This window comes from Lissotriton helveticus, chromosome 6 (genome assembly GCF_964261635.1).
Source record: "Lissotriton helveticus chromosome 6, aLisHel1.1, whole genome shotgun sequence".
In the NCBI taxonomy this organism is placed as follows: domain Eukaryota; kingdom Metazoa; phylum Chordata; class Amphibia; order Caudata; family Salamandridae; genus Lissotriton; species Lissotriton helveticus.
The window spans coordinates 2008752917-2009041274 of record NC_136067.1 but is presented as its reverse complement, the minus strand read 5'-3'; positions in this window follow the sequence as shown (position 1 = coordinate 2009041274).

Genomic DNA, 288358 nt, shown 5'->3' with positions numbered 1-288358 from the left:
CTCTTCAGCCCGGCTAGCTTGATTCCAGTGGTGTGGAGTAACTGGGACTCACGTCTGAGCATCCCCAGTACACTTAGAGCGGTAACTGCAAACACAACAATGATGGACAGAATGTGGATCAATGTCACACATTCACCCCAGTCCAAAGATCTGGGCCCAAATCCATCGTTTTTCCACTCCACACCACCCTGGGTTAGACAATGGCGATATGCAAATCAGCGCTGACCCTGTGCCCCATGGGAACAGTCCAGTCCGAACTACAAAAGCCATGTCCTTCCCAGAACGGAAACAAGCATCCGAGGACCGGCCCGGTTTCGAGGTAACACCTCTCTTCAGCCCGGCTACCTTGATTCCAGTGGTGTGGAGTAACTGGGACTCACGTCTGAGCATCCCCTGTACACTTAGAGCGGTAACTGCAAACACAACAGTGATGGGCAGAATGTGGATCAATGTCACACATTCACCCCAGTCCAAAGATCTGGGCCCAAATCCATCGTTTTTCCACTCCACACCACCCTGGGTTAGACAATGGCGATATGCAAATCAGCGCTGACCCTGTGCCCCATGGGAACAGTCCAGTCCGAACTACAAAAGCCATGTCCTTCCCAGAACGGAAACAAGCATCCGAGGACCGGCCCGGTTTCGAGGTAACACCTCTCTTCAGCCCGGCTAGCTTGATTCCAGTGGTGTGGAGTAACTGGGACTCACGTCTGAGCATCCCCAGTACACTTAGAGCGGTAACTGCAAACACAACAATGATGGACAGAATGTGGATCAATGTCACACATTCACCCCAGTCCAAAGATCTGGGCCCAAATCCATCGTTTTTCCACTCCACACCACCCTGGGTTAGACAATGGCGATATGCAAATCAGCGCTGACCCTGTGCCCCATGGGAACAGTCCAGTCCGAACTACAAAAGCCATGTCCTTCCCAGAACAGAAACAAGCATCCGAGGACCGGCCCGGTTTCGAGGTAACACCTCTCTTCAGCCCGGCTAGCTTGATTCCAGTGGTGTGGAGTAACTGGGACTCACGTCTGAGCATCCCCAGTACACTTAGAGCGGTAACTGCAAACACAACAATGATGGACAGAATGTGGATCAATGTCACACATTCACCCCAGTCCAAAGATCTGGGCCCAAATCCATTGTTTTTCCACTCCACACCACCCTGGGTTAGACAATGGCGATATGCAAATCAGCGCTGACCCTGTGCCCCATGGGAACAGTCCAGTCCGAACTACAAAAGCCATGTCCTTTCCAGAACGGAAACAAGCATCCAAGGACCGGCCCGGTTTCGAGGTAACACCTCTCTTCAGCCCGGCTAGCTTGATTCCAGTGGTGTGGAGTAACTGGGACTCACGTCTGAGCATCCCCAGTACACTTAGAGCGGTAACTGCAAACACAACAATGATGGACAGAATGTGGATCAATGTCACACATTCACCCCAGTCCAAAGATCTGGGCCCAAATCCATCGTTTTTCCACTCCACACCACCCTGGGTTAGACAATGGCGATATGCAAATCAGCGCTGACCCTGTGCCCCATGGGAACAGTCCAGTCCGAACTACAAAAGCCATGTCCTTCCCAGAACGGAAACAAGCATCCGAGGACCGGCCCGGTTTCGAGGTAACACCTCTCTTCAGCCCGGCTACCTTGATTCCAGTGGTGTGGAGTAACTGGGACTCACGTCTGAGCATCCCCTGTACACTTAGAGCGGTAACTGCAAACACAACAGTGATGGGCAGAATGTGGATCAATGTCACACATTCACCCCAGTCCAAAGATCTGGGCCCAAATCCATCGTTTTTCCACTCCACACCACCCTGGGTTAGACAATGGCGATATGCAAATCAGCGCTGACCCTGTGCCCCATGGGAACAGTCCAGTCCGAACTACAAAAGCCATGTCCTTCCCAGAACGGAAACAAGCATCCGAGGACCGGCCCGGTTTCGAGGTAACACCTCTCTTCAGCCCGGCTAGCTTGATTCCAGTGGTGTGGAGTAACTGGGACTCACGTCTGAGCATCCCCAGTACACTTAGAGCGGTAACTGCAAACACAACAATGATGGACAGAATGTGGATCAATGTCACACATTCACCCCAGTCCAAAGATCTGGGCCCAAATCCATCGTTTTTCCACTCCACACCACCCTGGGTTAGACAATGGCGATATGCAAATCAGCGCTGACCCTGTGCCCCATGGGAACAGTCCAGTCCGAACTACAAAAGCCATGTCCTTCCCAGAACAGAAACAAGCATCCGAGGACCGGCCCGGTTTCGAGGTAACACCTCTCTTCAGCCCGGCTAGCTTGATTCCAGTGGTGTGGAGTAACTGGGACTCACGTCTGAGCATCCCCAGTACACTTAGAGCGGTAACTGCAAACACAACAATGATGGACAGAATGTGGATCAATGTCACACATTCACCCCAGTCCAAAGATCTGGGCCCAAATCCATTGTTTTTCCACTCCACACCACCCTGGGTTAGACAATGGCGATATGCAAATCAGCGCTGACCCTGTGCCCCATGGGAACAGTCCAGTCCGAACTACAAAAGCCATGTCCTTTCCAGAACGGAAACAAGCATCCAAGGACCGGCCCGGTTTCGAGGTAACACCTCTCTTCAGCCCGGCTAGCTTGATTCCAGTGGTGTGGAGTAACTGGGACTCACGTCTGAGCATCCCCAGTACACTTAGAGCAGTAACTGCAAACACAACAGTGATGGGCAGAATGTGGATCAATGTCACACATTCACCCCAGTCCAAAGATCTGGGCCCAAATCCATCGTTTTTCCACTCCACACCACCCTGGGTTAGACAATGGCGATATGCAAATCAGCGCTGACCCTGTGCCCCATGGGAACAGTCCAGTCCGAACTACAAAAGCCATGTCCTTCCCAGAACGGAAACAAGCATCCGAGGACCGGCCCGGTTTCGAGGTAACACCTCTCTTCAGCCCGGCTAGCTTGATTCCAGTGGTGTGGAGTAACTGGGACTCACGTCTGAGCATCCCCAGTACACTTAGAGCGGTAACTGCAAACACAACAATGATGGACAGAATGTGGATCAATGTCACACATTCACCCCAGTCCAAAGATCTGGGCCCAAATCCATCGTTTTTCCACTCCACACCACCCTGGGTTAGACAATGGCGATATGCAAATCAGCGCTGACCCTGTGCCCCATGGGAACAGTCCAGTCCGAACTACAAAAGCCATGTCCTTCCCAGAACAGAAACAAGCATCCGAGGACCGGCCCGGTTTCGAGGTAACACCTCTCTTCAGCCCGGCTAGCTTGATTCCAGTGGTGTGGAGTAACTGGGACTCACGTCTGAGCATCCCCAGTACACTTAGAGCGGTAACTGCAAACACAACAATGATGGACAGAATGCGGATCAATGTCACACATTCACCCCAGTCCAAAGATCTGGGCCCAAATCCATCGTTTTTCCACTCCACACCACCCTGGGTTAGACAATGGCGATATGCAAATCAGCGCTGACCCTGTGCCCCATGGGAACAGTCCAGTCCGAACTACAAAAGCCATGTCCTTCCCAGAACGGAAACAAGCATCCGAGGACCGGCCCGGTTTTGAGGTAACACCTCTCTTCAGCCCGGCTAGCTTGATTCCAGTGGTGTGGAGTAACTGGGACTCACGTCTGAGCATCCCCAGTACACTTAGAGCGGTAACTGCAAACACAACAGTGATGGGCAGAATGTGGATCAATGTCACACATTCACCCCAGTCCAAAGATCTGGGCCCAAATCCATCGTTTTTCCACTCCACACCACCCTGGGTTAGACAATGGCGATATGCAAATCAGCGCTGACCCTGTGCCCCATGGGAACAGTCCAGTCCGAACTACAAAAGCCATGTCCTTCCCAGAACGGAAACAAGCATCCGAGGACCGGCCCGGTTTCGAGGTAACACCTCTCTTCAGCCCGGCTAGCTTGATTCCAGTGGTGTGGAGTAACTGGGACTCACGTCTGAGCATCCCCAGTACACTTAGAGCGGTAACTGCAAACACAACAATGATGGACAGAATGTGGATCAATGTCACACATTCACCCCAGTCCAAAGATCTGGGCCCAAATCCATCGTTTTTCCACTCCACACCACCCTGGGTTAGACAATGGCGATATGCAAATCAGCGCTGACCCTGTGCCCCATGGGAACAGTCCAGTCCGAACTACAAAAGCCATGTCCTTCCCAGAACGGAAACAAGCATCCGAGGACCGGCCCGGTTTCGAGGTAACACCTCTCTTCAGCCCGGCTAGCTTGATTCCAGTGGTGTGGAGTAACTGGGACTCACGTCTGAGCATCCCCAGTACACTTAGAGCGGTAACTGCAAACACAACAATGATGGACAGAATGTGGATCAATGTCACACATTCACCCCAGTCCAAAGATCTGGGCCCAAATCCATTGTTTTTCCACTCCACACCACCCTGGGTTAGACAATGGCGATATGCAAATCAGCGCTGACCCTGTGCCCCATGGGAACAGTCCAGTCCGAACTACAAAAGCCATGTCCTTCCCAGAATGGAAACAAGCATCCGAGGACCGGCCCGGTTTCGAGGTAACACCTCTCTTCAGCCCGGCTAGCTTGATTCCAGTGGTGTGGAGTAACTGGGACTCACGTCTGAGCATCCCCAGTACACTTAGAGCGGTAACTGCAAACACAACAATGATGGACAGAATGTGGATCAATGTCACACATTCACCCCAGTCCAAAGATCTGGGCCCAAATCCATCGTTTTTCCACTCCACACCACCCTGGGTTAGACAATGGCGATATGCAAATCAGCGCTGACCCTGTGCCCCATGGGAACAGTCCAGTCCGAACTTCAAAAGCCATGTCCTTCCCAGAACGGAAACAAGCATCCGAGGACCGGCCCGGTTTCGAGGTAACACCTCTCTTCAGCCCGGCTAGCTTGATTCCAGTGGTGTGGAGTAACTGGGACTCACGTCTGAGCATCCCCAGTACACTTAGAGCGGTAACTGCAAACACAACAATGATGGACAGAATGTGGATCAATGTCACACATTCACCCCAGTCCAAAGATCTGGGCCCAAATCCATTGTTTTTCCACTCCACACCACCCTGGGTTAGACAATGGCGATATGCAAATCAGCGCTGACCCTGTGCCCCATGGGAACAGTCCAGTCCGAACTACAAAAGCCATGTCCTTCCCAGAACGGAAACAAGCATCCGAGGACCGGCCCGGTTTCGAGGTAACACCTCTCTTCAGCCCGGCTAGCTTGATTCCAGTGGTGTGGAGTAACTGGGACTCACGTCTGAGCATCCCCAGTACACTTAGAGCGGTAACTGCAAACACAACAGTGATGGGCAGAATGTGGATCAATGTCACACATTCACCCCAGTCCAAAGATCTGGGCCCAAATCCATCGTTTTTCCACTCCACACCACCCTGGGTTAGACAATGGCGATATGCAAATCAGCGCTGACCCTGTGCCCCATGGGAACAGTCCAGTCCGAACTACAAAAGCCATGTCCTTCCCAGAACGGAAACAAGCATCCGAGGACCGGCCCGGTTTCGAGGTAACACCTCTCTTCAGCCTGGCTAGCTTGATTCCAGTGGTGTGGAGTAACTGGGACTCACGTCTGAGCATCCCCAGTACACTTAGAGCGGTAACTGCAAACACAACAATGATGGACAGAATGTGGATCAATGTCACACATTCACCCCAGTCCAAAGATCTGGGCCCAAATCCATTGTTTTTCCACTCCACACCACCCTGGGTTAGACAATGGCGATATGCAAATCAGCGCTGACCCTGTGCCCCATGGGAACAGTCCAGTCCGAACTACAAAAGCCATGTCCTTCCCAGAACGGAAACAAGCATCCGAGGACCGGCCCGGTTTCGAGGTAACACCTCTCTTCAGCCCGGCTAGCTTGATTCCAGTGGTGTGGAGTAACTGGGACTCACGTCTGAGCATCCCCAGTACACTTAGAGCGGTAACTGCAAACACAACAATGATGGACAGAATGTGGATCAATGTCACACATTCACCCCAGTCCAAAGATCTGGGCCCAAATCCATTGTTTTTCCACTCCACACCACCCTGGGTTAGACAATGGCGATATGCAAATCAGCGCTGACCCTGTGCCCCATGGGAACAGTCCAGTCCGAACTACAAAAGCCATGTCCTTCCCAGAACGGAAACAAGCATCCGAGGACCGGCCCGGTTTCGAGGTAACACCTCTCTTCAGCCCGGCTACCTTGATTCCAGTGGTGTGGAGTAACTGGGACTCACGTCTGAGCATCCCCAGTACACTTAGAGCGGTAACTGCAAACACAACAATGATGGACAGAATGTGGATCAATGTCACACATTCACCCCAGTCCAAAGATCTGGGCCCAAATCCATCGTTTTTCCACTCCACACCACCCTGGGTTAGACAATGGCGATATGCAAATCAGCGCTGACCCTGTGCCTCATGGGAACAGTCCAGTCCGAACTACAAAAGCCATGTCCTTCCCAGAACGGAAACAAGCATCCGAGGACCGGCCCGGTTTCGAGGTAACACCTCTCTTCAGCCCGGCTAGCTTGATTCCAGTGGTGTGGAGTAACTGGGACTCACGTCTGAGCATCCCCAGTACACTTAGAGCGGTAACTGCAAACACAACAATGATGGACAGAATGTGGATCAATGTCACACATTCACCCCAGTCCAAAGATCTGGGCCCAAATCCATCGTTTTTCCACTCCACACCACCCTGGGTTAGACAATGGTGATATGCAAATCAGCGCTGACCCTGTGCCCCATGGGAACAGTCCAGTCCGAACTACAAAAGCCATGTCCTTCCCAGAACGGAAACAAGCATCCAAGGACCGGCCCGGTTTCGAGGTAACACCTCTCTTCAGCCCGGCTAGCTTGATTCCAGTGGTGTGGAGTAACTGGGACTCACGTCTGAGCATCCCCAGTACACTTAGAGCGGTAACTGTAAACACAACAGTGATGGGCAGAATGTGGATCAATGTCACACATTCACCCCAGTCCAAAGATCTGGGCCAAAATCTATCGTTTTTCCACTCCACACCACCCTGGGTTAGACAATGGCGATATGCAAATCAGCGCTGACCCTGTGCCCCATGGGAACAGTCCAGTCCGAACTACAAAAGCCATGTCCTTCCCAGAACGGAAACAAGCATCCGAGGACCGGCCCGGTTTCGAGGTAACACCTCTCTTCAGCCTGGCTAGCTTGATTCCAGTGGTGTGGAGTAACTGGGACTCACGTCTGAGCATCCCCAGTACACTTAGAGCGGTAACTGCAAACACAACAATGATGGACAGAATGTGGATCAATGTCACACATTCACCCCAGTCCAAAGATCTGGGCCCAAATCCATTGTTTTTCCACTCCACACCACCCTGGGTTAGACAATGGCGATATGCAAATCAGCGCTGACCCTGTGCCCCATGGGAACAGTCCAGTCCGAACTACAAAAGCCATGTCCTTCCCAGAACGGAAACAAGCATCCGAGGACCGGCCCGGTTTCGAGGTAACACCTCTCTTCAGCCCGGCTAGCTTGATTCCAGTGGTGTGGAGTAACTGGGACTCACATCTGAGCATCCCCAGTACACTTAGAGCGGTAACGGGCCGGTCCTCGGATGCTTGTTTCCGTTCTGGGAAGGACATGGCTTTTGTAGTTCGGACTGGACTGTTCCCATGGGGCACAGGGTCAGCGCTGATTTGCATAGCTGTTCATAGACATTCCTCCTGAATTGATGGATTTAAATACATATGAGTCTATTTTGTTTCAATGTGTCCATCCTTTTCAGGCAATTGTTCGCATGGAGCCTAAGATAGGGAAATTGCCTCCTTCAGATTTAAAGAGAGGATTAAAGGGAAGAGTTGTTTATTTGCCTCTGGATTTCAAGAAAAATATTGATACAATTGGTGTAGAGAAAGTGGAAGAGGAACCTCTGGTTATTCTAGTTAATGGGGTTCCAACAAAGAGTAAGAAAATTTGGCAAGATTTAGTGGATGTTAGGAAAGTCAAAAAGGCAACGTTGTGTTTGGTCAAAAACAATGAGTACTACAAACATGTATGTGTTGGAGCAGAGGAAACAGCTGCAGATGAAGACAGTGATTGTTCAGATGGCCAAATTGAAAAAGTTGATGTGTCTAGAAGTGAAGAAATATATGAACATTATACTGCTCATCCTTTGCATTCCAAAGAAGTAATGGGGAATGCAATTGACTTGTTTCCACATTTATTTCCAACAGGTCGAGGTGGACGATATGACAATCAACCACTTCAAATTCCTGCATCTGAATATCGAACTTTAAGATTATATGCTGAAGATCCAAGGTTTCGTCAATGCATTCCATATTTGTTTCATCTACTGTATGAAAGTGACTTGTCTGGGCTTTCTTATGCAGTAAACCATATACTGAAAAGTGGAGCACATCTGCAAAATGTTTCGGCGAGGGACTTTATGGAGAAAGTCAATCTGCAAGATAATATTTTGGAATCTCATCTAATCAATCTCATGGCATGTCAGCGTGGTACAAATGAGTGTTGGTACCATCGTCATGGGGAATTGGAATGTATGCTAAGAAACTTAGGAACTTCTACATGGTTCCTCACTCTTAGCTGTGCTGAGTATGCATGGGACGACTTACTTCAATTTCTACGAGAGGCAAATGCAAATATATAAAATATAGAATTCAAAACTCCTGGAGAACTGTGTTCTTTGGATCCAGTGAATGTATGCAGATATTTCAATCATTTGAAGCTATGATGTCTTTTATTACCAACAAAAAAAATCCTCCCCTTGGAGAGGTTTTGGATTTCTTTTGGAGAAAGGAGTATCAAGCGAGAGGTGCTCCTCACATACATATGTTGTTGAGGATTACAGATGCACCCAAATATGGAACAGAATCGGATGAGACAGTGATGAGCTTCATTGAAGAGTATTCAACATGTGCAGTTCGGAAAACTACCGAAGGAAACAGTTTAAGGCAACAAGTTTTACACTTTCAATCCCATCGTTGTGGAAAGTACTGTCGTCGAAAATTCAGAAACAAGGACAATTTCTACACAAAATGTCGTTTCGGGTTTCCACGACCAGTGATTTCTTAAGGAAGAGTAAATAATTTGATGTCTTCTCTGCGACATACTGTGACGAGGAAATCACCCAAAAATACATACAATTTAAAAAGAAACGAAGAGTTCAGTACATCAACGACTATAACCCACTGATTTTGTCTATGTAGAATGCTAACATGGATATTCAGTTCGTTGATTACAACTATATTGCTGTGGCTCGATATGTGACGTCTTACATCACAAAAAGACAGAACTGAAGGAAATGTGGGACGACATTTCACATGAAAAGAGTATAAGTAAAAAATTATACAGTTATACAGTTTCAGTCTGAAGATGTTGTCGCATCGAGAAATTGGAGCATATGAATGTTCTGATCGGTTATCATCAGCAAGTCTCTACGCCAAGTCTAGAACAATTATTTGGGCAAGTCTAGGTCTTGCTACAACACGAAACTGACTTTTGAAATCTGTACAAGAAATTGAGTATTTGGCGGAGAAAGAACCAAACAGTACAGATATTTTGAAGACAAACATGTTGAATACATACTATCCAAATAGAAGTAGTCATCTTGAGAACAGTTGTTTGTATGAAGTTCTGCAAAACTATATTTATAAGAGGAACATCAGAGAAGATATCAATAATGGAATATATGCTGTCATTGGGTGTGAAGGATGTCTAGTGAAGCAGTGAAAAGGCCATTTGATTAATCATCGAAAATTGAGTTGCGAAAATCCAGAGAAAAGGGAATTTTACTATTTAGCTCTTTTGCAACTCTTTAAGCCATGGCGTACAGAAGAGGAACTACTTGGAGATTTTCTCTGTTACGAAGATTCTTTTAATGCAACCAAGGATACCATAGAATGTCCTGTTTTTCCAAATTATCTGCAAATGTTGAACGAAGAAATAGAGCAAGAAGCCACAATTGCTGTAGAGATTGCTCGAGACAGTTCTCAAGACAGTCAGAGTTCTACTTCATTGAGTCAGGATCCACTAGGAGGACCAATTATCCAAAATGAAGCTGCCACTGCCATGGATGAGGTGGAAAGAGCTATGGAACAAGCTCAAGATGATGTAGTTAACTTAGAAGATTTGGTGAAACAACTAAACTTTGTGCAGAAACAGATATATGACGAAGTCACAGAACAGATTAAACATGGATTCAATCATGAGAAAAAAAAGTGCTCATGTACATCATTTAAGCCTGTCCAACTGTACGTGAGTGGAGAAGCGGGAACTGGAAAAAGTTTTCTGATTAAAGCAATTGCAACTTATCTGCAGAAAAGGACTGAATCACCGCTATCTTGTGTTGTTACCGCTCCAATGGGGCTGGCAGCACATAACATTAAAGGGATTACTTTACATCGTTTACTGATGCTACCAGTTGAGCATGATAACAAATTGCAATACCACAAACTATCTGGAGATGCGTGTTCCGAAGTTTCCAGAGTCCTGAAGAAAATGAAACTTCTTATCATTGATGAAGTAAGCATGGTCTCAAATCTAATGCTTGCTTTTATGCATTTGAGAATGCAAGACATTCTTAGAACAGAGTATGATGTGTTATTTGGAGGGAAACACATTATTGTTTTTGGAGATCTACTGCAGTTGACTCCAGTGAAAGGACAACCAGTGTTAAAAATGGTCACGCATGAAGATACCAAGAAGTGCCTAGGAAGCATTGGAAACGTTAATATATGATTACATTTCAAATATGCAGAACTACTCCAAAATATGCGACAGGCAAAGGATGAAGATTATAAAATTATTCTACAAGATGTAAGAATCGGAAAAGTAAGTCAGCATGGGAAAGAAGCTTTACATGCACGATTAATTTCAAATTTGTACCCAAATGAAAACATTCTTCCAGAGAATATTTTTAAGAAAATTAATGAGAAGAAATCTGGTATATGTTTGATGCCAACTCTGCAAGAATGTTCCATCTTCAACAACAAAATGTTAAAGTTAGAAAATGAAGAGATAGTGAAACTGGAAGCTATAGATACAATAGAGAATATGGGAGCAACAATTATTTTGTCTGAAAATTTGAAATCAAAATTGGATTCATTAGAGAAGACTATATCTAAAACTGCTGGTTTTGAAAAGACTCTGAATGTGTGTTTAAATAGTCGTATCATTTTGAGAAGGAATTTAAATGTTGAAAGAGGTCTGGTAAATTGAGCAATGGGTCATGTTGTTGATTTTGTGAATGACAAAAATAGAGATGGAATTGAAATTAAAAAAATTAAATTTGATGGCATTGATGAAATAGAACAAATGTGTCATTGTTCAGCTAGATTTTTGCTTGTGAAAGACTTATATATTCGCCGAAAACAGTTTCCTGTTTGTTTGGCATATGCGGTGACAATCCATAAATCTCAAGGTTTAAGTATAGATAGCGCTTTGGTGAACATTGGAAGTTCTGTGTTTAAAGAGGGTATGGCATATGTAGCATTATCACGAGTCAGAACTTTATCAGGATTGTACTTGATTGAGTGTGATGAAACAAAGATTTGTGCAGATCTAGATTGTGTTAACGAATACAATAGGTTAAGAAGAGAGTATGCTCCACATTTGCCTCAATATCCTCTGTTTGAAAAACGTGTGGTAGGCCGAAAAAGAAGAAATGAGAATAATTGCAGTGAGGTAGTAGCAAAAAGACAAAAAGTAGATGACACTGTAATTGTAAGCAGAAAAAAAAAGGATTCTGTTGAAGATGTTGTTGGATTTCAGTTTGAAAACAGTTCTGGTGTCAACTGCTATGCTAATGTAGTGGTTAATGTTGTTTTTTTTCGTCAAACTTTACAAGAACAGATTGCTGAAAAACGGGATCAAAAATTCTGTTGTTTGTTGAATTCTGTGTTTGAGAAATGTAGAAGTGATAGAGCAAAAATAGAAAGTGTTTCAGAAATTCGAAATCTTTTAGACATATGTTCTGGTCAAAACTAATTTCACAGAATATTCAGCAAGATTGTCAGGAATTTTTAATGTATATGTTTGATGTATTGGAAGATGAAGGTGTAGATATAAGAAATCTTTTTAGCCTTTCTTATCAATGGCAGCATGACTGCGACAACTGTACTTTATCAAGTACTACTACAATAGACACCGAAAGATTTATATATTTGACTTTACCAGACTGCAAATCAGTGCCTTTGAATAATCTAGTTAAAGCAGCTGATCACAATATGGTGTGTACCTAATGTAAGTCTACAATGCTGTCCACATTATTTATACAAAATTATGGTCAGTATGTAATTTTAATGTTACAACGATGTAGACCTGATGGAACTAAATTGACAACTTCTATTAAAAATGTTGTGGCTTCTTAGTTATACATTTCAGGAAGATCTTTTGCAACTGTAGCTATTATTTATCATGACGGTCCTTCAACAACATCAGGGCATTATACAATTTATTTAAAATGTCGAAAAGGTTGGACTACTTGTAATGATAGTCATTTGACTTTCAAACAACGTTTGCCTTTTGCCTCAAAAAAATTAATACCTAGTGTTTTTAGAACCAAAATGTAAGTAAAGGTAATTGGCCTACGGAGACGGGAGCAGTTAATAAAAGTTAGTCTGCTGTTTAAAATTATATTGCGAGTAAAAGTGTTCAAGATAATATAAAAATTCTAGTTGTCATATAGGTACTGTAAATGGATCTCTTAGTATGTGATATCAGTATTATAGGAAATGTTGAATAACAGTGATGAAATATGCATATTTAAACATTGTGAAAATGTTGTAGGAGCTTTTCTTTCAGAACGTTGGGAAAACGGTAATTTCAGACATTGTTTTGAGTTATTTGAAAATATACTGATACATCTGACACTATTTGGCCTTAAGGAAAAGTGAAGGAATAAGCAAAGAGTCATGACTGAACACAAGAAGGAAATGAAAAATTGAAAAATATTTCACATGTTCTTGGAGCTTTTCTTATAGAAAGTCGATGAAATGGAAGTTTTACAGAACAGTAGAGTATTTTCCAATGAAAAGGACCTTCATGATGTAATATTTGGCTTAAAAGAAAAGTAAGTGAATCAAGGATTAGTGTACATATGTGATTTGTACGTTTATATGGTTTGTTTTAAACACAATCTTTTAGATTGTGTTTTTTTTCCCCGCTGTCATATGATGAGTAGTTTGAAGTCACTATTTTTAGTGAAATTCAATATATTTTGACAACAGCAAAAATAAACTATGTAACATGTTGTACAAGTTATTCTATAGTTTGTATTGTGTAATTTAAATTCTCATTCTCTCTGTTCCGCTGCTTTAGTTCTCTTCCCCTCTCTTTCCTTCTTTTGCTACACCTAACACCTCTCATCAGCCCGGCTAGCTTGACTCCAGTGGTGTGGAGTGCCTGGGACTCACGTCTGAGCATCCCCAGTACACTTAGAGCGGTAATTGCAAACATGCTTGATTCCGTTCTGGGAAGGACATGGCTTTTGTAGTTCGGACTGGACTGTTCCCATGGGGCACAGGGTCAGCGCTGATTTGCATATCGCCATTGTCTAACCCAGGGTGGTGTGGAGTGGAAAAACAATGGATTTGGGCCCAGATCTTTGGACTGGGGTGAATGTGTGACATTGATCCACATTCTGTCCATCATTGTTGTGTTTGCAATGCCTGCTAGAGCTGTTCATAGACATTCCTCCTGAATTGATGGATTTAAATACATATGAGTCTATTTTGTTTCAATGTGTCCATCCTTTTCAGGCAATTGTTCGCATGGAGCCTAAGATAGGGAAATTGCCTCCTTCAGATTTAAGGAGAGGATTAAAGGGAAGAGTTGTTTATTTGCCTCTGGATTTCAAGAAAAATATTGATACAATTGGTGTAGAGAAAGTGGAAGAGGAACCTCTGGTTATTCTAGTTAATGGGGTTCCAACAAAGAGTAAGAAAATTTGGCAAGATTTAGTGGATGTTAGGAAAGTCAAAAAGGCAACGTTGTGTTTGGTCAAAAACAATGAGTACTACAAACATGTATGTGTTGGAGCAGAGGAAACAGCTGCAGATGAAGACAGTGATTGTTCAGATGGCCAAATTGAAAAAGTTGATGTGTCTAGAAGTGAAGAAATATATGAACATTATACTGCTCATCCTTTGCATTCCAAAGAAGTAATGGGGAATGCAATTGACTTGTTTCCACATTTATTTCCAACAGGTCGAGGTGGACGATATGACAATCAACCACTTCAAATTCCTGCATCTGAATATCGAACTTTAAGATTATATGCTGAAGATCCAAGGTTTCGTCAATGCATTCCATATTTGTTTCATCTACTGTATGAAAGTGACTTGTCTGGGCTTTCTTATGCAGTAAACCATATACTGAAAAGTGGAGCACATCTGCAAAATGTTTCGGCGAGGGACTTTATGGAGAAAGTCAATCTGCAAGATAATATTTTGGAATCTCATCTAATCAATCTCATGGCATGTCAGCGTGGTACAAATGAGTGTTGGTACCATCGTCATGGGGAATTGGAATGTATGCTAAGAAACTTAGGAACTTCTACATGGTTCCTCACTCTTAGCTGTGCTGAGTATGCATGGGACGACTTACTTCAATTTCTACGAGAGGCAAATGCAAATATATAAAATATAGAATTCAAAACTCCTGGAGAACTGTGTTCTTTGGATCCAGTGAATGTATGCAGATATTTCAATCATTTGAAGCTATGATGTCTTTTATTACCAACAAAAAAAATCCTCCCCTTGGAGAGGTTTTGGATTTCTTTTGGAGAAAGGAGTATCAAGCGAGAGGTGCTCCTCACATACATATGTTGTTGAGGATTACAAATGCACCCAAATTTGGAACAGAATCGGATGAGACAGTGATGAGCTTCATTGAAGAGTATTCAACATGTGCAGTTCGGAAAACTACCGAAGGAAACAGTTTAAGGCAACAAGTTTTACACTTTCAATCCCATCGTTGTGGAAAGTACTGTCGTCGAAAATTCAGAAACAAGGACAATTTCTACACAAAATGTCGTTTCGGGTTTCCACGACCAGTGATTTCTTAAGGAAGAGTAAATAATTTGATGTCTTCTCTGCGACATACTGTGACGAGGAAATCACCAAAAAATACATACAATTTAAAAAGAAACGAAGAGTTCAGTACATCAACGACTATAACCCACTGATTTTGTCTATGTAGAATGCTAACATGGATATTCAGTTCGTTGATTACAACTATATTGCTGTGGCTCGATATGTGACGTCTTACATCACAAAAAGACAGAACTGAAGGAAATGTGGGACGACATTTCACATGAAAAGAGTATAAGTAAAAAATTATACAGTTATACAGTTTCAGTCTGAAGATGTTGTCGCATCGAGAAATTGGAGCATATGAATGTTCTGATCGGTTATCATCAGCAAGTCTCTACGCCAAGTCTAGAACAATTATTTGGGCAAGTCTAGGTCTTGCTACAACACGAAACTGACTTTTGAAATCTGTACAAGAAATTGAGTATTTGGCGGAGAAAGAACCAAACAGTACAGATATTTTGAAGACAAACATGTTGAATACATACTATCCAAATAGAAGTAGTCATCTTGAGAACAGTTGTTTGTATGAAGTTCTGCAAAACTATATTTATAAGAGGAACATCAGAGAAGATATCAATAATGGAATATATGCTGTCATTGGGTGTGAAGGATGTCTAGTGAAGCAGTGAAAAGGCCATTTGATTAATCATCGAAAATTGAGTTGCGAAAATCCAGAGAAAAGGGAATTTTACTATTTAGCTCTTTTGCAACTCTTTAAGCCATGGCGTACAGAAGAGGAACTACTTGGAGATTTTCTCTGTTACGAAGATTCTTTTAATGCAACCAAGGATACCATAGAATGTCCTGTTTTTCCAAATTATCTGCAAATGTTGAACGAAGAAATAGAGCAAGAAGCCACAATTGCTGTAGAGATTGCTCGAGACAGTTCTCAAGACAGTCAGAGTTCTACTTCATTGAGTCAGGATCCACTAGGAGGACCAATTATCCAAAATGAAGCTGCCACTGCCATGGATGAGGTGGAAAGAGCTATGGAACAAGCTCAAGATGATGTAGTTAACTTAGAAGATTTGGTGAAACAACTAAACTTTGAGCAGAAACAGATATATGACGAAGTCACAGAACAGATTAAACATGGATTCAATCATGAGAAAAAAAAGTGCTCATGTACATCATTTAAGCCTGTCCAACTGTACGTGAGTGGAGAAGCGGGAACTGGAAAAAGTTTTCTGATTAAAGCAATTGCAACTTATCTGCAGAAAAGGACTGAATCACCGCTATCTTGTGTTGTTACCGCTCCAATGGGGCTGGCAGCACATAACATTAAAGGGAATACTTTACATCGTTTACTGATGCTACCAGTTGAGCATGATAACAAATTGCAATACCACAAACTATCTGGAGATGCGTGTTCCGAAGTTTCCAGAGTCCTGAAGAAAATGAAACTTCTTATCATTGATGAAGTAAGCATGGTCTCAAATCTAATGCTTGCTTTTATGCATTTGAGAATGCAAGACATTCTTAGAACAGAGTATGATGTGTTATTTGGAGGGAAACACATTATTGTTTTTGGAGATCTACTGCAGTTGACTCCAGTGAAAGGACAACCAGTGTTAAAAATGGTCACGCATGAAGATACCAAGAAGTGCCTAGGAAGCATTGGAAACGTTAATATATGATTACATTTCAAATATGCAGAACTACTCCAAAATATGCGACAGGCAAAGGATGAAGATTATAAAATTATTCTACAAGATGTAAGAATCGGAAAAGTAAGTCAGCATGGGAAAGAAGCTTTACATGCACGATTAATTTCAAATTTGTACCCAAATGAAAACATTCTTCCGGAGAATATTTTTAAGAAAATTAATGAGAAGAAATCTGGTATATGTTTGATGCCAACTCTGCAAGAATGTTCCATCTTCAAAATGTTAAAGTTAGAAAATGAAGAGATAGTGAAACTGGAAGCTATAGATAAAATAGAGAATATGGGAGCAACAATTATTTTGTCTGAAAATTTGAAATCAAAATTGGATTAATTAGAGAAGACTATATCTAAAACTGCTGGTTTTGAAAAGACTCTGAATGTGTGTTTAAATAGTCGTATCATTTTGAGAAGGAATTTAAATGTTGAAAGAGGTCTGGTAAATTGAGCAATGGGTCATGTTGTTGATTTTGTGAATGACAAAAATAGAGATGGAATTGAAATTAAAAAAATTAAATTTGATGGCATTGATGAAATAGAGCAAATGTGTCATTGTTCAGCTAGATTTTTGCTTGTGAAAGACTTATATATTCGCCGAAAACAGTTTCCTGTTTGTTTGGCATATGCGGTGACAATCCATAAATCTCAAGGTTTAAGTATAGATAGCGCTTTGGTGAACATTGGAAGTTCTGTGTTTAAAGAGGGTATGGCATATGTAGCATTATCACGAGTCAGAACTTTATCAGGATTGTACTTGATTGAGTGTGATGAAACAAAGATTTGTGCAGATCTAGATTGTGTTAACGAATACAATAGGTTAAGAAGAGAGTATGCTCCACATTTGCCTCAATATCCTCTGTTTGAAAAACGTGTGGTAGGCCGAAAAAGAAGAAATGAGAATAATTGCAGTGAGGTAGTAGCAAAAAGACAAAAAGTAGATGACACTGTAATTGTAAGCAGAAAAAAAAAGGATTCTGTTGAAGATGTTGTTGGATTTCAGTTTGAAAACAGTTCTGGTGTCAACTGCTATGCTAATGTAGTGGTTAATGTTGTTTTTTTTCGTCAAACTTTACAAGAACAGATTGCTGAAAAACGGGATCAAAAATTCTGTTGTTTGTTGAATTCTGTGTTTGAGAAATGTAGAAGTGATAGAGCAAAAATAGAAAGTGTTTCAGAAATTCGAAATCTTTTAGACATATGTTCTGGTCAAAACTAATTTCACAGAATATTCAGCAAGATTGTCAGGAATTTTTAATGTATATGTTTGATGTATTGGAAGATGAAGGTGTAGATATAAGAAATCTTTTTAGCCTTTCTTATCAATGGCAGCATGACTGCGACAACTGTACTTTATCAAGTACTACTACAATAGACACCGAAAGATTTATATATTTGACTTTACCAGACTGCAAATCAGTGCCTTTGAATAATCTAGTTAAAGCAGCTGATCACAATATGGTGTGTACCCAATGTAAGTCTGCAATGCTGTCCACATTATTTATACAAAATTATGGTCAGTATGTAATTTTAATGTTACAACGATGTAGACCTGATGGAACTAAATTGACAACTTCTATTAAAAATGTTGTGGCTTCTTAGTTATACATTTCAGGAAGATCTTTTGCAACTGTAGCTATTATTTATCATGACGGTCCTTCAACAACATCAGGGCATTATACAATTTATTTAAAATGTCGAAAAGGTTGGACTACTTGTAATGATAGTCATTTGACTTTCAAACAACGTTTGCCTTTTGCCTCAAAAAAATTAATACCTAGTGTTTTTAGAACCAAAATGTAAGTAAAGGTAATTGGCCTACGGAGACGGGAGCAGTTAATAAAAGTTAGTCTGCTGTTTAAAATTATATTGCGAGTAAAAGTGTTCAAGATAATATAAAAATTCTAGTTGTCATATAGGTACTGTAAATGGATCTCTTAGTATGTGATATCAGTATTATAGGAAATGTTGAATAACAGTGATGGAAATATGCATATTTAAACATTGTGAAAATGTTGTAGGAGCTTTTCTTTCAGAACGTTGGGAAAACGGTAATTTCAGACATTGTTTTGAGTTATTTGAAAATATACTGATACATCTGACACTATTTGGCCTTAAGGAAAAGTGAAGGAATAAGCAAAGAGTCATGACTGAACACAAGAAGGAAATGAAAACATTGAAAAATATTTCACATGTTCTTGGAGCTTTTCTTATAGAAAGTCGATGAAATGGAAGTTTTACAGAACAGTAGAGTATTTTCCAATGAAAAGGACCTTCATGATGTAATATTTGGCTTAAAAGAAAAGTAAGTGAATCAAGGATTAGTGTACATATGTGATTTGTACGTTTATATGGTTTGTTTTAAACACAATCTTTTAGATTGTGTTTTTTTCCCCGCTGTCTCCTTTCCCTCTCAGTCATTCCCTTTTTACTTACTCCTGTTTTCTGATTTAGTTTTGCTTACTCACATTCTTTTAGTATCTTTCTTACCTTCAGTTCATTTCTCTCTTCTTCTCTTCCTCTCTGTCACTAAATGTATCTGCCTTACTCTTAGTAATTTGCTCTCCTTCTATTTCTTTTTCCCTCTTTTTGTCCTTTAACATTACTTTATTTCCCTTTCTGTGTCCTTCACTCTTACTTTATTTCTTAGTACACATTTATGATTTTTAACCTCTTGACTTGTCTCTTCTATTTTAACATATATATTTTACTAATTATAACTTATTTTTTTAACTTATATTTTTTTCTCTCTTTCCCAGTTACAAAGTGTAGTAAAAACATGTAATTAAATTTACATTAATTATATGGTAAGTGTGACTAAAAAAATGTAGTTTGTCATCACCCTTTGCTTTAATCTCACTACTATTCTCTCACCCTACCTCACTCCTGTTTCCTTACTCTGCTTCCCTCACTTATTCTTATCCTCCATGTTTACTACTCTTTCCCTTACTCTCCTACCGCATTCAACGTCTTTCAGTCCCCCTGCTTTACTTCCCTTACCCTCTGTTCCCTTCCCTCGCTCCCTCACTCATTCCCTTACTCATTTACTTCACTCCTCTCACTCCTTCTCACAGTCTCTCTGTCCTCAATGTTCCTCACTTCCGTTCCCTCACTCTGTCTCTCCTACTGTCGCTGTCTCTGTCCCTACACTCTGTCACTACTCTTTCGTCATGCTCACTCCCTACAACTCACCCACACTTCTTTACTTACCTTTCTTTGCTGCTTCACTCAGACCCTTTCAGTCACTCCTTCCTTTACGCTCTCTGTCTTTTCTCTCTGTCACTCCCCATGTCTTACCCTTATTCACTTTTATCCACCCTCTTTCACCCCTCTTTACTTACACTCACTGTTCTTTTCTCACCCTCCCTCACCGTTGTTCATTTACTCCGCTTCCGTCACTACCCCTCTTTCCCCATCCTTTACTGTCCTTCCTTTTACTTTCAACACCCACTCACATTCTCCCAGTACTTCTGCTTTAGTCTTCTTCCTCTCTCTCCCCTTCTTTCGCTCCCTTATTCATTTTCCTTTTGTCACTTACACCCTATAAAACCTTCTCTCTGTCTTACTATGTAATAAACAGTCCCTCTGTGTTGCTCCCTCTAGCTCTCTTTCTCTTAACATCACTCTCTCTGTGTCTTTCCCTCGTGCTCACTCCTTTATTTATTTTTTATTTTTTTGGGGTGCGCCCCCCGGTACGCATACCGGTACGCGTACCCTGGAAAAAAAAGAATGACAGAGTTTTTTAAAAATGTAGTTTTTTTTTTTAAATTGGAGGTAGTTCTAAAAAGAACTGTTTTTCTTATTCTTTTTGTTGTTTTATATTTTTTTATTGTTTTTTTGATTTTTTTTTCCTTTTTTTGGCTTTTCTGAACAGTTTTATATATTTTTTTTTTTTTTTTTGAGGAGAAACAAAAAACAGGGAATTGTAAATGGCTCAACTGGAGCAAAAAAAAAACAGGAAAAAATTAATGTTTCTTCGGCCACTTGATCCCAAGCACGGGTGATAAGTGTAATGCTTTGCTCACCATAGCATATTGTCACTCCACAAAATATACAAACGATTTTAAAATTGGAAAACTTGGATTGAATGCTTGGGATCATCTCCCTTGCCTCTGGACCCGATGGGGTGGGTTGTTTAGTTTGGGAGGTGCTGGCAGAAGATTGGGCAGGGTTTCTGGCCAGTTCCCTGACCTCTGCCCTAGCATAATTATTAGGGTGCCGGCGTTGCATGTGCCGAATCATGGTGTTGTTGCCAAAAGAGAATTTTTTGTTAGGGTTCCCCCTTGAAAGTTGAAAGCCACAGATTAAACAAGTCGCCTTTGGCGCATTAACTTTCTTCTTGTCCTTTGGGATGGAAAAAAACTGCCAGATAAAGTGCTCCTTTGGCTTATATGGGGTAGTATCTTCTGGTAGGAACCTCCCCTCCTCCTCCTCCTCCTCCTCCTCTTCTTGTTCTCTACCACTGTGGTGTTGTGGTGGTCCTTGTGGTGGTAGTGGTGGTGGTGGTGCAGATGCTCCTGCAGCTGCTGCTACTGTAGCCATTTTTCAGACAAATAGGTACAGAGAGGTCTTTCAACAGGTCTTCCTCACTCTAAGTACAAAGTGAGAATGAGGAAAATAGGTGGGGGCTTTCATCATTTGGAAAACAAAACTGTCCTGAACCAATGAAAAGTGTTACTTTCAGGTCACATGACTAGCTTCTTCATCATTTGGAAACCAAAACTGATCTGAACCAATGATGAGTGTTATTTTCAGGTCACATGACCAGACGCGCTTACGCTACATGATGTCACTGACCATGTCATGAATGATGTAATATGTGACATCATCAGCAGTGGATTGCGGGCGCGCGAATTATAGTGAGTCCAACTAACTATAACGTGGGAATTTCAATGGTTTTGTATGAGTAACATGTTCAGCTAACTATAACTGGTGTGAAACCTATGGTTTTTTCAGTGAATTTCAAAGGTTTTTTAAATGCTAATTCCTAACTATAACGATTGTGAAACCTCTGTTTTTTTCAGTGAATTTCAAAGGTTTTTTAAAAGCTAATTCCTTTCTATATCGAGTTTGTAACCTACGATTTTTTGTGTTTTTTTTTATTAGCTGTTTTGTATAACTATTAATTATTATTAATTTATTTAAAAAAATATTTTTTCAATGTATTTTTCTTTTTTTTAATAATTTTTTCCTGGGGCACTCACGGTGCGCGCACCGGTAAGCTTACCTGTATCATTTTGTCTTGGAGCGCTCAGGGTGCGCGCACCGGTAAGCTCTCCCGAGAGTGCAGCGAGAGCGCTATTTCTTTGTTCGTAAAAAATGTATGAAAACTAAAGCAAGACATTCAATACCATATTTATAAAAGTAGTATTTTTGATTTTCGAATGGAAATGATTTTGCATTTTCGTAAAGCTAGCAAAACGTCATTTAGGCGCGCCGCGTAAGCGCCCACGGAAGCGCCCACGTTCGTGCTGCGTAAGCGCCCCCGGAAGCGCTCCGGTGCGCGCAGCTTAAGCGCGTCAAATCATGTGACCTTAAATAACACTTTTCATTGGTTGCTAACAGTTTTTTTATAAAGAATGAAAACCTCACCCATTTCCTTCACTTCTTCTTTCACTTTTGTGACTGCAAGACCTGTCTTTTTCCTGCTCAACCTTTTTTGGATTATAATGGCTGCTAGACCCACCAGAAGCAGTGAGGACTCGGATGGGTTCATAGAAGAAATGGCTCCTCAGCCCAGGGTAAAAGAGCACTTAATTTGGAAGTTTTTCTCAATACCAGCAGATAAAAAAAGTGAATGCTCCAAAGGTGGAGTGCAAAATTTGCAATACTGTCCTTTCACGGGGTGACCCTACAAGGAAATACAGTTTTGGAAATTCAACAATGATTCGCCACGTTCAACGCAGGCATCCTCAGAACTATGCCCGGGAGAGTGTCAGGGCTCTGGCACGAGAGGCTCCAAGGGATGGTGCTTCTACTTCAACGGGAGGACCAACTGCATCATCGGTGAGGGGGTGACCAGAACAGCTGATTCCAAATATTCAGCCTGTCTTTGATGGAATTACAATCAAATGCAAGGATTGTGATGAACTACTTTGTTATGGTGAACAAAGTATTATGAACATTGTCTGAACAAGAGAGAAACACCGCTGCCGTCCCCATCCCTAATTTTTATTCTTTTTTTTTTGCTCCTGTTGAGCAGTTTGACATTCCCTGTTTTTTGTTTTTGTTGAGAAAAAAATGAAAAAAAAAACCTTCTTTTTAGAACTACCTCCAATTCTCAAAAAAGAGCTGTATTCTTAAAATCAAAAAGAGTAACTGCAGTGGAGTGCAGTGAGAGAGGAGAGGAAAATGAGGGAGAAAGCAAAGAAAGGGACGAGAGGGGAAGGGAAGTGAAGTAGGGGGACTGAAAGAAGGTGAGTGTGGGAGGTGAGTGAGAAGAAGGAGAGTGAACATGGGGAATGAGGATAAGTGAAGAAAATTTAGTAAAGGAACGGGGGTGTGGAAGGGTAAGAAAAGAGCAGTGATGTTGAGGAGAGAGTGGAGATACAGACTGGTTAAAGGCAAGTGAGTGTGAGACAAGGTGAGTAAGGGAGTGAAGAGACAGAGAAAGTGAAAGAAAAAGTGAGGGTAGAGGACTCAGTGAGGGAGGAAAGAAACAGAAGTGAGGGAGTGTGGCTGTGTTATAGGGAGTGAGCGTGATAGAGGAGGAGTGACAGACTAAGGGGTCAGAGAGAATGAGGCTAACAGAGAGAGAAAGAGGGAAGGGGAGTGTAGAAGTAAGAGGACAGAGGGAGTGAGGGAAGGAGGTTAGTGAAGTGGAGTAAGGAGAGTAAGGGAAGAGAAAAGAGTGAAGGAGCAAAAGAAGGAAAGAGACAGGAAGGAAAGTAAAGGTTAAGGTCTGAAAAAAGGTGGATGTGGGAGTATGGCTCAGTTATAGGGAGTGAGCGTGATAGAAAAGGAGTGAGAGACTTAGAGAACCGAGAGAATGTGGGTAACAGAGAGAGAGTGAGAAAAGGGGAGGGAGTAAGTTAGCGGGCAGAGGGATTGAGAGGAGGAGTTACTGAAGTGGAGTAAGGGGAGTAAGGGAAGGGAAAAGAGTGAAGGAGCGAAGGATGGGAAGAGAGAGGAAGGGAAGTAAAGGAGAAGGTTTCAAAGAAGGTGAGTGCGGGAGTATGGCTGAGTTATAGGGAGTGAGCGTGACAGAAGAGGAGTGAGAGACTAAAGGGACGGAGAGAATGAGGCTAACAGAGAGAGAATGAGGGAAGGGGAGTGTAGTAGTAAGGGTACAGAGGGCGTAAGAGAAGCAATTAGTGAAGTGGAGTAAGGAGAGTAAGGGAAGGGAAAACAGTGAAGGAGTAAAGGAAGGGAAGTGAGAGGAAGGAAAGTAAAGGAGAAGGTCTGAAAGAAGGTGAGTGTGGGAGTATGGCTCAGTTATAGGGAGTGAGCGTGATAGAAAAGGAGTGAGAGACTAAGAGGATGGAGAGAATGTGGGTAACAGAGAGAGAGTGAGAAAAGGGGAGTGAGTAAGTTAGAAGACAGAGGGATTGAGAGAAGAAGTTATTGAAGTGGAGTAAGGGGAGTAAGTGAAGGGGAAAGAGTGAAGGAGCGAAGGATGGGAAGAGAGAGGAAGGGAAGTAAAGGTTAAGGTCTGAAAGAAGGTGAGTGTGGGAGTATGGCTGAGTTATAGGGAGTGAGCGTGACAGAAGAGTAGTGAGAGACTAAAGGGACGGAGAGAATGAGGCTAACAGAGAGAGAATGAGGTAAGGGGAGTGTAGAAGTAAGAGGACAGAGGGAGTAAGAGAAGGAATTAGTGAAGTGGAGTAAGGAGAGTAAGGGAAGGGAAAACAGTGAAGGAGTGAAGGAAGATAGAGAGAGGAAGGAAAGTAAAGGAGAAGGTCTGAAAGAAGGTGAGTGAGGGAGTATGACTCAGTTATAGGGAGTGAGCGCGATAGAAGAGGAGTGAGAGACTAAGAGGACGGAGAGAATGGAGGTAACAGAGAGAGAGTGAGAGAAGGGGAGTGAGTAAGTTAGAGGACAGAGGGATTGACAGAAGGAGTTACTGAAGTGGAGTAAGGGGAGTAAGGGAAGGGACAAGAGTGAAGGAGCAAAGGATGGGAAGAGAGAGGACGGAAAGTAAAGGAGAAGGTCTGAAAGAACGTGAGTGTGGGAGTATGGCTGAGTTATAGGGAGTGTGCGTGACAGAAAAGGAGTGGGAGACTAAGGGGACGGAGAGAATGAAGCTAACAGAGAGAGAATGAGGGAAGGGGAGTGTAGAACTAAGAGGACAGAGGGAGTAAGAGAAGGAGTTAGTGAAGTGGAGTAAGGAGAGTAAGGGAAGGGAAAAGAGTAAAACAATGAAGTAAGAGAAGAGAGAGGAAAGAAAGTAAAGGAGAAGGTCTGAAAGAAGGTGAGTGTAAGAGAGGAGTGTGAAAAATGGGAGTAAACGTGGGGATTCAGAATAAGTGAGGCAAGCGCAATAAGGGAACAGAGGTGTGGGAGCATCAAAGAAGAGTAGTGAGGTTAAGGAAAAGAGTATAGGGAAAATACATTTTGTACATCAAACTCACCTTATAAGTAATGTAAACTTAATTTCATATTTCCATTACAATTTATATCTGTGAAAGACAAAAAACTGTTAGGATATTTATAATATATATTTTACAATACAAGAGACAAAGTAGGACATTAAAATTCATAAAAGGTTAGTAAAAGATAAAGTAGAAGTGAAGTAGTCAGAACGAAAAACAAAGGAATGGTGAAGGTCAGAGAGAGTTAAAAAGAAATAGAGCGAGAGCAAATTGCTTAAAGGATAATGACATAGATACATTCAGTGACAGTGAACAAGAGCAGGAGAGAGAAATAAACTGAAGGTGAGTAAGATCCTAAAGGAATATGCATTACGAAAACTAAAGGCAGAAAGGGGAGTAAAGAAAGGGGAGTGAGTGACAGAGAAGCAGGAGTGAATAACAGTGGATTAATGACAATTTGAATTTGAATTTAAACATATTTATATAGCGTACGTATACCGAGCGGTTTCATGGCGCTGTGGGGTAGCTCAATTCAAATTACATACTCCAAGCTGGCTCAGGCTGGAAATGCCTGCAAAAAAAGAAAAGTTTTGAGTCTCCCTCGGAACTCCATGTAGGAAGCTGAGGAACGAATAGGTAGGGGTAGGCAGTTCCAAAAGGACGGGGCAAGAACAGCAAACTTGCATTCTCCCGTCCTCTTCCTTCTAAAGCGGGGGACCACCAGAGGAGAGAGGGCGGAGGATCGCAGTTGTCTGCTGGGAACATAAGGGTGAATAAGAGATGTCATAAAGGCCGGGGCTGTTCCAGCCAGAACTTGGAAGGCAAGACAGCCAAGTTTGAACAGAGCTCTCTCTTTGATTGGGAGCCAGTGGAGGGAGCACAGAGCGGGAGTGATGTGCTGAAATCTAGGTAAACCAAAAACCAGGCGGACCGCTTGGTTTTGCACAAGCTGGAGTCGGCGCAAAGCATAATTGAGGATACCATTGTAAAGTGCATTGCCGTAATCTAAACGTGAAAGGACCATCGCCATAAGGATAAGTTTGAGGGCTGACAATGAAAAAAAACGTGAGATTTTACGAATGGTGCGTAAAACAAAAAAACAGGCCGAAACCACCGTGCTCACGTGTGAATGGAGAGTGAGGTGTTGATTTAGAGTGATCCCCAAGATTTTAACAGAAAAGGAAGGGAGAGGGGGGAACCGAGCAAGGGGGGCCAGAAAACAGAGGACCAAGGGTTGAGTTTCCCACCAGTCAGGACAAGCGCGGTCTTGTCTGGGTTAAGTTTTAGATGATTGGTATTCATACAATCCCTGATGAATACCATCACTGACTGGAAGTTAAAGATAGAAAGGGAAGAATCAGATAAATTAAAGATGAGCTGGAGGTCATCAGCGTAATTAAACACTGTGACCTCCATCTGCTGTAACGCAAAAATAAGAGGAAAAATATAAAGATTAAAAAGGAGAGGGGAAAGAGAAGAGCCCTGAGGGACACCACATTGTACCTTGTGAGCTGTGGAAGAAAAGTCCGATAAGTGAACGGCCTGGGTACGGTCGTTGAGAAACGATCTAACCCAAGACAGGGCGGAACCCCCAACGCCTGCCGCCTCGACACGGGAAAGAAGGATGGTATGATCAACCGTGTCGAAGGCGGCAGAAAGATCAAGAAGGATCAGCGCCTGTGGAAGATTGGAGTCCAGCCCCTCTATGAGTGTGTCCATCACGGATACCACCACCTTCTCGGTGGAGTGCAGGGGGCGGAAGCCAGCTTGTCTCAACAAAGGTACTCAGGGTTTTGGTGATATGCCGCTCAAGGACCTTGGCTAAGTAGGGAAGGAGGGAGATAGGGCGATAATTGGATAGGACTGTGAGGTCTGCCCCAGGCTTTTTTAAGATGGGGACAATCGTGGCTGACTTATGCGAGATGGGAACAATTCCCCTTCTTAAGGCATGAGGCATGGACTCACAATGAGGCATGGACTTTGAATGAGGGTGAATGTAGGCTTGTAAGACAGTGAGGACACAATAGGAGTGAAGGTAAGAGAGAGGGAGTGAGGGAAGACAAGTGAGAATATGAGAGAATAGAGGGAGTAAGACAAACAGTGAGTAAAGGACAGTAAGGTGAGTAAGGGAAGGAGAATAACTGAGAGAGCAAAGGAAGGGAAGAAAGGGAAGAAAAGTGAAGCAAAGGGACTGGGAAAAGGTGAGTACGTGACAAAAGAAAGAAGAAGGGTAGTTACAGATGATGATTGAGATAACTGAAGGAACTGAAGTAAGGGAACAAGGGTGAGGGAGGGTGAGTGCAGGAGAGTGAGGTTGATAAAAAAGGAAAATAAAAAGAGGATAAAAGCAAATGAGCTTGAGACAAAGGAAGTGAAAGAGTGAGAACATAGAGGTAGTGAAGGAAAGACTGGCAGAAAGAAACTGAGTTAGAGAGCAAAGAAAGATAAGTAAGGGAGTGTGGGTGAGTTTTAGGGAGTAAGGATGAAGGAAGAGGAGTGAAAGAGTAAGAGAATTGAGAGACTGAAGCTAAGAGACAGAGAGTGAGGGAAAGGGAGTGAGGATGTGAGAGGACAGAGGAAGTGAGAGAAGGAGTGAGTGAAGTGTAATAAGGTGAGTGAGAGAAGGGGAATTATTGAGGGAACAAAGAAAGAAAACAAGGGGAAGGGGAGTGAAGTAGAGTGACTGACAGCTGGAAAGTAGTGGATGGGGGAGAGGGAAAGGGCAGTGAAGGAGTGGTTAATGAGAATAAGTGTGGAAAGTGGAATAAGGGAAGGGAGGTGAGGGAGAGTGAAAAAAGGCCAGTGAGGGTGAGTTAAGATGAGTGATAGAGGGTAGAAATAAGTAAGTGAGCATAAGAGAATGGGAAAATAATATATATTTAATAATAGAAAATGCAAAATAATTTAAACAACATGTTATATTGTTTATTTTTGCTGTTCTCAGAATATATTGAATTTCACTTAAAACAGTGACTTCAATAGCACTCATTATATACCAGCGGGCAAAAAAAAACACAATCAAAATGATTGTGTTTAACCCCTTCAGCGCTGCGCGAATTGCGCTGCAGTGCTGAAGGTTCTAAAGAACCTATGGGCTCATGACGGAACGGTTCAATCATGAGCACAGGACCACCGACGCTCATGACGGAACCGTTCCGTCATGAGCATGGAAGGGGTTAAAAAACCCAAAGAATATTTTCTTAAATAATGTAAAATTTTGAAAAAACATACCTAAACTCACTTTTGATCCATCCACTTTTCCACGAGGCCAAATAGTATATGGAAAGTCCTTTTCTTTGGAAATTAGTCCAGAGTATTCTTTTTTTTTTTGTCCTCATTTGCCACCCAAATTCTAATCAAGCAATCTGTTGAGTTTAAAACGCTTTGTGCTGCCACAGTTATATCAACTGGAGGGGACAATAGTGGAACCTGAACCTAGTCCCTCAGCAACTAAGCCTCAACCACAACGATCACCGGGATAAGAGCCATACAGAGGCAACCGTAGTACAGCCAGAATGTTGGTGTAAGCATTTATATACAGATTTGCCATATTTCTGGGCTTAGTGGCTTAATCATTGGACCTGGGGGAAAAAAAAAAAAAGATACTCAATGATCCCATCTCAACAAACGCCAGAAGGATGTTTTCTCTGGGTTACATGCTCTGGCCAAGTCCAATTTAGAGACCTGCAAGGTGGCATTATACCAGTCAGTGATAGTAGGGGGAGAAGGGTCTTTCCATTTCTTGCATATCTCCCTCCTAGCAAGCAAAATAGAGTACAAAATGAACTTCCTCTCAGAAGGGGGAACTCCTTCCACAAGACCAAAAATTACTGATACAAGACTCAGTGCAATATTGGAGCCAACCGATGCAGGAAGACAGCTTCTTATATCATTCCAAAAAAGAGACAGATGAGGGCAGTCGAAAAACATATGAGTGTCCGAAGTGGACAATTGCCCACATCTCGCACAAGCCACTGTACTTCCAGATGAAAATGTTGACAACCTAAGTGGTGAATAGTAAGCTCGATGAATGGCAAATAGATGGTTCCTACTAAGCCATGCAGGTTTCACAATGTCCCACATCATTCTACATGACGTGCTCCAAAGGTCTTGCAAGTTAACGTTGAGCAGAAACGGGGACCAAAGTGTATCCGGCAGTATGAATTCACCGTCTATTTCTTCCAGAATTAAATTATACCAGACTGAGATCTCCTTTTTGATTGGAGGTTTATCAACTAATAGTGTTACAAGATAACTATATGCTCCCAAAGGGGGTTTATTTCTCCGCTGATTCTGAGAAGAATAGTAACTGCAAACACAACAATGATGGACAGAATGTGGATCAATGTCACACATTCACCCCAGTCCAAAGATCTGGGCCCAAATCCATTGTTTTTCCACTCCACACCACCCTGGGTTAGACAATGGTGATATGCAAATCAGCGCTGACCCTGTGCCCCATGGGAACAGTCCAGTCCGAACTACAAAAGCCATGTCCTTCCCAGAACGGAATCAAGCATCCGAGGACCGGCCCGGTTTCGAGGTAACACCTCTCATCAGCCCGGCTAGCTTGACTCCAGTGGTGTGGAGTGCCTGGGACTCACGTCTGAGCATCCCCAGTACACTTAGAGCGGTAACTGCAAACACAACAATGATGGACAGAATGTGGATCAATGTCACACATTCACCCCAGTCCAAAGATCTGGGCCCAAATCCATCGTTTTTCCACTCCACACCACCCTGGGTTAGACAATGGCGATATGCAAATCAGCGCTGACCCTGTGCCCCATGGGAACAGTCCAGTCCGAACTACAAAAGCCATGTCCTTCCCAGAACGGAATCAAGCATCCGAGGACCGGCCCGGTTTCGAGGTAACACCTCTCATCAGCCCGGCTAGCTTGACTCCAGTGGTGTGGAGTGCCTGGGACTCACGTCTGAGCATCCCCAGTACACTTAGAGCGGTAACTGCAAACACAACAATGATGGACAGAATGTGGATCAATGTCACACATTCACCCCAGTCCAAAGATCTGGGCCCAAATCCATCGTTTTTCCACTCCACACCACCCTGGGTTAGACAATGGCGATATACAAATCAGCGCTGACCCTGTGCCCCATGGGAACAGTCCAGTCCGAACTACAAAAGCCATGTCCTTCCCAGAACGGAATCAAGCATCCGAGGACCGGCCCGGTTTCGAGGTAACACCTCTCATCAGCCCGGCTAGCTTGACTCCAGTGGTGTGGAGTGCCTGGGACTCACGTCTGAGCATCCCCAGTACACTTAGAGCGGTAACTGCAAACACAACAATGATGGACAGAATGTGGATCAATGTCACACATTCACCCCAGTCCAAAGATCTGGGCCCAAATCCATTGTTTTTCCACTCCACACCACCCTGGGTTAGACAATGGCGATATGCAAATCAGCGCTGACCCTGTGCCCCATGGGAACAGTCCAGTCCGAACTACAAAAGCCATGTCCTTCCCAGAACGGAATCAAGCATACGAGGACCGGCCCGGTTTCGAGGTAACACCTCTCATCAGCCCGGCTAGCTTGACTCCAGTGGTGTGGAGTGCCTGGGACTCACGTCTGAGCATCCCCAGTACACTTAGAGGGGTAACTGCAAACACAACAATGATGGACAGAATGTGGATCAATGTCACACATTCACCCCAGTCCAAAGATCTGGGCCCAAATCCATCGTTTTTCCACTCCACACCACCCTGGGTTAGACAATGGCGATATGCAAATCAGCGCTGACCCTGTGCCCCATGGGAACAGTCCAGTCCGAACTACAAAAGCCATGTCCTTCCCAGAACGGAATCAAGCATCCGAGGACCGGCCCGGTTTCGAGGTAACACCTCTCATCAGCCCGGCTAGCTTGACTCCAGTGGTGTGGAGTGCCTGGGACTCACGTCTGAGCATCCCCAGTACACTTAGAGCGGTAACTGCAAACACAACAATGATGGACAGAATGTGGATCAATGTCACACGTTCACCCCAGTCCAAAGATCTGGGCCCAAATCCATCGTTTTTCCACTCCACAACACCCTGGGTTAGACAATGGCGATATGCAAATCAGCGCTGACCCTGTGCCCCATGGGAACAGTCCAGTCCGAACTACAAAAGCCATGTCCTTCCCAGAACGGAATCAAGCATCCGAGGACCGGCCCGGTTTCGAGGTAACACCTCTCATCAGCCCGGCTAGCTTGACTCCAGTGGTGTGGAGTGCCTGGGACTCACGTCTGAGCATCCCCAGTACACTTAGAGCGGTAACTGCAAAAACAACAATGATGGACAGAATGTGGATCAATGTCACACATTCACCCCAGTCCAAAGATCTGGGCCCAAATCCATTGTTTTTCCACTCCACACCACCCTGGGTTAGACAATGGCGATATGCAAATCAGCGCTGACCCTGTGCCCCATGGGAACAGTCCAGTCCGAACTACAAAAGCCATGTCCTTCCCAGAATGGAATCAAGCATCCGAGGACTGGCCCGGTTTCGAGGTAACACCTCTCATCAGCCCGGCTAGCTTGACTCCATTGGTGTGGAGTGCCTGGGACTCATGTCTGAGCATCCCCAGTACACTTAGAGCGGTAACTGCAAACACAACAATGATGGACAGAATGTGGATCAATGTCACACATTCACCCCAGTCCAAAGATCTGGGCCCAAATCCATCCTTTTTCCACTCCACACCACCCTGGGTTAGACAATGGCGATATGCAAATCAGCGCTGACCCTGTGCCCCATGGGAACAGTCCAGTCAGAACTACAAAAGCCATGTCCTTCCCAGAACGGAATCAAGCATCCGAGGACCGGCCCGGTTTCGAGGTAACACCTCTCATCAGCCCGGCTAGCTTGACTCCAGTGGTGTGGAGTGCCTGGGACTCACGTCTGAGCATCCCCAGTACACTTAGAGCGGTAACTGCAAACACAACAATGATGGACAGAATGTGGATCAATGTCACACATTCACCCCAGTCCAAAGATCTGGGCCCAAATCCATCGTTTTTCCACTCACACCACCCTGGGTTAGACAATGGCGATATGCAAATCAGCGCTGACCCTGTGCCCCATGGGAACAGTCCAGTCCGAACTACAAAAGCCATGTCCTTCCCAGAACGGAATCAAGCATCCGAGGACCGGCCCGGTTTCGAGGTAACACCTCTCATCAGCCCGGCTAGCTTGACTCCAGTGGTGTGGAGTGCCTGGGACTCACGTCTGAGCATCCCCAGTACACTTAGAGCGGTAGCTGCAAACACAACAATGATGGACAGAATGTGGATCAATGTCACACATTCACCCCAGTCCAAAGATCTGGGCCCAAATCCATCGTTTTTCCACTCCACACCACCCTGGGTTAGACAATGGCGATATGCAAATCAGCGCTGACCCTGTGCCCCATGGGAACAGTCCAGTCCGAACTACAAAAGCCATGTCCTTCCCTGAACGGAATCAAGCATCCGAGGACCGGCCCGGTTTCGAGGTAACACCTCTCATCAGCCCGGCTAGCTTGACTCCAGTGGTGTGGAGTGCCTGGGACTCACGTCTGAGCATCCCCAGTACACTTAGAGCGGTAACTGCAAACACAACAATGATGGACAGAATGTGGATCAATGTCACACATTCACCCCAGTCCAAAGATCTGGGCCCAAATCCATCCTTTTTCCACTCCACACCACCCTGGGTTAGACAATGGCGATATGCAAATCAGTGCTGACCCTGTGCCCCATGGGAACAGTCCAGTCCGAACTACAAAAGCCATGTCCTTCCCAGAACGGAATCGAGCATCCGAGGACCGGCCCGGTTTCGAGGTAACACCTCTCATCAGTCCGGCTAGCTTGACTCCAGTGGTGTGGAGTGCCTGGGACTCACGTCTGAGCATCCCCAGTACACTTAGAGCGGTAACTGCAAACACAACAATGATGGACAGAATGTGGATCAATGTCACACATTCACCCCAGTCCAAAGATCTGGGCCCAAATCCATCCTTTTTCCACTCCACACCACCCTGGGTTAGACAATGGCGATATGCAAATCAGCGCTGACCCTGTGCCCCATGGGAACAGTCCAGTCAGAACTACAAAAGCCATGTCCTTCCCAGAACGGAATCAAGCATCCGAGGACCGGCCCGGTTTCGAGGTAACACCTCTCATCAGCCCGGCTAGCTTGACTCCAGTGGTGTGGAGTGCCTGGGACTCACGTCTGAGCATCCCCAGTACACTTAGAGCGGTAGCTGCAAACACAACAATGATGGACAGAATGTGGATCAATGTCACACATTCACCCCAGTCCAAAGATCTGGGCCCAAATCCATCGTTTTTCCACTCCACACCACCCTGGGTTAGACAATGGCGATATGCAAATCAGCGCTGACCCTGTGCCCCATGGGAACAGTCCAGTCCGAACTACAAAAGCCATGTCCTTCCCTGAACGGAATCAAGCATCCGAGGACCGGCCCGGTTTCGAGGTAACACCTCTCATCAGCCCGGCTAGCTTGACTCCAGTGGTGTGGAGTGCCTGGGACTCACGTCTGAGCATCCCCAGTATACTTAGAGCGGTAACTGCAAACACAACAATGATGGACAGAATGTGGATCAATGTCACACATTCACCCCAGTCCAAAGATCTGGGCCCAAATCCATCGTTTTTCCACTCCACACCACCCTGGGTTAGACAATGGCGATATGCAAATCAGTGCTGACCCTGTGCCCCATGGGAACAGTCCAGTCCGAACTACAAAAGCCATGTCCTTCCCAGAACGGAATCAAGCATCCGAGGACCGGCCCGGTTTCGAGGTAACACCTCTCATCAGCCCGGCTAGCTTGACTCCAGTGGTGTGGAGTGCCTGGGACTCACGTCTGAGCATCCCCAGTACACTTAGAGCGGTAACTGTAAACACAACAATGATGGACAGAATGTGGATCAATGTCACACATTCACCCCAGTCCAAAGATCTGGGCCCAAATCCATCGTTTTTCCACTCCACACCACCCTGGGTTAGACAATGGCGATATGCAAATCAGCGCTGACCCTGTGCCCCATGGGAACAGTCCAGTCCGAACTACAAAAGTCATGTCCTTCCCAGAACGGAATCGAACATCCGAGGACCGGCCCGGTTTCGAGGTAACACCTCTCATCAGCCCGGCTAGCTTGACTCCAGTGGTGTGGAGTGCCTGGGACTCACGTCTGAGCATCCCCAGGACACTTAGAGCGGTAACTGCAAACACAACAATGATGGACAGAATGTGGATCAATGTCACACATTCACCCCAGTCCAAAGATCTGGGCCCAAATCCATCGTTTTTCCACTCCACACCACCCTGGGTTAGACAATGGCGATATGCAAATCAGCGCTGACCCTGTGCCCCATGGGAACAGTCCAGTCCGAACTACAAAAGCCATGTCCTTCCCAGAACGGAATCAAGCATCCGAGGACCGGCCCGGTTTCGAGGTAACACCTCTCATCAGCCCGGCTAGCTTGACTCCAGTGGTGTGGAGTGCGTGGGACTCACGTCTGAGCATCCCCAGTACACTTAGAGCGGTAACTGCAAACACAACAATGATGGACAGAATGTGGATCAATGTCACACATTCACCCCAGTCCAAAGATCTGGGCCCAAATCCATCGTTTTTCCACTCCACACCACCCTGGGTTAGACAATGGCGATATGCAAATCAGCGCTGACCCTGTGCCCCATGGGAACAGTCCAGTCCGAACTACAAAAGCCATGTCCTTCCCTGAACGGAATCAAGCATCCGAGGACCGGCCCGGTTTCGAGGTAACACCTCTCATCAGCCCGGCTAGCTTGACTCCAGTGGTGTGGAGTGCCTGGGACTCACGTCTGAGCATCCCCAGTACACTTAGAGCGGTAACTGCAAACACAACAATGATGGACAGAATGTGGATCAATGTCACACATTCACCCCAGTCCAAAGATCTGGGCCCAAATCCATCGTTTTTCCACTCCACACCACCCTGGGTTAGACAATGGCGATATGCAAATCAGTGCTGACCCTGTGCCCCATGGGAACAGTCCAGTCCGAACTACAAAAGCCATGTCCTTCCCAGAACGGAATCAAGCATCCGAGGACCGGCCCGGTTTCGAGGTAACACCTCTCATCAGCCCGGCTAGCTTGACTCCAGTGGTGTGGAGTGCCTGGGACTCACGTCTGAGCATCCCCAGTACACTTAGAGCGGTAACTGTAAACACAACAATGATGGACAGAATGTGGATCAATGTCACACATTCACCCCAGTCCAAAGATCTGGGCCCAAATCCATCGTTTTTCCACTCCACACCACCCTGGGTTAGACAATGGCGATATGCAAATCAGCGCTGACCCTGTGCCCCATGGGAACAGTCCAGTCCGAACTACAAAAGCCATGTCCTTCCCAGAACGGAATCGAACATCCGAGGACCGGCCCGGTTTCGAGGTAACACCTCTCATCAGCCCGGCTAGCTTGACTCCAGTGGTGTGGAGTGCCTGGGACTCACGTCTGAGCATCCCCAGGACACTTAGAGCGGTAACTGCAAACACAACAATGATGGACAGAATGTGGATCAATGTCACACATTCACCCCAGTCCAAAGATCTGGGCCCAAATCCATCGTTTTTCCACTCCACACCACCCTGGGTTAGACAATGGCGATATGCAAATCAGCGCTGACCCTGTGCCCCATGGGAACAGTCCAGTCCGAACTACAAAAGCCATGTCCTTCCCAGAACGGAATCAAGCATCCGAGGACCGGCCCGGTTTCGAGGTAACACCTCTCATCAGCCCGGCTAGCTTGACTCCAGTGGTGTGGAGTGCGTGGGACTCACGTCTGAGCATCCCCAGTACACTTAGAGCGGTAACTGCAAAAACAACAATGATGGACAGAATGTGGATCAATGTCACACATTCACCCCAGTCCAAAGATCTGGGCCCAAATCCATCGTTTTTCCACTCCACACCACCCTGGGTTAGACAATGGCGATATGCAAATCAGCGCTGACCCTGTGCCCCATGGGAACAGTCCAGTCCGAACTACAAAAGCCATGTCCTTCCCAGAACGGAATCAAGCATCCGAGGACCGGCCCGGTTTCGAGGTAACACCTCTCATCAGCCCGGCTAGCTTGACTCCAGTGGTGTGGAGTGCCTGGGACTCACGTCTGAGCATCCCCAGTACACTTAGAGCGGTAACTGCAAACACAACAATGATGGACAGAATGTGGATCAATGTCACACATTCACCCCAGTCCAAAGATCTGGGCCCAAATCCATCGTTTTTCCACTCCACACCACCCTGGGTTAGACAATGGCGATATGCAAATCAGTGCTGACCCTGTGCCCCATGGGAACAGTCCAGTCCGAACTACAAAAGCCATGTCCTTCCCAGAACGGAATCAAGCATCCGAGGACCGGCCCGGTTTCGAGGTAACACCTCTCATCAGCCCGGCTAGCTTGACTCCAGTGGTGTGGAGTGCCTGGGACTCACGTCTGAGCATCCCCAGTACACTTAGAGCGGTAACTGTAAACACAACAATGATGGACAGAATGTGGATCAATGTCACACATTCACCCCAGTCCAAAGATCTGGGCCCAAATCCATCGTTTTTCCACTCCACACCACCCTGGGTTAGACAATGGCGATATGCAAATCAGCGCTGACCCTGTGCCCCATGGGAACAGTCCAGTCCGAACTACAAAAGCCATGTCCTTCCCTGAACGGAATCAAGCATCCGAGGACCGGCCCGGTTTCGAGGTAACACCTCTCATCAGCCCGGCTAGCTTGACTCCAGTGGTGTGGAGTGCCTGGGACTCACGTCTGAGCATCCCCAGTACACTTAGAGCGGTAACTGCAAACACAACAATGATGGACAGAATGTGGATCAATGTCACACATTCACCCCAGTCCAAAGATCTGGGCCCAAATCCATCGTTTTTCCACTCCACACCACCCTGGGTTAGACAATGGCGATATGCAAATCAGTGCTGACCCTGTGCCCCATGGGAACAGTCCAGTCCGAACTACAAAAGCCATGTCCTTCCCAGAACGGAATCAAGCATCCGAGGACCGGCCCGGTTTCGAGGTAACACCTCTCATCAGCCCGGCTAGCTTGACTCCAGTGGTGTGGAGTGCCTGGGACTCACGTCTGAGCATCCCCAGTACACTTAGAGCGGTAACTGTAAACACAACAATGATGGACAGAATGTGGATCAATGTCACACATTCACCCCAGTCCAAAGATCTGGGCCCAAATCCATCGTTTTTCCACTCCACACCACCCTGGGTTAGACAATGGCGATATGCAAATCAGCGCTGACCCTGTGCCCCATGGGAACAGTCCAGTCCGAACTACAAAAGCCATGTCCTTCCCAGAACGGAATCGAACATCCGAGGACCGGCCCGGTTTCGAGGTAACACCTCTCATCAGCCCGGCTAGCTTGACTCCAGTGGTGTGGAGTGCCTGGGACTCACGTCTGAGCATCCCCAGGACACTTAGAGCGGTAACTGCAAACACAACAATGATGGACAGAATGTGGATCAATGTCACACATTCACCCCAGTCCAAAGATCTGGGCCCAAATCCATCGTTTTTCCACTCCACACCACCCTGGGTTAGACAATGGCGATATGCAAATCAGCGCTGACCCTGTGCCCCATGGGAACAGTCCAGTCCGAACTACAAAAGCCATGTCCTTCCCAGAACGGAATCAAGCATCCGAGGACCGGCCCGGTTTCGAGGTAACACCTCTCATCAGCCCGGCTAGCTTGACTCCAGTGGTGTGGAGTGCGTGGGACTCACGTCTGAGCATCCCCAGTACACTTAGAGCGGTAACTGCAAACACAACAATGATGGACAGAATGTGGATCAATGTCACACATTCACCCCAGTCCAAAGATCTGGGCCCAAATCCATCGTTTTTCCACTCCACACCACCCTGGGTTAGACAATGGCGATATGCAAATCAGCGCTGACCCTGTGCCCCATGGGAACAGTCCAGTCCGAACTACAAAAGCCATGTCCTTCCCAGAACGGAATCAAGCATCCGAGGACCGGCCCGGTTTCGAGGTAACACCTCTCATCAGCCCGGCTAGCTTGACTCCAGTGGTGTGGAGTGCCTGGGACTCACGTCTGAGCATCCCCAGTACACTTAGAGCGGTAACTGCAAACACAACAATGATGGACAGAATGTGGATCAATGTCACACATTCACCCCAGTCCAAAGATCTGGGCCCAAATCCATCGTTTTTCCACTCCACACCACCCTGGGTTAGACAATGGCGATATGCAAATCAGTGCTGACCCTGTGCCCCATGGGAACAGTCCAGTCCGAACTACAAAAGCCATGTCCTTCCCAGAACGGAATCAAGCATCCGAGGACCGGCCCGGTTTCGAGGTAACACCTCTCATCAGCCCGGCTAGCTTGACTCCAGTGGTGTGGAGTGCCTGGGACTCACGTCTGAGCATCCCCAGTACACTTAGAGCGGTAACTGTAAACACAACAATGATGGACAGAATGTGGATCAATGTCACACATTCACCCCAGTCCAAAGATCTGGGCCCAAATCCATCGTTTTTCCACTCCACACCACCCCGGGTTAGACAATGGCGATATGCAAATCAGCGCTGACCCTGTGCCCCATGGGAACAGTCCAGTCCGAACTACAAAAGCCATGTCCTTCCCAGAACGGAATCGAACATCCGAGGACCGGCCCGGTTTCGAGGTAACACCTCTCATCAGCCCGGCTAGCTTGACTCCAGTGGTGTGGAGTGCCTGGGACTCACGTCTGAGCATCCCCAGGACACTTAGAGCGGTAACTGCAAACACAACAATGATGGACAGAATGTGGATCAATGTCACACATTCACCCCAGTCCAAAGATCTGGGCCCAAATCCATCGTTTTTCCACTCCACACCACCCTGGGTTAGACAATGGCGATATGCAAATCAGCGCTGACCCTGTGCCCCATGGGAACAGTCCAGTCCGAACTACAAAAGCCATGTCCTTCCCAGAACGGAATCGAACATCCGAGGACCGGCCCGGTTTCGAGGTAACACCTCTCATCAGCCCGGCTAGCTTGACTCCAGTGGTGTGGAGTGCCTGGGACTCACGTCTGAGCATCCCCAGGACACTTAGAGCGGTAACTGCAAACACAACAATGATGGACAGAATGTGGATCAATGTCACACATTCACCCCAGTCCAAAGATCTGGGCCCAAATCCATCGTTTTTCCACTCCACACCACCCTGGGTTAGACAATGGCGATATGCAAATCAGCGCTGACCCTGTGCCCCATGGGAACAGTCCAGTCCGAACTACAAAAGCCATGTCCTTCCCAGAACGGAATCAAGCATCCGAGGACCGGCCCGGTTTCGAGGTAACACCTCTCATCAGCCCGGCTAGCTTGACTCCAGTGGTGTGGAGTGCCTGGGACTCACGTCTGAGCATCCCCAGTACACTTAGAGCGGTAACTGCAAACACAACAATGATGGACAGAATGTGGATCAATGTCACACATTCACCCCAGTCCAAAGATCTGGGCCCAAATCCATCGTTTTTCCACTCCACACCACCCTGGGTTAGACAATGGCGATATGCAAATCAGTGCTGACCCTGTGCCCCATGGGAACAGTCCAGTCCGAACTACAAAAGCCATGTCCTTCCCAGAACAGAATCAAGCATCCGAGGACCGGCCCGGTTTCGAGGTAACACCTCTCATCAGCCCGGCTAGCTTGACTCCAGTGGTGTGGAGTGCCTGGGACTCACGTCTGAGCATCCCCAGTACACTTAGAGCGGTAACTGTAAACACAACAATGATGGACAGAATGTGGATCAATGTCACACATTCACCCCAGTCCAAAGATCTGGGCCCAAATCCATCGTTTTTCCACTCCACACCACCCTGGGTTAGACAATGGCGATATGCAAATCAGCGCTGACCCTGTGCCCCATGGGAACAGTCCAGTCCGAACTACAAAAGCCATGTCCTTCCCAGAACGGAATCGAACATCCGAGGACCGGCCCGGTTTCGAGGTAACACCTCTCATCAGCCCGGCTAGCTTGACTCCAGTGGTGTGGAGTGCCTGGGACTCACGTCTGAGCATCCCCAGGACACTTAGAGCGGTAACTGCAAACACAACAATGATGGACAGAATGTGGATCAATGTCACACATTCACCCCAGTCCAAAGATCTGGGCCCAAATCCATCGTTTTTCCACTCCACACCACCCTGGGTTAGACAATGGCGATATGCAAATCAGCGCTGACCCTGTGCCCCATGGGAACAGTCCAGTCCGAACTACAAAAGCCATGTCCTTCCCAGAACGGAATCAAGCATCCGAGGACCGGCCCGGTTTCGAGGTAACACCTCTCATCAGCCCGGCTAGCTTGACTCCAGTGGTGTGGAGTGCGTGGGACTCACGTCTGAGCATCCCCAGTACACTTAGAGCGGTAACTGCAAACACAACAATGATGGACAGAATGTGGATCAATGTCACACATTCACCCCAGTCCAAAGATCTGGGCCCAAATCCATCGTTTTTCCACTCCACACCACCCTGGGTTAGACAATGGCGATATGCAAATCAGCGCTGACCCTGTGCCCCATGGGAACAGTCCAGTCCGAACTACAAAAGCCATGTCCTTCCCAGAACGGAATCAAGCATCCGAGGACCGGCCCGGTTTCGAGGTAACACCTCTCATCAGCCCGGCTAGCTTGACTCCAGTGGTGTGGAGTGCCTGGGACTCACGTCTGAGCATCCCCAGTACACTTAGAGCGGTAACTGCAAACACAACAATGATGGACAGAATGTGGATCAATGTCACACATTCACCCCAGTCCAAAGATCTGGGCCCAAATCCATCGTTTTTCCACTCCACACCACCCTGGGTTAGACAATGGCGATATGCAAATCAGCGCTGACCCTGTGCCCCATGGGAACAGTCCAGTCCGAACTACAAAAGCCATGTCCTTCCCAGAACGGAATCAAGCATCCGAGGACCGGCCCGGTTTCGAGGTAACACCTCTCATCAGCCCGGCTAGCTTGACTCCAGTGGTGTGGAGTGCCTGGGACTCACGTCTGAGCATCCCCAGTACACTTAGAGCGGTAACTGCAAACACAACAATGATGGACAGAATGTGGATCAATGTCATACATTCACCCCAGTCCAAAGATCTGGGCCCAAATCCATCGTTTTTCCACTCCACACCACCCTGGGTTAGACAATGGCGATATGCAAATCAGCGCTGACCCTGTGCCCCATGGGAACAGTCCAGTCCGAACTACAAAAGCCATGTCCTTCCCAGAACGGAATCAAGCATCCGAGGACCGGCCCGGTTTCGAGGTAACACCTCTCATCAGCCCGGCTAGCTTGACTCCAGTGGTGTGGAGTGCCTGGGACTCACGTCTGAGCATCCCCAGTACACTTAGAGCGGTAACTGCAAACACAACAATGATGGACAGAATGTGGATCAATGTCACACATTCACCCCAGTCCAAAGATCTGCGCCCAAATCCATCGTTTTTCCACTCCACACCACCCTGGGTTAGACAACGGCGATATGCAAATCAGCGCTGACCCTGTGCCCCATGGGAACAGTCCAGTCCGAACTACAACAGCCATGTCCTTCCCAGAACGGAATCAAGCATCCGAGGACCGGCCCGGTTTCGAGGTAACACCTCTCATCAGCCCGGCTAGCTTGACTCCAGTGGTGTGGAGTGCCTGGGACTCACGTCTGAGCATCCCCAGTACACTTAGAGCGGTAACTGCAAACACAACAATGATGGACAGAATGTGGATCAATGTCACACATTCACCCCAGTCCAAAGATCTGGGCCCAAATCCATCGTTTTTCCACTCCACACCACCCTGGGTTAGACAATGGCGATATGCAAATCAGCGCTGACCCTGTGCCCCATGGGAACAGTCCAGTCCGAACTACAAAAGCCATGTCCTTCCCAGAACGGAATCAAGCATCCGAGGACCGGCCCGGTTTCGAGGTAACACCTCTCATCAGCCCGGCTAGCTTGACTCCAGTGGTGTGGAGTGCCTGGGACTCACGTCTGAGCATCCCCAGTACACTTAGAGCGGTAACTGCAAACACAACAATGATGGACAGAATGTGGATCAATGTCACACATTCACCCCAGTCCAAAGATCTGGGCCCAAATCCATCGTTTTTCCACTCCACACCACCCTGGGTTAGACAATGGCGATATGCAAATCAGCGCTGACCCTGTGCCCCATGGGAACAGTCCAGTCCGAACTACAAAAGCCATGTCCTTCCCAGAACGGAATCAAGCATCCGAGGACCGGCCCGGTTTCGAGGTAACACCTCTCATCAGCCCGGCTAGCTTGACTCCAGTGGTGTGCCTGGGACTCACGTCTGAGCATCCCCAGTACACTTAGAGCGGTAACTGCAAACACAACAATGATGGACAGAATGTGGATCAATGTCACACATTCACCCCAGTCCAAAGATCTGGGCCCAAATCCATCGTTTTTCCACTCCACACCACCCTGGGTTAGACAATGGCGATATGCAAATCAGCGCTGACCCTGTGCCCCATGGGAACAGTCCAGTCCGAACTACAAAAGCCATGTCCTTCCCAGAACGGAATCAAGCATCCGAGGACCGGCCCGGTTTCGAGGTAACACCTCTCATCAGCCCGGCTAGCTTGACTCCAGTGGTGTGGAGTGCCTGGGACTCACGTCTGAGCATCCCCAGTACACTTAGAGCGGTAACTGCAAACACAACAATGATGGACAGAATGTGGATCAATGTCATACATTCACCCCAGTCCAAAGATCTGGGCCCAAATCCATCGTTTTTCCACTCCACACCACCCTGGGTTAGACAATGGCGATATGCAAATCAGCGCTGACCCTGTGCCCCATGGGAACAGTCCAGTCCGAACTACAAAAGCCATGTCCTTCCCAGAACGGAATCAAGCATCCGAGGACCGGCCCGGTTTCGAGGTAACACCTCTCATCAGCCCGGCTAGCTTGACTCCAGTGGTGTGGAGTGCCTGGGACTCACGTCTGAGCATCCCCAGTACACTTAGAGCGGTAACTGCAAACACAACAATGATGGACAGAATGTGGATCAATGTCACACATTCACCCCAGTCCAAAGATCTGCGCCCAAATCCATCGTTTTTCCACTCCACACCACCCTGGGTTAGACAACGGCGATATGCAAATCAGCGCTGACCCTGTGCCCCATGGGAACAGTCCAGTCCGAACTACAACAGCCATGTCCTTCCCAGAACGGAATCAAGCATCCGAGGACCGGCCCGGTTTCGAGGTAACACCTCTCATCAGCCCGGCTAGCTTGACTCCAGTGGTGTGGAGTGCCTGGGACTCACGTCTGAGCATCCCCAGTACACTTAGAGCGGTAACTGCAAACACAACAATGATGGACAGAATGTGGATCAATGTCACACATTCACCCCAGTCCAAAGATCTGGGCCCAAATCCATCGTTTTTCCACTCCACACCACCCTGGGTTAGACAATGGCGATATGCAAATCAGCGCTGACCCTGTGCCCCATGGGAACAGTCCAGTCCGAACTACAAAAGCCATGTCCTTCCCAGAACGGAATCAAGCATCCGAGGACCGGCCCGGTTTCGAGGTAACACCTCTCATCAGCCCGGCTAGCTTGACTCCAGTGGTGTGGAGTGCCTGGGACTCACGTCTGAGCATCCCCAGTACACTTAGAGTGGTAACTGCAAACACAACAATGATGGACAGAATGTGGATCAATGTCACACATTCACCCCAGTCCAAAGATCTGGGCCCAAATCCATCGTTTTTCCACTCCACACCACCCTGGGTTAGACAATGGCGATATGCAAATCAGCGCTGACCCTGTGCCCCATGGGAACAGTCCAGTCCGAACTACAAAAGCCATGTCCTTCCCAGAACGGAATCAAGCATCCGAGGACCGGCCCGGTTTCGAGGTAACACCTCTCATCAGCCCGGCTAGCTTGACTCCAGTGGTGTGGAGTGCCTGGGACTCACGTCTGAGCATCCCCAGTACACTTAGAGCGGTAACTGCAAACACAACAATGATGGACAGAATGCGGATCAATGTCACACATTCACCCCAGTCCAAAGATCTGGGCCCAAATCCATCGTTTTTCCACTCCACACCACCCTGGGTTAGACAATGGCGATATGCAAATCAGCGCTGACCCTGTGCCCCATGGGAACAGTCCAGTCCGAACTACAAAAGCCATGTCCTTCCCAGAACGGAATCAAGCATCCGAGGACCGGCCCGGTTTCGAGGTAACACCTCTCATCAGCCCGGCTAGCTTGACTCCAGTGGTGTGGAGTGCCTGGGACTCACGTCTGAGCATCCCCAGTACACTTAGAGCGGTAACTGCAAACACAACAATGATGGACAGAATGTGGATCAATGTCACACATTCACCCAAGTCCAAAGATCTGGGCCCAAATCCATCGTTTTTCCACTCCACACCACCCTGGGTTAGACAATGGCGATATGCAAATCAGCGCTGACCCTGTGCCCCATGGGAACAGTCCAGTCCGAACTGCAAAAGCCATGTCCTTCCCAGAACGGAATCAAGCATCCGAGGACCGGCCCGGTTTCGAGGTAACACCTCTCATCAGCCCGGCTAGCTTGACTCCAGTGGTGTGGAGTGCCTGGGACTCACGTCTGAGCATCCCCAGTACACTTAGAGTGGTAACTGCAAACACAACAATGATGGACAGAATGTGGATCAATGTCACACATTCACCCCAGTCCAAAGATCTGGGCCCAAATCCATCGTTTTTCCACTCCACACCACCCTGGGTTAGACAATGGCGATATGCAAATCAGCGCTGACCCTGTGCCCCATGGGAACAGTCCAGTCCGAACTACAAAAGCCATGTCCTTCCCAGAACGGAATCAAGCATCCGAGGACCGGCCCGGTTTCGAGGTAACACCTCTCATCAGCCCGGCTAGCTTGACTCCAGTGGTGTGGAGTGCCTGGGACTCACGTCTGAGCATCCCCAGTACACTTAGAGCGGTAACTGCAAACACAACAATGATGGACAGAATGTGGATCAATGTCACACATTCACCCCAGTTCATTGATCTGGGCCCAAATCCATCGTTTTTCCACTCCACACCACCCTGGGTTAGACAATGGCGATATGCAAATCAGCGCTGACCCTGTGCCCCATGGGAACAGTCCAGTCCGAACTACAAAAGCCATGTCCTTCCCAGAACGGAATCAAGCATCCGAGGACCGGCCCGGTTTCGAGGTAACACCTCTCATCAGCCCGGCTAGCTTGACTCCAGTGGTGTGGAGTGCCTGGGACTCACGTCTGAGCATCCCCAGTACACTTAGAGCGGTAACTGCAAACACAACAATGATGGACAGAATGTGGATCAATGTCACACATTCACCCCAGTCCAAAGATCTGGGCCCAAATCCATCGTTTTTCCACTCCACACCACCCTGGGTTAGACAATGGCGATATGCAAATCAGCGCTGACCCTGTGCCCCATGGGAACAGTCCAGTCCGAACTACAAAAGCCATGTCCTTCCCAGAACGGAATCAAGCATCCGAGGACCGGCCCGGTTTCGAGGTAACACCTCTCACCAGCCCGGCTAGCTTGACTCCAGTGGTGTGGAGTGCCTGGGACTCACGTCTGAGCATCCCCATTGTAGTTCGGACTGGACTGTTCCCATGGGGCACAGGGTCAGCGCTGATTTGCATATCGCCATTGTCTAACCCAGGGTGGTGTGGAGTGGAAAAACGATGGATTTGGGCCCAGATCTTTGGACTGGGGTGAATGTGTGACATTGATCCACATTCTGTCCATCACTGTTGTGTTTGCAATTACCGCTCTAAGTGTACTGGGGATGCTCAGACGTGAGTCCCAGGCACTCCACACCACTGGAGTCAAGCTAGCCGGGCTGATGAGAGGTGTTACCTCGAAACCGGGCCGGTCCTCGGATGCTTGATTCCGTTCTGGGAAGGACATGGCTTTTGTAGTTCGGACTGGACTGTTTCCATGGGGCACAGGGTCAGCGCTGATTTGCATATCGCCATTGTCTAACCCAGGGTGGTGTGGAGTGGAAAAACGATGGATTTGGGCCCAGATCTTTGGACTGGGGTGAATGTGTGACATTGATCCACATTCTGTCCATCACTGTTGTGTTTGCAATTACCGCTCTAAGTGTACTGGGGATGCTCAGACGTGAGTCCCAGGCACTCCACACCACTGGAGTCAAGCTAGCCGGGCTGATGAGAGGTGTTACCTCGAAACCGGGCCGGTCCTCGGATGCTTGATTCCGTTCTGCGAAGGACATGGCTTTTGTAGTTCGGACTGGACTGTTCCCATGGGGCACAGGGTCAGCGCTGATTTGCATATCGCCATTGTCTAACCCAGGGTGGTGTGGAGTGGAAAAACGATGGATTTGGGCCCAGATCTTTGGACTGGGGTGAATGTGTGACATTGATCCACATTCTGTCCATCACTGTTGTGTTTGCAATTACCGATTCTGAGAAGAATATGCACGTGACCAGCTGGAAATTTGCAAGTCGTTAAGCCTGGAGAAATTTGAGCCAATTCTATTGCTTAAACTGTCCCAGGGGAGCAGATTGCCTTCATGGAATAATTCGCCCCAGACCTCCAAGCCTGCCTCTCTTATTGGTATTGCAAGGGCGTCATCTTGCCAGGAAGGGCCAACTGGGAGGTCCCAAAGAGGTGTTCTACTGCCATAATAGCCTAATTTGATTGCCTTAGCTATCTGGGCCCAAGTTCTAGCCATACCTCGCAAAATTTTTAGTTTTACTTTTTTAAAGAACTTGGGATCCCCAAATTTAAAAAGAAATCCGGACTGAGCCACACCTTCTGCCTTCAACAACATTAGATAAAGGGACCCTACTCCATAACCTGCTGGTTTTTTTAATAACAACCTGGCGTGAGATAGCTGAAAAGCCCAGGCGTAAGCCTGAAGATCGGGGGCAGCAAGACCTCCCTTTTCCCTACGTCTCCTGAGTTTCTTCCAGGAAATTCTTGGGAGACGTTTGTTCCAAATAAAGATACTAATATCAGATTGAAGTTTTTTAATAAAGGAAGTATCAAAATATAGCGGGATAGTATTAAACAAAAATGAAATTTTGGGCAAAATGGACATTTTGACAAGGTTAACTCTACCCAGTAAAGAAAGTGGCAAATGAGCCCATGATTGAAGCAGCTTACGGCATTCCTTTGCCACTTTTGAGAAGTTTATAGAAGCGATCTGATCTAAATCGGTTACAATATCCAGTCCCAAATACTTCAGTCCTTTACCCGGCCGAATGCTACAGCATAAAGAGCTTCGGTCGATGTTCCAAATCAGCATTTCGGTCTTTAGTGTATTAATTTCATACCAAGACACCTCCCCGAATTCTGAAGCCAACTTAAATATTTCAGGAAGGGGCGACGATGGGTCAGAGGTGTAAATGAGAATATCATCGGCATAGAGTGCCACCTTTCTCTCCCACCCCCTGTGTGCGAACATCTTGATGTCAAAGTTATCCCTCAAAGTCTGGGCGAAAGGTTCAGCATACAAGTCAAACAGGAGTGGAGAGAGCGGGCAACCCTGCCGCGTTCCCCTGGTGATGGTAAAAGAATCCGATAATGCACCATTGACCAAGACAGAGGCACTAGGATTCTGGTAGAGAAGATAAATGGCCTGTCGAAACTTCTCGCCCACACCGAACTTGGCCAAGGCCTCCGACAGGTATAGCCAATTGACCCTGTCGAAGGCCTTAGCGGCATCCAACGTGAGCACCGCCAGTGGGAGAGAATGTAATACTGCAAGATCAATTGCTCCAACTAGATCAAAAGTTAACTCATAGAGCTGCCTTCCCTTGACAAACCCTTTCTGATCACTATGTAAGATGGAAGGAGCGACCAGCGCCAATCTTGAAGAGAATATCTTATAATCCCCATTTAATATCGAAATAGGTCGATATGAGGCACAAGCAGATGACGACTTCCCAGGTTTTAAAATTACTGTTATGGAAGCGTTATCCCATGAAACTGGAGGTTGCATACCATTCAGTGAGATCTCATTAAACAAAGTGTCTAGAAAGGGGACAAACTCCTGTTCCAAAACTTTATATAGTTCAGCCGGGAGACCATCCAGCCCTGATGACTTCCCCTTCCTAGCAGACCGAATGGCTTCCCTCACTTCATCCTCAGTGATTCTACTTTCCAACATAGCACTTTGATCTTCTGAGAGACTCAGGAGGGTTATTTTACTAAGCCAGTTCTTGATGTTACCTAATTCAGGCCTCTTGTCCTCTAAATAAATGGATTGGTAAAAGTCCCTAAAGGCTGACCTAATATCGACGTCTAACGAAAGAGGGAGCCCATTAACCTTGATCAAGTCTATGTTGTTACGGACTTGATCCGTTTTTGTTTTCCATGCCAGTAACTTCCCAGCTCCCTCCCCATATTCAAAATGTGCAAATTTACTGGTATCCCACCTTTCTTGTACTCGTTGATTGAGTATCGAAGCTAGTTGAGCCTTTAAAGTAAGTAGCCTGCCCTGCAAGGGAGTTTGATCAACCTCCACCGAGGTAGAGGCAGAGCTGGCATCGATGTCCTAACTATATTTGCATCTACTGAAGCCACAGCCTCCCTGTACACCCGCCTCCTATAGGACATTTTACCAGTTATTAGGCCTCTCAAGAATGCCTTCAAAGAGTCCCATACTACTGCCATGTCAGATGAGCCTATGTTTGTTTCTAGAAAAAAGGCCACCTCAGTCTTTAGAAAGGTAACATCTTCAGGGTGAGATAGGAGGGTACGGTCAAATGACCAAGACCTAATCGGAGTAAAGGAAGTGATCGTGAGATCCAACAAGACTGCAGAATGATCTGATAAATGCTGCGGGTGATATTGGATGTCTTTAACAGCATCTACCAATCTCTGATTAATTAATATAAAATCAATCCTGGACTGGTGATGATATCTATATTTTCTAAAGGAGATACCCTGCTGTTGCCCTGCTCTTAACCTCCAAATGTCCACATAGCCATATTGCTTCATAGCATCCAACAGATAAGACCTTGATTTAGATGGTATCCGGGATCTGTTATTATGTGATTTGTCTAGGAGTGGGTCTAAGACAATATTAAAATCACCAGGAAATATCACTGGCTCAGGAAACGACAAGAGATGCGAGAATATGCCTTCCAAGGATGATGGGTCATCTTGATTGGGTCCGTAGTACCCAACAATAGTCAGTTGAGCACCCAAAATTAACAAAGAGGCAATAACCCATCTTCCTAATGGATCCACCATCGAATCCAAAACTCTAACCCTAAGTTGCTTCTTAAACAGGAGAGAAACTCCTCTAGAGGTCAGAGACTGCGATGTTGATATTGCAAAATCGATCCATTTATTCGCCTTCAGCAAAACATCAATCTCAGCTTGGATCAAATGGGTCTCTTGTATTATAATAACATGTGCATCTGAATCTCGAAGATACTGTAACAGCGTTCTGGCCCTAGACTTAGTACTGAGGCCATTAACATTCCAAGACAGTATCTTTAATCTAGTCATAGCCCTTATCCCAAATCCCACACCATCCTAATTTGATACCAGAGGTGACACAATACCGCCCATACGATGAAGAGAGTGGCATTTCAATATGCAAGCACCAGAAGCTAACCATAGTTGCTAAAGTTCGGCAAATGAGGAATTTTACATATATTTTTTCCCCCGCCCTAAACCCGTGGAGCCCCCCCCCACCCATGGAGAACCCTCGGTGTATCTAACCGGATCAAGTCCAGTTGATAGCACCCCTACCTCAGGCTCCCGCTACCCCACCCTTCCCGTGAACCTTAATAAGTAAGAAGTTTTCCCTATCACTCCCTCCCAAATGTGAATGAACCTAAGAAAGAGGAAGAAAAAATAAATAAATAATGTAAGTAAAAAAAAATTGAGCTGTGTATTCTATGGATAAATTGTATATTTCTTACCTATGTTGGAATTTTTATGTTTTAATGGAAAATTTCTATTTTCCCTTTTTTTTTTCTTTTTTCTTTTCTCTCAGATCATCAATCCGTTCGTATTACTTACTTATATTCTAAGATTAGGGATACGAAGTAACTACCTAGGGGAATGATAACAATGTACAATGTATTTAGCCCAGATTTATACAAAAAGCCAAAGCCTATTTGCCCTTAGATCTACTACCCAGATCTAAAAGGAGCTCATCTGCCGCTTGGACTGATCTAATGTTCATCATCTTATTGTTATACATGACTTTTAAAGAAGCTGGAAACATCAATTGAGCAGTTGCCCCCAGCTTCCTGAATGCTTCCAATCGTTTCCCGAACTCCCACTGCTTCTCTAATGTAACTCTGGATAAGTCCGACCTAATAAGAAAAGTGAAACCCTTGCCATGTATGGACTTTTGCTTCATAGCTAGGTTTAAGCTCTGTTCTTTAAGGGCATATGTGTGAAAATTAATAAGGATCTTGCGTGGTTTGGTCCTCTGTGGGTTAATGTCTAAATGGGTCCCTATGGACTCTCTGGATATCGGTTGCCAGCACGTCCAAAGACTTATCCAAACATAATGTTTCCTTCAACAGATTCACGACATATTTCTTGATATCAGCACCTTCCGATCCTTCCGGAATATTAAGGATGCGGATGTTCCCACTTCTGGCGTTGTTTTCCAACACTTCCAACCTATCTAACAGGGCCGAGTCCTCCTTCTTAAGGCTATTAATGTCCTCCTCTGCTTTATCTAAGTGAAGGGACATAGCAGCCAATGATTCTTCCAGAACCCCCGTACTAGATGACAACCCATCGATCTTACTATCAAGGGATTCACAGTAATTCCTAATTTCCAACTGGATAGCAGTGAATTCCTCAAAACCCCTCTTGATATCTTGAGATAGGGTTGTGAACATTGCCAGTAGGGAGGCTGCTGAGATGCTAGCCCTTGGCTCACTCAACAAATTTGAAGATACATCCACGGATGTTGCTGACACTGCGGCTGGGGCCAAGGCAAAGGGTAAAGCAGGCACGATGATCTGCTGCAGTGAGTGGGGTACTTGATCTAATTTTTCAACTTCCGACCCCCCCTGCCCTGGATAACTGGATCCCACAGTGTCAGAAGCCTTGGGGAGACTCCTGCCATCCCGCGCTGAATCCTGTGCTAAGTCATGAGTGGTACAAGCATTACCGTCGGCCTCTTGCAGCCTAACACTACTAATGGCCTGTTTAGAAGTAGAAGTAGAAAGGTCAACAATACGTGTAGCTACAGGATTAGCAGCTAAATTAGATGCAATTAAGTTCTTTGAAATAGAGGCATCAGCCGCCTGCCGGACTGTCCACCATCTAAGAGCCCATCGACTCCTTCCTCATAGTTCTCAAAATCTGTAGATTGGAAAGCTAAAGGTAAACCAGTGTCTAATGAAGATAGGCCAATAGCTGATTGAGACAGCACGCCCTCAAGGGTACCAACTTTTAAGACTGGAGGAACTGATGTAGCTGCCGGGGCGGAAGCCTGGTGCGTTAAAGTGCTTTGGGTCTGTATATGGGAATTAGCATTTGGGGGGACTAATGGTTCCTGCTCTAGCTCCATCTCCAAAGATATAGTTGTGGCCCCCCCTATAAAGGTAGTCTGACTCTCAGCTAGGTGAAGCACCTGTGGTACCACTTTAAAATAAGCTCGTAGGGATGGTGTAACTTTTGACCCTACATCAGCCGCAGCGGTAGGATTGCGTTTAGTGTTAGGTTTCCCTCTAGCACTTTTAGATTTCACCTCAGTCGATAGGTAAGAAGAAACTCTCTCACCTGAGAGTGGTGATAAATGGGAGCCACTTGCTGATTTTGCAGTCGGGCAGGGATCTCTCAGCCGTGCTTTAGCCAGCACTTTGCCCTTGCCCCTTTTACGACTGCCTCTCCCCTTACCTTTGGGATGCTGGAACTGCTGGGCATACAAACCTTCCCCTTCCGAGGCTGCTGAATCCTCAGAGTTTAAGCAGGACGCGTTTCTTTCTTTCACCTTTTTCTCTTCTCCGGTGCTACAGAGCGCCACCACGTCCACGTTAGAATCTTCACCCCCCTCCACAATGCCTGGAAGATTAGACTCGCAAGACCAAGCCTTCGTGGCGGCAATTGAAGTTTTATGCAGCAAGCTGCGAGCTTTTCTCCCACGCCGCAGCTCCAAGGCGGCCATCAACCACCGCCAATGTATTAACCGGGCAGCAGCTACTATAATCAAAACTTCAGAACACGAAGGGGCACACACAGCTTTAGCAGCGGTAACTGAGGGATCTACAGCAGCCCTCTCTTCCCCAGAACCGGAGCAGAAAACTCCAAGCACAATGCCCGTCATAGACAGCATAGACAGACTCCCACCTGGGTAGGTGGATCAACGCCGGTCGGAGTTTTTTTTTTGTTGGTTTTAGCGACAAAAATGCCCAAAAAGAGAAAACACAAGGGCAGTTTAAGCTAACAGTTCATCATACAATTAGCAGTACGATAGTACCAGGGAAACTCCACTCCATAGCGTTATTAACAGCTCAGGCGAGGTAAACCGGAGCCTAACTCACGGAGCACCACGGCAGCTCAGCCGTCTGCCGCCATGTTCTCCCCCCCAGTCCAGAGTATTCTTAATTTCCCATTTATCTGACTTTCTGAAAGAAAAGCTCCAACATCTTTTACATTATGAAACAAGAGTTTTATTTCCACCTCTAGCTTACTTTTTATAAATAATTTCTATAATACTCACATCACACACTATTTGATATACATATACTATCTCTATGACAACTACATGTTTTTTATTATCTTCATCACTCTCATTTAGAAAGTAATTTTGAACAGGAAACTAAGTTATATTAACTGCTGCAATCTTCATAGGCCAATTACCTTCCCTAAAATTTTGGTTGTAAGAACACTAGGTAAGAATTTAGTACGTCAGAAGGCAAACGTTGTTTGAAAGTCAATTGAGTATCATTACAGTGTTTCCAGCCTTTTTGACATTTTAAATAACATGTGTAATGTCCTGATGTTGTTGAAGGACCTTCATGGTAAATAATTGCTGCAGTTGTAAAGGTTCTTCCTGAAATTGATAATTGAGAAGCCACAAAATGTTTAATTAATGTTGTCAATTTAGTTCCATCAGGTCTACATCGTTGGAACATTAAAATAACGTGACCACGCCCCCTCCCCAGAGCGGCGTGGTCCGTGTTCGGCGCTCCGCTCCCTGTGCCCCTGGTGTTTATTTCTCTGTATTTGCTAAGTAGGATTGTCATTGCCATATTTGTTGTCTTTTCCGCTGTTTCTGCTAATATTGTTGTTTCTGCCGCTATTTCCTGTCCTCTCCTGCCTGTTGCCGCCCTCCGGCGTCCCTCCCCGCTCCCCGCTTCCCGCCACCACCGCTGACCACGCCCCTTTTTACTTCTGTTCCCTCCCCGCTCCCGCCTCCCAGCTGCTCCGCCCACCCGCGCACTTGGCCATATATGGCGACCGTGCGACGCAGGTGAGTGTATCCTAGTCCTAGGACGCTCCCGCGCCGCACGGCCACCAGCTGCTGCATGTGCCTCCCCCTCCGCTGTGCCTTGCTGCCCGACTGCCGCCTCGTGACCACGCCCCCTCCCCAGAGCGGCGTGGTCCGTGTTCGGCGCTCCGCTCCCTGTGCCCCTGGTGTTTATTTCTCTGTATTTGCTAAGTAGGATTGTCATTGCCATATTTGTTGTCTTTTCCGCTGTTTCTGCTAATATTGTTGTTTCTGCCGCTGTTTCCTGTCCTCTCCTGCCTGTTGCCGCCCTCCGGCGTCCCTCCCCGCTCCCCGCTTCCCGCCACCACCGCTGACCACGCCCCTTTTTACTTCTGTTCCCTCCCCGCTCCCGCCTCCCAGTTGCTCCGCCCACCCGCGCACTTCGCCATATATGGCGACCGTGCGAACGCGCAGCGTTGACGCGCAGCGGGCGCGCCGATTGTGCGCCGAAGGCGCGCCAAAGGTAAGCCCGTCTGCGCCCGTCCGCGCCTGGACCGCGCCCAGTGCCAGGACCTCTGGCCCCCACCGATGGAAGCCGACCCGACGAACCTACAACGCCGCCGATCTCATCGCACTCAACACCGGCCGCATCCCAGGATGTCACCGAGCCGCCCCGAAGCACACCCACGGACCCTTCAGCTGCCACGCCTGCAAGTTCACCTGCATCCGGACTTACCCTGCACCAGCACTCGCCAAGCCGAACACCAGCAGCAACCACCTCAAGTGCATCCTGCTCAACACCCGCTCCGTCCACAGACACGCCGTAGAACTCTGGAACCTGCTCGACACCACCGCCCCTGACGTCGCCTTCCTCACCGAGACCTGGATGAACGCCTCCTCAGCGCCCGACATCGCCATCACCATCCCAGAGGGCTACAAGATCACACGGAGGGACCGCACCGCCAACCAGACGGGAGGAGGCATCGCCATCATCCACAGAGACACCATCCGCATCACGACCAACACCGACGACACCCTAACCACCGCCGAACACCTGCACTTCCAGATCCACACCGACCCGAAGACCACCCTCAGAGGCACCCTGATCTACCGACCCCCGGGTCCACGCACACGATTCAGCGAGGACATCGCCGACTTCATCAGCCCGCATGCCCTCCCCTCCGCCGACTACATCCTCCTGGGGGACCTCAACCTCCACCTGGAGAACAACAGCGACCGCAACACCATCACCCTGCTCGACAACCTCGCCAACCTCGGACTCAAGCAACTGGTGACCACCCCCACCCACCTCGCCGGACACACACTCGAAGCCGTCTTCTCATCCAGCAAAGACGTCACCTTCAGCCACGCAACAGGACTCCACTGGACGGACTACAGCTGCGTCCACTTCACCTTCAAAAGAACGACGATCCACCACCACCAGCAACAGGTTGCCCGAAGAAGCTGGAACAAGATCACAGCCGACCAGCTCACCGCTTCCCTGAGCCAGCACCCTCCCGCCAGCTCAGCGAACCCCAGCCAGGCCGCCGACAACCTCACGAAGTGGATCAACAACTGCGCGGACGAACTCGCCCCTCTGAGAACCCCGCCCAGCAGACCCTGCAGCAGAAAAACACCATGGTTCACCGACGAACTCAAGAGCTCCAAGAAGAATTGTCGAGCCCTCGAGAAAGTCTGGAGAAGGGAACCAACTATGGACAACATGACCACCCTCAAGCTCGCCACCCGGAAACACCACCAACTGATCCGCGCCACCAAGAAAAATACATACAAGGACCGGCTGGACAACAACGCACACAACTGCAAGGAACTCTTCAACATCGTGAAAGAGCTCTCCAACCCCAACGCCGGAAACAATGACATCACCCCGTCGCAAGACCTCTGCAACTCCCTCGCGTCCTACTTCCACAACAAGATCGCGGACATACACAACAGCTTCAGCAACCAACCAATGCAAGCCACAACCGCAACAACGCCACCCACCACCACCCTCCGCACCTGGACTCCGATCACCACCGAAGACACCATCCGCACAATGAACTCCGTCCACTCCGGATCTCCGACTGACCCCTGCCCTCACCACACCTTCAACAAGGCCGACGCGGTCATCGCACCCCACCTGCGGGACATTATCAACACCTCCTTTGACACCGCCACCTTCCCGGAGAGCTGGAAGCACGCAGAGCTCAGCGCTCTTCTCAAGAAACCCACAGCAGACCCCACCGACCTCAAGAATTACCGTCCCATCTCGCTCCTCCCGTTCCCGGCCAAAGTCATCGAGAAGACCGTCAACAAACAGCTGGCCGCCTTCCTCGAGACGAATGGATCCCTCGACCCCTCACAGTCTGGCTTCCGAGCGAACCACAGCACCAAGACCGCCCTCATCGCTGCCACCGATGACATCCGAACCCTGATGGACAACGGAGAAACAGCGGCCCTCATCCTCCTGGACCTCTCCGCGGCTTTCGACACTGTCTGCCACCGCACCCTAGTACAGCGCCTCGGCAACATCGGAATCCAGGAGAAGGCACTGGAATGGATCACCTCCTTCCTCAACGGAAGAACACAGAGAGTCCGCCTACCACCGTACAAGTCAGAGGCCACCGAAGTCATCTGCGGCGTCCCTCAAGGATCCTCGCTGAGCCCCACCCTCTTCAACGTCTACATGAGCCCCCTCGCGGCCATCGCACGCCAACACAACCTCAAAATAATCTCCTACGCCGACGACACCCAGCTGATCCTCTCCCTGACCAACGACCCCGCCGCCGCCAGAGCCAACCTGCACGAAGGGATGAGAGATGTAGCCGAATGGATGACGACCAGCCGCCTGAAATTGAACTCAGACAAGACGGAGGTCCTCATCCTGGGCTCCTCGCCCTCCGCCTGGGACGACTCCTGGTGGCCCCCCGCCCTGGGCACCGCACCTAAACCGACGGACCACGCACGCAACCTGGGCTTCATCCTGGACTCCTCCCTCTCCATGACCAGACAAGTCAACGCCGTCTCCTCGTCATGCTTCAACATCCTGCGCATGCTACGAAAGATCTTCCGGTGGATCCCCACCGAGACGAGGAAGACGGTCACCCAGGCCCTCGTCACCAGCCGACTGGACTACGGCAACGCCCTCTACGCCGGAACCACCGCCAAGCTCCAGAAGAGACTCCAGCGGATCCAGAACGCCTCGGCCAGACTCATCCTCGACATCCCCCGACGCAGCCACATCTCCGGACATCTGAGAGACCTGCACTGGCTCCCCGTCAACAAAAGAATCACCTTCCGTCTCCTCACCCACGCACACAAAGCCCTACACGACCAAGGCCCGAGCTACCTCAACAACCGGATCAACTTCTACACACCCAAGCGCCACCTCAGATCAACCAGCCACGCCCTCGCCGCCGTCCCCCGCATCCGAAGAGCACAACAGGAGGAAGGTCCTTCTCCTACCTGGCCGCCAAGACCTGGAACTCACTCCCGACCGACCTGCGCCTGACCCAAGACCACCTCTCCTTCAGGAAGAAGCTCAAGACCTGGCTGTTCGAGCAGTAACGGCACCCCCCCCCCACCTAGCGCCTTGAGACCCTACGGGTGAGTAGTGCGCTCTATAAATGACTTGATTGATTGATTGATTGACTGTCCATATCTTCGTAAAAATAAAGTTGATAGTATTGCAGATTTACATTGAGTACAGACCATGTTTTGATTTGCTTCTCTAACTAGATTATTAAAAGACACTGATCTGCAGTCTGGTAAAGTCAAATATATAAATAAATAAATCTTTCAGTGTCTACTGTAGTACTACTTGAAAAGGAGCAATTGTCGCAGTCATGTTGCCATTTATAAGAAAGGCCAAAAAGATTTTCTACATCTACACCTTCATCTTGCAATACAACAAGCATATATATTAGAAATTCCTGACAATCTTGCTGAATATTCTGTGAAAAATGATTTAGACCAGAACATATGTCTAAAACCTTTCGAATTTCAGAAACACTTTGTATTTTTGTTCTATTACTGCTACATTTCTCTAATACAGAATTTAATAAACAACATAATGTTTGATCACGATTTTCAGCAATCTGTTCTTGTACAGTTTGGAGAAAGAAAACAACATTAACCACTACATTAGCATAGCAGTTGACACCACAACTATTTTCAAACTGAAATCCAACAACATCTTTAACTGAATCCATTTCGTTTCTGCTTACAATTACTGGTTCATCTACCTTTTTTCTTATTGCTACAACTACACTACAATTTTTCTAATTTCTTCTTTTTCGGCCTACCACACGCTTTTCAAATAGAGGATATTGAGGTTAATTTGTAGTATACTCTCTTCTTAACCTATTATATTCTTTTACATAATTTAGATCTGCATTAATCTGTGTCTCATCAAAATCAATCACGTACAATCCTGATAAAGTTCTGACTCGAAATAAAGCAACATATGCCATACCCTCCTTGAACACAGAATTTCCAATATTCACCAAAGCACTATCAACACTTAAACCTTGAAATTTATGAATAGTTACTGCATATGCCAAAGAAACAGGAAACTGTTTTCTGCGGACATATAAATCTTTCACTAGCAAAAAATGGGCAGATGAACGACTGATTTGTTGTACTTCTTCAATACCATCAAATTTAATTTTTATAATTTCAATTCCATCTCTATTGCGGTAATTCACAAAATCCACAACATGACCCATTGCTCCATTTACTAAAACTCTTTCCACATGTAAATTACGTCGTAAAATTATACGACAATTTAAAGATGCATACAGTGTCTTTTCCATACCAGCCGTTTTAGATATTGTCTTCTCTAAAGAATCCAATTTTGATTTAAACTTTTCTGACAAAATAATAGTTGCTCCTTCATGTTAAATTTTATCAATAGCTTCCAGTTTCACAATCTCTTGATTTTCTAAGTTTAACATTTTGTTGTTGAAGATTGAACATTCTTGCAGAGTTGGCATCAAGCATATGACAGATTTGTTTTCAGAAATTTTCTTAAAAATATTCTCTAGGAGAATATTTTCATTTGGAAACTAATTTGAAATTAATCGTCCAGGTAAAGCTTCTTTGCCATGCTCAGTTAGTTTTCCAATTCTTACATCTTGTAGAATATTTTTATTATCTTCATCCTTTGCCTGTCGCATATTTTGAAGCAGTTCTGCATATTTAAAATATAACCAGATATTCACATTTCCAATGCTTCCTAAGCACTTCCTGGTATCTTCATGCATAAGCATTTTAAACGCTGGCTGTCCTTTCACTGGAGTTAGTTGCAGTAAATCTCCAAAAACAAAGATGTGTTTGCCTCCAAATAACACATCATACTCTGTTTTAAGAATGTCTTGCATTCTTAAATGCACAAAAGCAAGCATTACATTTGATACCATGCTTACTTCATCAATGATAAGAAGTTTAATTTTCTTTAGGACTCTTGAAACTTCACAACAAGCTTCTCCAGATAGCTTGTGGTATTGTAATTTGTTATCATGCTCCACTGGCAGCATCAATAAGCGATGGAAAGTAATCCCTTTAATGTTGTGTTCTGCCAACCCAGTTGGAGCAGTAACAACACAAGAGAGCGATGACTCCGTGGTTTTCTGCAAATATGTTGCAATTGCTTTAATCAGGAAACTTTTCCCAGTTCCTGCTTCTCCACTCACATATAGTCGGACAGGTACAAATGATGTACATGAGCACTCTTTTTTGTCATGAGATAAACCATGCTCAATGTGTTCTGTGACTTCGTCATATATTTGTCTCTGCTCAACGTTTAGTTCTTTTTCCAAATCTTCTAAGTCAACTCCATCCTCTTGAGCTTGTTCCATGGCTCTTTCAACTTCATCCATGGCATTAGCAGCTTCATTTTGTATAATTGGTCCTCCTAGTGTATCCTGACTCAATGAAGCAGAACTCTGACTATCTTTAGAACTGTCTCTAGCAATCTCTGCTGCAATTGTAGCTTCTTGCTGTATTTCCTCGTTCAACATTTGGAGATAATTTGAAAAAACAGGACATTCTATCGTATCCTTGGTTGCATTGAAGGAATCTTCATAAGTAAGAAAATCTCCAAGTAGTTCCTCTTCTGTACGCCAAGGCTTAAAGAGTTGCAAAAGAGCTAAGTAATAAAATTCCCTTTTGTCTTGAGAATCACAACTCAATTTTCGATGAATAATCAAATGGCCTTTTCTTTGTTTCACTAGACAGCCTTCACATCCAATTACAGCATATACACCTTTATTGATGTCTTCTGTGACGTTCTTTTTAAAAATATAGGTTTGCAGAACTTCATAGAGACAAACATTCTCAAGGTGAGTACTTCTATTTGGATAGTATGTATCCAACAGGTTTGTCTTCAAAATATCTGTACTGTCTGGTTCTTTCTCCGCCAAATACTCTATTTCTTGTACAGATTTAAAACTCGGTTTCGTTTTGCAGCAAGACCTAGACTCACCCAAATGATGGTTCTAGATTTGGCACATAGACTTGCTGATGACAACCGATCAGAAAATTCATATGCCTTAATTTCTCGATGCAACAACATCTTCAGACTGTAACTGTATAATTTCTTGCTTAGACTCTATTCATGTGAAATTTCCTCCCACATTTCCTTCAGTTCCGTCTTTTCTGATTTTGTGATGTAAGATATCACATATCGAGCCAAAGCAATAGAGTTGTCAGCCACATACTGAATATCCATGTTAGCATTCCACATGGACAAAATGACTAGGTTGTAGTCATTTATGAATTTGGATTCCTCATTTCTTCTTAGGTTGTATGTATTTTTGGGTGATTTTCTTGTCACAGTATGTCGCAGAGAAGACATAAAATTGTTGACTCTTCCTTTCGATGTTACTCGACGTGGAAATGCAAAACGACATTTCGTGTAGAACTTGTCCTTGGATTTGTATTTTCGACGACAGTATTTCCCACAACGATGCCTTTAAAAGCGTAAAACTTGATGTCTTAAATTGTTTTCTTCTGTACTTTTTGGAACTGCAAATGTAGAATACTGCTCAATGAAACTCATCACTTTCTCATCTGAATCTGTACCAAATTTGGGTGCATCTGTTATCCATAGCAGCATATGTATATGAGGAGCACCTCTTGCTTGATACTCCTTTCTCCAAAAGAAATCCAACACCTCTCCAAGCGGAGGATTTTTTTTGTTTGTAATAAAAGACATCATAGCTTCAAACCTATGATTTAAATACCTGCATACATTAACTGGATCCAAAGAGCACAGTTCTCCAGGTGTCTTGTATTCAATATTGTCAATGTTTTTATTTGCCTCTCGTAGAAATTCAAGTAAGTCTTCCCAAGCATACTCAGCACAGCTAAGAGTGAGGAACCATGTAGGAGTTCCTAAGTTTCTTAGCATACATTTCAATTCCCCATGACGATGGTACCAATACTCGTTAGTACCACGCTGACCTGCCATGGGATTCATTAGCTGAGATTCCAAAACACTGTCTTGCAGTTTCACTTTATCCATAAAATGCCTTGCCGAAACATTTTGTAGATGTGTTCCACTTTTCAGTATATGGTTTACTGCATAGGAAAGTCCAGACAAGTCACTCTCAAACAGTAGATGGAACAAATATGAATGCATTGACGAAACCTTGGATCTTCTGCATATAATCTTGAAGTCCGGTATTCAGATGCAGGAATTTGAACAGGTCGGTCGTCATATCGTCCATCTTCACCTGTTGGAAATAACTGTGGACAACAACGAGCTTCCAAACTTTCTTCCCATACACTAATGGGACTTCCTTCGGCGTTTTTCATCTGAAACAAGTCAATAGCATTCCCGATTACTTCTTTGGAATGCAATGGATGAACACTATAATGTTCATAAATTTCTTCCCTTCTAGAGACATCAACTTTTTCTATTTGCCCAGCAGAGACATCAGTGTCCTCTTCTACAGTTGTTTCTTCTTCTCCCACATACACATTTTGTTAAATAAGCATATAATCCATGCCAAGGAAGAAGAAAACAGAATCCAGGAAGAAGGTAAAAGCAGAGCTTTATTTCCAAAGCAACACATTTCTATAGTACTGATTATTTTTTACCAAATACAACGTTGCCTTTTTGACTTTCCTAACATCCACTAATTCTTGCCAGATTTCCTTAATTTTTGTCGGAACACCATTAACTAGAATAACCAGAGGTTCCTCTTCTACTTTTTCGACACCAATTGTATCAATATGTTTCTTAAAATCCAGAGGCAAATAAACAACTCTTCCCTTTAATCCTCTTTGTTAATCTGAAGGAGGCAATTTCCCTGTCATAGGCTCCATGCGAACAATAGACTGAAAAGGATGTACACATTGAATCAGAATAGACTCATAGGTATTCAAATCCATCAATTCAGAAGGAATGTCTACCAACTCCAGATTATTATGAACAGCTCTAGCAGGCATTCTGTTTTCATTTAATTTATTATAGCAATACTTACAAATACAATCAGAGCCCAAATCAAAACAATTTTCAACCAACAAATACGTTGCAAAATCCTTCCACTCATTATTATTTATCTTTTTGCTTTTTACATATAAATCAACTAATCTAGTCTGATGCTTATAATGAGTTTGTCGACAACAAACACAAGAAAAATTAGGCCTTTCACTTATATTGACCTTCAACTTTGTAATTTCATTTTCAAATTTTTCTGTACTTAAAATCTCTACATTCTCTTCTACATTACCTTCTATTACTGTATCAATTTCTGCACTGACCTCTTTTTCACCAAAGTAACAAAACTCAATTTCATCACAAATGTTTTTGACATCTAATTCAGTTTCATGCAAAAGAGCACTGTTTAACTGTTTTAGTTTAAGTGCTGGACTTTTTGCATAATACAACCTTCTCACAAATTTCCTCACTTTATTATGATGCACTGCTAACATCCTAAAATGGTGAAAAACACTCTGACATACTTTTCTTGAAAGACAAGCCAGTGAATGCCCTTGCAAACCTGTTTTTTCTCTCACTCTACAAGGATCTAACTCTTGTGAAATTTTCATTTTTTGTTTCACACTTTTCTTAGTATATGTCTGTAAGAAAATGCGAAGCAAATCAATTGATTCCTGTCGGACACGACAAATACTACTACAATTCCATGTATACACTGGAGCCTTAGGACATCTCCCCAAAACTTCAACAGCTAACACCTCTTCTGTATTTCTAGGCACAATCTCTTCTTTTTCAACCGGACAACCGTCCTTAACCTCATATGCTCGGACACTGGTGTCAACTGCATGCAACAAATCATTATCCTGAAAGTAACTTTCTTCATTAAAAAATGGCTCACAACTTGAACTATGCTTCCTTTCTCCAGAAAAAACATCACAGAAATGAGTCCGATTAATTACTCTCCTCCACTTACATTTTGATTTGAACACATTGATTACCGTATCAAGTGTACGAATTCTATTCATTACTAAACTAAACAATTTATTTTTCACTTTAAATGCTTCATCCACAATCTTAACTATGTTTTTTTTCTTGTAAAAAGCGGTCTTTTTTTATACCTCTTTTTATTTTTTAATAAATTTGATACTATTCTGTTGTAAAACATTCGTATACGAATTTCAGTAAATTGGTTGCTCCTTCTTTTGTTATACAAAATATCATCTCCTTGAACCGGTCTAACATTTTTAGAAGGATATCCTGTCTTCTTTCTAATTACAGGTGTTTCATTCTTGTTTGCAAAAAAACTTTTTTTTCTTGACATGTCAATAGGTTCCTGAGAAAACTTTTTGTTTGCTTACCAGGAGCATTTTTTTTTTCTCTGAAGATTTTATTTTGGTTGGTTCTTGATTTTCTTTTTCCTTAGACCTTAATTTTCTTTTATAAACTTTTTCACATATTTCTTTCGAAGGCATTATTTTCTTTGTTTGTATAGATGATTATTATCTGTGGTAAACAAAAAATAACATATTATAGACCACTACAAACATATTACATAGCAATTACAATAAGTAAACAATATATACAACAAAAGGCTGATTTACATTATATCTCCTTTGTGTCAAAAACGATTTACTAATTAATGTTATGTCTTGCTTATATGTAGGAGGCCTGTTTTTGGCCTGTAGATACAGTGAAATAATATGAGCAGAGACACACATACTGCTTGCAGACACAGAGATGGTAGATTACATGTAATATTGTGGACATGTGCCTAAGATCACACTGATGGGTGAATTAAGCTTCACTCACAGTGTGATCTTAGGCAGATTAGCAGGATGTTACATGTAATGAGAACTTAATGTTATGTGTTGCTTTTATATAGGTGGCCTGTTTTTGGTCTGTAGAGACAGTGAAATAATATGAGCAGAGACACACATACTGTTAGCAGAGACAGACATGGTATATTATATGTAACATTCTGATCATGTGCCTAAGATCACACTGTGACTGAAGCTTGATTCGCCCATCACTGTGATCTTAGGCAGAGACACACATACTGTTGGCAGAGACAGACATGGTACATTATATATAACATTCTGATCATGTGCCTAAGATCACACTGTAACTGAAGCTTGATTCACCCATCACTGTGATCTTAGGCAGAGTCACACATACTGTTGGCAGAGACAGACATGGTACATTATATCTAACATTCTGATCATGTGCCTAAGATCACACTGTGACTGAAGCTTGATTCACCCATCACTGTGATCTTAGGCAGAGTCACACATACTGTTGGCAGAGACAGACATGGTACATTATATCTAACATTCTGATCATGTGTCTAAGATCACACTGTGACTGAAGCTTGATTCACCCATCAGTGTGATCTTAGGCAGAGTTACACATACTGTTGGCAGAGACAGACATGGTACATTATATCAAACATTCTGATCATGTGCCTAGGATCAAACTGTGACTGAAGCTTGATTCACCCATCACTGTGATCTTAGGCAGAGTCACACATACTGTTGGCAGAGACAGACATGGTACATTATATCTAACATTCTGATCATGTACCTAAGATCACACTGTGACTGAAGCTTGATTCACCCATCAGTGTGATCTTAGGCAGAGTCACACATTCTGTTGGCAGAGACAGACATGGTACATTATATCTAACATTCTGATCATGTGCCTAAGATCACACTGTGACTGAAGCTTGATTCACCCATCAGTGTGATCTTAGGCAGAGTCACACATACTGTTGGCAGAGACAGACATGCTACATTATATCTAACATTCTGATCATGTGCCTAAGATCACACTGTGACTGAAGCTTGATTCATCCATCACTGTGATCTTAGGCAGAGTCACACATACTGTTGGCAGAGACAGACATGGTACATTATATCTAACATTCTGATCATGTGCCTAAGATCACACTGTGACTGAAGCCTGATTCACCCATTAGTGTGAACCTAGGCAGAGTCACACATACTGTTGGCAGAGACAGACATGGTACATTTTATCTAACATTCTGATCATGTGCCTAAGATCACACTGTGACTGAAGCTTGATTCACCCATTACTGTGATCTTAGGCAGAGTCACACATACTGTTGGCAGAGACAGACACGGTACATTATATCTAACATTCTGATCATGTGGAGAAGTGTAGCTCAATGGTTAGAGCGGCAGACCCTGATGCAGAGGTCTAGCCCGGGACCAGGGTTCAATTCCCCACCTTGGCGGGTCTTGGGCTCAACAATTCCATGGACCTGATAATTCTCGCCTAGGTGCCTATTCCCATCATGGAGTCCCACTCTGCAACTCTGGGCAATAGCTTGCTTAATCTCCACAACGGCCCCCACAATGCTAAGGATCCCTGGCCTCCACCTTGGGGGGGCCCAGGAGTGGACACCTCACATGAAAAGCCAGGATGGGTTCCACAGCGGTATTTGTACAAGCGCCTTGAGACCCTTGCGGGTGAGTAGTGCGCTATACAAGTATCAATTTACATTTTACATTTACATTCTGATCATGTGCCTAAGATCACACTGTGACTGAAGCTTGATTCACCCATCACTCTGATCTTAGGCAGAGTCACACATACTGTTGGCAGAGACAGACATGGTACATTATATCTAACATTCTGATCATGTGCCTAAGATCACACTGTGACTGAAGCTTTATTCACCCATCACTGTGATCTTAGGCAGAGTCACACATACTGTTGGCAGAGACAGACATGGTACATTATATCTAACATTCTGATCATGTGTCTAAGATCACACTGTGACTGAAGCTTGATTCACCCATCACTCTGATCTTAGGCAGAGTCACACATACTGTTGGCAGAGACAGACATGGTACATTATATCTAACATTCTGATCATGTGCCTAAGATCACACTGTGACTGAAGCTTGATTCACCCATCAGTGTGATTTTAGGCAGAGCCACACATACTGTTGACAGAGACAGACATGGTACATTATATCTAACATTCTGTTCATGTGCCTAAGATTACACTGTGACTGAAGCTTGATTCACCCATCACTCTGATATTAGGCAGAGTCACACATACTGTTGAACATTGCGCAAGGGGCTTGTAAATATGCCAATGAAACCATTACACTATCTCTATACCAGCATTAATGTTAAACATTGCACAAGGGGTTTGTAAATATGCCAATGAACCCATTACACTATCTCTATACCAGCATTAATGTCAAACATTGCACAAGGGGCTTGTAAATATGCCAATGAAACCATTACATTATCTCTATACCAGCATTATTGTCAAACATTGCACAAGGTGCTTGTAAATATGCCAATGAAACCATTACACTATCTCAAAACCAGCATTAATGTCAAACATTGTGCAAAGGGCTTGTAAATATGCCAATGAAACCATTACACTATCTCTATACCAACAAAGTGGGGGGCTGAACTGTTCCTGCAAAGGAGGAGGGAAAAAGGGGGGGGAGACTAAGAAGGACTATGTACACGCTGGCGTAACCAGAGGTGTAAATGTAACACCTGTGGGCATCCCTTTTGTTGGATGTAATTGCCTCACACACCCCGAAGGATGTCATGCTTCATCATTGGCGGTTGCTCCTCGTCGGGGGGGCGGTGCAATCCCCGACGGGCACACCTCAAAGAGGGGCACTTTGGCGGAGATCTTTTATATCCAACTGCCCTATGGTGAAGTGTGGGTGTGTGGGCGGGGAGGCAACAGAGCCTGAGGTGAAGGTTAAAATGCAGTAAGAGGTACCGGAAACAATTTTATTCTGGTGGTCCCCCTATTGCAGTTAAAATCGTGAAAGTAAGCTCACTCAGTGTCACCTCGTTAAGTAGAGTGACCTATGTGGAGCTATGAAAAACAACAAGTGGTTATCTCTATACCACCATTAATGTCAAACATTGCGCAATGGGCTTGTAAATATGCCAATAAAACCATGACACTATCTCTATAAGAGCATTAATGTCAAACATTGCGCAAGGGACTTCTAAATATGCCAATAAAACCATTACACTATCTCTATACCAGCATTAATGTCAAACAGTGCGCAAGGGGCTTGTAAATATGCCAATGAAACCATTACACTATCTCTATACCAGCATTAATGTCAAACATTGCGCAAGGGGTTTGTAAATATGCCAATGAAACCATTACACTATCTCTATACCAGCATTAATGTCAAACATTGCACAAGGGGCTTGCAAATATGCCAATGAAACCATTACACTATCTCTATACCAGCATTAATGTCAAACATTGCGCAAGGGGCTTGTAAATATGCCAATGAAACCATTACACTATCTCTTTACCAGCATTAATGTCAAACATTGCACAAGGGGCTTGTAAATATGCCAATGAAACCTTTACACTATCTCTATACCAGCATTAAGGTCAAACATTGTGCAAGGGGCTTGTAAATATGCCAATAAAACCATTACACTATCTCTACCAGCATTATTGTCAAACATTGAGCAAGGGGCTTGTAAATAGGCCTCTCTTTTTTTGTATATTCTATCTCAATTTATGCCATTAGAAAAACCCTTTAAGCATCTCTCACGGCATTTCATATTCTTGTTTGGGTGCCAATTTTATTACTCTGCATGCATTTTCTGCTTGCACCCATGTCAAACATTGGCCAAGGGGCTTGTAAATATGCCCCTCTTTATCTTATATTCCATCTCAATTGATGCCATTACTGAAATACTTTATGCATCTCCCACACCATTTCATATGGTTTTCTATCTGCTATTCCTATCCCTCTCCATGCATTCACTGCTTCCACCCATGTTAAAGGTTGCACAAGGCGCTTCTAAAAAAGGAGCATATTTACAAGTCCAATGAAACCATTACACTATCTCTATACCAGCATTAATGTCAAACATTGCGGAAGGGGCTTGTAAATATGCCTCTCTTTTTTTGTATATTCTATCTCAATTTATGCCATTAGAAAAACCCTTTAAGCATCTCTCACGGCATTTCATATTCTTGTTTGGGTGCCAATATTATTACTCTGCATGCATTTTCTGCTTGCACCCATGTCAAACATTGGCCAAGGGGCTTGTAAATATGCCCCTCTTTATCTTATATTCCATCTCAATTGATGCCATTACTGAAATACTTTATGCATCTCCCACACCATTTCATATGGTTTTCTATCTGCTATTCCTATTCCTCTCCATGCATTCACTGCTTCCACCCATGTTAAAGGTTGCACAAGGCGCTTCTAAAAAAGGAGCATATTTACAAGTCCAATGAAACCATTACACTATCTCTATACCAGTATTGAATCCAAGCATAAAAAACTATTTGAAAAGAAGTCTACCTTATAAACTAAAAAATACCAACTGTAACCACACACAGCTAACATTATGGAAAAAGGTAAAAATATAATTCCTTAATTCACACAGACACTCACTGTGATACTTGTCAAAATTCTTTAAGCTCTCTATCTTTTTTAAAAGAATCATTACTCACCTTTAAAAATGCTTTGGAAGATGTAAAACAGTGTCAGTCACACTCAGAGATATTCTTAGGCAGAATCTCTGAATAATGCTTCTTTCACTTGAGCCTCAGAATAATGGGACAGATTCTTTCTCATTTCAGACCCATATTCTTGTACCTAACCAATCAAAATTGTTCCCACACAAATTCAAAACCAAACTGCACATTTTTATTGGTTGTACATTTCAAGACTTTAAAACTCACATAACATTCACCCATCCCCCCACTGCTCATTCACCCTGTAACCATGGTAACTCCCTCCTAACCCAGCACACAGTTCACAAGTTCATCATACTATGTTGCAAAAGAATCCATCAAGGGTGTTTGACCTCTCAATCTACTAGCTAATCAACTGCAATGTTTCTTTAAATGACTTTTTCTCAACCATTGAAATGACTTTTTACAAAAAAAAAGCATGCACCCTAATTTTCAGTGGAGATTTTTAAGAAAGCACCAATCATTTCTGGTTTTTCAACTGCACTGATTCTCGACCACTTTTTTTCATAATAAAACTGCCATTTAATTTCCACAACTCATCTGACTAGAAGCACATCTACCTTCAAAATGCCAAAAGTCTGGTTTGTGGGTCATAGCGATGTTCACTGGAGTAAAAAATACGCAGCTAACAGATATATTTACAACCTTGATTTACCAAATGTGGACATTGTATGGATTGGACAAAGAGGATTGAGAAGTCACCAATTGATACCATTGGTAAAATCCTTTATGCATTTACCACACCCTGACCTTATAATTGTGCACTGTGGTGGAAATGACCTATGCACTTTGACTGGGGTAGGTCTGGAAAAGCTTTTAAAGGACATCTTTGGGCAATTGATTTCACTTATTCCAAAAACTGCCTTGGTATTTTCTAATATATGCCAAAGGAAAAATGGAACTGGTCCAACCAATTTTGTCCACAGATTGAGAAAGCAAGGAAACATGTGAATAAATCTGTTTCTGCTTTCCTTAGAGACTATGGTATGGGTTCCATTTACCACAACAACTTGCGTTACAACATGCAAGGCATGTATAGGAGAGATGGTGTGCATTTTACAGATGAGGGTAATAGAGTTTTGTTCTTGAATATAAGACTCTGCAAAACACCCACATAACACTATTGTGTTTTTATCTAGGAACCTAAATCGATATTTCTATAATATCCCTACAACGGCATAGTAATCATATCCATATTCAGTCGTAGCACATGCTGTCATATTAAGCAAGGCTACTTCCCCGGCCTCCTAGAAAGCACAACGAGTTCTCTAAACAAACCAAACTTCCAGCAACCTGGGAAATCCCCCTTGCTTTTGTTTTGATTTCATCCTAGAACTCCTGTAAAGCACTGTAAGAATGGCCAGTGACATATTTATTGACGTCTTATGTCCAACCTTACGTCAAACCCGGCACCTTTCAGGTATAAATATACCAACGTTGCCTTAAGCAAACACACAGTGGTGGTTTTGGAGCAGAGCAGCTATCTACTTGCCCGAGAGTCCAGCTGATGCGAGAGCCCACGGACGCTGCCCCTCCCTTTTGACGCACTGAGAGAGATGCTGTCTTTTCTCCTGCCGAGAAATCCAGCTCCGGTGTTTCCAGATACCTTTGCGGGTTACTGGGATATCGAGTCCTGAGAGAGAGATACAAGACCTCCTGCTTTCTAATTACCCAGGTACTGACTAAACCCTTAGAGAGAATTCTTGAGTCAGATTCTTGGCAAAACCAACTTAGCTTAAACTGCTACTTCTTTACTCCTTCCCACGTATTAGGCTAAGGTCAGGTACACAGGGGTAGGCGTATTTAAAAGCACCAGTTGAGTACGTTAGTCAATGTATATATGTATATATATTCTATCTATTTTAAAGTATCATATGGCTAAGAAACCATATCAATGCTTTTACAGTATTATTTTATAATCCTCCTTTTACTGTACGCACTTTACTTTACTATGAGTATTGCAACTGTGGCAATTCATTTCTCTTGTATGAGAAAGAAGACTGTTCAATAAATAACATCTTTTATTGAAAACGCCCATCTCTCTTTTCTCTGTACTCTGGTGAAACTAAGTATGCACACTTGACTGAGTGAAATAGCTGTCTATTGTTTTCACACAACTCTAGAGATACACTCTTATTCTGAGGGAGCAAAGTTGTCATGTTATATGGTTGTCGGAAGCTAATCCCTTCTTGTCTAATCAGGAAAGTTATTTCCTTCTTGAACATTCGAGAAAGTTTCTAGTGACCTCTGAACTAGCTGGCAAACCTTAAGTCTAATATAGTCAGTAGAGACCTAGATAACCTCAGTCCTACCGTCTACACTACTGAATATATTATTCCAATACGCAGAGCCTATTGGGAATATAGGAACTACTCTACTGGCGCCCGACGTTTGGTAAGGCGATAAATCTAACGCAAGACGTTAGAGTAACTCAGTCGTGCTTTTTCACACAGACCCTTTTTCCTGTAAATACTCCAAAAGATGTCTGGAGTGGGTAAGAGGTTAAAATCCGCCGGAAATTAGTAGGAAGAGATTTCTATATATAGTTTTTGGTTTAGTCAATGTTGAAGGATACATTGTTCCAAAAATATTGTGCACCTAATCTTTGTTTCCTTGAAACTTGATCTGCAACAAAAACTTTTCTGCCAGTAAAATGGGGGAAAACGAAAAAGAAAGGGAGACAGCTAGAATAGCAGCTCAACTCCTAGAGGATGACACGAGTCTCCTACAGAATAACCCGAATGCTATAATCATTCCGGTCAACATAAGAAAAACTATAACTCTTAAACTTATAGAAAATGGACTAACACCGAGAGGTGGAATAGTCGTATACGTAATTGAGGCCCATGAATATCGACAGACAGAGGTATTCTACACATGGATAAACTTTCCAGCAGCAAAAGCTGTCACACACGACTTCCACTATTACAAAATAGAGGAACCTCCGCATGAATACACTCCTTTCGAGGAGGTTGAAATCCCATTAAAATACCAAGAGCACCTGCTCTGGTTTAAAGGCACCCTAAAACATAATAACCACATCACCAGGCTCGGTCCACTAGGTAGACCAGGAGCAACGTGGCCGGTTCTAGCCAGCTACACACCACATCCAGACATCCGAAAAATGTCGGTACCAGAACTTTTAGTCCAGCTAATAAAAGTACTAATTAAAATACATAGACAATTAGTCCAATATGTAATGCGGACTTCAACAGTCCAACCAGCTATTAACATCCCACAGCTGACCCCTCATCAGGGGAACACAAACAAAATTACACCACAGAACATACAGTCATGTCTGGGTAATGTACCCGCAAAACGGGAACAAATTCCATTCTGGTTAGCACAAAAAATCACTCAAATAGAGGCAGTATTTCCGGATAATACCCCTACTGAGAAACACAGAATTCTGACTATCTGTCTTCCAATGGGGATCGCACCACATGTGGAGGACTGTGACACTTGGGGCACGGTCTTTGCTTCCATTTACACGAAAATACATGGTGTTCCGTCTATGGCGATAATACCAAATGTTAAATGTTAAATGTTAAATGTTAAATGTCGTATACTTGTAAGGCGCACAGCTGCCCCAGCAAAGGGGCGTCCCGGCGCTGTATACCACTGGGGAACCCGTCCTGACTTTCCCTGTGGGATGGTCCCTACTGGGAATCCCCAAGGTGGAGCCAGACATCCACGGCGTTGATGGGGCCATTGTGGAGATTAGGCAAGCTAATGCCCAGAGTTGCCGAGTCGGACCCTAGGTTAGAGTAGGCACCGAGGCGAGAATTGTCGAGTCTGCTGACCCTGGTCCACGACCCTGCCGCATCGGGAATTGAACCCTGGTCCCGGGTTGACTTCTGCTCACGGGTCTGCCGCCTCTAACCAGTGAGCCACACCACTCCTGTGATAAGACAGATTCAAAATGAATACGGTGCAGAACCTGCTTTAACTCTGGGTATGAAATTACTGAAAAACTTCAGGCAGGTCTCGGCTATATTATATCATTATATATTATTAGCCAACATAAAAGGAGAAGCAGCATCTGTGGCGATCCGCCAGAAATTGAAAGAAACAGATATAGCAGACCAACCAATTGAAAGTCTCCTCAACGGAGAGATAGATCGCCAGACCGAGGAGGCAAGTCTCCCCAGAGGGAGCCCTCTGAGAAAAGATACAACCTTAGAGATAGGGATAAATTGAGAAAACCTGATAGATATCAAGATATTGATACACGTCCCTCTCGATCTTTTCAGACTTCCTCACAGAAATCGGAAAGAAGAGGACGGTCAGAACACCAGGAAGAGCACGTCAAGTCCAAAGACAAGGAACCTGCTCATCAAAGTAAAAAATTACAATTTCCAAGAAAGAAGGTAGCCAGCATTAAAATAGTTAAACATGCCGAGGATACTGAGGACACAACTGAAAAATGGAGAGTGGGCCCAGACAATGCTAGACAGCACAGCAGAAGTGACCATAGCTCGCAGGATCCTGATGAATCATCTGGAGACAGTGGACACGAATGAATACATCCAGGTGGAAACTGCAGATACCAGAGTTAGTGAACCTCATAAAATATACCAGATAACATTACGTTTAGAGGGAGATAAGACTAGGAAAGTAAGGGGTCCATTTTGGGATAATCTTTCCAAAGTCTATGACATCCTTTTAGCTGAGAAAGACTGGCCACCAGAGTCTGTCAGGGAGTGCCCTCATGGCGAAGAAATGATTATGCCTACCTTCTCAAATCATACTCCAATTCATAAAAAATATCCATATGCAAGAAAATGGGCAGTAGCCCAAGCTCCTGCATTATATAAAAATCATGTAGGATGGGATGAGGACTCTCCTCCTCACAAAATCCAATTAAAATGTCAACCAACTGCACAAAGGCAGTACCCAATTAAGCAAGAAGCTAAAAAACAGGTCAGGGAGATCTTAGATCAACTTGAATACCAGGGGGTGATTGAAACATGCACCTCACAAATGAACAATCCTTTGTTTCCTGTCTCCAAGCCAGACAATTCATATCGTCAAGTTTTGGACTACAGACACCTTAACTCATGTTGCAAGACATTTGCAGTACAAAACTCACACAGTGCAGCACTAATGAATAACATCGTGCACAAAAAATACAAAACAACATTAGACATCTCTAATGGATTCTTTTGTCAAAACATAGCACCTGAAAGCAGGTATTTGACCCCTTTCTCAATAATGGGGTCACAGCAAAATTTCTGTCGACTGCCACAGGGATTCAAGAATAGCCCAGGATTATTCTCAGCAAGGGTAACAGAGTTACTACAAATGTATGATGATGAGGCATTATCTTATGTCGATGACATCTATCTTACAGATGATGACTTGGATACGCACTTGAAAAGAGTGAACACCATAATACTTGGGTTCGCAGCAGAGGGTTACAAATTCAACTTTAAAAAGTCACGAATTGCCCATCTAACTGTCTTGTTTTTAGGATATGAATTATCAAGTGAAGGCAAAAGCCTAGCAGACAATTTCTTAAAGAAGTGTGCTGTACTCCAAGCACCTAAAACGCTGAAGAACTTACAATCAATACTAGGTTTCCTGAATTTCGGAAGAACTTACATTCTAAATTATGCAGAGAGGGTTAAACCTCTCTATGAATTAATAAAACCTGATTTTAAACCAATCAATTGGACTCAAAAACAGACAGAAATTTTGAGATCAGTGCAAACAGACATGTTAGCAAAAACAAAATTGCAAACTCGCGATAACACACGCAACCTTGTAATCTGAGTCATCCCAGGAAGATGCGGATTCATGTACCTGACCTCTAATGAGGTAGAAAAGGTACCAATAGCTTACAAATCACACTTGTACACACAAGCTGAAAAAACATTCAGTCTTGCGGAAAGAAGGAGCCCAAGCCCAAGGCAGACAGATTACTGTTTTAACAGCAGAATCAGCCTTTGAGGCATTAACAAAACCACGTAATTTGACTACCGTGGCATTAGATCCAAAATGGATACAATGGGAAAATTCTCTTGCTACAGAAAAAGTGAAATACTATTTTGACCCGGAAATGAAAAAACTAGAAAATCTAGAATATGAAGAAGAATATCCTCTGCCAATCGAAATTCTGCCTCTCAAACAGTACAAATGTGTAATCTACATTGACAGATTTGCACAACACTACGATGTAGAGAAGAATTCCTACAACGCAGCGTGCGCGATTGTTAAAGGTCGCTGGCGCTTGGGTAAATTCAGACCGTTAATTACCAAAACTGAATCACTCAGAAACTGTTCAACTCAGCGAGCTGAAATAAGATCTTTAAAGATGGTGCTTGAAAATGCCGATCACAAATTCCTGACACTAATAGTGTGCGATTCGCATTACTGCGTCAAATCTTACAATAATGATTTGCAGAACTGGGTTAAAAACGGTTACAAAGATGACACAGGTGCCACGATAAAGCATAAACAGCTTAGGGAACAGGTAGTTCTTTTGCAGAAAGGACTACAAAAGACTCACGTGATACATACACTGAGTTGTCAGCGTGATGGTGTTCACGTTGCAGGGAATTCATTGGTTGACACAGCCACAGCGGAAGCAACTAAACCGGCTTCCGTAGCCACAAAAAAGCGTTCAGAAAAATACATAGACGGGGAAACCATGCTGGCGGTAAAAATGTCTTCAAAAGGCGACAGTGCAGCATTACCCATGAACTATCCACTCAATTATACATACATAATCGATGCAAACTCCGTTCCTTTTGCTCGAATCCCTGGAGTGGGGGATAGAGTAATTCTAAACACGAACAGGAGAATCTTCTTGATTCAAGAAGCACATACGGGATTAGGTCTAAGGCACCAGATGATCAAAGAATCTCTGAAAGAATTACAATCAGAATACCGGTGGCCGGGGATGAGCCTGCAAAACTACAAATTTGCAATGAGCTGTCTGAACTGCAACAGAGATCGCAGTGGCGAACCGACCGGAGTATTGCCAGGACCCCTATTAGAAAGCATAAAGCGATCTATACGCAAAATCAAACAGGAAAAATGCGTCCCAATTTATATAATTTAAGACTAAATTCACTTAAAAATGTAGACACCAGCGCTCGGCTGACGCCAGAACTGTTATAAAAGATATGCAAGTCTATATCGGCACATATGCAATTGGCATGCTACATTCTGACCAGGGTCCTGCTTTTAGCTCTCGAGCTTATAAGGAGGCCATGACCGGCATGGGCATTGCATTGCGGTACTCTTGTCCCTTCCATCCTGAGGGAAATGGGATTGTGGAAAGAAAAAACCGAGACATAAAGCAATCTATAACGGCGAGGGTATTAGGTTCGGTTGATGGGTGGGTCCAACATTTAACAAGTGTCCAACGTAGTCTTTACAATCTGCCAAGAAATTCTCTAAAAGGTTTCAGTCCGTACAAACTATTGTTCGGTACTAGAATGCATATTCAGGACTTAGATAGTCAGACTTCAGTGGTAGAAGAAAAATGCTTTGATATCAAAGATCGTTTGGCTATTTTACAGGACTTAAATGAAACAAGAAAAGACCTGAGCAACATAAAGTTAAAACAGCAGCCAACAGCCACTGAAGATAAACCACCTGTCCCAGCAAGGCCTGTCTGGATTCCAAAGATTGGGGATCTAGTCAGAGAGAAGATTACGGTGAAGAAGGAATTTGGGCCTTCTTACAGGAAAGCAGTACCTGTCTTAGCTGTCAGCGGAACAAGATCAGTTGTACTACCGCCCCTTGCTGGTAAAATGGAAAACCGAGCTGTATCCATCGACCTGGTAAAACCACAATCATGTGGCCAATAATAAGTAGTAGGCCCAGTGGACTCCCAAGAAGTAGCAGAACACAACAACTTGCTACAATGCAAGAGGTTCAAACTGAGAGACTAATCAATTTGATAAACCTGCAGTGAAAAAAAAAGGACTATGCAACAAAGCCATGGAACTTATGCCTCTTAAAACCCAAATTGCAACAGTTCGTCAAGAAACACCTGTCTACAACGATGTAGCCTCAGCCTATGCTAATGAAACAAAGAAAATTCCAAAAGCAAATGAAAATCTGGAAGCGATTCCAACAATTGACAGAACTGCATCTGGCTACTTCATCAATTTCTATGACTTTTCTGAGGATCCAAGCGAGCCTGAAGAACAGCCAACAACAAAAACTTTAAAAGACAAAGCGACAGACTCTTTCATCAACTCAAAGAAACCTATCTGATTTCTCCATGGATTGAATTTTGGATTGTGTTAGGTGTACTTTTTCTCCTACTTTGGCTCATCATGGTTCTTTGTTTGGGAAAATGTATTGAGGGAAAATACAGTACAATGGACACAGCAAGTCAGAACATCAACTTGGTCCTAAAGCCACACAAGTCATCTCACATCGAGAAAAGAGAACTATCATCCGTGAATGTCACAGCCAATCCAATACCCGGTGGGGTAGCTTTGGACAAAACTGATTATGAAATCTATGGCCCGGTCGAGCTCTTGAAATATCCACACTAGTTTAAGGTTTCCTTAAGTGACTTTGTAAAACCGAGTACATTCTCTGATGATTGGGACTTTGAAAGTATTAATGATATGATGTCAGATTTAGTAATGTCAGCAACATTTACAGAACATGATTATTTACAGGGTTCATCGAATTATGAAGAAATGTATTGCTACAACCACTTTGCACATCACTATTTGCATAAATCTGCTCAGCCTAGAAATGTTTTTAATTATTATCAAAGGGAATATTGTGCAACTCCTCCAAAAGGTAGTTCTAAAACATTTTACGAAAAATTCCCATACTTCTCAGGGTTTAACACAAGTGATGCAGAAAGATTTTATTTCAAACTGTTAAATAAGACAGGAATGAAAACAATGCTGACAAATGCTAAATTGATTTATTCAGAAACATTTTATGAACAAATGACTACATTTGGTTTTGATTTTTGGAAAAACAACATTGAAACAAAAAACATCTGGGGTACCAAAGATTGGCAGGTCCAAGGTATAGAATCATTATTTAGAGCCTGCATGATCCCAGAACAAATTATATTCTTGAATGACACCATTCAACAGACAACCTGTCTTGGCCTAGCCAAGATAAAAGACTTAAACAAACCGTCTATTCCAAATCCAACACCTGACAGGAATAGCTCTACAGATGTTGAGATAGACGTAACCCATATTTTTAACCAAAACAGAACACATCCTGATTGGAAAAAATGGTTGATCTGGCCCACAGACACAAATAACTGTCAAGATAGATTCCTGAACAAAATACAGGGGTTCAAATTGACCAGGCCAGACCCAAGATACTCCCAGAGACAACATCCAGGGATAGTTACAACATACAGTGTAGGAAAACACTGCCTCGAATGGCTACAGGCATCTACACAGGCAGAAATTAAGCAAAACTTGACTTTACTTAAAGACGGTGCTGATTTGCGTGATTTCATAATGGGACCACGCAAACAGCGTCAAAAACGTTTCATAGCGGCCGGTGTATACGCTGCATACAACGAAGCTTGGAAAGTAATGCAAATTGAAACAGCAGAAAAAATACGGGAAATTGACCGTATATAATTTGGAAAAATCACTTTCTGTTGTGGACAATAGGTTAATGACTCTGTCTTCCAGAATATATTCACTGGACAGTATTGTATCTTCTGCGATTGATATAATAGAGCAGGACTTACTAATGTTACAACACGGTCAGTCCCAAATGCGTTCTATTGTACAGCTTGGCTGGACGTTGCAAAATCTGCGTTCAGGCTACGTGCCCTGGCGTTTACTCAACACAACGTCATTATTCTCTATCTTTAACCTTACTGATACACAAATCAGTTTGGCACAAAAAGGAGCAGACTATACGATTCTGAGCATTGAAAAACTTGAGAGATTACCATTGACAATGTCAGAAAGACCTGTCATTGAATGGATAATACACGGAATAATAACAATTCCGATAACAACTTTCCAATTTAAATACTGTCAAGAGTATATACCAGCAGGCCAGTATGAAAGGTTGGGTAAAGGGTACATTAAGTCATCATGGAAATTACCTCACACACACACATGTTATAGTGAAAAGGAACAAAATTTATTTCTTAGTGGTAACAATTGCAAAAAATCACTGAGCGGTATACTTCTGTGTCAAGGTATTAACTTGCATGGGGCCTGTGAGGGGACTTCAAATAACCTTTCATGTCACCAGCATGGCACACCTGCAACACGAATAGAGCCATTCTTTAGACGGCTTTCTAACGGGAGTTATATTCTAATAGTGGACCACAGATGTTGTGGCATGGTGCCAGGAAAAGCTTATCTCGTGAGCGTTAGTTCCATGGTCACTTGCTGTATGCAAGTATTGTATCCAAACAGCACTCCAGACACGGAGGCGAAAATTTGGCCTTTTTTGAATATCTCTTCTATTCGAATTGATACTTAAGCAGAATGAAGTCTGTTCTTTTAAAGACAACTGTGCCCTTGACGTCATCAAAAGAAACATATGATCTGCAAGTTGCAAGGACAACGGCAGAGATACATACCCTTTTATCAACAAATTGCCCCGTGCATTTTGCAGAAATGCTAAGCCAAATCCTAAATATGTCTGATACCAGCGGTATCCCACATATATTTAAGACAATTTTTTCGGGACTGTTACCACCCTTCAAAACAGTTCCGGGCATTTTTCCTAATTTTGTCCATTCTGTCTTTGGCGGCCTACCACTCCTTTTGGGACTCGTAGCAGACATTTTATTTTTAATACTTCTGCTCCGATATGGCAAGCTAAGTCGCAGACAAGACTCCAGCAATGATGGAAGAAACAATCCTAGCTATTCGCTATCGGGACCGCATAACTAAAGTCCTTGGATTAGCCCGGCTAAGAGATCTAAATATGACCTGGTTTCTTTCATTCAGACCCATCTGGCAGAATTGCATCTTACCTGTGCTTCGATGTATGCTATGCGGAGAAGAATGCGTGTTGGACGTCTGTCTTACACTACCATCAGCAGTACCATTGGATACAGATACTTTGCTAAGTCCTGTAACGGCTCATGCATCGTGTTGTCCCCAGCGGCTACCCATTCTGATGACGGCATTCGTTGAGACTTCACCACTGCGATTAGGGGGTAGTGAAGTACGAGATGAGAGCAACATCACCCAGGTACGACCTTCTGTGAGCATTGCTGATCCTGACATCGATGATAGCAATCATTCTCACGACTGCACAGTTGCGGCATTTTCCAACTTGGTTGAACTTTCACCTGAAGCGGTAGACCACTTTTTTGAAAGTCTGTCTGAAATGATGTTCTCCCCTGAACAAAAAGAATAACTTTTAAGCAAACTAGTACACAGCGTTCCCTGAACTCTGAATTTGGCCTTCGACTTTGATAAACAAAAGCTACTGAACATGTTTGGAACTTTATTTTTTTTCTCTCCCCTGAAAGCGAAATTATTTTTTTGCCCACATTCCAAAATATTTACCTTTTTTCTGGCACATGTACTCTGCTTAAAGTAGAACTATTCTTAGAGAACAGAGCTTCTATTTTTAGTAACTCTAGAGACAATATATTACCTCAGCCTCTAGCACATTTACAGCAACTGTACTTATATGTGATGGAATGGTCTCAACCTTCTTTTCTTTATTAAGAGCCATTTCATATGTAAATTTCGCAAATCATTCATGCTGATATATATGGATCACTGACATAATATAGAATGACAAAATATAGACTTACCAAAATATAGTCACCAAAATATAGAATGCCAAAATATCGAATTCCTATCTACAAACAGGTAAGTACAAAAATATCGAATCCAAAATATAGTCTGTAAAAAATATAGTCAGTCAAAATATCGAATTTTTTTAAATGTCTTAAAAGTAATTTAAAATTAATGAAATAATAAATATAATTAACTAAAACATACTTAAAAATACTCAAATAACCTTAAAATTAAGATATAATTAATTTAAGTTATTAATAAAAAATGCACAATATTTTACCGTAGGATAGCAAGAGGGTAACATTTAATATTACCACTCCAGTGAGTGCAACAGTAGGGAAAGCGTTGGATAGCGTAGGGGTAAAAAATACTATTCCCACTCCAGTGAGTGCAACAGTAGGGAAAGCGTTGGATAGCGTAGGGGTAAAAAATACTATTCCCACTCCAGAGAGTGCAACAGTAGGGAAAGCGTTAAATAGCGTAGGGGTAAAAATTACTATTCCCACTCCAGAGAGTGCAACAGTAAGGAAAGCGTTGGATAGCGTAGGGGTAAAAAAGTACTATTCCCACTCCAGTGAGTGCAACAGTAGGGAAAGCGTTGGATAGCGTAAGGGTAAAAATTACTATTCCCACTCCAGAGAGTGCAACAGTAGGGAAAGCGTTGGATAGCGGGAGGGTAAAAAATACTATTCCCACTCCAGTGAGTGCAACAGTAGGGAAAGCGTTGGATAGCGTAGGGGTAAAAAATACTATTCCCACTCCAGAGAGTGCAACAGTAGGGAAAGCGTTGGATAACGTAGGGGTAAAAATTACTATTCCCACTCCAGAGAGTGCAACAGTAGGGAAAGTGTTGGATAGCGTAGGGGTAAAAAATACTATTCCCACTCCAGTGAGGGCAACAGTAGGGAAAGCGTTGGATAGCATAAGGGTAAAAATTACTATTCCCACTCCAGAGAGTGCAACAGTAGTTAAAGCGTTGGATAGCGGGAGGGTAAAATTTACTATTCCAACTCCAGAGCGTGCAACAGTAGGGAAAGCGTTGGATAGCGTAGGGGTAAAAATTACTATTCCCACTCCAGAGAGTGCAACAGTAGGGAAAGCGTTGGATATTGGAAGGGTAAAAATTACTGTTTCCACTCCAGAGAGTACAACAGTAGGGAAAGCATTGGATAGCGTAGGGGTAAAAATTACTATTCCCACTCCAGAGAGTGCAACAGTAGGGAAAGCGTTGGATAGCGTAGGGGTAAAAAAACTATTCCCACTCCAGAGAGTGCAACAGTAGGGAAAGCGTTGGATAGGGGGAGTGTGAAAATTACTATTCCCACTCCAGATAGTGCAACAGTAGGGAAAGCTTTGGATAGCGTAGGGGTAAAAATTACTATTCCCACTCCAGAGAGTGCAACAGTAGGGAAAGCGTTGGATAGCGTAGGGGTAAAAAATACTATTCCCACTCCAGAGAGTGCAACAGTAGGGAAAGCGTTGAATAGCGGGAGGGTGAAAATTACTATTCCCACTCCAGTGAGTTTAACAGTAGGGAAAGTAATGATTTATTATAATATTAAAAATAAATTAAATATGAATACCAATAAAACATTAATTGAAATTAATAACCAATTTAATATTATGTAATAATTAATTAGAAACACAACTACATATTAGTTATTAAAATTAATAACCTATTCATAATTATTTAACAACTAATTAATTGTCAATAACAAAAACTAATTAATAATAAAAATTAATACCAATTAAAAATTAACAGTAAATTAATTATCAATACACAAAAAGTATTTTTAATATGTAATTAATTACAATTACAATACTTCCCACCCTATTTCCCTATAAACCCACATCCCACTACAGAAAATACATTAATACAATTATCATAATTATCAAATATTTAATTAATACAAAATAATTACCAATTAATAACAATTATTTGCCAATTAATAGAAATTAATTACCAATCAACAATTAATTAACAATACATTTAAAATCAATACCAATAAATGAAAAAAATTATTTACTTAATTACAATTAAATTACTTCCCACCCTATTCCCCTATAAACCCACAACCCGCTACAGAAAATAAATTTAGAAAATTAACATAATTAACAATTAATCAATTAATACAAATTAATTGGCAATTCATAAAAATGAATTACCAATTAAAAAATAACAATAAATTCAAAATGAATACCAATAAATAAATAAAAATATTTAATTAATTACAATTAAATTACTTCCCACCCCATTCCCCTATAAACCCACAACCCGCTACAGAACTAAAAAGCAAAATGTAATTAAAAATTAATAATAATTGCTAAAAATTAATATTTAATTTAATATAATTAAATTACTTCTCACCCTATTCCCCTATAAACCCACAACCCGCTACAGAATTATATTACGCAAAAATTAAATAACATAAAATTCATTACTTAAAATACATTAAACGTACATTACAAAAATTAATATACACTTTTCACACATATAGTAACATACAAAACACTTTAAAAAAATTGATATTATTAAAAAATCGATATATTTAATGCCTATATTGTATACTTCGATATTTTGACTTCTAAATTTTGAAAATCGATATTACTTACCTTAAATTCGATATTTTTAACCACTATATTGTGTCCATTCGATATTTTGTCCATTCTATATTTTTACTTCGATATTATGTCCATTCTATATTTTGGAATCGATATTATGACTGTTTACCGATATATATATGCATCTTTTTTACTGAATGATTACACTGCTTGAAAAGCGTACAGTACCTATAATCATTTTCGTGTATATCTATGCACCATTTCAAATGCTAAAAATGTATTTTGGGGTGGGTTGAAATACACATGCACTTTTATATGTTTACTATTGCTTAGTTTTAGTAATGATGGACATTAGATCGTGGAGTGGGTATTGTGTTTTTATCTAGGAACCTAAATTGATATTTCTATTTTATGCCCTTGTCCGGTTATAATCAATAATATCCCTACAACGGCATAGTAATCATATCCATATTCAGTCGTAGCACATGCTGTCACATTAAGCAAGGCTACCTCCCCGGCCTCCTAGAAAGCACAACGAGTTCTCCAAACAAACCAAACCTCCAGCAACCTGGGAAATCCCCCTTGCTTTTGTTTTGATTTCATCCTAGAACTCCTGTAAAGTACTGTAAGAACGGCCAGTTCTTAGTGACCTTACGTGAAACCTGGCACCTTTCAGGTATAAATATACCAACGTTGCCTTAAGCAAACACACGGTGGTGGTTTTGGAGCAGAGCAGCTATCTACTTGCCCGAGAGCCCAGCTGATGCGAGAGCCCACGGACGCTGCCCCTCCCTTTTGACGCTCTGAGAGAGATGCTGTCTTTTCTCCTGCCGAGAAATCCAGCTCCGGGGTTTCCAGATACCTTCGCTGGTTACTGGGATATCGAGTCCTGAGAGAGAGATACAAGACCTCCTGCTTTCTAATTACCCAGCTACGGAGCTGACTAAACCCTTAGAGAGAATTCTTGAGTCAGATTCTTGGCAAAACCAACTTAACTTAAACTGCTACTTATTTACTCCTTCCCACGTATTAGGCTTAGGTCAGGTACACAGTGGTAGGCGTATTTAGAAGCACCAGTTGAGTACGTTAGTCAATGTATATATGTATATATATTTTATCTATTTTAAAGTATCATATGGCTAAGAAACCATACCAATGCTTTTACACTATTATTTTATATTCCGCCTTTTACTGTACGCACTTTACTTTACTATGAGTATTGCAACTGTGGCAATTCATTTCTCAATAAATAACATCTTTTATTGAAAACGCCTGTCTCTCTTTTCTCTGTACTCTGGTGAAACTAAGTATGCCCACTTGACTATGTGAAATAGCTGTCTATTGTTTTCAGACGACTCTAGAGATACACACTTATTCTGAGGGAGCAAAGTTGTCATGTTATATGGTTGTCGGAAGCTAATCCCTTCTTGTCTAATCAGGAAAGTTAATTCCTTCTTGAACATTCGAGAAAGTTTCTAGTGACCTCTGAGCTAGCTGGCAAACCTTAAGTCTAATATAGTCAGTAGAGACCTAGATAACCTCAGTCCTACGTCTACACTACTAAATATATTATTCCAATGCGCAGAGCCTATTGGGAATATAGGATCTACCCTACCTCTAAGCACTCTAAATTATTTTTTTACTCTATTTTCTTGCACTATTTTTTTCCCGTGGTGCGCTCAAGGTGCGCGTACCGGAGAGCGTGCCCGGGAACGCACCAATCGCTTACCCTGCAAACATTTAAAAAAAAATAGTTTTTGGGCCCATCAGGGTCCTTCTAAGCCTCCTTCAAAAAACCTAGGGGGTCAGGGGGTGTCTACCCTACCCCCTTTTAATCATTTCCCCCTTTTTTTTTTATCTCAGGTGTCTCGATTTTTCCGAGACACAAGATGTCGGACTGTCCGGACTGTTAAGAATTTTGACAGACATCATACAGCCAACCAGCTTTCCGCTCGGGCACTCCCGTAGCGCGCCGGGTGCGCTCCCCGGTACGCGTACCGGTGAGCGCTTGGAGCGCGCCTATTGATATATATGTTTTTTTGAAGTTGCCTTTCATAAAAACCACAGGAGCAATTTCAAATAAATATAGAAAAGGCCCTACTACATACCGGTACCTATCATTTTGCCAACTTTGGTGTAATTCCATTCATCTGTTCAGGCTGTAGCCATGTCTAAATGTCCTATGGAAAATTGCACGGGGCAAACACATTTGAAAGTATTGAAATTTAGAACCAATCAAAATATTACTTTAGTTTGGAATTTGTGTGTGATGAAGTTTGATTGGTTAAGTATATATCTTAAATGAGAGGAAAACACGGCCATTTTGTGATACCCCAGTCTGAGGTACTTTTGAGAGAAAATGTGGGTGCTCAATTGCTGGACTTAGAATAACACAGTACTAACTCTTCCACTTTGAAAAAGGTGAGTTGTTAATTTGTAAGGGGAACTATGTTGTACATGTTAAGATAGTTTGGAAAATGTTTTCCATTAGTTATTTACAGTTCTTCTGTTATAATTATTGTTTAAGATTGGCTTCATCACATGCAGTGCTTTATATTTCTAGTTCCTGTCTAATACTATACACTGCCCAATTAATTTTAAAGAACTAAATACTTGATTAAGCTACTTTTATGTTATGTATTACTAAAAACAATAATTTAAAGTGATTACTTTTTTGTGCAATGTACAGCAACAAATTTGAAATTAAAATGGAGGACAGCAAGAAAATTTCTTTTGAAATTACAACAACATATCTTGAAAATGAAAATATCATGAATATTGAAAGCACCATTTCATCACAAAGAGAAGATGACTTTAAAGATTTTTTTAATCAATCTCTAGATGAAGAATTAATTGAATGTTTGGATGAAATAGAATGCCAACAAACATCAATGAAAAAATGTCATGAGGAGATTAAATATATGAATGAAGATGAAATACCAGATGAGGACATGCTATGAGTTTTATTAAATTATGACAAATCTGAACAATAAATTATTAATTACAAATTAAAAATTAGTTGACATATTATTCTTTCTTTTGATAACTTTATTTCGGTCGTGGACCATAAAAGTACAGATAAAAAAAAAAAGATACATGCACAAAGATAAAATACATAAATAGTTAAAAACATTTGATTAAAAAGTTATTAAACAATAAGTTATCAAAAGGGGTAGCGATCATCACAATTAATCACAGTTAATCAGGGTAGACCTTCTGCGCCACATACCATATAGGTAGCGGGAGACTGAAAACACAATAAGGGGGGAGGTGTCATATCTTAAAATTCTACACGCTTGTGCACATTGCTTTAAACCCAAATTTCTGCACAGTGGTACCAGCCAGCACCTCCGTATTTTACTATATGCTGGGCAGAAGAATAAAACATGAACAATGTCTTCTTTGCTGCTATTACATGCTGGGCAGGTTCCCTCTTCTTGTCCGGCCCATTTACAAGTCAGTGCCCCAATAGGCAGACTGCCATGTCTTAATTGTATGTATAATTTTCTTGCAAGGGGAGGCTGTATTAGAGCCAAAAATTCCTCCCTCTTGGGGACGAGTTTTACCTGCAGAAATTCTGCGGACAACCTGCCCATGGTTGTCGAGCAATGTAGCAAACTTAAGCTATAGTGTCTCAGGGAGGCCAACAGCTCTGTTCTCTGTACCACTGGGCAACTCACCTCTGGGGTCTCCCATAATTGGGGCAGGCCAATTTGGTATGCAAGGGCTTTAATATGGGATAACCGAGGTATATTCTTGTTCTTCAATTGCCCCCAATCTACAGAAAATTCAGCTCTATAATCCATAAGCTCTGGTACAGTCCAGAGCCTTCTCCAATAGAGGAGATGTCGAGCGGCTATCAATTCTGTAATGGGCTCTAGTCCCAAGTCTAATCTCAGGGGTGTGAGCGGGGTACTCTGGGGAAGACCCACCAAGTTCCTCATATAGGCCTGCTCCACCTTGAGGAGACTTGGTGTATTCGTGTGACCCCAGAGTTCTGCGCCATATATCACAGCTGGCCTAGCTTGGGCACTATAGTTCTCAAGGGCAGGGGCAACTGGCTTGAATTGGGTTGTTTTTTTAAACTTGCCAATACCCCCTACGATCTGCAAAAGCCTCAGGGTGGATTTGGATACCTGTGGACCCCAACCAAAATCTTCAGTCAAGGAGACGCCCAGGTAGACAAAGGTTCTCACCCGTTCATGCGGGGTACCATCTAGTACAGACAGGGCCTGGTGGGTGCGCCTCGGGGGACCGAAGATCATGAACTTGGTCTTCTCCAAGTTTATCTCCAGTCCCCGCGAGGCGCAGAAAGATACAAACCCGTCCAGAACCCGCTGGATGCCTTTTGATGTTCGCGACAACAAAAAGGTATCGTCTGCGAACATCAGAGCGGGCACCCAACCAGTGGCCAACCACGGGGCATCACTATCCCTGACTCTGTCTAACTCACCCACCAAACCATTGATGTAGAGACTAAAGAGCGTGGGAGCCAGGGCGCAGCCCTGGCGTACACCTCTGGTTACGGGGAAGTGGGCTGATAAATCTCCGTTCTTCCCACACCTTACTTGGGCGTAGTTCCCTGCATGTAAATGCTTCAGGACATCTAATAGGTAGGGTGGAAGGCCTAGTTCTTTCAAGACCCTCCATAGACTCTCCCTGGGCACAAGATCAAAAGTGACCCGCAGGTCTACGAAGACAAGGTAGAGGCTGCCACCCTCTACTCTTACTGTCTTCCAAAAGAGGACCTGCAGCCTAAAAATTTGGTCCAGGGTCGAGATTCCAGATCTGAAGCCGGCCTGGAGGGTGGTCAATATTTCAAACTCCTCCATCCATCCTAATAATCTGTCCAGGAGGATCCGGCCCATTAGTTTCTGAGTAGTGTCCAAGAGACTAATCGGCCTGTAGTTCGATGGGACTAAAGGGCAGCCCTTCTTAAAAATGGGGACGATCTCAGCACCCGCCCAAAAGTCTGGTAGCTTGGCTCCCCAGAGAACCACATTAAACAATACAGCAAGGTACGGTGCCCAGATTTTTGGCTGGGAGCGGAAGAGGTCGCCAGGTAGCCTGTTTAGGCCTGGGGCTTTGTTTGGGAGCAACCTAGCAATCGCAGATTCCACTTCCTTGAGTGAGATGCTCTCAATGTTTCCAGAGACCGTCCTCACCCCGGTGTCCCACTGGCCCGTCTGGTGGCCCAAGCCCGAGGCCCCCCGCAGTCGACACTCGTGCGGGAGGGCTGGGGCCGATGGAGTGTGAGGGACACTATCTAGCTCTAGTTTCCGGGCCCTATTTGCATATTCAAGGGTGCCAGTCTCGGGACTTGTGTAAAGCACTGCAAAGTGCGCCTCCCAAACTGAAGGGGCAATATTTGGTAGGAGAGTCTCTCCTCCCTCTTTCGCACCGGAGCTTACTAATGCCCAAAATAGCTTGGCATCCTTTGCCAGGAGAGCACCTCTCAGATCTTCCCACCTGGCTTCCTCCCACTCTCTCTTGCACCTGGTAATCTCCTTTTTATACGACAGTCTAATTGCCCTGATATTCACTTTATCTTTGGATTTGATTGCCGCAAGGAACTCCTTTTTTAATTTCTTGCAGGCATCATCAAACCAGGGATGCGTCTTCGGCACGCGCCGCTTACTTCCACTTACAGGGTAGAACACTTCCCCCAGCGCCACTGCTAACTGCCTGTGTCTGTCTACTGCCTTCTGCCGGAAAGTTGGATAACCCATCTGAGTTATAAGGGGAATTGCGAGCTGATATATTTTTGCAAGGTGTAAAGGTGAATCAACTAAGTGAGGCAATTTGACCCTCCTTCTATTATTAGTCACCCTAAGAGGAGGCAGCGCCATGGCGGGATTAGGGTCGGGATTTGTTAAACCAAAGGACCTGGGTTTAAAAGTTAAAACCAAGGCATTGTGGTCGCTATCATGCCTTTGCACAACCCTGAATTCCTTCAGCTTATCCCAATTATTCGTTTCCACCATAAGATAGTCAATGATAGAAGTCTGACATGCCCGGTTAAACGTAGCTGTGCCTGGGCGGTCGGGGTCCAATCTCCCATTGCACGCCCGCAAGGACGTTGCAAGGGAGAAAGATTTTATTTGGAGCGCCAACGGGGTCCATGCCCTGGCCGGGGTGATATTAGGCTCGGGAATATGCCAGAATGCATCTACTTCATCTTGTTCGCCCAACTCCAGGCTACCCAGCGGCTCAAATTGGCAATTAGAATCACCGCCGAGAATTATTGCAATGGAGGGGTCTAGCGCCTGAATAAAGGAGTTGAGGGCTTTGATTGTATTCGATTCTTGACCATTCCTAGATGGCCTCGAGTAGATGTCTATTAAAGCTATTTGCGGTTTACTTGGAGGTTTTAATAAGACACACTAGATATCCAGGGAATTTGTTTGCATTTGGGTCGCCTGGATACCCAGATGAGTGCCTATCCATATTGATAACCCACCCGATGGGCGGCCTCTACCTGTAGACACTGCCAAGATATCATATGTTGCAAAGGTCGAGCTGGTGCTGTCTTCCAGTGCCCAGGTCTTTTGCATCAGGCAGATGTCGTGTGTCGCCATGAAGTCGGCCCACTTGGGAGTAAGCAATTTATTTTTAAGCCCTGCTATATTCCAGGAAACCAATTTTAGACATCCTTCAACTATTTTTTCAGGACCCTTTACTTCCTTGTTCCCCTTATCACTAATCCTCTCCCTCAATGAATGGTAGATTGTTGGATCCTCCCTGGGGGTAGATGATGAAACATGGTCCTCTATTACCCCTGCCCGTCTACTAGCTTCACTAGTATCTAGTGGTGGGAGATTTCCCTTAGGTCTGAGTCAATCCACCTCTTCCAGCACACTGAAGCTATTCCAATGTGGTTGTAACGGGAATAGGGGGCTGCAAGAGGACATACCCCCCCTAGTTAACCTCCCATTTGGCATTCTGTGTGGTGGAAGGTAACAACCCCTATTAGGATATGCTATTTTGGTGTGGGATGATTCCAATCTGGGAGTAGGGTAGAAGTATGAGAGATGTAATGGGCATATTTGGGTGTTTAATCTATAGTGTGGGGCATCGCAGATATACTCTACAGCAAAGGCGTCCCTGAAATTCAAAATTATGACATCTCCTGTCTTTGGGCCCCTCCCAATCCAATCTACTCTTCTGGCCGACAAAATTTCGCCCAAAACATTTAATGGCAGGGGTCTATTTACGCTAAGCCATTGAATACACTTGTTTTTTAACTCGGCCTCCATTTCTCTTTTCCCCTCACTTAGGGATGGAACTCCTGCAAGTGCTACCACATACGGTTGGGCTTCTGGGGGTAGATTAATTATTGGTAACTGGTAGGGAATAGCTCTTGGTGTTACATTCCTTTTTATTAGTGAGCTAGTCTTACCCCCTTTTCGCCCTCATTAGTCTTTAATATAACTTTGTCTCTGACACTTGTCAAATTTCCCGCTGCTTGATGGACTTGGTCCTGGGTATTGGTACTAGGCGGGGGATGGGGTAGAGCGTGTGTAGACTTTTGAGTGCTTATTGAAACTCCTGCATTATTAGTCTGTGCTGTAGGTTTTTTTTTTCCGACTACCCTACCTCTAGGAGCGTTTTTAGGTATAGTCTCACAAACAGAAAGTACGGGATTTCCCAGTGGCTTAGCTGACTCTATTGTCCCTGACCCCTTGGTGTTTACGATAGAGATGAGTTTATCAAGTTTTGACACCAAGGGTTTGAGTTGAGTGACAATAGCCCACTCCAGGCATGCCTGTAGATCGGCCACCATATTAGTGACCCAGCACGGTATTCCTGGTGTCGGGTATGATTAATTAACAGTCGGGGTCACCAGGTTATGATTTGCCGGATTATTTTTGCCCGATGTTTTAGGAATATTGTCTTTCTTTTTCCTCGGGCGTGATTTGCGTGCTTCAGGCATTTTCTCAGGAGAGGGGGAGGTCAAAATAATCATAGGATCCTGAACATCTATATTTATTTATTTTATTTATTTATTAATAATATTTAATAAAGCGCGAACAATTGCCCGTGGGCGTCTCGGCGCTATTACTACTGAAAACTTCTCCACTGCTGGGCTTCTGGCAATTACTGATTAAACAACCAAGTTTTCAATTTTTTTTTAAATGACATGAGAGTGGGGCTGGTCCTAATGAACTGGGGGATTGTATTCCATAGTTTTGGGGCCGCAACCAAAAAGCGGCGATCTCCCCAAGTGACCGACTTGGTACGTGGCACCACCAGTTCGTTAAGAGTGGAGGAGCGGAGTGGTCTTGAGGGGCAGTATGGTATTAACTGATCTCTCAGAAACTGAGGTGCTTGTTGGTGCAGTGATTTGTAGACTATGCATAGTATCTTAAATTTAATACGATTTCCAATGTGGAGCCAGTGATAACTTCTAATCGTATCAGCCATAAGTTCATACCTGGGGGTTCCCGAGAGAAGTCTGGCCGTCGCATTCTGTACGGTCTGCATTTTCTTAATGACCCTAATCTGGGCATTGGCGAATACGCCATTGCAGTAATCTAACGAAGATAAGACTAAGGAGCTTACCAAAGTTTTGCCTACACTCTTCGGAAGAAAAGGAAGAATTTTTTTCACCAATCGTAATTTATGGAACGCTGTGGTAGCAGTCTGATTGGCATGGGCAACAAAATTAAGGTCGTTATCAAAGACAACCCCAAGGTTCCTCACCTTGGAAGCTGGTTTCGGCAAAGTTCCAAAAGACGTTGGCCATCAGACGGTGGATCAACTTGGAGATAGATGTCCAAAGGTTACCACTTCCGTTTTTTCGGAGTTAAGTTTTAAACAGTTTACGGACATCCACTGTCCAATTGCCAGCATGCCTGTTTTGAAACCCTCGGCCACTTTTTCTCCATCATTTTTGATAGCCAGAACTAGCTGTGTGTCGTCTGCGTATGAGGTGAGGTTCATCCCGTGTGCTTTGATGGTTTTAGCTAGGTCCGACACAAAGATGTTAAATAGTGTCGGACTGAGGGATGAACCTTGAGGTACCCCACACGGCAGGGACAAGTTAGCCGATTGATACGGTCCCAGTGTCACCGCCTGAGATCTATCGTTCAGAAAAGAGGCCAGTAGGTTCTTGGCTGTCCTTGAATGCCCATTTTTTAGACACGGTCGACCAAGATCTGATGGTCGACCGTGTCGAAGGCTGCAGAGAGGTCCAGTAACACCAGTAGTGCTGAGCCTCCTTGGTCTCGGATGACTCAAATGTCATCGGCAGCCTTAATCAGAGCGGTTTCTGTTCCATGGAACTTGTGGAACCCAAATTGGGTCTCGTCAAGTTGGTGATGTTCCTCAATAAAAGCTGCTAACTGGGTATTCATGGCCTTTTCTGCAACCTTTGCCAGAAATGGAAGATTGGCAATAAGGCCTGTAGTTTTTCAACTCTGTTTTGTCTAGGCATAGTTTTTTTTAAAAGGGGCTTCAAAAGTTTTTTTTTTAACAAGCTAGGATAAATTCCTGTGCTGAACATGGAGTTACAGATTTGTGTAATAGCCGGAATCAAAGAATCCATGATCGGGGAAAGGGTTTTAAATGGACATGGATCCAAAGCTGATCCAGATTTAATAGTGCTTACAATATATCTGGTTTGGGTCTCTGTGATCTCAGCAAACTGAGTAAATGCACTGCTAGGGGAAAAAAGATGTGCAATGTTTGTACTGTGACTAGCATTTGAAGAAAAGGCTGAATAAATGTCATTCACCTTTGTGAAAAAGAATAATGCTAATGCATCACAAAAGACTTGTGAAGCGGGGGGATTAAGGTCGGGGGCGTTTCCTACTAACTGCTTAGTGATGTCGTATAACTTCTTATTGGAATTTAGTGCACTCTCTATTTGCTCACTAAAATATTTCTTTTTGGCATCTGTAATCATGGATTTGTACTGAGCTAACATCTCTTTATAATGATTTTTACTTTCTTCATCATAATTTTTTCTCCAGTGCCTTTCCTTATTTCTGCAGAGTTGTTTCTGCTTCCTTAATTCCTCAGAAAACCATGGGGCTGAGGGGGCCTTCCTGTTTCTGGTTATCGATTTGAGTGGAACCAGTTCGTTAGTAGCCTGACCTAACCAGTCCAGGTATTGCTTAGTGGCGATATCAGGATCAAAGTCTCTCTAGGCATCTGACTACAGGGAAAATCTACATACAAAGATATCAGGAAGGAATTTGCCTCTTGAGCATCAGTCATAATGGTTGAGGTATCGCCTCCCTGATTTTGGATACATAGTGTTGGTGTAATTGAAAGCCTTCTCTCAGTATTCTCAATGGCAGTAGCCACTACACCAATTGTTTGTTGCAGCACCTTGTCGATTGCAGTCAAGGTGGGTAGGGGCTGGGATTCTGCTGTATGCAGCCTGGTATGTGGACATGTGGTTGATATATTTGTTTTTTCCCCCGATTACTCATTCTGCAATTGGAAAGAGATCTTTATGTGTAGATACAAAGGAAGAGCACCTCAAGTTTGTCCAATAACTTACTACTACAATGCTGGCATCAGGGGATTTAGATTCCAATAACAACAGTACCTTTTGGAGTAAGGACTTATCAGTAGTAAGTTCCTAGATAAACGCCAGGGGGGTGGCCCGTCCTGTCCTCCTCCGTCCCCGGACGGCCACAGACGGCCCGCCCTTTGTCCGGGCTTCGTCCGGCTGCGCTCCGCGCTGCGTCACCCGCGGAGTGTTCATAAAGGCCGGATGGGAGGGGGGGGCAGAGCTCGCCGCAGGTGTGCTGGTGCACGGACTCCTGGTCCTGTGAGTCCTGTGCAAGCGACCCCGTGTGCCCCAGCGGTGTTTGCAGGCTCTCTGGGTGCTTTTAGCAGTTTGTCTCTGCTGGATGGCGGCACCTCTGCACACAAGACTTCCCAAACGAAGCGGGACCCGCGCCGGCGTGTCCGGCAAGAGGTTTTGATGGCCGGAGGGGAGGGGGGGCGGAGCTCGCCACAGGTGTGTTGGTGCACGGACTCCTGGTCCTGGGAGTCCCGTGCAAGCGACCCCGTGTGCCCCGGCGGTGTTTGCAGGCTCTCTGGGTGCTTTTAGCAGTTTTCCGCTGCTGGATGGTGGCACCTCCGCACACAAGACTTCCCAAACGAAGCGGGACCCACACCAGCGGGTCCGGCAAGAGGTTTTGATGGCCGGAGGGGAGATGGGGCGGAGCTCGCCGCAGGTGTGCTGGTGCACGGACTCCTGGTCCTGGGAGTCCCGTGCAAGCGACCCCGTGTGCCCCGGCGGTGTTTGCAGGCTCTCTGGGTGCCTTTAGCAGTTTTCCCCTGCTGGATGGCAAACAAATTATTTATAATTTATGAGGTAAAAGCGAAGTGATTGTAGTATAATCAAATTCTTATAGTATAGAGTGCAACATTTTTATGTTACATAGTAAGTTTACTCATATTTACTGCCCTTCTCCAACTGTATTTTTACCAATGCATATTTGACATCTCTTCTTCATCTCCTGCCTCCTTTCTCTCACTATCTGCCTCTGATACACCCTATCGCCGTAATTTTGTGTAGTTTCAGAAAAGAGTGAAATGTAATACTTCAAAACTTGAAGAGAGCAGGGTAGAGTGCCCCTCACCCCAATTCTTTTTTAAACTATTTTCTTTCACTGTTTTACCCTGTGGTGTGCTCAGGGTGCGTGTACCAGAGAGCATACATGAGAACGCACCCAACTCTTACCCAGCGAAAATGTTAAAAAAAAGAAACTTTTTTTGCCCTTCTAGGCCCCCCTCAGAAAACCTAGGGGGTCAGGGGGTGTCTACTCTGCCCCCTTTTAATTATTTACCCCTTTCTTTTTCACCTCTTGTGTCTCGATTCTACCGAGACACAAGATGGCGAACTCTCCGGACTGTTTAGAATTTTGACAGACACCCGAGAGCCAATCAGCTTTCTGCTCGCGTACTCCCGTAGCGCGCCGGGTGCGCTCCCCGGTACGCGTACTGGTGAGCGCTCGGAGCGCGCCTATAGATATATATGTGTTTTTGAAGTTAAGTTTAAAAAAAAACACTGGAGCAATTTTCACCAAATATGGCAAAGGCACATCTGCGTACCAGTCCCTACAATTTTGCCAAGTTTGGCGTAATTCCATTCAGCGGTTCGGGCTGTAGACTTGTCAGACCGTCCTATGGAAATTAACATGGGGAAAACACGTTTTGGGACCCCCCTTTTTTCTCAGCCCCCACTTCACGAATCTACCCGAATCTTCCAGGGAAGGAGCGGAGCGGAGCTGGCCAAAATTTGGGAAAATTACACACAAATTCCTCAACCTCCGCCAGAGGTATTCCCAATAGAATGTTGCGGATTTCCTATGGTAGCTAGGTCCTAACTATAACTAACTACTGGCGACCACCAGTAGGTAATATAGATATATATTACCTACTGTCGGTCGCCAGTAGGTAGATATGGTTAGGACCTAGTTTTCATAGGAAATCCACAACATTCTATTTGGAATAACTCTGGCGCCGGTGGACGAATACACACAAAATTCTCCAAGAACATGGCCTGCTTCGGTCCGCTCCTTCCCGGAAAGTTTGGGGGGATTCCTTAAGTGGGGGCCGAGATAAAAGGGGGATCCCAAAACGTGTTTACCCATGCAATTTCCCTTAGGACCTTTAGCCAGGGCTACAGCACAAACGGCTGAACGGAATTACACCAAATTTGGCAAAAAAGGTAGAGTTCGGTTCGCAGATTGTGCTTTGTGTTAAATGGTGTAAATCCGTTCGGTAGTCCCTGGGAAAATCAAAAGTAAAATCATAGTGATATCTAGAGACGACAAACTGTACTCTGTGCTGTACTCTGTACTGTACTCTGTACTGTACGCTGTACTGTACTCTGCACCTTCCCGAGCATGAGCTGCATGCTGATTGGATGTCAACTGTCTGTCAACACTCCAAACCAGGAAGTGTTGGCAGCCATCTTGTGCCTCGGTAGAACAGAGGCACAAGAAAGCAGTGAAACAAACGTGCAAAACATGAAAAGGGGGCAGGGGAGAAACACCCTGATCCCTTAGGCCTGCTTAGGGGGTCCCACAAGGACCCCCAAGGGCAACAAAAAAAATTGGGGGAAAAATTGCGGAATCACAATTCAGATTAAGTCGCTATTGCAGACGATGCAGTGTTGATGGCAACAGATATACTGAATACTTTTGATGTGGCTATGTGAGTGCACTGGAACTGATGGAGCGTGTATGATATAATATTGTTGTGCATTATTTCAGATCTGAAAAGTAATTCTAATTGTAGTTACAGTACTTGAATTTCCTTCCATAGGCTAACATTGACTGGTTTCACTTTGAAATTCTTCTAAGTGTGGAGTTTTGGAACATTAAAAAATTCCTCTAAAATCAGCCGAACTACGAATTCCGATTTACTCATCTGTTATCAGGAGAGACCTCAGTGCTGCATCTGTGAGCCCAGAAAAGTTTCTGTGTCTATTTTCACAAACTAAAAATATTCCTATAAAATCGCCTGTATGGTTCAATGGTTTTGTACGAGTGTAATGTCCAGCTAACTATAACACCCCTAAAACCTACAGTTTTTTCAGTGAATTTCTTAGGGTTTTTAAATACTAATTCCTAACTTTATCAGACCTGAAACCTATGGTTTTTTCAGTGAGCACAGCTTTTATTTTCATAGTAAGAATCCTTGAAACGCGTTAAGCTGGGGGACAGAAGGAACGGAATGAGAAGCTGCCTGTTACTATGAAAATAAAAGCTGTGCTTTTACCTGTGGCTGGAGTGTGGCTTTTTTTTGCTGGTGCAACTTTGGGATATATATATATATATATATATATATATATATTCACTGAAAAAACCATAGGTTATAGACCATATATAGTTAGGAATTAGCATTTAAAAAACCTTATTTTACTCACACAAAACCATTGAAATTCCATATATAGTTAGTTGCACTAACTATATATCGTGCACCCGCAATCCACTGATGATGATGTCACATATTACATCATTCATGACATGGTCAGTGACATCACTGATGACATCACTGATGACATCTCAAATGACATCACTGATGACATCACTGATGACATCATCCAGTGACTGTGTGTTTCTGTAAAGTTTAAATATGTTTTACATATTGAAGAATGAGTAGATGTAGAAGTGTCTGGATGAAGGATTTAGTAGGTGCGTGACTGAAAGTATGAGTGAGTGATTAAATGTGTCTCACTGAGTGCATGGGTTAGTGACTAAACTGTCTTAATTTGTGCATCATTATGTCTGTTGATCTGTAAACTGCTGCATGTGTTGATCAGTAGCTATATGAGTAACTATATGGGTTATTGATTGATTGCTCAAGTATTTGTATGGGAGACTGAGTGCGTGTGTGGCTGGCTGGGAGGTGTGTGACTCTGTGCAGATCAATGTGTACTTGTATCAATGATTGTATAAGAGAGTAAGTACGTGTTAGTATACGTTTGAAAATGTAAGGTGCTCTATGTTTAACTGTATAGATTAGAAAATGGAAGTGTGATTGATTCTTTACAGGACTGACTAGGTGTGTGAGTAACTCCATGGATGAGTGGCAGAGTGTGAGTATCTGTATAGGTGTATGAGTGTATATGATAGTGTTGTAAAGATGAGTGATTGTATGTATGAATGATTGTATGGGTGAATAAGTGAATGTGTGTGTAGATGTAGGAATCAGTGAGAGCGTATGTAGTAACTAGTATTGGTGTGTGAATGGTTTCAAAAATTATACTCTGTATTTAACACTGGGTGTAACAGAGGTTATATTAAAATGTGAGGAGATGCATTGTATTGTCACATGAATGATATCATCAGTGATGTGGTCATTGATGTCAAATGAGATGTCATCAGTGATGTCATCAGTGATGTCATTTGAGATGTCATCAGTGATGTCATCAGTGATGTCACTGACCATGTCATGAATGATGTAATATGTGACATCATCATCAGTGGATTGCGGGTGCGCGATATATAGTTAGTGCAACTAACTATATATGGAATTTCAATGGTTTTGTGTGAGTAAAATAAGGTTTTGATAATGCTAATTCCTAACTATATTTGGTCTATAACCTATGGTTTTTTCAGTGAATTTTCAAGGTTTTGTAAATGCTAATTCCTAACTATATATGGTCTATAACCAATGGTTTTTTCAGTGAATTTTCAAGGTTTTGTAAATGCTAATTCCTAACTATATATGGTCTATAACCTATGGTTTTTTCAGTGAATTTCAATGGTTTTTTAATAGCAAATATCAAAAGCTTTAAAATGTATTCTTCTTTAAATTGAAAAATATATTTTATATGTTTTTAATACAATTTTTAATGTATTTTTTTTAATAATTTTTTTTGATTGGCTCCCGGTCCGCGAACCGGGCAGCTTCCCGTTAGTTCAGTTTGGTGCCGCGACCCGGTCCGCGAACCGGTAAATGGTCCATTAGCGCAACTGTCGCGTTAGAAAACAACATCGTGACGCGTCGCGTCAGCGTGACGTATCGCGTTGTCGCGTGATACGTCATATGACGAACCGCGTCATAACAGGTCATGTGATTGTTAATAACACTTTTCATTGGTTCATTTCACTTTTGGTTTCCTAATGATGTAAGACTAGGTCATGTGACCTAAAAGTAACACTTTTCATTGGTTTAGAACTATTGTTTTTCCCAAATGATGAAAACCCCTCCTTGTTTCCTCACTCTGACTTTCATCTTTGTGAGAGGAAGACCTTGTGTCATCACTGAGCAATGGCTTCATTAGTAGCTTCAGCTGGTGCTTCCCCACCACCTCCACCACCTCCAAGGAAGAGAGGACCACCTGCTGAAGTTATCATTCAGCAAGAGGAGAAAGAAGAGGAAGAAGAGGAACAGCAGGAAGAGAGGCATTTTTTGCCTGAGGAGCCCAGGAGGTCTCATGTCAAAGAAAACTTTATTTGGCAATTTTTTAAATATCCCCGGGGCCAAAAAAAAGTCAATGCCTGGTACGTAACTTGCCTTATCTGTAAGAAAGATTTGTCCAGAGGGACAGATAAAAAATATAGTTACGGCAATTATACAATGCATCGCCATATGGACAGGTGGCATCCTAACAACTACAGTGCTGCGCAGCTACGTGACCTGCAAGATAATCCTCCTTCTGTGGCCAGAAGATCAGTTGTAGAGGAAGTGACGGGACCAGAGGTGAGGGAGATGGTCCCAAATATACAGATGAGGTTTGGGGCAGTCAAACAAGTGTGCATACGTTGCGGTCAGTTGATTTCCTACAGAAAAAGTAGCATCACTTTAATCAACTTAGCAATTGATAATCATGTTTGTTCAGGACGATTCAGAAAATAAATTATCTTTTTTTTTTTTGTTGCTCCTGTTGAGCCCTTTACAATGAATCGTTTTCGTTTCCCCCCCAAAAAAAACAAAAAAAATATAAAACCGTTAAAAAAATACAAAAAAAGTAAAAAAATGTTCAGAAAAATAATAAAAAAAATATAAAACAACAAAAATAAAAAATAAAAAGTTCTTTTAAGAACTACCTCCCCTTTATAACAAAATTGCTAGAATGTTTAGCACTCTGGCAACCTCTATTTCTTTTGGTTCGCTTCCCGGTTCGCTCGCCGGTACGCGAACCGGGAGCGAACCAAAAAAAAAAAAAAAAGAAGAGTAAGTATAAGGGAAGTAAAGGGAAGTAAACAGAGAGTAATGTTAAAAGAAAGACAGCTATAGGGACTAAACCAGAGATACTGTTTAATAGATCTATTTACCGAAGAAAAGATGGAAGAGGGTATAATTGTGAAAAACAAAATAGATAAGGAAGTGAAAGAAAAAAAGGAGAGTAGAAGAATAACAAAGAAGAGTTTCTTAGAGAATGTGAGTGAATGTTCAAAATAAGATTAAAACATGTGGAATAACAGAGAGAAAAAACAGAAAGCAGAAAAGAAGAAGTAACAGAAAAGGAATAATTGAAACAGCAAAGAAATGTAAATAACATAGGGGCATATTAACAACATAGGCGATAAAAGTTTTGCAGCTTTTATCGGCAGAAATGTGCCGCTAAATCCGCTTTTGCGGCAGAAAACTGCAGCTAAAGCCGTTTTTGCAGCAGTTTTCTGCCGATAAAAGCAGCGATCATTTTATTGGCTGTGTTGATAATATGCCCCTTAGTGTGCTTCAACTACACAGAGAAAGCATAATGAACAAGTAGTGAAAGAGTGATCAGTCAGAGACAGTGAGAGTAATAGAGACGGAGTGAGTGAACAAGAGTGAGGAACTATGAGAAGAGAGGGACTGAGAAAAAGAGTGGAAGGAGTAGAGTAAGTAAGTAATAGAGAAAGGAAGGAGGGAAGTAGCAAAGGCAGGAAAGTGAGGGTTAAAGAAATGAAGCAGTGGAACTAATAGAAGTTAAATGTGATAGAAATGTAACGAAAAGAGTACAAAACATTTACCTTATAATTGTCGTTAACTTAGTCACTTGTTATTTTTATACTTTCAATCTGTGAAAGATAGAACAAACATTTGAAAAATATTAAAACATGTAAATTAAAATTAGAAAAGACAAGGGAAAAGATTGAAGGACAAACAGTTTTTCAACAACTTTGACACTTACAGAAGCCTCTGCTTCTCCAGGCCCCCTACACAGTCCTAAAAATATAAATTTTAAACTAACAGTATCTTGATGCAGATGAACTGAGGCCTATCTTGCAACATGGTGCATCTTTTGCACTGCTGCTGTCTCACAAAAGTGTCGCAACGGCAGCGCAAAAGAGGTGCACAGCCATCATAAAACTGTCCCTAACATTTTAAATGATTGTTTCAGGATGCCAATACGGTGTGTCCTATCCAGAGGTTTGTTTGAGGTGAGGCCTATTCAGGGTTGCAGATGAAATTTAGGCTTGTTGAAGAGTACAGAGGAGATAATACATGTCCATGCCTACCAATGAAGTGAGTCATGTCCACTTCACTCTTGAACAAAGGCCACACCTCCTCTGTTTCCCTGGACAGGCCTAAACTTGATCTGCACAATGTGATTCGTAATATTAGGAAACACAGGTGATGTAATTGAAAACGTGCAATTTCTTTTGCTCATTTCACAATCACATCACTTGTGTTTCCTTTGCTTAGGTATCTCATTGTGCAGATGTAGTCCAGCATATGAAAGAGTACGCAGAAGTGCAGCACTGCATGCAACAACTTTGACACTTACTGAAGCCTCAGCTTCTGCATGCCCCCTACACAGTCTTTAATTATATACATTTTAAACTAACAGTATCTTGATGCAGATGAAGTGAGGCCTATCTTGCAACATGGTGCATCTTTTGCACTGCTGCTGTCTCACAAAAGTGACGCAATGGCAGCGCAAAAGAGATGCACAGCCATCATAAAACTGTCCCTAACATTTTAAATGATTGTTTCAGGATGCCAATAAGGTGTGTCATATCCAGAGGTTTGTTTCAGGTGATGCCTACTCAGGGTTGCAGATGAAATTTAGGCTTGTTGAAGACTACAGAGGAGATAATACATGTGCAGGCCTAACAACGAAGTGAGTCATGTGCACTGCACTCTTGAACAAATGTCAGACCTCTTCTGTCTCCTGGAACAGGCCTAAACCTTATCTACACAATGTGATGTGTAATGTTAGGAAACACAGGTAATGTAATTGAAAAACGTGCAATTTTTTTAGCTCATTCCACAATCACATCACCTGTGTTTCCTTTGCTTAGGTATCTCATTGTGCAGATGTAGTCTATCATATGAAAGACTACGTAGAATGTGAGCACTGTATGCAACAACTTTGACACTTACTGAAGCCTCAGCTTCTCCATGCCTACTACACAGTTCTAAATGTATATCATAAATACAAAAAGTACAGAATTAATTATACATGTTAAATGGTTTATTTTTGCTGTTCTCAGAATTTATCAAATTTCACTAAAAACAGTGACTTGAAGGTATTCATCATATAACAGCGGGGAAAAAAAACACAATCAAAATGATTGTGTTTAAAAAACCCATATCACATAACCAATCAGAAATCAGAACTCCACAAAAGTAACTTACTTTCCATGACGTCGAAGGATATCCTATGAACAGCTTACACTCTGTTGTGCTGTTATTATTTTCAGCCCGCCACTTTCTGAAAGAAAAGCTCCATCGTTTTGACAAATATGTTACATACAATAAATTACTTCTCGCTCTCTGCCGCACTTTTCCACAAGGCCAAATCGTGTAAGAGCCATTTATAACTCTTGGAATTTTTCTAAGCAAATCCCGTCATTTTGTATTTCCGCAACTTTCAGAAAGAAAACATTCAAGATCACTTTCACAATCCTGTACTAGTAATATCTTACCCTTCTTGCTGACTCATGTTCTACATTTCCTATGACACTGATACTGCTTACTATGAAGCAGACTTACACTACCTCTATGACTACTACAATTATTTAATTCTCTACATCACTTTTAATCACAAAGCAATTTAAAACAGTAGATACAATTATATCAACCCCTAGAATCATTATAGGCCAGTTACCTACCCTAAATTCTCTTTTCTGAAAACAGAAAGTAAGAATATTTTTAAGTAAAAAGGCAACATTGTATCGTAGTCAAATGGGAATCATTTCCGAAACAGCAGCTTTTTTTACATTTTCAATAAGCTGTGTAATAAGCGGATCTTGTCAAAGGACCATCATGTCATATAATAGCTGCAGTTACAAATGTTCTTCCTAAAATCAACGACTGTGTAGCCACAACATTTGTAATTAAAGTTGAAGACTTACTTTCATCAGGTTTATATAGTTGGAATTTTAAAATGACATTATAACCAAAAGTTTGGACAAATAATCTAGACAGCATTGCAGACTTACATTACCTCTACTCCATGTTTTGATTGGCTGCTTGAATTAGCTTATAAAAAGAAACAGTTTTTCTGAACTCATTCAAAGTGCAGTTATTTTTCCATGACGTCAAGTGTTATGGTAAGAACACCGTTTGCTTTGGGAAATACTCTGTTGTCCTTTAACTAATCCGTGCCCACCACTTTCTGTAAGAAAACCTTCTTTTTTTTCCAGGAACTATTTAAAACTCAAAAATAACTTTTGACTCTGTACTACACTTATCCTCAAGGCCAAATTATGTAGGAGCCATTAGAACCTCTTGAAATTCCTCAGAGCAAATCCCGAGATTCTTTCCCTAAAATTTTGGTTGTAAAAACACCAGGTAAGAATTTTTAAGGTCAAAAGGCAATTTTTTTTTAAAGTTAAAACAGAATCATTGCAGAATGACCAGCCGTTTCTAGACTTCAAATAAGCTGTGTAATGTCCTGATGTTGTTGAAGGACCGTCATGAATTATAATTGCTGCAGTTACAAAAGTCCTTCCTGATATTGACAACTGCGAAGCCACAACATTTTTAATTAAAGTTGTCAATTTTGTTCCATCAGGCCTACATCGTTGGAACATTAAAATGACATACTGGCCATATGTTCGTATAAATAATGTGGACACCATTTCAGACTTACATTGGCTACACTCCATGTTGTGATCGGCTGCTTTTATTAGCTTATTAAAGGACACTGATTTACTGTCTGGCAAAGTTAAATATATACATTTTTCTGAGTCTACACTAGTAGTACTTGATACCCTACAGTTCTCGCAGTCATGCTGCCATTGATAAGAAAGGCCAAACAGGTGATCTACATCTACACCTTCATCTTGAAATACATCAAGCATATACATTAAAAACTCCTGACAATCTTGCTGAATATTTTGAGAGAATTGCGTTTGACCTGAACATTTGTCTAACAGATTTCGAATTTCAGACACACTTTCTATTTTTGCTCTATCAGTGCTACATTTCTCTAACACAGAATTCAACAAACTGCAAAATCTTTGATCCGAATTGACCAAAATCTCTTCTTTTAAAATTTCTAGAGAAAAGACAACATTAACCACAACATTAGCATAGCAGTTGACACCAGAACTATTTTCAAATTGAAAACCAACAACATCTTCAACAGAATCCATTTTTTTTCTGCTTATAATTTTGTGTTCATCGACTTTTCGTCTTTTTGCTACAACCTCCCTACTATTGGTCACATTTCTTCGTTTCCGGCCAACCACACGTTTCTCAAACAAAGGATATTGAGGCAAATGTGGCGCATACTCTCTTCTTAACCTATTGTATTCCTTAACATAATCTAGATCCGCACAAATGTTTGTGACATCACACTCAATCAAGTACAATCCCGATAAAGTTCTGACTCGTGACAATGCCACATATGCCATACCTTCCTTGAACACAGAACTGCCAATATTCACCAATGCACTGTCTACACTTAAACCTTGCGATTTATGGATTGTCACCGCTTATGCCAAGCAAACAGGAAACTGCTTACGGCGAACATATACGTCTTTTACAAGCAAAAACCTAGCAGAGCAACGACCAATTAGCTGTACTTCCTCAATGCCATCAAATTTAATTTTTAAAACTTCAATTCCATCTCTATTTCTGTATTTCTCAAAATCAACAACATTACCCATTGATCCATTTACCAGACCTCTTTCAACATGTAAATTCCTTCTTAAAATTATACGGCAATTTAAGCACACATTCAGAGTCTTTTCAAAACCAGCAGTTTTAGATATAGTCTTCTCTAATGAATCAAATTTTGATTTCAAACTCTCAGACAAAATAATTGTTGCTCCCATATGCTCTATTCTGTCAATAGCTTCCAGTTTCACAATCTCTTGGTTTTCTAAATTCAACATTTTGTTGTTAAAGATGGCACATTCTGCAAGAGTTGGCATCAAACATATTCCAGATTTCTTCTCAGTAATTTTCGAAAAAATATTCTCAGGCACAACGTCTTCTTCTGGATACAAATTTGATAGTAATCGTGCATATAAAGCTTCTTTCCCATGCTCGGTCACTTTTCCGATTCTAACATCTTGTAGAATATTCTTATAATCTTCATCCTTCGCTTGACGCATATTTTCACGCAGTTCAGCATAATTGAAGTTTAACCATATATTAACGTTGCCAATGCTCCCTAGGCACTTCCTGGTATCTTCATGCGTGAACATTTTGAACACAGGTTGTCCTTTCACTGGTGTCAGCTGCAGAAGATCACCGAAAACAATGATGTGTTTGCCACCAAATAACACATCATACTCTGTTTTGAGAACTTCTTGCATTCTCAAATGCACAAAGGCAAGCATGACATTGGAAACCATGCTTACTTCGTCAATGATAAGAAGTTTCATTTTCTTCAAGACTCTTGAAACTTCACAACAAGCATCTCCAGATAACTTGTGGTATTGTAATTTGTTATCATGCTCCACTGGCAGCATCAGTAGATGATGCAAAGTAATACCTTTAATGTTATGTGCTGCCCGTCCAGTTGGAGCGGTGACAACACAAGACAGCGATGACTCAATCCTTTTCTGCAAATAACATGAAATTGCTTTAATGAGGAAACTTTTTCCAGTTCCCGCTTCTCCACTCACGTACAGTCGGACAGGCTTCAACGACGTACATGAGCACTCTTTCTTCTCATGACTTAATCCATGATCTATTTGGTTGGTAACTTCGTCATATATTTTCCTCTGCTCAACGTTGAGTTGTCTTTCCAAGTCTTCTAAGTTAACCGCATCCTCCTGAGCATGTGCCATGGCTCTTTCAACTTCAATCATGGCAGTGGTAGCTTCATTTTCGATAACTGGTCCTCCTAGTGGATCCTGACTCAATGAAACAGAACTCTGACTGTCCTGAGAACTGTCTCTAGCAATCTCGGCTGCAATCGTTGCTTCCTGCTCGATTTCCGCATTCAACATTTCTAGATATTTGGGAAAAACAGGACATTCTATGGTCTCCTTGGCGGCATTGAAAGAGTCTTCGTAACAGAGGAAATCTCCAAGCAGTTCCTCTTCTGCACGCCAAGGCTTGAAAAGTTGCAAAAGTGCTATATAGAAACACTCTTTTCTTTCAGGAGATTCGCCACTCAATTTTCGATGGTTTACCAAGTGGCATTTTCTTTGCTTGACCAGACATCCCTCACTTCCAATTACAGCATACACTCCTTTATCAATATCTTCTTTGATGTTCCTCTTGAATATGTAATTTTGTAGAACCTCATACAGACAAACATTCTCGAGGTGACTGCTTCTATTTGGATAATATGTATCCAACATGTTGGTCTTCAAAATATCTGTACCGTTTGGCTCCTTTTCCGCCAAATACTCAATTTCCCGTACAGGTTTCAGAACTCGATTACGCGTTGCAGCAAGACCAAGACTCGCCCAAATGATACTCCTGGATTTGGCATAGAGACTTGCTGAAGACAACTGGTCAGAACATTCGTAAGCTCCGATTTCTCGATGCGACAACATCTTCAGACTGAAACTCTACAACTTCTTACTGAGGCTCTTTTCATGGGAAATGTCCTCCCACATATCCTTCAATTTTGTCTTTTCTTTTTTGGTGATGTAAGATGTCACATACCGAGCCACAGCCATACAGTTATCAGCCACAAACTGTATATCCATGTTAGCATTCCACATGGATAAAATCACTGGGTTGTAGTCGTTGATGTACTTGGACTCTTTTTCCTTTTCAAATTGTAGGTATTTTTGGGTGATTTCTTCATCACATTATGTCGCAGCGAAGACATCAAACTGTTCACTCTTCCTTTAGAAATCACCGGTCGTGGAAAGGCGAAACGACATTTTGTGTAGAACTTGTCCTTGTTTCTGAATTTACGACGACAGTACTTTCCACAACGATGGCTTTGGAAGCGTAAAACTTGTTCTCTTAGGCTTTTGTCTTCCTTTGCCTTTGGAACAGCACATGTAGAATACTGTTCTATGAAACTCATCACTTAATCATCCGGATCTGTTCCAAATTTGGGTGCATCTTTGATCCACAGCAGCATATGTATATGAGGAGCACCTCTTGCTTGGTACTCCTTTCTCCAGAAGAAATCCAACACCTCTCCAAGAGGTGGATTTTTCTTGTTCATGATGAAAGACATCATAGCTTCAAATCTATGATTAAAGTACCTGCATACATTCACTGGATCCAAAGAGCACAGTTCTCCGGGTGTCTTGAATTCGATATTTTCAATGTTTCCATTTGCCTCTCGTAGAAATTCAAGTAAGTCTTCCCAGCCATACTCGGCACAGCTGAGAGTGAGGAACCATGTGGGAGTTCCTAAGTTCCTCAGCATACATTTTAAATCACCATGACGACGGTACCAGTACTCATTAGTACCACGCTGACACGCCATGAGATTAATCAGGTGAGAATCCAAAATACTGTCTTGCACATTGACTTTATCCATAAAGTCCCTTGCCAAGATATTTTGCATGTGTACACCACTTTTCAAGATGTGGTTCACTGTATATGACAGTCCAGACAGATCGCTTTCAAACAGTAGATGAAACAAATAGGGAATGCATTGACGAAAGCTAGGATCTTCTGCATACAATCGTAAAGTCCGGTATTCAGAAGCAGGAATTTGATCAGGTCGCTCATCATATCTTCCTCCTTGACCTGTTGGAAATAGCTGTGGGAAACACCGAGCTTCCAAACTTTCCTCCCAAACACTAATGTGACTTCCTTTGGCTTGTTTCATTTGAAACAACTCAATAGCATTCCCCATGACTTCCTTGGAATGCAAAGGATGAACACTATAATGTTCATATATTTCTTCATTTTTAGAGGCTTCTACTTTCTCAATTTGACCAGCACACAAATCGCTATCCTCTTCTTCACTTACTTCCTCTTGTGCAACATATACATTCTTGTAGTACTTATTTTTTTTCTTCAAATACAATGTTGCCTTTTTGACTTTCCTAACATCCACTAAATCTTGCCAGATTTTCTTACTCTTTGTCGGAACCCCATTAACTAAGATAACCAGAGGTTCTTCTTCCACTTTCTCTACTCCAATTGTATTAACGTTTTTCTTCAAATCTAGAGGCAAACAAACAACTCTTCCCTTTAATCCTCTCTGTAAATCTGATGGAGGCAATTTCCCTGTCTTTGGCTCCATTCGTACAATAGCCTGAAAGGGATGGATACTTTGAATCAAAATAGATTCATAAGTATTTAAATCCTTCAATTCAGAAGGAATCTCAACCAATTCCAGATTATTATGAACCGCTCTAGCAGGCATCCAGTTTTGATTTAATTTGTTACAACAATAAGTACACACACGTTGATCCGATCCCAAATCAAAACAATTTTCTACCATCAAGTATGTTGCAAAATCCTTCCATTCACTATTATTTTCCCTTTCACTTTTCGCATATAAATCCACTAACTTAGTCTGATTCTTATAATAAGTGCGTTGACAACACACACAAGTGAAATTAGGCCTCTCACTTGATTTCACCTGACACGTGGCAATTTCTTTCTGAAAATTATCTGTACTGGAAACCTGTACACTATCTTCCACATTACCTTCTTCTTCTGGGTCAATTTCAACATTCTCCTCTTTACTTGCAAAGTAACAAAACTCAATTTCTTCACAAATATTCTTCACATCTACTTCAGAACCATGCAAAAGAGCAGTGCATAATTGTTTAAGCATAATTGCTGGACTCTTAGCATAATACAACATTCTAACTAATTTCCTCACTTTATTATGATGCACTGCTAGCATCCTGAAATGATGAAAAACACTCTGGCATACTCTCCTGGAAAGACAAGCCAGTGAATGACCATGCAAACCTGTCACTTCTCTCACTCTGCAAGGATCTAATTCTTGCAACAACTTCATTTTCTGTTTTAAAGTTTTCTTATTAAATGTCCGTACAAAATCACAAAGCAAATTGATAGAAACCTGTCGCACACTGCAAATACTACTACACTTCCAGGTATACACTGGTGTTTGGCAGGCAGCCCGGTGGCAGAGGGCTTGTTTTGCCGACATTGTGAGAGTGAGAGCGAGAGAGAGCCTCTCTTAGTATTATCTGCATCTCGCCCCGCTGATTGCGAGCGGCGGCGTGTTTTTTAGCGCACTGTTTTTAAAATTGTAAACTTACCCTACCTTTCAAATTGTGCAGGTAACTAACCTTCGTTTCCATTTTCAGAGCGGAGCGGCTGGCTGGGGGCTGTTTGTCATCTCGGGCTCCCAGCTGCAGCGGGCGCCATCTTTGCTTGGGCTCCAATCTGCCTGAAGCTTCCCTACACTCCTCCCTCGTCCCGCCCCTATTTAGGAGCGCGTGTTACTCCTCTATCGGTGTTTGGCAGGCAGCCGGGTGGCAGAGGGCTTGTTTTGCCGACATTGTGAGAGTGAGAGCGAGAGAGAGCCTCTCTTAGTATTATCTGCATCTCGCCCCGCTGATTGCGAGCGGCGGCGTGTTTTTTAGCGCACTGTTTTTAAAATTGTAAACTTACCCTACCTTTCAAATTGTGCAGGTAACTAACCTTCGTTTCCATTTTCAGAGGGGAGCGGCTGGCTGGGGGCTGTTTGTCATCTCGGGCTGCCAGCTGCAGCGGTCGCCATCTTTGCCTGGGCTCCAATCTGCCTGAAGCTTCCCTACACTCCTCCCTCGTCCCGCCCCTATTTAAACGATCAATATGTGTCAGCGCAGCGGACGAGCGCAGCGGGCGCGACGTAGGCGCGCCGGAGTTGCGCCTGAGTTAAGCCCGTCTGCGCCCGGCCGGGGCAAGGGGCATGTCACTCTGCCCCCCGCCTCACCCACCCCCGTTCATTTATCATTTCTCTTCACGATTCTGTTCTCCCTCTCCCCGAGCCCTCTGTTCAGATCGCTATATGCGGCCTGTCCGCACCTAGGACAACATTTCCTGAGATCACTCTTCCATCTCCCATCCTCAGGCCTTCGGACCTGGCTGGCAAGTCTCGTTCTTCCATCTCGAGACCTGTCCCTAGCCCCCCCCTATCTGTGATGTACCTTAACACCCGGTCTCTGGTCAGCCACCAATCTGACATCTTTTATCTCTTAGGGTCGGAACAACCCGACATCCTATTCCTGTCCGAGACCTGGCTCACAGATGATTCCTCCCCTGACATCCTGGCGGCCATTCCCCCGGGATATTACATACTGCAAGCCAACCGCCCCTCTGGCAAAGTGGGCGGCGGGGTTGCAGCCATCATTAGGCGCCCAATTCGGTTTTCCCCTGTAGTTATTCCCAGTATTCCCTTGACTGACTGTCTGGCACTCAGGTTGGAGCAACCTGGGTCCTCTCTTATATGTGTCCTAGTTTATCGCCCTCCCCAACTTATGCCAAACTTTTAAGCCCAGTTTGGTGAGCTTATCTCGCAGCTGACCATTAACAACACCAATGTTCTGGTCCTTGGTGACTTTAATTATTGGCCATCGGACCCTCATGAAGCCCCTGATTCACATGCCTTTTCTGATCTTATGCTGGGTCTCAATTGCACCCAACATATCCACACACCCACGCACGTCAAAGGTCATACTCTGGACCAAGTATGGACTTCCTCCTTAGACATCTCCACTCCCCTCGTTCTTCCCTGTCTTTGGTCCGACCATCTACTCATTACTTTTTCCCTTGCCAAACCCCCCCCTGCTAATATTATTCGAGACTCCAATTTTCTGGCACGTAATTGGAACAAGGCCGACCTTAATAAATGTACCTCCCTCCTGAGCTTATCTGCCCCGTCTATCTCGGAACCTACCCCTTCCATTAACTCTCAGTCAGATAACCTTATCCAATGGCTTGTCTCCGCCGCTGACTCGGTGGCACCTTTAAAACCTGTTAAGACGCGGCGTAGCCATGACGCCCACAGGTGGTTCACCGAGGAACTTAAGGCACTGAAACTCAGCCTCCGTCAGGCCGAAAGACGCTGGCGTCGAGAATATACCCCCCAGACAAAAGCTGTCTTTTCCTCTCAACTGAGAGAATACAAGTCTGCAATAGCCCGGACTAAATCCAGCTACTTTTCTAACAAGATCCTGACCTCCACTAACAAGACCAAAGATATTTTCTCTATTGTTGAGGAATTATCTAACCCGGCGAGAGTCACCATTGCCCCCCTCCCCTCCCAGCCTCTGTGCGATTCCCTGAATCAATTCTTTGTGGACAAAATTGTCAAAATCAAAACTAGCATTTCTGTTCATGCCCCATCTGCCTCCTCCCTTCCAAATCCCTTGTATACTCACCATACTCACACCCTATCCCAGCTCCCCCTCATTTCAAAAGATAATTTTCTCTCCCTCTTGTTTAAAATTTCTTCTGGTTCTCCCAGTGACTGTTGCCCCCCATCGGCCCTGCGAGAAGCTTTCACTTCTTGCCCGGATCCCCCTTTAGCCCTCCTAAACAACTCTTTGACCACGGGGGTGGTCCCTGGATCCTTCAAACGGGCTGAGGTGGTTGCTATCCTGAAGAAACCTACGGCTGATCCGTCCATTATGAGCAACTTTCGCCCAATTTCTCTCCTCCCCTTCCTTAGCAAAGTCCTAGAGTCCCATGTTACCCAATCCCTCACCCTGTTTGTAGAAGATTCTGGTGCTCTGGACCCCCAACAGGCTGGGTTCAGACCTGCGCATTCCACAGAAGCAGTCATCCTGATGGATGAACTACGCAGGGGCGCCGACTCTAACACCTGTCAGGCTCTGGTCCTTTTGGACTTGTCGGCCGCCTTTGACACGGTCGACCATGATATTTTGGTCGACCGTGTCAGAGAGGCTGGCATCCAGGGCATTGCCCTGGACTGGGTACGCTCCTTTCTGACCCACCGCCATCAAGCTGTCAGGCTGTCCCAGTTTTCTGCTTCTCAAGTCGAGTTGACCTGTGGTGTCCCACAAGGCTCTTCTCTATCCCCTCTCCTTTTTAATTTGTACCTGGCCCCGTTAATTCGTTCCCTCCGTCGATTCAATGTCTCCGCGTTTAACTACGCGGATGACATTCAACTGGTCTTCACTATGGACTCCAAGGACAAATCCATTTCCACTTTCCAAAACACCCTTTGTTTTATCAGCGATTGGATGGGCACAAACCACCTGAAACTGAACCCCGACAAGACCGAGCTGGTGCTTGTCGGGGGACCCTCCAATCCCTGGCACTCTTCCTTTTGGCCTGCCAGTCTCGGCAGCCCCCCCTGTCCTGTCAACTCAGCAAAAAGTCTGGGAGTTGTCATTAGTAACGACCTATCTATGACACCCCAGATCAGCGCTGTAGTTTCCTCCAGCCACTTCCAGCTCAGGAAAATACGCAAAATCGCTCGCCTACTCACCACCGACGCCCTTATCTTGGCTTTGCTTGCGTTAGTCATGTCTAGGCTTGACTATGCTAACGCACTATACGTAGGCATTCCTGCATACCAACTTAGGAGACTCCAGTTGATACAAAATCAGGCTGCCCGCCTGATATTCCATCAGCCCAGAGATCAACATGTTCAACCCCTTTTAAAAAGTCTCCACTGGCTACCGGTCTCTGCCCGCTGTAAATTTAAGCTTGGTTGCATCATCTCCAAATCTCTCACTGGTCATAGTCCCTCCTTCATCTCTTCCTTGCTCCATCAGTATGTCCCTTCCCGCACTCTCCGGTCATCTCAGATGGCTCTACTGTCCATCCCTAGATTCAAGCGGAAGAAACACGGTGGCCTTAGGTTCTCATTTTTAGCCCCGTCCTTTTGGAACTCCCTTCCTCTTTCTCTTAGGTTGTCCTCCCCTTATTCCAGATTTAGATCTTCCCTTAAAACGCACCTCTTCACTGAAGCGTATTTTTAGTTGGTTTCCCCTGTTATGTTATTGCCTGTCTCTCCTTCCTGCTCTCTCCGTATAGCGCCAAGGAACCTAATGGTGTTAGCGCACTCAATAAATTAATTTAACATAACATAACATAACATAACATAACACTGGTCCCTTAGGACGTCTTCCTAAAACCTCATTACCTAACACCTCTTCTGCCTCTGTTGTCACAAGTTTTTCTTTTTCAACTGGACAACCATCTTTCACCTCATAAGCTCGACCACTGGTGTCAACTGCATGCACCAAATCATTATCCTGGAAATAACTCTCCTCATTAAAAAATGCCTCACAACTTGAACTATGCATCCATTCTCCTGAAAAAACTTCACAAAAATTACTATGATTAACTGTTCTCTTCCATCTACTATTTGTTTTGAAATCATAAATTGCCTTGTTTAGTTTCCTAATTCTATTGATTATCAAAATAAATAACTTTCGCGTAATTTCGAATGCCTGATCAATAATTTTCTCAACTTTTTTTTTCTCTTAAAAAAAAACACTTTCTGTTGACCTTTCTTAATATTTTTTAACAAATTGTCAATTATCCTGTTGCGGAACATTCGTCTACGAATGTCCCTAAACTGATTTTTCCTTCTACTACCATGCACAGACTTATCTCCTACTCTAGCAGTAAAATTTTTGATTGGCCTTTCCTTTCCGTTTAAATTGGCTCTCTTTTTCAGGACTAAAACATATTCTGTAGTAATACTTTTTTTTCTACAAATGTTTCTTAGGAATGATTTCGTTGTCTTACCCGGAGCTTTCTTGGTGACTTGACGAGTTTTTATTGTAGAGGACTGCTGCAAGCATTTAGTAATCTGCTGTCTTTGACGTTTTGTAGCCTTTCGGCTTCGTTCTTTAGATGGCATATTGTACTTTTGAAATGATCTGCAGTTGAATCTGTGGTAAAATATAATAAAAAATGTTATTAACCACCATTACCAAACAGTAAATCAATAACAGTCGTCAAAAAATTAACACACTACTTGTCAATTTTTCATATATAATAATTTTTAGTGCATTGGCAAATTTAGTACTCACAAATAGTAGCAAAGAAATAGAATGCTTCTACATTTGACCTTTGCTCTTTTATATGTGAATCTGAACTAATTTTTATCAGCATATTTCCCTATTTTATTAAATACACTTCACACAAGCTGTTTTTGAAGATGTGTTTAATTTTAAATGAAACGGTTAACATGGTTACTTTTCATTTCCAGTAACTTTTAAAGATAACTGTTTATAGTTCCATAGGCTCGAGCAGGTCAGCTTCCCACCCTATGTCATACAATTCTGACAAATCGGCATCCTCATCATGTTCTTCATCATCCTCAGGATTTAAATCATCCAATGGATCTACTTCCACTGACGTTTCAATCACAATTTCAATGATAATATCGAGATCAACAGATTGCTCATTATCACTCATGCTTGATGTTGTCGTTATCTTTAAAGAAAGAGAACAACAATGAGATGTTGCAGAGTAAAAGACAAATCTCTGAGATTATAATTGTAAAATTGATTAACAAGAGTAACATTTTGCAGATATTATTTAACCATGTCCAGCGATGCTGAGGAGGTGAGGCCTATGTCCAATTTTTCAGTGAACAGGGCTCATCTCTTCTTAACCTTGGATAAGCCTCACCAACACTGTGTCCCCTGCTAATACTTAAATTTAAAGGAGCAGATTTATGTTAACTGGTGCATCCCCAGGGATGCACCAGTTAACGTGCGCCACTGCTCTGCCACCCATGATGTGCCGCATTTACAATGCAGAGCACCATTGAGCAAAAACAGCACAGATGCGTCACGCATCTGTTCCACAAAAACGGCGCATTGCAGGAATCACATCGTAAGCGCGAGTATCTCCTGCAATGCACAGGGGCAAGCCACATATTGCATGGTGCATCACTCCTTATGCCTGTTTCAAACAGGCGTAAGGATTTGATTCAGCAATGCCATAAATGTGACTCAGTGAAATCTTCTTAATTTTACTGTGTTAGTTTTACAGGGCTTTCATGCAAATGACTGCCCACCCTACAACTAAATGCTCACATGAAATCTGACGCAGGTTTCATGTGGCACAGGACTTTACAGCATGACACATCTGCCTAGATGCATCAAGTTGTAAATATGTCGCAACATAGCAAATCTTTTGCACCGCCGCTGCGTCACAAAAGTGACGCACAGCGGGGCAAAAGAGGCACACGGCTATCATAAATCTGTCCCTAACATTTTAAATGATTGATTCAGGATGACGATAAGGTGTGGCATATCCAGAGGTTTGTTTGAGGTGAGGCCTACTCAGGGTTGCAGATGAAATTTAGGCTTGTTGAAGAGTACAGAGGAGATAATACATGTGCAGGCCTACTAATGAAGTGAATCATGTCCACTACACTCTTGAACAAAGGTCAGACCTCTTCTGTGTCCGTGAACAAGCCTAAACCTCATCTGCACAATGTGATTCGTAATGTTAGGAAACACAGGTGATGTAATTGAAAAATGTGGAATTTCTTTTCCTCATTTCACAATCACATCACCTGTGTTTCCTTTGCTTAGGTATCTCATTGTGCAGATGGAGTCTAGCATATCAAAGAGAAAGAGTACGCAGAAGTTGAGCACTGTATGCAACAATTTTGACATTTACAGAAGATTCAGCTTCTCCATGCCCCCTACACAGTCCTAAATGTGTACAGTTTAAACTGACGGTATCTTGTTGGAGATGAAGTGAGGCCTATCTTGCAACATAGTGCATCTTTTGCATCACTGCTGCATCACAAAAGTGACGCAACAGCGGCGCAAAAGAGGCACACGGCCATCATAAATCTGCCCCTAACATTTAAAATGATTGATTCAGGATGACGATAAGGTGCGGACTATCCAGAGGTTTGTTTGAGGTGAGGCCTACTCAGGGTTGCAGATGGAATTTAGGCTTGTTGAAGAGTACAGAGGAGATAATACATGTGCAGGCCTACCAATGAAGTGAATCATGTCCAGTGCACTCTTGAACAAAGGTCAGACCTCTTCTGTGTCCGTGGACAGGCCTAAACCTCATCTGCACAATGTGCTTCGTAAAGTTAGGAAACACAGGTGATCTAATTGAAAAATGTGGAATTTATTTTCCTCATTTCAGAATCACATAACCTGTGTTTCCTTTGCTTAGGTATCTCATTGTGCAGATGGAAACTAACATATCAAAGACTACGCAGAAGTTGAGCACTGTATGCAACAATTTTGACATTTACAGAAGATTCAGCTTCTCCATGCCCCCTACACAGTCCTAAATGTTTACAGTTTAAACTGACGGTATCTTGTTGGAGATGAAGTGAGGCCTGTCTTGCAACATGGTGCATCTTTTGCATCACTGCTGCATCACAAAAGTGACGCAACAGCGGCACAAAAGAGGCGCACGGCCATCATAAATCTGCCCCTAACATTTTAAATGATTGATTCAGGATGACGATAAGGTGTGGCCTATCAAAAGGTTTGTTTGAGGTGAGGCCTACTCAGGGTTGCAGATGAAATTTAGGCTTGGTTGAAGAGTACAGAGGAGATAATACATGTGCAGGCCTACCAATGAAGTGAGTCATGTCCACTTCACACTTGAACAAAGGCCAGACCTCTTCTGTGTCCCTGGACAGGCCTAAACCTCAACGGCACAATGTGATTCATAATGTTAGGAAACACAGGTGATGTAATTAAAAAATCTGGAATTTATTTTCCTCATTTCAGAATCACATAACCTGTGTTTCCTTTGCTTAGGTATCTCATTGTGCAGATGGAAACTAACATATCAAAGACTACGCAGAAGTTGAGCACTGTATGCAATAATTTTGACATTTACAGAAGATTCAGCTTCTCCATGCCCCCTACACAGTCCTAAATGTTTACAGTTTAAACTGACGGTATTTTGTTGGAGATGAAGTGAGGCCTGTCTTGCAACATGGTGCATCTTTTGCATCACTGCTGCATCACAAAAGTGACGCAACAGCGGCACAAAAGAGGCGCACGGCCATCATAAATCTGCCCCTAACATTTTAAATGATTGATTCACGATGACGATAAGGTGTGGACTATCCAGAGGTTTGTTTGAGGTGAGGCCTACTCAGTGTTGCAGATGAAATTTAGGCTTGTTGAAGAGTACAGAGGAGATAATACATGTGCAGGCCTACCAATGAAGTGAGTCATGTCCACTACACTCTTGAACAAAGGCCAGACCTCCTTTATCTCCCTGGACAGGCCTAAACCTCATCTGCACAATGTGATTTGTAATGTTAGGAAACACTGGTGATGTAATTGAAAAACGTGCAAATATTTATGCTCAATTCACAATCACATCACCTGTGTTTCCTCAGCTTAGTTATCTCATTGAGCAGATTTAGTCTAGCATATCCAAGAGTACGCAGAGGATGAGGACTGTATGCAACAGAACAATGTACATTACTCACCTCCTTTGACACTTACAGAAACCTCAGTTTAATATTTCTCAGTTCAATATTTATTTAAAGAAGCAGACACCAATATGACCTTCTCATAAATGTGAAAAGCGTTTTTTTTTTTTAAAAAAAAAACGATTTTCTTGTCATCATTTGAAAACACAACACAGGTCCTATGTAGAAGCACATCCTATCAGTACATAAATTAGCCAAGGACACATGGGGGCGTATTTACAAGGACCTTACACCACGGGGAAATAACTTAAATTAAAATGGGGAAAATAACATCAAAGGGACTCAAAGGCCTTTTAAATATGCCCCAAGCAGCCTATGAAACTCTAGCAGTACATATCAAGAAATTTAAATGACTTCAATAAACGTTTTTAAACACATCAAGTAAAGCAGTTATTCAACTATATTCAAGGGGAAGTGACTTAAAATGCCCTAACACACATTAAAGCGTATTTTGAAGGCCCTTGCACCATTTTCCCATCACTTTTAACATGGCTATGTAACTCAAAGAAACAAAATCTAAATTTGCCAAGCACACATGGGGGCGTATTTACAAGGACCTTGCACCACGGGGAAATGACTTAAATTAAAATGGGGAAAATAACATCAAAGGGACTCAAAGGCCTTGTAAATATGCCCCAAGCAGCCTATGAAACTTTAGCAGTACATATCAAGAAACTTAAATGACTTCAATAAACGTTTTTAAACACATCAACTAAAGCAGTTATTCAACTACATTCAAGGGGAAGTGACTTAAAATGCCCTAACACACATGAAAGCGTATTTTGAAGGCCCTTGCACCATTTTTCAATCACTTTTAACATGGCTATGTAACTCAAAGAAACAAAATCTAAATTTGCCAAGCACACATGGGGACGTATTTACAAGGACCTTGCACCACGGGGAAATGACTTAAATTAAAATGGGGAAAATAACATCAAAGGGACTCAAAGGCCTTGTAAATATGCCCCAAGCAGCCTATGAAACTCTAGCAGTACATATCAAGAAACTTAAATGACTTCAATAAACGTTTTTAAACACATCAAGTAAAGCAGTTATTCAACTACATTCATGGGGAAGTGACTTAAAATGCCCTAACACACAAGAAAGCGTATTTTGAAGGCCCTTAAACCATTTTTGCATCACTTTTAACATGGCTATCAATCAATCAATGACACTTATAGAGCGCGCTACATACCCGTAGGGTCTCAAGGCGCTTAGGGGAGGGGGGGGTGCCACTACTGCTCGAACAGCCAGGTCTTCAGCTTCTTCCTGAAGGAGAGGTGGTCTTGGGTCAGGCGCAGGTCGGTAGGGAGGGAGTTCCAGGTCTTGGCGGCCAGGTAGGAGAAGGACCTTCCTCCCGTAGTTGCTCTTCGGATGCGGGGGACGGCGGCGAGGGTGTGGTTGACTGAACGGAGGTGGCGTTTGGGAGCGTAGAAGTTGATCCGGCTGTTGAGGTAGCTCGGGCCTTGGTCGTGTAGGGCTTTGTGTGCGTGGGTGAGGAGGCGGAAGGTGATTCTTTTGTTGACGGGAGCCAGTGAAGGTCTCTCAGATGTCCGGAGATGTGGCTGTGTCGTGGGATGTCGAGGATGAGTCTGGCTGAGGCGTTCTGGATCCGCTGGAGTCTCTTCTGGAGCTTGGCGGTGGTACCGGCGTAGAGGGCGTTGCCGTAGTCCAGTCGGCTAGTGACGAGGGCCTGGGTGACGGTCTTCCTGGTCTCGGTGGGGATCCACCAGAAGATCTTCCGTAGCATGCGTAGGATGTTGAAGCACGCCGAGGAGACGTTGTTGACTTGCCTGGTCATGGAGAGGGAGGAGTCCAGGATGAAGCCCAGTTTGCGTGCATGGTCTGTCGGTTTGGGTGCGGTGCCCAGGGCGGGAGGCCACCAGGAGTCGTCCCAGGCGGAGGGTGAAGAGCCCAGGATGAGGACCTCCGTCTTGTCCGAGTTCAGTTTCAGGCGGCTGGTCGTCATCCACTCGGCTACCTCTTTCATCCCTTCGTGTAGGTTGGCTCTGGCGGTGGCGGGGTCGTTGGTCAGGGAGAGGATCAGCTGGGTGTCGTCGGCGTAGGAGATTATGCTGAGGTTGTGTTGGTGTGCGATGGCCGCGAGGGGGCTCATGTAGACGTTGAAGAGGGTGGGGCTCAGAGAGGATCCTTGAGGGACGCCGCAGATGACTTCGGAGGCCTCTGACTTGTACGGTGGTAGGCGGACTCTCTGTGTTCGTCCGTCGAGGAAGGAGATGATCCATTCCAGCGCCTTGTCCTGGATTCCGACGTTGCTGAGGCGCTGTACTAGGGTGCGGTGGCAGACAGTGTCGAATGCCGCGGAGAGGTCTAGGAGGATGAGGGCCGCTGTTTCTCCGTTGTCCATCAGGGCTCGGATGTCATCGGTGGCGGCGATGAGGGCGGTCTCGGTGCTGTGATTGGCTCGGAAGCCGGACTGTGAGGGGTCGAGGGATCCATTCGTCTCGAGGAAGGCGGCCATCTGCTTGTTGACGGTCTTCTCGATGACTTTGGCTGGAAACGGGAGGAGCGAGATGGGGCGGTAGTTCTTGAGTTCGGTGGGGTCCGCTGTTGGTTTCTTGAGTAGAGCGCTGAGTTTGGCGTGCTTCCAGCTCTCAGGGAAGGTGGCGGTGTCGAAGGATGTGTTGATGATGTCTCGCAGGTTGGGTGCGATGACAGCGTCGGCCTTGTTGAAGACGTGGTGAGGGCAGGGGTCGGTCGGTGATCCGGAGTGGATGGGGTTCATCGTGCGGATGGTGTCTTCGGTGCTGATCGGGGTCCAGGCGTTGAGGGTGGTGGTGGGGGGTGGTTGTTCGGTCATGGTGTGCGTTGGTTGTTTGTTGAAGCTGTTGTGTATGTCCGCGATCTTGTTGTGGAAGTAAGAAGCGAGGGAGTCGCAGAGGTCTTGCGAAGGGGTGATGTCTTTGTTTCCTGCGCTGGGGTTGGATAGCTCTTTCACGATGTTGAAGAGTTCCTTGCTGTTGTGCGCGTTGTTGTCCAGCCGGTCCTTGAATGCAGTTTTCTTGGCGGCGCGGATCAGCTGGTGGTGCTTCCGAGTGGCCAGTTTGAGGGTGGTCCTGTTGTCCGGTGTAGGTTCCCTTCTCCAGACTTTCTCGAGGGCTCAGCAGTTCTTCTTGGAGCTCTTGAGTTCGTCGGAGAACCACGGGGCTTTCTTGCTGCTGGGTCTGCTGGGCGGGGTCCTCAGCGGGGCGAGCTCGTCCGCGCAGATGCTGATCCACTTCGTGAGGTTGTCGGCGGCCTGGCTGGGGTTCGCTGAGCTGGCAGGAGGGTGCTGGCTCAGGGAGGTAGCGAGCTGGTCTGCTGTGATCTTGTTCCAGCTTCTGCGGGCGGCCTGTTGCTGGTGGTGGTGGGTCGTCGTTCTCTTGAAGGTGAAGTGGACGCAGCTGTGGTCCGTCCAGTGGAGTTCTGTGGCGTGGCTGAAGGCGACGTCTTTGCTGGATGAGAAGACGGCGTCGAGTGTGTGTCCGGCGAGGTGGGTGGGGGTGGACACCAGCTGCTTGAGTCCAAGATTGGCGAGGTTGTCGAGCAGGGTGCTGGTGTTGCGGTCGTTGTTGTTCTCCAGATGGAAGTTGAGGTCCCCCAGGAGGATGTAGTCAGCGGAGGGGAGGGCATGCGGGCTGACGAAGTCGGCAATGTCCTCGCTGAATTGTGTGCGTGGTCCCGGAGGTCGGTAGATCAGGGTGCCTCTAAGGGTGGTGTTCGGGTTGGTGTGGATCTGGAAATGCAGGTGTTCGGCGCTGGTCAGGGTGTTGTCGGTGCTGGTCGTGAGACGGATGGTGTTCCTGTGGATGATGGCGATGCCTCCTCCCATCTGGTTGGCGCTGCGGTCCCTCTTGACCATCTTGTAGCCCTCTGGGATGGCGATGGCGATGTCGGGGGCTGAAGAGGCGTTCATCCAGGTCTCCGTGAGGAAGGCAACGTCAGGGGCTGTGGCGTCTAGGAGGCTCCAGAGTTTGATGGCGTGTCTGTGGACGGAGCGGGTGTTGAGCAGGATGCACTTGAGGTGGACGCTGCTGGTGTTCGGCTTGACGGGTGCTGGTGCGAGGCAGGTCCGGATGCAGGTGAACTTGCAGGCGTGGCAGCTGAAAGGTCCGTGGGTGCGTCGTGGGGTGGCTTGGTGGCATTCTGGGAGTCGGCCGGTGTTGAGTGCGATGAGGGTGGCGGCGGAGTACGTCAGGCGGGTCGGTCGGGGTCCTCGTGGGCCAGGGGTCCTGGCGCTGGTCGCGATCCGGTCGCGGACGGGCACAGACGGGCTTACCTTTGGCGCGCCTTCGGCGCGCCCGCTGCGCGTTCGCACGGTCGCCATATAAGGCGAAGTGCGTGGGTGGGCGGAGCAGCTGGGAGGCGGGAGCGGGGAGGGAACAGAAGGAAAAAAGGGGCGGGGTCTGCGGTGGTGGCGGGAAGCGGGGAGGGAAGACGGAGGGCGGCGAGGTAGGCGGGCAAACAGGAAGGAGAAACGCTGACACGGCAACAAAATAATAATAACAATACAAATGGGGTTTAAGACGCTAACACGGGTACAAAAAAGAACAAGAAAAACAGGCACAAATGAAGGTCAAAACAAGGCCAAATCAACCAACCAACAGCGGAGTCAGCCGTCAGCCGGCAGCGAGGCAGAGGGCAAGGAAGTGGGCACACGCAGCAGCTGGTGGCCGTGCGGCGCGGGGGTGTCCCACAAGTGGGTCACACTCACCTGCGTCGCACGGTCGCCATATAAGGCCAAGTGCGTGGGTGGGCGGAGCAGCTGGGAGGCGGGAGCGGGGAGGGAACAGAAGGAAAAAAGGGGCGGGGTCTGCGGTGGTGGCGGGAAGCGGGGAGGGAAGACGGAGGGCGGCAAGGTAGCTATGTAACTCAAAGAAACAAAATCTAAATTTGCCAAACACACATGGGGGCGTATTTACAAGGACCTTGCACCACGGGGAAATGTCTTAAATTAAAATGGGAAAAAAAATATCAAAGGGACTCAAAGGCCTTGTAAATATGCCCCAAGCAACCTATGAAGCAAAGCAACATTTTAAATACACAACTTTCTTCATAATTTTCTCCCTAAAGCATACTATTCTCTATCTAAATTAAATGAATCTTTTCTTACCTTAGCAAATACTTTTTGAGTTTCAAAACAGTCTCAGACACACACCAATTTGTCTTCAGCAGAGCAAAAGGTATGCACTCCAGAGGCTGCAACCAACAATGGCACAGAAATGCTGTAATTCATCACACACATCTCTCATGTCACCCAATCAAAACTCTTCCCTCACTTTTTTCAAATCAACACCCTTCCCCCTTCTGCCCTTTCTGCCTTTTTTCCATAGCAACCACCTCCTGAAAGACCTCTCATGTTTGCAAGTTCACACAACAATGTTTCAATTGAACTCTGAACTCTCAGTACACCTGCGTATCCAGTGCAATCTTTCATAAATGATTATTTCTTGACCATTCAAATTACATCTTTCAAAGAACTCATCCATGCACCCTAACTTTCTGTTTTCAGCAATCAAAATCCACCAATCACTGCTACTGATTAATTACCACAGAAACTCCACAGTTTTTTTCATTACATACTCCTACTGTTCCAACTGCAATTTCATTCCCACACTTCATCTGACTGCAGCAGAACCTCCTCTCACCATGTTTTCTGTCTGGATTGTTGGACATAGTTATATCCACTGGGCTCAAAGGTATGCTGATAACAGAAATTTACACAACCTCAATTTACAAAATGTGGAAATCAACTGGATTGGCCACAGAGGATTAAGATGTCACCAATTGATACCATTGGTGAAAACCTTTTTGCATTTGCCAAAACCTGACCTGTTAATTGTGCACTGTGGAGGAAAGGACTTGGGCACTTTGACTGGGGTAGGTCTGGAAATGCTTTTAAAAGACACCTTTGACCAATTGATGGCACTTTTTCCTCAAACTGCCTTGGTATATTCAAATATATGCCAAAGACTGAAATGGAGGTGGTTCAACCAATTTTGTCCACAAATTGAGAAATCGAGGAAGCATGTAAATAAGTCTGTTTCAGCTTACATGAGAGACCATGGAATGGGCTCCATCTACAACACTAACTTGCGTTACTACATGCAAGATATCTACAGAAGAGATGGAGTTCACTTCTCAGATGAGGGGAACAGAATTTTCATCCTGAATTTAAGACTGTGCATTGGTACCTACTTGTAGGTACCTAAATAAGCCACAGGACCCAAAAGCTCTTTTCAGAGCTACCCTACATCTGATCACTCACAATTATTATTTTACTCTAACTTTTTTCACTAATTTTCACCAAAGTACGCTCCCCGGTACGCGCACCGGACGCTAACCGTGCAAAAATTTGAAAAAAAAATGTTTTTATTTCGCACATATGAGCCTCCTCAGCCACCCTCAGAAAACCTAGGAGGTCAGGATACGTCTACCGTGCCCCCTTCTACCCATTCTCAACATTATTTGCCCTCCATCTTGTATCTCAAATCTACCGAAACACAAAACGGAGGACTCCCGTAACGCTGCCGGTTCGCGTACCGGGGCGCGCACCGGGAAGCGCTCACTCAAAAAAGGTGGGAAAGTAATATACAGAAAAACCACTGGAGACACTTTCACCAAATATAGATTAGCTCATACCACATACCAATCCCTACCATTTTAACAAATTTGGTTGGAATTCCATTTAGCCATTTAGCCTGTAGACCTCTCTAAATACCCTGAGGTAAATTACTTCACAAAACACATCTGAATTGTTGGAATTGAGAACCAATTATAATGTTATTTTCATTTTCTACTTTTTTTACCTGACATTTGATTGGTTATGTACCTGAATATATATAAAGAAAGAGAGAGAAACACAGCCATTTTGACTACTACTTCCTGAAGTACATTGCAAGAGCATTTTCACTGACAACTTAAACTCGTTTTTAAAAGGTAAGATGTTATTTTGTAAATTTGAAAGGAGAACTATGTCATGCACTTTAAATTAATTTGGGAAAACATTTTTAGATAGTTATATACTGTCCCTCTGTAAGAGTTAGACATTGAGAAAGGCTTGTTTATTATAATTATGGATTGATTTAGGTTTCTGTGGTATAATTATGAATTTACCTAGACTTCTTCACAGGCACTTTTTAATAGTACTACTTCATGCCTGAAACCATACAGTGCCCATAGATTACTTCTCTGTTATAAACTCACAAGTACCTGTCTGAACTTAAACCCAACAGTGCCCTATCTCTACTGATATATTTATTTTTTATGCAAATTACAGCAAGAAAATGGAAGGAGAGCAGCATATTTCCTTCAAAATTGTTCTGGAGAACAACACAGAAAAAGATATTGAGGACAATGATGACTCAGATTTCATGGATGAATCATGGGACCATGAATTAGTTCAATGTGTAGATGCAGTAGATTCCCTGATTGAAAATGAGGACATTTCCGACAATGTGTTGTTAAATGTTCTCTTAAATTTGGAAAAAGAATCACAAAAATAAATTTATATTTAATAAAATAAAAAAAAAAACAACAACAAAATGAACAATCAATAAACATACAATATTTAAAAAGTCTATCATTCTTTTTTCCTTATAGTACGCTCCCCGGACCGCTTCCTGGTGCGCGTACCGGGCGCTCCCCACGCAAAAAAAAACTAACATTTTCCCCCCCCCCCCCGCTGGGCCCTTTTAAAGCCTCCACATCAAACCTAGGGGGTCAGGGAGGATCTGCTATGCCCCCTTATGGTCATTTACCCCTTTGTTTTGGCCTCCTCTTGTCTGTCGATCCTACCGAGAGACAAGATGGCGGCCGCTCCGGACTGTTTAGAATGTTGACAGACACCGGAGAGCCAATCAGCTTCACTTCGCGAAGTTCCATTACGCGTCAGGTACGCGAACCGGGGCGCTGCCCGGAGCGCGCTTACAGATATATATATTTTTTTGAATGTTAATTTCTCAAAATCCACTGGAGCACATATATTGAGACCTAGCAAAGGCACATCGGGCTACCAGTCCCTACAATTTTGCCAAGTTTCGTGCAAATCCATTCAGCCGTTCGGGCTAAAAGTGAGGCCAATCGCCCTATGGAAAAATGAATGGGAAAAACGCGTTTTGGGACCCCCCTTTTTTCTCAGCCCCCCCTTGACGAAACCCCCTCAAATTTCTAGGGGCTGCTCAGAAACAAAATGTTCAATTTTCCTGAAAATTTCAGCCAATTCCGTCCTCAAACGCCAAAGTTAATCGACATAGAATTTTCAAAAATCCCATAGGAAAAATATCCTAACTATATATACCTACTGGCGACCGCCAGTAGGTAATATATATATATATATTTTTTTTTTTAAACCGCCCATTCAGGGCAAAATAACTGAAAATAGACATTTTTGAGTAATGAATTGGTAGAAATATCTCAATTGTCTATTTAATCATTATACTGTGATAATGGAATTGTGAAAAAGTATTTACGATATATTTCATAACGTTACCCGTTTTTTTTAATGAGCACTATGCACTTTCACGTTATCACCATTGCAGAGCCGGTACAAGAATGTGATTTGTACACTACAAGATGGCCACTAAAGTGTTGTAAATAATATGCCCCTCTTCTATGTCTATGGAGAGTGAAGCGGACCAATGGCTTTAAAATGGTGATTTTAATTGCACATTAACGTTACACTGACGAAGCCTGTGAAGGCGAAACGCGTCTGTAAGGGGTGAGGGGGGTTTTGGTGATTAAAATTGTACAAACGGATACCAGCGTGCCGGCCTCTTTTTTCTGACACCGGGATCGGATACAGAAAGTGTGCAGCTATATATATATTCACTGAAAAAACCATAGGTTATAGACCATATATAGTTAGGAATTAGCATTTACAAAACCTTGAAAATTCACTGAAAAAACCATAGGTTATAGACCACATATAGTTAGGAATTAGCATTTAAAAAACCTTATTTTACTCACACAAAACCATTGAAATTCCATATATAGTTAGTTGTACTAACTATATATCGCGCACCTGCAATCCACTGCTGATCATGTCACATATTACATCATTCATGACATGGTCAGTGACATCACTGATGACATCACTGATGACATCTCAAATGACATCACTGATGACATCACTGATGACATCTCAAATGACATCACTGATGACATCTCAAATGACATTACTGAGCACATCACTGATGACATCATTCATGTGATAATACGATGAACCTCTTCAGACTCTAATATAACCTTAGATACACTCAGTGTAAACACAGACTCACAGATTGTCACTCATCCATGAAGTTACACACACACCTAGTCAGTCATGCAAACAATCAATCACACCTCCATTTCCTCAACTATACAGTTATACACACCTTACTTATTCAAACATGTACTAACACATATTTACTCTCTTTTACAATCCCTAATACAAGTTCACAATCATCCATACAGCCACTCACACATTCACTGGCTCTTATGCACAGTTATTTATATATGCCAACTCTCACATGTACTATGTTTTACATGTGTACTTACTTTGACATGTAGCACTGAGATATCCATTCACTCACCAATACACTCATGCACAAAGTCAACCGCCCATTTTTCAGTGAATTTCAATGGTTTTTTAATAGCAAATATCATAAGCTGTCGAATGTCAAGTACGTGGTAAGAAAAAACATTTTCGTGTTTATGCACACTGATCTGCTTTGAATGCTGCCCCCCCCTCATTTCTATTAGGAGTACTCTCTCTTTGCAGATAGTGAAAGGTAGTTAACGCAGGCCTTTGCCCCCGTTGTAATACGTCGTGCCTGCTTCTCTCTCCATTTGATTGATTGTTATCCAAGCATTTACTGTTTTAGAATTGGTTCTCTTTGGTTCATTCTCTATTTACAAACAAACACAGAGTCGCAATACTCTGTTTAGTCTTTGCAGATAACGAAAAATCGTGTAAAAAAACAAAAGAAATCAAGCAAAATCAGTAGGCCACTAATGAGATCTCTTTTTGACCTCGCTAAAATAGAAACATTAGGAACAACCCCTCATGACAAATACGAAACTAGTGAGATGAACTGAACTCCACACCATGATGGCTGCAATACAGCTCGGCTCCGCCACCCACCCCGCCCAAAATAACGATAAACTCTATGCAAATATATACAACACACCAGCAAAGTAACAGGGTAAAACATTTTATTAAACAACTATTTACATAACTATTTTATACTTTTTGTTGCCCGATCCGGCTAGCTCAATCGATCGAGCATGAAACTCATGCACTCTGATGGTTCAAAGTTTTGAGGAGTGCTTGTAACACTGTCTGAAGCCTATTTGCACTTGCTTCAGCTTCACTATTTTCAAAGTAAAGTGGGGGCTGTTTGAGGAGGTGACTGCATTTGAAAACAATGTGATGCGGTGCCACCCTGAACCGCTTGACGGAGGCCCCCGAGGGACGGTGTGATGGCGCGGACTCGGAGGGGGCGCTTGGCTCCGGCCCCCTCCCCAAGTCGTGTTCTCCTGGTGTGGCCTGAGATCGCCCCCGACATAAGTGGCCGGCTCCCGTGATCAAGCGGAACTTTTTGCCTTTTGGTAACTCTTTCATTCTTGACCTTGTCCCACAATCCGTTTCACCTAAAGACACGCTGTAGTGGGGCGCCCCTTTGCCGTTTCAGTTGCCATTCCGCCCGCTTTTGCTACACTGTGCCTCTTCCGCTATTCAGCTTTTTACCGCCCGCTCTTTCGACTACAGCGTCTCGCTCACCATGTAGTTGAGTTACTCCCGCTCTTGCAGTGCAGCGATAGGCGGCTGCCACAGGACTCTCAAAATGGCGGCCGGCTCGTCAGATTTGGGCGTGGTCCACTAAAATTGCCCTGCGACACCTTGGAACTCGGACGCTTGTCTGCTAGAGATTGGGCTCCATTCTCGAAAGCGTCCCCTCAGCCTTGAAGATTCTACAAAAGTCTTGGGGGCCCCCGACTCCCGCAGGCTTCTGGTGGGGAGCGGCTAGCATTATTGCTCGTGGAATGGCCACGACGGAGCTACGAAATGGTGGTGCTCTCATGCTAACGCCAGCTTCAGTCTGAAAGATCCAGAAACACTGTAGACTACCAATTCGATCAGTTCCGGTAGCGCCCCAACGTAACCCGGTAGAGAAGAACTAGCCCTCCCCTCTTTGACTGATGGTTCTTGTTGCCTGTCCCTTCTGTTGTCATTTAACAGAACTATTTAGCCTGCTGAAAGGGGTTGTGTTCCGACCGCTGGTTGGTGGAGACATTTTGACTATATTCTGGACCTGCGTTGTCGCGTAATGCGTCATATGACGCGCCGCGTTAGCGCATCCGGAAGTGATCCGGGGCGCGACGCGCAGCACGTAACGTAAGCATAACAGGTCATGTGACTTGTTAATAAAACTTTTCATTGGTTTATTTTACTTTTCTTATTCTAATGATGAAAGGCTTGGTCATATGACCTAAAAATTACGCTTTTTATTACTTCCGAACATTATTTTTTCTTAATTATATGTTATAATGTTCCAGGCTAATGTACTTTCCCGGAAAATTTACAACTGTCCTGCAAGTAAAATATATTCTTTTTTCGAGAAAAAGGGCGTTTCTTCGTCCCATGACGGAGCCGTTGAGCAAAAGAGGGTCGACCTGCTGTCTTAGTCGCCGATACGCCTGAATATGAGATTCTTATCGATCACTTTATGTTGCAGGAGTAGAAAACACAACAGCCCTTGACCATTTATCTTTACTGCGTTCCTGCATATTATACCTTTTACCCTTCATGTAATTGGTCTGCTTTATTTCACTTGCCTTTTACTGATTCTAAAACAGTGACTATTATTAAAAACTTTACCAATGTATATACTACTACCATGTTTTCTTTTAAAAACCTTTATTGTGAAAATTTCATTATACAAATACGAGCCTATAACCACGTGGGCCGGCCACGGAGCAAACTGTAATCGTATATGATGAGTAGACATTTACACTGTAGAGAAACGTAACGGGCGGGCCATTAGGTTGCAAGAACTAAGGTGTCTAACAGTTGCGGAATCGGTGGACGTACATTTTATAATTAAAATACGACAGGGCCAGTTACAATAAAATTATCTAGATATACATTTGCGGGCAAGTACCATGGGTGACGTTAATTCGAACTTTCAATAGTACAGTAATCAATAACACATCAGAACTTAATATCAATAGAGATGTCGAAATATTCAATTTATTCCCGTCCCCGCCCGCCATGTGCTTCAAAACTGCATACGTATCTCGTGATATCAAGGTTGTGCAACCAGTACACAACAAGGAGTTATGAGTCCCATTTATTCCGGCGCCATTTTGGGCGAGGACGGGCAGGTCCAGGATATAGTCAAAATGTCTCTACCAACCATCGACTATGATGATGTTCATATGCTGTATTTATTAGAGTAACACTCATCTGTCCACATGAAATTAATTTGCCACAATCTAAACATGTCATTTTAATCTTTCCAAAGTTCTTCTAAATATTTGGGACCGTTTCCCTTCCCTCTGATGCTGTCAGTGCCACTTCTTTGATGAATGTACTGGCAGGTCGGGGGTTCTTCTCCAAATCTCTCTTTTATGCACCACTATAATTAATCGGTGCCACCTCTCCATATGACGATGCATGGTATAGTTACCATAACTATATTTTTTTTCGGTTCCTCTGGAGAGTACATCGTGGCAGATGAAGCGTGTAACGTACCGGGCATTCACCTTTTTTTGCATGTAGAGGAAAGGAAAAAAAATTCGAGCGTCCGAGTTCTAAGGTGTCCCAGGGCCATTTTAGTGGACCAGGCCCAAATTCAAAGAACAGGCCGCCATTTTGAGAGTCCTGTTGCAGCCGCCTGTCGCTGTAGCATCAAGAGCGGCCGAAACTCAGCTAAATGGCAACTGAAACGGTAAAGGGGCGCCCCACTACAGCAGACGAGCCTCCACCTAGGAAGGCCCGTTCACGCCGCCTCCCCCCCCCCTTCGGGCACCCCACGCCGTTATTCGGAGCAGTATTGTAGGATGGCCACACCAGTGCGGCAACTTGCTAGACACCACCTCGGTGGTAACCGAATCTCAGCGCCTTGTGGTGTCTTCTATTCAGAAAATATTGTTGCGCTGCCTTTGGCCCCATTCGCACATCGGTCCGCTACTGACGCCACCTCTCAGGCCAACGGGGCGCCCCACGCCTACTTTCAGCATTTTAGGATGGCCACACCAGTACGGCAACTTGCTAGACACCACCTCGGTGCCATCCGGATCTTGGCATCTCAGCGCCTTGTGGTGTCTTCAAATCAGAAAATATTGTTGCGCTGCCTTTGGCCCCATTCGCACATCGGTCCGCTACTGACGCCATCTCACAGGCCAACGGGGCGCCCCACGCCTACTTTCAGCATTGTAGGATGGCCACACCAGTACGGCAACTTGCTAAACACCACCTCGGTGCCATCCGGATCTTGGTATCTCAGCGCCTTGTGGTGTCTTCTATTCAGAAAATATTGTTGCGCCGCCTTTGGCCCTATTCGCACATCGGTCCGCTACTGACGCCATCTCACAGGCTAATGGGGCGCCCCACGCCGACTTTCAGCATTGTAGGATGGCCACACCAGTACGGCAACTTGCTAGACACCACCTCGGTGCCATCCGGATCTTGGCATCTCAGCGCCTAGTGGTGTCTTCTATTCAGAAAATATTGTTGCGCTGCCTTTGGCCCCATTCGCACATCGCTCTGCTACTGACGCCACCTCACAGGCCAACGGGGCGCCCCACGCCTACTTTCATCATTGTAGGATGGCCACACCAGTACGGCAACTTGCTAGACACCACCTCGGTGCCATCCGGATCTTGGCATCTCAGCGCCTTGTGGTATCTTCTATTCAGAAAATATTGTTGCGCTGCCTTTGGCCCCATTCGCACATCGGTCCGCTACTGACGCCATCTCAGAGGCCAACGGGGCGCCCCACGCCGACTTTCAGCATTGTAGGATGGCCACACCAGTGCGGCAACTTGCTAGACACCACCTCGGTGCCATCCGGATCTTGGCGCGTTGTGCTGCCTTCGGCCTATTCGCACATCGGTCCGCTACTGACGCGAACTCACAGGCCAACGGGGCGCCCCACGCCGACTTTCAGCATTGTAGGATGGCCACACCAGTGCGGCAACTTGCTGGACACCACCTCGGTGCCATCCGGATCTTGGCGCGTTGTGCTGCCTTCGGCCTATTCGCACATCGGTCCGCTACTGACGCCGCCTCACGTGCCAACGTATTTTCTCCGCATTTTATACCCTATGCCGCATAACAGGTCATGTGACTTGTTTATAAAACTTTTCATTGGTTCATTTTACTTTTGGTTTCCTAATGATGGAAGGCTTGATCATATGACCTAAAAATAACACTTTTCATTGGATGAAAACTTTTTTTTTTTCCCAAACGATGAAGGCCCCACCTTGTTTCTGGATGTTTCAGACTGAAGCTGGCGTCAGCATGAAAGCACCACCATCTCGTGGCTCCGTCGTGGTCATTCCGCGAGCAATCATGGCAGCCGCTCCCCACCAGAAGCCTGCAGGAGTCGGGGGCCCCCAAAACTTTTGTTGAATCCTCAAGACGGAGGGGACGCTTTCGAGAATGGGGTCCAAGACCTAGCAGACAAGCGTCCGATTTCCAAGGTGTCCCAGGGCCATTTCAGTGGACCAGGCCCAAAAAGGAAAGAGCCTGCCGCCATTTTGAGAGTCCTGTGACAGCCGCCTATCGCTGCACCGCAAGAGTGGGCGCAACTCAGCTGAATTGCGGCTTTTGACACAGTGGACCAAAAGCGGACGGAATGGCAACTGAAACGGTAAAGGGGCGCCCCACTACAGCAGACGAGACTCCACCTGGAGAGGCCCGTTCACGCCGCCTCCCCCCCCCCGGGGCGCCCCACGCCGTTATTCGGAGGGCGGCAACTTACTGGACATCTCCTTGGTGCCATCGTTCTGCTGCCTTGGAACTATTCGCACAACAGACCGCTACTGATGACCCACCCCCCGCGACGCCCCACGCCGGATACCGAAATCAGTGCAACATCACCTGGGTGCCGTCCAGAAATCTGGACGTTGTGCTGCGTTGGGACTATTCGCACAACCGACCGCTACTTCCTTCTTTTTCCCTAAAAATGTTTAAATGTTTTTACTGTTTTTGTTTTGTTGTATATATTTATAAGTTATTAAAGTTTTATAATCCAACTACTTTGTTGGAGTGCTATATATTTTTAATGTGACACATAATTGTAAAAACTTTGATGTACAAAGAGTCATCCCTGGAATCTTCCGCTTCAGGCTCGGTCCCCTCCCCAATCACAATACAGGATGGTTTTCAGATAGTAGGAACGCGTGTGCTGTGACGGATCTCATCGGGTGTGGGCCTTGATCTACTATAACTCCTTTGAAGAGGGGTGATTCTTTACAGCTGGGGCCATAAACTACATCTGCAGGGCTAGCTGATAGCCTAGGACCGGCCTGGACAATCGGACACAGAGGAAAAGGAGTGTCAGAGGGTGCGGTAGTGAATAGAGCGAAAGGGAGGTGTCGGGCGGGAACAGGGTGTGATTCTCAGGGAAGAGCAGCGCAGATGGGGGGAGGTTTATTACCCATGCATAAGACAGAGAGCGGGGGTGACCAGTGCCTGGGGGAGATGCTTGCGAGGGTGGGGAGCCATGCTAAGGATCGACAGCGTGCAGAGAGTGGGTCTGGTCAAGGCATCTAAAATGGCTGCCGTGCACGACAAAAGTGTGGCATTTGAAAAAAGGCAAGATGGCGCAGACAATGTTTTTCAACACTTCCTGATTTCCTTCGAATCGAACGTTAACAGACGTTGGGGCATATTACCAAAGTTAAGCGATATTTATCCCTAACGATGCTTAGCAACGAATTTTTTACCGCTAAGCATCGTCAGAAATTATCGCAGATAAACCTTGCTATTATCAAGGTTTATCGCAAATGCGATAAAAAACGACCGCAATGCATTAATATCGCTGAAAAGTCAACGATATTCATGCATTACCGAGCTAATGCTCTTAGCCATGTTATCCACCACCCATTGGATAACATGGCTAAGAACTGCTCAGGGCAGGTGTTACTTTTTGGAGATATTTGCGCTTAGCGCGAATATCTCCAAAAGTTGGTAATAGGAGATAGCGATGTTAGCGACTGTTTCCAGTCGCTAACATCTTGGCATGCCCACTTTGCATGTCATTAGTGATAAATATCACTGACATGCAAAGTGGAGCCCAAGATGGTCGCTATCTCCTACTAGCGGTCGCTAACTGGTGTTACCAACAGCTAGGTAATACAGAGATAATTTTATCTCCGCGAAGCGGAGCGCTGTTACAGATATATATCTTTTTTTGAACGTTAATTTCTCAAAATCCACTGGAGCACATATATTGAGACCTAGCAAAGGCACATCGGGCTACCAGTCCCTACAATTTTGCCAAGTTTCGTGCAAATCCATTCAGCCGTTCGGGCTAAAAGTGAGGCCAACCGCCCTATGGAAAACTCAATGTTAAAAACACGTTTTGGGACCCCCTTTTTTCTCGGCCCCCCTTGACGAACCCCCCCCAAATTTTCAGGGGCTGCTCAGAAACAAAATGTTCCATTTTCCTGAAAATTTCAGCCAATTCCGTCCACAAACGCCAAAGTTATTAGACATAGAATTTTCAAAAATCCCATAGAGAAAAAATCCTAACTATATATACCTACTGGCGACCGCCAGTAGGTAATATATATAAATATATATATATATATATATATATATTCACTGAAAAACCATAGGTTTCACACCAGTTATAGTTAGCTGGAAATTTTACTCGCATAAAACCATTGAAATTCCCACGTTATAGTTAGTTGGACTCACTATAACTTGCGCGTGCAATGCACTGCTGATGACGTCACATATTACATCACTCATGACATGGTCAGTGACATCACTCATGACATCACTGATGACACCATCCAGTGAATGTGTCTATTTTAAAAAAATAATTATGTATTATATATGTATATGTAAAAGTTGATGGAAGAATAAATGTTTAAATAAGGGTTTACATGGATGTTTTAAAAAAAAAATTGATTGGTTCACTGGCTTATTAAGTGTATCTTAGTGTATACATATATTAGTGAGTAATGTTTAAATATTTAAATATAAAGATTAGTGTTTCACTTTGTGTATAAGTGGCTGCATGGGTTGGTGAGTAGCTACATGTGTATGTATATGGGTTATTAGATGGTTTTTTTAATATCAATATGAGTGTCTATATGTTTGCTGGGGGTATTACTTAGAACATAGATGCATGAGTGACTGACTCTCTGTTTGTATGTGTTTTGAAGACAGAATATGTGCAGGACTGTATGGGTGGATGACTGTGTATATGTGTGTGTTACTGACTGAATGACTGTCTCACTAGTGTCTTTATCAGTAACTACATATGTTTTAATGTAGTATATGTGAATATTTATGTTTATAAGTGAGTATATGTGAGAGTAAGGGATTGTAAGAGTTCCTGTTTAAATAAGTATGTGTTTCTATAAGTGATTGTTTAAGAGAGTAAGTATGTATAAGGTTCCTTAGAAGTAAGGTGGTAGTGTGTGTATAGCTGTATATGCAAATACATGGATGTTCAATAGTTTATTCGCATGTGTGAGTATGTGTGAGAGTATCTTTTGGATGACTGCCGGTGTGTAACAGGATGTATAGGTGTATCACTACATATGATGAGTGAGTATACGTATGAGTGATTATATAGAACTGTTGGTGAATGAGTGAATGTGTGTATAGATGGTGGAATTATTGAATTGGTTGTTGTAACTGGTATGGGTATTTCAATTTTTTTCGAAAATTTTAGTTTCTATTTTTGAATATGTGTTTTAAGGGTTACATTACAGTGAAAGGAGGTGTGTCACTGTATCACAAGGATGGTGTCATCAGTGATGTCATGAGTGATGTCACTGACCATGTCATGAGTGATGTAATATGTGACGTCATCAGTAGTTCATTGCACGCGCACGTTATAGTGAGTCCAACTATTTATAACGTGGGAATTTCAATTTTTATGCGAGTAAAATTTCCAGCTAGCTATAACTGGTGTGAAACCTATGTTTTTTTCAGTGAATTTCATAGGTTTTTTAAATGCTAATTCCTAACTATAACTGGTGTGAAACCTATGGTTTTTTCAGTGAATTTCATAGGTTTTTTAATAGCAAATCTCTATAGGTATGAAATGTAATATTTTTTATAACGCATTTTATATTGTATAATTATGTAATTTTTTTTTTTTTTTTTATTTTTCGCCCTGGAGCGCTCCCGGGGCGCGTACCGGTGAACGCACGGGTAAGCGCAATGTTACGACGCGCCGCGGGGCGCGTCCCGGTGTGCGTCCCGTTAGCGCTATTCTCGTGAACGAAAACAACATCGTGACGTTTTGCGTAACCGCGTGATGCGTCATATGACGCACTGCGTAAGCGCACCCGGAAGCACGCACGCGTATACGATTGCGCAACGTCCTGACGTGCTTACGCTACGCGCCCCGAGGCGCGTCTACAGGCGCGCCCCGGGGCGTAAGCGCGTCCGGTCATGTGATCTGAAAATAACACTTTTCATTGGTGCAAATCAGTTTTGGTTTCCAAATGATGAAAGCCTGGATCATGTGACTTGAAAATAACACTTTTCATTGGTTCGGAACAGTTTTGTTTTCCACCTTTTTTCCTTATTCTGACTTTGTCCTTTGACTGAGGAAGACCTGTTTGGATTCTGTCTCTAATCTTTTCTACTTTAAAATGGCTACAGTAGCAGCAGCAGCTGGAGCATCTGGCCCACCACCACCATCAAAAAGACCACCAGAAGATTACATTGGTGGTCAAGAGGAAGAGGAGGAGGATGATGAAGAGGAGGAACAGACAAGGCTTTTCCTGCCTGAAGCTAAACAGCCCTACAAACCAAAAGAGCACTTTATATGGGAGTTCTACAAAATCCCAAGGGGTTTCAAAAAAGTCAACGCTGCGAAGGTGACTTGTTTGATTTGTGGTGCTGAGCTGTCGAGGGGGAACCCTAACAAAAAATATTCCTTCGGGAATCATACCATGATTCGGCACATGATGCGTTTGCATCCAAACAACTATTCTGCTGCAGAGGTAAGGGACCTCTGCAGTAAGCTACCCGCATCAACATCCAGACCCTCAACATCCAAAGAACCAACTCCATCGGGTTCAGAGGCAAGAGAGACGATGCCTATCATACAACCAAAATTGTACGATTTTAAAATTGTGTGCAAATAATGTGGAAAGACACTTTGCTATGGTGAGCAAAGTATAAAACTTATCATCTCTGCTGGTGATAACCATAAGTGCCCGAAAAAACCCTAATTTTTTCAGATTTATTTTTGCTCCAGTTGAGCCATTTACAATTCCCTGTTTTTTGTTTCTCCCCATAAAAAATACAAAAAAAATATAAAACTGTTCAGAAAAGCCAAGAAAAGTAAAAAATGTTCAAAAAACAATAAAAAAATATAAAACAACAAAAAGAATAAAAAAACAGTTCTTTTTAGAACTACCTTTAATTTATAAAAATAAACCTATATTTTTAAAGAATCTCTGTCAATCTTTTTTCTGCAAGGTACGCGTACCGGTACGTGCACCGGGGCGTGCACCGGGGCGTGCACCGGGGCGCGCACCCAAAAATTTTTTTTCAAAAATAAAGAAAGAGTGAGCATGAGGGAAGAACACAGAGAGAGTAATCTTAAGAGAAGAAGAGCTAGAAGGAGCAACACAGAGGGATTGTTTATTACATAGTAAAAAACAGAGAAGGTGTAATAGGGTGTAAGTGAGAAAAGGAAAATGAATAAGGGAGCGAAAGAAGGGAAGAGAGAAAAAGAAGACTAAAGTAGAGGTACTGGTAGAATGTGAGTGGGTGTTGAAAGTAAAAGGAAGGACAGTAAAGAATGGGGAATGAGGGGTAGTGACGGAACCGGAATAAATGAACAACGGTGAGGGAGGGTGAGAAAAGAGCAGTGAGTGGAAGTAAAGAGGGGTGAAAGAGGGTGGATAAAAGTGAATAAGGGTAAGACATGGGGAGTGACAGAGAGAAAAGAGAGAGAGAGTAAAGGAAGGAGTAACTGAAAGAGTCTGAGTGAAACAGGAAAGAAAGGTAAGTAAGGCAGTGTGGGTGACTTATAGGGAGTCAGTGGGTGTATGTGGGGGTGTGGGGGTGTAACGTGTGTGTGTGTGGGTGTGAGTGTGTGGGGTGTTTGGGTGTGGAGGGAGGTGTGGGTGTGTGAGATATGTGTGGGGGGTGTGGGGGTGTGGGAGTATGTGTGTGGAGTGTGTGTGTGTGTGTGTGGGATGTGTGGGTGTGTGTGTGTGTGAGGAGTGTGTGTGTGGCTGTGTGTGTGTGTGTGAGGTGTGTGTGTGGTGTATGTGTGGGGTGTATGTCAGAGGTGTGTGTGTGTGTTGGGGGGGAGGTGTGTGTGTAGGAGTGAAGTAAATGATTAAGGGAAAGAGAATGAGTGAGGGAGCAAAGGAAGGGAACAGAGGGTAAGGGAAGTAAAGAATGGGGACTGAAAGAAGTTGAATGTGGGAGGGGAAATAGGAAAAGGGTAGTAAACATGGAGAATATGAATATGTGAGGGAAGCAGAGTAAAGAAACAGGAGTGAGGTAGGTTGAGAAACTAGTAGTGAGGTTAAAGCAAAGGGTCATGACAAACTACATTTTTTAGTCACACTTACCATAAAATAAATGTAACTTTAATTACATTTTTTTACTACATTTTGTATCTGTAAAGAGAGAAGAAAAAATAAGTTATAATTAGTAAAATATGTATTTTAAAATAAAAGATACAAATGAAGAGGTTAAAAATCATAACAGTGTATTTAGAAATAAAGTAAGGTAGAAGGACAAAAAGAGGGAAAAAGATATAGAAGGAGAGCAAATTACTAAGAGTAAGGCATATAGATTCACTGACAGAAAGGAAGAGAAGAAGAGAAAAATGAACTGAAGGTAAGGAAGATACTAAAAGAATGTGAGTTAGCAAAACTAAATCAGGAAACAGGAGTAAGTAAAAAGTTAATGACTGAGAGGGAAAGGAGTCTAATGAAGGATGCATTTAGAAGAATGAGGAATGGAAGATAACTGAGAGTAAGTGAAGGAGAGTCATAGAGTGAAGGGATGAAGGGAAAGAGGATAATATAGAAGGATTGAGGGAAAATGAGTGAGGAAGTTAGTAGACAGAGAGACTAAGGGAAGGACTGAGTGAAATGGAGTACAATGAGTGAGGAAAAAATGAGTAAGGGAGCAAAAGAAGGAAAGAGAGGAGAAGAGGACTAAAGCAGTGGTACTGAGAGAAAGTGATTCGGTGATGAAAGTAAAGAGAAGGACACTGAAAGATAGGAAATGAGGGGTAGTAATGGAACCGGACTAAAAGAAATAGGTTGTAGAACGATGAGAGAGGAGCAGTGAAGTTGTTGTAAGAGAAATGATAGAAGGTAGATAAACACAAGTGAACATAACACAAGGAGACTGAGGGACTGAGGACATAGAGGTAGTGAACGGAAAATAGAGAGAAGAGGTCAAAAGAAAGGAGGAAACAAAAATAAGTGAAGGAGAGTGGGTGATTTATAGTAATAGAGTGCGACAATACTGGTGAGTGGGTAAAGAGGAATTACTAAAAGAGCAAAGGAGGAAAACACGGAAAAGGAAAGTAAAGCAGACAGACTGAAAGCTGAATAGTTATGCAAGGGAGAGAGGGGATGCAGACGGTTGAAATGAGAATAAGGGGTTGTGAAAGAAGTGGAGTAAAAGAACGGGGTTGAAAGAGAGTGAAAGAAAGACATTATAAGTGAGTAAAAAGAGCTGAAAGAGGGTGGAAAAAGGAAAGTGAGTGTGAGACAATGGAAATACAATTTAAATTACAGAATACAAACTATAGATTAACTTGTACAACATGTTACATAGTTTATTTTTGCTGTTCTCAGAATATATTGAATTTCACTTAAAAAAGTGAGTTCAAACTACTCATCATATGACAGCGGGGAAAAAAAAACACAATCAAAAAGATTGCGTTTTGAAAAAACCCATCTAAACTTAAAAATAACAAATGTACACTAATCTTTCATTCACTTACTTTTCCTTTAGGCCAAATAGTATATCATGAAGGTCCTTTTCGTTGGAAAGTACTCTGCTGTTCTGTAAAAATTCCATTTCATCGACTTTCTAGAAGAAAAGCTCGAAGAACATCTGAAATATTTTCATTATTTTCATATACTCCTTCTGTTCAGTCATAACTCTTTGCTCATTCCTTCACCATTCCTTAAGGCCAAATAGTGTCAGATGTATCAGTATATTTTCAAATTAGTTAAAACAAACTCTAAAATTACCGTTTTCCCGACGTTCTGAAAGAAAGGCTCAAACAACATTTTCACAATATTTAAATTTTCATAATTCCATCTCTGGCTCTCTCATGTTGAACATTTCCTATAATACTGATATCACTTACTATTCAATCCACTTACCATACCTTTATGAGAACTATAATTTTTATATTATCTTCATCACTGTTACTCACAATATAATTTTAAACAGCAAACTAACTTTTAATAACTGCTCCCGTCTTCATAGGGCAATTACCTTTACTTAAATTTTGGTTCTAAAAACACTAGGTATGAATTTTTTAAGTCAAAAGGCAAACGTTGTTTGAAAGTCAAATGACTGTCATTACAGTGGGTCCAAGCTTTACCACATTTTAATTAGCATGTGTAATGCCCTGATGTTGTTGAAGGACCGTCATGATAAATAATAGCTACAGTTGCAAAGGTTCCTCCTGAAATTGATAACTGAGAAGCCACAAAATGTTTTATAGAAGTTGACAATTTACTTCCATCAGGTCTACATCGTTGGAACATTAAAATCACATATTTACTATAAGTTTGTAAAAATAATGTGGACAGCATTGAGGACTTACATTGGGTACACACCATATTGTGATCAGCTGCTTTAAGTAGATTATTAAAAGACACTGATTTGCAGTCTGGTAAAGTCAAATATATACATCTTTCAGTGTCTATTGTAGTACTACTTGATAAACTACAGTTGTCGCAGTCATGCTGCCATTGATCAGAAAGGCTAAAAAGATTTTTTATATCTACACCTTCATCTTCCAAAACATCAAACATATACATTAAAAATTCCTGACAATCCTGCTGAATATTCTGTGAAAATTGATTTTGACCATATGGCTAGAAGATTTCGAATTTCTGAAACACTTTCTATTTTTGCTCTATCACTGCTACATTTCTCAAACACAGAATTCAATAAACAGCAGAATGTTTGATCCCGATTTTCAACAATCTGTTCTTGTAAATTTTGAAGAAAAAAAACAACATTAACCACTACATTAGCATAGCAGTTGACACCAGAACTTTTTTCAAACTCAAATCCAACAACATCTTCAACAGAATCCTTTTTCTTTCTGCTTACAATTACAGTTTCATCTACTTTTTGTCTTTTTGCTACTGCCTCACTGCAATTATTCTCATTTCTTCTTTTTCGGCCTACCACACGTTTTTCAAACAGAGGATATTGAGGCAAATGTGGAGCATACTCTCTTCTTAACCTATTGTATTCTTTAACACAATCTAGATCAGCACAAATCTTTGTTTCATCACACTCAATCAAGTACAATCCTGATAAGGTTTCTGACTCATGATAATGCCACATATACCATACCCTCTTTAAACACAGAACTTACAATGTTCACCAAAGCGCTATCTACACTTAAACCTTGAGATTTATGGATTGTCACCACATATGCCAAACAAACAGGAAACTGTTTTCGCCGAACATATAAGTCTTTCACAAGCAAAAATCTAGCTGAACAACGACAAATTTGTTCTATTTCATCAATGCCATCAAATTTAATTTTTAAAATTTCAATTCCATCTCTATTTTTGTAATTCACAAAACCAACAACATACAACCCATTGCTCCATTTACCAGACCTCTTTCAACATTTAAATTCCTTCTCAAAATGATACGACAATTTAAACACACAGTCAGAGTCTTTTCAAAACCAGCAGTTTTAGATATAGTCTTCTCTAATGAATCCAATTTTGATTTCAAATTTTCAGACAAAATAATTGTTGTTCCCATATGCTCTATTTTATCTATAGCTTCCAGTTTCACTATCTCTTCATTTTCTAACTTTAACATTTTGTTGTTGAACATGGAACATTCTTTCAGAGTTGGCATCAAACATATCCCAGATTTCTTTTCGTTAGTTTTCTTAAAAATATTTTCTGGAGGATGTTTTCATTTGGGTACAAATTTGAAATTAATCGTCCATGTAAAGCTTCTTTCCCATGCTGACTTACTTTTCCGATTCTTACATCTTCATCCTTTGCCTGCCGCATATTTTGGAGTAGTTCTGCATATTTGAAATTTAACCATATATTAAAGTTTTCAATGCTTCCTAGGCACTTCCTGGTATCTTCATGCGTGACCATTTTAAACACTGGTTGTCCTTTCACTGGAGTCAACTGCAGTAGATCTCCAAAAACAATAATGTGTTCCCTCCAAATAACACATCATACTCTGTTCTAAGAATTTCTTGCATTCTCAAATGCACAAAAGCAAGCATTAGATTTGAGACCATGCTTACTTCATCAATGATAAGAAGTTTCATTTTCTTCAGGACTCTGGAAACTTCGGAACACGCATCTCCAGATAGCTTGTGGTATTGCAATTTGTTATCATGCTCCACTGGCAGCATCAGTAAACGATGTAAAGTAATCCCTTTAATATTATGTGCTGCCAGCCCAGTTGGAGCGGTAACAACACAAGACAGCCGTGATTCAGTCCTTTTCTGCAGATAAGTTGCAATTGCTTTAATCAGAAAACTTTTTCCAGTTCCCACTTCTCCACTCACGTACAGTTGAACAGGCTTAAATGATGTACATGAGCACTCTTTTTTCTCATGACTGAATCCATGTTCAACCTGTTCTGTGACTTCGTCATATATCTGTTTCTGCTCAAGGTTTAGTTGTTTCACCAAATCTTCTAAGTTAACTACATCATCTTGAGCTTGTTCCATAGCTCTTTCCACCTCATCCATGGCAGTGGCAGCTTCATATTAGATAATTGGTCCTCCTAGTGGATCCTGACTCAATGAAGCAGAACTCTGACTGTCTTGAGAACTGTCTCTAGCAATCTCTACAGCAATTGTGGCTTCTTGCTCTATTTCTACGTTCAACCGTTGCAGATAATTTGGAAAAACAGGACATTCTATGGTATCCTTGGTTGCATTAAAAGAATCTTCGTAACAGAGAAAATCTCCAAGTAGTTCCTCTTCTGTACGCCATGGCTTAAAGAGTTGCAAAAGAGCTAAATAGTAAAATTCCCTTTTCTCTTGATTTTCGCAACTCATTTTTCGATGATTAATCAAATGGCCTTTTCTCTGCTTCACTAGACATCCTTCACACCCAATGATAGCATATATTCCATTGTTGATATCTTCTCTGATGGTCCTCTTATAAATATAGTTTTGCAGAACTTCATACAAACAACTGTTCTCAAGATGACTACTTCTATTTGGATAGTATGTATCCAACATGTTTGTCTTCAAAATATCTTTTTTTTTTTTTTTTTTTTTTTTATTTTATTATTTTATTGCAAGGAAATACAGCAGTACATGGTTACCAGAATAAGTCAGTATCCTCTTAAGGTACATAACAATTTATAACATAAATTTAATTCAAACAACATAAAAAGTTTAAATCCATTCGGCAATTGGTGCCCAAATTTTCTCCCCCAATATTCTCTTTTTAATTCCTTTTAACTTATATATAGCAGATTCCATATTGTACATAAACAGTAATTTTTCCCGCCACATAAAAAAGACGGCGGATCCGAGCTAATCCATTCCTTAGTAATACAGGATCTAACTGCAGCCATACATAAAAATAGAAAATAAGAGATTGGTGTTGACCTAACAACAGTATGATCAATACCCAACAGCACTAATTCCGCCGTTAACTTAATCTCACTCTTAAGAACAATAGTTAAGAAATTTTCCACATGTTGAAACAAAATAGAAAGTTTGGGGCAAGAAAAAAACATATGCAGTTCATCAGCTGCATATAGCCCACAGCGGCTACAATTCGTACCTATCGTTGTACTCCATTTAGCAACTTTGTTTGGGGTGTAATATAGATTATGAATGCACATAAAATGTTGGGATTTCATCATCCCTGTCATTAGGCAATCTGAAGCCATTTTAATCGATAGCAAAATATCCACATCAGATACACCTAAACTGTTAGCCCATTTCCACTGACATTGTCCCAAATCATCCCCAAATTCCTGAATTAAGCTTGAATAGATAGCACCTATACGGGTTTTTTTTTGCAAGATTTCTAACAATGAAATTTTCGTCATTTTAACTGGGGAAAGTAAGGATTGGTTCTGTAGGAAGCTTTGAATTTGGAGAAACTTAAAAAAATCATTTCTACCAATAGAAAATATATTCATTAAATCCTGAAATGACACAAATTGATCTTCACTATATAAGTCTCCCAGGTACCGTATTCCTTTCTGCTGCCATCTATACATAGTTAAGTCACAAAAAATTTCAGGTAAAAGGCCATTTGATATAAGGGGAGTGTAAGCATTTAATTTATATAATTTTATATGTTTACGAATTTTTTGCCAGACTCCAAAAGCTGTCTTAAGTATCTTATATTTTGTTTTCTTATAATAACTGGGCTCTACAATCCTCAAGTAGCTGCCTTTAACTTGCTCGCCCAAAATCATTTCATAAATAGAAGGAGTTTGACATTCCAGAATTTCTACCCTATCTCCCATAATTAAAGGACAGATAAATAATAAAAAAGAAAATAGGGAACATTCCACCCACCTTGTTCATTACTTAATATAATTTTCTTTGATGCTTTCCTATGACGTTTATAGCCCCATAAAAAGCGAAAAGTACTTCTTTCTAAATTTTTAAAGCAAAGCGGCTGAAACTCTAATGGTATTGTGCGGTAGATGTACGGTACTTTTGGTAAGATCATCATTTTTAAAATGTTAAGTCTGCCATATAATGATAAGTGTAGATGATCCAAGCGCTGTAGTGAAGCATTAATTTGAGTTATTATGGGATTTATATTACGTTCTGGTATCTTCTCTATGGGGAGGCAAATCTTTATTCCTAAATATGTGACCTCTAAAGTAGTAGATATGTTTGGAGATGGATTATCTCCAGAGCATAAAATTTGTGTTTTCTCAAGATTGAGCTTGTAGCCGGAAAAAAACCCAAATTGTTTAGCAAGATCATATATCACTGGTAAAGCTGTCTGAACATCAGTAGTAGTTATCACTATATCGTCAGCGTAGGCTAAAACTCTATAATTAATATTGGCTAAATAGATAGGTTTAATTTTTTGTTCCAAAAAAAAAACGATTAATTAAAGGATCAATATAAACAGCAAAGAGTAAGGGAGAGCAGGGACAACCTTGTCGAGTGCCCCTGGTCACTGAAAAAGGAGGGGAGATTTGTCCATTAATTCGAATACACGCTTTAGGATCGATATACAAAGTTTTTAAAGCTTTTATAATTCCTGGGCCCAATCCCTTCCTAGATGGAATTTCCCACAGATAGTCCCAGGCAACTCGGTCAAAAGCTTTTTCAGCATCTAGAAATATTAATCCAACATTAGACCGAGTTGCTTGGGACCAGTCCAGGAACTAAATCACCCGTCGAATATGATCAGCAGTGTCTCTAGCAGGGATAAAGCCGTGTTGATAAATAGAAACTAAGGGGGAAATAATATTAGATAATCTTAAAGCTAAAATTTTTGAAAAGATTTTACTATCAGCATTTATGAGTGATATGGGACGAAAAGATGAGGGTAATAACGGAGGCTTCCCTTTTTTAAGAAACACAGTCATTATTGAATCATGCCATGATTGAGGGGCAATACCTTGTTGAGCTCTCAGACATAAATCTACTAATTCTATTTTTAAAGCACTCCGAAACTGTTTTAAGAACTCTAAAGGGATAGCATCTGGACCAGCTGCTTTTCCTGAGGCTAAAGACATTAGAGAGAGTTCAATTTCCTCCCAAGTAAAAGGTAAATCTAACTTCTCCTTCTCTTTGCTAGATAAGGTGATATTTAAAGTTGATTCGATAAATTGAGTAGTCTGATCTAAACAATCTGGCCTCGCATCCTCAGTATATAGTTTAGAATAAAAGTCACTAAATACTTTAAGAATATCCTCCATTTTATTAACTGTTGTCCCTGTCAAATTATTTATTTTATCAATGCTAGCAAATGCCGCTTTCTGCCTAGCCCTCTTAGCCAAGTGTTTGCCAGAATTCTCACCAACTTCGTAAACCTCTGTCTTAAAGGCAGTAACTTGCTGAGCAAACTTTGTCGCATACCCCTGATGAATCTTAGCTTTAAGAATCACTAGCTCCTTTATAATACTTTCAGGAGCTAATCCTCTATTACACGCCTGCATCAGCTGAATCTCTAGCGCTCTTACATTTTTCATTTCTAGTTCTTCTCGCCTTCTGACCTCCTTTTGTTTTCTTATTGAGTAGCTCAATGTTTCTCCCCGAACCCCGCATTTAAAAGCATCCCAAACTATTTCATAAGGTGCAGTGCCTTTATTATTAGAAAAAAATTCGGGGATCCAGATATTCATGTGGTCAACGTAGCATACAATAATTTGCGGTCAAATGACCATGCTCGAGGGGTACATGAAGTAATTAATTCAAATTTAAAAGAAATAGGATTATGATCCGAAATAATTTTGGGTAACACCCCATATTCCACTTGTGTAAGTTCATTGTATAAGCACTTAGATACAAAAAAGTAATCCAATCTAAAAGATTTTTGGTGCGGGGCAGAAAAAAAAGTATATCCAAACATTCCCCCCCTTTTCTCATACCCTACATCTAACATTCTATATTCTTGAATTGTCTCTTTAAGTGCCCTAAATACCTTTTTCTTCCTACCTTTATATGGGGTACTACCATAAATGTCAAACGTTTCCTCCATATGTAAATTAAAATCTCCACATAGTACAATGTTGGATGACCATTGAGCTAGCTCCACACTTAGATGGTTAAGGGCAGTGGAGTCGTCAACTACTGGTGCATATAATGAGCATATAGTAATAGTCAATCCTCCAACTTTAAGTTCGGCAATGACCCATCGGCCTAATAAATCTTCTTTGACTTTTTTAATTTCCCCCAATCAAAATCTCTTGAGAATTGCAACTCCTCTTATTGTAGAGCTCTGACGAGAGCACCCTACAACTTCCAATCCAAGATCTTTTAGCCACCCTCTATTAGACCAAGCAATGTGAGTCTCCTGTATACAGACTACGTCGACAGCTTAGCCATTATGATCTTTTAGTGATTTAGCGCAGCAAATCATATAACAGTGAATTACAAAATTCGACACCTGCCATAGATAACTCATAACCTTAACTGAAAACATTTTCTTGCTGTATGTCCTTGCACCCCCAAAAAAAAGAGATGTTCCCACCCACAACCCCCCCTGCTAAGCCCTCCCAACCCACCCTTTCCCCAACACCCCCCCACCAGAAGCGTAAGGGCTAATGCCCTTGTTGATGGTAAGTGAGTAAGGCTGTTTGTTCCGCCCAATCCAGCCCGACCTGTAAATAATATACATCTAGCACCAAGAAAGACAAAAAAAAGACTTGAAAACAATCAAAGCTAGGAGGGTCAGCAATTCAGACCACATTCAATATTATCCTTCATCTCAGTCTTCATCTCTAACCTGAAAAACCCTGTTACATTGTTTCTAAAAATTGTTGTGCTTTGTTCTCCGATACAAAGTAGATAGTTCTCCCCTTATGCACAACCTTAAGCTTAGCCGGATTTAATAAAAAAGCTTGTCCCCCTTTAGCTTGTATAGGTGCCATTAACTGTTTAAGTCTCCAGCGTTGTTGAACTGTTGCAAAGCAAAAATCTGGTCGGACAAAAAATTCATGCCCCTAACCCTTTCTAGTTTTGGATGGCCTTGCCAAATCATATAGAATCTCACGAAGTAAGTAATTCTGCAAACTAATCAGGATAGCTCTTGAATTTTTACTTCCCCCTTCCTGGCCATTTTTTAGATTAAAAGGAAAACGGTGAGCTCTTAAGACTTCTTTATCCCAGTCCCATCCTTTAAGATCCTGAAAGGCATCTGAGAACATCTCAACAACAAATCGTCGAACGTCCTTTCCCTCCGATTTTTCTGCCACTCCCAGTATGCGTAGGTTGTTACGCCTTGCACGATTTTAAAAATCGATTAAGTTCGAATCGACATCTTGTCTAGTACTGTCAAGATCTTTAATTGAGGTTTTTTGTAAAGTTAGTTCATCCTCTATTGCAGATATACGAGTCTCAGTCTCCTGTACTCTTAAATTGGTATCTGTATTTGATTTGGCCAACCGACGAACAACATTCTGGAGCTTTCGCACAGCTCCTTGAGTACGAAGTCCCTCTGCTTTAGTTTCCTCTCTGTGAGTCATGATCATTCTGTACATTGATGTTTGTAATTTATAGATTGACTTCAGTGTGACCTCTTCGTCTCCCTCCAATATCTCTAAGGATTCGGAATCAGTTCCAACGTTCGTGCCAGCTCCTTCCCATTGCGGCTGACTTATAGAGCCTACATTTTCACCTTCTTTAGCCTCTATGACCCTACGCACGGTATTTGGGGGTCCTTCTTTCGATAAAAAGTCTGATCCGAAAGGGTCTTCTTCTGAATCATCATTACGATCCTCCGCCCAATCTTTTACAAGTAGATGACTGTCATTAGATAGCTCCTCGTCAAGATCCCCTTCAGATGCTAGCGACACATCAGACATGGAGAAAAATTGGCCCCCTGATTCAACGGAATCTGCATCATATTGCTCACTCGCCCTGGGTGAAACTCTGACTTCCTCCACAGCATGACAGAGTTCAGCTAGTGCATCTTCTATAACTCCTGCTCCTGCTCCAACTGCTTCCTCAACTGCTCTCGCTGCTACGTTTACAGGTGATTTGACTGATTGGATTGCATCAGGTTTTTTTGGGATAGCACCAGATAGGGCTTTAGAGGAGGTCTGTTCGTTAGCACTGGTTTTAGAAGAGTTAGCTATATTTTTCTTTCTAAATAGATCAGGTATTACAGGCTCTTTGGTAAGAACCCCATTCACCTGATCAGCCCGATTTTCGGATTCTGGCACTGATGTAGTTGTTGTTCTCTCTGTAACTCCTGGAGTGGTATTGGCGGAGTTAACTGATTTTTTTTAGCTCCTCTACCTTTGGGAGCCATGGCTTTATTACTTTATGTAACTAATTAGAGAAAGAAGAACACTCTACAAACAGAATTTTAATCCTGTAGAAATTTCAGTAAGCCTCCAAAGCTCAATCTTCTTGTTTCACTTAATATTTAATTCAGTTCAAACACAAAAGCTTCCCTTTTTTTTCTGTTTGTCACCACGTTTTTTTTTTATATGTTGCAACTCTTACCTACAGTTTCTGTTTCTGTGAATATGTCCTGCCACGTCACATTATATCGGGCTCAATAATAATTATTCCTGCCAGTAGTGAAGCAGCTCATCTCTCGAGCTGAGCACAATGTCCGACGGTTCCAGCAATCCCTCGAGCAATACAATGTAGCAAAAATGTAGCGAAGAGAAAAAAAAAAAAGCACAATGAACGATAGACTCAATCCACCGGGACCTGCCTGTGTCTCTCACTTCTCCCGCAGAGACGCTGTGAATCGCGTCTCCACTCGCAGCAAGCAGGTTCCACACCACACTGGTCCCAGCTTCGGCAGTAACAGTAGTGCACACAGAGAAGTGCTGCGAGAGAACTTTGCTCGTAGCCTGTAACAGCGCCCAGCCGCCGCTCCTTCCAAACGGCAGCAACGTAGAAGGGAACACACCAACACGCAGCGCCGGCCTCACTCCTGGTCTCAGTCTCGGTGAAGTGCCAAATCTCGGGAACCACCTCCGTGGACAACGGAGTTCACACCAAACACCAGGTAATTATTGTGGCCAAAAGCAATTGCAAAGCGACAGGAAGCGGGAAGCAACGCCGATTCGAATCAGGTCCAGGTCGGGTCGGTCATTAGGCAGAGAACGCCACAGCTCCTCACACGGCTGCAGTAACAGCCGCCATCTTGCTTCTCCTTGTCTTCAAAATATCTGTACTGTTTGGTTCTTTCTCCGCCAAATACTCAATTTATTGTACAGATTTCAAAACTCGGTTTCCTGTTGCAGCAAGACCTAGACTCACCCAAATATTTGTTCTAGACTTGGCGTAGAGACTTGCTGATGATAACCGATCAGAACATTCATATGCTCCATTTTCTCGATGCGATAACATCTTCAAACTGAAACTGTATAATTTCTTGCTTATACTCTTTTCATGTGAAATGTCCTCCCACATTTCCTTCAGTTCTGTCTTTTCTTTTTTTGTGATGTAAGACGTCACATATTGAGCCACAGCAATAGAGTTGTCAGCAACTAACTGAATATCCATGTTAGCATTCCACATGGACAAAATCACTGGGTTGTAGTCGTTGATGTACTTGGACTCTTCGTTTTTTTTTAAATTGTATGTATTTTTGGGTGATTTCCTCGTCACAGTATGTCGCAGAGAAGACATTAAATTATTTACTCTTCCTTTAGAAATCACTGGTCGTGGAAACCCGTAACGACATTTTGTATAGAACTTGTCCTTGTTTCTGAATTTTCGACGACAGTACTTTCCACAACGATGGGATTGAAAGCGTAAAACTTGTTGCCTTAAACTGTTTTCTTCGGTAGTTTTCGGAACAGCACATGTTGAATACTCTTCAATGAACCTCATCACTGTCTCATCCAAATCTGTTCCAAATTTGGGTGCATCTTTAATCCACAACAACATATGTATGTGAGGAGCACCACTCGCTTGATACTCCTTTCTCCAAAAGAAATCCAAAACCTCTCCAAGGGGAGGATTTTTTTTGTTGGTAATAAAAGACATCATAGCTTCAAATCTATGATTGAAATATCTGCAAACATTCACTGGATCCAAAGAACACAGTTCTCCAGCAGTTTTGAATTCTATATTTTTTATATTTGCATTTGCCTCTCGTAGAAATTGAAGTAAGTCGTCCCATGCATACTCGGCACAGCTAAGAGTGAGAAACCATGTAGGAGTTCCTAAGTTTCTTAGCATACATTTCAATTCCCCATGAGGATGGTACCAATACTCATTTGTACCACGCTGACATGCCATGAGATTGATTAAATGAGATTCCAAAATATTATCTTGCAGATTCACTTTCTCCATAAAGTCCCTCGCCGAAACATTTTGCAGATGTGCTCCACTTTTCAGTATATGGTTTACTGCATATGAAAGCCCAGACAAGTCACTTTCATACAGTAGATGAAACAAATAGGGAATGCATTGACGGAACCTTGGATCTTCAGCATATAATCTTACAGTTCGATATTCAGATGCAGGAATTTGAAGTGGTCGATCGTCATATCGTCCACCTCGACCTGTTGGAAATAAATGTGGAAAACAACGAGCTTCCAAACTTTCTTCCCATACACTAATGGGACTTCCTTTTGCTGCTTTCATTTGAAACAAGTCAATTGCATTCCCCATCACTTCTTTGGAATGCAAAGGATGAACAGTATAATGTTCATATATTTCTTCACTTCTAGACACATCAACTTTTCAATTTGGCCAGCTGAACAATCACTGTCTTCATCTGCAGCTGTTTCCTCTGCTTCAACACATACATGTTTGTAGTACTCATTGTTTTTGATCAAATACAACGTTGCCTTTTTGACTTTCCTAACATCCACTAAATGTTGCCAGATTTTCTTACTCTTTGTCGGAACCCCATTAACTAGAATAACCAGAGGTTCCTCTTCCACTTTCTCTACACCAATGGTATCAATATTTTTCTTGAAATCTAGAGGCAAATAAAAAACTCTTCCCTTTAATCCTCTTTGTAAATCTGAACGAGGCAATTTCCCTATCTAAGGCTCCAAGTGAACAATAGCCTGAAAAGGATGGACACATTGGATCAAAATAGACTCATATGTATTTAAATCCATCAATTCAGGAGGAATGTCTACCAACTCCAGATTATTATGAACAGCTCTAGCAGGCATTCTGTTTTGATTTAATTTATCATAACAATATTTACAAATACGCTGATCAGAACTCAAATAAAAACAATTCTCCACCCACAAATAAGTTGCAAAATCCTTCCACTCATAATTATTTATCTTTTCACTTTTTACGTATAAATCAACTAATCTAGTTTGATGCTTATAATGAGTTCGTCGACAACACACACAAGTAAAATTCGGCCTTTCACTTGATTTCACCTTAAACCTGGTAATTTTCTGGTCCAACTTTTCTGTACTTGAAATCTGTACATTGCCTTCCACAGTACCCTGAATTTCTGTGTCAATTTCTACACTGTCCTCTTTTTCACCAAAATAACAAATTTCAATTTCTTCACAAATCTTCTTCACATCTAATTCAGTTCCATGCAAAAGAGCACTGTTTAATTGTTTAAGTGCTGTACTTTTTGCATAATACAACATTCTCACTAATTTCCTCATTTTGGTATGATGCACTGCTAACATCCTAAAATGATGAAAAACACTCTGACAGACTTTTCTAGAAAGACAAGCCAGTGAATGCCCCTGCAAACCTGTGTTTTCTCTCACTCTGCAAGGATCTAAGTCTTGCAACATCTTCATTTTCTGTTTTAGACTTTTCTTACTATATGTACGTAAGAAATTTCAAAACAAATCAATTGATTCCTGTCGCACACTACAAATACTACTACACTTCCAAATGTACACTGGACCCTTAGTACGTCTCCCTAAAACTTCATCAGTTAACACCTCTTCTGGTTCTCTAAGGCACAAGTTTCTCTTTTTCAATCGGACAACCGTCTTTTACCTCACATGCTCGACCACTGGTGTCAACTGCATGCACTAAATCATTCTCCTGGAAGTAACTCTCGTCATTAAAAAATGGCTCACAACTTGAACTGTGCATCCATTCTCCTGAAAAAAACTTTTAAAAAATGTGTCCGATTAATTACTCTTTTCCATCTACTGTTGGATTTGAAAACATCAATTGTCTTGTTAAGTGTCCTAATTCTATTGGTTATTAAAATAAATAATTTTTTCTTAACTTCAAAAGCCTGATCAACAATCTTCTCTACACTTTTATTTTTCTTATAAAAAGCAGCTCTCTGTTTACCTTTCCTAATGTTTTTTAACAAATTTAAAACCACCCTATTCTGAAACATTCATTTACGAATGTCTCTAAACTGATTCTGCCTTCTATTCCTATACATATTATTCTCTCCTGCTCCAGTAGTAACATTTTTTGAGGGCCTCTCCTTCCTTTTCAAATTTGCTCTCTCCTTCTCTTTTTCTACATTCTGTCCAACATTTTTTTTTTATCTACATATGTTCCGTAAGAAAGACTTAGTTGTCTTACCAGGAGCTTTTTTCCTGTTTTTTGAAGTATTTGTTGTAGAGGAGTGCTGTAATTCCGTTGCTGTTTTTGATTTTTTCCGCTTATCATATTTCCTTCTCCTGTGTCTTGAGGGCATATTTCCTTACTCTTGAAATCTTGATTTCAATCTGTGTTAAAGAAAAAAATAGCACATTATAGACCACTATTACGAAACAACAAAGCAATGACAAAAAGCAAACGGTCTATTCAGGATTACAGATCAGGTGAGGATTGTCCAGGGGTGCAGAAGAGGTGAGGCCTGTATTGAAGATTGTAGTGGAAGAGAGGTCTGTCCACAGGTACAAAGAAGGTGAGACCTGTGTCTAAGAGTCCAGTAGGGGATAGGCTTCATGAAGTCTAGTCCACTGCACTCTTATACACAGGCTTCACCACCTATGCTTCCCAGGAAAGGCCTCTCTCCCACTACAGTCTTGAACATAGGCCTCACCTCCTCTGTACCTCTGGACATGCCTCACCTCATCTGCACAATCTACTTCCTAATCTGACATAACACAGGTGACATCATTGTTAAAAGTTTAAATATATTTATTTAATCATGCAGACCATATTTATTCGTTCTCAAAAATCTAAAAGTCATTGATTTGCCCCAAAATCGTTTTTTAAATAACATTTTAGACACACAGTGCAGGTCCTATGTACAAGCATTCAGTGTCCATGACTACAGTGGAGAGGATTGACCTCCTCTGACCCCTGGACAAGCCTTACCTCATCTGTGTCCTCTGGACAGGCCTCAATGCATTGAGTATAATTGATGGTAACTGGGTGCAGATGAGGTGACGCATGTCCAAGGGTGTAAATAAGCTGAGGCCTGTCTAAGGATGCAGATTAGTTGAAGTCTATTCAGGGTTGCAGATGAGGTGAGGATTGTCCAGGGGTGCAGAGGAAGTGAGGCCTGTATTGAAGAGTGTAGTGGGAGAGAGGTCTGTCCAGGGGTACAAAGAAGGTGAGGCCTGTGTCTAAGACTGCAGTGGGGGATAGGCTTCATGAAGCCGAGTCCACTGCGCTCTTAGACACAGGCCTCACCACCCATGCTCCCCAGGAAAGGCCTTTCTCCCACTACAGTCTTGAACACAGACCTCACCTCCTCTGTCCCTCTGGACATGCCTCACCTCAACTGCACAATCTACTTCCTAATCTAAGGTAACACAGGTGACATTATTGTGAAAGGTTGAAATATATTTATTTAATCATGCAGACACTATTTATTCCTTCTCAAAAATCTAAAAGTCATTGATTTGCACCAAAATCGTTTTTTAAATAACATTTTAGACACACAGTGCAGGTCCTATGTACAAGCATTCAGTGTCCATGAGTACAGTGGAGAGGACTGACCTCCTCTGACCCTTGGACAAGCCTTACCTCATCTGTGTCCTCTGGACAGGCCTCAATGTATTGAGTATAATTGATGGTAACTGGGTGCAGATGAGGTGACGCATGTCCAAGGGTGTAAATAAGCTGAGGCCTGTCTAAGCATGCAGATTAGTTGAAGTCTATTCAGGGTTGCAGATGAGGTGAGGATTGTCTAGGGGTGCAGAAGAGGTGTGGCCTGTATTAAAGAGTGTAGTGGAAGAGAGGTCTGTCCACGGGTACAAAGAAGGTGAGACCTGTGTCTAAGAGTGCAGTGGGGGATAGGCTTCATGAAGCCTAGTCCACTGCACTCTTAGACACAGGCCTCACCACCTACGCTCCCCAGGAAAGGCCTCTCTCCCACTACAGTCTTGAACACAGGCCTCACCTCCTCTGTCCCTCTGGACATGCCTCACCTCATCGGCACAATCTACTTCCTAATATGAGGTAACACAGGTGACATTATTGTGAAAGGATGAAATATATTTATTTAATCATGCAGACACTATTTGTTCCTTCACAAAAATCTAAAAGTCATTGATTTGCACCAAAATCGTTTTTTAAATAACATTTTAGACACACAGTGCAGGTCCTATGTACAAGCATACAGTGTCCATGAGTACAGTGGAGAGGACTGACCTCCTCTGACCCTTGGACAAGCCTTACCTCATCTGTGTCCTCTGGACAGGCCTCAAAGTATTCAGTATATTTGATGGTAACTGGGTGCAGATGAGGTGACGCATGTCCAAGGGTGTAAATAAGCTGAGGCCTGTCTAAGGATGCAGATTAGTTGAAGTCTATTCAGGGTTGCAGATGAGGTGAGGATTGTCTAGGGGTGCAGAAGAGGTGAGGCCTGTATTGAAGAGTGTAGTGGAAGAGAGGTCTGTCCACGGGTACAAAGAAGGTGAGACCTGTATCTAAGAGTGCAGTGGGGGATAGGCTTCATGAAGCCTAGTCCACTGCACTCTTAGACACAGGCCTCACCACCTATGCTCCCCAGGAAAGGCCTCTCTCCCACTACAGTCTTGAACACAGACCTCACCTCCTCTATCCCTCTGGACATGCCTCACCTCAACTGCACAATCTACTTCCTAATCTGAGGTAACACAGGTGACATTATTGTGAAAGGATGAAATATATTTATTTAATCATGCAGACACTAGTATTCCTTCTCAAAAATCTAAAAGTCATTGATTTGCACCAAAATTGTTTTTTAAATAACATTTTAGACACACAGTGCAGGTCCTATGTACAAGCATTCAGTGTCCATGAGTACAGTGGAGAGGACTGACCTCCTCTGACCCTTGGACAAGCCTTACCTCATCTGTGTCCTCTGGACAGGCCTCAATGTATTCAGTATAATTGATGGTAGCTGGGTGCAGATGAGGTGACGCATGTCCAAGGGTGTAAATAAGCTGAGGCCTGTCTAAGGATGCAGATTAGTTGAAGTCTATTCAGGGTTGCAGATGAGGTGAGGATTGTCTAGGGGTGCAGAAGAGGTGAGGCCTGTATTGAAGAGTGTAGTGGAAGAGAGGTCTGTCCACGGGTACAAAGAAGGTGAGACCTGTGTCTAAGAATGCAGTGGGGGATAGGCTTCATGAAGGCTAGTACACTGCACTCTTAGACACAGGCCTCACCACCTACGCTCCCCAGGAAAGGCCTCTCTCCCACTACAGTCTTGAACACAGACCTCACCTCCTCTGTCCCTCTGGACATGCCTCACCTCATCTGCACAAACTACTTCCTAATCTGAGGTAACACAGGTGACATTATTGTGAAAAGTTGAAATATATTTCTTTAATCATGTAGACACTATTTATTCCTTCTCAAAAATGTAAAAGCCATTCATTTTCCCCAAAATCGTTGTTCACATCACATTTAAGAAACACAGCACGGGTCCTATGTACAAGCATTCCATGTCACTACTGAAACTTCACAATTTCAAAAAATACAAATCCCCTATCTTGCAAATAATCATACCAAGAATTATCAAAAAACATGACACAAACCAACAGCAAAGAAGCTCAATGTGCTTCCTAGTATGAGGTAACACAGGTGACATCATTGTAAAAGGTTCAAATGTATTTCTTTAATCATGCAGACACTATTTATTCCTTCTCAAAAATGTAAAAGCCATTCATTTTCCCCAAAATCGTTTTTCACATCACATTTAGGAAACACAGCACAGGTCCTATGTACAAGCATTCCATGTCACTACTAAAACTTCACAATTTTGCGAAATACAATTCCTCTATGCAAAGAAACTCAATGTGCTTCCTACACTGAGTTAACACAGGTAACATCATTGTGAAAGGGTCAACTTTATTTCTTTCAGCATGCAGACACTATTTATTCCTTCTCAAAAATGTAAAAGCCATTCATTTTCCCCCAAAATCGTTTTTGACATCACATTTAAGAAACACAGCACAGGTCCTATGTACAAGCATTCCATGTCACTACTAAAACTTCACAATTTTACAAAATACAATTCCTCTATGCAAAGAAACTCAATGTGCTTCCTACACTGAGTTAACACAGGTAACATCATTGTGAAAGGGTCAAATGTATTTCTTTAAGCATGCACACATTATTTATTCCTTCTCAAAAATGTAAAAGCCAATCATTTTCCCCAAAATCGTTTTTGACATCACATTTAAGAAACACAGCACAGGTCCTATGTACAAGCATTCCATGTCACTACTAAAACTTCACAATTTTACAAAATACAATTCCTCTATGCAAAGAAACTCAATGTGCTTCCTACACTGAGTTAACACAGGTAACATCATTGTGAAAGGGTCAAATGTATTTCTTTAAGCATGCACACATTATTTATTCCTTCTCAAAAATGTAAAAGCCAATCATTTTCCCCAAAATCGTTTTTGACATCACATTTAAGAAAGACAGCACAGGTCCTATGTACAAGCATTTCATGTCACTACCGAAACTTCACAATTTTACAAAATACAATTCCTCTATGCAAAGAAACTCAATGTGCTTCCTACACTGAGTTAACACAGGTAACATCATTATGAAAGAGTCACATTTATTTCTTTAAGCATGCACACATTATTTATTCCTTCTAAAAAATGTAAAAGCCATTCATTTTCCCCAAAATCGTTTTTGATATCACATTTAAGAAACACAGCACAGGTCCTATGTACAAGCATTCCATGTCACTACTGAAACTTCACAATTTTACAAAATACAATTCCTCTATGCAGTATAAACTTTTTACCAAGCATTATCAAAAAGCATGACACAAAGCAACATTTAAAAACCACAATATGCTTCCAAATATTCTCCATACTGTATACAACTCTCTATCTATATTAAATGAATCATTACTCACCTTTACAAATGCTTTAGGAGATTGAGAACAGTGTCAGACACACACACCAATATTTTTTTAGCAGAGCAAATGGTATGTACTCCAGGAAACTGCAACCATGAATGGCACAGAGAACCTCTAATTCTACACACATATTCCTCATGGTAACCAATCAAAACTCGTCCCTCTCTATTTTCAAATCAACACCCTTCCCCCTCAGCCCTTTCTACCTGTTACCATAGCAACTCCCTCCTCACTGAGCTCTCAAGTTTAAAAGTTTATTCTACAATGTTGCAATTGAACTTAGCAAGGATGTTTGACCTCTTAATACACCAGCTTATCCAGTGCAATGTTTCTTTAAATGACTTTTTCTTAACCATTCAAATTGCTTCTTTCACAAAACAGAACCATGCACCCTAACTTTCAGTTTTCAACTATCTGAATACACCAATCATTGCTTGTGATTCAAGAGCACTGAAACTCCACAGTTTTTTTTTTTGCAAACTCCTACTGTTCTAACTGCCATTTCATTCCCAGACTTCAACTGACTGCACCAGAACCTCCTCTTACCATGTATTCTGTCTGGATTATTGGACATGGCTACATCCACTGGGCTCAAAGGTATGCAGCTACCAGAAATTTTCACAACCTTGATTTACTAAATGTGAACATGAAATGGATTGGCCAGAGAGGATTGAGATGTCATCAATTGATACCATTGGTGAAAACCTTTTTGCATCTGCCAAACCCTCACCTCATAATTCTGCACTGTGGTGGAAATGACTTAGGCACTTTGACTGGGGTAGGTCTGGAAATGCTTTTAAAGGACAGCTTTGAACAATTGATGGCACTTTTTCCTCAAACTGCCTTGGCATTTTCCAATATATGCCAAAGACAGAAATGGAAGTGGTCCAACCAATTTTGTCCACAATTTGAGAAAGCACGAAAACATGTGAATAAATCTGTTTCTGCTTACATGAGAGACTATGGAATGGGTTCAATATACAACAATAACTTGCGTTACAACATGCAAGATATCTACAGAGGAGATGGTGTGCACTTCTCAGATGAGGGGAATAGAATATTTCTCCTGAATATAAGACTGTGCATTGGAACCTACTTGTAGGTACCTAAATCAGTCACAGAACCCAAAAGCTCTTTTCAGGGCTACCCTACCTCTGATCACTCAAAACAATTACTTTACTCTAACTTTTTTCACTGTTTTTCATCAAAGTACGCTCCCCAGTATGCTCCCCGGTACGCGTACCGGGCGCTCCCCCGGAGAAAATTATAAAAAAACAACAAATTTTGGGGCCTATATGGGCCTCCTAAGCCCCCCTCAGAAAACCTAGGGGGTCAGGGAGTGTCTACCGTGCCCCCTTTTACCCATTCCCAACGTTGTTTGTCCTCCATCTTGTGTCTCAAATCTACCGAAACACAAGATGGAGGACTCCCGTAGCGCTGCCGGTACGCGTACCGGGGCGCGCACCAGTAAGCGCTCCCAAAATGTTTTAAAAGTTAATTTACATAAAAACCTCTGTAGAGATGTTCACCAAATATAGAATAGGCCATACTACATAACAGTCCCTACCATATTCCCAAATTTGATGGAATTCCATTGAGCCATTTGGCCTGTAGCCCTGTCTAAATATCCTGAGGTAAATTACATGACAAAAACACATCTGAAGTGTTAGAATTTACAACCAATTAAAATGTTACTTTCAATTTCTAGTATTATTTCGTGACATTTGATTATGTACATGAATATAAATGAAAAAAGAGGGAAACACAGCCATTTTGACTACAACTACCTGAGGTACATCTTGAAAAGATTTTCAAATTTTTTCTTCTTCACCTCTCTCAAAAGTAAGTTGTTAATTTGTAAGGACCACTTTAAATTAATTAGTAAAAACGCTTTCTGATAGTTATTTATTGTCCCTCTGTTATAGTTATAGCTAGAGATACGCTTCTCTATTATATTTATGTATTAAGTTAGGCTTCTCTAGTATAATTATGATTTTACTTATGCTTCATCACATGCACTTTTTAATAGTTCTACTTCCTGCCTGATACCATACACTGCCCAAAGATAACTTCACTGTTAAAAACTCAGAAGTACCTGTCTGAACTTAAACCTAACAGTGCCCTATCTCTACTGATATATTTATTTTTTATGCAATTTACAGCAAGAAAATGGAAGGAGAACAAAAGAAATGTAATATTTCATTCGAAATTGTTCTCCAGAACAACCCAGAGGAAGAGATTGATGATTTAGACTTTTTGGATCAGTCTCTTGATCAAGAGTTTCTTAAATGTGTGGAAGAAATTGAATCATGGAATCCAAATGAGGACATTCCTGATGATGTAATGTTGGAAGTGTTATTAAATTTTGAAAAATCAGAGCAATACATTTTTATTATTAAATTAAAAATTGTTCCAGACATTATTCTTTTTTATATGTAATTCATGAAATAGTACCAACATGAATATAATATAATGTGAGACTTATAGTATACTGTGCAACTTTTTTAGGTTACATAGTAATTTTGCTCATAGTTACTTCCTTTCTCCCACTATATTATCTCCAATGTGTATTTGACATCTCTTTTTAATCTCCTGCCTCCATGTTGTTTCTACTTTCCTGACAAACTATGGTATGGATTCCATATACCACAATAACTTCTGTAACAAATTATCTACAGAGGAGACAATCTACATTGAATTTAAAACTCTGCATTGGTACCTACATGCTGGTACTTATATCACCCACACAACACAACAACTCTATGCAAAGCTACCCTACCTCTAAGCACTTTAAATTATTATTTTACTGTTTCACTGGGTTTGCCTCTTGGTACGCTCCACGTTAAGCTCCCCAGTGCGCGTACCGGATGCTCCCCCCGCGAAAATCGAAATAAAAAATTAATTTTGTTTTGTCCCGCGGGACCCTTTTATGGCCCCCACATCAAACCTAGGGGGTCAGGAGGGGTCTACCCTGCCCCCTTTTGGTCATTTCCCCCTTTGTTTTTGCCACCTCTTGTGTCTCGATCCTACCGAGACACAAGATGGCGGCCGCTCCGGACTGTTTGGAATATTTACAGACACCCGAGAGCCAATCAGCTTTCCGCTCGCGAACTCGCGTAGCGCGCTGGTACGCGCCCGGTGCGCTTACCGCGGCGCGCTTATAGATATATATATTTTTTTTAACCTAAATTACTCAAAATCCTCTGGAGCACATATCTTGAGACATAGCAAAGGCACATCGGGCTACCAGTCCCTACAATTTTGCCAAGTTTCATGGGAATCCATTAAGCCGTTCAGGCTAAAAGTGAGTCCAACCGCCCTATGGAAATTAACATGGGGAAAACACGTTTTGGGACCCCCTTTTATCTCGGCCCCCGCTTTACGAATCCCCCCAAACTTTCAGAGAAGGACCGGAGCGCCGCAAGGCAAATTTGAGGAAAATTTCAGGCAGATTCCTCAACCGGCGCCAAAGTTATTCCCAATAGAATGTTGCGATTTCCCTATGGAAAACAATCCTAACTATAACTACCTACTGGCGACCGCCAGTGGGGGAAGAAAGAATACATAGAAGAGGCGTCCAGACAATTGGGGGACACATCGTGTTACTCCAAGATTGATGCAAACACAGCCAGAAAAATCAATGAGTCCTATCGTGCAGAACTATACAAATGGAAACGGGAAGGGCTTCTGAGCAGAGATGAACTCAGATTCTTACAAAAGGATTCCCCTGTGATGCCTAACATGTACCTAATTCCCAAAGTGCATAAGCAACAAACACCAGTACCTGGCCGACCAATAGTGTCCGCTATCAACAGCATGTTTGAAAACACATCGAGATATATCGATTTCTTTCTGCAGGACTTTGTTGTTGCATTACCAGCATATGTAAAAGATACGACCGATTTCCTGTACCAACTGAGCCAATGTAAGTGGTCAGATGATTTGTTATTGATCACTATGGACATAGCTACATTATATACGAGCATTTCTCATGAGGTTGGTCTCAGAGCAATGAAGTTTTACCTTGACAAGCGTCCGATTGAATTACATGCTCATAGCAAAATGCTATTAGAAATGACTGAGAGATGCTTAAGGAATAACACTTTCATGTTTAACAATGAGGTCTACAAACAGGAACGAGGTGTCGCCATGGGGTCGTGTTTTTCCCCCAGCTACGCGGGGCTCCACGTGGGCTGGTGGGAGGAACACGTCCTCATGGTTGAACACAAGGAATTTTGGAACAACAATGTACAAAAATACTGGAGGTATATAGATGACATATGTATTATCTGGAAAGGGACAAAAGAAACAGCCACTAGGTTTGTCCAGGCGATCAATGCTAATAACCTGAATCTTATGTTTACAGCTGATATCAGTCAATCTGAAGTGAGCTTTCTGGATGTCAGGATAGAGATTAATGACAATAACATATCCACGAGCCTGTATAGAAAAGAGACAGCAGGCAACTCTATCCTGCATGCCACGAGTTTCCACCCTCAGCACACCATTAGAAGCATCCCTTATGGAGAGTTTTTAAGAATACATAGAACATGCAGTAGTGCTGAGAGTAGAGACAGGTGCCAAATGGAAGCCAAAATCAGACTGATAAAACGCGGATTCAAACCCACATTGTTAGATACAGCGCTAAAGAAAGCAAATGCAATGTTTAGAGAAGATCTGCTTGATCCAAATAGGCATGTCAAGATACCAACAGAGCAAAACAAAACTGTCAGGCTTATTACTAGCTATAGCCGCCAAGCAAAGCAGATAACAAAAATTGTGAAGCAATATTGGCCTATTATCCTGACAGATCAGGTTTTGAGAGACATTATGCCAAAAGTCCCCACTGTTACCTTCAGGAGAGCTTACACCATGAGAAATGACTTAGTAAGTAACAACCCTGAGACCAGCAAAGCTAAAGATTGGCTCTGTCCCCGCAAGGGGTTTTTCCGTTGCAGCTCATGTAGAGCATGCAAATTTGGTGTGAACACCAGAAGTTACATAACCCCTTTTGAGGTCAACCCCATATTAATTAAAGACCACTATACATGCCGCACAGAGCTAGCAGTGTACGTACTCACATGTAGCTGTAAGTTACAATATGTGGGGAGCACGAAGTTGCCAGTACATCAGCGCATCCTGCAGCACTTACGTGCTATAGTCCATGCCGATCAAAGCTATCCAGTAGCTCGGCATTTTCAAGCTGTTCATAACAAGAACTTGGCAGATTTGACATATTTTGTCATAGACGCTGTAATCCCAAATAAGAGGGGAGGGGACTTTGAGAAAAAACTGCGTCAGCTTGAGTCACGCTACATAGTGTTACTGAACAGCAAAAGTCCGGGAGGACTTAACATGGGGGAGGACCTCAGCAATTTTTTATGATATGCTTATATAGTGGGGTAACTAACTCAATTCCAATTTTCTGAATTTGCAGTTAACATTTATCTCCTGTTCCAGATATACAGTATATATGAGCCGTGATAAGCACTAAGATTAGAGTATCGAAACCATCTGAGTGTTTCTGTATATGTAACAAACTATGAGTTGGCCTAATATAGAAACCCTACTTTCAGTTGTAGATACAAAAAGAGAGGAGGTTAGCACTTTAGCACATTTTGCACTTACCACATCTTTTCCCTGCTTTTTGTTATTTATTAAGCAATGAGCACCATTATTATTATTTTTTCACTTCCTAAGCACCCGAGCAACCTAATCATATTTATTGTGAACAGGCTATGTACAGAATATAGGACTAACTAGCGAGTTGATGAGGCAAATCTGTTGTTCTAGGTGTATTGTACAGTGATCTAATGCATTTGTATGCATAGGGGGCTTTAGACATCCGGCTTTATGATCAAAAGAGAATCATAGAAAAGTTTAATATATAACCGAGCCACTATGTTTTTTGACATGCCCGTTTTTTTTGCGAATATTTATTTCGAACAACATAGGGGTTTTTGATAGAAAATCTATATGAATGTATGTTATGCTGGCAACCCTAAGGCATAGATTACAATACATGCCCTAGATTGGCAATCTTGAAGCCCACTCACACACACAATAGGCAACAAGGGTAGAGATATTAAGCGTATAGATGATTTATGGCATTTGTGCTTTGTAAATATGTTTAATAACAGTAAAAATACACTTTCCAAAAATGAATGTACAGTGATGTATTAATGTCGACATGCTGGTAAAACGTATATATGATTTAAGGCATTTGAGCTTTGTAAATATGTACAATATTAGTCAAAATACACTTTTCATATAGTATGTAAAATGTGGTATTTATGTTGACAGTTTGGTTATTTAACTTCATTTGATCCGTCTATATGTTTTTACCACTACAAGATGGCGCTCAAAATTGTATGGGTGAAGTGACTCATGAATCGCGTTAGTCCTACTGTCATGTTTAGTTGGTTTGAAATTTTGGCGCCAACCTGCCTAATTTAAATGATTGTTGTTTGCTCTGTAATTTATCAGTGAGCAAGGGCACGGACGTGCCCGAAACGCGTCTGATGACTTTTACCCACCTTATGGAATAAAAAGAACCGTACCTTACATCTTTGCCTCGAGTGCTAAATTGGGTTGTCCGCGAACTTTTCCGTGCAGGAGGCCCTAAGTGGAAAGTTGGAGGTTTATATATATATATATATATATATATATATATATATATATATATATATATATATATAACCCACACCTTTCCAGATGAAAGAAGTGAGCCGCACACATCGCGGTGAATTTTCAAGTTTTATTGAAGCGCTCCAAATGTCCTAAATCATTTCAGCCCCGCTTGGGCCTTCGTCAGAGGAGGAGCACGGCAAACATCACGGGACTGTGATTGCACTAGCAGCGTCAGCTTAGCTCATTTAATTATTCATGATTACCCTCCAGTAGGTGTTACATTCAATTGCAATGCCGAGCCTTCTGGTTTAGTTCAACCCAGCCCCTCAGTAGTATCCCTTCGGTGGGCGATGTTTGATTATTCTGCCATATTTATTTTTTGCCACGATTCCCTCAGAAACCAATTTTGTTTGCTCGAGTCCGAACCTGGGACCACTGTAAAACAGATGTTGTGCTAGAAAAAACCTATCAATATGAAAGATCAAAGTCCTCCTTACTCTAAAACTAAAAGTAAAAGTAAATGAAAAAAATCTATTGTACAAGAGCAGCGCACACTTTAAGAGACTAAGTAGAATGTAAACATTTTTTTACTCCATATACAGTTAGTTACTGAGAAGAGCCGTTTATCAATCATGCTGAACAGGGCTCACAACACAAAGCAACGGGGCATTGTGCAATGGATAAACATGCAACCAATATAATTCCGGGGTTACATTTGATAGCACTCTCCCAGGGTGTGATTTCATAAAGGCTCTTGTTCCGAGACTCAAACAGAAAAATCCAAAACACTTCTCTCTTCTTACGAAGAATAGTGTCATCCCTTCCTCTATATGGTACTATTTTTTCAATGAACGTCCAACGGAGATCCTTCTTAGAGTGATTCATTTCTGACCAATGTTGAACAAGGGATGCAGAAACCCTGTGATTGGGGATATTAGATTTGTGCTCTCCTATTCTCGTTCTGCACTCTCGTTAAGTTTCTCCAACGTAACCAAGTCCATCTGGGAATAGGATGAGATATACACTGTTTGAGGTTCTACAATTGGTCATGGCTCTCAGTCTAATAGTTTTTTCTCCAATGGTTACAGAGTCCAATACTATAGCATTCTCACAGGCGTGGCACGTGCTACATTTGTTATTTCTCTTGACTGTATGTGTCTCAGTAATCAACTTCTGCGTTCTCTCTCTCTCTCTCAATTTGGCATTCACCTAAAAGTTATGCAGGTTTTTATTTTTCTTTAATGCAAAAGTTCTTCAGGCTAGAATAACTCTCTAGTTCCGGTAACACTGTAGGCAATCCAGTGGTACGTCTGGGGTCTAGTCTTCGCTTCTGGAGCCATTTGTTATTCAGCCCCATCTGCCCTCCATATTATTACTTCATCGAACAGATACACTTTTCTACAATAGGAACCCTTTTGTGGTGGCGCACCTAGGAGCGGCATTGGGAAGGGACTAGCGCCGGCATCTTACGCTACAATTGGTCCACTTTGACGTCCCTACTCATTGTTTTTCGTGGGACCTATATTACTTTCTGCATTGAAATATTTGAACCACTTTATAATTGACTCAAGAAAAAGATTCTGATACATGGAAACATTGAATTAATGCGCCCTGATGAAGGAAGCTAGGACAAAGATTCCTTTTCCGAAACGCGCATCAGCGCCTCACTTTGTTTCTGTAGTGTTGTATATATTGTATTTGTTTTTGTGAAGTCTCCTTATTTGTTGTTTATTGTTTATTGGATTCATGTGTTGAGAGTTTGTGAGGTTGGGAAGACTGTGTCTGGATGATTTGTGTGGCTGTTGTGATTGGGCCTTCATGTGTGATGTTCTCTTTTGTTGGGGGTATTGCATATAGTATAAATATATGTGTATAGAATGTACATATAAAATTGGTACCACGAGTATGGTATAATGTTACTATGATGTTCTGATTTATCAGAAAACTCTGTGAATAAAAAAGAAAAATATGTTTTTTCAATGATTTCTGTTTTGGGACAATGTTATTATTTATAGGATATACTACCTAGATCTAATTGATCATGGGAGTCCCTGGCACTGGAGAGAACTTCTTTGATGGTGGGTGTGCTCCATGGTAAAGAGCAGAGTGGCTGTTCCTCACAATGACGTTAGACAGTAGCTATAATTTCTGTAAAATCAAAAGGTATTGGCTAGCTTCAGACCAATAAAGAAAGGAGACCATATCACCTTTGTTGTTTATCTCTAAAATGGCTCCCCCTTGAAGCACGCAGAATGTATAATCGAATGAGTATTACTTAGAGAGACATGAAGCTAAAACCTCACCTACTCAGACCAGAAATTAAGTATCATAGGGGGTCCTCGAATTGTGAGAAGCCAGAAGTCTGTCTGATGGGAAGCGCATCATTTAAGATGAAGTGCACCCCGCACAAGCCTTCTAAGAACACCCTTCATGGACTACTTGCTGACAAAGCATTGAGATACATAATGAACATATAAGCACCTTTAGTTTCTTTACAAAGATATGGGGGACTCCTACCCCTCCACCAATGGTGATTTACAGATGAAACTCTGCCACATTCTGTTTACATGAAATGTAAATTGTTTTTTTTCTTATAACTCTGTATTATATTGAAAGATTTTGCTCCTAAAAGTCTGCAAATCATGCCGACTCCTGCAGGCCTAAAAGTTGAAAACAAATTAAGGGGAAAGCATGTTTCAGTTATCTGAGGTTGTCATTTTAAATTGGTGGGATATTCAAATGGGTTTCTTGTCATCTGACCTTGCCCAGTCCTCTGTTTCAGTAGTCTCTTCCATGGTCATAGGGCCATCTGCTTCCTCTCCAGTTTCAATGAAATCAAAATGGCTTAACATTTCTTTTTCTATTTGCAGAATGAAAGCTGATCTGGCAACTGCTTTTGTCTGCACACTTCTGCTTTGGGTGAATTTAGCAGTGACAGGTAATTTAAATATCCATTATTAGACACTATTGAGTTTATTTGCAATGTACAAAGCTGCATGTTCATGGTTATATTCATATTATATTTCCCTTGTCACAAGCCCTTTGTGCACTTGCATCTCTGTTGGACTTTCTCTCCACAGTGCTCTCTGGGTAGCACCTGGTTCCTCTCCCAGACACTGGAAGGCTAGATTTATGTTGCTCTTCTGAAAATAAGATTATTCAGCTGCATGTTCTGAAAGTATTGGACTACGGATTATGGAGGCTAGGAATATCGAGATACATAATATCCCGTAGAATATTGAGCGACAAAATAAGGTAAGTAAAAGTGGTTATGGAGGAGGTATAGATTACCTATTCCTAACTCCATGTCTATAGACCTTAAATATATATATATTCACTGAAAAAACCATAGGTTATAGACCATATATAGTTAGGAATTAGCATTTACAAAACCTTACAAATTCACTGAAAAAACCATAGGTTATAGACCATATATAGTTAGGGAATAGCATTTAAAAAACCTTATTTTACTCACACAAAACCATTGAAATTCCATATATAGTTAGTTGTACTAACTATATATCACGCACCCGCAATCCACTGCTGATGATGTCACATATTACATCATTCATGACATGGTCAGTGACATCACTGATGACATCACTGATGACATCTCAAATGACATCACTGATGACATCACTGATGACAACATCCAGTGACTGTATTTTTCTGTAAAGTTAAAATATGTCTTACATATTTATGAATGAGTCGATGTATAAGTGTCTGGACGATGGATTTAGTAGGTGCATGACTGAATGTATGAGTGAGTGATTAAATGTGTCTCACTGAGTGCATGGGTTAGTGACTAAACTGTCTTAATTTGTGCATCATTATGTCTGTTGTTCTGTAAACTGCTGCATGTGTTGATCAGTAGCTATATGAGTAACTATATGGGTTATTGATTGGTTGCCCAAGCATTTGTATGGGAGACTGAGTGTGTGTATGGGTGGCTGGGAAGTGTATGACTCTGTGCATAGATGTATGGGTTCAAAAGTGCATGTTGGAAACAGCTGTATGGGCGGTTGACTGTGTGCATGACTGTATTGGTGAGTGAATAGATATCTCAGTGCTACATGTCAAATTAAGTACATATGTAAAATATAGTACATGTGAGAGTTGACATATATAAATAACTGTGCATAAGAGCCAGTGAATGTGTGAGTGGCTGTATGGATCATTGTGAACTTGTATCCAGGATTGTATAAGTGAGTAAATATGTTTTAGTATATGTTTGAATAAGTAAGGTGTGTTTAACTGTATAGTTAAGGAAATGGAGGTGTGATTGATTGTTTTCATGACTGTCTAGGTGTGTGTGTAACTTCATGGATGAGTGACAATCTGTGAGTCTGTGTTTACACTGAGTGTATCTAAGGTTATATTAGAGTCTGAAGAGGTTCATCGTATTATCACATGAATGATTTTATCAGTGATGTCATCAGTAATGTCATTTGAGATGTCATCAGTGATGTCATCAGTGATGCCATTTGAGATGTCATCAGTGATGTCATCAGTGATGTCATTTGAGATGTCATCAGTGATGTCATCAGTGATGCCACTGACCATGTCATGAATGATGTAATATGTGACATCATCAGCAGTGGATTGCGGGTGCGTGATATATAGTTAGTACAACTAACTATATATGGAATTTCAATGGTTTTGTGTGAGTAAAATAAGGTTTTTTAAATGCTATTCCCTAACTATATATGGTCTATAACCTATGGTTTTTTCAGTGAATTTTTAAGGTTTTGTAAATGCTAATTCCTAACTATATATGGTCTATAACCTATGGTTTTTTCAGTGAATTTCATTGGTTTTTTAATAGCTAATATCAAAACCTTTACAATGTATTATTCTTTAAAAAGAAAAATATTTTTTACATGTTTTTAATACAATTTTTTTTATTTTTTTTTTTTTGTTTCGCTCCCAGTACGCGTACCGGTTAGCTTCCCGTTAGCTCAATTCGGAGCCGCGACCCGGTACGCGAACCGGTAAACGTTCCTTTTGCGCACCTCTCGCGTTACAAAACAACATCGTGACGCGTCGCGTCAGCATGACGTTTCGCGTTCTCGCGTAATACGTCATATGACGTGCTACGTTCGCGTACCCGGAAGCGCAGCGGTACGCGAACCGGAAGCGATCCGCGGCGCGGCGCCGACCGCGTAACGTAAACACAGCAGGTCATGTGACTCGGTAATAACACTTTTCATTGGTTCATTTCACTTTTGGTTTCCTAATGATGTAATACTAGGTCATGTGATCTAAAATGAACACTTTTCATTGGTTTAGAACTTTTGTTTTTCCCAAATGATGAAAAACCCTCCTTCTTTCCTCACTCTGACTTTCATCTTGGTGAGAGAAAGACCCTTTATTGAGACTTTGAGATGGCTTCATTAGTAGCTTCAGCTGGTGCTAACCCACCACCTCCACCAAATCCAAGAAAGAGAGGACCACCTGCAGAAGTAATTTTGCAAGAAGAGGAAGAACAGGAAGAGGAGGAAGAGGAGGAAGAGCCAAGGTTTTTGCCAGAGGAGCCCAGGAGGTACAATCGAAAGGAGAATTACATCTGGCAATTCTACAGAATTCCTGAGGGGCAAAAAAAAGTGAATGCACGCTACGTGTTTTGCCGTATATGCGGTGATAGATTGTCAAGGGGCACTGATAAAAAATACAGTTATGGCAATCATACTATGCATCGGCATATGAGTAGGTGGCACCCAAATAATTATAGTGCTGCCCAGCTACGTGACGAACAACAAAATCCCCTCCCAATGGCAAGAAGATCGGTGGTTCCAGAGGTGTCGGGACCAGAGGCGAGGGAGATGATTGCAAACATCCAAATGTTGTTTGGGCACGTAAAGCAAGTGTGCGTGGAATGTGGCGATTTCATCTGCTACAGAGAAAGTAGCATCACTTTGATTTTGCGAGCAATTCAAAATCATGTTAATGTTTGTACGAAACGTCCCAAAAAATAAATTCTTTTTTTTTTTTTTGCTCCTGTTGAGCCCTTTATAATGGATCGTTTTTGTTTCCCCCCCCCCCAAAAAAACCAAAAATTTTTTTAAAACGTTCAGAAAATACAAAAAAAGTAAAAAAATGTTCAAAAAATACAAAAAAAATTATAAAACAACAAAAACATAAAAAAAAAAGTTCTTTTCAGAACTACCTCCCCATTATAAAAAAATTGGTAGAATATTTGGCACTCTGCCAACCTCTATTTCTCTTAGTTCGCTCCCCGGGGCGCTACCCGGTACGCGTACCGGCAGCTAACCAAAAAAAATATTTTTAAAAAAAAAGAACAGTAAGTATAAGGTAAGCAAACAGACAGTTATGTGAAAAGAAAGACAGCGTTAGGGAGTAAACAAGAGATACTGTTACCTACAATCCACTGCTTATGATGTCACATATTACATCATTCATGATATGGTCAGTAACATCAACAGCAGTGGATTGTAGGTAACAGTATCCTTAGTTTACTCCCTATAGCTGTCTTTCTTTTGACATAACTGTCTGTTTCCTTCCCTTATAGTTACTGTTCTTTTTTAAAACAAAATTTTTTGATCAGTCATAAACAGTGACATTAATAGAAACAGAGAGAGTGAACAAGAGTGAAGAACTATGGTCCTCCTCAGCCACCCTCAGAAAACCAAGGGGGTCAAGATACATCTACCGTGCCCCCTTCTACCCATTCTGAACATTATTTGCCCTCCATCTTGTATCTTGATTCGACCGAAACACAAAATGGTGGACTCCCATAACGCTGCTGGTTTGCGAACCGGGCAACTTCCCGGGAAGCGGTCCAAAAAAAAAAGTTGGGAAAGTAATTCACAGACACTAAGAGTAATAGAGATGGAGTGAGTGAACAAGACTGAGGAACTATGAGAACAGAGGGACTGAGAAAAAGAGTGGAAGGAGTTGAGTAAGTAGGTAATAGAGAAAGGAATGAGGAAAGTAGCAAAGGCAGGAAACTGAGGATTAAAGAAGTGAAGCAGTGGATCTAATAGTAGGTGAATGTGATAGAAATGTAACGAAAAGAGTACAACTATTTACCTTGTAATTGCCGTTAAATTAATCACATTTTATTTTTATACTTTCAATCTGTGAAAGAGAGAACCAACATTTGAAAAATATTAAAACATGTATTTAAAAATTACAAAAGACAAGGGAAAATATTGAAGGACAAATAGTTTTTCAACAACTTTGACACTGACAGAAGCTTCTGCTTCTCCAGGTCCTCTACACAATCCTAAAGATATACATTTTAAACTAACAGTATCTTGATGCAGATGAAGTGAGGCCTATCTTAAAACATGGTGCATCTTTTGCATTGCTCTTGTTTCAGAAAAGTGTCGCTTCAGGATGCCAATAACATGTCTCCTATCCAGAGATTTGTTTGAGGTGAGGCCTACTCAGAGTTCAAGATGAGATTTACACTTGTTGAAGTGTACAGAGGAGATAATATCTGTGAAAGTCTACCAATGAAGTGAGTCATGTCCACTGCACTCTTCAACAAAGTAGAAACCTCCTATGTTTCCCTGGACAGACCTAAACTTGATCTGCACAATGTGATTCGTAATGATAGGAAACACAGGTGATGTAATTGAAATATGTGCAATTTATTTTGCTCATTTCACAATCACATCACTTGTGTTTCCTTTGCTTAGGTATCTCATTGTGCAGATGTAGTCCAGCATATGAAAGAATACGTAGAAGTGCAGCACTGCATGCAATAAATTTAACACTTACAGAAAACTCACCTTCTCCATGCCTCCTACACAGTTCTACATATACATCATAAATGCAAACAGTACAGAATTAATTATACATGTTAAATGGTTTATTTTTGCTGTTCTCAGAATGTATCAAAATTCACTAAAAACAGTGACTTGAAGGTATTCATCATGTAACAGCGGGGAAAAAAAAACACAATCAAAATGATTGTGTTTAAAAAACCCATACAACATCAGAAATTAAAATTCAGAACTCCTTAAAGTTAACTTACTTTCCATGACGTCCAAGGATGTCCTATGAACAGCTTACACTCTTTTGTGCTGTTATTACTTTCAGCCCGCCACTTTCTGAAAGAAAACCTCCATCGTTTTTTAAAACACGTTACATGCAATAAATGACTTCTTGCTCTGTACCACTATTTTCCACAAGGCCAAATCTAGTCAGAGATATTTATAACTCTTGGATTTCTTGTAAGCCAATCCCATCATTTGGCATTTCCGCAACTTTCACAATTAAAATGTTGAAGATCATTTTCACAATCCTGGAATAGTAATATCTTCCCCTTCTTGCTCAGTCATGTTCTACATTTCCTATGACACTGATACTGCTTAATATGAAGCAGACTTACACTACCTCTATGAGTAGTACAATTATTTAATTCTCTACATCACTTTTAATCACAAAGCAATGTAAAACAGTAGACAGCATTGCAGACTTACATTCCCTCTACTCCATGTTTTGATTGGCTGCTTCAATTAGCTTATGAAAAGAAACAGTTTTTCTGAACTCATTCAAAGTGCACATATATCTCCATGATGTCCAATCCTATGATTAGAAGTTATGTCTCTGAACTACACTTATCCTCAAGGCCAAATTGTGTAGGAGCCATTAGAACTTCTTGAAATTCCACAGAGCACATCCTGAGATTATTTCCCTAAAATTTTGGTTTTAAAAACACCAGGTAAGAGTTTTTAAGGTCATACGGCAATTTTTTTTTGAAAATTAAAACAGAATCATTGCAGAATGACCAGCCATTTCTAGACTTTAAATAAGCTGTGTAATGTCCTGATGATATTGAAGGGCCGTCATGATATATAATTGCTGTAGTTACAAAAGTCCTTCCTGATATTGACAACTGCGAAGCTACAACATTTTTTATTAAAGTTGTCAATTTTGTTCCATCAGGCCTACATCGTTGGAACATTAAAATGACGTACTGGCCATATGTTCGTATAAATAAAGTGGACATCATTTCAGATTTACATTGGCTACACTCCATGTTGTGATTAGCAGCTTTTACTAGCTTATTAAAGGAGACTGATTTACTGTCTGGCAAAGTTAAATATATAAATCTTTCTGAGTCTACACTAGTAGTACTTGATACCATACAGTTCTCGCAGTCATGCTGCCATTGATAAGAAAGCCCAAACAGCTGATCTACATCTACACCTTCAGCATGTAATACATCAAGCATATACATTAAAAACTCCTGACAATCTTGCTGAATATTTTGAGAGAATTGTGTTTGGCCTGAACATCTATCTAACAGATTTCTAATTTCAGACACACTTTCTATGTTTCTTCTATCAGTGGTACATTTCTCTAACACAGAATTTAACAAACTGCAAAATCTTTGATCAGAATTGACCACAATCTCTTCTTTTACATTTTTTAGAGAAAACAAAACATTAATTACTACATTAGCATAGCAGTTGACACCAGAACTGTTTTCAAACTGAAAACCAACAACATCTTCAACAGAATCCTCTTTGTTTCTGCTTGTAATTTTAGGTTCATCGACTTTTCGTCTTTTTGCTACAACCTCCCCAGTATTGGTCACATTTCTTCTTTTCCGGCCTACCACACGTTTCTCAAACAAAGGATACTGAGGCAAATGTGGCGCATACTCTCTTCTTAACCTATTGTATTCCTTAACACAATCTAGATCCGCACAAATGTTTGTGACATCACACTCAATCAAGTACAATCCCGATAAAGTTCTAACTCGTGACAATGCCACGTATGCCATACCCTCCTTGAACACAGAACTGCCAATATTCACCAATGCACAGTCTACACTTAAACCTTGCGATTTATGGATTGTCACCGCATATGCCAAGCAAACAGGAAACTGCTTACGGCGAACATATAAGTCTTTCACAAGCAAAAATCTAGCAGAGCAACGACCAATTAGCTGTACTTCCTCAATGCCATCAAATTTAATTTTTAAAAATTCAATTCCATCTCTATTTCTGTATTTTACAAAATCAACAACATTACCCATTGACCCATTTACCAGACCTCTTTCAACATGTAAATTCCTTCTTAAAATTATACGGCAGTTCAAGCACACATTCAGAGTCTTTTCAAAACCTGCAGTTTTAGATATAGTCTTCTCTAATGAATCCAATTTTGTTTTCAGATTCTCAGACAAAATAATTGTTGATCCCATATGCTCTACTCTGTCAATAGCTTCCAGTTTCACAATCTCTTGCTTTTCTAAATTCAACATTTTGTTGTTGAATTTGGCACATTCTGCAAGAGTTGGCATCAAACATATTCCAGATTTCTTATCAGTAATTTTCTGAAAAATATTCTCAGGCACAACATCTTGTTCTGGATACAAATTTGACAGTAATCGTGCATGTAAAGCTTCTTTCCCATGCTCGGTCACTTTTCCAATTCTAACATCTTGTAGAATAGTCTTGTAAACTTCATCCTTCGCCTGACGCATATTTTCATGCAGTTCAGCATAATTGAAGTTTAACCATATATTGACGTTGCCAATGCTGCCTAGGCACTTCCTGGTATCTTCATGCGTGAGCATTTTGAACACAGGTTGCCCTTTCACTGGTGTCAGCTGCAGAAGATCTCCGAAAACAATGATGTGTTTGCCACCAAATAACACATCATACTCTGTTTTGAGAACTTCTTGCATCCTCAAATGCACAAAGGCAAGCATGACATTGGAAACCATGCTTACTTCGTCAATGATAAGAAGTTTCATTTTCCTCAAGATTCTTGAAACTTCAAAACAAGCATCTCCAGATAGCTTGTGATATTCTAATTTGTTGTCATGCTCCACTGGCAGCATCAGTAAACGATGTAAAGTAATCCCTTTAATATTATGTGCTGCCAGTCCAGTTGGAGCAGTGACAACACAAGACAGCGATGACTCTGTCCTTTCCTGCAAATAGCATGAAATTGCTTTAATGAGGAAACTTTTTCCAGTTCCCGCTTCTCCACTCACGTACAGTCGGACAGGCTTCAACGACGTACATGAGCACTCTTTCTTATCATGACTTAATCCATGATCAATTTGCATGGTAACTTCGTCATATATTTTCCTCTGCTCAACGTTGAGTTGCCTTTCCAACTCTTCTAAGTTAACCGCATCCTCTTGAGCATGTGCCATGGCTCTTTCCACTTCATTCATAGCAGTGGCAGCTTCATTTTCAATAAGAGGTCCTCCTAGTGGATCCTGACTCAATGAAGCAGAACTCTGACTGTCCTGAGAACTGTCTCTGGCAATCTCGGCTGCAATCGTTGCTTCCTGCTCAATTTCCGCATTCAACATTTCTACATATTTGGGAAAAGCAGGACATTCTATGGTCTCCTTGGCGGCATTGAAAGAGTCTTCGTAACAGAGGAAATCTCCAAGCAGTTCCTCTTCTGCACGCCAAGGCTTGAAAAGTTGCAAAAGTGCTAAATAGAAAAACTCCTTTTTTTCAGGAGATTCGCCACTCAATTTTCGATGGTTTATCAAGTGGCATTTTCTTTGCTTGACCAGACATCCCTCACTTCCTATTACAGCATACACTCCTTTCTCAGTATCTTCTTTGATGTTCCTCTTGAACATGTAATTTTGCAGAACCTCATACAGACAAACATTCTCTAGGTGACTGCTTCGATTTGGATAATATGTATCCAACATGTTTGTCTTCAAAATGTCGGTACTGTTTGGCTCCTTTTCCGCCAAATACTCAATTTCCCGCACAGGTTTGAGAACTCGATTACGCGTTGCAGCAAGACCAAGACTCGCCCAAACGATACTCCTGGACTTGGCATAGAGACTTGCTGAAGACAACCGGTCAGAACATTCGTACGCTCCGATTTCTCGATGCGACAACATCTTCAGACTGAAACTGTACAACTTCTTGCTGAGGCTCTTTTCATGGGAAATGTCCTCCCACATATCCTTCAATTCTGTCTTCTCTTTTTTGGTGATGTAAGACGTCACATACCGAGCCACAGCCATACAGTTATCAGCCACAAACTGTATATCCATGTTAGCATTCCACATGGACAAAATCACCGGGTTGTAGTCGTTGATGTACTTGGACTCTTCGTTCCTCTTCAAATTGTAAGTGTTTTTAGGTAATTTCTTCATCACATTATGTCGCAGCGAAGACATCAAACTGTTTACTCTTCCTTTAGAAATCACCGGTCGTGGAAAGCCGAAACGACATTTGGTGTAGAACTTGTCTTTGTTTCGGAATTTACGACGGCAGTACTTTCCACATCGATGGCTTTGGAAACGCAGAACTTTTTCTCTTAGGCTTTTCTTCTCCTTTGCGTTTGGAACAGCACACATAGAATACTGTTGGATGAAACTCATCACAGAGTCTTCTGGATCCGTTCCAAATTTAGGTGCATCCTTGATCCACAGCAACATATGTATATGAGGAGCACCTCTTGCTTGGTACTCCTTTCTCCAGAAGAAATCCAACACCTCTCCAAGAGGTGGATTCTTCTTATTCATGATGAAAGACATCATAGCTTCAAATCTATGATTGAAGTACCTACATACATTGACTGGATCCAAAGAGCACAGTTCTCCGGGTGTCTTGAATTCGATGTTTTCTACGTTAGCATTTGCCTCTCGTAGAAATTGAAGTAAGTCTTCCCAGCCATACTCGGCACAACTCAGAGTGAGGAACCATGTGGGAGTACCTAAGTTCCTCAGCATACATTTTAAATCACCATGACGACGGTACCAGTACTCATTAGTACCACGCTGACACGCCATGAGATTAATCAGGTGAGAATCCAAAATACTATCTTGGACATTCACTTTATCCATAAAATCACTTGCCGAGATGTTTTGCATGTGTATACCACTTTTCAAGATGTGGTTCACTGCATATGACAGTCCAGACAGATCGCTTTCAAACAGGAGATGAAACAAATAAGGAATGCATTGTCGAAACCTAGCATCTCCTGCATACAATCGCAAAGTCCGGTATTCAGAAGCAGGAATTTGATGAGGTCGCTCATCATATCTTCCTCCCTGACCTGTTGGAAAAAGCTGTGGGAAACACCGAGCTTCCAAACTTTCCTCCCAAACACTAATGGGACTCCCTTTGGCTTGTTTCATTTGAAACAACTCAATAGCATTCCCCATGACTTCCTTCGAATGCAAAGGATGAACACTATAATGTTCATATATTTCCTCACTAGTAGAGGGTTCTACTTTCTCAATTTGACCAGCACACAAATCGCTATCCTCTTCCTCACTTACTTCCTCTTCTGCAACATATACATTCTTATAGTATTTATTATTTTTTTTCAAATACAATGTTGCCTTTTTAACTTTCCTAACATCTACTAAATCTTGCCATATTTTCTTATTCTTTGTCGGAACCCCATTAACTAAGATAACCAGAGGTTCCTCTTCCACTTTTTCTACTCCAATTGTGTTAATGTTTTTCTTGAAATCTAGAGGCAAATAAACAACTCTTCCCTTTAATCCTCTCTGTAAATCTGATGGAGGCAATTTCCCTGTCTTTGGCTCCATTCTTACAATAGCCTGAAAGGGATGGATACTTTGAATCAAAATAGATTCATAAGTATTTAAGTCCTTCAATTCAGAAGGAATCTCAACCAATTCCAGATTATTATGAAACTGCTCTAGCAGGCATCTGGTTTTGTTTTAATTTGTTACAACAATAAGTACACACACGTTGATCCAATCCCAAATCAAAACAATTTTCTACCATCAAGTATGTTGCAAAATCCTTCCATTCACTATTATTTTCCCTTTCACTTTTTGCATATAAATCCACTAACTTAGTCTGATTCTTATAATAAGTGCGTCTACAACACACACAAGTGAAATTAGGCCTCTCACTTGATTTCATGTCAAACGTCGCAATTTCCCTCTGGAAATTATCTGTACTGGAAACATGTACACTATCTTCCAAATGACCCTCTACTTCTTGCTCAATTTCAACATTCTCCTCTTTACTTCCAAAGTAACAAAACTCAATTTCTTCACATATATTCTTCACATCTATTTCAGAACCATGCAAAAGAGCAGCGCATAATTGTTTCAGCATAATTGCTGGACTCTTAGCATAATACAACAGTCTAACTAACTTCCTCACTTTGTTATGATGCACTGCTAGCATCCTGAAATGATGAAAAACACTCTGGCATACTCTCCTGGATAGACAAGCCAGTGAATGACCATGCAAACCTGTCACTTCTCTTACTCTGCAAGGATCTAATTCTTGCAACAACCTCATTTTCTGCTTCAAACTTTTTTTGTTAAATGACCGTACAAAATCACAAAGCAAATTGATGGAATCCTGTCGCACACTGCAAATACTACTACACTTCCAGGTGTACACAGGACCCTTAGCACGTCTTCCTAAAACCTCATTACCTAACAACTCTTCTGCCTCTGTTGTCACAAGTTTTTCTTTTTCAACTGGACAACCATCGTTCACTTCATAAGCACGACCACTGATGTCAACTGCATGCACCAAATCATTATCCTGGAAATAACTCTCTTCATTAAAAAATGCCTCACAGCTTGAACTATGTATCCATTCTCCAGAAAAAACTTCACAAAAATTACTACGATTAACTATTCTCTTCCATCTACTATTTCTTTTGAAATCAAAAATTGCCTTGTTTAGCTTCCTAATTCTATTGATTATCAAAATAAATAACTTACGTTTAATTTCAAATGCCTGATCAATAACTTTCTCAACTTTTTTTTTTCTCTTATAAAAAACTAGTTTCTGTTGACCTTTCTTAATATTTTTTAACAAATTGCCAATTATCCTGTTACGGAACATTCGTTTACGAATCTCCCTAAACTGTTGTTTCCTTCTACTATCATGCACAGATTTATCTCTTGCTCTAGCAGTAACATTTTCATTTGTCCTTTTCTTTCCATTTGATTTACTTCTCGTGTTATGGATTGAAACATTTTCTGTAGTAATATTTTTTTTATTACAAATATTTCTTATGAAATATTTAGAGCTCTTACCCGGTGCTTTCTTCGTGGCTTGAGAAATCTTTTTGTTAGAGGACTGCTGCGTTTTTTTTTTCTCCTGCTGTCTTTGACGTTTTGCAGCCTTTATCTGTCTTAGTATTGTAGGCATATTGAAATCTTGAAATGATCTGCAGTTGAATCTGAGGAAAAATATAATAAAAAATGTTAATAAACATTATTATCAAACAGTAAATCAGTAATAGTGATCAAAAACATAACACACTACTTGACATTTTAATTTGAAGATTTTTTAGTCATTGCCATTTTTACAATACAGAAATACCAGAAAAGAAATGACATTTATATTTATGTTACCTATGCTATTTTATATGTGAATCTGATCTAATTTTATGAGCATATTTTAATATTTTATTGAAGACACTACACATAACCTGTTTTTGAAGGTGTCTTTATTTTTAAATTAAACGGTTTACCTTTTTACTTTTTATTGATTATAAATTTTAAAAATAAATGTTTATAATTCCAAAGGCTCAAGCAGGTCAGCTTCCCATCCTATATCATATAATTCGGACAAATCTGCATCCTCATCACGCTCTTCTTCATCCTCAGGATTTAAATCATCCAATGGATCAACATCCACTGATGTTTCAATTACAAGTTCAATGATGAGGTCAAAATCAACTGATTGCAGATTGTCGCTCATGTTGAGGTTGTCTTTATCTTTAAAGAAAGATAACAACAATGAGATGTTGCAGAGTAAGAGACAAATCTCACAGATTATAATAGTAAAATTATTTAACAAGAGTAACATTTTGCAGCTATTATTTAGCCATGTCCAGCGATGCTGAGCAGGTGAAGCCTATGTCTAATTTTTCACTGAACAGGACTCATCTGTTCTTAACCTTGGATAAGCCTCAACGACTCTGTGTCCCCTGCACATACTCAAATGTTAAAGTGCAGATTTATATTAAATGGCACATCCCCAGGCATGCACCAGTTAATGTGCACCACTGCTTTACCACCCATGGTGTGCCGCATTTACAATCAGATAGGAGAAAGCTGCTTCAAAACCCTGCGCCTGCTTGAAGCTGGCATAGGTCTTGACGCAGCATTGTAGAGATGGGGCACCCCTGAGCCTTGCTGGAGCTGCATCGCACTTACGATACAACTCCAGCAATGCGCCACCTTTACGGCACAGATGCGTCACGCATCTGTGCCGTTTTTGCCCCATGCTGCGCCGCATTGTAAATGCAGCACAACATGGGTGGCGGAACAGTGGCGCAGGATGACTGTCACATCCCTGGTGATGCGCCACTCATCATAAATCTATCCCTAAGCTTCTTATCTTGTTACAGATGAACTGCCATATGTATCATCAAAATATTTTACATTTTCTAAATAGCGAATTTTAAGGAATAAATAGCGATTCTTTACCATTCCTAATTTGCGATGAGCAAATTGCTAATTGCAAGTTACCCATTCATTTCCATGGCCTAGGAGGCTAATATGAATGAAGGTTTAATTTGCGATTAGCAATTTGCTCATCACAAAGTAGGAATTTTTCCAAGGGTGCAGGGGTGTCTCAAGAACACCTGCTGCACCCCTGAAAAACAAATTTAGGGGCATATGGCACACATACATGCCTTAAGGGCATGTGTTGGCGTCATATGGCACCTTTTCTTTTTTTGAAAAAAAGCTTTTTGAAAAGAATTCACAAATTACCACTAATTTACCACAATAGTTTCCAAATCCTTAATGTCATTTTTTACATAGTTTTTGTTTGATACATTGCATTTAAGTAGTCACAAAATTTACAAATGCTTCAGTGCAATCGCAAAATAAGGAATAGCAAATTTTGCTACTCCTTATTTTGCATCAAAGTTGTTTGATACATACCATTTGTCTAATTAACATTCGCAAAGGCCGAAATTCATAGAATTTTGATCTTTGCAAATGCTAATTAGCTTGATACATATGGCCCCAAGTGAGGCCTGTCTTGCGACATGGTGCATCTTTTGCATTACTGCTGATTGGGTTTTATGTGGTACGTTTTTTTTTACACTATGACATATCTGCCTAAATGCATCAATTTTTAATGTTGTCACCTCATAGCAAATATTATGCACCACCGCTGCATCATAAAAGTGACGCACAGTGGCAGAAAAAAGGCATACACCTATCATAAATCTATCCCTAGCATTTTAAATGATTAATCCAGGATGACAATAAAGTGTGTCCTATCCAGAGGTTTGTTTAAGGTGAGGCCTACTCAGGATTGCAGATTAAAGTTACGCTTGATGAAGAATACAGAGGAGATAATACATATAAAGGACTACCAATGAAGTAAGTAATGTGCACTTTATTGCGCCAGTCATCATAAATGTATCCCTAAGCTTCTTATCTTGTTACAGATGAACCACCATATGTACCATCAAACTATTTTGCATTTCCTAAATAGCAAATTTTAAGGAATAAATAGCAATTCTTTACTATTCCTAATTTGCAATGAGCAAATTGCTAATTGCAAATTACCCATTCATTTCCATAGGCTAGGAGGCTCATAGGAATTAATGTTGCAATTTGTGATTAGCAATTAGCTCATCACAAAATAGGATTTTTTTCAAGCGTGCAGGGGTATCTCAAGAACACCCTGCTGCACCCCTGAAAAAGAAATTTGGGAGCACATGGCACACCTACATGCCCTAATGGCATGTATGGGCGTCATATGGGACCTTTTTTTTTTTTTGAAAAAAATGCTTTTTGAAAAGAATTCGCAAATTACCACAAACTAGAAGTTGGTGGTAGTTTCCAAATCCTTAATATCATTTTTTACATATTTTTTTTTTGATACATTGCATTTAAGGAATCACAAATTTTGAATTATTGACATTTTAAGTAATTTCCACATGTGCAGTGTTTTCAAAATATAATTTGAAAATCGTTTTTGGGGAAAAGTAATGGTTTGCAAATTTATGACAAGGACATAATGGTGTATGCTTCTCTATAAGGCATTTCAGTATCTCTAATGTCATTTTCCCCATATTACATTATAAGACCTTTCCCCATGAAGCACATTCCTTGTAAATATGCTCCCACCTGTGCATTGCAAATTTAGATTTTGACTGTTTCAGACACATAGCCATGTTGAAAGTGACCCAAAAAAATTGCAAACGTTTTAAAATAACACATTCATGTGTCTTAAGGACATTTTAAGTCATTTCCCCATGGACAATGTTTTCTAAGTGGCACAAAAGAGGTATACACCTATCATAAATCTGTCCCTAGCATTTTAAATGATTAATTCAGGATGACAATAAGATGTGGCCTATCCAGAGGTTTGTTTAAGGTGAGGCCTACTCAGGATTGCAGATTAAAGTTACGCTTGATGAAGAATACAGAGGAGATAATTTATTGTAAAGGCCTACCAATGAAGTAAGTGATTTCTACTTCATTGCACCAGTCATCATAAATGTATCCGTAAACTTCTTATCTTGTTAGACATCAACCGCCATATGTATCATATAACTATTTTGCATTTCCAAAAAAGCGAATTTTAAGGAATAAATAGCGATTCTTTACCATTCCAAATTTGCTTTGAGAAAATTGCTAATTGCAAATTACCCATTCATTTCCATGGGCTAGGAGGCTCATATAAATGAAGGTGCAATTTGCGATTAACAATTTGCTCATCACAAATTAGGAATTTACTCCAAAGGTGCAGGGGTGTCTCAAGAACACCCTGCTGCAACCCTGAAAAAGAAATTTGGGGGCATATGGCGCACATAAATTTTAACAACATTCCTTTACCTCAACAACGATTTTCAAATCATAACTTCAAAACACTACACATGGGAAAATTACTTAAATTGTCCTTAAGACACATAAAAGCGTTTTTTGATTGGCTTTCCTGCATGGTAGGGTCACTTTTAACATGGCTATGTAACACAAACATTCAAAATCAAAATTTTCCATGCACAGGTGGGAGCATATTTACAAGCAATTTGCGCCACAAAGAAAGGTCTTACATTAAAATGGGAAAAATAACATCAGGGACAGTCAATTGCCTTATAAAGAACCATACACCATTATGTCCTTCTCATGAATTTAAAAACAATTCCTTTTTCCCAAAAACGATTTTCAAATCATAATTTCAAAACACTGCACATGAGAAAATGACTTAAAATGTCATTGAAACACATGAAAGCGTTTTTTGATTGGCTTTCCTGCATGGTTGGGTCACTTTTATCATGGCTATGTAACACAAACATTCAAAATTAAAATTTTCATGCACATGTAAGAGCATATTTACAAGCAATTTGCGCCACAGAGAAAGGTCTTACACTAAAATGAGAAAAATAACATCAGGAACAGTCAATTGCCTTATAAAGAACCATACACCATTATGTCCTTGTCATGATTTTATAAACAATTCCTTTTCCCCAAAAACGATTTTAAAATCATAATTTCTAAACACTGCACATGGGAAAATGACTTAAAATGTCATTAAAACACATGAAAGCGTTTTTTGATTGCCTTCCCAGCATGGTTTAGTCACTTTTAACATGGCTATTTAACACAAACATTCAAAATCTAAATTTTCCATGCACATGTGAGAGCATATTTACAAGCAATTTGCGCCACAGAGAAAGGTCTTACACTAAAATGAGAAAAATAACATCAGGGACAGTCAATTGCCTTATAAAGAACCATACACCATTATATCCTTGTCATGAATTTAAAAACAATTCCTTTTCCACAAAAACGATTTTCAAATCATAATTTCTAAACACTGCACATCAGAAAATGACTTAAAATGTCATTAAAACACATGAAATCATTTTTTGATTGGCTTTCCAGCATGGTTGCGTCACTTTTAACATGGCTATGTAACACAAACATTCAAAATCAAAATTTTCCATGCACATGTGAGAGCATATTTACAAGCAATTTGCGCCACATAAATCATAATTTTCTCCTTAAAGCACACTATTCTCTATCTAAAGTAAAGAAATATTTTCTCACCTTAGCAAATACTTTCAGTTTGAAAACAGTCTAAGAAACACACCAATTTGTCTTCAGCAGAGCAAAAGGTATGCACTCCAGAGTCTGCAGCTATCAAAAGCACAGAAATGCTGTAATTCTTCACACATATTTCTCATGTCACCCAATCAAAACTCTTCCCTCACTTTTTTTCAAATGAAAACCCTTCCCCCTCTGCCCTTTCTGCCTATTTTCCATAGCAACCACCTCTTGGAAAAACTCTGGTGTTTGCAAGTTCACACAACAATGTTGCAATTGAACTCTGAACTCTCAGTGCACCTGCATATCCAGTGCTTTCTTTCATTTAATGATTTTTTATTGACCACTCAAAATACATCTTTCAAACAACACATCTGTACACCCTAACTTTCTGTTTTCATCAATCAAAATCCACCAATCACTGTTACTACTTCATGAACACAGAAACTCCACAGTTTTTTTCATTTCAAACTCTCATTTTTTCAACTGCCATTTCATTGCCACACTTCATCTGACTGCAGGAGAACCTTCTCTCACCATGTTTTCTGTCTGGATTGTTGGTCATAGTTATATTCACTGGGCTCAAAGGTACGTTGAAAGCAGGAATTTACCTAACCTCAATTTACAAGATGTGGAAATTAAGTGGTTTGGCCACAGAGGATTAAAATGTCACCAATTGATACCATTGGTGAAAACCTTTATGCATTTGCCAAAACCTGACCTGTTAATTGTGCACTGTGGAGGTAATGACTTGGGCACTTTGACTGGTGTAGGTCTGGAAATGCTTTTAAAGGACACCTTTGAGCAATTAATGGCACTTTTTCCTCAGACTGCCTTGGTATATTCAAATATATGCCAAAGACAGAAATGGAGGTGGTCAAACCAATTTTGTCCACAAATTGAGAAGTCGAGGAAGCATGTAAACAAATCTGTTTCAGCTTACATGAGAGACCATGGAATGGGCTCCCTGTACAACAATAACTTACGTTACTACATGCAAGATATCTACAGAGGAGATGGAGTTCACTTCTCAGATGAGGGCAACAGAGTTTTCACTCTGAATTTAAGAATGTGCATTGGTACCTACTTATAAGTACCTAAATGTACCATAAACCCAAAAGCTCTTCTCAGAGCTACCCTACATCTAATCACTCACAATTATTATTTTACTCTAACTTTTTTCACTAATTTTCAACAAAGTACACTCCCTGGGGCGCTACCCGGTACGCGTACCGGGAGCTAACCTCGCGAAATTTTTTAAAAAAATGTTTTTTTTTCGCACATATAAACCTCCTCAGCCACCCTCAGAAAACCTAGGGGGTCAAGATAAGTCTACCGTGCCCCCTTCTACCCATTCTGAACATTATTTGCCCTCCATCTTGTATCTTAATTCGACCGAAACACAAAATGGTGGACTCCCGGAACGCTTAAGGTACGCGAACCGGGGCGCTCATCGGTTCGCGTACCGGGTCGCTCCCTGGGAAGCGCACCATCAAAAAAGGTGGGAAAGTAGTTCACAGAAAAGCCACTTGAGACAATTTCACCAAATATAGATTAGCTCATACTACATACCAATCCCTACCATTTTCACAAATTTGATTGGAATTCCATTTAGCCATTTAGCCTGTAGACCTCTCTAAATACCGTGAGGTAAATTACTTCACAAAACACATCTGAAATGTTGGAATTGACAACCAATTAAAATGTTACTTTCATTTTCTACTTTTTTTACCTGACATTTGATTGGTTATGTACCCGAATATATATAAAGGAAGAGAAGGAAACACAGCCATTTTGACTACTACTTCCTGGTGTACATTTCAATAGGATTTTCATTAATAACTTCAACTTCTTTTTAAAGGTAAGTTGTTATTTTTATAACTGAAGTATATTTTGCACTTTAAGTTAATATGGCAAACTTTTTCTGTTAGTTATATACTATCCCTCTGTAGTACCTATAAATTTAGATACACTTTTTTATATTCCTACTTCCACTCTGATACTATACACTGCCCAAAGATAAATTCTCTGTTAAAAACTGCCTATCTAAAAATAATCCCAACAGTGCCCTACCTCTACTAATATATATTTTTTTTATGCAAATTTCAGGGAAAATGGAAAGTGAACAAAACATTTCATTTGAAATTGTCCTTCCAGAGTCCAACACAGAAATCATTGATCCAAATGAGATTGAATTTATGGATGAAACTTGGGACCAAGAACTACTGCAATGTGTACAAGCAGTAGATAACCTCCTTGCAAATGAGGACATTTTACAACCTCAGAGACTACAATCTATATTCCATGATTATTATGAAATTTCTGACAATGAAATGTTAGAAAGTTTAATAAATTATGAAACACAATAAAAAAAGCTTAAAAAATAAAAAAAAATAAAAAATAATCAACAAAACCAACAATCAATTAACATACAGCATTTGAAAAGTCTATCATTCATTTTTCATTGTGGTACGCTCCCCAGAACGCTTCCCGCTTCGCGGGGCCCCTTTAAAACCTCCACATTAAACCTAGGGGGTCAGCGAGGATCTACTATGCCCCCTTATAGTTATTTCCCCCTTTGTTTTGGCCTCCTCTTGTCTCTCGATCCTACCGAGAGACAAGATGGCGGCCGCTCCGGACTGTTTAGAATGTTTAGAATGTTGACAGACACCGGAGAGCCAATCAGCTTCGCTACGCGAAGTTCCGTTACGCGTCAAGTACGCGAACCGGGGCGCTGCCTGGTCCGCGCTTACAGATATATATCTTTTTTTTAACGTTAATTTCTCAAAATCCACTGCAGCACATATATTGAGACCTACAAAAGGCACATCGGGCTACCAGTCCCTACAATTTTGCCAAGTTTCGTGCAAATCCATTCAGCCGTTCGGGCTAAAAGTGAGGCTAACCGCCCTATGGAAAACTCAATGTTAAAAACACGTTTTGGGACCCCCCTTTTTTCTCGGCCCCCCCTGGACCAACTCCCCCCAAATTTCCAGGGGCTGCTCAGAAACAAAATGTTCCATTTTGCTGAAAATTTCAGCCAATTCCGTCCACAAACGCCAAAGTTATTAGACATAGAATTTTCAAAAATCCCATAGGGAAAAAATCCTAACTATATATACCTACTGGCGACCGCCAGTAGGTAATATAAATATATATATATATATATATATATATATATATATTTATATATAACCTACTGGCGATAGCCAGTAGGTTTATATAGTTAGGACCTAGCTACCATAGGAAATCCGCAACATTCTATTGGGAATAACTTTGGCGCCGGTTGAGGAATTTGCGTGTAATTTTCCAAGATTTTGGCCAGCTCCGCTGCGCTCCTTCCCTTGAAAGTTTCGGGGAGATTCATGAAGTGGGGGCTGAAAAAAAGGGGGGTCCCAAAACGTGTTTTCCCCATGTTAATTTCCATAGGACGTTCTGACAAGGCTACAGCCCGAACCGCTGAACGGAATTACACCAAACTTGGCAAAATTATAGGGACTGGTACGCAGAAGTGCCTTTGCTATATTTGGTGAAAATTGCTCCAGTGGTTTTTATGAAAATTAACTTGAAAAACACATATATATCTGGGCGGAGCCTAACCACACATCTCATCGTGAGATCTGATTGGCTGTCAGCACTTCATCCAAGAAGTGTTGGCAGCCATCTTGGGACCAATATACATGATAGCACCTCATTAAAAAGCATTGTAGTTAATAGAGGGTTTAAGGACTTTAGTTACATTATAAATCATGTGTTGATGGTACTGATGAAGCAGACCTTCACATATTTTGCGACTTGCTGTATTCATGAACCTCGTTTATGTGTAACAAGGTAATACTTGTATGTCTTACTAACGTTTATATTAAGTTTAAATAAGGATTAAGAAGCTTGCCTATGTGTATTTCTAATGCATTTAATCCGTGTACTTAAAGCATGGCCGCCGCTTGTATTTAGTTACTGCGCATGCGTCAGTCACACTCACGTGTCCTGATGTGTCTGCAGAGTTGGAGGGAAAATTATGCGCATGCGTAATTCATAGCCTTGACTACAACGTGGTACTGCTCGTGCCACTGCTCTTGTGTATGTATCCATGTAGCTAACTTTTAAACTGCATAAGTATATTTCTTAGTGATAAGTTGAAAGTATAAACCCTGTGATGTGTTTTCATAATGTTATTTCTATGTATTAATTTGTTTTCGCTTGCTTTTCATGTACCGCGGGGAATGGGGGTCTGACTGCTCTAAAAGCCATCTTGGAGGTCCCTTCTGCGCATGTGCGACTTTTCGGGGACCTGACAACCTTGGCTGATGGAACTTAGCCAGCTGGCAGTGATGGGCAAGATGCTCCTGAGAACTGACCTGCGAACTCGGCTGAACGGAGTCACATGTCCCTGTTCCGCTACATTGTACAATTGTCATTGTATTTCTTTGCAGTTTCTCATGGGAACCCCAATCTCGCTAGGCGGTACTCAGATATGTAAATGAAGCATCCAAATAGTGTGTTATGATTGGTGTGTTACCCAAATCCTACCTTAGGACCAATCGAAATTGGGGATTCTGACACTTTGCAACATTTGGGGGGTGGTACCCTGTCCCAAAACAGTATCCATGTAGCTAACTTTTAAACTGCATAAGTATATTTCTTAGTGATAAGTTGAAAGTATAAACCCTGTGATGTGTTTTCATAATGTTATTTCTATGTATTAATTTGTTTTCGCTTGCTCTTCATGTACCGCGGGGAATGGGGGTCTGACTGCTCTAAAAGCCATCTTGGAGGTCCCTTCTGCGCATGTGCGACTTTTCGAGGACCTGACAACCTTGGCTGATGGAACTTAGCCAGCTGGCAGTGATGGGCAAGATGCTCCTGAGAACTGACCTGAGAACTCGGCTGAACGGAGTCACATGTCCCTGTTCCGCTACATTGTACAATTGTCATTGTATTTCTTTGCAGTTTCTCATGGGAACCCCAATCTCGCTAGGCGGTACTCAGATATGTAAATGAAGCATCCAAATAGTGTGTTATGATTGGTGTGTTACCCAAATCCTACCTTAGGACCAATCGAAATTGGGGATTCTGACACTTTGCAACATTTGGGGGGTGGTACCCTGTCCCAAAACAGTATATCTATCCTGGGTTCGCCTAGGGAATTTGTCCGACTTGTCTGGTTTAGCTGACCTGTCACTGACCCATCATACTCAATAGGTGACTGAAGATACAGAGCGCTGCGGAGCACTCTGTCCGAAATTGACCATAGACTAAGGTTTTACTGAACCTTAAAGTGCTGGCGAAGCACTTTGCTGGGAGTTCGCTGACCCAATCGGGGTCTTGATCGATAGCTGCAGAGAGGGTGGAGCGCAGGCGTTGCTTCCAAACTGCGGGTGCGGTCCTGTCCTGAGGCGTCCTGTCCTGAGGGTTTGCTGTCCTGTCCTGAGGTCCTGTCCTGATTCCTAATCTGAGGGTATCCTGTCCTGTCCTGGGTGTCCATTCTGCACCTGCTGTCCTTTGAAGGGTATCCTTCCTTGAGGGTTTCCTGTCCTTAACTGACCCGTGGCCAGGGTTTGGTTTCCACACCAGTCTAGGTAAATACTGCTCTAAGTTCTTTAAAACTTGCACCTTTCTATTTTCTGTCTTTTGCTTTAATAAAGACACATCTTGCATATGTTGATTTTTCCATGCTTTTGCCGCAACTATTGAAACGAAAAGTCATTTGCATATTTCTTGATATGTTCCCATGTTACCCTACCTTTTAGAAATCATATTTTGCATTGCAGTTTGTCATTTTCTGATATGGTCTAGAACGGCCTTACTTAAATTTCCTAAAGAGTTCTTGCCTTGAATGCATAGCATATTTCTTTTGCATCTCATATTTGCATTTAAATGATTACCCTCACTTTATTTCTCTATAGTTATGTACTTTTCATTATCTTGGTTATTGATTGCCTTATTCTTGTAAGTTTGATGCTTGATGAAGACGAACTTTAGATAAACATTTTAAAACTTCCAGTTGTCCGTGGTCAATTTACAACAGTATTGAATGTCATTTGAATTTGCATTTGCTGCCTTTCCTTTTACAGCTAGGCCCCTGATCCGTTGAGGTCATAGGTACCCGTGTCGGTGGATGGTAAGTCGGGTACTCTGAGTAATAACGGTAGGGAACACACACAATTGGTAGCCGCCCGTGAAGTCGCCCTGTCAATGAGTAGTGTGAATTGAAAGTATATGGGCCCTGAAGCCGGAAACGGCGGAATCATTGGCTGGGTGACCTCGCGCGCTCTATCAGTACCATACTCATTTTAGGAATTGTGGTATGTTCTAAGGTGATTTTACCATGTGAAAAAGCCTTCTGCTGGGATATCATGAATCATGTTTGAAAGAAAACTAGTATCTCATGCTTTTCCCACAGTGGTTTGGAAGGGGATCTATAAGCTAAACTGAAAGCATATTTTCTGTAAATTCACATTATCTTTCTCAGTCATGTGAGCATGAAGTCTGACATTCTCAGTAAAACATGTACATGCAACAAGGACAGTTGATTCCTTTGTGTTCTACTGCAGCCTCCTAGAGTGTTTTAAAGAACAACTAGAGCGCTAACAGTCCTACTTATTACAAAGGTATGGCACATCTGAAGCCATCTTGAATGGAATAAAGTGGTAACTCTTAAAACATTTAATTTAAAAGGAACACAATGAGGGGGTATATTTTGCCATAGAAAGTATGATTAGTGCTGCAGAAAGAAAAATTAGGGCACATTTTGAGTGACTTCCCAAATCCTCTTCTATTTCATTAAAAAATTCTGACATGCAGTCTCCCAAGATGGCCACCAGAGACAAAAGAGCCCAAATGTAGCCCAAATATCACCCAGATGTAGCCCAAGTATAGCCCAATGACAGAATGTCCCAGAGTGTTCTAAAGAACAACTAGAGCGCTAACAGTCTTACTTATGACAAAAGTATGGCACACCAGAAGCCATCTTGATTGGAATGAAGTGGTAAGTCTGAAAACATTTAATTTAAAAAGGAACAAAACGAGGGAGTTCATTTTGCATAGAAAGTATGATTAACAGCAGACTTCCCTGTTGAGCAGTAGCTTTACTACAGTGATCTAATGAGCAACTAGAGTGCTAACATTCAGAATTTATGGCAAATGTGTGACACATCTGAATGCCTTCTTGATGGAACCAAAGTAAACAAGCATTGAAAATGCAATAGATCGAGGCAAGATGGCGTCCGCGCTGGACGCGTGAGTGAGCAGCTCCTGCTGGACCCCGCGGACATGACACTGCCGAGATAGGTGCAGACGGCAGAAGGGCTATCGAATTGTGGAGAACGTTTAGAGGTTATATGCCGCTCGTGGCTCTGCTGAGAAGGAAGCTGTTTGGAGTCTAAAAGTGTTTGCTTTCTGTTGCTGATCTGACCGGAGCCCGAGCGCGGAGCCTGCAGTGGAGATTGTGGGCGGTTCATACGAGGAGGCTCACCTGGAGCACCTGTGTTCCTGCCGGCGTTCTCGTGGTGTCGACCGCTTCGGCGTTTGGAAAGGCGGTGGGCCGGTCAGCAATGGCTCCTAAGGGTCGGAGGGGCCGTGGGCAGGGAGCTGCAGGTTCAGAGACATCGGGGGAATCAGAGGCCGCGCAACAGCGACGGCAACCACTTCGACAGGAAAATTAGTGCTCTTGGATGTGACTTCTTCGTTCACCCTGACATTTGTAAACAATCTGTTGATTTGAGATGGCAGTTTAGACAATTAATTCCAGACTTCCAATCTAAGGGGGCCCAAGCTTACCTGATGTTCCCAGCCAAAATGAAAGTTGTGTACAGAGAACGCACCCATTACTTTACGACGGCTGTTGCTGCTAAAGCCTTTATAAATACTATGTAACTGGTGTAATTGGTTTAACTGATTTAACTATATATATATTCACTGAAAAAACCATAGGTTATAGACCATATATAGTTAGGAATTAGCATTTACAAAACCTTGAAAATTCACTGAAAAAACCATAGGTTATAGACCATATATCGTTAGGAATTAGCATTTAAAAAACCTTATTTTACTCACACAAAACCATTGAAATTCCATATATAGTTAGTTGCACTAACTATATATCGCGCACCCGCAATCCACTGCTGATGATGTCACATATTACATCATTCATGACATGGTCAGTGACATCACTGATGACATCACTGATGACATCTCAAATGACATCACTGATGACATCACTGATGACATCATCCAGTGACTGTGTGTTTCTGTAAAGTTTAAATATGTTTTACATATTGAAGAATGAGTAGATGTAGAAGTGTCTGGATGAAGGATTTAGTAGGTGCGTGACTGACTGTATGAGTGAGTGATTAAATGTGTCTCACTGAATGCATGGGTTAGTGACTAAACTGTCTTAATTTGTGCATCATTATGTCTGTCGTTCTGTAAACTGCTGCATGTGTTGATCAGTAGCTATATGATTAACTATATGGGTTATTGATTGATTGTCCAAGTATTTGTATGGGAGACTGAGTGTGTGTGTGGCTGGCTGGGAGGTGTGTGACTCTGTGCAGATCAATGTGTACTTGTATCAATGATTGTATAAGAGAGTAAGTATGTGTTAGTATATGTTTGAAAATGTAAGGTGCTCTATGTTTAACTGTATAGACAAGAAAATGGAAGTGTGATTGATTCTTTACAGGACTGACTAGGTGTGTGAGTAACTCCATGGATGAGTGGCAGAGTGTGAGTGTCTGTATAGGTGTATGAGTGCATATGATAGTGTTGTAAAGATGAGTGATTGTATGTATGAATGATTGTATGGGTGAATGAGTGAATGTGTGTGTAGACGTAGGAATCAGTGAGTGCGTATGTAGTAACTAGTATTGGTGTGTCAATGGTTTCAAAAATGATACTCTGTATTTAACACTGGGTGTAACAGAGGTTATATTAAAATGTGAGGAGATGCATTGTATTGTCACATGAATGATATCATCAGTGATGTGGTCATTGATGTCAAATGAGATGTCATCAGTGATGTCATCAGTGATGTCATTTGAGATGTCATCAGTGATGTCATCAGTGCTGTCATTTGAGATGTTATCAGTGATGTCATTTGAGATGTCATCAGTGATGTCATTAGTGATGTCATTTGAGATGTCATCAGTGATGTCATCAGTGATGTCATCAGTGATGTCATTTGAGATGTCATCAGTGATGTCATCAGTGATGTCACTGACCATGCCATGAATGATGTAATATGTGACATCATCAGCAGTGGATTGCGGGTGCGCGATATATAGTTAGTGCAACTAACTATATATGGAATTTCAATGGTTTTGTGTCAGTAAAATAAGGTTTTTTAAATGCTAATTCCTAACGATATATGGTCTATAACCTATGGTTTTTTCAGTGAATTTTCAAGGTTTTGTAAATGCTAATTCCTAACTATATATGGTCTATAACCTATGGTTTTTTCAGTGAATTTTCAAGGTTTTGTAAATGCTAATTCCTAACTATATATGGTCTAAAACCTATGGTTTTTTCAGTGAATTTCAATGGTTTTTTAATAGCAAATATCATAAGCTGTCGAATGTCAAGTACGTGGTAAGTAAAAACATTTTTGTGTTTATGCACACTGATCTGCTTTGAATGCTGCCCCCCCTCATTTCTATTAGGAGTACTCTCTCTTTGCAGATAGTGAAAGGTAGTTAACGCAGGCCTTTGCCCCCGTTGTAATACGTCGTGCCTGCTTCTCTCTCCATTTGATTCATTGTTATCCAAGCATTTACTGTTTTAGAATTGGTTCTCTTTGGTTCATTCTCTATTTACAAACAAACACAGAGTCGCAAAACTCTGTTTAGTCTTTGCAGATAACGAAAAATTGTGTAAAAAAACAAAAGGAATCGAGCAAAATCAGTAGGCCACTAATGGGATCTCTTTTTGACCTCGCTAAAATAGAAACATTAGGAACAACCCCTCATGACAAATACGAAACTAGTGAGATGAACTGACCTCCACACCATGATGGCTGCAATACAGCTCGGCTCCGCCACCCACCCCGCCCAAAATAACGATAAAGAGCGGCTGCCATGATTGCTCGCGGAATGGCCACGACGGAGCTACGAAATGGTGGTGCTCTCATGCTAACCCCAGCTTCAGTCTGAAACATCCAGAAACACTGTAGACTACCAATTCGATCAGTTCCGGTAGCGCCCCAACGTAACCCGGTAGAGAAGAACTAGCCCTCCCCTCTTTGACTGATGGTTCTTGTTGCCTGTCCCTTCTGTTGTCATTTAACAGAACTATTTAGCCTGCTGAAAGGGGTTGTGTTCCGACCGCTGGTTGGTGGAGACATTTTTACTATATTCTGGACCTGCGTTGTCGCGTAATGCGTCATATGACGCGCCGCGTTAGCGCATCCGGAAGTCATCCGGGGCGCGACGCGCAGCGCGTAACGTAAGCATAACAGGTCATGTGACTTGTTAATAAAACTTTTCATTGGTTCATTTTACTTTTCTTATTGTAATGATGAAAGGCTTGGTCATATGACCTAAAAATTACGCTTTTTATTACTTCCGAACATTATTTTTTCTTAAATATATGTTATAATGTTCCAGGCTAATGTACTTTCCCGGAAAATTTACAACTGTCCTGCAAGTAAAATATATTCTTTTTTCGAGAAAAAGGGCGTTTCTTCGTCCCATGACGGAGCCGTTGAGCAAAAGAGGGTCGACCTGCTGTCTTAGTCGCCGATACGCCTGAATATGAGATTCTTATCGATCACTTTATGTTGCAGGAGTAGAAAACACAACAGCCCTTGACCATTTATCTTTACTGCGTTCCTGCGTATTATACCTTTTACCCTTCATGTAATTGGTCTGCTTTATTTCACTTGCCTTTTACTGATTCTAAAACAGTGACTATTATTAAAAACTTTACCAATGTATATACTACTACCATGTTTTCTTTTAAAAACCTTTATTGTGAAAATTTCATTATACAAATACGAGCCTATAACCACGTGGGCCGGCCACGGAGCAAACTGTAATCGTATATGATGAGTAGACATTTACACTGTAGAGGAACGTAACGGGCGGGCCATTAGGTTGCAAGAACTAAGGTGTCTAACAGTTGCGGAATCGGTGGACGTACATTTTATAATTAAAATACGACAGGGCCAGTTACAATAAAATTATCTAGATATACATTTGCGGGCAAGTACCATGGGTGACGTTAATTCGAACTTTCAATAGTACAGTAATCAATAACACATCAGAACTTAATATCAATAGAGATGTCGAAATATTCAATCTATTCTCGTTCCCGCCTGCCATGTGCTTCAAAACTGCATTCGTATCTCGTGATATCAAGGTTGTGCAACCAGTACACAACAAGGAGTTACGAGTCCCATTTATTCCGGCGCCATTTTGGGCGAGGACGGGCAGGTCCAGGATATAGTCAAAATGTCTCTACCAACCATCGACTATGATGATGTTCATATGCTGTATTTATTAGAGTAACACTCATCTGTCCACATGAAATTAATTTGCCACAATCTAAACATGTCATTTTAATCTTTCCAAAGTTCTTCTAAATATTTGGGACCGTTTCCCTTGCCTCTGATGCTGTCAGTGCCACTTCTTTGATGAATGTACTGGCAGGTCGGGGGTTCTCCTCCAAATCTCTCTTTTATGCAGCACTATAATTAATTGGTGCCACCTCTCCATATGACGATGCATGGTATAGTTACCATAACTATATTTTTTTCCGGTTCCTCTGGAGAGTACATCGTGGCAGATGAAGCGTGTAACGTACCGGACATTTACCTTTTTTTGCATGTAGAGGAAAGGAAAAAAAATGTGAGCGTCCGAGTTCTAAGGTGTCCCAGGGCCATTTTAGTGGACCAGGCCCAAATCCAAAGAACAGGCCGCCATTTTGAGAGTCCTGTTGCAGCCGCCTGTCACTGTAGCATCAAGAGCGGCCGAAACTCAGCTAAATGGCAACTGAAACGGTAAAGGGGCGCCCCACTACAGCAGACGAGCCTCCACCTAGGAAGGCCTGTTCACGCCGCCTCCCCCGCCCCCTTCGGGCACCCCACGCCGTTATTCGGAGCAGTATTGTAGGATGGCCACACCAGTGCGGCAACTTGCTAGACATCACCTCGGTGGTAACCGAATCTCAGCGCCTTGTGGTGTCTTCTATTCAGAAAATATTGTTGCGCTGCCTTTGGCCCCATTCGCACATCGGTCCGCTACTGACGCCATCTCACAGGCTAATGGGGCGCCCCACGCCGACTTTCAGCATTGTAGGATGGCCACACCAGTGCGGCAACTTGCTAGACACCACCTCGGTGCCATCCGGATCTTGGCATCTCAGCGCCTAGTGTTGTCTTCTATTCAGAAAATATTGTTGCGCTGCCTTCGGCCCCATTCACACATCGGTCCGCTACTGACGCCATCTCACAGGCCAACGGGGCGCCCCACGCCGACTTTCAGCATTGTAGGATGTCCACACCAGTGCGGCAACTTGCTAGACACCACCTCGGTGCCATCCGGATCTTGGCATCTCAGCACCTTGTGGTGTCTTCAAATCAGAAAATATTGTTGCGCTGCCTTTGGCCCCATTCGCACATCGGTCCGCTACTGACGCCATCTCACAGGCTAATGGGGCGCCCCACGCCGACTTTCAGCATTGTAGGATGGCCACACCAGTACAGCAACTTGCTAGACACCACCTCGGTGCCATCCGGATCTTGGCATCTCAGCGCCTAGTGGTGTCTTCTATTCAGAAAATATTGTTGCGCTGCCTTTGGCCCCATTCGCACATCGGTCCGCTACTGACACCATCTCACAGGCCAACGGGGCGCCCCACGCCGACTTTTACCATTGTAGGATGGCCACACCAGTGTTGCAACTTGCTAGACACCACCTCGGTGCCATCCGGATCTTGGCATCTCAGCGCCTTGTGGTGTCTTCTATTCAGAAAATATTGTTGCGCTGCCTTTGGCCCCATTTGCACATCGGTCCGCTACTGACGCCATCTCACAGGCCAACGGGGCGCCCCATGCCGACTTTCAACATTGTAGGATGGCCACACCAGTGCGGCAGCTTACTAGACACCACCTCGGTGCCATCCGGATCTTGGCGCGTTGTGCTGCCTTCGGCCTATTCGCACATCGGTCCGCTACTGACACGAACTCACAGACCAACGGGGCGCCCCACGCCGACTTTCAGCATTGTAGGATGGCCACACCAGTGCTGCAACTTGCTGGACACCACCTCGGTGCCATCCGGATCTTGGCGCGTTGTGTTGCCTTCGGCCTATTCGCACATCGGTCCGCTACTGATGCCGCCTCACGTGCCAACGTATTTTCTCCGCATTTTATACCCTATGCCGCATAACAGGTCATGTGACTTGTTTATAAAACTTTTCATTGGTTCATTTTACTTTTGGTTTCCTAATGATGGAAGGCTTGATCATATGACCTAAAAATAACACTTTTCATTGGATGAAAACTTTTTTTTTTCCCAAACGATGAAAGCCCCACCTTGTTTCTGGATGTTTCAGACTGAAGCTGGCGTCAGCATGAAAGCACCACCATCTCGTGGCTCCGTCGTGGTCATTCCGCGAGAAATCATGGCAGCCGCTCCCCACCAGAAGCCTGCAGGAGTCGGGACCCCAAAACTTTTGTTGAATCCTCATGGGGGAGGGGACGCTTTCGAGAATGGGGTCCAAGACCTAGCAGACAAGCATCCGATTTCCAAGGTGTCCCAGGGCCATTTCAGTGGACCAGGCCCAAAAAGGAAAGAGCCTGCCGCCATTTTGAGAGTCCTGTGACAGCCGCCTATCGCTGCACCGCAAGAGTGAGCGCAACTCAGCTGAATTGCGGCTTTTGACACAGTGGACCAAAAGCAGACGGAATGGCAACTGAAACGCTAAAGGGGCGCCCCACTACAGCAGACGAGACTCCACCTGGAGAGGCCCGTTCATGCCGCCTCCCCCCCCCCGGGGCGCCCCACGCCGTTATTCGGAGGGCGGCAACTTACTGGACATCACCTTGGTGCCATCGTTCTGCTGCCTTGGAACTATTCGCACAACAGACCGCTACTGATGACCCACCCCCCACGACGCAGGATACCGAAATCAGTGCGGCACCCAGGCAACATCACCTGGGTGCCGTCCAGAAATCTGGACGTTGTGCTGCGTTGGGACTATTCGCACAACCGACCGCTACTTCGTTCTTTTTCCCTAAAATTTTTTAAATGTTTTTACTGTTTTTGTTTTGTTGTATATATTTATAAGTTATTAAAGTTTTATAATCCTACTACTTTGTTGGAGTGCTATATATTTTTAATGTGACACATAATTGTAAAAACTTTGATGTACAAAGAGTCATCCCTGGAATCTTCCGCTTCAGGCTCGGTCCCCTCCCCAATCACAATACAGGATGGTTTTCAGATAGTAGGAACGCGTGTGCTGTGACGGATCTCATCGAGTGTGGGCCTTGATCTACTATAACTCCTTTGAAGAGGGGTGATTCTTTACAGCTGGGGCCATAAACTACATCTGCAGGGCTAGCTGATAGCCTAGGACCGGCCTGGACAATCGGACACAGAGGAAAAGGAGTGTCAGAGGGTGCGGTAGTGAATAGGGCGAAAGGGAGGTGTCGGGCAGGCACAGGGTGTGATTCTCAGGGAAGAGCAGCGCAGATGGGGGGAGGTTTATTACCCATGCATAAGACAGAGAGCGGGGGTGACCAGTGCCTGGGGGAGATGCTTGCGAGGGTGGGGAGCCATGCTAAGAATCGACAGCGTGCAGAGAGTGGGTCTGGTCAAGGCATCTAAAATGACTGCCGTGCACGACAAAAGTGTGGCATTTGAAAAAAGGCAAGATGGCGCAGACAATGTTTTTCAACACTTCCTGATTTCCTTCGAATCGAACGTTAACAGACGTTGGGGCATATTACCAAAGTTAAGCGATATTTATCCCTAACGATGCTTAGCAACGAATTTTTTACCGCTAAGCATCGTCAGAAATTATCGCAGATAAACCTTGCTATTATCAAGGTTTATCGCAAATGCGATAAAAAACGACCGCAATGCATTAATATCGCTGAAAAGTCAGCGATATTCATGTGTTACCGAGCTAATGCTCTTAGCCATGTTATCCACCTCCCTTTGGATAACATGGCTAAGAACTGCTCAGGGCAGGTGTTACTTTTTGGAGATATTCGCGCTTAGCGTGAATATCTCCAAAAGTTGGTAATAGGAGATAGCGATGTTAGCGACTGTTTCCAGTCGCTAACATCTTGGCATGCCCACTTTGCATGTCATTAGTGATAAATATCACTGACATACAAAGTGGAGCCCAAGATGGTCGCTATCTCCTACTAGCGGTCGCTAACTGGTGTTAGCAACAGCTAGGTAATACAGAGATAATTTTAACTCCGCGAAGCGGAGCGCTGTTACAGATATATATCTTTTTTTGAACGTTAATTTCTCAAAATCCACTGAAGCACATATATTGAGACCTAGCAAAGGCACATCGGGCTACCAGTCCCTACAATTTTGCCAAGTTTCGTGCAAATCCATTCAGCCGTTCGATTATTATTATTTTTTTTTTTTTGCCCCGCGGGGCACTTTTAAAACCTCCACATCAAACCTAAGAGGTCAAGGAGGATCTACTATGCCCCCTTATGGTCATTTGCCCCTTCGCTTTGGCCTCCTCTTGTCTCTCGATCCTACCGAGAGACAAGATGGCGGCCGCTACGGACTGTTTGGAATGTTTACAGACGCCGGAGAACCAATCAGCTTCGCAAAGCTCCGTAACGCGAAAAGTACGCGAAGCGGAGCGCTGTTACAGATATATATCTTTTTTTGAACGTTAATTTCTCAAAATCCACTGGAGCACATATATTGAGACCTAGCAAAGGCACATCGGGCTACCAGTCCCTACAATTTTGGCAAGTTTCGTGCAAATCCATTCAGCCGTGCTAAAAGTGAGGCCAACCGCCCTATGGAAAACTCAATGTTAAAAACACGTTTTGGGACCCCCCTTTTTTCTCGGCCCCCCCTTGACGAACCTCCCCCAAATTTTCAGGGGCTGCTCAGAAACAAAATGTTCCATTTTCCTGAAAATTTCAGCCAATTCCGTCCACAAACGCAAAGTTATTAGACATAGAATTTTCAAAAATCCCATAGAGAAAAAATCCTAACTATATATACCTACTGGCGACCGCCAGTAGGTAATATATATATCTGATATGATATGCTCCAATTGCTGACTAAAGTGTATAGATGTTTATGCTTATGTTTTAAGACCAGCAATACATCTATTTTTTCGCCATTTCTTTTCTCCTTTTGCTCTGCTCCTTTTCGGATGACAGCGGCTTACACATTGTTTTTTTTGGAATTTAACTTTGAGTAGATAACATGCCCGTGGGCGAAGGCAGGTAGATGGGGGCTAACTCGCATCGCCAGGACCATTAGTCCTAAAGCCTCAATGAAGGGTTGGGGGGAAGGATGGGGCGGTGTAATAAATAAGGTTCTTGAAATCTAAGTAAGGGAAATGCAAAGCATGAGCAAGATGTAACAGGCGGCTTTCTGGGGGGGGCTGCAGGGGGGGTGCACAAGGGGGGAGTGGGGGAAAAACGGGAAAAAAAATGTTCTTGAACACAGCAAACTGTGTAAAAAGTATGGTACGGAGGAACCTATAGTTTTTGTTGACTTTAACACTCCAATATATTGGGACTGTTTGATTTCGCATTCTTGTAAAATGTCTGTGATGGTTTTGGATAAGCTCATGTATGTTACAGATTGTGACAAATGGCATCTAAACGATTAAAAATCTGCTCACTAAATGTATCGGGCCTAAATAATATTATAAAAAGACAGAAGATTGCAGCTGAGTTGAGATATATTGCACCACATCTGGTATGTTTGCAGGAAACTCACATACCATGGTTAAAAAGAGATGTTTTAAAAGAACTTGGATTCTCATTAGTGATCACTATGGGACAGTCTAGTTTGATACGCGGTGTGGCCATTATGTGTAAGGGTAATAATGTAACATCAGGAAGGACGTTAGCTGATAAAAAAGGAAGATGGGCGATTGCAGAATTTTGTGTTAATGGTAAAAAGCTGACATTATGTAATATTTATAATGCAAATTACACGACCCGGAAGTTCTCAATGAAGTGAATTTGGAATTACCCACTTGGTCTCAACCCGTAGTGATTTGTGGAGATAGGAATAATAAACTGACCAATAGTTCATTGTAAGATGGGTTCGCTCAGTATACCAGTATACCAAAAGTATATAAAGCACTACAGAATTTAGTGCAGGATCAAGGCTTAGTGGATGTGTGGGGGTATATAAGATCATTGGATTATGGGTATACATTTTACTCTTACCCCCACAAAAAATTGGTCAGACTCGATTATTTTTTCACCCCGACATCTGTATTGGAAGGCTCGACAATTACTGTGTACCCAAGGATTTCATCAGATCACTCTCCTATCGTACTTGAGATAGGTGTGGACAGTTCAATTTCACATTTGATAGGAAGTTGGTGACAAATAGCGATTTTAGGGCCCATATGAGGAAGTGGATTAAATTATTCTTTCACGAAAATAAGGGTTCTACTATGCAGGCCATTATTTGGGACACTTTCAAGGAGGGTTTTCGGGGGGAATGTATTAGTTTCTCATTTATGAATCAAAGGATGGCGAGACAGGAGCTGGATAGATTATATCAGCAATTAACTTAGTCTGAAATACTATTGATGCAGGGGATAGCAGGTGGGTTGAACGATGTAAGTAAATTGGAGGACACAGTCGCAAAGGACAGAGCGAAAGTACTAGGATTCTGGAGTGCAGATAATGCAAGGAGGTTTTTAACATCTAGGATGGAAAAGCATGAGTATGGTGAGGTAATAGGGAAAAAACTGGCGGTACTGCTGCGAATGAAAGAATCAGCTAGAAATATTGCACAAATGACGGATTCTGCGGGGGTGGTTAACTCGGACCCACAAGAAATACTTAAGATCTTTCAGCAATTTTATTCAGAATTATATGATCAACAGCAAGGGGTGGATGATGGTGGACTAGATTGTATGATCATGCTAGAGGAGGGTTTAAAAAGACTAGACCCAATAATGGCACAAAGGTTGGAGGGTACTATCACGGGGGAAGAGGTGGAAATAGCCGTGAAAAGTCTTGCAAATGGAAAAGCAGCTGGGCCTGATAGGATACCTAGTGAGGTTTATACACTATTTTATAACAATATTAAAGAGGAGTTATTAGAAGTTATGCAGGCTGCTCAGCTAGGGACCACTCCAAGATCGTGGGCGGAAGCAACTATAGCAGTTTTCTGTAAGAAGGATAAGCGACCAGAGCTAGTAGGATCTTATCGGCCAATATCATTGTTAAATGTGGATAATAAAATCTATTCCGAAATATTAGCTAACCGTTTAACTGACTGCATGACCTCTTTAGTTTCACATCACCAACATGGTTTTATACCAAAAAGAGGGACAGTAGAACATGTAAACAAAGTTATCTCCTTATTTGATATAGCTGCTGTAAAAAGGAATGATCTTGCGCTGATTCTGCTTGACGCGGAAAAAGCGTTTGATCGAGTACAGTGGGGTTACTTGTGGAAGTTAATGAGTATTTATGCAATACAATCTTTATATTTACATCCTATGGCTAAGATTTCTGCTATGGGCCTACTTTCGGACACTGTTAAAATCACACGCGGTACACGTCAAGGATGCCCCTGTTCCCCTCTTTTGTTTGCCCTTTATATTAATCCTTTTATAGAGCAATTAAGCTGCAATGTTTTGATCCCACCCTATAAAGTTGGAGAATATTATTTTTCGGTTTTTGCCTACGCCGATGACATCGCGGTGACAACTACAAATCTTGTTACTGCAATAAATGAAATTGAGCGGCTGGCGAAGGTTTTCGGGAAGGTAGCTGGATACAAACTGAATGAGGCGAAAACTCTTCTTTGTTCTGAGACTGTAGTTTGGCAGGATTGTAGGGTAGTAAATAAAGCAACTTACTTAGGCATTTTATTAAGAGCAAACATGACTGAATTAGTGGAAGCTAACTGGAACATGCATATGGCCAAAATTCGGCAATCTTTGGATAGATGGGAGAGGTTATATCTAACTATTATTGCCCGCTCAAATGTCTTAAAAATGAACGTACTGCCCAAAGTCCTGTACTTATTTAGGTCTATACCGTTAGAAGTTTCAAAAGATAAAATACAGGCATAACAGCAAGATGTGGGAAATTTCTTTGGAGCCCAGGAAGACCCAGAAGGGCAATAAAATGTATGACTCTACCGTACTTGAGAGGAGGACTGGGGGTCCCAGACTTTTATTTGTATTATATTACTTGTTTTATTCTAAGGATGAGGGTTCTGATCACTGGAGAGACAGGAACTGATTCAGCTAACGTTCCAAATATTTATGATATTCAGTTAGGAACATGTGCAAAACAATCCTTAGTTAAAGAGATTGATGGGAGTTACTACAAACGAACTAGGTTCAAGGTTGTGTTGGGGGCTGTTAAGGTTTGGAAATGGTTTACGAAAACAATGGGGATAGGGAAAGTATCATATTATACACCCTTTAGTGCTTACAGGGTCTTACCTGGCATTTTTTCTAATACAATGGCTTTAATTTGGCAGCGGAAAGGGATTAGGATACTGGGAGACATGATTAATGAGCAAGGGATTTTTAAATCTTTTGAGGAGGTGAAAGATCAGTTTTTTGCTGCCCAGGAGTTTTTTCTTTAAATACTTACAAATTTGTGATTATTTAAATCGGCGAAATGGGACGCTGGAACCAAATAAAGTCATTGAAGGAATTAGGAGGTCTGTTAAAATCGGAGTGGTTTATCAATTGTTACTGTCTGTTAAGAATGATGACTTAGAAAAAGTAAAGCTAAAATGGAGAGAGTCACTAGGAGACTTAGAGATAGAAGTGGAAGATCTTCTAATATTATCCAAGGAGGCACTAATGTCCGCAAATTTGAAAGCCCAGTTTTTCAAAACTTTATATGATTTATATTACACTCCTAAAAGAATGGGAAAATGGGGTGAGGGAAACGAAGGCAAGTGTTTCCGGTGTGGGGAAAATTATGCTGGAACGACACACATTTTTTACAGCTGTGATAAACTTCATGGTTATATTGGAGACCTTGAACAGTTTCTGTACTTGGTGCTTAGAATAACCGTTGTTATACTCCGGCAATGATGTAACTGGGTAAAATTCCAAAGGACAGGATACCGGAATCACTATTTCCGCATCGACATTTTATATTTTTCGCAATGACTGTTGCACGTCTGTGCATAGCCACGGAGTGGTTACAAGAAAAACCACCGGACTTTCACCAGTGGCGTGCCAGAATGCTCAGTTTATATAATTTGGAGTGGAGTCTCTTCTCTATCAAAAGACTGAGGAAAAAAAGACTGGGTATAAAAATTTGGAGGGCGTTTAGGGATTACTATGATGAATGAATTGTTATTTGAATTTAATAGCTTTGCTTTGATTTCTTTTTTGAAAATTATGGAACTGTGAATGAATACTCTGTATTATTCGCTGTTTTTGCTGTCAAAGAACAATAAAAAAAAAAAAAAAAAGAAAATGCAATAGATCTCGCCCTCGTTTAAGTTAAAGCCATTCTGTTTGTAATGAGGTGGCTTTTTAGCTTTGCTTTTATTAGTGTTTTAAAAACTTTCATGTAAATAACATGCCCATATGTATGCATATATGTATATGTATGCATGCATTTATATGTGTAGTTATATAGATATGCAGATTATATATGTTTATATATGTATGTATATATATATATACACATACATAAATGCATATGCATATATATGCATATATATATGTGTATATGTGTGCGTGTAGAGAGAGGTAGAGAGGTAGAGGTGTAGAGGTAGAGAGGTAGAGGTAGAGCGGTATAGGTAGAGAGGTAGAAACTAGTAGAGAAAGAAGTAGAGAGAGGTAGAGAGGTAGAGAGAAGAGAGTGAGTAATAGAGTAGAGAGTGAGTAGTAGAGAGTAGTAGAGAGCAGTAGAGAGAGTAGCAGAGAGAGAGTAGTAGAGTGAATAGTAGAGTGAGTAGTAGAGAGTAGTAGAGAGTGATTAGTAGAGAGTGAGTAGTAGAGAGTAGTTGAGATTAAGTAGTAGAGTGAGTAGTAGAGAGCAGTAGAGAGTGAGTAGTAGAGAGTAGTAAAGATTGAGTAGTAGAGAGTAGTAGAGAGTGAGTAGCAGAGAGAGAGAATAGTAGAGAGTACTAGAGAGTGAGTAGTAGAGTGAGTAGTAGAGAGTAGTAGAGAGAGAGTAGTAGTGAGTGAGTAGTAGAGAGTGAGTAGTAGAGAGTGAGTAGTACAGAGTAGTAGTGAGAGTATCAGTGATTGTATAAGAGAGTAAGTATGTGTTAGTATATGTTTGAAAATGTAAGGTGCTCTATGTTTAACTGTATAGATGAGAAAATGGAAGTGTGATTGATTCTTTACAGGACTGACTAGGTGTGTGAGTAACTCCATGGATGAGTGGCAGAGTGTGAGTGTCTGTATAGGTGTATGAGTGCATATTATAGTGTTGTAAAGATGAGTGATTGTATGTATGAATGATTGTATGGGTGAATGAGTGAATGTGTGTGTAGACGTAGGAATCAGTGAGTGCGTATGTAGTAACTAGTATTGGTGTGTCAATGGTTTCAAAAATTATACTCTGTATTTAACACTGGGTGTAACAGAGGTTATATTAGAGTGTAAGGAGATGCATTGTATTGTCACATGAATGATGTCATCAGTGATGTGATCATTGATGTCAAATTTGATGTCATCAGTGATGTCATCAGTGATGTCATTTGAGATGTCATCAGTGATGTCATCAGTGATGTCACTGACCATGTCATGAATGATGTAATATGTGACATCATCAGCAGTGGATTGCGGGTGCGCGATATATAGTTAGTGCAACTAACTATATATGGAATTTCAATGGTTTTGTGTGAGTAAAATAAGGTTTTGTAAATGCTAATTCCTAACTATATATGGTGTATAACCTATGGTTTTTTCAGTGAATTTTCAAGGTTTTGTAAATGCTAATTCCTAACTATATATGGTCTATAACGTATGGTTTTTTCAGTGAATTTCAATGGTTTTTTAATAGCAAATATCAAAAGCTTTAAAATGTATTCTTCTTCAAATGGAAAAAATATATTTTATATGTTTTAAAACAATTTATTTATGTATTTTTTTTTTATTATTTTTTTTTGTTTCGCTCCCGGTCCGCGAACCGGGTAGCTTCCCGTTAGCCCAATTTGCTGCCGTGACCCAGTCCGCGAACCGGTAAACGTTCCATTTGCGCAATTGCCGCATTAGAAAACAACATCGTGACGCGTCGCGTAACCGCGACGTATCGCGTTGTCGCGTAATGCGTCATATGACGCACCGCGTTAGCGCACCCGGAAGTGCTCCGGTGCGCGAAGCGAGGCGCGAAGCGCAGCTTCCCGGAAGCGATCCGGGGCGCGGAGCGCGTAACGTAAGCATAACAGGTCATGTGACTTGTTAATAAAACTTTTCATTGGTTCATTTCACTTTTGGTTTCCTAATGATGTAAGGCTAGGTCATGTGACCTAAAAATAACACTTTTCATTGGTTTAGAACTATTTTTTTCCCAAATGATGAAAACCCCTCCTTGTTTCCTCACTCTGACTTTCAACTTTGTGAGAGGAAGACCTTTTTTGATTACTTAGAAATGGCAAGTCTTGTAGCTGCTGCTGGTGCACCCCCACCACCACCACCACCTCCTAGGAAGAGAGAACCACCTCCTCAGGTTATCGTTCAGCAAGAGGAGGAAGAAGATGAAGAAGAGGAAGAGGAGCAAGAGAGGCAGTTTTTGCCTGAAGAGCCTAGGAGGTCCCATGTCAAGGAAAGTTTCATCTGGCAATTTTTCAAATATCCCCGGGGCCAAAAAAAAGTAAATGCCCGCTATGTTACTTGCCTTATCTGCAAAAAAGATCTGTCCAGAGGGACAGATAAGAAATATAGCTATGGCAATTACACCATGCATCGCCATATGGAGAGGTGGCACCCTAATAATTATAGTGCTGCGCAGGTACGTGACCTGCAGGATAACCCCCCTCCTTTTTTTTAAAAAAGTTCTTTTCAGAACTACCTCCCCTTTATAAAAAATTGCTAGAATGTTTAGCACTGTGGCAACCTCTATTTCTTTTGATTCGCTTCCCGGTTCGCGCGCCGGTACGCGAACCGGAAGCGAACCAGAAAAAAAAAAAAAAAAAAAAAAGAAGAGTAAGTATAAGGGAAGGAAACAGAGAGCAATGTTAAAAGAAAGACAGCTAGAGGGAGTAACACCGAGATACTGTTTAATAGATCTATTTACCGAAGAAAATGATGGAAGAGGGTATAATTGTGAAAAACAAAATAGATAAGGAAGTGAAAGAAAAAAAGGAGAGTAGAAGAATAATAAACAAGAGTTTCTTAGAGAATGTGAGTGAATGTTCAAAATAAGAAGAAAAACAGTAAAGGATGTGGAATGAGAGGTAGGGACAGAACCGGACTAAAAGAACAATCCTGAGGGAAAGTGTTAAGAAAACAGTGAGCAAAAGTAAATAGGAATAAAACAAGATGTATGATAGTGACTAAGGTTAAAACATGTGGAATAACAGAGAGAAAAAACAGAAAGCAGAAAAGAAGAAGTGACAGAAAAGGAATGATTGAAACAGCAAAGAAATGTAAATAACATAGGGGCATATTATCAACACAGGCGATAAAATTATCGCTGCTTTTATCGGCAGAAAACTGCAGCTAAAGCCGCTTTTGCGGCAGAAAACTGCCGCTAAAGCCGCTTTTGCGGCAGTTTTCTGCCGATAAAAGCAGCGATAATTTTATCGCCTGTGTTGATAATATGCCCCTTAGTGTGTTTGACCTACAGGGAGAAAGCATAATGAACAAGTAGTGAAAGAGTGATGAGTCAGAGATAGTGAGAGTAATAGAGACGGAGTGAGTGAACAGGAGTGAGGAACTAAGAGAACAGAGGGACTGAGAAAAGAAGTGGAAGGAGTAGAGTAAGTAAGTAATAGAAAAAGTAATGAGGGAAGTAGCAAAGGTTGGAAACTGACGGTTAAAGAAATGAAGCAGTGGAACTAATAGAAGTTAAATGTGATAGAAATGTAACGAAAAGAGTACAAAACACTTACCTTATAATTGTCGTTAACTTAGTCACTTGTTATTTTTATACTTTCAATCTGTGAAAGAAACAACAAAAATTTGAAAAATATTAAAACATGTATTTAAAAATTAGAAAAGACAAGGGAAAAGATTGACAATCATCCAATTTTACAAAGAAATAAAGTTAGAGATAAACATGCAGAAAAAAAAGAAAGAAACGGTGATAGACAGTCAGAGACAAAAAGAAATTGAAATAGAGTAAATTACTAAGAGAAAAAAAAGGAAGATACTTTCAGTGACAGAAAAGAAGGATAGAAGAGAAAACTAAATTGAAGTTGTGTAAGCTACTAAAAGAAAGTGAGTAAGGTAAACTATATAAGGAAAGGGTGAATAAGGAAAAGAGAGTGAGGGAGAGAGGAGACAGAGGAAGTGAAGGAAAGAGTGTCAGAAACAGACTGAGTGAGGCATCTACACAATGTGATTCATAATGTTAGGAAGCACAGGTAATGTAATTGAAAAACTTTCAATTTTTTTTGCTCATTCCACAATCACATCACTTGTGTTTCCTTTGCTTAGGTATCTCATTGTACAGATGTAGTCTAGCATATGAAAGACTACGCAGAAGGTGAGCACTGTATGCAACAACTTTGACACTTACAGAAGCCTCAGCTTCTCCATGCCCCCTACACAGTCCTAAATATATACATTTTAAACTGACGGTATCTTGTTGCAGATGAAGTGAGGCCTATCTTGTAACATGGTGCATCTTTTGCACTGCTGCTGCGTCACAAAAGTGACGCAACGGCGGCGCAAAAGAGGCGCACGGCCATCATAAAACTGCCCCTAACATTTTAAATGATTGTTTCAGGATGCCGATAATGTGTGGCCTATCCAGAGATTTGTTTGAGGTGAGGCCTACTCAGAGTTACAAATTAAATTTAGGCTTGTTGAAGAGTACAGAGGAGATAATACATGTGCAGGCCTACCAACGAAGTGAGTCATGTCCACTGCACTCTTGAACAAAGGCCAGACCTCCTCTGTCTCCCTGGACAGGCCTAAACCTCATCTGCACAATGTGATTCGTAATGTTAGGAAACACAGGTGATATAATTGAAAAACGTGCAAATATTTTTGCTCATTTAACAATCACATCACCTGTATTTACTCAGCTTAGGTATCTCATTGTACAGATGTAGTCTAGCATATCCAAGAGTATGCAGAAGGTGAGGACTGTATGCAACAGAGCAATGTACATTACTCACCTCCTTTGACACTTACAGAAGCCTCAGTTTCTCCATGCCTCCTACACAGTTCTAAATTTATATCATAAATACAAAAAGTACAGAATTAATTATACATGTTAAATGGTTTATTTTTGCTGTTCTCAGAATATATCAAATTTCACTAAAAACAGTGACTTGAAGGTATTCATCATATAACAGCGGGGGGAAAAAAACACAATCAAAATGATTGTGTTTAAAAAACCCATATAACATAACCAATCAGAAATCAGAACTCTTTAAAAGTAACTTACTTTCCATGACGTCGAAGGATGTCCTATGAACAGCTTATACTCTGTTGTGCTGTTATTATTTTCAGCCCGCCACTTTCTGAAAGAAAAGCTCCATCGTTTTGACAAATATGTTACATACAATAAATTACTTCTCGCTCTCTACCGCACTTCTCCTCAAGGCCAAATCGTGTAAGATCCATTTATAACTCTTGGAATTCTTCTAAGCAAATCCCGTCATTTTCTTTTTCCGCTACTTTCAGAAAGAAAACGTTCAAGATCACTTTCACAATCCTGTACTAGTAATATTTTACCCTTCTTGCTCACTCATGTTCCACATTTCCTATGACACTGATACTGCTTACTATGAGGCACACTTACACTACCTCTATGACTACTACAATTATTTAATTCTCTACATCACTTTTAATCACAAAGCAATTTAAAACAGTACATACAATTATATCAACTCCTAGAATCATTATAGGCCAGTTACCTACCCAAAATTCTTTCTTCTGAAAACAGAAAGTAAGAATATTTTTAAGTCAAAAGGCAACATTGTTTCATAGTCAAATGTGAATCATTTCCGAAACATCAGCTTTTTTTACATTTTCAATAAGCTGTGTAATAAGTGGATGTTGTCAAAGGACCATCATGTCATATAATAGCTGCAGTTAGAAATGTTCTTCCTAAAATCAACGACTGTGTAGCCACAACATTTGTAATTAAAGTTAAAAACTTACTTTCATCAGGTTTATATAGTGGGAATTTTTAAATGACATTATAACCAAAGGTTTGTTCAAAAAATGTGGACAGCATTGCAGACTTACATTACCTGTACTCCATGTTTTGATTGCCTGCTTGAATTAGCTTATTAAAAGAAACAGTTTTTCTGAACTCATACAAAGTGCAGTTATTGTTCCATGACGTTAAGTGTTATGGTAAGAATACCGTTTGCTTTGGGAAATACTCTGTTGTCCTTTAACTAATCCGTGCCCACCACTTTCTGTAAGAAAACCTTCTTTTTTTTCATGAACAACTTGAAACTCAAAAATAACTTTTTACTCTGTACTACACTTATCCTCAAGGCCAAATAGTGTAGGAGCCATTAGAACCTCTTGAAATTCCTCAGAGCAAATCCCGAGATTCTTTCTCTAAAATTTTGGTTGTAAAAACACCAGGTAAGAATTTTTAAGGTCAAAAGGCAATTTTTTTTTAAAAGTTAAAACAGAATCATTGCAGAATGACCAGACGTTTCTAGACTTCAAATAAGCTGTGTAATGTCCTGATGTTGTTGAAGGACCGTCATGATATATAATTGCTGCAGTTACAAAAGTCCTTCCTGATATTGACAACTGCGAAGCCACAAAATGTTTAATTAAAGTTGTCAATTTTGTTCCATCAGGCCTACATCGTTGGAACATTAAAATGACATACTGGCCATATGTTCATATAAATAATGTGGACAACATTGCAGACTTACATTGCCTACACTCCATGTTGTGATCAGCTGCTTTTACTAGCTTATTAAAGGACACTGATTTACTGTCTGGCAAAGTTAAATATATCAATCTTTCTGAGTCTACACTAGTAGTACTTGATACCCTACAGTTCTCGCAGTCATGCTGCCATTGATAAGAAAGGCCAAACAGATGATCTACATCTACACCTTCATCTAGCAATAGATCAAGCATATACATTAAAAAATCCTGACAATCTTGCTGAATATTTTGAGAGAATTGCGTTTGACCTGAACATTTGTCTAACAGATTTTGAATTTCAGACACACTTTCTATTTTTGTTCTATCAGTGCTACATTTCTCTAACACAGAATTCAACAAACTGCAAAATCTTTGATCCGAATTGACCACAATCTCTTCTTTTAAAGTTTCTAGAGAAAAGACAACATTAACCACTACATTAGCATAGCAGTTGACACCAGAACTATTTTCAAATTGAAAACCAACAACATCTTCAACAGAATCCATTTTTTTTCTGCTTATAATTTTGGGTTCATTGACTTTTCGTCTTTTTGCTACAACCTCCCTACTATTGGTCACATTTCTTCGTTTCCGGCCTACCACACGTTTCTCAAACAAAGGATATTGAGGCAAATGTGGCGCATACTCTCTTCTTAACCTATTGTATTCCTTAACACAATCTAGATCCGCACAAATGTTTGTGACATCACACTCAATCAAGTACAATCCCGATAAAGTTCTGACTCGTGACAATGCCACATATACCATACCCTCCTTGAACACAGAACTGCCAATATTCACCAATGCACTGTCTACACTTAAACCTTGCGATTTATGGATTGTCACCGCATATGCCAAGCAAACAGGAAACTGCTTACGGCGAACATATAAGTCTTTTACAAGCAAAAACCTAGCAGAGCAACAACCAATTAGCTGTACTTCCTCAATGCCATCAAATTTAATTTTTAAAAATTCTATTCCATCTCTATTTCTGTATTTCTCAAAATCAACAACATTACCCATTGATCCATTTACCAGACCTCTTTCAACATGTAAATTCCTTCTCAAAATGATACGGCAATTTAAGCACACATTCAGAGTCTTTTCAAAACCAGCAGTTTTAGATATAGTCTTCCCTAATGAATCCAATTTAGATTTCAAATTCTCAGACAAAATAATTGTTGCTCCTATATGCTCCATTCTGTCAATAGCTTCCAGTTTCACAATCTCTTGGTTTTCTAACTTCAACATTTTGTTGTTGAAGATGGCACATTCTGCAAGAGTTGGCATCAAACATATTCCAGATTTCTTCTCAGTAATTTTCTGAAAAATATTCTCTGGCAGAAGGTCTTCTTCTGGATACAAATTTGACAGTAATCGTGCATGTAAAGCTTCTTTCCCATGCTCGGTCACTTTCCCGATTCTAACATCTTGTAGAATATTCTTGTAATCTTCATCCTTCGCCTGACGCATATTTTCACGCAGCTCAGCATAATTGAAGTTTAACCATATGTTAACGTTGCCAATGCTCCCTAGGCACTTCCTGGTATCTTCATGCGTGAGCAGTTTAAACACTGGTTGTCCTTTCACTGGTGTCAGCTGCAGAAGATCACCGAAAACAATGATGTGTTTGCCACCAAATAACACATCATACTCTGTTTTGAGAACTTCTTGCATTCTCAAATGCACAAAGGCAAGCATGACATTGAAAACCATGCTTACTTCGTCAATGATAAGAAGTTTCATTTTCCTCAAGTCTCTGGAAACTTCACAACAAGCATCTCCAGATAACTTGTGGTATTGTAATTTGTTATCATGCTCCACTGGCAGCATCAGTAGACGATGCAAAGTAATACCTTTAATGTTATGTGCTGCCAGTCCAGTTGGAGCGGTGACAACACAAGACAGCGATGACTCAGTCCTTTTCTGCAAATAACATGAAATTGCTTTAATGAGGAAACTTTTTCCAGTTCCCGCTTCTCCACTCACGTACAGTCGGACAGGCTTCAACGACGTACATGAGCACTCTTTCTTCTCATGACTTAATCCATGATCAATTTGGTTGGTAACTTCATCATATATTTTCCTCTGCTCAACGTTGAGTTGTCTTTCCAAGTCTTCTAAGTTAACCGCATCCTCCTTAGCATGTGCCATGGCTCTTTCCACTTCAATCATGGCAGTGGCAGCTTCATTTTCGATAACTGGTCCTCCTAGTGGATCCTGACTCAATGAAACAGAACTCTGACTGTCCTGAGAACTGTCTCTAGCAATCTCGGCTGCAATCGTTGCTTCCTGCTCGATTTCCGCATTCAACATTTCTAGATATTTGGGAAAAACAGGACATTCTATGGTCTCCTTGGCGGCATTGAAAGAGTCTTCGTAACAGAGGAAATCTCCAAGCAGTTCCTCTTCTGCACGCCAAGGCTTGAAAAGTTGCAAAAGGGCTAAATAGAAAAACTCTTTTCTTTCAGGAGATTCGCCACTCAATTTTCGATGGTTTACCATCTTTGCTTGACCAGACATCCCTCACTTCCAATTACAGCATACACTCCTTTATCAATATCTTCTTTGATGTTCCTCTTGAATATGTAATTTTGTAGAACCTCATACAGACAAACATTCTCGAGGTGACTGCTTCTATTTGGATAATATGTATCCAACATGTTGGTCTTCAAAATATCGGTACTGTTTGGCTCCTTTTCCGCCAAATACTCAATTTCCCGCACAGGTTTCAGAACTCGATTACGCGTTGCAGCAAGACCAAGACTCGCCCAAATGATACTCCTAGATTTGGCATAGAGACTTGCTGAAGACAACCGGTCAGAACATTCGTAAGCTCCGATTTCTCGATGCGACAACATCTTCAGACTGAAACTGTACAACTTCTTACTGAGGCTCTTTTCATGGGAAATGTCCTCCCACATATCCTTCAATTCTGTCTTTTCTTTTTTGGCGATGTAAGATGTCACATACTGAGCCACAGCCATACAGTTATAAGCCACAAACTGTATATCCATGTTAGCATTCCACATGGACAAAATCGTTGATGTACTTGGACTCTTCGTTCCTTTTCAAATTGTATGTATTTTTGGGTGATTTCCTCGTCACATTATGTCACAGCGAAGACATCAAACTGTTCACTCTTCCTTTAGAAATCACCGGTCGTGGAAAGGCGAAACGACATTTTGTGTAGAACTTGTCCTTGATTCTGAATTTACGACGACAGTACTTTCCACAACGATGGCTTTGGAAGCGTAAAACTTGTTCTCTTAGGCTTTTGTCTTCCTTTGTGTTTGGAACAGCACATGTAGAATACTGTTCTATGAAACTCATCACTAAGTCATCCAGATCTGTTCCAAATTTGGGTGCATCTTAGATCCATAGCAGCATATGTATATGAGGAGCACCTCCTGCTTGGTACTCCTTTCTCCAGAAGAAATCCAACACCTCTCCAAGAGGTGGATTTTTCTTGTTCATGATGAAAGACATCATAGCTTCAACTCTATGATTGAAGTATCTGCATACATTCACTGGATCCAAAGAGCACAGTTCTCCGGGTGTCTTGAATTCGATATTTTCAATGTTTCCATTTTCCTCTCGTAGAAATTCAAGTAAGTCTTCCCAGCCATACTCGGCACAGCTGAGAGTGAGGAACCATGTGGGAGTTCCTAAGTTCCTCAGCATACATTGTAAATCACCATGACGACGGTACCAGTACTCATTAGTACCACGCTGACACGCCATGAGATTAATCAGGTGAGAATCCAAAATACTGTCTTGCACATTGACTTTATCCATAAAGTCCCTTGCCGAGATATTTTGCATCTGTACACCACTTTTCAAAATGTGGTTCACTGCATATGACAGTCCAGACAGATCACTTTCAAACAGTAGAAGAAATAAATAGGGAATGCATTGACGAAACCTAGGATCTTCTGCATACAATCGTAAAGTCCGGTATTCAGAAGCAGGAATTTGATGAGGTCGCTCATCATATCTTCCTCCTTGACCTGTTGGAAATAGCTGTGGGAAACACAGAGCTTCCAAACTTTCCTCCCAAACACTAATGGGACTCCCTTTGGCTTGTTTCATTTGAAACAACTCAATAGCATTCCCCATGACTTCCTTGGAATGCAAAGGATGAACACTATAATGTTCATATATTTCTTCATTTTTAGAGGCTTCTACTTTCTCAATTTGTCCAGCACACAAATCGCTGTCCTCTTCTTCACTTACTTCCTCTTCTGCAACACATACATTCTTGTAGTGCTGATTGTTTTTCATCAAATACAATGTTGCCTTTTTGACTTTCCTAACATCCACTAAATCTTGTCAGATTTTTTTACTCTTTGTCGGAACCCCGTTAACTAAGATAACCAGAGGTTCCTCTTCCACTTTCTCTACTCCAATTGTATTAATGTTTTTCTTTAAATCTAGAGGCAAATAAACAACTCTTCCCTTTAATCCTCTCTGTAAATCTGATGGAGGCAATTTCCCAGTCTTTGGCTCCATTCGTACAATAGCCTGAAAGGGATGGACACTTTGAATCAAAATAGATTCATAAGTATTTAAATCCTTCAATTCAGAAGGAATGTCAACCAATTCCAGATTATTATGAACTGCTCTAGCAGGTATCCGGTTTTGATTTAATTTGCAACAACAATAAGTACACACACGTAGATCCGATCCCAAATCAAAACAATTTTCTACCATCAAGTATGTTGCGAAATCCTTCCATTCACTATTATTTTCCCTTTCACTTTTTGCATATAAATCCACTAACTTAGTCTGATTCTTATAATAAGTGCGTCGACAACACACACAAGTGAAATTAGGCCTCTCACTTGATTTCACCTGAAACGTGGCAATTTCCTTCTGAAAATTATCTGTACTAGAAATCTGTACACTCTCTTCCACATTACCTTCTTCTTCTGGGTCAATTTCAACATTCTCCTCTTTACTTGCAAAGTAACAAAACTCAATTTCTGCACAAATATTCTTCACATCTACTTCTGAACCATGCTAAAGAGCAGTGCATAATTGTTTAAGTATAATTGCTGGACTCTTAGTATAATACAACATTCTAACCAATTTCCTCACTTTATTATGATGCGCTGCTAGCATCCTGAAATGATGAAAAACACTCTGGCATACTCTCCTGGAAAGACAAGCCAATGAATGACCATGCAAACCTGTCACTTCTCTCACTCTGCAAGGATCTAATTCTTGCAAGAACTTCATTTTCTGTTTCAAACTTTTCTTATTAAATGTCCGTAGAAAATCACAAAGCAAATTGATGGAATCCTGTTACACACTGCAAATACTACTACACTTCCAGGTATACACTGGTCCCTTAGGACGTCTTCCTAAAACCTCATTACCTAACACCTCTTCAGCCTCTGTTGTCACAAGTTTTTCTTTTTCAACCGGACAACCATCTTTCACCTCATAAGTTCGACCACTGGTGTCAACTGCATGCACCAAATCATTATCCTGGAAATAACTCTCCTCATTAAAAAATGCCTCACAACTTGAACTATGCATCCATTCTCCTGAAAAAACTTCACAAAAATTACTACGATTAACTGTTTTCTTCCATCTACTATTTGATTTGAAATCATAAATTGCCTTGTTTAGTTTCCTAATCCTATTGATTATCAAAATAAATAACTTTCGCTTAATTTCGAATGCCTGATCAATAATTTTCTCAATATTTTTCTTTCTTTTATAAAAAGCCACTTTCTGTTGACCTTTCTTAATATTTTTTAACAAATTGCCAATTATCATGTTGAGGAACAATCGTCTACGAATGTCCCTAAACTGATTTTTCCTTCTACTACCATGCACAGAGTTATCTCCTGCTCTAGCAGTAACATTTTTGATTGGCCTTTCCTTTCCGTTTAAATTGGCTCTCTTTTTCTGGACTAAAACATGTTCTGTAGTGATACTTTTTTTTCTGCAAATGTTTCTTAGGAATAATTTCGTTGTCTTACACGGAGCTTTCTTGGTGACTTGACGAGTTTTTATTGTAGAAGACTGCTGCAAGCATGTAGTAAGCTGCTGTCTTTGACGTTTTGTAGCCTTTCGGCTTCTTTGCTTCGATGGCATAGTGTAGTTTTGAAAGGATCGCAAGTTGAATCTGTGGTAAAATATAATAAAAAATGTTATTAACCACTATTACCAAACAGTAAATCATCAGCCGGAGCCGCCCCTTGCTCACCCTCCGCAGGACTCGCAGCTAGCATTTCAATATGAGTCTTACATTCGGTATTTTATAGATAAGAACAGTAATAGAACCCAACTTAAAGACCTGTCATCGAAGTCGTCCATATCAGACTGTACTCTCTTATTAACGGACCTGGTTTTCTCTTCGGACTATGTAATAGCCACGTTCAGCCTGTACATAATATATTGCCACCTTTTAATGTAACGCTAAACCTTTTACACTTCTATTTCCTCCTCCTGGGAGTTAAGAAAGTCTGATAGGAAATACCAGTAGTCCTTCGGCCTAGTTTTCACAGGGAGGTTCTCTTCATATGTCATCAACCTGTCTCTGCATACGGACATGTCATGGAGCCATGTGGATTTTTTGGGTATCTTCCGACTATTCCAGCACTGCGCCACCTGTCTCTTAGCTAGCAACAAAGATATTACGCAAAACTTACGCTTCAGTGCACGAAATTGTGGTACAATCCCAAGGAGACAGATTTGCACTGTGCATTGTACCTCTTCCTCTAGCATGACAGTGAGTGTGGATGTGACTGCCTCCCAGTACTCTGATATCTTGGCACAATACCAGGCAAGATGCACAAAGTTCGCACCTACCCTGTTACATCTCTTGCACCTGTCCTCATCTTGTAATCCAAATTTAAGCAGTTTGGAAGGGGTATAGTATGCCTGATGGATGAATTTGTAGTGTATAATTCTCAAGTTTCCGTTGGGCGTGAGAATCTGTGTCAGGGCACAAGTCTGTTGCCATTCTGCATCTGTTAACGGGGTCTCTAGCTCCAAATCCCACCTAGCCCTAGCCTTCGTAGTAGGTTGCACTATCTCTGCCTGTGCTGCGGTGTATAATCTGGATACCAGATGTGATAGGTCCTTTGTGGTAATTATTAGCTGGAGTGGCGCTAAACACTCTGGTTCTACCGGAAATGTTGGATAGTGTTCCTTCAGTGCTCTTGTTAATCTGTAATACGTGAAGCGGAACATGGGGGTCATATGTTGTTATATATGTTAACTGTCCGATGTCCCGGAATGAGCTCTCTTGAAACACATCTCCCATTTTGTCTATTCCAGCTTTACGCAGTAAAGACATGCCTACCTGCTCACTAGTGACTGACAGTGCTTGATGGTGATGTAGGGGTAGTGCCGGTGCATACAATGGAGTTTTACGGGACAATTGTCCAAGTTTACGCCAGGCCTTGATTGTGGTATCTACGGTGTTAATGTCCTTCGCATGCAGCGGCGGTCTGGTGTGTGTTATTTTCGCTGACAGGGGGACAGGGTCCGCATCTCCCTCCTCTATGGCTGTGTGAGTGAGATACGGTACTTCGTGATACCAATAGGCCGCTAATTCTGCCTGGGCGCACAGGTAGTATAGGAGAAAGTCTGGTACCCCAAAACAACCTTGTGCATACGGGAGTGTTAATGTCTGGAGATCTATTCGGGCTTGTTTGCCAGCCCATATCAGTGTCAGTACCATTGACTTAATGCGGCGAAGGTTTTCTCTGGTGGGTGTGATAGGAATGCTGTTAAAGAGGTAAAGCAGCTTAGGTAAAATATTCATCTTAACGATCGCGATCCTATCAGCTAGGGATAGTGGCAAATGGATCCAGCGCTGGATTTTGTCCTCCAGCTTGGATATCACTACCCCATAATTCGCACGCATAACTTCTTCCGGGTCTCTATGATACATGACCCCTAGATAGCGAATTGGGCCCTGTTGCCATTCCAGTGGATAGTCAATCTCAAAGGGGGTGGTAGTGTCCGTTAGCGGTATTATGGAAGATTTGGACCAGTTAATTGTCAATCCCGAAAGACCCCCAAATCTTATATATTATCTGAGTATATTATTCAGGTGAGCATCGGGATCACGTATATACAGCAGCATATCATCTGAGTACAGAGATATGTGCAGTGGTCTGGACGCAAACTGCAGAGCTGAATCTTTGTAATTTTGTCTAACTATACATGCAAGGGGTTCCAACGCTAACGCGAAAAGTAAGGGGAAAGGGGACAACCCTGTCTGGTGCCACGTTCTATATCAAAAGGAGCTGAGACATAACCATTTATCCGGACTCTGGCGCATGGTTGCGTGTATAGTAGCGATATCCATTGGACGAATCGTTTGGGGAAGCCCATCCTGTGTAAAATAGCTATCATATAGCTCCATTCAATGGAGTCAAATGCCTTAGCGGCATCGAGCATGACCGCCACGGCTTTAACTGAGGGCTGAAGGTAGTGGGAGAGAGCGAATAAGGATCTTGTATTGTGGGAAGTTGATCTTGTGGGGATAAAACCAGTCTGATCTGGGAGGACCAGACGGGTCATTAGAGGGGATAAGCGTTCCGCCAGCAGTTTTGCGAGTATTTTCGAATCTACGTTAATGAGCGATAAAGGCCTGTAGGAGTCACAATCTTCAGGATTTTTGGACGGTTTCAGGAGGGCAATGATTAGTGCCTCACGGAGTGTAGGGGGAAGTATTGATTTCACGAAGGAAGCGCCAAACATGTCTACTAAGTAAGGCGCAATAATGTCTGCGAAGTGTTTGTAAAACTCGTTAGTGTACCCATCCGGGCCTAGAGCTTTGCCATTAGGTAGTGACTTTATCACTGTTGTCACCTCCTCTACTGTGATGGGCATTGCTAAGTGTTCCCTCTGTGTATCAGACAGCCAACCAATCGCTACGTCATGTAAATATTCAAAAACCTCACTTGCCGAGGTTTTGGGTTGCGATTTGTATAGTGCGCCAAAGGAGTCCACAAAGTTTCGCAGAATGTCTGCCGATTGCGTCTGCATCAGGCCCTCTTTTGATTTGATGCTAAGTATGGCTGAGTGTCCCCTCCCTTCGCATATTTTCCTCGCCAACATCCCACCCGGTCTGCCACCTTCCCCAAAGTTCTTAGCCACGTGTTTGCGATCTAAATATTTGATTTCAGCCTCCACTGCATCAGTATGTTCAGTATGCAGATCCCGCAGTTCTGCTAGTAGTGTAACATCTTGTGTGGTCTCAAATGCTAGTTCTACCTTTCTGATGCGGGTCTCATACTGGTGTATTTGACGTCTGATGTCTTTCAAGATCCCTGCAGTGGTGCTAATGCAGACGCCTCTTATCGTGGCCTTGAAGGCCTCCCATAAAAGACCCGGATCTTCGACAGTGTTAGAATTTATGTGAAAATATTCCTTGATTGCCTTTGTTATGGTGTCTGTGTAAACAGGATCGGATAAAGCTTGTGAGTTGAATCTCCATTGAAATGGAGGAGGTGTGTATTGTGGTATTCTTATCTGTAATAGGACGGGGTTGTGATCTGACAATGTGCGTGGCAAAACCTGTAGTTCCTTCACCCACAGTGCGACATCATTCGTGCCTAACCAATAGTCTAATCTAGACCAGCTGTTATGATACGCTGTGATGTGAGTGGCACCTGGTTCATTGGCATTTCGAAGTCTCCAAATATCTGTTAACAACAGATCTTTCATCATGTGTCCCACCATTGTCCTAGCCTGTTTATGCTGCTCTAATGAATTAGAAGAGCGGTCCAGCCCGTCCATCAATGTCACGTTCCAATCCCCACCACAAATTATATGTGTGTTCGCATGTGGTTGTAAGTGGCCCCATACCTCCCTGAAGAACTCCGGTGAATCTGTGTTAGGACCATATACATTAAGAAGTGTTACGCGTTGGCCATGTCCAGCGATGCTGAGGAGGTGAGGCCTATGTCCAAGTTTTCAGTGAACAGGACTCATCTCTTCTTAACCTTGGATAAGCCTCACCAACACTGTGTCCCCTGCTAATACTTAAATTTAAAGGAGCAGATTTATGTTAACTGGCGCATCCCCAGGGATGCACCAGTTAACGTGCGCCGCTGCTCTGCCACCCATGAGGTGCCGCATTTACAATGCGGTGCACCATTGAGCAAAAACAGCACAGATGCGTCACGCATCTGTGCCACAAAAGCGGCGCATTGCAGGAATCACGTCGTAAGCGCGACATGTCTACTGCAATACACAGGGGCAAGCCACACATTGCATGGTGCGTCACTCCTTATGCCTGTTTCAAACAGGCGTAAGGATTTGATTCAGCAATGCCATAAAGCTGACTCAGTGAAATCTTGTAAATTTCACTGTGTTAGTTTTACAGTGCTTTCATGCAAGTGAATGCCCACCCTGCAACAAAACGCCCACATGAAACCTGACGCAGGTTTCATGTGGCACAGGACTTTACAGCGTGACACATCTGCCTAGATGCATCAAGTTGTAAATATGTCGCAACATAGCGCATCTTTTGCGCCGCTGTGCGTCACAAAAGTGACGCACAGCTGCGCAAAAGAGGCGCACGGCCATCATAAATCTGCCCCTAACATTTTAAATGATTGATTCAGATTGCCGATAAGGTGTGGCCTATCCAGAGGTTTGATTGAGGTGAGGCCTACTCAGGGTTACAGGTGAAATTTAGGCTTGTTGAAGAGTACAGAGGAGATAGTACATGTGCAGGCCTACCAATTAAGTGAGTCAGGTGCACTGCACTCTTGAACAAAGGCCAGACCTCCTCTGTGTCCCTGGACAGGCCTAAACCTCGTCTGCACAATGTGATTCGTAATATTAGGAAACACAGGTGATGTAATTGAAAAACGTGCAATTTCTTTTGCTAATTTCACAATCACATCACCTGTGTTTCCTCTGCTTAGGTATCTCATCGTGCAGATGTAGTCTAGCATATGAAAGAGTACGTAGAAGGTGAGCACTGTATGCAACAACTTTGACACTTACAGAAACCTCAGCTTCTCCATGCCCCCTACACTGTCCTAAATGTATACAGATTAAACTGACGGTATCTTGTTGCAGATGAAGTGAGGCCTATCTTGCAACATGGTGCATCTTTTCCACCACTGCTGCGTCACAAAAGTGACGCAACAGCGGCGCAAAAGAGGCACACGGCCATCATAAATCTGCCCCCAACATTTTAAATTAATGATTCAGGATGCCGATAAGGTGTGGCCTATCCAGAGGTTTGTTTGAGGTGAGTCCTACTCAGGGTTGCAGATGAAATTTAGAAATAAATAAATATATTTATTCAACCACATTCATGGGGAAGTGACTTAAAATGCCCTAACACACATGAAAGCGTATTTTTAAGGCCCTTGCACCATTTTTGCGTCACTTTTAACATGGCTATGTAACTCAAAGAAACAAAATCTAAATTTGCCAAGCACACATGGGGGCGTATTTACAACGACCTTGCACCACGGGGAAATGACTTAAATTAAAATGGGCAAAATAACGTCAAAGTGACTCAAAGGCCTTGTAAATATGCCCCAAGCAGTTTATGAAACTCTAGCAGTACATTTCAAGAAACCTAATTGACTTCAAGAAACGTTTTTAAACACATGAAGTAAACTAATTATTCACCCACATTCATGGGGAAGTGACTTAAAATGCCCTAACACACATGAAAGCGTATTTTTAAGGGCCTTGCACCATTTTTGCGTCACTTTTAACATGGCTATGTAACTCAAAGAAACAAAATCTAAATTTGCCATGGACACATGGGGGCGTATTTACAAGGACCTTGCACCACAGGAAAATGACTTAAATTAAAATGGGAAAATAACTTCAAAGTGACTCAAAGGCCTTGTAAATATGCCCAAAGTAGCCTATGAAACTCTAGCAGTACATTTCAATAAACCTAATAGATTTCAAGAAATGTTTGTAAACACATCAAGTAAACCAATTATTCAACCACATTCATGGGGAAGTGACTTAAAATGCCCTAACACACATGAAAGCGTATTTTAAGGCCCTCGCACCATTTTTGCGTCACTTTTAACATGGCTATGTAACTCAAAGAAACAAAATCTAAATTTGCCAAGCACACATGGGGGCGTATTTACAAGGACCTTGCACCACGCGGAAATGTCTTAAATTAAAATGGGAAAAATAACATCAAAGTGACTCAAAGTCCTTCTAAATATGCCCCAGGCATCCTATGAAACTCTAGCAGTACATATCAAGAAACCTAATTGACTTCAAAAAACGTTTTTAAACACATCAAATAAACCAATTATTTTCCCACATTCATGAGGAAGTGACTTAAAATGCCCTAACACACATGAAAGCGTATTTTTAAGGCCCTTGCACCATTTTTGCGTCACTTTTAACATGGCTATGTAACTCAAAGAAACAAAGTCTAAATTTGCCAAGCACACATGGGGGCGTATTTACAAGGACTTTGCACCACAGGGAAATGTCTTAAATTAAAATGGGGAAAATAACATCAAAGTGACTCAAAGTCCTTGTAAATATGCCTCAAGCAGCCTATGAAACTCTAGCAGTACATATCAAGAAACCTAATTGATTTCAAAAAACGTTTTTAAACACATCAAGTAAATCACTTATTTACCCACATTCATGGGGAAGTGACTTAAAATGCCCTAACACACATGAAAGCCTATTTTTAAGGCCCTTCCACCACTTTTGCGTCACTTTTAACATGGCTATGTAACTCAAAGAAACCAAATCTATTTGTAAAACACTTGACACAAAGCAACATTTTAAATACACAACTTTCTTCATAATTTTCTCCTTAAAGCATACTATTCTCTATTTAAATTAAATGAATCTTTTCTCACCTTAGCAAATACTTTTTGAGTTTTAAAACAGTCTCAGACACACACCAATTTGTCTTTAGCAGAGCAAAGGGTATGCACTCCAGAGGCTGCAACCAACAAAGGCACAGAAATGCTGTAATTCATCACACATATCTCTCATGTCACCCAATCAAAACTCTTCCCTCACTTTTTTCAAATCAACACCCTTTCCCCTTCTGCCCTTTCTTCCTTTTTTCCATAGCAACTGTAGGAAGGTGGATATCTGACTATGGTTACCCCCAAACTTTTTGCCTGGTGTTTAGCTGGTTTTTGACACAGTTGGCCTGGGATCCTGCTATTCAGGGCCCCAGGCTAATTGCTTTCTCCTTAAAATGGACTCCATGTACCTTAAGTACATACACAATTGGAATTGGCTCACCTTATTGGCCCCTGTAACAGTGTACCCAGGTACCCAGGGCATAGGTGCTTCCAAGACCTACCAGGGGCTGCAGCATGTATTATGCCACCCCTGTCCTGGTCTCCATATTTGACACAACTGGCTGATCACTCAGCTGGGGTAAGTCGGTGTAACCACCCCTTACTTAGGTGTAGTAGGCCTATACCTAACCTAAAATGGACACATATGTTCCTATCAGTCACTCCTATGGAAGGCCTCATCAATCCTGGAGGCAGAGTGCTTGGAAATATGTGAGATAGTGCTCTGGCATGAGCTGAGCCTGTCTGCAGCTTTCAGAACCATGTCCTTTAGCTGTTTCATGATACTGCCATACCATATACTCTTAAGTGCATTATAATCCTCGCGGTTAAATGCTATCTTAGGTTTCGCTTTATCAAAACATGTCGAGTAAGGTGTCATACGAATTGGAATACTACCCCTCGCCAGTTCTGGCGACGGGGGTAGCATTCCACCCTTCTAGAGGGACACGACATGTACCTAGCCTGAACACCGGTTAAAGTTAAACAGAGCCTCAGCATCACAAGATGGATGCTGAAATCACAGACACAAGTGTGACGTCTTGCTGCTGGGAGTCCTTCCAGCGAGGGCAGCTTGGACAAAGGGTTTCCTGCCTTGGGAGGTGCTAGCACCACCCCAGACAGGATTTTGTGTATTGGGTAGGACAGGGCTGAATAGAATCAGACATGCCTGGGGCACACAAGGTGTCCCCGTGCATAGGCCAGTTCAAACTGGTGCTGGGGCTTTCCTGCCCCAGTCCTGGCGTGAAACTGGACAAAGGAAAGGGGGTGTAACCACTCCCCTTCCTGGTTCCACCCAGAGGAGGGACCTAGTAGGTGATCCGGCCCCCCAGATTCGAATAAGAGTGGGAGCTGAGTCCTGAGACTTCAGATCATCCTGAATCAACTTGAAATACAGAAGAAGACTGGACTTCGACATTCTGCTGCTCAGAAGACGGAAGAGAATCTCCCTTGTGACCAAGGAGTGACCACCCTGTGAACACAGGCACCAACCAGCAACTCGACGTCTGCTTTGCCGCCGCCTCCCACCGGAGCCCGAGCCCAGAGCCTGACAAGACCCAGACTCCCAGACTTCTCACAGCTTGATCCACAGTCCCTGCAAAGAAGGGACCCGTGGAGGCACCGAGAGACGTGGGACCGGACATCTTGGAAGACCCCCGAAACGCTGACTGCGCAGCATCAGAGGCACCCTCGATGCTGTGCTTTGGGGTTTGAGAAGCCCTAACCTCGAGCAGCCCTTGCATTAAAGATCAGCTCCCCAGCATCTCCACGATCTGCGTGGGGCCCTTTTGCACCGTGCCACTCGAGGCAACTTCCCGGCCACTTGCCACGTGGCTAGCGGCCATCTTGGCGACGAAACCTTCAACTTTCACTGCAGGTCTGGTTGCTCCAGACTTGCCCTTGCTCCTGTAAAAAGGAGCACCCGCTCTGACCTTGCTGGTCCGAGTCCCAAGCCTTCTTCGATTCCTGCGTGGCTTGCCTTAGCCAAGGCCTGTTTGCTTCCATCTGGTTTCCGACACCGCCAACAGCGAGAAGCCTGCGTGGGACAGCTCGTGACCAACTCCTGGACGTCTTCGACCCCTCGTGTCCACGTGGCTGCAGAGAGAAGCTACACCTCGATGCCTGTTTGCACCCGACATCGCCTGGTTCCACTCTGGTTCCACGGTAGTCACTGGCTAGTGACTTTGAACATTGTCCCCTCTGCTTTCAGGTCTTCACCTCTTCATATCCACCCTTGGATCCACCGGAACTCTTCACACCGAGCCGCCTGCAGCATCTTCAGCTCCAAGCACCATCGACCTGCGTGACGAAACCCGACACTACTTCGACCCTGTGCACCCGCTTCCTGTGGGTGAGGTAACTCAGCTCCGCCGGTGTTCCCACACTGGTACACACCTCTAGGGTCTGTGTCTAAAGTTTCATCCTTCTAGGTCCCTCGGAAGGTTCCTTTTTAACTAACTTTGTAACTTTTACGCACCATTGACATTGCATTGGTACTGCGTGCACTTTCCGCACTGCACCCGAGTCCTGCTGGCCTTTCCCGACTTCTTCACTGCTAGTCCCGATCAGCTCCAGCGATTCCCCAGGCCCTAGGCCTCTTCACTTTCCCCATAGTGGTTCTTATACAACTATATTAGTATATGGTTTAGGTGGCCACTAGGGCTCATCCATATTCGTGCAACTTTTGGGTATTTAAACTGTGTTTTGTTTTAACGCTTGTACTTCTGTGCTCATAAAGAGTATAGGGTATCTTTTGAGAAATAAATCTATATATATTTTCAATATATATCTGTGTGGTGTCCTTTCATTTGGTATTCAAGGGATTGTGTATGGTAAAACAGCTTGCTTCACATGCCTTTACAGAGTTTAGCCTCAGACTGCTTAGTCCATGCTACCCCTAGGATAGCTTGTCTATAAGGTTGACTTTACAACCTGCACCATAAGGGTTGCTTGGCATGGTACAAGGTGATCACTAGAACTAGTGAGCAGCATATACCAGGCCAACTTCTCACAGCAACCACCTCCTGAAAGACCTCTGATGTTTGCAAGTTCACACAACAATGTTTCAATTGAACTCTGGACTCTCAGTACACCTGCGTATCCAGTGCAATCTTTCATAAAATGATTTTTTCTTGACCATTCAAATTACATCTTTCAAAGAACTCATCCATGCACCCTAACTTTCTGTTTTCAGCAATCAAAATCCACCAATCACTGCTACTGATTCATTAGCACAGAAACTCCACAGTTTTTTTCATTACATACTCCTACTGTTTCAACTGCCATTTCATTACCACACTTCATCTGACTCCAGCAGAACCTTCTCTCACCATGTTTTCTGTCTGGATTGTTGGACATAGTTACATCTACTGGGCTCAAAGGTACGCTGATAACAGAAATTTACACAACCTCAATTTTCAAAATGTGGAAATCAACTGGATTGGCCACAGAGGATTAAGATGTCACCAATTGATACCATTGGTGAAAACCTTTTTGCATTTGCCAAAACCTGACCTGTTAATTGTGCACTGTGGAGGAAATGACTTGGGCACTTTGACTGGGGTAGGTCTGGACATGCTTTTAAAGAACACCTTTGAGCAATTGATGGCACTTTTTCCTCAAACTGCCTTGGTATATTCAAATATATGCCAAAGACAGAAATGGAGGTGGTCAAACAAATTTTGTCCACAAATTGAGAAATAGAGGAAGCATGTAAATAAGTCTGTTTCAGCTTACATGAGAGACCATGGAATGGGCTCCATCTACAACAATAACTTGCATTACTACATGCAAGATATCTACAGAGAAGATGGAGTTCACTTCTCAGATGAGGGGAACAGAGTTTTCATCCTGAATTTAAGACTATGTATTGGCACCTACTTATAAGTACCTAAATCTATCACAGACCCAAAAGCTCTTCTCAGAGCTACCCTAACTATGATCACTATAAACACATTTTAAATGTAACTTTTTTTTTACTAATTTTCCTGATTTATGCTTTCCGGAGTGCTACCCGGTACGCGCACCGGACGCTAACCGCGCGAAAATTTGAAAAAAAGTGGGGTTTTTTCGCACATATGGGCCTCCTCAGCCACCCTCAGAAAACCTAGGGGGTCATGATACGTCTACCGTGCCCCCTTCTATCCATTCTGAACATTATTTGCCCTCCATCTTGTATCTCAATTTTACCAAAACATAAAATGGAGGACTCCCGTAACGCTGCCGGTTCGCGTACCGGGGCGCGCACCGGGAAGCGCTCGCTTAAAAAAGGTGGGAAAGTAATTTACAGAAAAACCACTGGAGACACTTTCACCAAATATAGATTAGCTCATACTACATACCAATCCCTACCATTTTCACAAATTTGGTTGGAATTCCATTTAGCCATTTAGCCTGTAGACCTCTCTAAATACCCTGAGGTAAATTACTTCACAAAACACATCTGAAGTGTTGGAATTGACAACCAATGAAAATGTTACTTTCATTTTCTACTTTTTTTCCTGACATTTGATTGGTTATGTACCTGAATATATATAAAGAAAGAGAGAGAAACACAGCCATTTTGACTACTACTTCCTGAAGTACATTGCAAGAGCATTTTCGCTGACAACTTAAACTTGTTTTTAAAAGGTAAGATGTTATTTTGAAAACTGAAGTATATTGTGCACTTTAAGTTAATATGGAAAACTTGTTCTGATAGTTATATACTATCCCTCTGTAAAAGTTATAGATTTAGATAGACTTCTCTGTTATAGTTATGGATGGATTTAGGCTTGTCTTGTATAATTATGAATTTACTTAGGTTTCATCACATACACTTTTTTATATTTCTACTTCCAGTCTGATACCATACACTGCCCAAAGATAAATTCACTGTTAAAAACTACCTATCTAAAATTAATCCCAACAGTGCCCTATCTCTACTGATATATATATTTTTTATGCAAATTTCAGGCAAAATGGAAGGAGAACAAAAAGTGTCATTTGAAATTGTCCTAGCAGAGACCAATCAAGAAAACATTGAACCAAATGACATTGAATTCATGGATGAATCACGGGACCATGAACTACTACAATGTGTACAATCTGTAGATTTCCTCCTTCAAAATGAGGACATTTCAGACACTCTAATGTTGCAAGTTATGTTCACTTAAAATAAGGACATTTTGGACACTGAAAATGATGACATTTCGGACAGTCGAATGTTATACGTTCTATTAAATTTTGAAAAACAATCACAAAAATAAATTTAGATTTAATAATCATACATATTGCTACTTAAATTAAAAAAAAACAAAAAAAAAACAACAAAACGAACAATCAATAAACATACAATATTTGAAAAGTCTATCATTCTTTTTTCCTCATAGTACGCTCCCCGGACCGCTTCCCGGTGCGCGTACCGGGCGCTCCCCACGCAAAAACAACGAATTGTTTGTAATTTTTTTTTGCCCGCGGAGCCCTTTTAAAGCCTCCACATCAAACCTAGGGGGTCAGGAAGGATCTACTATGCCCCCTTATGGTCATTTCCCCCTTTGTTTTGGCCTCCTCTTGTCTCTCGATCCTACCGAGGGACAAGATGGCGGCCGCTCCGGACTGTTTGGAATGTTGACAGACACCGGAGAGCCAATCAGCTTAGCTTTGCGAAGTTCCGTTACGCGTCAGGTACGCGAACCGGGGCGCTACCCGGAGCGCTGTTACAGATATATATATTTTTTTGAACGTTAATTTATCAAAATCCACTGGAGCACATATATTGAGACCTAGCAAAGGCACATCGGTCTAACAGTCCCTACAATTTTGCCAAGTTTCGTGGAAATCCATTCAGCCGTTCGGGCTAAAAGTGAGTCCAACCGCCCAATGGAAAATTGCATGGGAAAAACGCGTTTTGGGACCCCCCTTTTTTCTCGGCCCCCCCTTGACAAACCCCCCCAAATTTCAGGGGCTGCTCAGAAACAAAATGTTCCATTTTCCTGAAAATTTCAGCCAATTCCGTCCTCAAACGCCAAAGTTATTCGACATCGAATTTTCGAAAATCCCATAGGAAAAAAAATCCTAACTACATATACCTACTGGCGACCGCCAGTAGGTAATATATATATTACCTACTGGCGGTCGCCAGTAGGTATATATAGTTAGGATTTTTTCTCTATGGGATTTTTGAAAATTCTATGTCTAATAACTTTGCCGTTTGTGGACGGAATTGGCTGAAATTTTCAGGAAAATGGCACATTTTGTTTCTGAGCAGCCTTTGAAAATTTGGGGGGGGTTCGTCAAGGGGGGGCCGAGAAAAAAGGGGGGTCCCAAAACGCGTTTTTCCCATGTTAATTTCCATAGGGCGGTTGGCCTCACTTTTAGCCCGAACGGCTGAATGGATTTGCACGAAACTTGGCAAAATTGTAGGGACTGGTAGCCCGATGTGCGTTTTGTAGGTCTCAATATATGTGCTCCAGTGGATTTTGAGAAATTAACGTTTAAAAAAAGATATATATCTGTAACAGCGGACCGGGCAGCGGCCCAGGACGCGTACTTTTCGCGCAACGGAGCTTTGTGAAGCGAAGCTGATTGGTTCTCCGGCGTCTGTCAACATTCCAAACAGTCCGTAGCGGCCGCCATCTTGTCTCTCGGTAGGATCGAGAGACAAGAGGAGGCGAAAGCGAAGGGGCAAATGACCATAAGGGGGAATAGTAGATCCTCGCTGACCCCCTAGGTTTGATGTGGAGGTTTTAAAAGGGCCCCGCGGGGCAAAAAAAAAATAATAATAATAATCGAACGGCTGAATGGATTTGCACGAAACTTGGCAAAATTGTAGGGACTGGTAGGCCGATGTGCCTTTGCTAGGTCTCAATATATGTGCTCCAGTGGATTTTGAGAAATTAACGTTCAAAAAAAGATATATATCTGTAACAGCGCTCCGCTTCGCGTACTTTTCGCGTTACGGAGGTTTGCGAAGCTGATTGGTTTTTCGGCGTCTGTAAACATTCCAAACAGTCCGTAGCGGCCGCCATCTTGTCTCTCGGTAGGATCGAGAGACAAGAGGAGGCCAAAGCGAAGGGGCAAATGACCATAAGGGGGCATAGTAGATCGTCCCTGACCCCCTAGGTTTGATGTGGAGGCTTTGAAAGGTTCTCGCAGGGCAAAAAAATATATACCGTTTTTTTAGTTTTTTTGCGTGGAGTGCGCTCGGTTCGCGAACCGGGAAGCGTTCTGGGGAGCGTACTTTCTTGAAAATTAGTGAAAAAATTTAGAGTACAATAATAATTGTGAGTGATCAGATGTAGGGTAGCTCTGAGAAGAGCTTTTGGGTTTATGGTACATTTAGGTACTTATAAGTAGGTACCAATGCACATTCTTAAATTCAGAGTGAAAACTCTGTTGCCCTCATCTGAGAAGTGAACTCCATCTCCTCTGTAGATATCTTGCATGTAGTAACGCAAGTTATTGTTGTAGAGGGAGCCCATTCCATGGTCTCTCATGTAAGCTGAAACAGATTTGTTTACATGCTTCCTCGACTTCTCAATTTGTGGACAAAATTGGTTTGACCACCTCCATTTCTGTCTTTGGCATATATTTGAATATACCAAGGCAGTCTGAGGAAAAAGTGCCATCAATTGCTCAAAGGTGTCCTTTAAAAGCATTTCCAGACCTACCCCAGTCAAAGTGCCCAAATCATTACCTCCACAGTGCACAATTAACAGGTCAGGTTTGGGCAAATGCATAAAGGTTTTCACCAATGGTATCAATTGGTGACATTTTAATCCTCTGTGGCCAAACCACTTAATTTCCACATCTTGTAAATTGAGGTTAGGTAAATTCCTGTTTTCAGCGTACCTTTGAGCCCAATATATGTAACTATGTCCAACAATCCAGACAGAAAACATGGCGAGAGAAGGTTCTGCTGCAGTCAGATGAAGTGTGGCAATGAAATGGCAGTTGAAAAAATGAGAGTGTAAAATGAAAAAAACTGAGGAGTTTCTGTGTTAATGAAGCAGTAAGAGTGATTGGTGGATTTTGATTGCTGAAAACAGAAAGTTAGTGTGAATGGATGAGTTCGTTGAAAGATGTATTTTGAGTGGCGAAGAAAAAATCATTAAATGAAAGAATGCTCTGGATATGCAGGTGCACTGAGAGTTCAGAGTTCAATTGCAACATTGTTGTGTGAGAGGTCTTGCAAGAGGTGGTTGCTATGCAGAAAAAGCAGAGAGGGGGCAGAGGGGGGAAGGGTTTTGCTTAGAAAAAAAGTGAGGGAAGAGTTTTGATTGGGTGACATGAGAGATATGTGTGAGGAATTACAGCATTTCTGTGCTTTTGATAGCTGCAGACTCTGGAGTGAATACCTTTTGCTCTGCTGAAGACAAATTGGTGTGTTTCTGAGACTGTTTTGAAACTCAAAGTATTTGCTAAGGTGAGAAAAGATTTCTTTAATTTAGATAGAAAATAGTGTGCTTTAAGGAGAAAATTATGAAGAAAGTTGTGTTTTTCAAATGTTGCTTTGTCTCAAGTGTTTCACAAATAGATTTTGTTTCTTTGAGAAATTGTAATTGGAGAAAATGTGAAGTATTAGTACTGACAGGGCTTTTATGTGCATAGGAGCTGTGGAGTGTTTTCAAATTATGACTTGTAAATCGTTTTTGAGAAAAAGCAATGGTTTTAATATTGATGAGAAGGACATAATGGTGTCTGCTTCTTTATAAGGTAATTGAGAGTCTGTGATGTTATTTTTCCCATTTCAATGTAAGAAGTTTGTCTGTGGAGCAAATTGCTTGTAAATATGCTCCCACCTGTGCATGGCAAATTTAGATTTTGAATGTTTCCGTTACATAGGCATGTTAAAGGTGACGGAAAATGCTGCAAAGGCAATCAAAAAATGCTTTTATGTGTCTTAAGGACATTTTAAGTCATTTCCCCATGTGCAGTGTTTTCAAATTATGAGTTGAAAATCGTTTTTGAGGTAAAGGAATGTTTTCAAAATTTATGTGCGCCATATGACCCCAAATTTCTTTTTCAGGGGTGCAGCAGGGTGTTCTTGAGACACCCCTGCACCGTCGGAAAAATTCGTAATTTGCGATGAGGTAATTGCTAATCGCAAATTGTACCTTCATTCCTATGGGCCTCCTGCTGCATGGAAATGAATGGGTAATTTGTAATTAGCAAATAGGTCATCGCAAACTAGGAATGGTAAAGAATCGCTATTTATTTCTTAAAGTTCGCTATTTAGGAAATGCAAAAAACTTTGATGATACATATGGCGGTTTATCTCTAACAAGATAAGAAGCATAGGGATAGATTTATGATGACTGGCGCATCATTAGGGATGTGTTAGTCATTCTGTGCCGCTGTTCCGTCACCTATGGTGTGCTGCATTTACAATGCGGCGCATCATGGGGCAAAAACAGCACAGATGCGTGACGTATTTGTGCCGTAAAGTTGGCGCATTGCTGGAGTTGTATCGCAAGTGTGATGAAGCTCCAGTAAGGTTGAGGGGTGCCCCTGTCGCAGGGTTTCTGTTCTGACACAGAACTGTGGACAGAGGATTGGAACCTCGGCGAATTAGGGTGTCCCAAAACTCACCTTAGTAATCAAAACCCCTTAGCAAGCTAGGTACAGTGACACATTGGATATAACAAACTCTCAATGTTTAGACAATCCAGAATATGAACTTATAGTACCTCAGGATACGTGGAACTCATGAACAGTCGGTCGTTATATATTTCTTAGAAACGAGAACATGGAGTTAAGAAGAACACATGTGTATTTGAAATGTTTATTTACTAATGCCGTCTTCTCAGGCGTAGTATCTTAGATTATACAAGTACACATATTATCAGTAGCAAAATTACCAGCATAGTTAATAGTACATAAAAAGCGAATGGTGACAGTATGTTAACATGCTGTAAATGAATAAGAGTTAGCAACACTTATAAGCAGCCGCGGGCCGTGGAGGGAGTTACGGTGGGCAGGGAGGCGGGGAGGGGGAGGGGCAGGGTGGAGAGGGCTTCACCCTGCCCCTCCCCCTCCCCGCCTCCCTGCCCCACCGTAACTCCCTCCACGGCCCGCGGCTGCTTATATCTCACCCTCCCTAATACACATAATATATTATTTGCTAAGAAGGTCTCTTTGTGTTGGTTTAGGGCGTGCCGATACTTTAGTGTCTTTGATTTGAAGGAATCACATCAGCATAGAAAAGATAATCCATATGCCGTGCTTAATATCGCCAACGGCATTGTGCCATAATATTCTAGCATGCGATTGCGGAACAGTGTCAGCAGCTGCAGGGCGGGAGCTTGCACAGGAGGGACATCCATATTTAAAAATGTAAAAAAGCACAAGAGCGTCCGCTGGTAATGCAAGTAAAAATGGGAATCCACGAAGCAGAGTGGAAAAAATAGAATGTAAGAAAGCAGGGATGACTCCAAAGATTTTCTCAAATGAAGTCACGAGACCACTGGTAACAACTTTAAAAAAGTGCGCCAGGCTCTTTGTGGAGGATGCGTTAGAGATAGTCCGAACCATCTTGCTGAAATGGAAAGGCGAATCTGTATTTAAAAGGGTCTGCAGCTCTGTACGGGTGTTCGCTGTGTGAAGGACGAAAGTTTCACGGGCCGAACTCAAGGCCACCTCTCTCTGAGACAAAATAGCTCTTATTCTTGCCATGCCGTTGAAATGTGCTGCCAAGGTTGGTATTTGTGGCCAGATTGAAAACTCCCTATGTTCATGTGTGGGAGGAAATAGAACATTTCTGCAGCAAATAACCCGTTCATTTACTGTTACGATAAAATGAATACTTTTAATTAACCCAGAACAATCTTCATTATTGAGCATCAAATAACTACCATTTTCCAAGAACTTGAACGTGGGGATGATAGCAGGAACTGGTGTGCCTTGCAACACGCAAGCCATATTTGGTCGGTGTTTGTTGCATGAACCGTGTAACTGTATGTGCCTACACATTAGTGAATGATCTGGCGTCTCAGTGCATTCCTCTCCATTCAGATAAAGTTCTTGATCATCTTTGAAAATCTGTATGTGTATGGAAGCGACCAGACTTGATGAAGAAAACCACTACCTAAAGGTTAATAACGACCTATTGGTATATATTTCATACAATTTGAAAACTTATATAAAGCAAAAGGCAGCGTTATTAAACCGTGGATAAGGCACGTTGCCAAAGCAGTCAACCTTTTGGATTTATACTGGAAATGTTAAAGGAAGAATTACGGAGTAGGGCCTGTAAATCTTTAATAGACAACGAGTAAAATTACTCCAACCATCGTATTCCTCTAACTCCGGGATAGTAGGGGTGTTTAATTTTTTAGAAGTAGCCAATCCAAAGCATTTGGTCTGGGAAATTGTTTCATTCACAAACAACATATGTTTTGGGATGAGACATGCACGGTGGAAAGCCTCAGTGCCTTGTACCTGCCAGGTTCGTGAACCCCAAACTGATGTAGATCCTGGATATTTTTACTCTGTATTACGTTAGCATGGTCTCATTACTGGTTTAAACGCCATTTTTCCTTTTTTGTAACTTCTGCACACAACACTTAGTTGTTGCTTTAGCTTTCAGCCTACCTGCGTCAAGATCTATGCCTGCTTCAAGCAGGCGCAGGGTTTTGATGTAGCTTTGTCCTATCTGATTGTAAATGCGGCACACCGTGGGTGGCAGAGCAGCGGTGCACGTTAACTGGTGCATCCCTGGGGATGTGCTAGTTAATATAAATCTGCCCCTTTACATTTAATTATGTGCAGGGGAAACAGAGTAGGTGAGGTTTATCCAAGGTTAAGAAGAGATGAGTCCTGTTCAGTGAAAAATTGGAGATAGGCTTCAGTATATTATATACTTAAGTAGTGTGTTAAGTTTTTGATGACTGTTATTAATTTACTGTTGGGTAATAGTGGTTAATAACATTTTTTATTATATTTTACCACAGATTCAACTGCAGATTATTTCAAGATTTTAGGATGCCTAGCAAAGAAAGAGTAAGAAAGGCTGGAAAACGTCAAAGACAGCAGGAGCATGGAATATTGCAGCAGTCCTCTAACAAAAAGATTTGTCAAGTCACCAAGAAAGCACCGGGTAAGAGTCGAAAAACAGTCATAAGAAATATGTGTAGTAAAAAAAATATTACTACAGAAAATGTTTCACTCCAGAAAAGGAGAATGAATTCAAATGGTAAGGAAAGGCCAATGAGAAATGTTACTGCTAGAGTAAGAGATAACTCTATGCATGAAAGTAGAAGGAAACAACAGTTTAGGGATATTCGTAAACGAATGTTCCGCAACAGGATAATTGGGAATTTGTTAAAAAATATTAAGAAAGGTCAGCAGAAAGTGGTTTTTTATAAGAGAAAAAAAATAGTTGAGAAAGTTATTGATCAGGCATTTGAAATTAAACGTAAGTTATTTATTTTGACAATCAATAGAATTAGGAAGCTAAACAAGGTAATTTATGATTTCAAAAGAAATAGTAGATGGAAGAGAATAGTTAATCGTAGTAATTTTTGTGAAGTTTTTTCTGGAGAATGGATGCATAGTTCAAGCTCTGAGGCATTTTTTAATGAGGAGAGTTATTTCCAGGATAATGATTTGGTGCATGCAGTTGACACCAGTGGTCGAGCTTATGAAGTGAAAGATGGTTGTCCAGTTGAAAAAGAAAAACTTGTGAGAACAGAGATAGAAGAGGTGTTAGGTAATGAGGTTTTAGGGAGACGTCCTAAGGGTCCTGTGTACACCTGGAAGTGTAGTAGTATTTGCAGTGTACGACAGGATTCCATCAATTTGCTTTGTGATTTTATACGGTCATTTAGTAAGAAAAGTTTGAAGCAGAAAATGAAGTTGTTGCAAGAATTAGATCCTTGCAGAGTGAGAGAAGTGATAGGTTTGCATGGTCATTCACTGGCTTGTCTTTCCAGGAGAGTATGCCAGAGTGTTTTTCATCATTTCAGGATGCTAGCAGTGCATCATAATAAAGTGAGGAAATTAGTTAGAATGTTGTATTATGCTAAGAGTCCAGCAATTATGCTTAAACAATTATGCGCTGCTCTTTTGCATGGTTCTGAAATAGATGTGAAGAATATATGTGAAGAAATTGAGTTTTGTTACTTTGGAAGTAAAGAGGAGAATGTTGAAATTGACCAAGAAGAAGAGAGTAATGTGGAAGATAGTGTACAGGTTTCCAGTACAGATAATTTCCAGAGGGAAATTGCGACGTTTGAGGTGAAATCAAGTGAGAGGCCAAATTTCACTTGTGTGTGTTGTCGACGCACTTATTATAAGAATCAGACTAAGTTAGTGGATTTATATGGAAAAAGTGAAAGGGAAAATAATAGTGAATGGAAGGATTTTACAACATACTTGATGGTAGAAAATTGTTTTGATTTGGGATTGGATCAACGTGTGTGTACTTATTGTTGTAACAAATTAAATCAAAACCAGATGCCTGCTAGAGCAGTTCATAATAATCTGGAATTGGTTGAAATTCCTTCTGAATTGAAGGATTTAAATACTTATGAATCTATTTTGATTCAAAGTATCCATCCCTTTCAGGCTATTGTAAGAATGGAGCCAAAGACAGGGAAATTGCCTCCATCAGATTTACAGAGAGGATTAAAGGGAAGAGTTGTTTATTTGCCTCTAGATTTGAAGAAAAACATTAACACAATTGGAGTAGAAAAAGTGGAAGAGGAACCTCTGGTTATCTTAGTTAATGGGGTTCCGACAAAGAATAAGAAAATATGGCAAGATTTAGTAGATGTTAGGAAAGTCAAAAGGGCAACATTGTATTTGAAAAAATATAATAAATACTATAAAAATGTATATGTTGCAGAAGAGGAAGTAAGTGAGAAAGAGGATAGCGATTTGTGTGCTGGTCAAATTGAGAAAGTAGAACCCTCTACTAGTGAAGAAATATATGAACATTATAGTGTTCATCCTTTGCATTCCAAGGAAGTCATGGGGAATGCTATTGAGTTGTTTCAAATGAAACAAGCGAAAGGGAGTCCCATTAGTGTTTGGGAGGAAAGTTTGGAAGCTCGGTGTTTCCCACAGCTTTTTCCAACAGGTCAGGGAGGAAGATATGATGAGCGACCTCATCAAATTCCTGCTTCTGAATACCGGACTTTGCGATTGTATGCAGGAGATCCTAGGTTTCGACAATGCATTCCTTATTTGTTTCATCTCCTGTTTGAAAGCGATCTGTCTGGACTGTCATATGCAGTGAACCACATCTTGAAAAGTGGTATACACATGCAAAACATCTCGGCAAGTGACTTTATGGATAAAGTCAATGTCCAAGACAGTATTTTGGATTCTCACCTGATTAATCTCATGGCGTGTCAGCGTGGTACTAATGAGTACTGGTACCGTCGTCATGGTGATTTAAAATGTATGCTGAGGAACTTAGGAACTCCCACATGGTTCCTCACTTTGAGCTGTGCTGAGTATGGCTGGGAAGACTTACTTGAATTTCTACGAGAGGCAAATGCTAACGTAGAAAACATCGAATTCAAGACACCCGGAGAACTGTGCTCTTTGGATCCAGTCAATGTATGTAGGTACTTCAATCATAGATTTGAAGGTATGATGTCTTTCATCATGAATAAGAAGAATCCACCTCTTGGAGAGGTGTTGGATTTCTTCTGGAGGAAGGAGTACCAAGCAAGAGGTGCTCCTCATATACATATGTTGCTGTGGATCAAGGATGCACCTAAATTTGGAACGGATGCAGACGACTCAGTGATGAGTTTCATAGAACAGTATTCTACGTGTGCTGTTCCAAACGCAAAGGAGAAAAAAAGCCTAAGAGAAAAAGTTCTACGTTTCCAAAGCCATCGATGTGGAAAGTACTGTCGTCGTAAATTCCGGAACAAAGACAAGTTCTACACCAAATGTCGTTTCGGCTTTCCACGATCGGTGATTTCTAAAGGAAGAGTGAACAGTTTGATGTCTTCGCTGCGACATAATGTGATGAAGAAATCACCTAAAAACACATACAATTTGAAGAGGAACGAAGAGTCTAAGTACATCAACGACTACAACCCGGTGATTTTGTCCATGTGGAATGCTAACATGGATATACAGTTTGTGGCTGATAACTGTATGGCTGTGGCTAGGTATGTGACATCTTACATCACCAAAAAAGAGAAGACAGAATTGAAGGATATGTGGGAGGACATTTCCCATGAAAAGAGCCTCAGCAAGAAGTTGTACAGTTTCAGTCTGAAGATGTTGTCGCATCGAGAAATCGGAGCTTACGAATGTTCTGACCGGTTGTCTTCAGCAAGTCTCTATGCCAAGTCCAGGAGTATCGTTTGGGCGAGTGTTGGTCTTGCTGCAACGCGTAATCGAGTTCTGAAACCTGTGCGGGAAATTGAGTATTTGGCGGAAAAGGAGCCAAACAGTACCGACATTTTGAAGAGCAACATGTTGGATACATATTATCCAAATCGAAGCAGTCACCTCGAGAATGTTTGTCTGTATGAGGTTCTGCAAAATTACATATTCAAGAGGAACATCAAAGAAGATACTGAGAAAGGAGTGTATGCTGTAATAGGAAGTGAGGGATGTCTGGTCAAGCAAAGAAAATGCCACTTGATAAACCATCGAAAATTGAGTGGCGAATCTCCTGAAAAAAAGGAGTTTTTCTATTTAGCACTTTTGCAACTTTTTAAGCCTTGGCGTACAGAAGAGGAACTGCTTGGAGATTTCCTCTGTTACGAAGACTCTTTCAATGCTGCCAAGGAGACCATAGAATGTCCTGCTTTTCCCAAATATGTAGAAATGTTGAATGTGGAAATTGAGCAGGAAGCAACGATTGCAGCCGAGATTGCCAGAGACAGTTCTCAGGACAGTCAGAGTTCTGCTTCATTGAGTCAGGATCCACTAGGAGGACCTCTTATCGAAAATGAAGCTGCCACTGCTATGAATGAAGTGGAAAGAGCCATGGCACATGCTCAGGAGGATGCGGTTAACTTAGAAGAGTTGGAAAGACAACTCAACGTTGAGCAGAGGAAAATATATGACGAACTTACCATGCAAATTGATCATGGATTAAGTCATGACAAGAAAGAGTGCTCATGTACGTCGTTGAAGCCTGTCCGACTGTACGTGAGTGGAGAAGCGGGAACTGGAAAAAGTTTCCTTATTAAAGCAATTTCATGTTATTTGCAGGAAAGGACAGAGTCATCGCTGTCTTGTGTTGTCACCGCTCCAACTGGACTGGCAGCACATAACATTAAAGGGATTACTTTACATCGTTTACTGATGCTGCCAGTGGAGCATGACAACAAATTAGAATATCACAAGCTATCTGGAGATGCTTGTTTTGAAGTTTCAAGAGTCTTGAGGAAAATGAAACTTCTTATCATTGACGAAGTAAGCATGGTTTCCAATGTCATGCTTGCCTTTGTGCATTTGAGAATGCAAGAAGTTCTCAAAACAGAGTATGATGTGTTATTTGGTGGCAAACACATCATTGTTTTTGGAGATCTTCTGCAGCTGACACCAGTGAAAGGGCAACCTGTGTTCAAAATGCTCACGCATGAAGATACCAGGAAGTGCTTAGGGAGTATTGGCAACGTCAATATATGGTTAAACTTCAATTATGCTGAACTGCATGAAAATATGCGTCAGGCAAAGGATGAAGTTTACAAGACTATTCTACAAGATGTTAGAATTGGAAAAGTGACCGAGCATGGGAAAGAAGCTTTACATGCACGATTACTGACAAATTTATATCCAGACGAAGATGTTGTGCCTGAGAATATTTTTCAGAAAGTTACTGAGAAAAAATCTGGAATATGTTTGATGCCAACTCTTGCAGAATGTGCCAAATTCAACAACAAAATGTTGCATTTAGAAAAGCAAGAGATTGTGAAATTGGAAGCTATTGACAGAGTAGAGCATATGGGATCAACAATTATTTTGTCTGAGAATCTGAAAACAAAATTGGATTCATTAGAGAAGAGTATATCTAAAACTGCGGGTTTTGAAAAGACTCTGAATGTGTGCTTGAACTGCCGTATAATTTTAAGAAGGAATTTACATGTTGAAAGAGGTCTGGTAAATGGATCAATGGGTAATGTTGTTGATTTTGTGAAATACAGAAATAGAGATGGAATTGAATTTTTTAAAATTAAATTTGATGGCATTGAGGAAGTACAGCTAATTGCTCGTTGTTCTGCTAGATTTTTGCTTGTAAAAGACTTATATGTTCGTCGTAAGCAGTTTCCTGTTTGCTTGGCATATGCGGTGACAATCCATAAATCGCAAGGTTTAAGTGTAGACTGTGCATTGGTGAATATTGGCAGTTCTGTGTTCAAGGAGGGTATGGCATATGTGGCATTGTCACGAGTTAGGACTTTATCGGGATTGTACTTGATTGAGTGTGATGTCACAAACATTTGTGCGGATCTAGATTGTGTTAAGGAATACAATAGGTTGAGAAGAGAGTATGCGCCACATTTGCCTCAGTATCCTTTGTTTGAGAAACGTGTGGTAGGCCGGAAACGAAGAAATGTGACCAATACTGGGGAGGTTGTAGCAAAAAGACGAAAAGTTGATGAACCTGAAATTATAAGCAGAAACAAAAAGGATTCTGTTGAAGATGTTGTTGGTTTTCAATTTGAAAACAGTTCTGGTGTCAACTGCTATGCTAATGTAGTGGTTAATGTTGTCTTTTCTCTAGAAACTTTAAAAGAACAGATTGTGGTCAATTCGGATCAAAGATTTTGCAGTTTGTTAAATTCTGTGTTAGAGAAATGTAGCACTGATAGAACAAACATAGAAAGTGTGTCTGAAATTCGTAATCTGTTAGACAGATGTTCAGGCCAAACACAATTCTCTCAAAATAGTCAGCAAGATTGTCAGGAGTTTTTAATGTATATGCTTGATGTATTGCATGATGAAGGTGTAGATGTAGATCACCTGTTTGGGCTTTCTTATCAATGGCAGCATGACTGCGAGAACTGTAGGGTATCAGCTACTACTAGTGTAGACTCAGAAAGATTTATATATTTAACTTTGCCAGACAGTAAATCAGTCTCTTTTAATAAGCTAGTAAAAGCAGCTGATCACAACATGGAGTGTAGCAAATGTAAATCTGAAATGATGTCCACATTATTTATACGAACATATGGCCAGTATGTCATTTTAATGTTCCAACGATGTAGGCCTGATGGAACAAAATTGACAACTTTAATTAAAAAGTTTGTGGCTTCACAGTTGTCAATATCAGGAAGGACTTTTGTAACTGTAGCAATTATATATCATGATGGTCCTTCAATAACATCAGGACATTATACAGCTTATTTAAAGTGTAGAAATGGCTGGTCATTCTGCAATGATTCTGTTTTAATTTTCAAAAAAAAATTGCCATATGACCTTAAAAACTCTTACCTGGTGTTTTTAAAACCAAAATTTTAGGGAAAGAATCTCGGGATGTGCTCTGAGGAATTTCAAGAAGTTCTCATGGCTCCTACACTATTTGGCCTTGACGATAAGTGTAGTACAGAGACATAACTTTTTACCATAACACTGGACGTTATTGAGAAATACGTGCACTTTGAATGAGTTCAGAAAAACTATTTCTTTTTATAAGCTAATTGAAGCAGCGAATCAAAACATGGAGTAGAGGGAATGTAAGTCTGCAATGCTGTCTACTGTTTTACATTGCTTTGTGATTAAAAGTGATGTAGAGAATTAAATAATTGTACTAGTCATAAAGGTAGTGTAAGTCTGCTTCATAGTAAGCAGTATCAGTGTGATAGGAAATGTAGAACATGATTGAGCAAGAAGGGGAAGATATTACTAGTCCAGGATTGTGTAAATGATCTTCAACATTTTAATTCTGAAAGTTGCGGAAATGCGAAAAGACGGGATTGGCTTACAAGAAATCCAAGAGTTATACATGGCTCTGACACGATTTGGCCTTGTGGAATCGTGTGGTAGAGAGCGAGAAGTCATTTATTGTATGTAACATGTTTTTGAAAACGATGGAGGTTTTCTTTCAGAAAGTGGCGGGTTGAAAGTAATAACAGCACAACAGAGTGTAAGCTGTTCATAGGACATCCTTGGCCGTCATGGAAAGTAAGTTAACTTTAAGGAGTTCTGAATTCTGATTTGTAATGTATGGGTTTTTTAAACACAATCATTTTGATTGTGTTTTTTTTTCCCCGCTGTTATATGATGAATACCTTCAAGTCACTGTTTTAGTGAAATTTGATACATTCTGAGAACAGCAAAAATAAACCATTTAACATGTATAATTAATTCTGTTCTGTTTGCATTTATGATGTACATGTAGAACTGTGTAGGAGGCATGGAGAAGGTGAGGCTTCTGTCAGTGTCAAAGTTGTTGCATACAGTGCTCATATTCTACGTAGTCTTTTATATTTCATTACTTTCACTGTTTCTGACAGATCAAAAATTTTTTTTTTTAAAAGAACAGTAAGTATAAGGGAAGGAAACAGACAGTTATGTTAAAAGAAACACAGCTATAGGGAATAAACTAGGGATACTGTTACCCGCAATCCTCTGCTGATGATGTCACTGAGCATGTCATGAATGATGTAATATGTGACATCATCAGCAGTGGATTACGGGTAATAGTATCTCTAGTTTACTCCCCTATAGCTGTCTTTCTTTTAACATAACTGTCTGTTTCCTTCCCTTATACTTACTGTTCTTTTTAAAAAAAAAAATTTTTTGGTTCGCTTCCGGTTCGCGTACCGGGGAGCGAACTGGGAAGCGAACTAAGAGAAATAGAGGTTGGCACAGTTGCAAATATTGTACCAATTTTTTTATAACGGGGAGGTAGTTCTGAAAAGAACTTTTTTTTAAATTGTTTTTGTTGTTTTATATTTTTTTTATTATTTTTCTGAACATTTTTTTACTTTTTTTGAATTTTTCTGAACAGTTTTATATTTTTTTTGTTTTTTTTTCGGAGGGGGCAACGAAAACGATTCATTGTAAAGGGCTCAACAGGAGGAAGAAAACAAAAAAAAGAATTTATTGTTTGGGGAGTTTCGGACAAACATGAGCATGATTGTTAATAGCTCTGTTGATCAGAGTGATGCTACTTTCTGCGTAGCAAATGATTCCACTGCAATGTACGCAGACTTGTTTTACTTCACAAAATCTCGTTTGTATATTTGGCACCATCTCCCTGCCCTCTGGTCCCGTTACTTCCGGTACAACAGATCTTCTGGCCATAATAGGGAGATTATCTAGGTCGTCCTGTTCCTCTTCTTCCTCTTGTTGCTGAATTATAACTTTAGCAGGTGGTCCACTCTTCCTTGGATGTGGTGGAGGTGGTGGGGAAGCACCAGCTGAAGCTAGTAAAGAAGCCATTGCTCACTGGTAACAAAGGGTCTTTCTCTCACAATGATGAAAGTCAGAGTGAGGAAAGAAGGAGGGATTTTCACCATTTGGGAAAAAAAATAGTTCTCAACCAATGAAAAGTGTTCATTTTAGATCATATGACCTAGTCTTACATCATTAGGAAACCGAAAGTGAAATGAACCAATGAAAAGTGTTATTACCAAGTCACATGACCTGCTGTGTTTACGTTACGCGCTTTGCAGGGCCTCCCGGTTTGCTTCCAGAAACCTGTGCTTTGCGACTCGGTAAGCGTACGAGTTCGCTAACGTAGCACGTCATATGACGTATCACGCGACAACGCGAAACGTCATGCGGACGGGAGGCGTCACGATGTTGTTTTCTAACGCGGCAGTTGCGGTAAAGAAACGTTTACCGGCTCGCGGTCTATTTCGCGGCATCAAGGTCAGCTAACGGGAAGCTTCCCGATTCGCGAAGCGGGAACGAAGAAAAAAAAATATTAAAAAAAAAAATTATTCATAAACATATAAAATATATTTTTGGATTTAAAGAAGAATACATTTTACAGCTACAGATATTAGCTGTTAAAAAACCAATGAAATTCACTGAAAAAACCATAGGTTATAGACCATATATAGTTAGGAATTAGCATTTACAAAACCTTGAAAATTCACTGAAAAAACCATAGGTTATAGACCATATATAGTTAGGAACTAGCATTTAAAAACCTTATTTTACTCACACAAAACCATTGAAATTCCATATATAGTTAGTTGCACTAACTATATATCGCGCACCCGCAATCCACTGCTGATCATGTCACATATTACATCATTCATGACATGGTCAGTGACATCACTGATGACATCACTGATGACATCTCATTTGACATCAATGACCACATCACTGATGATATCATTCATGTGACAATACAATGCATCTCCTCACGTTTTAATATAACCTCTGTTTCACCCAGTGTTAAATACAGAGTATAATTTTTGAAACCATTGACACACCAATACTAGTTACTACATACGTACTCACTGATTCCTACGTCTACACACACATTCACTCATTCACCCATACAATCATTCATACATACAATCACTCATCTTTACAACACTATCATATGCACTCATACACCTATACAGACACTTACACTCTGCCACTCATCCATGGAGTTACTCACACACCTAGTCAGTCCTGTAAAGAATCAATCACACTTCCATTTTCTTGTCTATACAGTTAAACATAGAGCACCTTACATTTTCAAACATATACTAACACATACTTACTTTCTTATACAATCATTGATACAAGTACACATTGATCTGCACAGAGTCACACACCTCCCAGCCAGCCACACACACACTCAGTCTCCTATACAAATACTTGGACAATCAATCAATAACCCATATAGTTAATCATATAGCTACTGATCAACACATGCAGCAGTTTACAGAACAACAGACATAATGATGCACAAATTAAGACAGTTTAGTCACTAACCCATGCACTCAGTGAGACACATTTAATCACTCACTCATACATTCAGTCATGCACCTACTAAATCCTTCGTCCAGACACTTATACATCTACTCATTCTTCAATATGTAAAACATATTTAAACTTTACAGAAACACACAGTCACTGGATGATGTCATCAGTGATCTCATCAGTGATGTCATTTGAGATGTCATCAGTGATGTCACTGACCATGTCATGAATGATGTAATATGTGACATGATCAGCAGTGGATTGCGGGTGCGCGATATATAGTTAGTGCAACTAACTATATATGGAATTTCAATGGTTTTGTGTGAGTAAAATAAGGTTTTTTAAATGCTAGTTCCTAACTATATATGGTCTATAACCTATGGTTTTTTCAGTGAATTTTCAAGGTTTTGTAAATGCTAATTCCTAACTATATATGGTCTATAACCTATGGTTTTTTCAGTGAATATATATATATATATATTCACTGAAAAAACCATAGGTTATAGACCATATATAGTTAGGAATTAGCATTTACAAAACCTTGAAAATTCACTGAAAAAACCATAGGTTATAGACCATATATAGTTAGGAATTAGCATTTACAAAACCTTGAAAATTCACTGAAAAAACCATAGGTTAGAGACCATATATAGTTAGCTGGACATTTTATTGACATAAAACCAATGAAATTCCATATATAGTTAGTTGCACTAACTATATATCGCGCACCCGCAATCCACTGCTGATGATGTCACATATTACATCATTCATGACATGGTCAGTGACATCACTGATGACATCACTGATGACATCTCAAATGACATCACTGATGACATCACTGATGACATCTCAAATGACATCACTGATGACTACATCCAGTGACTGTATAAGTCTGTAAAGTTAAAATATGTCTTACATATTGAAGAATTAGTGGATGTATAAGTGTCTGGACGAAGGATTTAGTAGGTGCATGACTGAATGTATGAGTGAGTGATTAAATGTGTCTCACTGAGTGCATGGGTTAGTGACTAAACTGTCTTAATTTGTGCATCATTATGTCTGTTGTTCTGTAAACTGCTGCATGTGTTGATCAGTAGCTATATGAGTAACTATATGGGTTATTGATTGATTGCCCAAGTATTTGTATGGGAGACTGAGTGTGTGTGTGGCTAGCTGGGAGGTGTGTGACTCTGTGCAGATCAATCTGTACTTGTATCAATGATTGTATAAGAAACTAAGTATGTGTTAGTACATGTTTGAAAATGTAAGGTGCTCTATGTTTAACTGTATAGACAAGAAAATGGAAGTCTCATTGATTCTTTACAGGACTGACTAGGTGTGTAAGTAACTCCATGGATGAGTGGCAGACTGTGAGTGTCTGTATAGGTGTATGAGTGCATATGATAGTGTTGTAAAGATGAGTGATTGTATGTATGAATGATTGTATGGGTGAATGAGTGAAGGTGTGTGTAGACGTAGCAATCAGTGAGTGCGTATGTAGTAACTAGTATTGGTGTGTCAATGGTTTCAAAAATTATACTCTTTTTAACACTGGGTGAAACAGAGGTTATATTAAAATGTGAGGAGATGCATTGTATTGTCACATGAATGATATCATCAGTGATGTGGTCATTGATGTCAAATGAGATGTCATCAGTGATGTCATCAGTGATGTCATTTGAGATGTCATCAGTGATGTCATCAGTGATGTCACTGACCATGTCATGAATGATGTAATATGTGACATCATCAGCAGTGGATTGCGGGTGCGCGATATATAGTTAGTGCAACTAACTATATATGGAATTTCATTGGTTTTATGTCAATAAAATGTCCAGCTAACTATATATGGTCTCTAACCTATGGTTTTTTCAGTGAATTTTCAAGGTTTTGTAAATGCTAATTCCTAACTATATATGGTCTATAACCTATAGTTTTTTCAGTGAATATATATATATATATATCATTAGAGTATATATATGTGGAGTTACCTATTGAAAATCTATACTTAATTACCTTCCAATATTTTGTCCTTCATTAGTGTGTGCAACACTTGGTGCCATCAAGATTCCTAAGTCGATATTTTTGGGAAAACAACGTTTAGATCACGGATTTTACGATGCAAACACAACATGGTCGTTACAACAACCGTAATGTAAAAACACACTAACATTACAATGCAAGTCATTACAATGACTTGTGCTAGATGGCGCTCTAGGATAAGAATATTACTTTCCCTAGAGTTCTACACACTGAAGTTGGAATAGTAGATCATACTATTCCTAACTCCAGCGCGCCATCTAGCACAAGTCGTTGTAATGACTTGTGTTGTAATGATAGTGCGTTTTGACAACACGGCAGTTGTAACTACTGCGTTGTGTTTGCATCGCGGAGTAAAATCCGCGATGTGAAGAGACATATGAATATTTTGTTTGCCCACCTTTTGAACGACACTGTAAAAACATGGCATCACCACTAGAAAACTTTATCAGACACTGAGATAGTGAAAAAGACATGATTTGATGTAAAGACACATGAGATTGATCTCAGGGAGTGAAGTAGAAAAGATTAAGGGCCTGATTTAGGGTTCATCAGAGAGGGTATCACAACTGCAATGGAGTACCCTCTACACTAAATTAAACTCATTTAGAGCCGGGCAGAACTTAAGTATCTCAGCAATTTGATTTGAAAGGTATATATAGAGCAAACGTGACCCAGGCGGGTATCTGAGCGCTTTACAATTAGGATAGGTATTACATGAATATGCCTTAAACAACAAGATACGTGTGCGTCGCAAATAAGGTAGGGCGGATATAGGCCAGGGAGAGGAATATTCGATAATGTTAGATACATACATGAGAAGGGCAGGTGATTCAAAGGTGTCCAATAATCTAGTAGTCAAACAGGGGGCATTCAATAAGCAGTGGGGCAAGGAGCGTGTTATGGTAAAAACTTGGACATTATGATTTTTGTGCTTCCTTTTTTAAGGTAGCAGTGGAAGAACTTCATCGGACTTATGGTGGGCGAGAGTTCCAAATCTTTGGGGCACCACCAGAGAAGGCTCTGTGAGTCTTTCTCCTTTTGTGGAAGATCTGTGGTTTTAGGAGCAATGAACTTACACTTCTTTGCTGTCTGAAACCTCCAGATAGTTCTATTTTTTAGTCAGATAAGTTGGAGTCTTGATATGTAGGACTTTGTGGATTATGCAGGCTATCTTTAGCTGTATCCTAGATTCATATGGCAGCCATTTTAGGGAATTGGGGGCTGGGTAGATGTTCTTGTTTCTTTGGTACCTGTGATCAGTCTAGATGCTGCATTAATAGAGGCTCTTAGCAGGTCCAAGTTATATTTGGAAAGTCCACAGTGCATGGAGCTACCATACTCTAGCCTAGGCAGTACCAGAGTTTGAACCGCCATCTTGAAATACTCCTGTAGAAGGAATGGTTTTAGGTTCCTCAGTGTGTTCCTCTGGTGTTTAGAACTCATGCTTAAATTGCTAATATGATTCTGCATGTTCAAGTACTTAGCAAGTGTAATTCTGAGGGACTTTGCAGAATCGGTAATGTGGGGAGTGCAGTTGAAGGCCGTAAGATTGTTTAGCCAGTGGTCGATCTTAGGGGTGTGGTTGTCAGTTAGCCGGTTTTGAGTATTCATAAGAGTAGAGTTCAGTGAGATGAAGTCTTCAGGGGAGGTGATTTTCAGATAAAATTGAAACTCATCTGCATACATATGGAAGAGAATGTTCGCGGAGTTCAAAGCGTTTGCCAAAGGTTCTAGGAATATATTCAAGAGTATCGGTGATAGTGAAAATGCCTGTGGAAACTCCATAGAAACGGAGGAGGTCTGGGGCCGGGATTGAATTACTTTTACTTTCTGTGATCTATTATGGAGGAAGGAAGTAAACCAAGGCAATATCTTGACCTGAAAAGCCCATCTTGTGTTCAAGGATGGATAAGATATTGTTGTGGTTAACAGTGTCAAAAGCTGAGGAAAGGTCAAGGAAAATCACTAGGCATGCTTAATTTTGGTCTAGCATTTTCAAGATGTCATTCATAATGTGAGTGAGAGCAGATTCCATGCTGTTACTTCTTCAAAATCCGGACTGATGTTGGCCCAGAAGTTGGAAATACTCCATGTGTGCACAACGTTGCATCTGCATGTATTTTTCTAGCAGTTTAGCCAAGGTGGGGCTGGTGGATATAGGCCGGAAATTATTGAGATCAGATCTGACTGCATTAGTTTTTATAGAATGGGAGAGACCTACTCTACTTTTAGGCAGTCAGGGATGGTGCCTTGCTACAGTGAGGCTTTGACAATCTTTGTTCATGGGGGAGGATGGTATCCTTGATGTCTTTGAAGATGGGTGGTAGTAGCCGGTCAATGAAATGATTAGATAGGTTGATCACCCGCAGAGTGTTAAATATGTCTTTTTTGATGAGGGGAGTAAGGGAGATCCAAGAGGCGTTGTTCTTGCGTTGCAAATACCAGAGGGAATGTTCTGCTCATGGTGAGCTGGAGGGGCAGCCTTCCAGGATGTTGGATCAATAGCCCTCTTTGCTTCCAGGTCGATACAGATGCTTTTAGTCTTTGCTGTGAAGAAGGCTGCCAAATCGTTGCATGTTAGAAGGCCATCACCAAGGTCAGAGCTGTTGGGTGTCTTGTCCGATTGTTGTTTAACATTTTCAAACAGTTTCTTGGGGTGATTTTTGGTTTGATTGAGTTGGGTTCAGATGAATTTAGCCTTTGCAGCTCTGATTTTTTTGTTATAAGTGTTCCTGACAGATCTACGGTGAATTCGTTGTTCAGTGGAGGATTCTCATTCTCCATCATCCTCCAGCAACTCTAGGTTACCGTGTTTAGTGTTTAGGTTGTCGTTGAACAAAGGTTAGGAGATTTTGCAGGAGGCAATTTTTTGTTGTAGAGGGGTTACTTCATCCAGGATGCCAGCAATTTTGATATTATAGAAATCCATGAGGACATGAGTGTAGGAGAGTAGGATCTGCTTCCTATGGTTACCCCCAATTGTTGGTGTTTCACAGTTTTTTCTTACTTTAGTCTGGCTGTGGCCCTGCTAATCAGGACCACAGCCTAGCAGTTCTCTCTCTAAAATTGATTGCATATACATTAGGGACATACCAGATTGGTTACTGAGTTACCTTGTGAGCCCCTAGTATGTGGTACCTTAGGTACCAATGGCATAGGTACCCAGAGGCCTCCCAGGGGCTGAAGCATGCACTATGCCACCCCTGGGAAACCTTCCAAAATGCACCACATGTCTGCACGTGCAGCCTGGGTAAGGTGGTATAAGCACCCCTTACTTAGATATAGTATACCTATATCTACCTATACATATAGACACATATTAACCTATAAGTCACTCCTACGGCAGGCCTTGACAATCCTGAAGGCAGAGTGCTTGGTTTTGTGTGAGAGGGTGCCTTAGCATGAGATGAGCCCTTCTACAGCTTTCGGAAACCTGTCCTTATATCTGGTCTATGATATGGCCATACCATATACTCGTAAGTGCATTATAATCCTCGCAGTTAATGTTAACTTTGGTTTGGCTTTATCAAAAAAATGTTGTGTTTGGTGTCAAACACTTTGGAATACTACCCCTCCCCCCCGCCAGTTCTGGCGGCAGGGGTAGCATTCCACCCTTCTAGAGGGAGAAGACATGTACACACTTACTTTTCCAGTAATAGTTTAAAAGAGCCCCAGCATCACAACATGGATGCTGCTGCCACAAACACAAGTCTGACCTCCTGCTGCTGGACAAAAACTCTGGCAGGGGAGGCCTGGACAATAGGATTCCTCCCCAGACAGGCTGGTGTATTGGGGCAGGGTGGATTGCATTCAGTGAATGCTTTTCAGACACTGTCTGGGGAACACAAGGTGCTCCATGCATTTCCCAGTTCAAACTGGTTGCTTGGGCACTCAGCCACAGCTCTGGCGTGACACTGGACAAAGGAGAAGGGGTGTAACCACCCCCTCAACAGGTCCTCCCATATCAACTGGAAGATGGAAGAAATCTCTCTTGATCATGGAGTGACCTCCCTGTTCAAACAGGCACCTTAGAGCATCTTGCCGGTCTGCATTTTTGAGGCTCCCACCGGATCCCTAAGAATCTGTGACACAGGACATGGACTTCCAGACATCTCTGAACCCATCACGAGATCCCAGCAAAGCTGAGACCTGCAGCCGATACAAGATATGTGGGACCGGTACTCCTGGACATCCTGCAATTTTGCAACTGCCCCTACTTCCCAAAGTTTCCCAAAGTTGTGCATTGGGGTATTTGTGGCCTTGCCCGAGCACCTTTTGCACCAAAGCTGAAAGGTCTACACTCCACAAGTGTTCCGTGGGCCTGCTTTCTTCACTAGAGCTTGAGGCTCCTTTGCGATCTCTAGTTCGTTGGCTAGTGAGTCCACATGAAGGACAATCCTTTATTCCTTGGGCTTTCCTATTTCCTCCAGAGGTGCACTGACTCCCCTCCAAAGGTGAGTCCCTCAGACCAGGCTGGTCTGCTCCGAAGCCAATCTTTGTATCTTGGGTGGGTTGGGGTGGTTGCAAAGGCTTGTTGGTTCCAACCCGGATACCGATGCTGCAGCACTCAACATCCTTGGGGGGACAGCTCGAATCCAGCTCCTGGACCTTGAGGCTGAAGAGTCAAGCTTCACCTACTTCACTCAAAAGCACCTGACAACATTTGGCAGCTTCTTGTTGACATCCTGGTCACTGGCTAGTGACCCAGACTCTGTTCCCTGTGCTTTCAGGTTCTTCAGATCTCTGATCCACCCTTGGATCCCTCCAGACACTTTTGTTCTGGTCATCTGCAGCACTTCTTCGCATTTCTCAATTGGAATCACCGACAAAACCGACACGAAAATACACCTATGCACCCGGCTTCCCTGAGTATTTCAGTGCTCCCGTGGGTCTTGACTCTCGAAGTGTCTAGTTATAAAGGGGTTTTACTGCAGTCCACTCCTAAGTGTCCTTAATTTTTAAAACTGTAACTTGAATTTCCTCCATAGAAGTCAATGGTGATTTGCAGCTTGTTTTGGACACTGCACGCGTCCCCTGTGGGTCTCCTGCATCCCTACCTTGGGTGGTTCCTGTTTGCCCAAGTGGTTCTACAGGCCCTGGTCCTAACTTCTATCCCTCACGTGGTTCTTATACCACTTCCTTAGTATATGTCAGTCAGTCAAAATACTTTATTTCGATAATTCAATATCATAAAAAGACGGTGATGCATACTATACAATCAAATACACTGTAAAAACAATTACAATTCATGTGTTTAAAAATATCCCACAAATTTCATAAAATTGTTAAAAGAATCATTTTACAATACATTTAGCTGGCATATTACGTTACTCTATTAAAAAAAACAATATATACAATGCAGAAAATCCAACTTTATAAAAATACAATCATTTACAGTTTATCATTCTATTGTTGCTAACCCTAACAGCACCCACCAAATAACTGGCAACATGGAAAATGACCCTAGGGCTGTTTAGTAATTGTAAATATAGGAGAGCGGGCTTAACTTGAAAACACTCTGCCTCCTTAAGGATAGGAACAAGAAACTTAGTCCTTACTGCCGTGCAGTGACCACAAAACATCAAAAAATGCATTGTGTCCTGCGTCGAAAAATTATCGCAAGAACACGGTGGTGCCTGTTCAGGACTGCTCCATTCAGAAAAGTGACCTAAGTTCAAATGGATCATATTTAAACGAAAACGTGTTAAAAGAAACCTGTGTTAAGAACGATTAATTAAAACAAGGTAAAGTTCAGGTCCTGGAGGATTGGCAACAATTAGGTTGGCCCTTACAGTGGGTTTTCTAAGCTCAATTTCCTCTCTGTTTAAGGACAGTATCTGTAACATAGCCCCCTTTATTAATGCTATGTCCTTACGAGTTATTTTATCTGGTGAGAAAAAGAGCTCCGGTCTCCCTAATTTGTGAAACCAATGATTAACATAAGATAACCACTTAATTTTATTTACATTGTCTAGTAAGAGGCAATCTTTAAGGATGACATGATTCAGGGAGAGTTCATCATTCAACCAGGTCTTCAGCCAGGATATTAAGGGGGCCACTCTTATCATGTCTGTAATAAAAACGGCCCCTAGCTCTGAATGAATCTCGTAAGATGGGGTGGACTGTGACACTGATAAGATCGATCTCATAAATTTATTTTCAGTGACTTGTAGACAGTCTATAGCGCTATACCCCCAAAATGAGCAGCCATATGTGGCTACCGTCAAACATTTCGCTTTATAACTGTTCAACAGTGCCTTTATGGGCCTATCCCCCAGTTTTCTGCTAAATCCCATGATTGCTGAGGAGGTTCTAGCAAAGGCCGCATTTCTGTTTTTAATCTGCGGTCCCCAATTCCCCTTCTCCTCGAAGGTAATCCCCAGGTACGGGAATGTAGGGACTCTGCTAAGTTCCTCCTCACAACAGAAAAACGTTTTCATGTTTTTCTTTCTTGAAACCCTTCCCATAATCATGATTTGAGATTTCTTTACATTTATTTTGAGGTCCAGGGAAGTCATAAAAAGGCCAAAAGCGTCCAACAAGTTCACACTGACAGAAGCCAAGAGACCAGAATGTAGGTCCGCTAAAAAGTTTACCAGGGCAGGATCAAGACCTAAATCAATTAAGGTCTGCCAGAGTTTTGTGCGATTTACAAGGTCGAAGGTTGAGGACAGGTCCATAAACCCCAGGTATAGTGACCCATCCTTAGCCTTGGTATATTTATCCACCAGCAGTTGTAAATTAAGGCACTGATCCAAAGTACCTCTTTTGGATCTGAATCCATATTGCACGTTTGACAGTATCCCTTTGTCGTCAAGCCACTCCTGTAATTTGTGCAAAATTACCAGCCCCAAGATTTTAACGGATGAGTCTATTAAGGAAATTGGTCGGTAACAGGCTGGGTCTACCCTGTTGCCCTTCTTAAAGACTGGGACGATAATGGATTCTTTCCAGGATGCTGGGATATATGATTTAGTGCATTAAAAACCTTACATAGGATCTTCGACCACTATTTTGGGTCATATTTAAAAAAATCCACAGGGACCCCATCAGGACCAGGTGCCTTATTTATCAAGGTCTGGTCTATCGCCCTTTCCACAGGAACCCTCCTTTCTATAGGTGGTGTCATTTAATGGGTCCTGATGGGCAGTGTTAGAGTATATATTCCCAAAATGTTTAATCCATGCATCATCAGGAATATTGGACTCAAGGGGGCGATTCTCCTCGTTTGAGAAAAGTGGCTGGTTTACTACTTCCCAGAACTGACTGCTATATTTTAATGTCTCTGGTTCAAGTAGCTTTAACCAGGCCTTTTCTTTTAGCTCGTTCTTCCTAGTTTGCATAGTATTTTTATAACATACTCTTAACTTAGCTATTAGGGCACGGTCTTTTGGACTAGTCTTCAAGGCCCTAAGTAAATCAGCGTGAGCCCTTGAGCACGAATGATCAAACCATCTGTTTACGCGATGTTTGAGGGGCCCCTTTGCCCCAGTTAAACTTTGGTTGATCTGTTTGCAGATGTTATCAAACGCCACAACTACTTGAGTACTTAGTGCCCCTGTGTCTAGGCAAATAGCTACGTCATCCTCTTCCCTAGCCAAGACGTCCTGTACAATAGTTTCAGGATTAATATTCGACCACTTTAACCTGCGACCTTGGTCTATGGAAATCACATTTTGGCCTCCCTTATGTAACACTAATTTCATGGTTAAAAAGTCCCTGGACAATACCTCTACTAAGACTAGGTTATGGTCACTAAAGACTGAAACCACTGTTTTATACCTTACCACTTTACCTAATATATAACAGGACATAAAAATAAAATCAATAATTGTACCATCACCAGGTCCTTTAAAAGGAGGGACCTTATTTTCACCCTCACCTCATCCAGATTCATACAGATTCCACACCGCCAAGAAATCCTCAAGTGCCTCCCCTCTTTTTGAGTGTTCAAAATGCGTGACTGTAGAACAGGGTGGACCCTCTTCTACTGAGTTGGCACGAGGCTGATTACAGGGGTGAATATTAAAGTCACATAAGAGAATTATCTCAAAACAATTTACTTTGGTTCTGTAAACTGACAAAAAATTATCAAGGTAATCCAGATTATATCTGGTACTTTCATTTGCATTTGCATTATAAAAATTAATAAACAAAATATTTGATGAATCGGGGGAATTCAATTCAACAATTAAACAATTTTGACAACCTGAGTCAAGCTGGGTTAACACTCCTTTTAGATCAAGTTTGAACACGCTTAATAAACCTCCTTTTGATCTACCTGCCACACTACTTGTGGCCGGAATAAAAAAATGTCTATATCCATCTAAGGAAAAGCTGTTCAATATGTCCCAGGTCTCCTGAAATGCCAAGATATCAAAAGATTTCAAAAAATCAATCCATATTTCGTTTTCACCTTTACCCCTAATCCCGGCAATGTTCCAGGTCATAATTCTGCAAGACTGTGAGTTAATCCTTGAGTTGTTTACCAGTCAGTCATTTTCCTCCAGAAATGCCAAAGGCGCAAACCGATTACACAGTGGGAGGATTTGTTCAGCTTGAAAATTTGGCCTACACAAACTATAACAGTAAGAATCCGATGACAAGGAGTTTTGGTAACCAGGATGGGCACACGGCCCAGTGCCCTGCGTGGAAGGAGATGTTAATGGATTTTGTTGGACAACATGGGGTTTGGAGATGTTACTAAGGTGATTGTAGAAAAACCCAAGGGTGCGCGCACATATAAAATCATCTGTAATTGGTAAAGAAGCAGCCCTCAGCAGAACAGTGGCTACATGCTGTGGGTGCCTAAAGTTTACAATGATGCAGTCCCCCTTAGTCATTTTTCTTGAATTGCCTATCCAGCCCACTCTGCATGTCGATATAATGTCATTACAAAATGTGACAGGAAAACCACAGTATTTACTCAGCCATGCTACTACTTTATAGTTCAAGGAATCCATTGTTTCCCCCCCTAGCATCATTTAACCGTAAGTCTACCCCAGGGACATTAGTTAGCACTACTATATATGGAGCGCAATCTGGTGGTAGATTAACTAGGGGTCTTTGCTTGCCTTCCCTCAACCCTAAATTGTTCCCTGCGACAATGGGGTGCGAGTTAGCCCTCAAAATGGGAGGGGGAATAGTTTAATTGCTCGGGGGCTGTGCAGGTGTTACAGCTGGCACGACATTTGTTTCCTTGTGACCCCCACTGCAAGAACTTGTAGCCCCCTCATTTACGGCAGTGTTCATATTAGTGTTCCTAGCTGCATTGGATGAAGACAAATGTGCAGATAGGAGAACACCCAACCTAGAAACCTCCTTTGCAACCTGGTCCATTTTGTCCCCAACCCCTTTACTGGGAACAGCGGGGCCCTTAGTTTCGTTAGTGCTAACATTAGATTTTTGGGAATTTTCTGAAGTGGCAAAGCGGGAAGCTAGAAGAGTGCCCAGTCTGAATACTTATTTTGTGACCTGTTCGACTCTGTCTGCCAATGGTCTAAACATAGTCTCCATTTTCAATATAAACATGTTAATCAGGGAGTCGAGTTGATCACTATTTAGTTTGGTCGTATCCACCTCATTTGTTTTATCAGGGAGGACTCCCACTTCTTCATCCGGTGTGGTGGCTGCCTTCTTAACTCTCTTATACCCTCCCCGTTTATTTAGTGACCCTCTACAGGCTCTCACTTTTCTTCGTGCCTGCGGGGGTACCAGAGAGGGTTCCGGGGACGATGTTGGTAAAAGTTGAATTGTAGAAGACAGGGAGTTATCTAATAACGCCACAGTAGGTGCTAAGATGTCAGATGTGTCTATATCCACTGCTGTTTGAGTGCTTGGAGTACCCCCTGGAGCTAGATCGCAGAACTCTGTTAGTACTGAACCATTTGTAGGTGAAGCAGGCAGGCTGAATCGGCCTGAAGACATGCGGCGTGCTGTATTGATTTTACTCACCACTTTTACCATATAGTTATCTATCGGCCCAGATAATGATGGCGTTTTTGAAGAACGCAGTTTAGCCATAACAGACCGACTCAATTAGCAGCCTGTAAAAAACACTCAACAATTAACACTCACGGTTCTCAAATGTCTCAGAAGAATGACCCAAAGTCCGTGGCCCAACCCGGCCTCCTCTGGCCTCTGAGGGCCGCAGACGGCCCCGCCCTTGTCCCAAGCTTCTCCCGGCGCGTGCCCGCGTGCGTCCCGCGGGACGAGGGACCAGCACTGCCTTTATGCGCCTCCTGGCGCTGCACAGGGCGTCACTGGTGGTGGGAGGGACCCGGCGGAGCCAAGCCCAGCCGGGGAACAGGCGGAGCTAAGCCCGGCCCTTTGCTGCTGGTGCTGCAGCTCGGTCAACGCTGGAACTGTAAGAAGAACCCCACTGGCCTCGGCACCGGCGCTGCCTTAATGCGCCTCCTGGCGCTGCACAGGGCATCACTGGTGGTGGGAGGGACCCGGCGGAGCCAAGTCCGGCCGGGGAACAGGCGGAGCTAAGCCTGGCCCTTTGCTGCTGGTGCTGCGGCTCGGTCAACGCTGGAACCGTAAGAAGAACCCCTTAGTATATGGTTTGTGAGGCCCCTATGGCAAAACGTATACTGTGCTATTACTGTGTGCTATTTAAAGTCCTTGTATAGTACTTTTGCCTCTAGCCTCATAAAGAGAATAGAGGGGTTGTGTTTAGAATAAATACATAGATATTTGAAATATACATGGTGTGGTGCTCTTACATTTGGTCATTCAAGAGATTATAGACTGGTAAAACAAGCTGCTTTACATTCCTTCAAGACTTAGCCTGAAGGCTGCTCTCCACAGCTACCACTAGGATAGCTTTCTCTAAAGGTTGTCTTAAACGTACCATCAGTAAGGGTCGTTTAGACTGGTGCAAGGTGCCCATTAGAATAGTGGACATATATGCCAGACCAAATTCTCACAATGAGCATCAGAAATGTTCGATTGAGGAGTCAAGGCCTTTCATTAGTGTGTTGCTAAATCAATAGAGTTTATATTCCTATGGCTCCTATTCCACTGCTTCATTTTCTTGGGTTGGACCATCATCAGAGACACCTCCTTGTTAATTAGGAAGAAGATGCTGTAATGGTCAGAACAATCACAAGGGATAATGGCATCTATTGAGATGGTTTTTCCTTTGGAGATGATGTGGTCCAGAGTTTCACCCTTGTTATGGGTCGGTCTCTTGCAATATTGTGTCAGCTTGTGCTTCAATAGGAAGGATTTTAGGCAGTTTACAGCTTGATCGTTTGGGTTAGACCAGTGAAGGTTGAAATCTTTCACGAAGAGTTGGGAAACTAGGGAGTTATAATTGAAAGAGATGATTTCCATTAATTGTTCAATGAAGAAAAGATTGTTTCCAGGGTTGGTAGACTGTGTGTAATTTTCATACTGGGCGGTGATTTCTAGAGATGTTGATGCATAGGTACTCACTGGAGACTGGAGTGGAGGAATCAGAATGTGAGACCAAGAGTGTATTTCAGTGTATTCAGGCTCATCCTCCACCCTGCTTTAAAGATCTGTTCAATCGAATTATGTCATGGCTAGGTGGGACTAGAGGGTCAAGGATAGGGGTGGACGAGCCATTTGGGCATGTTTCCATGAGTATAATGATATCCAGCTCATTGTTTTGAATGAGGTCAAAGATATCGGCTGAGTGTTTACTCCCTGATCTGCAGATGAGTAGTACGCATTTAAATTGGAGAGGTGCATGGGCCGTCGGAGACTACATGATAGTCACTCGCGTGAGGTTGTTATTGTTTATAACTCTGAGGTTGTGTGAGGTTTCCATGTTCAAGTTTAGATGGATGGCTTGGATTAAGCCCAGAGGGGCCTTGCATGATGCCAGAGGAGATGTGTTGGTGTTTAATGTGAGGGCATAAGAGAGGAGAAGAAGATCAATATCACTGTTCAATAGCTTGGTCTTCATTCTTCTGGGGTAGGAGGGGACATTGGGGAGTGGTAAAGTTTTTGAGGTACGGTGAGAGGGACTCATGTCTGAGAAAGGGGTTGAGCCCACGAGGCTCAAGGCAGGTCCCCTAGTGTGCATAGCATTCTGAACAGGGGAAATGATTGATAGAGAGGGCTTTCAGTTCTTGAAATTCCACTGTGAGTAGGCGCAGGTGGAGAGAAACCTCTTCAAGGCATGCAGCCAAGTCTGAGTGTTGGATAAAAGATAGTGGTTGTGTGGCTAGTACCGCCAGAGATGTGATGTCTCGAGGGAGATCTGGTGGGTCAAAAGCAGCAATGGAGAGGTCAGGGGGAGCCAGTGATTCAATGATGTCTTGTGTAGTAACTGTTCGCATGGAGAGAGGATAGGGCAGTGGTGGGGTGAGCTATATATTAAGGATAGGAGGTGGGTGAAGGGGGGTGGGATGGAATGGATTGGATAGAAACCATGGAGGGCAAGAGCCTGGAGCCCGGTTGAGATGGTGGCGTATTTAGCAGTATCGTGCAAAGGAGATCACCAGGAAAGAGAAAGGGCAGTGGAGAGTGAGGGGATAACTTGCAACTGGGATAGTGGTGTGTCTGCTTAGTGATCAGGGAAGTATATGTCGATGTAGAGCAGAGGTCTTCAAACTTTTGGGTACTGAGACAACATTTTCAGTCGTAAGGACCCCCTCCTGACAAACATTTCTAAACTGTAGGCAGGGCTACTGGAATTATGAGGCAGGTGAGGACCAAAAACACAACAGGCTTGGCTAAATTGTGTGGTAAGAAAATGTAAATAATGTTATGTGATGCCGTGTTTTTTTGGGATAGAATTGCTTCATTATTTTGACATTTTTTGTACACGTTAACACTGAGGAAAGATGTCACCCCATCGGTGCCAGTTTATAACCCAACTGCTGCAATTAACATCAGAAAGATGTCTAGTCAACCTTTGTGATGGGCTTTCCACTCCACAGGAATACCCGCTGCCACATTAGAAGCTCATCTGGCCGGCAGCAGCAGGGGTTCCTTAAAACCCTGACGGTCTTGTGCAGGGTTAAGGAATTTACCCCTGCTGTTTTCCTCTGACCCCTCTGTTCCATCCCTCTCTCCTCTCATCTCCTCTCCCAATCCTGGATCCCTCTCTCACTTTGCAGGCCATTTTCTTTCACCACTTTTTACAACCTCTGAACTCTCCCCATTCAACTTCTCACTTCACCCTTAGTCACCTCTTACCATTCTGACTTTTCACTGCCCTCATCTCTAACAGTCTCTCGCATTTATCTCATGGCCTCTCTGGCCCTGTAACCTCACGTGCCCATCTGCACTTCTCATTCACCTCAAGTCTTTCCATTCAAATTGTTGTCTATTTGTATCTTACACCTCTCCAGTCCCCCATTCATCTTTAACCTCCCTCCTTTGTTCATCCACACCTTCTTGAACCAATGTCTCACTCCCCTGTTACCTCAGCACCAGTGTTTAATTTGAGCATGTGGTTTCCGTTGCTCCACACTGACACCTAATTGTGCACACTGGCACTATGACCATCTGCTACATGGTGGCTCTGTCTGTGTAATTTAGAGATGAGCAGAACAGCTGTTTATTAATTCAATATACATTAAAACAATAATCTCCTGACATCCATACCATTCTTATAGCCTGGGGGCTTTAAATAGTCACACTTGTACAAGTGTTATGATTGGTAGTTGCATAGGTATTGCCATTGGCAGCACTGGCAAGGCAATGGTTGGGTGGTTAACTTTTCAGTGGCCTACTGGTGAGGTCCCTGGCACATGTTTTGTTACAAATTAATCACTGCTCAGAACCCGCCCCAGTACTCCCCCTCTTCCCCGATCATTGCGGTCCCTCACCCATGTCGCATCAAATTACTTTTTAGGTCACAGATCATCTCCCAGCAATCTTCTCTCAAAGTTTTACAGTAGCCCTCCTCTGTGCCCTCAACTTTCCCTCACACTGACTTCTTGTGGGTCTGCACTTCCCTTCGGCACTTCACATTTTTCCTCATCCCTGACCTCTTCAATCGAATTCTCTCACTCCCTTGCTGTATTTTCTCATCCTCTCATCTCTCCCCACCGAGCACACTGGTTGGACCCGTATGCTCCTCTTGGCCTGTGCCACTCTGCTTATTGTTCCCTAATTCAGGAAGGCACAAATTGTCGGTCATGCTGTTTTGGTTCAAGACGAACAGTTATGGAACGTGCACCCTTCTTTGCTTCGTTCCACCAAAAAGCTATTATCCTTTAGGAAGATATAAAACCTTGGCTCTATGTTCTATAGGTAACCCCATTTGGCTGGTTTACCTTCCCCTTCTGTGTGTTTCTCATTTGCCTTTCAGGAAGCAGATGGCTATTAGCCCCTGGACACCTTTTAGTAACAGTAGCGCACTGCAAATGTAAAAATAATAGTAATAGACAGAAGCAGGGGAGCCACTAGACACGAACTTTGCGGGGGCCTACAGTCCCAGGCAGGCCTGGTCCTAGCACTTATCACACATAGTGCAACAGTCTTTTTTGTTGCCCCCACCCCACTTTCTTCCTTCTCCATAAATTCCCTCACTACCACTCACCGACAATGCAGCTCATCTCTCTGTAGCACCATTCTGACAAACATTAATTTTTATTTATAGCGCTACTCATTGTTTACTCACACTCAGTTCTGTGATCTGCATAGTACATGTTCATTGTTGCAGGCACATTAACCCGCTGCACTCAGTGGATGACAAGAGTGACTTTGTGAGTGCACGGTGAGCGATGCAACAGTGTGAGAGTAGGGAAAAAGGAGTGACTGCAGGGTGAGTGAGGTGACCATATGCATTTGGGTGCAGATGTAAGTGCAGAGTGGGACAATGAATGCATGGTTAATGATGGACTTGTTTGAGTGAGTTGCAAATTGAGCAGTGAGGGGGCAGGTGGATGAGGTGTCACATGAGTGCAGGATGAGTGCAGATGATTAGTGTGACTGCAGGGTGAGGTACAGGGTGAACAACGCAAGTGCATTGTGAATGCAGAGTGATCACTGTGAGTGCAGGGTGAGCGGGAAAATGATGTGAGTGCATGGCGATCAGTGTGAGTGCATTGTGATCGCTGTGAGTGCAGGGTGAGCGTGAAAGTGAAGTGTGAGAATGAGAAGTGAGTTCTCTGAATGCAGGGTGCATTCCCAGACACTTGAAGTGACTCAGCATATTATTGACGGCGGAGTAGGGTTTCAGTTATAAGTTGAAATATTGCTATTATGGCATTAAGCAGGGATCGAGGGTGGAAGAAATAAATAATATGCAGATCCGGCAACATAATTCCCGTCCTATGGTTAGGGTTGCCTGCTCATTATTTTGATGTCCCAGATGGTACAAAAATAAGCAATCACCTAAAGCTGTATTTTTCAACACTCATCTGTGCATACTTCGAAGAGCAAATATAAATAGCAAGCACTTTTAATTGTGTTGTAGGGCTGCCCCAATGATCCATGACTGATAATTAAAGGGAACAAAGACAGAAAAGTCACATTAGGAATGAATGCATATAGTTTTATTTACAATCCTATTTAGTGTCAAGAGGAGGCCTTTGCAGGTTCTTTAAACATCAAATGGCTGGTATTTTTCTTTTGGCAACCCTACTTTATATTTCTTTTCATGAAATGCGTTCTCACACTACTGCAGTAAATGTAAAATGCCTATTCCTTGCATTTGTTGAGTGGGGAACCAGGGTGTACTGGAACTAGAAAAACAAGCTTTGACACAGCCAATAAGTCTCGCTTTTGGGACCTTTTAAGTATTTAGTTATGCAGCACAAAACCATAGCTACTGTGTCATGGGCCCTGGTACAAAAGAGGAAATATATATGTACTGGCTGCTGCCTGAATTATGAAATTCAGAAATAATCATGGTTCAGTGTGCCCCTCAGCCCTCTGGGCCCTGGTGCACTACACCTGCTGTACCAATGAAAGTTACGCCCGTCCGCCCCATCTCTATGTGTCCTGGTGCTTTCTTAGTATCTTGGACTCATTATAAAATTCAGGTGCCCACTGCATTATTTTTGTATCTTATGCAAACTGAAAAACTTTTAAAATTCTTTGATAGGTGGAAATAATTGACGTACTATAAAAAAACTAACATATGGAGCCATACCTACCAATAGCCCCAGTACCAATTACCAAATAACCAGTCAGTTGGCAGTGATGAAAGTTCAATCGTTTATTATGCAAATCAGAACACACGAACAGCATATATCCTTATCAACTAGCTAAAACAGATATAGGCTAGGCATTATGCATATAAAATGTAAAGAATGTATAGATACATCATGCTAACACAATATATATATATGACTAATACTGCTAATATAGGGGAAATCAGATTTGTATCCCTCAGAACCGCCCTTTTAGCATGATGTAGCTAACTAAGAGGGAAATCAGTCTTCAAAAATTAATTCATCAATCTGCATGATATCCTTTATTTCCTGCTGGACTAATTGAGCCTTTACCGCTGCTGGAGAGGGACTGGACAGAGAGGAGGCAAGTTTAGCAGCACAGTAAGAGCAACAAGCAGGCCGTAATGTATGCAGAGGCAACAGGAGAATATGATACCAGCTATACCTACAAGCACCATCAGAAATGTCCATCCCCAGGTGGACAACAGACCCCAAAACCAACCAGATAAATACCAGGTACCAGTTTCTGCATGCACTTCAGAGGCCAAGCGGTGTAATCTTTGAATGGCCAGATGAACAGAGGGGGCGGAGTCAGGGATATGTACACAACAGGAGCTGCAGAACAGGCAACATGCTCCTCCTTGGTCTCCTAAGATGACGTCTAAAACCATTTGATTCTGAAGCGAGACGAGTCTCATCGCTTGAAGCTCTACAGTTAAATTGGTCAATATACCTGCAGTGGTATTGATCACTCTTTCGACTTCTCTAGACAGACGCCTTACTTCCTTGCTGGTAATGATAGGACCCCACATAGGAAATGCCTCCTTTGCAATGTCAATAAAATGCTGCTCAGGAGTATCTGTCTGATCTATGTCGGTGGTATCAATCTCTCTCTTATCTTCGACAAGTGGTAGACTCCGTCTATCTAATCGATAATCCTTGTGATAATTAGAGGGGGCTATGTATACTGGAGGATACAAAAGGGACAAATAACAACGGCCAGCCCAACCACGGGGAAGCCATGTATTTGCGTTCTCTCCACAGATGAAATATACATTAGGGGGGTCAACAATGGAGGGCTACTGAAGGTGTGCAGTCGATAAGTATAATTACATCAACTTTCTCCTACTGAAATGTATCCTGCTTCCTGAGAACAGAATGCTGAAGTACTGTTTAATATGGGCACTGGGATTGCTTTGTCATCGGTAACATTTCTTTCCTAAAATTGCTGAAAATACTGGGCAAAATTAAACTCTGCGAAGTCGAGTATCTCATTTTTCAGCCAAGTAACATTTTCATGTTCGGTATACAATTTCATACAGGCATTTGGATCTAATGACCCTTCCCCTTCATTTCCCTGCGGGTCGATACCTTGATGCACTTCTATTTATGCTAGGATCATCTCATAGTCTTTTTCCGAATAGCGTGTAGTATCTACAGTATAATGCATGTACATCATCGATAACAACTTAAACCAGGCTTCACAACTTCCTAAATATGATAATGGCAGAGATACCCAACAGTTTGTTGTATTCGTAGCACTATGCATTTGATGAAGCATTTCAACAAATACATTTTTAGTATGTCTGACGGTGCCTTTATTTATGCGGGGCTAAAGTATAAAATAAATGTTCTGGGGGGAGGGTAGTTGTTCCCAAGACAGTATGCATGATGATAAAACTCCAAATATACAAACACACTCATTAATATTATTAACAAAATCACAATTGTGACCACGAAGGCTACTTTGACACGCATGGTCCAACTAGAAAAAATAGGCATATATGTAATGTAATAACGGTAATAACGGGGTGCAAAGGGCGTTCCTCTTCAGGAACAAAATGGGCAAAAGGGTACATGATAGCTAAAAGTCCAAAACTAAACTCTGGGAATGCAGTCTAACCTGCCGGAGGGTGCTTCTTTCCTGTGTCCATCTAGAGCCTTACAGGCAGGCTCCTATCATTCATCTCAAAGAGCCACAAAACAGATCCTTGTGTTGGAGTTATGTTTTCACAAAACTCTTGAGGAAAACACAACCCAGACCCTTTTACAGTAAATTCAATCTTTCTCTCTGAAAAGAGCAATCAAAACGTTCAGGCTCTCAACGTGTTCAGTCCAGTGTCTCGCTCAGTACCCCAGGAATGTGTCTGACAAACCCTATTACTCTAGTCTTTCCCTATCTCCTTCCATCTTCACCTGGAGTACCGTGTTCTTTGCTGGGCCGCCGGTTGTATCGAAAATGGCCAGGCGTTTCCTGATCAGATAACAAAACAGAGGAGGGTGCATCCGTCGCAATAGGAATCTCATGAACCTCTCGTTCAACTGTAGGAGCAACAGAATCCGGGGCAATTTCTGGTGCAGATGACAAAGCCCCTTTCGAGCCCACTGCTCCTTCTCCTTGCCCTTCTGCAACTTCCAGGGCATCAGAAAAAGGGACAAAGCGAGGGAAGTATTCACTCTGCTGGGTCCAAATTCCCTCCTGGTTACACAACATTTATAACTTATTAAACCCTGTGACAACAACAGGAAAGGGCATTACTGTGGGCTTCAAATTTATTTGAAATCTATTAGGAATCAATACTTAAAAATATCAAAGCAGACATCTATTTCAAGACGTACCTAACAGGTTATACAACAATAACCGTGAAAAAAAAAACGTTCCCAGAAATTGGAACTTCGAATATAATAACCTACATATCCTAACAAACACAAAAGGGTTTACAACTCCCAGGGACAAGAGGCCACTAAAATTAGTCATCTAAATATAACATCCTACATATACTAAATAAACACAACAGGCTTTGCAACAACGCACAGGGACTGGAGGCCACTCAGACTCAGCAATTTAAATAAAATTATCTGGAAATACCAGACAAACATAGCAGGGTTTTCAACAACTCCTGGAGACCATAGGCCACCCAGACTCTGTAATTTAAACATAGTAACCTAGATATCCTAGACAAAAACAGCAGACTTAACAGAAAAATTCAAGAATTGTCATATAGATATGCCTTGCCTTCACACTGTGTTAAGTTAGCATGAGCTTATTAGGAGTTTAAACGCCATTTTACCTTTCTGCTGCTTCTGCACACGGCACATATTGTTATTAAAGCTTTGAGCCTAGTAGAATGTTTTGCTTCACACGAGAATAATATGTTTTGCTATTGTATCAGTTTTGCTTTGTAAGCTATGTCTGTACAGTGAGTGCCGAGGCCTTCAAGGATATTTCAACACAGTGGTTGTTGTGAGGTCTGATCTTCGCACGTTCTAGACATAAAATACATGCAGCTGCGGCCAACTTTGGCTTTAGGCGCGTTTTATATTGCACTGCACACAGCATACACACACACTTGATGATGCTTTGCATGCAGAGAGCTGGTGAAGGATGATGTGAGCCCTTACCACTAGGATCAAAGGTATGGGGTCACCCTGCTAAAACCCAAAGAGACCTTCTTAGATATAATATAATATACTAGCAAGGGAAGGTAAGATTTAGGTGCTATTTAGCCTTCTCCCCTCTATCATTTTAACATGCTTTCTCCCTTTGTATTCTATGGACTAGTAACTATGCTGAATACTCTGTTTCTTATAATATGTTTGCTTGTATTAGCTAAGATACTGCGCTTGAGAACACTGCATTAGAAAATAAACATTTCAAATGTGCACGGGTCCTCATTTTCTCCTCGTTCTGGATTGATATGGTTGTATAACGAAAGAGTGTTCATGTGTTCCACGTTATCTGAGGTGTTCTAAGTCCATGTTCTGGGTTGTCTAAACTTTGGAAGTTTGTAAGAACCAATGGGACACTGATTGCTAGTCTGGTAGTGGATTTTGGGTACTAAGGTGAGTTTTGGCACACCCTACTTCACTGAGGTTCCAAGGCTCTATGCACAGTTCTGTGTAGGAGCAGAATCCCGGCGACAGAATCAGGTGTCACTAAGAATCAAAGATCAACTATAAGCACTTAAAGCACTTAAAATTCCAACACCAACTCTTCAAATCAGGCACACTACACAAGCATTAAATCACAGAAGGAACGAAGGTCACTCAGAATCAGCAATAGGCCTGGACTTGACATTGCATACCTGTATTTAATGGACTGTAAATTTAGGTAAAGAATCAAGCACACATATATTCAAATTTGAAAATGAATGCTAAAAGCTAAAATAAATGTTTCTGAACTTCTTCACTGTAGCAGTAACTAAGAGCAACAATCACATAGTAGAAAACATTAAAAAACACAAAATTCAAACTTAGGCGTATTTGCAGCCATTTTGAAATGATTTGTCTTTACGAGAAAATCCGATTTGAAGATGGATGCTGCTATGGCACAACGCGTGCTCACACATTGGCAGTCATTTTGAAATGGATTTCTGAATAAAAAGCATTCCAAACTGTGTGAATGTGTTGTGATTCACAAGGCACGGATTCTGGTTGTAATGCACCAGAAGACATTTTGACTTTTTTTCTGAGTTTAATTTACTGTTCATAGATGAGAGATGTCCTATTATTCAATCTGTGAATTAGGTTAGAAAACAGTAAATACAGGAGTGGAAAAAGCAGTGTGCAATGAGTCACAATTTTCCTGGTAAGATCAAATCTTCTTTATTTAGGTTCAGGGAGTAGACTCATCAGTGCTTCCATTCACACCGGCCAGCATCTCTATAACTGTCAACCCTCAAACCCCCATAGCTAGAATCCCATTGTCACGCTAAGAACCCCGGCATGCTACATTCCACAAAGAAACATACCTTAATGTGAGGATACAACATCTTCCCCTTTACAACCAAGAAAATAAAAAATAAACAAGGAAAGAGAAAGAAAATGAATATAAAGAGAAAAAACAAAAAACAACTTACATAATGATCATGATAAAAAGTACATTGGATAGACTACCTAAAATTCCATATATTATACATCATAATCAAGTAAATAACTTTGTTGCTTTAAAACACGACCAGATCTGGTAGTGATAATCTCAGAACCTTTGTCTACAGCGAATTCTTCAACATAAGAAACTACAGCAGAGCCTTCTAATAAAGGAGACGCCCCAAAATTATTTGCAGGAACCCATAGAAGATTCTCTTTCCTCATGTCTTCATCTATTGAAAAATCACATTCTAGAAACATCTCTACTGGAAAAAGATATTACTTTAAGGGACGTTTAACCTCTTCATAAGAATGTCCTTTTGAAAATCTTCTAAAATAACTAAGTTCTTTTTTGACCACCAGCGATTGCCTTCTAACAAAACAGCGGTACGAGCCACTTTAAACACCTCAAATGGTCCATTGAAATGAAAATCCACCTTTGACCTTTTAGGCCTCATAATATGTAACATCACCTAATCACCTACATTCATTTTGCTATTATTCAAACAGTGTGTTTGGGCTCTTTTCATTCAGTCTGTGAACTTTCTACTTTACATCTCAACTCTTCATGTATTAACCTTTCTTGCATCACTCTTGAAGGTACTTTATCATCCAACCTTGTGGGTAGTAAACCTGTACAAGCTTCCCTACCTCTCAGCAATGAAAAAGGAGTACCTCAAGTGAGAGTGGGAGGTGTGTTGTGATAGGCACACATCGTATATCTCAAAAACGTCTTCACATTTACATCACAAGTGATAGCTATTTGGCTCACAGCGTGGAGGAGTGTGGCTCAATGGTTAGAGTGGCAGACCCTGATGCAGAGTTCTGGCCAGGGACCAGGGTTCGATTCCCGCCTCGGTGGGGTCTCGGGCTCAATTTCTTCGGACCTGTTAATTCTCGCCTCGGTGCCTATTCTAATCACGGGCCCCACGCTGCAACTCTGGGCAATAGCTTGCTTAGCCTCCACACCGGCCCCAACAGCGCTAAGGATGCCTGGCTTCACCCTGGGGGTGCCCAGGAGTGGACACTTCACAGGGAAAGCCAGGAGGGGTTCCACAGCGGTATGAGTATCAGCGCCATGAAGCCGCATAGGCGACACCGCAAGGTGACCGTCTGGTGACAGTGCGCTCTATAAGTACCATGACATTTACATTTACATTTACAGTTATATTTTATTTGAATCCCATCTTTAAGTATTCTATTCAGATAATTTCTTTGATGGTCTTACATATTTTGTGGATTATGCTGGGTTTCTCACTAAGATAATAACATACACCAGGCACCCCTTTCAGCAGTGCCCAGTACTTCTTCAAATTTGTAAACACTTCATGATTCATACTGGAATTGGTGGAAATCTGCGACCAACATTCTGTTATGTTCTTGTCCTTAACTCTTAGAGTGTTGCTACGCTTGACTTTCTGCGCTCTAGCAACTGCTTGTTTTAAATCTTCAGCCTTATACCCTCTGTTCCTGAGTCTCTTCATTGATCCAATGCCTGAAATTATTACTCAGAGGGAAGTCCCCTTTTTTATGTATCTTCAGTAGAAGATAAAGGCTTGGAAATCAAGGACATACAACCTTTAGAAAGTTATATTCAACATAATACAATAACTCCACTTCTTTCTAATGAGACAATGTGTCATGTATTTGAAGTGTTGCTAGGGCAGAAGTGTTTTGGTCAAGTTTTAGGGGCCGATTATGATGTGGTCACATCGACTGTCGGTCTTAGCCTTTCTGACCACATAGCAAAATGCTGGTTGCATTCCTTACGGAGCGCCTCATTACGATGGAGGCGGTCAGAAAGGAATCCGAATGGTCATTCCAACTGTCTTCCAATCGGCTCAGAGAGCCCACCCGCCAGTCTGAATGTGGCTAGTAATCCCAAGGGTGGCTCTCTCTGTCCTTGGTGTTACGATGTTGTGTTTCGGCACCCTTACCGTGCTGGCCTTTATGACACAGAAAGGCTATCAGAACACAAATTTGGGGGGCCCCAGCAGGGCCCCCTTGGGTCTTTAGTTTCAGATTGGAGGCCGAAAGGTCAGCTATGGTGCCCCACTGTTGATCCCTGCACCTCTTAGCAGGTGCCACAAGGTGCCTGCCAAGGGGTACAGGGATAAACTGCACCTCCTATTTTACTATGGGAGCATGTAGTCCGGTTGAATACATGCTCCTATTGTAAAGAATAGGAATGCGTCCGAACAGTACTCAGTCTCATCCTAATTAGTTAGTTGGGACCGCCGACCGCCCATGACAGAGACGATGTACAGCAGAGGAAACTCCGCCTGACATTGTAATAGGCCCCTAAGTATCATTTAACTTTCTATATGCCTAATTATTTATATTCACCAGAACAATACAGCCTCCCTTATCTGCATCACGTATGATCAGTGAGCTATTGTTTGCTATGCTATAGAGGGGAAGTCTTTCTTTCTTGGATAACTTGTCTTTACAAAACTTTTTAAGGGTTGTAAGAGCTTTATCTTCCAAGCAGTGTAGATCCTTAGTCATTTGTTGAAGGAAAACATCAATACTTGTAAATACGCACAGTGAGGATTACAGTTACGGTGTACATGTAATCCGCTATCAGAAGTTTAGTCTTGTTCAATGCAAACAATGGTGGTTTGAAAGCACACGTCAGACGCCAAAGCCATGAGGACATAGTTTTTAAGGGCAAAACACGGGTAAGCTACTGATACACAATGCGGTTATTTTTGATTTGTTAAAGCGTACGCTTGAAGAAGGTGTATGCTCACATATGTGTATACTGCTACAGAATGAAAACATATATGGGCTATCTGAACTTTCCCAATCTTACGATCACGTGTGTGTATACTGCTACAGAATGAATACATATGTGGTAAATTTGTACTTTCCTAATCTTACGATCAGGCAATATATAGGTATGGCAGTTCGAGCCATTGACAGATTGTTGGCTCAGTATAAATCGAATGTATTTCTGTCCGCGGAATATGAGCTGCGGATGTAGAGGATTTTTGCTGTAGTTAATGGAGCCCCCTCTTGTTTGGTATATACAGATATATGGTAAAAGAAAACATGCCGGCATAAGAAGCACTATCTACGTGAATCCCAAATCACCACTAGGAATAGAATGCAATAACAACCAAGGCACCTATAGTTAGTATAACCCAAACTGGATTCAGGGAAAGAAATCTATAAATAATATGTTGAATTTGTGAATTCCTGTCACAATGCACACCGTTTATTCCACATGTAGCTCAAGATAATTGGCCAAATCTAAAGAAAATGGGTCTGACAGCAACGCATTTGAGGGCATTACTTTGTTGCCCTTCATATAACATAGAAGTATGTGTACATAAACTCATACAACTTTCCCACACCTTTTACGTTTTTACGTCTTTGTTAAGACTGGTAGCAGACAGTGTGCTTCTTGGCAAATGGAAAGTTAAATTACTTTCTGCTGTCAAGACCGGAAAAAATTGTGTGTCTGCTGTGGTAAGATCAATTATGAGTGGATGAGATTTGAGATGTATGCCTTAATAGTGCATATCTGTTGAAACTAGAGCAAATCTTGGGAGAATTTGTATACGCTCAAAGTGCAGACGATTTTAGAATCACTGTGGAGTTATGGAAAGTGGGTGGCAACACTGATGGTGGCTCCTATCCTTAAGATTCAAGGGATCCATAGATGGAAATTGTGTCCATACAGGGGACAACTGATGGACATTTCTCTTTATAAAATATAGAAGATTAATACATTATTTCATATAGGGTAAGAGAATGAGATTTGTCAGCTGATATGGGAACAATATAATATATATGTTTTGAGGTGTGGTGTTTTATGCACTTTGTCACTTTCTTTTCCTTTTTGGAATAATTTAACTTCCCCTTAACGTCCTATGCTTGCGTACCTACAGTAAGGATATAGGAACAACATTAAATCACACCAGAGGCAGAGCCCTGGTTAAGGTCACCATAGCAATCAAATATGGTGTATTGGTCGGCAAGGTGGGCATGTAGATAACTGGTGTTTTTTTCTGACTATTTGTATAAATATAGTAATGATTTGAGAGAAATCCTTATTTTAACTGTTTGTTGGTGATGGTGTCTGGAAAAAGAATTATGTGACAATGTTTAACAAAGTGATCCTTTCTTTATTTCTCTTACCGTGTATTGAGAATAATTGATAATGTTTTCATAGGAAATCTGATAAGAAAAAAAGAGGATAATTATAAAAGAAATGAAGAAATTTGTAAATGAATTATAGTGTGTACCACAATGTCAACAACCATTTTCTGATGGTACACATGTGTGTATAGATGAAATGTAAAGTTGTAGGATTTAATATGTAATACGTGATTTAAGTTATATGTGTAGCCCTGAAGAAGACCATAACTGGGCAAATCGCATTGGCTGAGAGGAAAAAAAAATTCTTGACTTGAAGCTGCTTGAATTGCAATGTTCAAGGAAATTACCTCTCACTTCATCTATTTTTGAACAAGAAAGATTTGGTGTTTAATTGTTGTTTTAAAGTTTCCTCTCTGTTGCGTTTTTGAGAAAACATGTGTATTTTAGTGTTTAGATTGGTGGCAAACCATTTGAGGTGGGCAACAATTGAATTTTCGATTGAAACAAATATAACACATGTGATAATGCAACAAATGGACCCCCTAGCCGCCATTACATGTTCATACTCTAAATCAACCTAGCGTAATCAGCATTAACAAAGTTTAATTATATAAAATGTCAGTTGAGCGACAACTAATAATGTTCATGTATTCATGTAAGTCCTGAAGAAGTAATAAACCAGATGGCGCACTCCTTGATTTGATGCAGTTTGACTGAACTGAACTATGTATCCAGTTCAGAATGCTATCCTCCTATCATGCATGCCTTGCATATGTGAAGACAATGTACAGGTGGGACCAAGTTATATTGATAACTTGGACTGGAGAGTACACTGCTGTCTGAGACTAGGCCTGGGCGGTGAATTCCACGGAGTTTGCAGAGTTTTCCGCACTCCGGCTTACACGGAGATCACGGAGCTCCTAAAAACTACACTTCACGCAGCGGAGCAGAGTTTTTCCTGGCTCGCGTTCACTAACACCAAGTTGGCGAGCGTGAGCGAGGAAATCAACTTCCCAGCAAGATTTTTCCTTGTTCACGGGAGCGAGGAAAATAAACCTCCCGCCGAGATTTCTCAACGCGGGGGGGTCAGGTTTCTCATTGCAAGTGGTCGCATATGCTAGCGACCGCTCGCGTTGAGAAACTGCCCGTTCGCATTGAGAAAGCTGCCGCTCGAGTAAAAATCGACCCAAGCGGTAGAAAAGAAAATCCTGCCCTGTGCATGGTGCCGTTCATGATGATTGCACAGTGACGACAAGCGTCCAGCACTGTGCAACCACCGCGAAACAGCATTTTTCTATCAAACTTTGCCGCTCGAGGAGATCCTCGTAGTTCAGCAGTGTTTTTTACCACTTTGAGAGTTTCGCAACTGCACGCACTCTGCCCAGGGTTGTCTGATTCTTACATATGTGAGTTAATTCCTCATTAGTTCATTTTAATTTTTTTTGGCTGTGTATAACATGTCAATTTTACATCGTTGATTTGAACATAAACATAAAGAAAATTGTTTTCAAAACATAACATTATTACATCAACACTGTTAAAATGAATTTGAGCCCAATGCATTTCCGGATGGTGATCTCTAGGGGCGAAACCTGTGTAGAAACAAATAATTGAGGATGGAAAGCGAATATGCAGAAAGCGTTTACTACGCAGCAAACAATTGATGAGTTTTAAAGTAAGTGATTATGATAGTGGTAAAGCACAAAGAGTGGAAATCATGGACTGCTAAGCATCCTGTGCACGTTAAGTACTCAAGTGACACTGACTGTGTGATGTCATATACAGGGAATGTGTAAAGGCTGGTGGAAGGTGACTATAGTCCATGCTTCTATGCAACTTAACTAGGTCATGCATTTCTGGGGTGCGAATATAAGGAGGGAAGAGCCCCACAACTATGAGAGTGCGCTACTAGTTATGTTTGAATACCTTTATCTGCGCCAAATCAAACCGAGAAGATACAACAATGCTGACCGTATGTCGCACAGAACGTAAGGTCTGTAGAAGAAACAAGGACTTGTGTTGAATTTTTAATAACATACACAACATTAGAAACCCGTGGTGACAAGATAATATACAACTTAACAATACGGCACACTCTGCTCGGCTGCTCGTGGATACTGACACCTCACCTTCTTACAAACTGAAGAGAAAGCGTTATTACACATGTTAGCCACTGTTTAAGGCAGACTACAGAATAATCATTTCACTATGATGCGTTCGGCATTCTAATTGAAAAACTTAATGGGAATGGGAGTAAAACGATGTAGACTCAGTCATATGTCTCAACACTAAAATGGACACAATACTACCCTGGCTGCGTCCTTCCTGTTGTTACTAGACATGCATCAAGACACTTCCTCAAAAAGACCTTATCTCGAGAACGTGTGTGAAAAATAATTCACCGATAAACTTTGGGCACCATCTTAGAGTATGTCCACTTCGGATCAGCGCTAGAAAACTCACTGTTAAAAATGAGTGAATCCTATATATACAATATACTTAAGGATGTGGTCACACCCATGAAAACCTGTAGTATAACATGATCGGAGTAGCTAAAAAAGAAAACTGGATGTGAAAATCTGCAATAATCACTCTAAGAGGTAACATGTTTTTTCCTTATACTGAGATATCCATACTCAAATATCACCCAATGTAATTTCTATGAGTGTATACTTAACCCTAATTTAAGGTCATGGCTAGAGTAAAGGTATATGCCCATCGCAGTGTAATCTAGAGATGCAGAAAATGTTGGTTGCGAGCATATCTACAATGTACACGATTTTGAAGTTTCAAGTGTGTTAACAGCATATATTAGATCTCGATTTGAAACACAAAACAATTACGTTTTTCAAAACACATTACAATTCTAACTTAGCATATGTATACTGTACACAGTCAAGTATGGCTCTCAAACTTGAAAATCAGTTGGCGTTAAGAAACATAACTAAACGGTTTGTGTGTGTGTGTGTTCAAAGTATGATTCTCAGAACTTAAAGCGTGTGTTAACATTGTTAGGTGTTGGAGGCAGGTTTTACATCTAATTAAAGTAAACATGACATCTCATATTTATCATTGAGCCCACAGGACATTAAGCAATTCAATCTTTTGATCCACACTGCTTCTCTTTGTAGAAGTCTTTTTGTCTTGTCTACACCTCTTGTCATGGCTACTTTTGCAATAATTTGCAACTTCAGTTGAGTGATTGTGTGCTGACATTGCTACTAATGCATAGCTAGAATTGAGGTAGTATTTTTGTTCCTGATTTTGCTCTCGTGCTTCTTCAGATGTATTTTCATTTATCTTTCGGTTTTTCCAACGTTAATCAACCGCATTGAAATTTAATGGAAGAAACCATGTTAGTGGAATTGCAGACTGTAGTATTGCAGAGTTTAATACGTTCACCTGTTCTGAGGTGTAAGAGGGTATTGCCCTCAATAACATTATTGCAATGAAAACACTTTCTCGTGCCAGCTGTTTTCCCTGTGGTCCTCCTGGTTTTAACTGATGTTAATATTTCTTTAAAGTTGCATGATCTTGTGTGAACGAATATAGGTTTGTCTTTAAAAACTTGATGAAAATCTGTTTCTTCTGTCAATATTTCCCATCAATTATAGATTATCTTCTTTATTTTGTAAAAAAGGGTGGAGTAGCGAGATACAAAAATCACGCGATTGGTTGTGTTCCTGTTTATTATTTTGTAGTACTCTCTCTCTGTTATGGGACATGGCACTCTCTGCATGTTTGGTAAAATTGTTTATGGGGTAATCTCTTACCGTGTATTGCTTTTGTTGTTCTTCAATAGCTTGAACACAAGTTTCAGTTTCTGATGTGATACCGTGTGTTTCTAGAAATTGTGAAAATGAAAACATTTTCACGAGTGATGGAGGGCGAAAACTATCAAACATACATGCGTTATTGTGATCCATGGGTTTCTGGTAGATCTTCGTGGTGATTTTGTGTGTATCTGTTTCTAGCCATACATCTAAAAAAACTATACCCGATCGGCTGATGTTGTATGTGAACTGTATTCTTTGATCTTTTGTGTTGAGCATCTTGATGTTTTCTACTAGTGCTCCCAATGTAGAAAAATGTAATCTATGTAACAACAAAAAACACTAATCCAGTCTGCCATGTGGTGTTAGTTAAAATGTGGTCTTCTTCGCCATGAAGGTATTAGCCTATGATGGTGCTCCAGCAAAACCCATTAAGGTTGAGTTGGATTGTAGGTAGAATTGGTCATTACATTCAAAATACCTGTTTTGGAGGCAGAAATGCAAAAGTTCAGAGACTAAAGCAATCTGGTTGAGATCTTGCATGTTCTTTAATAGTTCCCACTCAACGGCTTCTAATCCACACAAGTGTGGTATCGAGGTATACAGAGCTAGCACATCAATGGTACAAAAATACCAAACCCTGTTTTGCTTTTATGGTATTTGGGCAATGTTTTAACAGCAGTGTATAACATGTGTAATAACGCTTTCTCTTCAGTTTGGACGAATGCGGGATGTCAGTATCCAATAGAAGCCAAGCAGATTTTGCCATATTGTTGTGATATTCAGGAATAATAACTCGGTGTCACCGCAGGGTTTCTTATGGTGTGTAGCTTCTTAAAAATTCAACACAGGTCGTTTTTTCTTCTACAGACCTTACGTTCTGTGCAACATATGGTCAGCGTTGTTTTATCTTCTCGGTTTGATTTGGCGCAGATGAAGGTACGCAAACATATTGAGTAGCGCAAGCTCATCCCTTCTCATATTCACACTGCATTAATGCATGAGGAAGTTAAGGTGCATAAAGCCATGGACTATAGTCGCCTTCCACCAGTCTTTACAAATTCGCTGGATGGCATCACACCGTCAGTGTCACTTGAGTACTTAATATGCACAGGACAGGGTGCTTAGCGGTTCATAATTTCCACACTCTGTGCTTTAAAACTATCACAATCACTTACTTTGAAACTCACCAATTGTGTGCTGCATAGTAAACGCTTTGTACATACTCGCTTTCCATCCTCAATTATTTGTTTCTTCACAGGTGTCGCCCCTGAAGAAAGGATCATTATCCCGAAATGCATTGGGCTCAAAGAAATTTCATAGCAATTTTTTTGATTACATTGTAACTGTGATAATGTCATTTTGTTATGTTTTGAAAAATAAATTCTGTATGTTTATGTTTAAATCAACGATGTAAAATTGACATGTTATACACAGTAAAAAAAAGTTAAATTAACTAATGAGGAATATACTCACATATGTAAAAAGCTGTTACATAATCTAACAATGTATAATTGCTTACACTTTCTGTGCAATTATACCAACCATAACAAAATAATCCATTTTTTATTATTTAGTGAATATTATCATAAATATTGCATTATAAACTGTTCAAAATAATCGGTTTAAATAGGCCACTGCTCTTATTTATCGATATTGCTTTGTCGATTTTTGTCCCGTCTTACCTAGTTACCTCGTTTAGCTCCAGTAGGAAATATAATCCATGATTTCTATTATGAACATGTGCAAAACAAATACAATTTGATCTTATGTTTGTAGTGAGTGACATCATATTTCAACCCTATCAATCCTTCCTCGAACTGTAAAGTCAAACCCCTCAAGGCATCTATTGTACAGCTTATAAGCAAGCAGACTTAACCTAGGTATGTGTGCAATTCCTTATCAATATTGAGACCATATGGTATCAACATTCCATATCCAAAAGGAATCTCATTTCTAATTGTCTCAAATCTTGTTTTCTATCACCTCCTCTTACATTTTTGGATACCTGTGCTAAACCACAATATCTTAGCTGGGAATCCTCTCCGTTACGAATCTACTAAAATACCTAACACCGGTGTAGCTAAAATCTCTATTTTCGATCACTCTCAATTGTTGTAAGATTCTTTTATGTACAGCCTATATATGTATTTGGATGGGGCATGTTAATTTATATACCACATATGTATTTCTGAAAGTCAAACTACCCTTAACCTTTATATTTTGTTACATGGTGTTTTGATTGTGTTGATAGTAACTCCATGCTGACATACTTTGCATTTCATAAAACTTCCCTCAGGGAAAACCATGTCATCTTCCGCCCACCATTTTGTTATATCACTTCTTGGTAAAGAATCTCACATTGACTGAGCAAATTTATGACAAATAGGAGGTGTCCTAGGAATATTAGGACCAAATACAGTGGCACTATTAACAAGGTGCCAATGTTTGTTAATGGCAGTTGTCACTCTCAATCAATCAATCAATCAAACAAGCTTTATTCGATTTCATGTAATACAGTCATAAAAGCGTATACATATAAAAACATATTCATCTAAAAACATCTATATACATTGGTCTGCCCTTACAATAATAATTTCGGACATTACTTTCCATCATGTAAATCAAGCTAACAAGCTAACAAGCAACCGGTCCTCGAAATTCAATAATTATTTACTTTCCATATTTCATCACATTCTTTAAAAATACTGCAATAGAACTAATACAATATTCTCGGTTATAAGTGGTGATAAATTTGAGTCCCTCTTTCCTTTTTTCTTCCTTTTAGCAGTATAAAATGCTGCTTCCCTTGTGTACTGCTTGGCTCATTTAAAGGCTGCAGCCATAATATTTTCATGATACCCTCTTGCTCTGAATTTTGTTCTCATTTGCCTTTCTATTTTACTATATTCACTCGTTCTGCAAACTGTTCTGGCTCTGTTGAATTCCCTGAAGGGTGTACTATTAATAAGTGGTGCAAGATGGCAGCTTTGTGCATGTAAAATACGGTTGCCTAATGCGGTCCTTCGGGAACAGTGTTGTCACCAACTTCTGTGCAGCTACCATTATTCATTCATCCTGGAACTTCACTTCTCTCTGGATTCTCTTACTCGTAATGCCAAATTCTAGTAATTTTGTTTATTTCCTCCACAATGAGGACTGCATCTACCTTACTATTTCTAAAGACAATGGCCCCTAGACAATTTCAATTAAAGTGTCAATTACTATAGACCCAATCAGTGCTATATTATCTGCCTAGCTGGACAGTTTTTAATGTACAATATACTTGTAAGACAGAGATTAGCGAAAAATTCAACTTGCGTCCTACTAACCACAAGAGCTACCAGACCCAGCTATGTACTACGGTATACTGCAAAGTATACCCGCCCAAACTATAACTAAGGCCTAGCTGTATTATTAGATTGTGGAACCTTTGTATCACAAGAAGCGCAAGGACACCATGGATGGCCCTGCTTTGATTGGTAAATTTGGAGAAACTTGAGGCAGCGTAATTCACTGTCTTGTGTTACTCTGCAGACCATAAACTACATTGCTGCTAAATTTCACAAACACCCATATGCCACCCCTCTTTACCCACTACACTATATGCTATTGCACTGTATGACATTCCACTCTATGCCTCTCCACTGTATGTCACTCCACTTTATGCAAATACACTGTATGCAATGCCACCGTACGCCACTCCAGTCTATGTTTCACCGTTGTATGCTAATCCACGGGATGCTACTCCACTGTAAGCTATTCCCCTCTATTCTTTTCTACTGTACACCACTCCACTGTACTGTATTCTACTTTATGCCACTCCACTGTACGCTACTCCATTCTATGCCAATCCAGTGTATGGCAGTCCAGTCTACACCACTCCATTATACAACACTCCACTGTACTCTACTCCACTCTACATTATTACCCTCAACACCATTCTGCTGTACAACACTCAGCTCTGCACTACTCCACTCTATGCTACTTCATTCTATGCATTTGTTTGGACCCCTCTTCAATATATGCCGCTCCACTGTGTGCTATTACACTCTACCCCTAACCACTGTATGCCACTCCAGTCTATACCACTCCATTATACACAACTCCACTGTACTCTACTCCACTCTACATTATTACCCTCAATGTTATTCCGCTGTACAACATTCAGCTCTGCGCCTCTCCACTCCACTCTAAACTTTAGACTTTACACAAATCTACTCTACACTAGTGCACTGTATGCAACTCCACTCTAAATCTCTTCAAGCTACTCCACTCCAATGTACGCCATTCTGCTATATGCCAATCCACTATTGTCCACTCCACTCTACCCCACTTCATTCTTCGCTATTCTATTGGACCCCACTCCAATGTACGCCACCCCACTGTACGCCACTCCATGATATCCATTACACTACCCCATTCCAGTGTGTGCAACTCCAAGCTACAGCACTTTACTTTACTGTACGCTACTGCAATGTATGCTACACCAATATATGCTATTCCAGTCAACACCACGCCACCATACTCCACTCCACTCTATGATTTTCTTCTCTACAATACTCTATACTCCACTCCACGCTATTCCTTTGTATGCCACTCCATTCAATTCAATTACACTGTATGCAACTTCAGTCTTTGCCCCTCTACTCTATAATATTCGACCTGACCCCACTCTACTGTACACTAACCCTGGGTGTGGTTCACATAGTAGGGCTACGCATAGGTACACGAAGTGCACTTCTCACTACGTGAGATAGGCGTAGCACTACACAAACTGCATAGTACGCTGTTCGCGATGATTGCACAGTGCCGGATGCTTGTCTGCACTGTGAATTCATTGAAAACGGCATCTTGCACAGTGCGAGCTGTAGTTTTCTGCCGCTCGAGTAGATTTGTACTCGAGCGGAGGCTTTCTCAACGTGGATTGGTAGTTTCCCATCGCGAGTGGTCGCAAGCATACGTGACCATTCACAATGAGAAACCTGACCTCCCGCATTGAGAATCTCGCCGGGAGGTTTATTTTCCACTCTCGCAATCAGCAACTTGATGTTGCTGATCGCGAACAAGTATATAGTCTCACCGGGATGTCATTTTGCTCGCTTGCGGTCGCCAACTTGATGTTGAGGACCGCGAGAGAGCAAAAAATGGCAACTACGCTACGCGATTTTGCACTGTGCTACATGCAATTCGTGTAGCGAGGGTGGCATAGTTGTCCGCCCAGGGTTACTGTACACCACTCCACTGTGTGCTATTATACTGTATCCTACCACACAATACACCACTCCAGTTTAGACCACTTCACTGGACATCACTCTACTCCACTACTACATAGTACACTATTACACTCTACACCATTGCACTGTATTGCACTCCAGTCTACACTACTCTATGCTATTCCTATTTATGCCACTTCACTCTATGATACTCCATTCTGCGCCACTTCAGTATACTCTCCGCTATTCTATATAACTCCACTCTAAAAAAGCTCTACTACACTCCATGCCACTCTACTAGACTCTATCCTCATACACTCCGCTGTCCAAAATTTCACTTGATTATCTGTCTGTACACTCTATTGTACAACACTCTACTCCACTGGCAGTTTCAAACACTGTACAACACAGCCCTCCACTCTACTGTATGAGACACCATTACAATTAATAACAGCTTCCTCGGTTCTACGCTATGCTACTTCAATGGATGCCGCTCCAATCTATGCTAATCTACTGTACCCTACTCCACTCTACACCACTCCACTCTACACCACTCAACTCTATGCTTTCCCACTCTGTGCCACTCCACTCTTCTACAATACACTGTACGCTATTCCAATGTATGCTATTTTACTTTATGGTAACCCACTCATTCGTATGACATTCTCCTCCACTCTCTACAACGCCATGCTTTAAAAGTCTACCACACTTCATGGCACTCTATCCCTGTACTCTCCAATGTCCAATTCTATAGTCCATTCTAGGCACATACACTCCAATGGATAAAACACTCTGTTCCACTATACAACAATTGTCTATGCGACCCACCTCTGCAGTCTACTGTACAAGCACCCTCTCCAATTTATAACAGTTTACTACCTACACTATGCCAGTATACTCCACAGAATGCCACTATGCTCCACAACACATTAATAACCTCTATCATACTTTACTCCGCATTGTTACACCACTCCACTTTACTCTACTCCACTGTATGAGAATTTAACTCACTCTGTTTCACACACTGCCTTAATCTATGTGACTCCACTGTACTACACTCTACTACACTGTGCGCCATTCTCAGACACTTTGCTCCTATCTCTACCTCTTCACTGTACGACACTTTAGCACCCTGTATGCCACTGTACAACATTCTGTTCCATGATACTCTAGTTAACTATATGACACTGTACGCAATTCTTCATATGGCACTGTATTCCACTTTATTCTATTCTGACACAGTACTCCTCTATGATCCTCTACTGCACTCTACAACACTCCATGCCACTCGATGACATTATATTCTGTAACTCTGTATGCCAATCCACTGTACCACTCTACAACACTCTACTATACACCACTTCACCCTACAAAAATCAACTAGACCATATGCCACTTTGCTCTATATTAGTGTACATTACTTTCCAATAGAGTATGACACTCCACTGCGCTCTACTGAACAACATGGTACTCCAATGCACGACACTTTACTCAGCTGTATACTGTGCCACTCCACTCTACTACACTCCATGCCACTATAGTTTACGACATATTACTACACTCTATGACACTCTACTCTACCCTACTCTACTTCATTGTACTCCACTCCACTATACTCCACTCTACTACACTTTATCCTACTCTATGCCACTGTACTATACTCCACTCTGCACCACTCCACTGTGCAACACTCTACTGCACTGTATGCAACTCCACTCTTTGTTATGTTAATAAACTTTAGTGAACACTTGTATACCCTGAGGTGCTTTGGCCTTGAGACTAGGAAGAAAAATGACTGGATGAAGATATTAGTTATAAAACACCCACGTTTTAAGCTCCTTCATGATGGAGAACAGTGAGGGCAGGGATCTAATATGAGGGGGAGAGTGTTGCACAGCTTAGCTGTTTCGGTGAGCAGACTTCTTCCCACCCCAATTCGATTTTTGGAATCTGTGTGTAACAATTGGTTTTGCCCCAGCAGAGTGCAAGAGTCGGGTGGCTGGTACCATTTAAAAAGATGACTAAGGAAGTCAGGGTCAGAATTATTCTAGGCTTTATAGGTAATGCATAGAGCCGAGAATTTGATAATGTTTCTTACTGGGAACCAGTGTAGTTTATGAATTTCTTTTGAGACAGATTGGAATTTGGGTAAACCTAGTAATAATCTTGCAGCTGCATTTTGAATTTGCATAAACCTAGTAATAATTTGGCAGCTGCAGTTTGAACAATCAGCAGTTTGTTTAGTTATTGAGCTTGGATATTCATATATAGACTATTGCAATAATCCAGCTTCGATAACACTAATGCATATGAAAACGGTCCTTCTAGTGTTAGTTGGTAGAAAAGGATGATTTTTCTTTATTTATGTCAGCTAAATTCCTAGCTTTGCACCTAATTCTTCAGGGCACCAGGGGGAGCCCCATGCTGGCAAAAGGCTACCAAGCAATATTACCCACATTTTTCTGAATTAAGCTTTTAGCAATGTTTTCTCAACCATGAATGTACCTCCTGCATACAGTCATGGAAAGCGTAATGAAGTAGATGGCTCATTAGTGAAAGGCGACACAACTATTTGTGTGTAGTCTGTGTATGACATCAGAGTCAAGCCAAAGTTTTTGAATCAGGGCCACTAGCTAAGTCACATAAACATTAAATAATCTCGTACTGAGTGAGGATCCACAGAATAAACAACTCTCACCTTGCAACACAGACTATGATTTGAAACACATTTTTATTAAAACACTTTAAAAAACATTGAAGTTTAATGGAAAAAAACAAAGGTTACAGATTAGTTATAGTCAGGGAATCTTGGTTTCCCTATAAAAACAGGTTAAAACTACACAAACATAAAAATGTCTAAAGTTATAGTTATAACTTTCATTTCCACTTTATCCACCGCCTTCTTATTTTTATAAGTGGTGTACCTTGTTACACACTCTTTTCAGCTTGCTAAACAGACAACACTAACTATAACTCACTGTAATAATCATAAGGCAGGACCTTGCTGTTCCATATTAGTCCATTTGTTTAATCTTGTGAACTCAAATGAGTCGCAGACTCGAACAGGTATCTTGTTGTCAATTCTTTATTTCTCATGCAACAGGTGTAAGGCATACCAAATAACAAAAACCAAACCATAGAAATTCAACAGTTATAGTTATCATTATCTCAAGTTACTATAACTTGTATCCTAAGGTAACTATAATTTGTGACCACATAGCACAACTTACTTGAGCCCTTACATTGTGAGGACCACACACTGCCTCACACGTTTGACCACCACCTCATTGCTTTTTTTCTGCAGAACCCCAGGGAAGATGGCAATGTTCTCCTGGTGTGCTGCAAAGGATTCTGGGTGTGCCCATGTTCCTATTAGAGATGGAATGAGCAGAACATATCCATCATTACCCAGAGAGTTAGAGAGCAATTCGGGCAAAAACGAGGTTCAGGATGCATGTAAAAGAGTATGACATAAGACTCACCTCTTTAAAGAAGATTACAACACAGTAAATTAATGATCCATAACCCATATTGCTGGTTTGAAGGTTGTCTTTGACCATGTTCAGCATTTCACTACATTTTGGATACGTCAATGCTGTAAAAATACTATATAAATGCATACATACATATGTTCCATGGATAGATTTGACCTAGCATATACATATGATACCTTTCTCTTGCAGGCACTGGTGTTTGCAATGTACATTTAGATTACCCTCTCTGTAGTGTGCATGGTAGCCTTTGAAGGACTCTTCTATATCAGCGAAAAAAAATTCTGTGAAAGACCTGGATATTGCTTAATATTTGATTGGCATTGCGCATGTTTTTTACATCCAGTGGAGACACAAGAATATGAGAGGAATAATGAATGTGGTAATGGTTCAGGTGGCCTTTGTTGCATTAAACATATGCAAATACCTTTCCACAAAACAAAATAGGAAATCAGCCCACAACTGTACTGGTTAGTGGGCGTGAGAAATTGTGTTGTTGGTTGACATTGATGTGAGCCCTACTTAAGCAACAGCCGCAATCCATTTAAGGGTGAATCACAAAAGGGCACTAAATTAACCTGTGCGTACCACTGATTAGCTTTTCAGAAAAAGCAGTCAGGATTAACTTAGAGGCAATGTGTTAAATATTTATGCAGCACACAAACTGTAATAAAGTAAAAATGAAATACAAGAAATACATAACACCAATAGGGGCTCATTGCGATGGCGGAAGGACCAATACCCATGGGGTGGTGGGCCTTCCGCCATAGGGCCATAGGGCCATAGGGCCATAGGGCTATGATTTTCCCCCGCCACATTATGGTGGCGGGGGGAACCTGACTTCAACCATGGCGTATGCAATTACCGTCTGCAATGGAACCGCCACAGGCAATCGTCACGCTGCCTGTCAGACGGTCCAGATAGGCAAAAATGTTGGCGGTGCCTAGCAGGCACCGTCCTCCAAATTAGGATGCTGACTTCATCCTGCCATTCCATGGCAGCAAAATCACCGTTGCAGGCCCCCCTTGTGTTGGGGGGAGGTGTGGGTGCACTGGGGGGTACCCCCTACATTTCACTGCTCCAAGTGCCAGGCACCTTGTGGTACCTGCCATGTAGTGCAGTGAAATGCACAACATGCATTTTGAACATCGAGGCAAGTGCTACAGTCAGCAACACCCGCTGCAATCTTAAAATGCCAAATGCAACCGCCAAGGTGGCGGACCCATCCCAATTGGGTGTGAGGGACCACCTCATGTTTTGCAGATGGTCCGGTCACCACCACGAGGAGTCCATCCGCCATCATAATCGGCCCCATAGATTACAATTAAATTCATTATTTGCCACAAAGATTATACAAATCTGATCAGTGGAACCAGAGTTATGACTTTTGTAAGTTTTTAGTAAAAACAGCACCTAAATGATCAAATCACCAACTGCAAACATATAGTTGCGCAAGGCTAGGTCAAAGTTGAAAAATATGGCTGATCGCGATGAAGCATGCTTTGGAGTCAAGAGGTGGATTGGGCCCTGTCAGCAATTACATTCAGACTTAAAATATTTTCTGTGAAACATTTTCCGAAAAGTTAAAGTTCAGCACAGCAAGGGTGCAGGAGTGTCCTAGGAGAGAGCATTGTCGTTGGATAGCATTGGGTCAGAGCTGCGGTGAAGATTTTTATTTCAGACTTAGGGGTCTATTAGGATGGCGGACGGAAACGGGTTCCGTCCGCCAAGGACGCGGCCAAGATACCCCCGACCGCTCCGCGGATAAACCGCCGTTGCGATTTGGATAATAATGTTATGAAACTCCGTCCGCGGAGGACGGAGTACACCTGAGACCGCCGCAAGCGGACGGAACCTAAGAAACACCGTCCGCCGCGGACGAACTTGACCGCGGGAACAGGCACAGCTACCGCAATACCTGCGGAGGCTCCGTGCCCGCGATTAGGATAACGCCGCCAGTCCCACGGAACTCACCTCCATCCACCACCGCTGCGGAAACAATGCAACGATAAACCCTGCATCCCAGCGGAAGGACAACACGAACACCATCCCTACCGTCAAACCAATTTCCAAATGGCTGACGGAAGTAAATACAAAAAACACTACACAGGACACCCACCCACCTGAAACACCCACACCAATCACAAGCCACAATTACACCCCCCCCAAGCACCTAAAAATCCACACAAGTCAACACACCCACCTAGCACCTGACTGGCAACAACCATTGGGACACTACCACGACACCAAGTATAAAAAGATTCCCACCCACTACCACAATCCTTTGCACCACAGCATAGCTACAAGCAAGAGGCTCAATACAACTAACAGCAGACACTAAAGTCCACACATACAACCTGCACACAAACACACCCACCACACAAACACCCACCACACGATTCCTACACACCAGACACCTGCACATCCCAACCCACTCCACCCACACCTTGCACATCACACACCATGGCACCAAAGAAAAATCCTAAATTCACTGACACAGAGTTGAAGGTCCTGGTGGATGAAATCATCCGTGTCGAACCCCACCTATTTGGCACACTAGTCCCCACCGTGGCAACCAAAAACCACATGTGGGACAGGATAGTCAGTCGGGTGAATGCGTCAGGGACCGTGCCACGAACAAAGCACGACATCCAGAGGCAGTGGCACGACCTCAAAACAAGGGTCAAAGGCATCCGTGCAAAAAATCACCTGCGGGC